Genomic DNA, 220,498 nt, shown 5'->3' on the forward strand with positions numbered 1-220,498 from the left:
TGATTCAGGAACTGCTAAAGAAAAGGATGAATTTTGTCAGGAGTCAAAAGATCCTGAGTTCCGTTCCCATAGCCATTGACTGTTGTCTGACTTCAAAGTCCTCCGTACTGACCTGAACTTCAAGCTTCTACCTAGAAAGAGGTCAGGTGTAAGTGTGTTATAAAGAGCTTGCAGCACATTCTGTAGTGTAAGCAATAGCCTGGAGAATTCTTTAATGGTTTGCTGGAATGTGCTCATCCCAGTCTTACTGATGCAGTGTTTGTTTCCATAGTAGTCACTTAAAAATGGCACATTTTTTTAATTTGGATTCTTAGTGGGTAGTCTTCTAAAATTCATATCAGCTCAGAGTTTTAGTGCATCTTCTTCAGCAAGGGACTGCCTGGTGCCACTTAAATAATATGGTGCTAAGCTTTTTTAATCAGCCTAATGAGGCTCATACAATCATAAGGGTAATTGCCAGTCATGCAGGTTCTCTACAGTGGCTCTAATGATTCCTGTCAGGTGAGGATGTTTGTAAAATTTCATAAATCTCACTGGAACCCAGACTGCTCCAATAAATAAAAGTCTTCCACTTTGTAAAATGATGCCCCCTCTCATGATGCAAAAATGAGAACATATGTTTCTGTAGCCCTAGACAGCCTGATTTCTCAAAGTAGCAGCACTTCCAGACCTGCAGGGACATGGCCATATCAGGACCTGCAAACTGTCACTGCTCTGTGTAGACCAGGAAGAGGACTAAAGAAAAGAAACAAGACTGTCAGCAATATGAATAGAAAAGAGAATTTAATAAAGAAGGTTTTAAAGATAACTGTCTATGGTTGCATATTTTATAATTAGATAGATGCCAAGATTTCACTGTTAAAACCTCAGAGTTTTGAGGATTTCTGAGTTTTAGTTTGTTTTTTTTCTTTCCTCCCACTGAATGGTTGAGCTTGGAAGGGACTGGTCCAAGCCCCCTGCTACAGCAGGCTCACATACAGCTCATTGCCCAGCCCTGTGTCCAGATGAGCTTTGAATATCTACCAAGGATGCTGGATTTTTTTTGTGTGTGTGTCCATTGTCATTCTTGCTTCCTTTTTCCCTAGACCATTTTTCCTTCTCTTAATTCTCATCCAGACATATAATCTAGATTTTCCAGTTGGCTTGGGAGACACAGTAGCAGTTCTGCTGTGGCTGGGAAAGCTTTCAAGGCCAAATGCAGAATCAGGTTTCTAAACAGACAAGTCTTGTAACCCCCCACAGCTCCCATGAGACTTAAGTGACAGGTTGTCCTTTGATTTGGATTAAGTACTTTAGGGAGACATGAGCAAAGTTCCTTACCAAGAGCTTCATGCTGCTGTTACCTAGTTGAAGGTCTTCAGCAGTTCCCTGACAGCAGAGCCTTCTGAGTGCTAAAATATGAGAGTTCAGACAACCTCCTGCAGAGAGCACAGGCTGAGTGACATGGTATAAGAGGAAAGAACTTCACTGATAGCACTCTTCTCCTTTTTTCCAAAAAAGCACAAAAACTGTTGCTAGATTTAAGACATGCCACACCAAGATAGCAATCAATAAATACATGTGATTTGAAAATAAGCACAGAAAGTTGGATATGTCTCTGCTGTCCTCTTAGTTGTTATGAGAAAAACATTTTTAAAAATCAATTAAGATATCCTAAGTTTTAAAAACTGGTATTAATACAGTCTTTTAAAATTAGCTTTCATCTTAATACCAAAGGAAAAATCTCTTGGATTAAAATTACTGTTTTAAGTATGCCTGAATTTTTATTGCTTTCAGAAACCTTTTTGTATGAGCAACTGAACACTAAATTACTTTACAACCCAAGTAATAAAATGTAGTCTCTATATTGCGCATTGCTATGGTCCTGGTTTCATTTCATGGATATTTTTCTTTCAGGAGCAGTATACAGCATGCAGATCTACAGAACACTCAGCAACGAACTGCAAGAACAGAAATGACTGAAAGAATTTGCACACAGGCATCAAAAATGAAAAGCATCCCAATTTTAAAATATATTCACTGAACAAGATTCCCAAAAACAAGGAGAGAGTCAAAAGAACAGGGCTAATTTTAAGATGCTGGTGACCACACTCTATACAGTTACCTGTGTCTGTGCCTGTGATATTTGAGCTCCCTGCTTCTCACCATTGTATGTTGGTGGGTTTCTCACCCTTCACTCTTTTCTTCAAGAGAGCAGTGTGCATTTTGTCATAGGTCGTTTCTGGTTTGACTTACTGAGTTCAAGGACTTTGAGTAGGGACCCATTAAATAATTCCACAGTATTCTAGATCATTTCAGTCCTGCCATCCATTTTTCAGGAATCAGTTTGCTGAAGTTCCAGTGCTGAGCACTGAATTTTCAAAGTTGCAGTCAGTTGCAGTACCCATTCATCATTGCCAGAGCTAAGTTACCCAGGCTTCACATGCAAAGGTGTTCTTCAGGAGTCAGAGCTGCCACTGCCTAGCAAAAAAGGAAACTGATGACTTGGCTGGCTGTAAAGATACTCCTTGGGTCACAAATACCGAGTGCCAAGTCAACAATTTTTTCCCTTCTGGCTAAAATTTGATCCATATGCTCTGTACGAAGTTTATTTTTTGAGATGACATCTGGAGTACAAAAGAGACATAATAATCTAAGAGAAATATAGTGGCAGTATATGAACTTATTACAAACCTTTAAATGAAACCCTAGGCTTTCCAGTTCCCATTAAGTGCTTTATGTTTCAGCTATCAAAAATTGTCAGAATTTCCTTAACAAACCTTTCAAAAACAATTACAGAGAAGAGAAAAAGTAGCAGGCACATCAAAAGAGGTAGTATTCATCAAAACTTGGTGATGTTTTCCTTAGAAAGATTTTTGTTTTATCAATGTTTCCTTTCATGTAATAACTCTATAACAAAGTATTGTTCTTCTCTTACTATAATTGTTTCTATTGTTTGATATTCTGTGCAAAGTCATTATCTGTTTCATGAAGAGCTAAGAGCCATTAGTCAACAGCTGACTGAATGCAGTTCTTAAAGTATCCTTGTACTTTTAAAAAAATGCAACTGAAGTTACATCCAGGAGAATAAAATCCCTGAGTTCCTGCACTTTATAAATGAGGCATTATTTTTTATTGCCAAAGCATGGCCTTGGAACATTACAAACTCATTTTGTAAAATTTTCTAAAAAAGCACATATGCACACACGCACTGACTAAATATTGCAGTGCTCCAAACTATTTAAAATAATGGTCTAGCAGTTCCTTACCTAGAAAGCTGTCATCTTGCTTTTTATTTAGTATTCCCCTAAAAATGGATCTGCTCAGATGGCATGTTCTCAAAAGAAATTGAAGCATCTTACTGTATTATGCTGAAATATCCTATTTACCTTTTATCCTATATCAAGTTAACTGACAGAATTGGAATTAACATCACTGGAGGGCTGATTTTGTACACTTAATTTTATCTGGTGAGTTTTTTTAAATGTACTCAGTAAATGGTAATATATCCACGAGCTTAAGCAACCTCAAATATCCTTTGTATGGTTTTCTATTCACACCAAAATGGGCAACATGCAGCTTCAAAATCAGGACTCGACCGAAATTTGTTGTAAAGAGCAAGGATTTCTTTGTTTCTTCATTCTCTTGGAGGATTCAGCCTTTGGTTTGGTTATTTTGTCCTTTATACATTGTGGTCTTGACCACAAACAGCCTCTGTGGTAAAAGATTTCCTATTCTCTGCAGGGCAGGAGCTCTTGGGAACTTGAAAATTTGCATTATCCTTAGGCTCTCAGTAAGGACAAGAACAAATCACTGGAAAATCCAACATTCATAAACCCCCACTGTGCTTAAGGAGGATGAGTGTCTAACTCTTTGACTCCTCTTATTCTCAGATGTATTCTGTAATTTGTTTTCATGTATCATGTTCACTTTACTGCTTCCAATGATTTGTTCAGGAATGCTCTCATCCTATTCAGAAAAATTCCATCTCAACACGAAGAATTTAGCTCATATCGTATTAGAAATCCAACCATTAATAGAAATCACTACTCTTTCAAGCCTTTAGTACAGCTTATATCCATTTTTAGCACCTTTATGGTTGTCTCCTTTCTGTTTGGCTACACGTTAACTTAATACATAAGTAAAAGTAGCAGTACTTATGAGAGTATTGGTAATAGAGTTGGCTGTATATATCAAATACATTTCAATGACAAATATGCTCTGAGAATTTACTCCTTTTTGCATTCTGGAAGACTGCAGACAGGCTTTATTCAGAAGCCAGCTGCAAAGCACAATTCTTAGTACCCTCCTGGAGATGGATTGGCCAGGTTCATATTTGGCTTCACTGACACCCAGGGACTAAAGTAATTAAATAAAAGACTTGAAACACATAGTGACAGTTACAATCTTCTTCCTTTCTGAGGGATAAAACTATTAATTTAATTACTTGGTAGTGACTAAGAACATAAAACTTCAACCCTTCAAAAACCATTCCTTTCCCCTCCTTCTGTATCACTGCCAGAGCACAGACCATTTTTCTGTGTACTGTTGACTTTCTGGTAGTGTGCATGGCAGCAGGGACTGAACCAAAACATTCTGGCATGTCTTGATGTCCCAAGAGTCTGATCTAGTTCTTCTAGCCCTCAACTAGTAACTAATACTATGCAGACCAGCCACTAGAGGGGAATAAAGAATCATACTGTTCTAACATAGGTTACTGCATATTGAACAAAGCTGCTTTGCAGGGACATCTCAGCCATGGCCATGAACAAGTGCTGTATCAGACTCAGCTGGCAAGGCTGCTTCATGCTGCAGCCATTACATTTGCATTCAGACAGCAAGTTTACTTAAGGGTCTTTAAACCTATAATATGTTTGTACACTCACTGCATAATTATTATAAATGTTTGTACTGCTAACTGTATCCTAATTACTTGCAGTGGTAAAGTTATGTAGGCTCTGAACCACCAAGCATTTCAGCATGTTTTATTAGCTAAAAACATACATCCAAGTTAGGTTTTTCAGGTGCTAAAGATAAACATAATGGAAGTGTTTTGCTAGATGATGATGTTTTCAAGGGCAGGGAGGTGTGGCCTTCAGAGGAAATCAGTCACAGCTAACTAGTCTAGGAGGGCTCTCAAGCCTTAGATGCCTGTAAGACTCTCATTTGGGAAGCTCCTGAAAGCAGGTAGTGGTACCAAAGCTGCTGAAGAGTGAGTGAACCAGTGCAGAAGCCAATCTAGATAGTGTAGGCTTAGGATAACTGATTTTCAGATGGTTGAGCTGGCTTTTATCAGCAGAACTTTGACTTTTCTGATCAACAATGTAAGTTAATACTAGTCAAGAATTCTTACCCATCAGGAATCCCCAAAACATACAGGAGGCTGTTTTGCAGGCTGGTTTTTATTACCAGAACAGACCTAAGAATGAACAGGATTATATTAAATGAGCAGTTTACCAATAATGTCATCTTCCAACACTTCAAAACAAAACAAAAGAAGCTGTTCTAATCCAAAATCCGCAAGAGATACCTTGAAATAAGTTTTAAACCGTTAAATTTCACAGTTTCAAGGCCTCTGAATGCCCCTTCTCTCCTGCCTACTTTCTTGAAACAAAGCTGTGATCTCTAGTAACTCTTCCTTTTAATAATGAAGGCAAAGATTCTGCTGTAGTCATTTGATTGCATGAAGAAGAGTCAGAAGGAAAAAAAAAAAAAAAAAGGAGTAGTGGTAAAAAATATATGAGTTGGCAATGCTGCCTCTATCTTTTTCCAGGCTTAATAGAGCTGGATTTGAAGACAATACCCAGGAACAAGATCTTTAAAATGGAAAAGTTACTAGCCTAAAGATTCTTATCTTCACATAAAAATCCAGGCAAAGAGATATGTATTGCTTTTTAGTAAGAGGGAGGCTAGCAATGATCCTATTTAATTTCCTGTAGTAGGAAGTTTTGCAACTATTCAGTAATAATATCTCCTTAGGTGATTGCTGCTTACACTTGGAGGGATGTGAAATTAGAGGAAGTCCTTGAAATATTAATGCCAATGCCCATTACAGTCCTTGAAGAGGAAGACAAGGACATTGGACTGAATGTGCCATTGAATGCTTGCCCTTGGCAGTGTTTCAACCATCACACACACATCTGATTCTCTCTAAAGTGGAAAAATTCTTGGCTTGGGACCCATCCCCTTGGGTTGTTTCTCATGGAAAATACTGGACACAGGGTTACTTCATCATGACTGATTTGCTTAATTGGAAAGAGAGGATGATATTTCTGCTGTGAAAGTAATTAGTGTTTAACATTTTTGCATCTCACTACTTTCAGAAAGTTTCAACTGATTTTCCTAAAGCAGTGTCTTCATAGGCTGATGCCTTGAAAATGAATTGTATTTTCCACCCGATACACCAAATCTTAGCCAGAGAGCTGTCTCCCACTAGCAAGTATGAACTTGAAACATATAAAATAATATGCATTATAATAAGAACATACATCAGACAGTTAGCAAAAATGTAATTGAATTTGTCTCCTGTCTGAAAATATAGGGAAAAGGTTGGCTTCTCATTAGTAACATGACATCCCTAATAACATTTTCAAATGTATTTTTAATCTAGGATTAATTTTCTAGCACTTGATAAGGCAATTTAAATTTCATAAGCTTCATTGTCCTAAACAATTTGGAAATAAAGGATTATCTGTAGCAAAATTGAAAGGCTCATTTGGAGACTAGCTATGTGCCTAAGCTTTTTTATGAAAATATGTTAGACAGTTATTTTGCTGGAAACTTTTTTCATGCAAATAGAGGGATGTATTGTCTATTTCACAGAAATATTTTAGCTTGAGTCATATTCCTATCAGGAAACTTAAATTCCAGACTGTATATAAAAGATAATAAATTAGTTGGTACAAACTTTCCCTCAAAAGATTAAAGCATGGAAATATAGATTGCATATAGAAATACTAATTCAATGCTTATAAATAATACTGCAATCAACTATTAACTGTATTTTATCAGAGTGAGTCAAGATTCTAATTTTTTGGTAATCACTGGCAGATCTGATTTAAATCTTCTTACTAGAGTATTTACATGAATTGGACCACAGTTTTATTCTGGTTGGATTTGTGAAGTCAGTCTTGAATGTTTTGTTTGAAATATTCATGCCAATTGACCTGTGTAGAATTAATGTGGGTTTTTCATGATGTGCTATAGAAATTTAGCATCGTGACTTTCTTTACAGCAAAAACTATTTTCTAATTATTAGGTAAGCATTTGTACATGATTTACAAAACTGTAATATAGGGGCTTCAATACATTATCAAAGACAAGCATAAGAGATTTGTCACAATTTTTCTGTCTTTCAAGGCTTTTCAGCAAATTCTATAGAGGAGGGATTTTTTAAACAGAAACAGGGATACTCACAGTTGGGAATTTATATAATGACTTTTTGATGATGTCTAAATGATGGCACAAAAGAGAAACATGGAGAGAAGCATAAAGACTAACTGATAGGGTAACCACTAAGGGAGGTAACTGTATCTACATAAATACCATGAGCATAGTGAATGAGAAAAGTGCTAGAATCAAGCATTGTACCACATTAATTCTCTGGAGAATGTGGAAAGAGTTGTAGACCAGGTATCATGGTTCATTAGAAAAAGATATCTGCCAAGCTTGCTGTACTATGCTATGATGACAGTTTAATCAAAATGACAAAGTAAACAACACATTTATCTACTCGTACCTAGGAAGGGAGGAAAATATTCCAAGAGATTAGGAATCACATCTGCAAGACAGAGACTATGAATCAGTATCAGGTCCACAGTAAAGATAATGGGTAAAAATAACAGAAAACCTGAAGCTTTGAAAGGAATTTTTAAAATTATGTTTCTGCCAGATATTTTGGTGCAGCCTTTTTTTTAAGTAGCAATGTGCTGCACTTGAGGGGGGCAAAAAGCATGAATGAGCAGACTGTTCAAACCAGAGAAAATATAAAAAAGATAACACCATCATCAACATATTGTGAGCATGTACACAAGGTGCTATTACTGAGCTTTAGGAAAGTGGTATTTGGAACATTTCAAATGGTCTAAAGAATCAATTCAGATAGTTATCTGGAGTGATACAGAGATGGAAGTGGTGGTGAGCATTCTGCTAAACAATTTATCCACAAGCTTGTTCAGGAATGCAGTACCTGTCTTACTCATGTCTTTCCTATTTCTTTCCCCCCTGTTCACTTCTTATTTAGAATTTATGACTATTGTCAAGAGTTACTCAAAATAGATGAATACATTTTCTATCAGAGTAGATAAGTGCATTATCTACTTCTTTATTGTTTATTAGTAAGGATGCTCTTCAAATTCTGTAAGAATGTGGGGGCAAAAAAAAAGAAAAGATTATTAATTTTTGGAACCTAAACACATCACACAAAATAATCCAGATGTTCACATAAAATAATCCAGATGTTCACTGACAATGCATTTTCCTACTGAAAAATCAGCATCTCTCTTTTCCTATTTTCCACTGAGTTTTCTGTCTAGTCAGTAGAGGCTTCTTACATACCCAACTATCTCTTCTACCTTTTTCTTTGGCATATATGAAGCACTCCTGCCACTGAAAGGTTGTATATCCCAGAATCTACCCTGACTATTCTCAGTCCAGACACTAGCATGTGTTCCAAGGATAAGAGTATCAGTATTATTTACTTTAGGCTTTGTTATGTCCTTCTCATCTGCTTTATGCTGAAACATTTGTAGTAAAGATACTTCTGTTTATCTTATAGGAAGTCTCTTTAAAGACACTTTTGTTCTGCTTGGCACTTTCTGCAGATGTGATATTTCAGTTGAATTATAAAGAAGTTAATGAGCTTCAATACAACTTTGTTCCAATGACATTAGAAGATATTTCCTCAGGAAATTATTAATTTAGTCTTCTGTCTCTACCACTGGTAAAGTTTTGTTTTGGGGAATCACCATTTCTGCTTTTCTACTCAAGGTCCTTAAGTCAGAAAAATAATTATTTGTTGCATAGCAGCTCTATGGAAAGAATTAATGTATTGCAAATCTCCTCCTCCATCACAAAGCTCCATTCACTTCTACACTAGTATTGAAGTTGCAATGATGTTCAAGTCCTTCAATCATCCTTTTCTGCATCATTCTTTTTTAGAATGTTTCAATCTCAGTTACTGCACTTGTTCCCTCTTTGTGTCCTCATTTACCTGTTCCATAGTCTGCAACAATGAAAAGTTTATATCCTGCCTCATTCATTGGAATATTAATATTTGGGATATTTCTCCAAATCATTTATTTGCTAACATCCCAATAAATTTTTACTTATTTTTAGCTTACAAGTAAATGTCCAGTTGTTTCATTATGCATGATCATAATGACATTATGCAGAAATAGATTTTCTTTATAGAGTTATGATTGACTGTTCCAAATTGATGAGTTGTTTTCTACTGCAGTGCATTTTAATAGGGATTCCAATATTATATACACCAGGATGAGTTAACAAGTTCCAATTGGTTTCATGACAAAGTCAAATCTCATGTAAACAAAATTTTCTTCTTAGTTTAAAAGTAAATTAGCAATAAGAAATATTATCCTTCTAGTTAATATTTCTTGCTATCTGAATAAATATGAATCCCCTTTCCATTATAATCCCCATTTTATACAAGTACATTCCAGTCACAAGATAGATAGCATATGGACATTTTCTCCAGATTTTCTTTCAATATATCAAAAAAACAAACAAATAAAAATCCACAACATTATGTTTCAAAATCAGCTGGTTCCAGTTTCTGAAAGACATTGAAATTACCTCCTGTGAGGGTAATATCTAAAGAAAACAGGAGAGAAACTGCCACCTGGGAATTGTTTTTAAAACATTTTAATATACCTTAAAGTATTTATAAAGTAGTTTAAATGTTCACAGAAAGCAGTGCATTGAAAAGGAAGGAAATGGAAAGGAGACATTTTCCTTTACAAGTACAAAACAGAGTCTAATTTCATTTCAGTTCACATTTGAGAAGCTTGAAAAACAACATATCAAAAATGCAAATGTATACAATATATTTAGAGACAGATATAATGCAATTGGTCTGTGTAGTAGCTAGATCAGGAAATTGACTGTAATTGTAGTTTATTTTATGAGAACATAATATAATTACAAGACTGTTGAAAGCGAAGCTTATATACATCAAAATTAGTGGATTAAGACATAATGTTCTTCTATGAAATTCTGCCCTCAGCCTCAGAGGCAAAGGATAAAGTGGCAGAGTGTGGTAATGGAGTTAAGAACCCCACAGAGGATTAAAGAAAGCCATACTGCTAGCAGTGCTCAGCAGGGGAGCAAGGAAGGAATCAGAGTATCATTTCAAAAAGAATTGACAGGAGAACATGGGATGAAGAATCTGCTTGAGCCCTAAAACACACCCTTTCTTTATATAGTCTGAAAACTAGCCCCCTCATATGCCCACACAGAAAGTCAAGAGTATGAGGACACATGCAGCCTTCAGTATCCAGACACATGAAGTTCCCAATGGACAAAAAGATCTCCCATCTTTTTCAGAGTCAAAAAAACAACACTGTTTTCTTAAAGCTCAACAATTGCAGAGAATAAGATTTGCTACTAGCACTGATCACTGAGGGCAGGAGAAGCAATGCTTGTAGATTGCTTGGACATAAAAGTGACCTGTAAAGTGATAAGTCCTACAAAAGTCCTACAGAGCTTCCATTAAATGTGTAGAGTAAGTGAAATAAAAATTATAGGATGACTAAAAAAAATTTATGTGGAATACAACTGTGGCAATGAGCTGAAGGATAAGATCAGTTGTGTTTTCTCATAGGAGCTACTGGAAAATAAGATCAGAGACTATTTTGGATACAGTCCAAGGTGCATGCCAAGCAGAGCAAAAAGATTACAAGCCAAAGGAACATTAAGAAATGAGTGATTACAATAAAATCAGATATAAAATACGTGCAAAATGCATGATGCAAGAAGAGCTAGTATACTTATAATAAGTAGAGTGGAGCTGAGGTTTGGGAAGATATAAATTACAGTGGTTGAACTATTCTAATGACAAAAGTAATGTCAGTTAGTACAAAAAAATGAGAATTTGGGACATATAGATAAAAAAAATCTCTAGTGGCAGACTAGAAATCAAATAGGTTTTATATACATTCTGTACAATGAACTGCAATTATAATTTGCAGTCTGATATTAATATGTCTCCCAGAAGATTCTTAAAATGCTACCCAACGCTTTGGCTTAGTGACAGCCACAGCATAATCACATTTAAAACATGTGTGAAACCTTTCAAAAGTGTGATCCAGCTGAAAAAAAGATGCTACTTGTTACAAAGACATTTCTGTGCTGCTGTATTTTCTATCAGCACTTTGCATATGTTCACCTGAACTTCACTCCTAGATAATGCAGGAGAGCTTTTAAGGTTTTCAGAAATTTCAAGTTTCTTGAGTCAGGATTCTAGAAATAACAATTTTCCTGTTCTGTGTTAGACTAGGCCATGAGATTGCCAGGCCTGACTTTTCTGTATAAAAGTGTTACTTTCTACCAGCATTTGAAAAAGGCATTACCTTTTCCAGTTAGGAATTTCTAACACATGTGCAAAGTAGAAATCTTCCAATAATTTATAATGTGTTGAGGGGTAGTAAAGGTCTTTGGTATACATGTTTCTCCTTATAAAACAAAAATGTACAGCTTAATGCATTAGAGAGGGTTTTCTGAACTTTCCGCTCACCCCACTGTTTTATCCCTTTTTATATAGAGTAAACAACTACTAAAATCACTACAACTATGTAGACTTGGCAAAGATACAGATTGCTGGGATTTGCCTTGTCTTACCCAGTTCTGCAATGGAGCACACATTTGTATTTGCAATAGAAATATGCAAACCCCTTAAAGTTTCAATTAAAGATCTAAAATCGAAGAGTTTTCATTCAACACCTTTAACAATAATTCTTCTTGTCTACGCATGAGGCCATTTATATGTTCCTTCCAGAGTGTGGCAGAAGTTAGCCAGGAGGTAGGGAAGATTTTGGCTTTCACAGGTGTAACTGTCAATGCAAAAAAAATCCAAAAAACTTCCTATATTTCCCTCTTTTCTTTCCTCTGGTAGTCAGCATGAACTTTCAGATTCACAGTGAACAGCTATTGTCATAGTTTTCTGCTAAAAATGTGTACTTTATTTTGCAACTTTTAGCTATCGAGATGGTATTATGCATGTGCTCATATTTAATTATTTAATGTAATTAGCAAGTCCTTATGGCTTTCCTTTGTATATGGTCATTGTATATTTTATGTGGTGGCAGAAATGAACAATAGTTCTTGTTGTTTTGTGATCTCATCAGCTCATACAAACTAATTTAGATCAGGCTGCACCAGGTTTGGATTCTCATCCAAAATCCTTAAAGGGGCTTCGGAAGATTGAACTAGAGATTTGCATCTTGAGAATTAATCTGAAGTGACTTAATGCTCAATTATCTAGAAGGTACTAGATTGCTGCACAAAGTCTTTGTGAGGTGAAGAGTGGATTCCAGTTCCTAACCAAATTCAATTTCCTTCCTCAGAGGGGTTTTATCTAAGTAATATTATTACCATTCACACATATAATAAAAATTTACACTCACACATATACACTCACAGGAACTCAGGAGTTCCTGTGGACAAAGGTGCTATAAAGGTAGGAATTTGAGGAGTATGACAGAGAATACAGTATAAATCTAACAGCAAAACAGTAACTAGCTTATGGAATTTGGTAGAAGACTACTGATAAATATCAGAACAGGAAAAGTGAATTATGAGACAAATTTTAAAAAATACTTTTCGTTCAAGTAGGATTAAAACGTCTAGCACAATGTCTACTAAATAGTTTCAGTGTCTTCATTGAGTAGTTGTTTCAAAAGACAACAAAATTTGTAGCTACTTATTACCTTCAACTTCCTTGGTCATGTATGTATTTCCTCTAATGTGCATATATGTTAATTTAAAAATATTTAAAATATTTTAAGGCAAATGTTCTTTATGCAAGGAAAATATTATTAAAAGACATATAAATGTACATATATGACATTTCAACAGAACTAATGTCTTTAGTGGCAGTTAGATTTTACTTTCATCGGGGTATTATATAGCAAAGTCAAACAAGTTCTGCATCTGGAGAACAACTGATACTTTGAAAAAAACCACTTGCCATCATATAATATATGAAATATCCAAATGTATTTACAAATGAGAAGGAAAACTCAGTAATTAAAAAGTGATGACAAATTCAACGATTTTCTTTGGTCAGGAAAAGATTCTGCATAATTCAGAATGGCTAGAAACTCCTAGATAAAGACACACAAGGCCTATTAAAAAGGCACAGAGATAGAAATTGCCTACCAAAGTTCAGCTGCAATCCATATCACTTGTAATGCATAGTATTTCCAGTATCTAATAGGGGAGTCAAGACCAGTTGGATCACATAGGCAATTACATTAGCCTTGTTGTAATAGAAGTCAGAAATTGCAGAATTAAATAGAAGTAATATCCAGATGTTTACATTTAGGTGCCTAGAAACAACCAAGTCCTTGTTCCTTGGAAGTATTTATATATGTGCTTAACTTTACAGAACTTGTAGCTTCATGAGCACAGAGTCATCAGGAGTGGAGTGATCTGCACCTCAGGAAATGGCCATAGAGACAAACAGGACAACAAGAAAAGAAAAAAAGCCAAGGCAAATGCAAAAGAAAAGACCATATTTAAATATGTGCACACACACATATAATTATGTACAGGTGTGTACATATGTGTCTATATATGTATTTACGATGCCTGAGGAATGAAAAAGAAGATATAAAAAAGTACAAGATTCCATGTCTCCATATTTCACTGGTTAGGCCAGCTATTATTAATATTTACAACAGAATGTGAGTAGGAACTTTCTAGTTCTTTTTGTTTTCACTTACAACTTCACACAAGTTGAAAACACACAAACCTTTCACACAAACCTTCCATACTTTTTCCCTTTCTAATCTACATTTGGCTGTATTTAGATCTTATATATTACATAATTTATGCAAAATCCTGGTAGGTAAGACAGCAAGAATCTTTCCAAAAGCAATGGCAGACAGTAATTTTTACTCCTGCAATGCCCACACAGTTGTGTTACAAAGTGCTTAAGATGAAATAACATTTTGGAGCAGACAGAAATGGTTTCATTGATTTCAATAATGGCTTCTTACATATAGACAAAAGTGCGTATGTTCACACTTTTATGTTCTATTTTGCATAACTTTAACACAAACTAAAACAAAACTGCTACACTCAAGTCTAAAAAAAACACTTTTGTAATCGTTGCTTTTGATGTAACTTTATGTTTGTTCTAAATTACCAGATACCGTCAGTTCCAAAGGAGAGCTTTGAACATTCAAAGAATGAGCTTTTCGATTGATGCCAGCAGATGTGCAAACCCCCAAATGATGCAACGTTAACATTGACTGTATTTCCTTATCAGGCTGTGGGTCAGGTTTGTGCTAGAATGTCATAACAACTTTAAAAATTAGGGCTAAAAAGGATTTTGAGATGTCCTTTAAGCCATTCTGTGGTCCAAACTCAGCCATATCTGTAACATATGAAATATACTCGTTATGATTTGCAGTGTGAAAGACTGCATTAAAAAAAAAACAAACACCAATCCAACAAAAAAGAAATTGTTTGGTTTCTGGTTGAAAAAAGGTGTAACAGAAAAGTGCATTTAAACCACCCTTTTTTGGAAAAGTACCTTTTTCATTAGAATATTTAGACAGTTAACAAAGCAATGCTTATTTGTGGCTTTCTTTCTAAGTTTCACTGAATCATTGTGCTGTCACTGGTTGCTACACTGTTTGGATGAAAACACATATACTTTATCATCAGTGTCTCAGTCACCTATTGAAAAATTAATAATAGAATACAAAGACCCTTCCAAAAAGGGAGGAAGCAGAGTCTTGCAGTCCTTAGAGGAGGCTATATTTTAGCCAGATTTCCACCTCTGGATTCCCCTGAGGAATCCTGTTAACTATTTTTACTGGCAGCAAAGAAAACTAAGTTTTCAAATGCATTTTATAATTACATGCATAAGTTATCTTCTTTTAAAGCTCTGGTTTGAGATTCTGTTCTCCATCTCTCATCCATGCCTGAAACTTAGAAGATTTGTTACAGCTGCTTTTTTTTTTTTTTTTTTTTTTTTTTTTTTATGTTCTTGGATGGAAACTTTTTATTATAGTAAAGATATTCTGACTTAGTCAAAAAGTCATGCTATATTCATTGTTCAAGTAACTACCATAGGGAACTATTTGATGGTCCTTGATTATAGTTAATAGTCTGGAATGCCCTGTTCCTCCTACTTTTGCTCCTTGTTATGCTTTTTCTAAGTGTATGTACTAAAGAAAATGAAATCTCTCAGTTCCCATGTAGATGTCAGGAATATTTGAGAATAAAAAGTGGTATTATTTTCAAAATGGCATTCCCCTTTCTACTTTATTTGTCCTCTAATAGTTTTATCCAGAAACTATTATATTCAATCTTTTTTTGTTTGTTTTTTGCCTTTCATCTGACAGTTAAATGAAATTGCTGATACATCACCACACATTTGAAGGCAATAGTAATAATTGGATAAGTGGCATGTATTCACATTCTTGGCATGGAAAGGACCATAAATATGTGTCTCAATTATCTCTGAGATCCATAAAAGGGCAAGGAGCCCAACTGCTTATGGGAAGGTCAAGTTAAAGACTAGATCTTTGTTGAGCACCCTGGCTTCATCCACTCTGCCATGCAGCTGTGGTGCAGCTTGGCACTGCCCTTACCTTGCATCTCCTCACACCTGCACAGAGGCTGCTCATGTGGCTCCTGTAAGGCATCAGGGAAGCAGCACGGCCAGAGGTATCCACAGCTGCCAGCTGAAGTGCAGAAGTAACTGCTGCCTGCTCCTGCCCCTCCTCCTCCTCTTGCTCAGGAGAACGTGCCATTTGAAGCCTATCTGTCTTTCCTGACTCTCCACCATTGCAGAGGATGAGCCCTTGCTATGTAGATGGTAAACTTTCTGCAACAGCTGGTCTTTGACACCCAGGTGTCCAAACACTGAGCAGTTTGACATCATTCTAGACAGGTTTCCCATCAAAAAGACAAAGTTTGAATCCAGAGGAGCGGTGTCCCTTGTTGAATACTCCTGCTGCAACATCCCTAGCAAGAGTTTTCAGAGGCAGATGTATGTGAGACTATGGCTCACATCCAGCACCTGCAGGAAGCCTGTGGAGTCTCCAACCCACAGCTTGTACTGATCAGCTGGCCACCAGGGTGGGGCCAGTGTGACTGGAAGGAACATGTGGGTGGCTGAGGGCTTCATCTAGTGGCAATTGGTTCAGCAGCCAGAGTAATTTAGGTCAGGAGACATGAAAGCCATGCTGCCTTCAAAGTCAGATCAAAGTGCTTGTGATTTTCCAGCTGAGTGTTGAAAATCTCCAGGATTTTACAGCCTGTTTGGAGTAGAATGTGCCAGGGGTTAAGGTGATGCATGTTTTTTCCTGCAACACTAGGCATACTGCATTTCCTACGATTTATCTTGTGACTATCACATCTTCTGCTTCAACTCTGAACTTACCTGAAAAATCTGGCTTTTCTTCTGCAACCCCCTCCTCACATGACTAAGTGCCAATCCTTCAACCTTACCTTGTCTGCCATGTGCTCCAGCCCTGTCTTCCTCCACTGTACTCTCTACAGTTTGTAGACATGTCTTGACTCCCATCACTTAACTATGACATGAAGTAAAGCAAAGTTTAAAAATGCTAAAATATTTTAAAACAAAATCCCAAGTAAAGCAAAACACATTACAAAAGTACATTAATTGTTTTAAAGTTTGGCAGAAACAACTTCCATCCTAGTTTGATTCTGTCCCATTGTTGACCTCAAATGCATAAGGTGGCAGCTTTCTTCATGAAAGGCTTTGACTCAGTTTGACAATATATAGAAAAAAAAATGTTAGGGCTAATATTTTGCACAATGAGCTGTTCTTTATAGAACTCTCCTTCACAGAAATCAATACAATAACAGCCTAATGCAGCTTGTTTTAGAAAAAACTTGTTTTGGAGGAGATGATGCATTTCTGTGATTGCTTGATAGAAAACTTTATTATTTGAGTTTATTCTTCTGTTACATTTCTTTATATTTTAAACTGTTTAATTACATTATTTCTTTTACCAATTGAATTTGGAGGTCTCTCAGTAAGACAATATGCCTTATATCTTCATGTTCAGTTTTTCACCAAGATGGAACTGTCTGCAGTAGGGATATTGATGAAATCATGGGAAATTCTTTTTATCAGTACTCCTAAAAATTTGATCATAATGAGCATATGCTGCTCTCTTGTAAGATTTCTAGGGTATATGGAGTTGCTCCACAAAAGAGTACTACCCATAAAAAACCTGCATAGGCATTATTTTTTTTATTACTATGTATATTTGCTAGAAAATGAAGGGGGGTTTTTTAAATACAAAATATAAACCTTCTCCTCAATGTGACAAATCTAACAAAATACTAGAGTATGAAAGAAAATCCTACTTTCTGTCTGGCAAAAAAGCCTTTAGAGTAAGAGCATTTAAAGTGTTGTTACTTTATACATAGCAAAACCCAGATGCAATATGTGATATTGACAGTGACTCATTTTACCAGAAAAACCTGGCAGACATAGTTGTAGCTTGGTTTTATGTTCATAGCATCAAGCTGCAAAAACCCTTTCCTCCAGAAGCTTTTTTTTGCTGTGGGCCTAAATATGAAAGCTTATGGTAAAATACTCTGGACTCTTTAAAACACAGCCCTGCAGAGACTCATGAACTTGGCTGATGTAGTCTGTTTTCACAAATAAAAGCATCAGAGGCCCAAATCTTATTCCTTTCGCTCAAGGCCTTTCACTCAAGGCTTTGACTGAGTTCTCCATTTAGATATGCAAAGCCATGCAAAGACTCCTGCATCCAGTCAGAGGCCATGGACCATTCAGAAATTCAGGTTCAGTTCTGTGTTAGAAATTCCATCCAAAACAAACATCTTGACATTCTGGATAAATGCCATGACTAGTATTTCAACAAGGTGTAATAAAACTGGAGTTACTTGAGACATTAATGAGTCAGAGCCAAGCACACCTACTCTTTAAGCTAACTATCCCTTTCTCTGCTGCTTCAACAGAGCCAAGGAGAAATAGCATTGCTAACACTTATACTGTACAAAAGGCAAATCCATTGAAGGATGGTGTGTTTGCCTCTGGAACCACTGGAATAGCAAACTCCCTAGTCTATTGAGGCTCTTTCCAGAGGCAATAACACCAATCTAATTCAGGCACAAGTAGCTGTCTCTAAAGAATAAAGCTCTGGTGTTCATTAGCCAATGTTCAGCTCTGGGAGTCACTCCCAAATAGAGTCTGAAAAACTGAAATAATTGATGCAGTTTCCATCTTACAGCTTTATTTAAATGCTTGGCAAGTCTGCTCAAATGACAATTTACAGTGATTTTTCAACCTGTTCACAGCTTCTAAGATGCCAGCCTTGAGTTTTTTCCTGAGATAGGTAGGAGAAACTTTAACTAATACAACTTACCTGACTATAGATACCTGCAAATTCCTCTAGCTATAACAAGATGTGACAGCTCAACTGCTTCCATTCGTATTGGTTCCTTTTGCAATCACTGAAATAAGAAAAACCTGTAAGAAGTAAATTTTTATTCATTTTTATTCACTTAATTTAAGCTTGAGGTTTGAGCCAGGAAACTTCATTCAGGGAGTATAATCTGTAGGAGCAGACATGTGTGAGAATTTCGAAAATACTGTGCAACAATGAAAAGGTATCTTTATGAGTTTTTTCTAGAAGGAGTGACCCTTGATATTTTAAATGTTTCACTATATAAAAATATAGTGAAAATAGTGAAATAAAAATATAGTGAATATAGAAAAATATTTTTCTATATAAAAATATAGAAATGCACTTCAAATGAACAATGTCAGTCCTATGTACAGTTTTCATAATTTCAGTCCCAGATATTTAGTAATTCAAGTTTTTCAGTAGTCAATAGTTCTTGTCTCATAAGGAGATTCTCAATATCTTCTTTATCACAGAAAACAAAAAAGTTGCTGGATTTTGTTTCCAGGAGGTAAAGTTATTTGGTGTTACACAAATTCTACTGGGGAAAAAACAGAAGGAAAACAAACATAAGCAAAGCAGACCCCCATCTACCTGGAATTCAAGTTTTATTTAGTACAAAAATCTTCCTGTTCTTCACATTTTTTTGTTCCATCACTCTCATTTGCATTTTTAATCCAACCATACTGAAATTTCTACCTAAGTTTTGGCTGGGTTTGCAGAATTACAAAATTGCAGTTTATAACATTTACTCAATCCAAATCATAGCAGCTACACAGTAACTACAAAGCTATTACCTGAGCAATTTTGTTGAGAAAAAAGTCACCATGAATTCAGCCCAAACCCTATTCAAATCAAATTTTTCCTGAATATACAATGCTCTTTATATTTGCTCAGGTTCCAAGCCCCATGAAATGTAAGAACTGAACTTGGAAATGTTTTATACTGCCACAGTGATCGTTCTTGTAGTTTCATCTGTCAGACTGAGAGCTTTCTCTCATCTTCTCATTCAAATGAAGGCTCATTTAGAGACATCTGAAGCCAAAAGAGGTTTTGCCATTGGATCTGAGTTTTGAGCATGGCCTCTGTTTAAAGACCTTACTCTTACCAGCTTACTTACCTCTCCCTCCCCCTCCTCCTCAGCTGCTCTCTTTTTCCTTGCCAAGTCCTAACTAATTTAATTTAGTGGTACTTGAGGAAAAAAGATTCTGTATGCTTAGAGAATGACACCATATTAAAAAATTCACACACTAATGCAAAACTTTACTTCTCTTACCCACTGTGTAGACAGAATACAGAAATACTGCTGAACATTTTTTCTTTTTTTTGCACCTGACCCATTTGTAAGAACATTTAGGGCAAAGCAGAGCTAATTATCACCAGCAGAATTATAGACTCAGCAAACTGCATAGCTTCTCCTTTGATAGCTTCAGAATAAATACTAACCTAGTAGCCTGAAGAGTATTGACAAGTGCCTGACTTGGCAGGTCTGGTCCATGAAAGCCCTTATCATAGGAATAATCTATAGTTATGTGGTGAAATAATTGGGGCTCAGCTGTTCCTAGAATCCTCTGCCAAAAGAACTGAGTGATTAATTGCTGCAGCCTCTCTCTCAGCTGGTGCCTCTGAAAAGTTATTGATTCTCCAGAGAGTCCAGAGGACGCAGATCTTCCTCTTCCACATTCATGGAACTGTATATAGTGTTTTACCCATAGTAAAATCAACACATATGTAGGCTGTATTCCCTGGAGGATGACCTGGTTGTATTACCTCAATCTCAAGGTTGTGTGTGAGCTCTGATTTGACATTTGTATTCTGACAAAGCTCCTGCTAATGAAATATGCAGGAGAATGTCTACTTTGTGTTTTTAAAGAAGTTAAATAGATTACTAGATTGTGGTTGAGATTTGCATTGTTTTGGGCATGCCCCAAAACCAGCAAGCAGGCAGGCAGGCAGTTGACTCCATAAGTTTCCTGGTGCAAATGTGAGGAGTTCAAATGTTGGTTGGCATGGAGAGCATCAAAAACTTGGATAGACATGCTCGGAAGCTGCATCTGAATGCTTTTATGCAGTGGAAAGGGAAAACCTTAAAGGTCAAGGGAAAAGTAGTATTTATGTTTTACAGATGTTGTAGCAGAACAGATTCCATGGATTAGTATTTACCCTATGTAAATACCTAAGTGCATAATAGATCTGAAAAGGCTTCTTAATTCTTTTATAGTCATGAACTATACTCCTTTCCTAACTTAGTTACAGCCCTGCAATAGGATAAGGAAAATATATGTGATATTTCCCGGTGGATCTAAGAATGATGTAGTACCTAAAGAACTGAATAACATAAATATGACAACTGTCTATCAGTACTTTCAGATTATTATGGTGCATTTTATTATCCTAAAGGAAAACTAGTTGGGGATTTGTTCTGTCTCTAATGTTTCAACAAATAACTGACTTATTTGAGTTCTGATCTTCCAGATTATGCACAATTTTTAAAAATCTTTGGATAGTTGATGTGTCTGGGAGGCTATCTGGGTAGTGCAAATGCAGCATGAATAATAAGGTTCACAGTGAGTGGGAGCTGGTTAGAGAGCCTGTCATTAGGTGTTTAGCTGAGACATTCATATATTCAAGGACATTTTTAAAATGAAGAGAAGAGAAAGTTCTGAATATAAACCAGAATCTTTGAATAACTGATGATTTTGCCAGTGAGCATTTAAATATAACTTGCCTTACACTGGGATTGGCAGCTAAGGTGAAAGGTCTCTCAACAATGACAAATAGATAGTGAATGGAGTTAAATACTGGAATTTCATGTGAGTATGAAAAATGTATACAAACATGATAAATGTAAGTGAAAGGTCAGTAAGTGAAAGATCAAGCTTGTTTATAATAATTGATATTTCACTTCTATTCTGAAGGTAGTTAATGACACCATGAATATTACCTCATTCATCTTAATTTTTTTAATCATCTAGGTGAGATTCTTAAAGCTACTCCTTTAAAAACAATGCAGATAGCCTGGTGGGATTTTTAATTACTATGGAAATATTTTGGATTAGGCTTCAGAAATTTTAACAAGTGTTTGTGTTTATGATTAGGTAACCAAATAAAAATTCCTCATAAAAAGGATTTAAGACTTTCCTTAAACTGAAATAATAATAAACTGGTAGAACTTGGATGTGTACTATAAAATTATTGGAGTTTGCTAATGGACAGGAGCATTAGCTTTGTTCTCAGAGTGATGGATATGTCTGGACACTTAGCATTTGATGACAGCAGTACCTAAATGAGGAAAAGACACATTGGACATCAGAATCCAAGTTAATAGTTTTGATCCATATCTTAACATCAATTGGATATATATGCTCTGATACTCTGAAAATCCAGCCCCAAGTTGCCTCTGAAAAACATGACACAATTTCTGATTTTACTTTTGGATAACTACAGTTTCAGTACCCATACCATAATGTCAATATTGCTCAGAATGGTTTGTGAATCTCTCTAAAATCTCCAGATGCCTCCCTTCTGGGTGACAAAAAATCCCAAGTGACTGTAGCTCCAGGTACACCTAGGGGGCTGGTTGGCAAACAGGTTGCAGTCTAACTCTCATCTAAGTGCTTCTGGAATCTGAAACAAAAGCCTGATCCCAAGTACATGCATTTATAACATCTAACACAAATGAGGGTAAAAAATCTTGGAGCTTTTGACCAGACAACTGAAAGTTTATAGTCCAAACTAAACATCATACACTCCTGTGAACACGCTTATCCCAGGACTACACCTCAATGGCCTGGCTGTGCTCTAGAAAAGGAGCAATTCTTTATCTCTCCTGCTGTAGCTATACAGGGTATTTACAGATACACAGCACTGGACTAACAAGAGTGCAAGGCAGAACCACCTCAACACTTCCTCTGGTCTGTCCTACCACTCCTCCATGCTATTCTGCAGTGGCTGAAAAAAAAACCCACTACATAGCCGGCACTGCAGGATGCAGAAAGCAAATTTTTATTTTTCAGCAGAAAAATAAAAATGTTAAAATCTAGGTTAACAAAAAGTCTCATTTCTCATAGAAGCATAGTTAAACAGTCCTGTATGGGAGGCAAATAGCAAATTTCACAGTAAGGGCAAAAGAGAATCACATTTCTTCCACTTCACCCCACCACATTCAAAGAAGACCTGCTTTTATGTATCACAACTTTAAAAAACTTGTCAGAGCTTTGTATTTCACATTGCACCGACAGCCTTGCTCTCCATGACACCCTTTAAACCAATTCTGAATGAAACAGAAAATGGTTGCAGTTCAGCACATTTGAAAAGCCCTCAGCATCTGTGATTTTCTTCCCTTTGAACATGACCAGAGTCCCTTTTCCATGCTGTTTTATTCTTTGTCCTTCCCACTTGAGTCTGTTTTAGGGGAGTTTCACAGGGATTATCAGCATTTTGAAACATGGAAATAGTACTTAGTAGAAGAACAGTAGAAGGAGTTCCTCACTTTATATCAAATTTTCTACTTCTCTTGAGAAAATTCTGAACTGCTTTGAAATTAACTGCAATCCGGATTATCATGAGACATATGTCCCCAGTTCTTTTAATCGAATGTGGCCTAAGGCATATATAAATGCTGAGAATACCTAGGGAGAAAGTAGGAATTTCCACTGTTTTTTCTGCCCCTCTCATTGTAAAACACAATACAGACAGTTGTTCTGTTTGTATTCTGGCTGGTATAGAGTATCTTTTCCCTGTTCTTCTGGCAGACATATATGAAAGTCCATCAGGAAGGCTCATGTTCTATTTTCATGAGACTGATCTGAGTTTTTTTGTTATAAGGTCGTTTAGATCATAGAACACTAGTGTGCACAGGGTATATTTTTACCACAATCTCAGCAGAAAGCACTTTGGTCACACCTCCATCTTCAGTCCTCTCTTTGCCTGACTGCTCACCACTAGGAAAAGTGCTCATGCAGGGAGCTCTAAACATACTGTGGCCATCAAGAGAGGTGTTGAAGGCACAATAAGCCCACACGATCAGTGTGACTGGAATATTAGCTTCTATTGTTCCTCTGAAAGGCATCTCACCTGGCTGAATAAATGAGTTTATTGAATGAAAAAAGGAAGAAAATTTCTTAAAATCTCATTTAAAATATTGTTTTGTTACTGAAGAAAGTAGAGACACATTGATTGTTTCTCACATTAGATATAAAAATAAGAGTTATGATTAGGTAGGGGATTTGTGTTTATTTAAAGATAAGGTCTAAGATTAAATGAGGTTCTCTTTCTCCTCATGATTGCTGTGTGGTGAACACCCAGATAATTTAGTAATTTAGTCCTATGCTACAGTTTCAAATATTAATGCCTTCTGTCAAAGTCATGGGAATTAGTCCAGAAATGAAAGCCTACTGTCTGTTCTGTCTGTATCAGGCCCACAAATGTCCTTTAAAATTGGCACATGATTGTAATTATGTCCCTGTTCCCCAAGCTACTAATTTTCCAGGGTGTGCTGTCAAAATTCCAAACACCTACTCAACTTCTTAATGCATAAAAGCTTTATATATTTTCCTTTTTTGGAACAGCATCTAATATATTGCTAAGCATTCAATCAAGCTTCACTTTGTCTTGACTTTGAATTCAGCTGCCACTCAACATATTTTGAAATGTATTACAATATGAGCGACTAGCACTGATTAGCATCAGACATTATTTCCGTCTTAATCTGGGTGGTACTTTGTCATTAAGTTCTGTGATGATGCACTGGCTGTAGATAATACAGTGCTGATGTTCATTTGCTTGCAGTCATGTCCTGTATTGGTTTGATTAGACCTACTCTATGGCTGGTTGATGACAAAACCTCATTGATTACATGTGGTCTGCTTCTCATTTCCAGTCAAGCTTTCTGTCTTGAGACATGAATAGTTTCATTAATTAGGTGAACTAAACACGTTGACAGCCATTCGAGCTAGTCTGGGTCTGGCATAATAGTGCTGGTATTATGGATTCATTCTCTCCAGTCAATGAAAATTTGGTTATTCATTTAAATGAAAGCAGAATCAAAACCTATTGGTGTTCCTTTCATTTGATTATGCTCCCAGAATATATCCAGTACAATTTCCTCTTGCTTTTAGAGGCTGTTACACTTCACAAGGAAAGACACTGATTTTATTCCAGATGCTAAAATCTCTCCTGCCCTGATAAAGAACTCTAAATAATTAATGACCAGCTAAAAACCTAGGCTTTAAAAAATCTAGATAAAATACTAACAATTTATATTGAGTCTTCTATAAAGCATGCAGTTGTTTATAAAACATCAACTGTGTTAAATACTTAGAAAAAACAAAGCCACATCTTCAGGACGTTCCACTGCTGTGTTTACACTGTTCAGCACTTGCCTTATCTTATGCACTCCTCCTAAGTATCCAGTGTATTTTTCCCCCTCTCCAATCCTGATTACATTCTGGAGATCCATTTTCAAATCTTTTCACCAAATTAGGGATATAGACATTTTTGTATGCAACCCTTAGTCCCAAGATTAAAATCAACGAAAGAAGCCTCCCTTGTGAATCTAAATGGGCATTTTCCCTTCCCCTCCTGCCTCCCCATTAATCTAACTCATTGGTCTGCTTCAAGACAACACAAGCCAGGAGTATGTCACACATAGACAAACCTCTGCCAGCACTGGATACTCCTCCTGGGAAGCAGCAAGAGCAGGTCCATTCCCTGGAGGAGGACAAGCTGGGATTTGTGGGTGAACACAGTGCAGTGGGCTCCCCCTGAAAGGACCAGGGAAACAAAAAGCTCTGCTGACAGTCCAGAGGTATCAGACAGGGAAAAATATTGAGGCAGGTTCAGGGTCCGTACAGAAAGCACTATCACAAACAGCAGAAGATGGGACTAGGGACAAAGCTACCTGTGGCCCAGGTCTGAAGGTTCACCCAGGATATGAGGCTGCTGACAGGAGCTGCCCAGGCCTGATCTGAAAAGCTGCCCAGAGTACATGGCCAGTGAATGCAGGGATGAGGCTGTTCTGGGCAATTAGGAAATTTTGGTGTCCTCAGAACCCTGGCAGCTCCACAGAGCAAAATGAATATGGAAATAAGGAAGGAGAGGCAGGGAATCAAGTACTGTCTGGGAAAGTAGTTTCAGAGAATTAAGATTCTACAAGCAAGAATGAAGTAACTGTTAGCAATTCCACTTCATTAGTATAAGCCAAGTATGAGCATCATCTAACCTGTTTCTGCATGACATTATGAGCTATCCAAAAAATCTCCAAAGCAATCAAACACATACTAAAAGTAAGTTTATGAGCATTTAAAAGGAGATGTCTTTACTGTCAAATCTTAGCAGACACATATTCTCATGGGAGACAAAGATATATCTTCTTTTTGAAATCATGGACGCACACTGTGCTCATTTGACATGTAAGTGCATCAAGTGCCTTTGCAGATTTTTTGACTTTCAAATCATGATGATAGCAACACTTTCTCACTAAAGATGCAAAATTACTGGACACCCAAGTGCTACGAAGATGTAATTGATTATCTTCCTCAGCAGCTGTTTCAAAGCACTATTTATTCTCATTGTGTGCACTGATCAAGAAAAGAATTCTTTGGACTTTATTTCTGAGGTATTCATGGCAGCAAGACCACAGAAATGAGAAGCACTGAAAAAAGAAACCTCACTTTTAATGGTAGAAAAGCAGACCACATTTGAAATCCTGTGGTCACTTCTCCTGCCGAATACTTTAACGTGCCATTCTGCCTTCCTTCACAAAATTAGAGAGAGGAATACATAGACAGAAAAAAATCTATCTTTCAAGTCCAGTTATCCAGAAATACTTACATCCTACTCCTTGCTTGCATAAGATAGAAAACAAAAGGGATTTTAGAAAGTAATTGTAGTTGTTTTAGGTCCTGTCTCCACTGTTCCTTTCAGTCCTGAACATCTGTTGACCACAACCATGTAGAAATCAGAACTCATTTCATATAGAGAAAACTGCTTTGCGAGGTCTAATAATTCATCAGCTTTCAGTCCTACAAAAGAAACAGTGCAAATGCAACTCCTCAACTCCCTGGCATCCCAAAAGATCCTTCCAAAGGATCGGTCATTTGTTGGTGTTTTGTTTGTACAAGGAGTACAACACTCCACAATTTGCTTGTCAGATTACCCTTGCACACAGCAGTAAGCAGAAAGTCCTCAGACAAAGAACTGCAGAAATGGTGGATATTTCAGAGGTCTGTGGAACAGTGGTGGCACCACAGGGCCAGAAAGCAATTCTGTTGCCTATGTCTCTTCTAGCCTTCACAAACTAGCTGCCCAAAGCCAGGGGCCACTGCTCATTCAGTTTTCCAATGGTTATAAAGATATATTTCAATTACCTGCAATGAGAATCGGTTGGGCATGGGTTTGCAGAAGAGAGTCTTATTATAAACATTTATTTATAGAAGTTTAATTTCTGTTCTTCTGCAGTGGAATTCCTAGGCAGGCACACTGAAAGGGCTAAAGACTCTCAACACCCTCCCGCCCAATTTACTCCTTGCTTACAAATAAAGAGGTTTGCAGTGGCCATGTTATGAATGGTTTTATTGCTTCTGACATTTTGTAATACATTGTTACCATTCCAGTCTTTACTGTGTAACTAAAAAAATAAACCACAGATCTAAAAGTACAGGGTATTAGTTTTAGCCATAATCTATATAGTAACTGATTCAAAGTATACTACAGAGACACTTTACAAAGTACAGGAAAAAGTAATTTAAATCCGTGTTCCAAGGATCTTTAATTCCAAAGGTTACTTCCAACAAACTCAACTACCCATAGAACTGCTAGTTTGATTGTTTTCAAACAAAAGCTGACTGAGACATTCTGTGTATGGCTGTACTTAAACATAGTATTTCAAAGTAGTAATGGTCTCTTGTGTTTAATGAGATGTTACAAAATATATTCTTAGTTTGAAAAATGTGTGCAATACTCAATGCAGAAATTAAGTTCATTTTTAAAGTGTAACAGAAGTATAACCAAATACATACACTATATACAGAGTATAAAGAAGTTAATAAGGCTGCTTAATTTTTTAAATCTGGCGTATGGTACTGTAGATAGATCATACATACACATACAGAAGATGTCGTGGATATTCCCATGAAAGTCCAAATCTAAGCTGCAGAAATGTCCCAACTACTTTGAACACTCTATTGGACTTTCAAACTGAAGTTATTTCTAAAGTAGATTTCTTATATGGAGATATCTATTTTTAGAGAAGAACATAAGAAAAAAAAAGCTTGATTAGCCTCTAGACAATCTGAAATTTCTCACCGGTATTAACATCTGCATGACTGTGCGTGCTGTATATTCATTTATACAGACATAACAAGAAAACATAAACCCACATCTTCTAGCAGGAAAAGGAAAACATTCATAATAATAAATTTTCTTTAGGAAAACTTGGTTGATATATACAGTATATAAAAAAACCCTACACAATTGTCAGCATACAAAAATATGAGTTCAGTATCTTTTTATACTTCAAAAACCTAATGAAAAATCCAGGTATCCTGAGTCAGGTATGTACTGCACATCTAATTTACCAATGCCAGAGTACTGTTGGAGTACAATTAGAAAAGCACTACCTGCATTTATCAAGTACAGAGATAAAATACATAAGGCAATGCATCAGCTCTTTTCATACTGTTAAACAAAAAATGGCACAAAGTATGTGTAAAATACTGGCAGACACATCCATGAAGGAGCTGTAAAGTAAAGAGCACAGAACACTATGTAGATATATACTACAGTTACTTATTTTCTCATTTGAATGAAAATAAATGAAAGACACTTTCCTTTTTTGAACATCATGCTTAACCATGATGTGTATACTCACATTCGGGTAATTGTCTTAAATACATACATATATGTATATACACACACACACACACACTACATCTGACATGAATTAATAAAACTCGTTTGCTTGTGAATTTCTCTGGCTAAAACCAGATCAATAGAAGTGGTTCATTTTTTTTTTCCATTAAAAAAATGATATTAAGTATGACTACTATAAATCCTTGTTGACTGAAGTTTAATTGTTTTGGCTCTAAACCAGTACAAGAGCAGTTCTGACCACTACTGACTGCATTAAAATAAACAAATACAAACCAATCCAAAAACCTGCATTTGCTAAAAACCCAGTGAAATCTACCCAAAAAGCCGCTAAAGATTCTGTCTCAGTGGACATGAAATTGGCTGGTTGCTTCAGCTGACAGCAGGAACATTTACTTTAAAATGGATCTCTAAAGACAAAGTTTGACATTGAAAAACTGGACTATATACATTTTATATTTATTTACATTTACAATCTACAAGGAAAATAGGTATCAAAAAAAAACCTAATTTAGGGAAATAGACAGAATCAATGATCATTTCGTAGACTAAAGACTGTTTAACATCCTATTATTCATAGATGATGGTTACATAGATAGGCCAAACATCCTCAGTTCTATTCAAAATCTATGTTTTCTCCAAGCATGGATGCTATGGCCACTCATGGCAACTCAGCTGTTCCCTGGCCTGTAACCCTCCCTTTCCCAGGCTAGCTTTGAATCATGGTAGTATTTGGTAATGTATGCCTCTAGGTCCTTGAATTTATTCCCAGAAGAATTACACTTGCCTTGGGTGAAAAAGTAAAAATTACATACAGAATGCTTTCCCTAAACCAGTACAACACATTGTAAAAAATGGCTACATAACCCGTTTCTGTCAAAGCAGAGATTTAAGAAGCTATAGGTGATACAATTCTTGTAAATCATCACTCTTGGTCACCTCTTCTATCACCTGTGAGTTTAAAAGTTTATGAGAGGATAAACGTACTGTGATGAGAATGGATATGGTTTTTTTACTCTGTAAGTGCACCTTGTATAAGGAATAAATACATCCTTTCATATACCAAACAAGATAAACAGCTTTAATAATGAACATATGTAAATTTATATTTAAAGAATGGACTTATTAAAGTCCATTTAATGTTATTAGAAGTCAATAGAATGGTGTTAGAATGTGCAGTGTGCTGTGAAAGCAGAGGGACAAGAAAAGCTATCTGAATATTACACAGATTTCACACAGAAATTTTTGTGTGAAATACTACAGAATGTTTCATACAAGCCATTTTGAGAAATCAGGTCTCCACTTTTTAATAGACAGTAAGTGGGCCATTTATGCCCCATTACCTCAGCAAATAGGTTGGACTTGATCTATAAGTTGGAGCCAATGATCCCAGAGATCTTTTCCAATCTAATTGATTTTGTGATCTTTGTGTTATTGTGGAATTGTATTTTTATGTGTTATCTGTAACACCAGAAAACCAGGGCTTAAGTTTCGCAGCTCTTTGATACCAGGCTAAGTAGACACTTTATTTTGCAGTATGGGTCACCAATAAATCTCATAATGCTTAGTAGGTTTTTGAAAACTGTTTCTAGAGGGTCCAAAAAAGAATAAAGGACCAAAAGTTAGATACCAAAATAAGAGGTCAAGATTTCTCATGCACACTCATGAAACCACAGCTGAAGAATTTTGTCCAGTGACTGGCTTATAACTGTTTGTCCCTTAAAAAATGTTAATTATCCTATGATTTCAACAACAAAATGAAACAGGGAATTATCATATTATACAGGCAGACTATCCTGGAGTATTTGCACTCCTACCATTTCCAATGCTATATAAAAAAAAGCGATGGCTAGTTACAATAACACATGTACATGCAACAGATTTTGTCCTCTAGGTTATTTCATTGTGTACAGGCTCAGCAGCCCCATGCAGCTGACAGCCGACTTCCCTCGTGGTAAATCAAACCTCATGTGGGGAAACCTCACAGGAAGATGTGAGCTCAGAGCTGGGCTGACACCGGCACGCCCTTGGCTGGAGGTGCTTGTGGCTTCTCTGTACTTTTGATGTCTGAACAAGCAGAAACTGAAATTACTGGTGCTTTTGCCTACAGCAGGAACTACCATAGCCAATCCTGCTGCTCTGAATGAAACACATCTGAATATATGAGGTCCTGACTAGAACAGCAATTATAGAAATCATAACTCTTTCTTAAGTGTAAGCTTTAGGTCGTGCTAGACAAAAGCCTTTAGAAGTAATTCTTTTTAAAGTGTGATTTAGATTTTATGTATTAAGGTTTTTTAATCAAAAAGATCATAGTACAGTAGCTTCCAGTAACTATGAAAGACAGTAAACTTTAAAGCACAAAGGTGAAGTTGTTACTGGAGTGTTCATTACTGCATGTCTTTGTCCTAGTTTAAGGCAAACATTAATTATGGTAGGACCAGTTATTGATACGACTACATAAATATATACATGTTGAAATGTACATATATGCACAGACATATATATATCTGTGGATATATAAAAATATTTATTTTCTTAGCAAAGTTAAGGTCTGTGTAAAAATATTTAGAATACTGAAAAAGGTAGGAGCTCTAATTCCTCCTTTGGAGAAAAGTAACAAGTTCCCTAAATATCCTCTGTAAAAAAACACACTCTCTTCAAGAGAACAGACCCTTTTGAATTCTCACTTACTTCATTGTAGATTGATAGATTCATAAATATTTAGATCATATGCAAAAATTATGTTGTGAGGTTTGATTGCTACAGCATAACTACAGGCTGCTGTTGTACAAAAAATAAACTTTATTCAGACAGTAAGTGTCTTGCTTATGGAATACACAGCAACTGCTACAAGAAGAACTATTTCAGAACAAGATTTTTGTTTTAATGTGTTCATATATCAATCCTCATTTCGGGGCATTTTCTCTGAAATTTCTCTGGCCAAATGAACAGCCAACTGCAGATAAATTTTCTCTGGGCTCTCTAAATAGTTAGTACAGTTTCAAAATAAATCTCTAACAACTAACTACTCCAACTAACTGAGATGCTATACCGAACAATTCTGACAAAATGTAGAAAATGGTAGCATGAAATATCAAAATCCCAAACTATGCTTGAACTTCAACCAGTCATTTCCAGTTTAACAATTCTGACTCATCTCTGCCTTATGTAGATTTGTTAATGTAGTGCTATAGAAGAATATACACAACTCTGGAAAACTCTGAAGTGCAGAGATGTAACAATGTAAAACATCTATTAGAGTCTGAAACTCAGCCTAACCATGGATGAAGTTCAGACTCATCCTTCATTATAATGGCAGCTGCAAAGGGGCAGAACTTCACCTTATATGCCATACCATTAGGGACTCCTAATGCCATGTAGGTCCTCCTTCCAAAGCAGTGTGGCAGGCACTGCTGCAGGCACGGCTGACTTTACTGGTTACAATCACACACCCAGAGCAGCTGCCTGGAGCCATTAAACACAATTCTGAAATGAGCATTCCACCTTTAAACCTCACATTATATTCTTGAAACAGTAAAGTCAACATTCCAAAAAATTATGATGGTGACAGGAAAAAAAGATTTATCAAGTGCAAAGGGCCCCGTATGAAGTGCACACTCATTATCAAGCCTAGTTTATCTAGGCTTCCACAAGAACACATTCTGCATAGTGTGTAAGTGAAGACATTCCCTCTGAACAAGATTTTTTTCAGGCTGCTGGCTATACCTATCATGTGGCTGAACAAGACACATCAAATTAATCTGATTCCAGTGTAAAATTCCCAAGGAAGAGTACTATCCTATGAGTGTAAGGCTGGACTGCACAGATTCCAGAAATGCTTTTGGGGAGACATTTTTCAATGCCAGTAGGTAATATTTAGGGTATTTCTTTCTTTTTCCTGAGTAAAGATTTTTTTCCTTATTTATCAAAGCTGCAGAGACATACTGCTATAGTGCAGTTGGATTTTTGTCATATAGTCCCAGTATCCTGAAGGCCATTTCTGGGTTGTTTTCTGGAGCAGATCTCCTCATTCTTCTCCAACAGGCGGTGGTGGCTGGCACAGCTTGTACAATCTGACAATGGCAAGCAAACAAAGCAATTATTATTCTGAGAACTTTGTCATTATTAAGATGAGTAAATTTAAGGAACATAAAGTAAATCTACATATTTCTGCACTGCAAAACAAAAGGTACTGAATTCAGTTTAATACCATCAATCTAAAACTAATAAAATCTTCTTTTAAGTATCATTGTTTACAATGAAAGTGGAATAATTAAAACACATATCTATAAGCAGTCTTATAAACATATTTCAATATAAAAAATTTTCATATTTCTGCACTGAAGATGCCTTCATTAATCCTATTATCAGTTGTTGCCCTGGATTTCTCAACTGGAAAAGCTGCTTGGTGAATGTACTTGCCTCCAATTCTGTTTTGTCTTGTCGCAGTCAAAACTCACTCTAAAAATATTTCCCTGAAGAACTGATGCTATTTGAAGCACCTAAGACAGGTGTCAGACATGTGGCACTAGCACACAGGTTTTAAATGCTCCCCGTTTCTTCATGGATAAACTCAACAGCAGTAAGATTTGGTTCAAATTACTACCTCAGTACAAACTGAAGTAGTCACTGCTGTTAAAAAGGTTTTTGGACTTCTATTAACCCCTTTTGCAAGGACTTGGTTATTAACAGGTGTTTGAAACTTTACTCTAACAACGGAAATACTGAAAATAAAAGGCAATCATTCTGACCTCACACCCTTTGTTTGGTACTCCTGTCCAGCACACATTATCTCTTCTGAAAGCTGGGCAATTAGAACCAGCCACAGACATGATCTAATTTGGAGATTACACACATTCCTCTGGGAAAATGTAACACAGAAGGAATAACAAAGAGAAATCTCCACCATAAAGTGCTCTGAAGATCATTGGGCTCTTCCACATTGTCATATGGCAGATTCAGAAACACAATCATTTAAGGTCACATTGTGGAGACATAAAAACATCTGTTAGGACTATTGTTGCCATATATAAGGCAATACACATATATCTCATATTTTTATACTAATGAGAGGATAAGGTCTGATCTTTATACAGACAAAGAAGCAGAGAAGAATAAACAGGGGTTGAATCATTTGATTCTGCTGGCATAATAAAGCAGTAATATTCAAAGCTGGCAGAAGACATAAAATTACAGTCGGAATCTCATCTAGAGTAATTGCAGTGGGGTTAATGCTTGATGATGTTTTAGCAATATTTAATTTCTATGGAGCAAAGTGCAGAAAACCTCAGCCCCAAGTACAAAGGTCTGTGTATTCTTCAAGTTATAGCAGTCATCACTAAGACTGTCTTCAGAGCAAGTGATATAAAGGAATTGTGAAGCAAACTAACAATAAGGCTGCATAAATCCCAAAGGATCCAAAGTTGCTGAAGATGCTATAGAGCAGAAATAGCCTGTTCTGGGTCAATATATATGGAACAACTATTTGAGGTACAAAACAGAAACAGTGGCAGCTGCAGACAACAAGAGAACCCCGTCAAGTGATATTAAATGAAACCAAATGTAAAATTGTTTTCAAAGCAGAGAACTGAGAAGCCATAGTATTGCTTAGCTATGCATCAAAAGCATCCTGCTGATGATAAATCTGACTTGTGCATCTAATGCCCCGACCACAGAGGTCCAGGATGTTCCTGTGACATTGCTATTGCTGCTCACTGACAAAAGTGCCATGTACAGCTGTCTATTCTATGTTCTCATAATCCCTCTTCAGCATTTCAGTGCTACGTTTTGGGCACTTCAGCTGGAAAGAGGCAGATTTTTTCCCACAGATGCAATGTTAAAAAATCTTATTGCTAAGTTTCAATTTTTGAGAACTTAGATTTTTCCTTTATCACAAAAGCTCGGAATCTATATAAACATTCTATCATGTTGGGATGGGAAAAGTTTGGGTTGCAACAATTCTTTGGCTGTCTCCAGAATTATGTCATGAAGGAGTTCATTTAAGGCCTAAACCGTACTGTTCAAACTATGAAAAGTCTTCTCCCAGTAATACTTTAATTGCTTTTAATGTAACAAAATGCTACTTTATTACCATGGATTCCCATAAGGCAAGACAGCTGATCAGAGCTTTGGTCCTGGACTGCCTCTAACCTAATCACATTCACATGGTCATCTCTATCAGGTTTTACTAATTCCCAGTTTCCTTAGTGAAATTTAAATACCACAGTGGATCTGTAATGAATTTCACATGTCTATCTAGCTAGTTCAATGTGTTCTCATTAGTCAACAAAAATATTATGTTTAAATTGGTAAAACCCAGTTTAAAGTAGTTCTGAATTACTAAAACCATTTTAAGATCAAATTAAGAACACAGTTGTTTGGTTATTTTTATTTATAAGTATTGTGCTTTTAAAGAAACATTCCAAGTCCCTGCAATCTATCACAACATTAAAAAGCTGGATAAATATAGAACAGCCCATTTTTTATTGTAAAGTATGTTTCAGAAAGAGACAAAGAAAGACTACACCATCCCCAAATGCAACTAGAACAGATTTTGCTGAGATAGTGTGGTAGAGTATGTAATGAAATATGGGTTATGCATCTAGTTAAGAGTATTTACCCAAACCCACTAAATAGTACAGCTGATGAAGGACTTACTCCAGTGTTCTCATAATAACATGAACCAGATTTCATTTTTCAAAGATGGGCATGTTTTGAAGTGCTATACAGCCTGGATTTCTGCAACTAGTCATTTGAAGTAAAATTGTATGGCTAAGAGTGCAACTGATTTTATGTACATTAACAGCCACATCTTACCAACTGGAGCATAATCTAGTCAATGTTTACTGTTACTTTTGAGCAGCTAGGACTGAATTTGTCTGCACAAAGCAGACAAAACCATGGTCCAGGACACAAAGAATCACTTACCTTGGCACAGACTGTGGCGTTCGATCCCTCACTCCTAAATTCTTGGCTGTGTTTTGTACTCTCGCACCCTGTGGAAGAAGAACAACAATTTTACTTCATTTGTCCCACAACAAATTAGGAAATTTTCTGAGCTTTGTAGATGAACTTAACTATTGATTATAATTAATTAACAGATGTGTTTCATCTCCCAAAACAACTATTATCTTCTAAGGTGAGGAACAAGTTAAAGCAATAAAGAAACAAAAAATCTTGCCACTTGTCACCAAATGGATCTTGGTAATATAAAAGCAAATCATTAAAAAAATTAACGTTTAAGGTTTAAAACAATCCAAACACATCTCGTTTCAATTTGTTTGATTTTTGTCATCATTCTGTGAAGAAATCATAGGTAAAGTTCTTTTCTGACATGTCACTTGTTTCCTGTGAACTTTTGAACTGACAAATATTACAGATTATTATCTATGAAAATGGCCTAAACTCAGGCACTAAGTAAGGATTAGAAAAATGCAGGTCCCGATCTTCCATTATAATCAGAGAATCTCAAAAAAACCCCAAACAACAACAACAAAAAACAAACCAACCAACCAAACAAAAAAAACCAAACAAAAAAACCCCACAACCAAAATATTGGCAGGAACCTCCTGACACTGGTTAGTCTAACATCCCTCCTTAAAGCAGGGAGAGAAGAATACTTGGTCTCTCTCTACCTCAATTGATCCTTTCAAAAATGATAATGAAAGTACTTTTGTCTCACTGACTCATCTAGCAAGGAGGAAATGGATAAAACATGCACAATATTCACATACCATGAACTACTGTGTGAAAACACCCTCTTCTGCAAACACACCAGCTTACATATATCATAGAACTTAGTAAAATTTCTTTTTGATTTATGAGGTCTAGCTCTTAAAGTTTGGTTTTATTAATGTAAAGTAGTCATAGTAAAGAAATATCTGTTAGGCTTACTATGTTTTCTATCATTTTAAAGGAGATGGAAACTACTTATTCTGTCAAGAATAAATATACTGACTCTCCATTTATTTCTCCTGGACTATGTAAGTTCAGGACAAAATAACAGAGATTAAAAATGTATAACCTCAGAATTCTTACAGCATAGTCTTAGATTGATTGGAAGCATCAAAGAAAATTTATATTTCTAACAGAGCTGCAGTGCCAGATGATGTAAAATAGGTATAATAATTGGATCCAGACATAGAGTAAGACTAGCCCTTTCATTTGACTGAAATCGGGTACAAAGGTAATTGACAAGATATTAATTCACTGTCATGGGCTGAAACAGTATATGAAAAAGGCTGGCTGTTTACACACAGATAGGATCTCAGATTGTATGTAAAATAACATGTTCCACAGAAACATACTGCATCCTTAAATTTCTTTAAGGGAAAAAAAAAAGAAAAAAAAAGAAAAAAAAAAGTGATAAAGATAGAAAAAAATAACTAGAGTACATATAAAACTTAAGGCAGAATATAAAATTATTTTACTATAGCTGCATCTATCTCAGTAAGATTGTCTCCAACAATTGCAAAAGCACATAACTACAGACCATGACAAACATATGTCTTTCCCCAGAAACCCTTCCAGAATTCAGTCATTAGTCATTCAGTCCTTCCTTTCTTCATCAACAAGTATGTATTTAATCAGCTTAGTGATTGTCTTCTTTACCATCTCATCTTGTACTCAGTAATAAATACACATCACTAACCTTGTGAAAGATCCACATCGTTGGTACAACCTTAGCTTGCTACATCAAGAATTGCAATTTAGGTTTAGGTTGCTAGAATTTTAGAGATCATCAAGTTTCAACCTCCCACCTCGGGCAAGGTCACCTAAACCAGAATGCTCAATGCCCCATTCATCCTGCCACCAAATATTTCCAGGGATGAGCCATCTGTGGCTTCTCTGGGCAACATGTTCCAGTCCCTCACCACCCTCACAGTAAAGATGTTTTTCTAAACCTAATGTCTAAAATTTGTTCTAAAATAAAGAATCAAAGCCCACTCTCACTTTGAAGCGATTATCTCTTGCCCTATCACTACATGCCCTTGTAAAAAGTCCCTCTCCAGCTTTCCACTCTTTTAGTTTGGCTTAAATCTGACAGTTTAATTTGATGCCTTTAGTTCTGCACTGGTGAGGACAATGGTCAGTCCCTACCTATGACACATGTTCTTTAGAAGTCTGTTATCCCCCTTCAGGAAGCTGAACAGTCCTGCATTATTCTGTCTTTCTGTCTGTTCTGTCTATAAGCCTTTCCCAACCATTGGTAAGTTTTTTTCTGATCTTCTCTGAATCTTTTCCATTATGCTATATCCTTATGGAAGGGATAAGAACATCAGATAGTTCCAAATGCAGGGTCATGACAGCATGTTTTCTACTTTGTCATCTATCCCTGCCTAAACCATTATAACTTCTGCTTTACTGATAACTGCTGCAAATTGAGCTGATGTTTTCTCCTCATATCCTGAGGTCTTGAACATGAAATGGAATGGCAAGCTCACAGTCAATTATCTTGAATGTGAACTTAGGGTTTGTTTTTTCCCCAGTGTTCTTCACTTAAGAGTAATCTACACTGATTTTCATCTACTGTTTTATTGCTCAATCACAAAGTCCAGCAAGATGATATATAATTTTTCAGTTACTTCTCATCTTTAATACAAGAATTGAAAAGAGTTCAGTGGAGAATAGGAAGAATGATTAGTTAAGAAAAGACAACTGAAAAATGACAGATCAGATAAACTCATTTCTTCTATCTACACAAGTGATGGGTATCAGGGAAATGACAATCAAATTTGGGACAGATTTTTTAGCAGGAGCTGTAGCAATAGGAAAAGGGGTAATGGTTTTAAACTAAACAAAACTAGATTCAGAATAGATATAAGGAAGAAATATTTTATGATGAGGATGGTAACACAGGAACAGATTGGCCAGAGTATGCTAGATGCCCCAATTCTGGAAACAGTCAAAATGCTAAAAGTCTACTGCTAAATAGGGAAGAAAATCTGGTGGCTAAGTTTATGGCATACTGGACAGAAAACAGGAATTGGAGGGCAAAAAATAGAAGAAAAAAGGCACGTAAATGAGGCATGAAGTAAAGCATCCTAACAAAACACTTAAGAAAACTCTGGAACAGACCACATGGGAAGCACTGCGCAGGAGTTCCCACTACTGCAGGTGTAATAACAGATACAACAGATGTCTGTCAGGAATGACATAGGGATAAATGTTGGTGACAGTTAGATGTGTTGAGTCCAGATCTTTAGCACCTCCAGTGGCCTTTTCTCAGTGCCATTTTCTAAAATTTTATAATAATAAAGAAACCTCACCATGACAGACTCCTGAGACTGGCACATGATTAACAGCACTGAGAGCCAGAATATACATATATTTGCAAAAACTATCTAAATAAATCACATGCTGATCCTGGACGTCAGTGCTGTGACTACCTCTGAGAGCAAAACCACCCTATTTTTACTTGCATCACTCACTAGACAAACTAATTTTAGTATCTTGCTCGCATAATATATCAAATGCATTGATTTAAAAAGGAGTCTAGCTTTATATGATCATGTAATTTATTGTTTAGTTGGGGCACAAATTAGACCTTACTTAAAACAACCAAATTCTTATTTCTTTTGAGGAAAACCCCCAAGAATTACTAATAACTTGCTACATGACATCTTTTTGTCACCACTGAGAATAATTAAACCATTTCTATTTCAATATGCTGCTAATTTATTCTTCTCTCTTCTATTCTTAATTGACACTGTCTCACATGGCCATAAGGGAGAGCTATGCTATGTGACTCTAGACTGCTACCCTCTGCATACCAGTGCTGCCAGAGCACTGGTGAAAGATGATGGCAGTTCTGAGACACCATCAATCTGGACCCTTCTATATGAACTAGTATTCTCATTGCCATGTTTAAAAATTATAGGTTTATTTTCAAGCTACACACTAATTTAAGGATAGCAAGAACCAGTCACATAGAGAAAACAGATTCTCTTTCAAAAAGCTCTAAATCTGTAGAGTTCACATGAGAATTATTCACAGAATTGCTAGGTTGGAAGACCTTCAAGATCATCGAGTCCAGCCCATGCCCTAACACCTCAACTAAACCATGGCATTGAGTGCAACATCCAATCTATTTTACACACCTTCAGAGATGCTGAATCCACCACCTCCCTGGGCAGACCACTCCAGTACTTTATCACTCTTTCTGTAAAAACTTTTTCTTAATATCCAACCTATATTTCCCTTGGCACAGCTTGAGACTGTGTCCTCTCCTTCTGTCAGCTGCTGCCTGAAGAAAGAAACCAACCCCAACCTGACTACAGACACCTTTCGGGGAGTTGTAGAGTGATAAGGTCACCTCTGAGTCTCCTTTTCTCCAGGCTAAACAACCCCATCTCCCTCAGTTGTTCCTCACAGGGTTTGTGTTCCCAGCCCCTCTCCAGCCTCCTTGCCCTCCTCTGGATGTGCTCAAGCGTCTCAATGTCCTTCCTGAACTGAGGGGCCAGAACTGGACACAGCACTCGAGGTGTGGCCTCACCAGTGCTGAGTGCAGGGGAAGAATGCCCTCCCTGCTCCTGCTGTCCACACCATTCCTGACACAGGCCAGGATGCCCTTGGCCTTCTTGGCCACCAGGGCACACTGCTGGCTCATGTTCAGCTGCTGTCACCAGAACCCCCAGGGCCCTTTGGAGCACTGTGCAGCCACACCATCCCCAGCCTGTAACACTGCAGGGGTTATTGTGGCCAAAATGCAGGACTCAGAACTTGGACTTATGAAACCTCATCTTATTGGACTCTGCCCTTCCATCCAACCATTCCAGGTCTCTCTGCAGAGCCCTCCTACCTTCCAACAGATCAACACATGCTCCCAGCTTAGTGTCAGCTGCAAATTTACTCATGAAAGACTCAATACCCTCATCCATGTCATCAATAAAAATATTGAACTGAACTGGCCCCAGCACAGACCCCTGAGGGACACCACTGGTGCCTGGCCCCAGCTGGATGCAGCACTGTTCACCAGCACTCTCTGGGCCCGGCCATGCAGCCAGTTCCTGACCCTGCAAAGAGCAAAGAGAGCTCCTGTCCAAGCCATGGGCTGCCAGCTTTTCCAGGAGTGTGCTGTGGGAGACAGTGTCCAAGGCCTTGCTGAAGGCCAGGTACACAACATCCACAGCCTTTCCTGCATCCACCAGGCAGGTGACCTGGTCATAAAAGGAGACCAGGTTGGTCAAACAGGACCTGCCTCTCCTAAACCCGTGCTGGCTGTGTCTGATACCCTGGCCATCCTGTAAGTGCTGCATGATGGCAATCAATATAAACTGCTCCTTTATAACCTTACCGGGTACTGAGGTCAGGATAACTGGCCTGTAATTACCAGGATCCTCCTTCTCACCCTCCTTGTGAATGGGAATCACACTGGCCAGCTTCCAGTCATCCAGAACCTCACCAGTGAGCCAGGACTGTTGGTAAATGATCGAGAGTGGCTCCACAAGCTCATCTGGGATGGATCCCATCTGGGCCTATAGATTTATAAAGATCCAAGTGGCTCAGCAGTTCTCTGACTGCCTCCTCGTGGATAACAGGGGGACCATTCTATTCCCTGACACCATCCACCAACCCAGGAGGACAGTTGTCCTGAGGACAAGCTGTCTTCCCACTGAAGACTGATGAAAGAAGGCATTAAGCACTTCCACCTTCTCCTCATTTGCAGTTACTGAGTTCTCTCCCACATCCAGTAGAGAACAAAGGCTGGTCTTACCCTTCCTTTTACTGTTAATACATTGGTAAAAACATTTTTTATTATCCTTTATGAAAGTTGACAAATTAAGTTCAAATTGAGATTTGTCCTCCCTAATTTTTTTCCTACATGCCCTAGTAACCCCCTTAAACACTTACTGTGAGGTCTGACCCTCCTCCCAAAGATGACACATCCTCTTTTTATTCCTAAGTTCCTTTGAAACCTTGTTGCCCATCGAGGCTGGATGTTTCCCTCATCGACTCATCTTTTGGCATACAGGGACAGTCTGTTCCTGTGCCCTCAAGATCTATTTTGAAGCACATCCACCTTTCCTGGACTCCTTTGTTTTTGAGGGCTGCTTCCCAAGGAACTCTCAGAATAAATCTCCTAAATATGCCAAAGTCTGCCCTCCGGAAGTCCAATGTAAGAGTCTTATTGCTGTTCCTCCTGGTTTCACCAAATATCGAGAACTCAATAATTTCACTATGATTGTGCCCCCAAGCAGCCTCCAACCACCACATCTCCCACCAGCCCATCTCTATTTGCAAACAATAGGTTTAACATAGTCCCACTCCTGGGGACTCAAAATATAGTGCTGTTATTATACTTTAAAAAGGCATGAAAACATGATTAGTCACTTAAAAGACAACATAAATTCTCTTCTGGCCTTTTCTGTTTGTCAGCCTTTCAGCTACCTTTTTTCCACAGAGCTCCCTGGAGCTCCCTTCTGCAGCTCCTTTCCTAGGCCTTTGTCCTCTCCACTGTGCTGCATCCTGAAGTCACACTGCTGTCAGGATGCTTTACATAGTATTGTGTGTGTGCAGATGTTTACATGAGTATATAGATAAGTAAAAAATTACCAAAAGGTAGTTGGGATGGTTTGACAACTTTTTCTCTATTTTATAAATAAATCAAAATCACTTAACTAAAGCCACCCCACACACCCAAGTTCATACCTGCTCTCACAATTCGGTCTCTTTTCTTTAGTTCTCACAGACCAGGTGCTTGTTATCTTATAATAACTGACAAGACAATTACCTTGAACATTGTTCCAACAGTACAGCTGGAGCTATTATTAGTCTTGTTGAACATGATCTTGGCCTGATTCAATTAAAAAATAAAACCATTCCTGAGGTTATCCATTCAATCTGGTGTCTCTGGTTATTCAGTATTGGTGCACCAAGTTGGAAAATACATCAGCTTCGAATAGAGATAATTTCCTCTTGTGGAAAGCTGATACTGATAGGAGTTAATGCTCATGAGTAACAGATGGAACATGGTCCTTTGACTTGTACCTGTGTGTGGCTAATATTTTATTCTACAAAAGTTTTAGTGTGTAAATGGGATAATAAATTTGTTTGTTTTATGTGGAAAAGGCACACATATTGCCCTTAACTAAGTGTTCTTGCATTAAGCCCCAAGAAGCCTTTTTATTCCTTTTTCTTTGAAGTTTTATGGCCTGCATGATGATCCTCACAGTTAAATCCTACAGATAATTTAAACATTAAATCCAAAAAGGTTTCTAGAAAATAACATAGTGCATTGTTGAAATTACTCCAAAACATTTAGAATTTAATGGAGGGTTATATTTCTACTGCAGAACTCCAAGACCGATTGAAAATTACAGCAAATGATTATTACCCTATTAAATGCCATAGTGGTTTCTTGCAAGAGAAAGAATGTGTGAAAAAAGTCTAGATATACTAGCACATTTTTTTTCCAGTATCTGTGTGTGGGATTGAGATATTGGTATCTCTAACAGCTATTGATCACCTGCTGTTTTACTTCAAAGAATGTAGCCTCACCAAAAGGCCTTTTTTGCATCTGTATTTGAGCAAGTACAGCTACAGATGCCCAAAACCATGTCAGTTTCTTTCATTTTCATTAAACTGCAGAAGATACAAAAATGAATCAGCATTTTTTAAATGGCCTAGATCTGTATTGTGAAAATGTACAATTTGACAGAACACATCCTACAAGTAAATTTATGCAAACCCCTACAACCATATCTTTTGATTGCAAAATACGCAGGTCTGCCTTTTGTCTAGAACTGCAGGAGCAGACATATCAACCTGTACATGCAAGTTTATCCATATAAAGCAGCAACCTTCTTTTCAAGTCAAGTTAAAGCTGTAATTCCTGAGCAGACGTACATGACCTGATTCAAGAGCCTCGAGGGTGCTTATTCATCACAGAAACTTAATTTATGCACCAAAATAAGTGAAAGCCTAATACAAAAAAGAATGAGACTAAATAATCTGATGTACCTGTGCTCAGCAGCAACACTTACATACAACTGGTGGGAATCTATGGTTTGAAACTACCCACAAAATTGCTTTAACAGACTAAAGACCACACCTAGCATACACATATTTTTCTCTACAGCAAGTTAGAAGTAAAATACAGCTTTTTAATCATTTCTACAACTGCAATTGTTGCACAAAATACATAGCAAAATTAATGAACATAATAAATTAGGTTGCATCTAGAACCCAGAAATTATGAACCATGTCTTATCTGTGATTAATTGTTACAATATTTAATTATGGGTTTTTTCACTTCTAGATTGAGTGCACGCTGTATTTTGCTTATGATTTTGTTGGAAGCTACCACAGGCTGGGATATATGGTCCACATGCATGCAGAATGATTAAGTTCCCCCTCAACCTCTCTTTCATCAACTGAACAGATTAATCTCTTTATCTTCAGTTTATAAACTTTGTCTAACAACCTCTAGACCATTCATGTTCCTCCTCTGAATTTCTTCCAAGATACATAATTTTGAATGTATTTTCTGATAAGAAGATATTCTAGAATATGTTGTGCTAATACAGTAGAGTGCATTCCCCATTTTCAGCTGATATTACTTTTTAATCCAGTATTTTTGGCATACCTCAACACCAAGAGTTCATGTTGAGGTGGTTATCTATCCACAACAGCCTCTAAATCCTAATATCCTATTATGGCCAAAGAGTGAAAAACACTTTTGTAAAAAAGACATTGTCCTCAGGAAACTTGCCAGGAAAGTTAAAAAGAATAGTATTTATTTCTCTCCTTCCCTTCTACACTTCCCCTTAATTCAGTGCATGAGTTGCTTTTTACTGACAACAGTTAATAATCTCAAGTTGTTTTTATCAATCATATATTAATCAATCATATTTTATCAATCATATATTAAAAGAAAGGTTGTGTTACTCAACAGACTACTCTAATGTAAGGTAATACCAAGGCAGTTACTATACAAAAATCATTTAGTAAAATCATAAAAGAAAGAAAGCAACTGGTTAAAAAATGGCCTGTGTCTGTATTAAAAAATAAATAAAACACCAAGAAAAGGGAAGAAAATGAAAAAAAAACCAAAAAACCCTGAACACAAACAACATAATACCCAAACTAAGCTCAAGTAGACACTACACAACATTAGGATGGAGGTTAAAAAATGCTCGGTCGAGTCATTCCTGTTGGATTTTAATGTTTCTGAATAACAGGACAGGACTGCCAGGAGATATTCCATGAGCTTTATTGCCACATCAGTCTCAGTACAGGGTGAGACAAGAGAGATGGCAACAGCTCACTTCTTGCCAACAGCAGCCAGAATTCTCTGTGTTACAAGGCCTTTTAAAAGTTTTCTAACCAAAAGCAAATTGTCAAGAGCTTACAGGCCTCTGCCTAAACCAATCATTAAAACTACACATATACCTTATATCTAACTTGGTGCTTGTTTCATAGTTCTTATTAATCCAGAACTTTTATACTCCAAATGTTTCAAGGCCCAAAAGTCAACTTTGTTTCAAACCTCTATCTGTGTAAGCTTATTGCAAGTCTGTGAAAGTCCTCTGCTTTTTCAGTTCCCACAATATTCCCGCAATTCCCCCTTCTCGGTACAAGTGAAAAGAAAATAAACCTTTTTTGATATCTCTGTCAATTATTAACTACATTGCATTGCATAGATCTACTATAATATCTTTTCTCATCTAATGAAACAGCGCTATAATTTTTCTACACAAAATTACATTGCCATTACTACTAATGACTATGTGTGTTGTTTGGAAGCACACAGGTGTCTTGGGTTCAATGCAAGATGTATTCTATTCCCATCTGTTGAAACTGGCTGGGGAGGTGTTGTTTTTGGTTTTTTTTTTCTTTATCTCTTCTATGACCCATTCCTCATGGCTCTGGGGGGTAGGGGGTGGGTGCCTTCTGCTAATGGACCAGCTGTTAAAACCAGGTGGGACACTGTTCTTTATCTCTTCTACAACCCATCATCCCTCCAGAGGGATATCTGGTGTTAATGAGCCATTAAGGCTCACTGCATGGCTGAAAACATTACATCATCCCATTAAGAGATGCTCTAACCAGAGGGAGGAGCCAACCATTCCTACCTGGATAAAAACCTGAGATTCAGAACACCAGGACAGCCTATTTTATACTGGATTCCCAGAGGAAGACTGGACCTATTTCATCATCACTGGACCCTTCTACAGGATCATCTCCAACAGAACAACATCTGTCATGCCAGAAGGACTTAACTGGACTGCTACCAACACCCTAACCAACAGGATGTCAGGTTGTGTTCTGACTGTCAGTGTTTTTTTCCTTTTTGCTTGTTTGCTTTTTTGTACTAGGACTATTAAAAATACTTTGTATTATTTATGTATTATAAATTTACTGCTATTCCTATTCCCATATCTTTGCCTGAAAGCCCCTTAACTCAGAATTATAATAATTCAGAGGGAGAGGGTTTACATTCTCCATTCCAAGGGAAGCTCCAGCTTTTCCCTGGCAGACGCCTGTCTTTCCAAACCGAGAGCAGGTCTCCCCACGGCGAGCACCTTACCTGCTTGCGCATGACGTCCGTCGCTTGCATGATGTAGCGAGGGGGCAGCCCGTGGCTCCGGGCCAGCGTGATCGCCTGCTCCAGGGTGACACTCAGAGTGCAGCTGCAACGGGGGAAAGAGGTCAGATACCTGCTATCTCCTTAAAATAACTGCTTTTAAAGAAGTCATCTTAAAAAAAATTATTTAAAAAAATGCATACTAAACGTGCCCCCTATGTATCCCTCACCCATGCAGGAATCAGCCTGAACAGTCTAATGTTTCTAAGATTTTGGATATAACGAGTGTTCCTGCTGACTTACAATCAAATGCATTTGTTTTGTTTTGTTCTCAAGGAAAAAACCAAACAAACAACCCTAACTCCCCCCAAAAATAAAAAAAACAACACTCAAAACCCCACACTAAAAGTTATGGCTTGGCAAGTGCACAACTTGGAGAGTAACAACCTGAAAAAAATTATTTTTGCAATTGTGTAAATCCCTTTTCAGGTGGTTTCTGCATATTATATCTCACCCTCCCCTCTTAAAGCAGACCAGGGCTTTGTAGCAGGGTCCCAATCTCTTGCAATTAATTTAGCTTGGTTATTTTCCTGGCACATCAGTGAAGTGCAAAATTAAGAGACATTTATCCTTTCCAAGAAAGAAAATAAATGAAAACTGCATTCCTTCAAATGAGCTGTCCTGTGCTGCTTTGCCAATCTTTTTCAGATAAACACTTGAGGACAAAAACTGATTGTGATACCTCATCTAACAGAAAGGCTGTCACTGTTGTATCAGAGCAACCAGGAAAGTTTCAGGACAGACAATCTGCTGGCACACCAGGCAAGAAGCAGTAGGGAAAGTCATTTTAGACATGCCATCTGATTTTCATTGTCATCATGAGGACGAGAAAAAATGGTTGATTTCTTATGCAACCAAGACCAAAGACACCAAAACCTCATGGATAAAGACAAAACACCTGAGTAGAAACAGGTGCTTTTAAGAAAGAACATGCTTGAGGGCTGCTATCACCCAAGAGCACCATTCTGCACCAGTAAGTTGCTCAATGATTTTTCTCTTCACAATCAAAGTACTGCAATAATCAAATCTCTTGAACCAGAAAGACGGGTTGTACAGAAAATGATTCTACCTCAGCAGAACCTGATAAAAGCTGTAATTTTCAAGTTCAAATAATAAAACTCAGGCATATTATTAATACATAATTTTGAGCACCCTTTTGGCAAAATCCTGACCAAAGTGTTCTGCATAGTTTATACTATGCACACAGAACAGACAATATGTTTCAATCAAACACTTATCTTGCTGAGCAGAAGATCTGTAGGAGGAAAAATGTGTCTGTGCTTATTTTCTTACTGAAAAAACCCTGAAACCCTGACACATTTTAAAAACTGCTTAAGTTAATTTCTGAACTGCAAAAAATTTCACAGAAGTGAGCTTAGAAGATACTAAATTTGATCTGTAGCTTTATTAATGGCCTTTCATAAAAAATTTATAAGCTAAGTGATTTTCCTTGGTAATGAGATAATTTTCATTCCCCAGTTTCTTGTATACACTGACCTCCGAATTAACTTGAGGCAAAAGTGTATTGATCTTTTCTGTTATGTGTTTGATTAAGGTGTAAGATAGCTAAATGTTAGATCAGAAATTCTAAACACTGTTTTTATCTTGTCTTTGAAAAGTGAAATATTGCACAAAATACATGCTCATAGTATTTGCCAGCACCAAAATTTAAACATCTAACCTTCAAGACCAGATTGCAAAGGAAGCTTTGTTCTACTGACAATGAAAAAAACAAAAGTATCTGAAATGTAGTTTGACAGGTATAATCTAAACCAAACAAAAAAGGCAAAAAGTTTCTCAGCAGGTATAATATGTATTAATGGGCTGAAAGTACAGCTCTCAAGCAAGCAGTTCCTGAGACAAGTTTCCCAGAAATCCCATCTTCCTGGAACCCTTGAAGAGTGAAAGAACCGAAAAATTATATTCTGCATTCATGAATTAAAACTAGCAAAAGAACCTTCTAAATGAAGGTCATCCTGAAGAATTAAGTGCAATTTTGTGATTGCAAAAGACTGCCAAGCTGCTCCCTATCCAAAACCTGATGAAATGGCTGATGATCCTGAAATGGACAGAAATGGACATTACGAGGCCTCTACATTTGGACAATGCCAACTGTGATTCAAAAATAAGGCTGCCAAGAGTGTAGATAAAGACATAACCAGAGTCAGGAAAGCAGAGACAGAGAAAAACAGCATAATGAAGATTTCTTTAGGAGGCTGCTACGGAGGTAGGCAACAACTACAGTACAATTCTGTATTGTAATATCAAAAACATATGCTAAAATTGAAGATCTCTCTTCACGGCAAGCAAGAACAGCAATTCTAAGAATAATATTTTTAACATTTCCTATGAAATTAGTAGCAAAGACATTCATGATGACAGCAGTGATGATGTTAATTATTATCACACCTCTTCAATAGAACATTTTATGTTTGAGGTTAAATCCTAGAGTAATGCTGGTTAGATACACCCATTTTCTCATTTAAAAACCCTTCTTATTCAGATATTAAAAGTTGTTAAAATAGCATCAGAGAACATGATTGCATTTGAATATACTGTTTCATTAGAGATGCAATTCAATATCACCAGATTTTGTGTTCCTCCTATGGCACATAAAAGAGCTGATGAATGGCAGAGGTAAATATAAACTACAGATTATGGCTTTTGTCCTGTGATTATGAAATAAGGTTACTACTTTCTAAATAAAAAAACCAACAACATCAAATAGTGTCATTTTAGTTGAATACCAGATCAGTGAGATGGCATCTTCTAATAAAACTGATCATATTAATCTTCCATGAGACTAGGCTGAAGTGACTCATTTATCTATGTACTGGTGCTTTCTCCCAGCTCTTCAAATAATTTTTTTTATTAGTACATATCCCTTTTCACAAGTCAAACTGCCCTAGACACCAGCTGTGAAAGAAAAAATGCACACACAAAACATCAGAGGGTAACATGGAAAAGTCATAACTGGAAGTACCTCAGCAATAGGGGCTGCCAAGCATGAAGAGATTAAGCAAATGCAAATTTAAATCAAAGTAACTTCTAAAATTTTATTAAACCATATGAAATCTGGTTATTCTCCATCTTATAAGATTCTTCTGGTGGCCTGAACGAAGTTCAATATCAAGGATTGTCAGCAAATATGTGCAGTAAGTAGTAAACCACTTTTCTCCCACATTTTGAGAGCTGATAAACAGATGGTAATAAAGTTTACAAAGCAATCTGGAAGCAGTTCTGACCTCTGAAAGTATCTGGTCATTTGTATGCAGTCAGCCCAGATAAATCAAACAAGGAAAATATTTGGGGAAAAACCCTCATAACATTCTGTTATGGGAAGCATAAAGCCCAAATCCACAGATTTTTACAGTGTAAACAAATCAAAATCTGTTCTGACTCCCTCTCTTTTCCTCTCACCCCTTTTTTTATGCAAGAAAAACAAAAGACCCAAATTCATAATCTCAGAATTTATGTCAGTTAGAAGGACAAATTCCCTGCCTTGACAGATTACAACAGCAAGGCAGAGACATTTGGAATTCCCAGGACAACAGGGCTGAGAATTCCTCATTTCATCCATTTGGTTTCCAAGAAACAGAAGGGGCTGCAGCTGCTCCCAGCTCCTGCCTGCTATCGCCAGTCTCCCATCAGTCATGACAATATTGATGTGAAGATTAAATACAAACTTTCAAACAACTTCTGGATCAAACCATTCTGAACATGCCTGAAAAAGTAAGATTAAATTATTTTCTATCACCAATAGTCCACTTGTTTCTGACTGGATGTGATTTTCACTAAAGGGCTGCAAACTGGCTGGACAGATGAATATCTATCCTGAAAAACTGAGTTGTAAAATATGAATACAGACTGAAATTTTCTGAGAAATTGATTATTTCATAACTGCTTGTCTAACATCTAACTTGAAAGGAAAAATAATTTGAGTTTGTGTTCACTGCCATGCAGCAAAGTGTATCTCTAGGTTACCAGAGTGAAAGGGATCTAAATCATCTAATTCATTCTCAGGTTTCAATTAGGCTTTCAGCTATTCTACATCCAAAAATGCACCAAAACATCCCCTAGAAAAAGCCCTGAGTAGAAAAGATGTGGTGAAACAAATTGGTTTAACAGTTACCACAGTCAGAGATGTCAAAATGAATTATGTTCTATGTGAATAGAAAAAAAATATGAAAAAGGTGCATTTATGCTTAGTCTAATTAAAATCCAAAGCTTCTACTCAACATGTAATTTAATGCTATTATTATTATTTTAATTGCTTTTCTTCCAGTACATCATAAGCTAATCATTCCTACCTTTGACCACTTTTTAGACCAACTACACTACAAGTATTCTTTTTTTTTTCTGGTGTCATTTAAATTATTGTGTATAGAAGGACTATTATTTAAGTCAGTGCACGCAGCAATTAAAAACTTAGTGTTAAAGTAAATCACTTTGGGGTAAAGATTTTTGGGGCATTTTTTCTATAATTAATAGTGATGGCTGGGTAATATGCATTGATTCTGACGAACAACCTGAAGAAAATAGGCATAATAAAACTAAAAAGGAAGACAAATGTTGCTCAGGACTATAAAAAATAGGTGTACAAAATATAGGCAGGTCTAATTCAAGATTCTCCCACATGCTCTAAGATGTTCTCCTTGTGGGAATATGTCTCTATTCAAGTAAAACAGAAGCTTGCATCCTCTGTGCCTGTATACTGAAACTTTGCTGAACTGCATGGCTTTTCAACAGAGGTAAATGTGGCCAGCCATTAAGTATTAGAGAGAAAATAAGCATGAAGTTCATACACTAAACTACAATACTGTATTTCACAATCACAGTAAACTCTGTGGACCTAGTTTTAGTCCCTTTATGAATCTTTGTGAAGCTGAAATGTTGCCAGTGTGGAAAGGCCACTACTTTAAAATCAGTGTTGGATGGAACCCATCCACCAAAGGCCAGTCCAACATGTAGAAAGCCATTATTATGCACATGAAATGTATTTATTCCATTCTGAATCAAAAACAACTATTCAAAAAGTAACTGTGGAACATACACCATCACCACACAGAATGGGCGTGTGCAGCCCATGTTAAAGGATGTTCTGCCTTTTATCCAATAACCATCAGAATGCAGGGGTTGCATTCACAAAAGGCACCACTGTGGTTACACAGGTGTGCAAACCTCAGAGTAGAGGCATCCCAGGTCCCTTCTGCACCTAGGCATGCATCTACCATCCTACGACAGGATAATCAAACCCAGATCTACCAGACCTTTTCAGACACAAACTACCAACACTTTTCTGACTTACTGAAGTAGATGGCATGAACTTATCAAGCCAGAGAATCAGTACTGGGAGGTAAGTATGCATTAGTCATATATCAGACCTAGCCTTGGTAATTAATTCTTTTCTAGGTTACAAACATATTTTTATCAGGGGTATTTGGTTCAATATTAGTAATATTTAATGATGAGGTGTGAAACACAAAGGACATAACGTTGATTTTTTTCCTGTAGATTGAAAGATTATTGTCATTCAATCTATTTCCAGAAATATATGTAACTATTCTACCTCTTTAAAACAGAGAGATTTTCAAAGAAAAATTAGGAAGAGAAAAAAAGGCACTTCTTTTCACTGCACATCATCTGTCAGTGTTGAAAAACTGCAGGGAGCATCTTTTCACAATCATTTTTCCTGTAAGATCTTCACCTCTTGTCAGCTGGAAATGTTGCAAGGAAGCAATTTCACTCTTAAATATTCTTTGCTTGATGAGAGAACAGCATTTCCAAAAATTTGAAGTATTCCATGCCTTTTATTTACTCATTTTCCATCATACTTGCATAAATAAACACAATCTAAAAGCATCTGAAACCCCAGCTTTGGCCATTATCTCTAATTCTGTGCAGAAAGTCTTTCCATAAAAGGCTTCTTCCTCTGTAAGCAGCCAAGTAAATCTGGTAAAAAAAATTTGCTATTTATTTCTTGTCTTGTAATAATTCAAGTTATTCACTTACATCTCTTTATGCCAAAAATAAAAGCAGATCTGGTTAAGTTTTTAATTGTAGATATTCCCAGGGGTCTTATTTAATTTTTATTGTAAAGCAGAAGATTTTACATGAAAAACACCAGTTCCAAAGACCTGGACTGCAGATAAGGCAATCGTGCAGGAACTGAAGCATGAAAGGACGATTCTATGGAATAGAACAGTAATAGCACTGTGTGTTAACCCTGCTACTAAACATCCACAATGTTAAAAGAAGACCAAACAGAAAAAAAGCACACCTTGAAATCCATACTAGTAACAACTTAGATCCATCTCTTCTGTCTCATTACATTTACTGCACTTCTCTGCATCTTCAGATTGCATTTGAAACAAAATAGTGTTTCAGAATTTAAAACATACAAGAGAACATCCACCCAGTACATGTATTAAATATACTAGAGGTGACAAAGCAAAAATGTACCAGACTGCCTATGAAAGAGAAATATAGAGCAAAATAAAAAATTACAACTAGGAACTTATAGGAACAGTACAGCATTCTTTGTGCTAAATGTGTTGCTTGTTTTATTTTAAGACAAATTCTCACATATTTCAAACTTATTTAGCTGGTTTTTGGTAGTAACCAGCACAGAATGTAATACTCTATTATTCTACATTATTTTACACAAAGAGAAGTTTGTTTATGCCTCAGTAGGTATGGTATCATAAAAATACACTAATTGTAGACAGACATAATAGAACTACCATTTAAAAAATAGAAGAGAATCTTGACTAAATGGGAAGGTAGCAGGACTAAGAACTCAGTTAAGACCAGATGGCTGGAGAAGGGCATGGATTAGTTTTTCAGTCTGTGCTAACCTGTCTCCTGAAAGTATTCTCATTGATCCCTGAGAGCTTTCTTACTGGGAGTTGATAACCTAAATACAGCTGCAAAACTTCAAGAATTTTCTTTGTAGCATGCACTTGTTGAGCTCAGAACGAAATTCTTACAGGATCATTTCTGAATCTAAAAGGATGAATTCTTATAATAGAATGTCAAAAATACAAATTCAGAGTACCTATTTTTCACCTTGTTTCATTCAATTCACAGAAAGGCAGCTGGCAGTGATGAACAGCTTATGGTGCTACTCTGCTTTGCAATGTGGAAGATGAAGCAGGTTTAGCTGGATTGCAGGACCACTGCCAGCTACAGGAGACAGCATAATCAACACTTGGCAAAACCTGCCTCATCCTTCAGCCAAGTGTCTGCCAGCCAGAACCCCACGGCTTGAAGGATGGTAACACTAAGGAGAGAATTTCTGCAGGGGAAATTAAAATTCAGAAAAGAAAATAAGACACTGATTTTTCTGGGTTTCATCAAGGTTATAGAAGATTTTTCCCTTGATCCTCCAGGAAATGCAAAAATTTAAATAAAATTGGGATTTGTTTCATTTGGATGCTTTAAATGATTCCTTTGAGCCTGTAAGGCCTATGGTCCCTGAACAGACTTCTGCAGCTGCTGCACCTAATTTCATTTTGGCACGGAGAGAGGCTAGGACATGTCTGTGCAGCGCAGTCTTGCTCTTCTCCCTCTAGCAGGAGCTAGAATCATGATTCAATAAAATTTAGAAGTGCCTTTCATCACCTGCATTTGTACAGACTGATTGCAACTTCAAACAGAATGAACACAAGCAAAGAGAGCAGAACATTGTTTACAGAGTGACAGCTGGCTGGCAGGCAGAAATACAATTATTACTGATAAAAAAGGTAAAATAAAACTGCAAACTATTGATTTCTTGAACTAATTTAGAGCTCTGTTCCTCTTGTTGATCAACAAGGCATGTTCGCTTATGATAATCCAAGGGGAGGTTTGTAGCACTCACACATCACTTAGGACAGTGAAGGTTAAAGGGACTTATTTCCCCCCATCCTTGGTTTTCTGGTGCTCAAAAAATATTTGAAAAGAACTGCTGTCTGAAAGAGATATAGGATTGCAGGCTGTAATATAAATTGGTAAACATATTGTCATAATAAAAATCAAAGAAAAGCAATCACCAGCTATTCAAAATCCCCAGCATTATCTTGGATATAGGGATGAAAGTATGAACTCTGTCAAGCTGTTTTAGCCTAGTGCAGCGTAAAAAGCAATTTAATATGGATCACAGACAAGTCAGAAACCAAGACACTGCTGATCCAGAGATCAGCAATCACTGTCAAAGCAGACAAAGCTGCTGTTTCATAGTTCTTGGCCTCTTCTGCTTTGGACTGTCACCCAGAACCTCCCTCACAAGCTATCTGGGACTTGCTTCTGGTTAGTAGGAGCAGTGGCAGAACCTCCCCCTAGCCCCTTGTCAATCCATAACACCTAAATTGAGAGAATACAGAAAGGGGTTTCCAGTCAATTCAGTAAGAGATTAATAAATTGAGGGAGGGAAGGTGTATATATATATATATATATATTTAATTCTATTAAATGCATTTAAACTTTGACTGATTAATGTCTTGCTCAGCTCCCACTACCCATGAACAAAAGAAAGATGCTGATGAGTAAAGCACCCTGTATCTTCCAGAGGCTCTCAGACATTCACTCCCTTAAAGACCAATCATAGAAACTGAGTTAAAATGAGGGCTTTTAAAAAGAAAGTTTAAAAAAGGAGCCTTGCTCCAAGTTGAGCATCATTTTAAAGCTGGCAAGACCAACAAATGAGTGGATTTTCAAAATTTAATCTGCAAGAAAAATTCACATCTTTTCCCCATCTGTTAATCTAGTAGCATCTCTAGATAATACCAGTTTTCAACTCATTTAATATCCACGGCCTAGTGTTAGAAAACAGTAATGAGTCATTGATCTGGGCCAACAAAATGTGAAATTCTGCAACTGATCACAATCATGGACTTCACAGTATTTAATTTCTAAGAAAACAGAAAGCCAGATACAAGGCTGGATAAAACCACAGATAAATGTCCCCTCTAGCTGAGAATCAGTAGCTTGAACTCTAAAGAACTAGCTGACAAGTTAAGGAGCACTATTTTGCAGCATTATCTGCCTTGATTAAATACTACTCCAACAAACAGAAGAATTTAGCCTTCAAGACTGCAGGCAAAATCCTCTATGTCTATGGGACTTGATCACATCCAGCATTTTACTCTTTCCTCTTTCGCTGCAAGACTGTTTTACTCTGAGAGCAACCAGGGGAGTAGGTCCACAAAAACACTGCAGAATTTAGCACTAGAAATGCTGGGCACAAAATTCACTGAGCAAACGTACTAGCTGGAAACAAAGCAAGCTTTCTATCTGGGCAAAGGCAATTTCAGAATGTCAAAAACCAAAGACCACTTAGTACTGGACTGTAGAGATGTGGCCTAGGGAGACCAGAAAGAGAAAACAGTACATGAAGTTACTTTATATGACTCCAAATGCTAAGGAAACCTTCTTCATACATCCAGTTTGCATGTGCAAAAGTAATTTCAGGAAATTGATATTAAAAAACTTTCTTAGCTTTAACCACTTAAAGGGACTTATTTCCCGTAGAAGAGAGAATTAATCCCTTCTTGTCTCTAAATACATGAGTTTTCCTCTAAATTCCAGGTACAAACCCCTAAGTACTTAGACAAATTCTCAACTAGCCCATTTGTTTTTCCTCGAGGGCCTATCTTGAAATATCTCTGATAATGCCAAGAGTTGATGTTTCTTTCTCTGAACAGATGGTAGCCACAAAGGCAGTATTAACGCACAAATGAAGTAGCAGTATCTTGTACCAAAACTCAAATGGACTCACTGTAAAGCAGAACTAATCATGCTTTAGAGAAAAGCATCTTGCACCTTTACTTTATGTAAATAGATGATGATGAATCCTTTAACATCTAGACAGAAGCCCACACATAATACTTTTAAATCCCAATCTCATGCTCATAAGATAGTCTTTAAAACCAATATGTTGGTTTTCTAATTTTTTGTGGTTTTTAAACATATATAGACATTTTAGGAATTTCTACCTCTGAATTAGCCCTAGTTTGAGCAGAAATTTGATGACTAATAATTTTAATCTTAGAACAGCTTATGTTCGGATTTAAGCAAACCGCATTTTATTCAGTCACCAAATTACTCTGAATAATTTGTGACCCACACACTACAGGGTAATAGTTTATTTGGGCAGTTCTGACTTTAGCCTCAAACTATCAAAATTTTTGGCACAAGTGTATTGACAAATTCATGGAATGGAGATCAAACCCAGAGGCAGTCTTTTTCAGCTTAAAAAACCCCGTTAGAATTACGCCCAAAGTCTTTTTCTGATCACATAAGACATGAAACTGAAAGCAAGAAAAAGAGGAAAGCTGTATAGCCTCATGGTCTTCTGAAACAAAAGTGTCATGACAGCCCATGCTCTACAGTATTTGCATCTTCATCTGATATAGTGACTAGTGTTACATAACAAAGCTTTTTCCTGTTATTTGCTAACATTAAGTACAGTATACAGTATGCTATGTACACTTGTATCATTGACAGAGAGTAATACGAATACTCTGTTGCCAACTCTCAAATGGCAAATACTGTCTTTATACAACTTACTCTTTTTGGCTGTATATGGAGCTTTTGCTTTTTTTCATGCATGACAATCTGCATTGCAGCTTATGTTGCAACTGCTTTTTTTCTTCCCCCCTCATCAAAACTCTTTGGAAGAAAGGATATTACTTAAAGCAATGGTCATACTAACACAAGGCATTGGTAACCAAGATTGTTAAAATAAGGACTTGCATAGATCACAAAGTAAGCAGCATTTTTAACACACTGCTACCCTTGATCTACAGTTTGGAATTCTTATGAAAAAACTATATTTTTAGTATCAGATTATTTGTTAAGGTAACTTTTTTTGTTGGGAGTTTTCCCTCTCTCTAATTTTGGTCTTTGCATTTTTAGTACACTGTCCCAAAAAATTGCAATCTGCCCAGCTGGAGCATAAATATATTGCTGCCTGTGACAAATATGATTAAGTACTAGAGAGCTCTGTGATGACGGCATTGTCATATATATATATATATATTTGTCTATTAAAATCTCTTAGGGTTGATGACAAAGTCCAGTTGATTATAGGTCAGTCTATTTTTTGGTATTGTATTAAACACATCAACTGTCCTTCAGGCTGAACCTCTCGTTATCATGAGGTGTACCTGCAAAAATGCATATATCCTACATTTCATATTCTTTCCCTAAATCAGGCTCTACTATTATTTTCTGTACCATACAAAGTAAATACAAATTTCAGCATTTCTTGCCTGTATTAAGAGTTCAGGATCATACATATTATTCATTTAGGTAACATTCCTCTTTCTATCTTAACAATTAAGATTTCTGCATTTTACCGGCTTGATTGAGGAACAATTTCATTACAACTGCACAAACCCAAAAAACTGTACTGTTCATTTCTGTCAATCACTGCAAACTCAATGCTAGAATTTCACCACAAATCCTTCCAGTGCACTCATTATTTCATGTAAAATATTTAGTGTAAGCCCCATCTCTAAAAGAGCAGCAGTCTCCAACCTGCAATGACGGAGCGACTGACTGCAATGAAAGGAGAAAAAAGAAATAAATTTGCCCTACCGGTGAACCCCGCTGTTGCACATGATGATGTGACAAGCTCCAAGCCTGCTGCAGAGCTCGGACGCCACCGAGAGCAGCCCGACGCCGGAGGCGCTGCACGCGGTGTACGCGCAGGCGGCCGTGCGCTTGGAGCGGATAAAGGAGCCCACCAGCCGGTACAGCTCATCCACGCAGTTGAGGGGCCTCATCAGCTGCAAGAGAGAGGGAGACAGAGATTTGAATGCTTGCTCCTGAGAGCACATGAAATACTCCAACAGAGCAGGTCGTCAGAGATGCAGGTAAAAAAACAGGTCTGGCTGGGAAGCCAAATTCCATGACATAAATACAAAGCACAGAGTCTTTTGTTACGTGACATATGACAACTTTCTAAAGCTTTTCGGTTCTTCCCATCACTGACTGTTTCATTACAAGTTCTGCCTATGGAAGTGTTTTTCACTTCAATAGACTCAATTGACCCATGGTCTGTGAAAGGAAGGGAAGCCATAAAGAGGCAACTTACAACATATACAAGAAGATACCAAGATTTGTTACTTGATGCACTGAGAAAATCAGCTTACATTTATGACAACACTGTCCTTTATTTATCAAATGTCTAGTTCCTAATCCTGACTAACAACATCAAAAATAAAAATTAACGGATGTGACAAAAACATACTACAAAGCAAGAACAGTTAACTTTGTAGCAAGACTTAAAATAATCCCACCATTACTGTACTAAGAATGAATGAAGTAAAGAGGGCAGCTTTCAAGCGCAATGCTTCTGTCAGAAGAGGAGCCTTCAAAAGTCACCTAGCAATGAAAACTAGTATCTCATTGTGCTTTGTGTAAACGAGATGTTGACAATACAGATTTTCAGACCACTAATTCCAAATTCCAGCTTCTCTTTATTCCAGAAACACTTAAAGATTCCAACAAACCCCCATGTTACTCAAAGAATTAATCTTTCGAAAGACAGATTAATTCCCTAAAGACAGTTTTAATCAGTTAGAGGAAGGGCAACCTCACTTGGTCCTATGATAGTTACTTCACTGAAAAGCATAAATGTCAAGAAAATCATCTATAACAAATAGCATATTTAAACTGGGTACAAACAGATTTAACTTGTTTTAGGTCCAACTGGTTTAACTGGCATCTGTCTAAATTGATTTTAGCTGGTGTCATCTACTTGTGCAGAGCTATGACAACCGAGTGAAAGGTGCAGCCAAAAATGGATCATGCAATCACTCTTGGCTTGCTCCAGCTGCAAAATAAATGCATGAGCTTAACCTAGCGTCCCTTGGTCGGATGTGGATTATGAGATCCCCTTTTCTCTTGCCCTTGAACTTTTTGCTGACGTAGCTAGGGAACATGTTTAAGGGTAACAAGCACTTCTCTCACAGCTAAAGATCCCATCCTGCACCTGTGACTGCTAAGCAAGCTGCTGATTCCCCAGGGAAGGAGTGGCAAATGTCCCTCTTCCCTCATGCGCAGTCCTGCACAGATGCAAAAAACAGGAATTACCAGTCTGTTAACTCTGGCACTGGATGATACTGACATAAATTCCACTGTGTCATAGGGCTCAGCTGATGAGCACTGTTATTTCTCAAACCACAGTAGATCAATCACTTTTGCAGGTAAGACCCCAGGAATTTCCTTATTCCCCCTACTGGTGTGCAATACGGGAATTAACTCTCCAATGAGAGAAGAGAGCATTAAATTAATTTTTATAGCCCCTGGGATCTCTTAGCCACAGAGGTTTAAATACAGATGAAAGCATTTGAAGAAAGCCTAAATGAGAAGAACAAAGCCATGTGAGCAGGATGCTGAGGGAGTATTTAATTTGGAACAGCACTTCCAGGTTTCAGAACAAAGAATTTCTGCTGGCACCTGTCTTCTCCTACCCTACATGCTCCTAGAGCAGTTGCTCTGAAACCATGGTGGAAAAGGAAAGTTATGATTCCTCTTCTCAAACACAGACACCCTCCAACCATACCTTTTAATACGAAACCACGTGGCACCACCTACCCCAAAAAACACAGGTGGGACAAAAAGCTGCAAGAGAGCTCCTCCTTTCCTTGCCCCTCTGCCCCCCAGCTCTAAACAATTCAATTTTTGGTGGAATAAAGAAAGTCTCAGTAACAGAGTGTGTAACATGCAGAGTTTAATTAGGCACTTATTATTTTTATTTACCTTATCTATATAAGCTGCTTTAGATGTTGAATTTGAAGGTAAGTTTGATTTGTCCAGGTAGAATGCCCTGAAAGAACAAAGAGATACAGTAAGGCAAAAACTAATAGTTTCAAGTCCTGAACAAAAATTCTACAAGGGACTATTCTTAGACACCATTCTAAGGTTGGAGAATTTTTTTACCTTAAGGTAAGAGAGGGTCAAGGATCAATACCATAATAAACAGGCACTATAACTCCTTTTAAAGTAATAGGGAACTTTTTTTTTTTTCTGGAGACAAAAACTCTCCCTCTGCCATTTGACAGTACAGTACAAAATTTTACATCTAGTTATCAGAAAAAAATGCCATCTGAAAATGATTTTCAACAAATGAAATGAAAAGGTCTACATGAACCTACCCATGAAAAGGTCTGCAGCAACTGTATAGATTTTAAGAGCGGCTTTGGGAAAACTGGCGTACAAACAGTGCCTGAGCTTCACATTCTACAATTTTTTTTTAAATATTTGCTGTATATAAGCGCAGTAACATAAAAGCAGAATCCCCAACATGAAACATAGTACTGACAGATGAAATGTATACTTGTTCATAATATACAAAGAAACAAAAAAGCAGAAACCCTATAGGTGACAAAACTGCATTATACATTATGCATTATGTCTTCTTCAATTCAGGAACCATAGAGGAACTTTTGTTTTAACTTTCCAACTTATAAACAACTTAATTGCTCAGCACAGAGGAGCTATAATTAAACACCTCATAGGTAAATATCGTACATATCTTTGTGATAAGATCACAGGTTTTATCGCCTCTGCAGCAACACTTAAATAAGTCTGCCCCTGCCACAGCAGTGAAGTTGGACAAGATGATCTTTAATGGTTGACTAACCCAAACTGTTCCATGTTTCTCTGATCACAAAACTCATTCAGGTGGTTGTAGAGCTCCTAAAATCTCCTGTGGCAGATGAAAGTAGTAATATTTGGTAGTCCTCCTACCTACCAGTGAGAATCAGGCAATAGCAACTAATGCAGAAACTCTGGGCAACATTTAAATGAAACAGAACACAAGAAGCCCACTGAACTGTGGAACATACAGGGGAAACAAAGGAGAGACTCTCCAGTGACAACCTCAAGGTATTGCTGTGATCTAGCTCCACAGTGTGTGCTCAAGGCACAGACCTGACTAAAGGTCACAAGTGAGCCACGACCCAGGCTGGAACTGAGGAGTTTGGCAGCCAAATTTCATATGCTCTATAATATTAAACAAAACAAAACAAAAACCAACCAACACCACCACCCCCCCCCAAAAAAAAAAAGAAAAAGAAAAAAAATGTCTTCTTGTATTCTAACTCTCAAACAAGAGGATCAGCTGGATCCCACCGTCATTAAAGCACTGATTCATGTAGCACACAAGGTTAAAAATTTCTCGCCCTCTTATTTTATGATTTCATCTAGAAGTTACATTGCTGCACACTTGCTGCCAGGAGTGCAGACTGCAGATCTGAATATCTGTTACTCTTCAATAATCTGGAACAACTGAGTTCATAAAAAAATCCATCCACCTTTTATTTGTTTGTAGTTTGTAGTTTTGAAAAACAATTTCTCCCAAATTTAAGGTTTGAATTAATTCCCTCAGAAAGCACAGCAAAGATAATCTAGTTCTGTTATTCCATTAAGCCTGTTGCATGAACTACAATGCACTCTGTGTCATAGGATGCATAGGGCACTACTCAAAGGAAAAGAGGTTTGTAGAGAAAATTACTCATAAATCACTTTGAGTGGCCACAGCACATAAAAGCTACCTCAGCAGCAACAGACCAACCTTTTTTTCTTTGTTAGCAAAGGTTCAAAACAAAGCCTCACCCTGCTCTGCACTGAACATTATCAGACTGAAAGCCTACACCGCTTTTTCCTGCCATACAATAGGAAAATCTGCTTCATTCAGAGACTGTTCAGCAATCCCATCTCTTTGGACTGTTATTCCAGCAAATTCAGCTGCATTAAATGGAACCAGAAATGAAATATGGAACAGTACACTAATTAAAGGAATATATGGAAAATAATTAACTCAAGGTACAAAATGAAGCAACACAGACACTAGAATGGGATATATGGTTATAGGAATTACTCCATTAATTCAGGCAATTATTCATTAACCTAAAAAATGCAAACAAAAAATCAATTATACACAACATTCATTTTAAATATCAAAATATCCTGTTACAACTGAAACTATTCCTTCCCCATCAGACAACACTACCAGATGTTTCTCAAGTGCTTTATTTTTATTGTTTTTCATAAAAACTGTCTTCAGTATTTTACAGAACATGACAACCTGTGGACAGCATATAAATTTCCAAAGCACTTCACTTAATTACTAAATGCTTGTTAAGGTCCTTAATCATATTTTATGAGAAAAGTTAATGGCAATCTTGGCATGGTGCCCAATTTGCACAATATTTTCTAAGCCATTTGAAATGAACCAGAATGAAATCATAGTTCTCTGTCTCCAAATGTGATGTTAGTTTAGCTTTTAAAGCCTTGCAATTTCTCTAAGATCCATCAGAAAAGCCTTCCTCTAAAAAAGAAAAGGTAGATAATCCAATACACAATAAATCTACTGGGAATTACTGCTCTGTTCGACTTTTGTAAGATATCCCCTAAACAGCAATGTCAAATAATAGGGACAAGTATCTCAGGATAAGGTAACAAATATCTTAGGGTTCAAAAAGAAAAATCTCTCACAAGATAAATGCTTTCCCAGGATGTCTTCCCAGAACCTGAGTACAAAGGGAACGCAGAAGTACTAATGTTTTCTCAGTGATGCATTTTACAGGGTATTTTCCAAAACTGACACAGACAAGTATAAAATCCTGAACATTGAAATTTTGCAAATAGGACCCTAAGAAGGTTTCAGACCTGCAAAGACACACATTCCTGAGTAACTTCGAACAGAAAGATAATGCAAGAAAATCCAAGTGTTTAGTCTTAGTCTCAATTTCTTGTGGCAGTAAGCCCATAGGGTTATCCTAGGTATTGCTAATCTTTTCTTTAAAATACAAGGGTAGTAAAGGCAGAGGAGGTAGAGGGGGACGTAACTGAGTTATGAAAATTAATACCACCAAGTTGATAGTTCTGCTCTAGAAAGGTTTTGCTTTGATGTTATAGAACAGAAGAATTTAGCCTTATATGTTTGCCATCACTGTGGCAAACATATAAATTAATTCTTACTGTCCTCAACAGAAGTATGGAAATAGATCTTAGTTCTACAAGATTTTTTATCCCTCAGTCACAAGATAGTCAAGCCAATGTAGAAAAGCACAGTCAGCAACCTGAGAAAGGACACATCAGAACAGAGGTGTGGAGTAGGGAAGTGTGGGAGCTCCTAATTATTTTCTTCAGTTCATACTAAAAAGCACATATTTATGACACAGATAAACAGTATCTGTCTTTTTGACCTATGTGCACACATACTTTTATATTTCTTGAATAACAATTCTATGTTCTGACATGTAGTTTTTAACTACACAGGTGAAAGTGTGTATAAGATGTTTATTGTATATATATGTATATATATTTATAAATATATATTTGTAAATACATATATTTATATACATTTATATACATATAACATATATGTAAAATTTTGATTTTTTTCTGTAGTAAATCTATTCATTTTCTATCATAGCAAATCATTTCATGCATTCTTTTCACTAAATGGCAAATCTCAATAAATGGTAAATTACTAAGTCTAATTACCTTCTCAACCCATGCTAAGACTCAGCAACTTTAAATCATGTCTCCTAGCATCTGTCAGTAATATAATCCCATGTACAGTGTCACCAGCATCTTTAGTAGGTGCAGAAAGGTTTAATTTTAACAGCTGAAAAGCTTCATGACTGTTCCATGATTTTAAATTGTCAAAGAGCATATCCAGTAATAATTTTACCCCTCACAACTATTGTGAAAACTGAAGTGCAGAAAAGAAAATTAGTACCATGTGGCTCTAAAGTGTGTAACTTGTATTTCAGGAGTAAGCAACTCAGCAAGCCCTATGCTTTGGTAAGGTCCTAACACCCTTGTACTTGGCACGGGTGAGGCAACACCTTGAATTCTGTGTTCAGTTTTGGGGCCCTCACTGTAAGAAAGACCTTGAGGTGCCAGGCCATGTCCAGAGAAGGGCAATGAAGATGGAGAAAGGCCAGGAGCACAAACCTGACAAGGAGCAGCTGAGGCACCTGGGGTTGTTTAGCCTGAAAAGAAGGAGGTTCGGGAGAGACCTCATTGTTCCTCTTGTAATGAGGTGGAGGTTGGCCTCTTCTCCCACATAACAAGTGATACAAGAGGAAATGGCCTCAATTTGTGCCAGGGGAGGATTAGATCTGTTATTAGGAAAAATTTCTTCACTGAAAGAGTTGTCAGGCTCTGGGAGAGATTGCCCAGGGACATGGTTGAGTCACTGTCCCTGAGGGTATTCAAAAGATGTGTAGATATGGCACTCAAGGACATGGCTTAGTGGTGGACTGAACAATGGTGGAATAACAGTCCATGGTTTAGTGGTGGGCTAACACCAATTCTGTGATTCCTGGCTTACCCCCATCACAAGGTGGCAAACCAGCTTTTGTCAGTCTCTACTGATGTCATGGTTTAGGAATGATATTCTCCAATTTAGTCTTCCCTCTGAAAGCACTCCAAGCCATGCACCATTACTCACTCCCCCTTCCCCTGCAGCTGGCTGGAGAGGAGAACTGAAGTCACAAAAGGTAAAGATCACAGGTTGAGATCAGAACAACTTACTAGAAACAGCAGTGGGGTCAGAAAACAAACAGTAAGAGCAATATTAATGACAAAATTGTACAAAAGAGAGAGTGATTCCCACACAAAAATGCTCTCTGTGGAGCCCACAGTCTGACCACAACCATGCCACCCTGACCACTCCCTCTGGCTCAGGACCAGCACTACATTTACTCCACCAGAGGGAATTTCTTCTCCTTGGAAGAGACTCCCTTCCCCTGCCCCTGGCATGATGTAAGGTGGCACAGAACAATCTCCAGGTCCAAGCCATGTCCCACCTGGCTACTGCAAAAATTAACCCTGTCCTGGCTGGAAACAGGGCTCTAATAGTTTCTAGGGAAACTGTTATTTCTCTCTACTGTGGGAAATAGTGCAGACTTTGGTGAAGAGGAGGTGACTGTATGGTGAGACAAGAAAAATACAGAAAAAAGAAAAAAAATTAATCAGGTTTAGGAATGCATTTAAATACTTACAAGTGGGAAGGGATATTAAGAAAATTTCAAGAAATGAAACTTAAAGACTTGACAACCATCTGCTTTATTGAACTAGACTGGGAGTCCACTAGCAGAGACACAGACTTTCAACTCTTTCAGCTCCTGAAAATCAAATTCCCAAGAAACTAGACCCTTAAAATAAGGTGAGGAATCTTCATAATGCTCCTCATTTTCTTGCAAGACTGCAGCATTTGGCTAAACTACTGGTCTCCCACAAAGTTAAACTATCTTCAGCCTGTAAGGTATGTTGAGCAATTGACACTAGAATGAGCACAAGTATCTGAGGTAGGAACAGAGGAGGATGCTTGCAAAGCAACAGTCCTGCTATCAAAGCAGGCCTTTCACAGCCCTACTCTTAAACCTTTGTAAACACAAAAGCAGGGGATTGCATAAATGTGAGCATAGAAATGTGAAGACAGAAAGTCATGGATGACAAAAAAAAAAGGAAAAAAAATCCAGTTTGTTCTACGTAACGCTGCCCACTTTTCACCTGTTTTCCAGATTTTAGTCTTCAGTGTCTCTAACTACATCCAAGAGCACTTGAAACCATCCTATTCGTGATGTGAAAGAGAAGTTCTTCCACCACAGGCCAGTTACAGCTGCTCTCCTGCTTCCCCCATCCCTATCAAAGCAGCCAAATCCACACTGAACCAAATAATGCTAAGTAATTGCTTCCACATTTCTCTTTCAGACAATGGATGTCTCCTTTTTAGCTCCTGATATTCCAGACATGGAATACACTGCTAAAAGAGACAACATGCCAAATACTCATCAGGTGGTTAGGGTTTTGACTACTGCAGGCTTGGGTTGGATTCCTATCAGTGACCAGGAGTGAAAGAAAAGGCTCCACCTCTGATCACTGCAGATAAAGAAAGCAGGATGAACCTCATGCCCACCCCAGTGAGAAAAGAGTCAGTACATATGATCTACCAAGACTCATAATTTTCAACTACAGGACACTACCAATAATAAATACTGATCCTATTCTGTCAAAAGTCTAAAGAAACAATTAATTTACATTCACAGAATAAGCACAGCATGGAAAAAGGAAAAAAATCCCAAAGCTAAATTCAAGCCATCTGGTAATATCTTTTAGACCAGCTAGACAAATTGAATTTACTTTTCCCAGGATCTCTCTTTTCTCTCTCTGGTCTTGCTTCACTTAGATGCAATGAATCTTAATTTCTGTTCTATCTAAAGGGCTTCTCACTAAGTTCATTAGGAGACAAACTTAGCTATTATTTCTTTGTTATATCTTTTAGAGTGAATGCTTAATTCTCTTTCATAAGGACTCTGCATTTAGAGAGAGTTATGTCACAAATTTCTAGACACTTGGAACCAAATCTAAAAAATCTACGAGTCATTAGATTTCTGAAGTTTATAGACATATAAAATACAGGATAAATTTTTCTGTGTAGTATTGTGGTCCAACTTTACTGCTGCTGTTTTGAACACAAAGCTGTGTATCAAACAGGTAGTACTGAACACAGGAAAGCAGTTTTTCTATGTGATTTAGAAACATCTCACTGTAACAAAAAGAAAATATTATCACAGAATCACTCTCTGAAACATGTAACACTCCTCACATCACTTTTCTAAATTTGATGGCAATGACAGAAATTGTCAGCTGCTCATTAACATGTTGCTCACTGAACTGAACAGACATGAAGGAAAGACCTGTCACAGGACAAGAGTAGCACAGGGACAAGCAACATAAGTTTCTTGACCACTTGAGCATTTGCTTTGGAAAAGCTTTCCACTGGAAAAGGAGCCTGTCAGCCTTAAGGTGGATTTAACGTATTTACAACAGGAATTGATATACAATCTAGCATTTTGATAACGCAGGTATTGCCTTGAGGCTTCATCATTTTGTTTCAGAGACAAGTTCGTTCTTTCATAGTAATTAACTACCTTTAAGTGGATACATCCTTTATGTCATTGTTATTCATTTATAGCAAAGCAACTATTAGAGAATTTTAGTTCAGCCTGAAGCCATGAGTGCCATCACATCTATTTTCTGCCTTGACTAAATTATACAAGACATGGAAAACATCGTCCTGCCAAGAAGCCTACAGCTTGAGAGGCTGTTGTGCATGTATACATGTGTGCATAAATAAAAAAGATGCTACATTACTCAGACAGTTTTTGTTCCATGTTTGCAGATATTCTAGGGGCAGAAACAGTTTCCTTTTCTTATCTTTCTGAAAATTAAAATAAACAAGAAAACCCAATAATATGAAAACCTTGTGAATTGTAACATCCCAGAATAAAGAATTCAATTTAATTTGCAGTTGCTCTGTGGAGAATTACTTATGATATAAAATAAATACAGGAGGCTTCAGACAGAAAAATTATTTGAAGTTACATTGTAAATGAAACTCTTTAAAATTACAAATATTACATTCAGTGTAATCAGATGTTCAATGTAATGAGGGTAGTTAGCTAAATCATTTATCATTAGATTCACTGATTATAATTGCTTCCTTAGCATAACAGACTTGCATTTACCTCCTAAAATGATATCCAAGAAAGCAGCAACATAGGGAGAAAAACTTAGCAATAAACCCTTTTCCCTTTACTGCTTGCTTTAATTTTTCTTCTATTACGGCTGTACAACAGACTACAGAAGTAGCTGCCAATAACCCTGGACACAGCTGACTTCAAAGAATAGCTCCAAATCACACAGAATGGTAGGCAGGAAGGAAGGAACATTTTTTCCAGACTGCCTTTCTCTATTGATGCCCAGGCAAGTTAATTACTACACAGTGGTAATTAGCACCCACACCAGTGGCAGGGATATACAGCAACCCTCAGCTGTCTCTCCCACAGCATGATCCTATCTTTGGAGTAAAGAACTGGGTCATCTTATAATCAGGGGTGTCACAAGAAAGTGCCATGCTGAGGATAAGAGAAAATTAATGGAAAAGTAGAACTCTCCTGACCTCACCTTCATCTATTATTCTTCTCATTTCCTCTGTAGGTTCCCAATCTTAGACACCATAGCATCAGAAAACAAATTTTGAAGGTGTTTATATGTCTAAATGCAAGCATATAGTTCTGAAGAAGCATTTAAAATGTTCATCTACCTAAAAGACATTAATTTCTCTGATTTCTTACTAGCTAAAAATTATCTGCATAGACAGCTTTGGAATGCCAGCACGTGTACTGATGTGCAGTTTTCAGCAGCTATAGACCACCAAAGTTTGCTCTCTTGCAGTCAGCAATGAAAGCGAAGCACACTGCAGAGACACAGAAGCTGGAACAGGCTTGGTACAGCCCAGCCCTGCACCCTGCTGAGTGACCTGTGCCCTGAACATCCTCTCTGCCTTTGTCATGCATCCCTTATGTGCACAGACATATCCAGGAAAAAACCTCTTAAAGCACAGATGTGCTTGGGCTTTTCTGATTAAGCAGCTAACCAGATGCACCTATAGAAGGCTGCATTTTAATAGAATGTCATAGGAGGGACAGCTTTTACTCAGAATGAGAATCCACACCACAAGAAAAATCAAACCATCACCACCAGCAAAAAAAAGATTAATCTGATAAAATGTTGAATACAGAGATAGGAAGACTGAAAGAGCAAGCTTCCTGCTCCACACTCAAACTCCCATCCCAGGTGAGCAAACCCAAACCTACGGTAACTTTGACAAACATTACAGAAGTTTCATTCTGACACTGAAAGTCCATTTTCAGAAATGGCTTACTTTTTGCAGGAAGCTAACCCAAACCCTGTTTCTCTAAGGATAAAAAACTATTCTCATATCCAACTAAATGTTTCACTTTGAAGTTTCTGTTCAGTCCAAAGACTGGCTGAGCTATGGCCATGCAGCTAACCTGTCTGTCAGGGTCTGTCCCAGCTTCCATCAGGCTTGCATCACAACCAACCTGACCATCACAGCAAGGACCGTAAGGTTTATTTCTATGCAATGCAGTAATAGCCAGCATACTGAACCTTACTGCAGGAAATAGATCTTACATTCTTAAACTGTAATTTTGAAGCATTACTGCTTTAAGTTTATCCTCACATTTTTACAATTACATGACTCAAAACTAGCAAGACAATACTTAAACCAACCAAGCAGTCTGAGTAAATATAGTGCATTTGTGAGATTTTGTTATTCCTATCAGCATTTATGGATTATAATTATAATATTAGTTATGGATTTGAACATCCTGTACTGTTAAAGCAAAATAATGTTTGATCTCTGTAACAGCAAAAGGATTGATTTAGGATGAAAAAGCCTGTTTGAAAGTCAAGGAGTAACAAAGAAGGAAGATGGGGACAAGTGAGAGGAGAAAGGAGAATACAGAAAGGTCTCAACATTGACCTCCATAGTGGTCACACACAGAGGTTCTGTTTAGTCCATTTCTAAATTAGAAGACAACTGCTGAGCTATCAAATACATAGTAAGAAAGATCTTGAAAATCTCTGCTGACCTAATTACTTTCACTTGGATGTACTGAACGTTTCTCATTAGCAAACAATTTGATCAGGTTGAATTGACATTGGTGGCAACTACTAGCACCAGCTCAGCCCCCAAACAGAATTTGAACGTAACTTTATTTTCCTTGTCAGTGTCACAGAAATTGAATTGGTGAACTACAAATGTAAGTACAATTTGATTAAAAAATCCAGCATGATTAAGAATAATTGTGGGTTAGATGCTGAAAATTTCTCAGCAAATTGAAATTTCATAAACTAGATAGTGGTTGTTTTGTTGGTTTTCTTTAAATAACATCTTTATTTCAATAAAACACTTCCTACATACAGCTGGTGTAGAGGATATCGCCTCAGGAATTGTAGCAGAACTCAACCTGAGCTTATCTTAGAATAAAAGTTCCCTTATATTACTAATAAGATTCAAATAGCTAGAGTTAAGTCCATTACAGAAGATGGAGGGACATTTCCTCCATTCCATATAAACATTAAATTCTATAACAAATTTTCAACTGCCTTTCATCCATTCTCATAAAATGCTAATCTTATCAATGACTATTTCATAGCTGAGGTAGTATTTGCAAAAGCCCCAAAGCAAGAACCATGAAAGACAGAAGCTCTTATGATGCTCAAATCAGTGTCAAGGAGGACAGTTTTGCACCTGGATTTATTGCATCAGTTCTGATACTGTGGAAAAGCTGGTCAGAGTTCCAGAGTTATGAATGACTTCTGCAATAAAAGCAAATGTTCAGGTGTTCACTTAATGGCTATGCTTCATGAAATCCACAAAAAAAATCCTAATATATCTTTTGATTCTTTCAAATAAATTATCTGTATATTAATCTTTTTAAAGCACTTATTAGTGTGAAATGCATCACCCAAAATATTCTATGTACTAAAACTTTAACAAGACTTAACTACAAGAAATTAAGAGGTAGCTGAGCAAAGATACTACTAATTTTTTAATTTACTCTCCTGCTTGGGTACATACCAAGCTAGGCCAACATCTCTGTTTGCAGCTGGGACCATACACAACCAAGGAGTCTCTTTTATTTCACATCATTACTGGAGCATTATTAACTCAGTGCATCAGGAACAAGAGAAGCTGAAATTGTTTCCTGAGTTGTTATCAATGGATATCTTGGCTGCAGTGTCACTGCCAAGCATTGCTTTCTTTCCCACTAGTCCCCATGCTCTTCTCCCAAGACTTTTTCCGTAGCTGTTGCTCACACTTGCTTTTGGTAGCTGTAGTGATGGAGAGATTATAAAATGTTCATCAGATGGTCATCTAACAAGTAAGCAGCAGATTCATTTGCTATGGAAAAAGAATGGCTTATGGGTTGTATCTCAAATGACTTATTTTATTACTGATTAAGAGGTGCTGCACAGAGGATTTCTTCCATATGAAGAGTTTTAGTATTATTGCACTTGAATATATTTCCAGGGAATATTCAATTTCATTTTTTTGTTCTTCTTTAGAGCAATTACCCAAATGTTAATATCTTTTGCTGCTGTAGTTACTTCATTAGATTCTCCTGGCCAAACACCTACACAGGCTAGCAAACAGCAGAACAAGAATGAAGCATCTGCTTTTCTGTTTTTCCTCTTCACATTTTGTCAGTTACTTCCTGAAGCTGTTTGTGCTGCACTTAAGAAATGGGCAGAGTTCACCAGAAAGCAAACAAATCAATTACTGAATGTTCTAGTCAGACATTAGAGAGCTGAAAAAAACATCAATTCTTTTCCTGTTCTTCTGACTGGGCAGAGATACCCATGGTAATTTTTGTTAATGACAAGTTTTTCATGGTAACTTTTTATAAAACTAGGCCTTGAAGTTAGCAACTCATCAGAGCTGTGAGTCACAACACTGTAAAGAGGAATGTACCTCATTACAGCCACAGCATGAATGGAGGACCTAACTCATGAGGTAAGCAAGGTCAAGGAACACTAGAGCATAGAGTCAGGAAGAATTTATTTTAAGGATTTTCATGGGTCGTTAAAGTAGTCCTAGTCATAGAAAAAAAAAAAAAAAACAAGACAAAAAGTCTTGCCTTGTCTGACTGATAGAATCTCTTTCCAACACTAGCTGATTTAATCTAGGCCAAATACTGGCATGACCAAAGTTCTCTGTAAAACTGATTTATAACATAAGCCTTGTCACATAAATACTCAGGAGACACCCTTTTTCCCAAATATGAAGTGTCAATACAAGAAGATGGAAAACAAACTAAATAAATACATTTGTCATTGACATACAAGGACACTGACAGAGACGTCACACCAAAAAAAAAAATCAAATCTACCATACTTACTGAACGTAATTGGCTTTAAAATCACTTTTGCTATAGCAGTACTTAGATTAAAACAGAATCTAGAATCCCACTCCTTTAATAACAAGATAAGTAATTTCACAAGATCCATGAAGAAACCTTTCCAGAGAGAGGACCAACAGGTGAAGGAATTGCAAAGACACCCTCATTTATCTTCTTCCCCTTTCTCTGTTGTCCTTGAGTTTATTTTAACTCCTGTTCTCTGCTACTTTTATAAACTGCCTAATTGTCCTGGTGAAATGACATTTCCATCCAATTCAAGAGTTTTAGAAGTGAATGGATGTGGTTTTACCACAGACCTTTGGGCTCCTCAACTCATGAGGCAAGTAAGAATACTCAAAAAGATGTTTTGCACAGAGACAGTGAGACACAAGAGTGATCTATGTACCCATGTTCCTTACTTTACTTCATAACTAATAGGTTATTTTGTGTAATAGAAATTCTGTCTTTGTATGCAATTCCTTAATGAAATATGTACCAAAATACACAGCTGCAAAATTTTCTACATATATTGTCAAGTATGCACTCTCTAATCCATAGCCAACCCTGATGCAGATATCCAAATATGGCTGTATTCCTATTAATATGGTGGGGTATAGGGGAAAAGAGCAGGAAAATAACATTATTTTTCTAGTCCTATTATGTAGAAATTAGGTAAACATGGTCTCCAAAATCAGGTCATAATGTGTAGCAATTCTGATACTCCAGCTGTGATCAAGTAGACCTTTCATTTTCTATATGCATTAGTACAACAACCTAGAGGAAATTACAGCTAAAACTTTCAGGAGAAAACAATTTTTGTAAAAGTAACTTAAATGTGCAGAAATCAGAAAAGTCAGAATCGTGAATCTAGGGTGTTATTCAATCGTGACCCAAAAGCTAACCACCATACAACACATTTCAGTTTAAAGCTGTGTCACAGAAACTGAATTGAAGAACAGAACTCTGTAAGGCAATTCCACAAATGTTGGTTTTACCCACCGTAGTTTCTGATTATACTGCTTGACTTTTTCTAGTGAGGCAGCATTAATCTGAGCTTGAAATTCTTCCACTGAGACGCTGTCTCTGTAATAGTATCCTTCCATGCTCTCCAATGCTGTGAAAAGAGAGAGTGGAAAGGAGAAAGATCAGTATTAAATATTTAGTAATTGCCTTCTTTGTAGTTTTGTTCACACACAAGTGAATTACTTTTTAACCTTGAGGCTGTGACCCCACTGTGAATTGCTGAGCTGTTTCCATATGCCATCAAATTCGTTCAGATCTCTCTTAAAGATTTCATTTACAAGAAAAATTATATTTCTTGCCCTGTGGAAAATATAAAGGAGAGCACTAATTTGAGTTCCTTTGCTCTAATTAAAGTATTCCTGCCTTTTGAATGCAAATGTGGGGTTTAATTCTGATATGTCCTGGAAGAAAACAGAATTAGCTGGGGTAGAGGAGATAAAGGATCAATGTAACTTTCACAGAAGGAAATCTAATAACTTCCCATGAAGCCCAGTTTTGGGAGCTGTGGAGCACCTCACCTGGAGGTTCCTCTAGTTATACCCACTGATAATGTGAATACTTTCTTCTGGATCAAGTAAAGCAAATTTTGCTGGATCTCTCAAAATGGACTAGAAGATCCTTTTCAAGGTACGTGAAGTCAAATACTCATCTGTCTCTACCTTTCATTTCACCAAACCAAGGATGAATATTGCTACAAGAACTCAAGAACTAAACAGAAACTTAAATAAAAGTATTCTCATGAAAATTTGAACTGCAAATATTAAGATTTTCAAATTAAGAGGTCAACCACATTAACCAAACCACAAACCTCAACTCTTCGTGAAATAACTTTTTTTTTGTGGAGAAACATTAAAGGCTTTACAGTTAGGAACATTGCCACTTTAGTAATCCAAACACATTCTAAGAACTCATCACCATATCAGCAAATGCAAGCCAAAAGCAGTTTTCACGGAAACATGCTGCTGCCTTACAGCTTCAGCTGAACACAGAATATTAATTCTGCTTGTATTGCTTAATATGACCAGTTAATAAATAATTCATTTATTGTGAAAGAACATGCAAATTGCACTCCCCTGCTGTGCTTTCACAGTTTGTAATTCTACTTCTTGCAAAAAATATTAAGTTTCAACAGTCAGACTTGATTCTTCATTGGTTCTAAGTCACACCAGAAAGCTCAAACAAAAATATCCACTGAACTCCATTTATAACATCATGTTAACACGAACAGAATTGATAATCCCTACTGCTTATTTTACTGGCATGAAGTTGGTTTTATTCAATTAGATTATCCAACCAGGAAACTCAGTCATCTGCGAGGACTGGCAGGAGCACAGATTCTGCCTCTGTGGGGCCACGCTCACAGGTGCAGGCAGAGACTCACATGCTGTGTGCTTTGTTCCTGCCCTCTCTTAGGGTTTAGCATTTTTCTAGACAGTATATTAGAAAGCCCTTTTGTAAGGAAGGTTTCCTTACAAACACATATTCTATGGTATTCTTCAATCCAAGATAGGCTATCATGGTCTGAAGGCATAGAAGAAGCAATTGGGAAAGCAACCTGGAAGAATGGTGGACCCAAAAGTCATAGTTAATGGGACATGGTCTGCCCAGGGACCCACTGCAAGCAGAGCATCACAGGCATCTCTATTGTTCAATGTCTTTATCATTCACATGGGGGATTTAAGACAAGTTTGCAGCTAATGCCAAGGTGGGACAAGCAGTGAATTACACTCAAGTGCAGGGCCACATAAAGAGCCAGGCTCCTCACAACGGCACAAGCCAGCACAACGAGACAATCCACGCAAATTGAAACAAGACATGTTTCAAACTCAACAGAAAGAAAAACCTTTTTCACCATTTGGGCAGTCAACTAGAGTAACAGGCTACCCCAGAGGTTGTACAGTTTCTGTCCCTGGGTGCAAGATCCTACTTGTTAGGCACCCAGGCCAGCTGGCTTCATGTCACAGCTGTTGCTGTTAGGAGTGGGAGGTTGGAATAGAGATCTCCTGAGGTTCCTCCCAGTCTGAATTATTCTAACACTATGAAAAACTAAAAAAAATTACAGCTATACATAATTAAGACACTATGTAACAATTTTAAATAAATGGAATTTTCATGTTAAATAGTGTCTTTAAATTTATTCCTGAGATCTTAAATTTAATGCATGGTATAGAGAAATCTAAATGCCAATAGCAATATTTCAACATCCTCAGCCCCAGTCCTGCAAGCCAGGATCCTTTTGAATGTATGCACCTTTGGGTATGTGGTTGAACAAAACTGTTCCGTACAAATGGAGGGATAGATAATGTAGCCCGGGTAAACAACAAAAAACTTCAAAAAATATTATAGTGCAAATCATGTAAATATGTAGACTTGCAATTTTAGGCATGGAGCAATGACACTCAGAATAGAGAAACACAGAGATAAATAGTGTCTGATGTGCACTGACTCGTGCCTTTGACAAAGTATTCCAAAACCATGATTTTCTAAATGTTCCATTTGAAAATATCATAAACCATTGTATTTTAGGCAGGAAACAATCTATCAATGTTTAGAAAGGGGCAGCAAAAATCCACTTCATAGAGAAACTTAAATAAGATTTCTACATTAACAGCTAATAAATTTCAGTTACAGATGGAAATCTACTAAGTTAGCTTGATGCCAGGTCAGCCAAACCTCATAGGAAAGAAGTAAAAAAGAGAATCCCAATCCACTCATTAATGAGGTAAAAAACTCTAAAAATAATGATTTTAACACTACAATTTAAAGACTTATCCAGGACTTCTTATTCTTGGGAGTCCAATGGACTATTTTAGAGGATGATCCTTAAAAATTAAAGAAATTCGATATGATAAAGAAAGAAGAAACTTTCCATTCTACTGAAAAATATTAAGCAGATGTAAAATTTGAATGGATCCTTATCCTTTTCCTTTAGCTGACTACAGAGATGATTATCCTAAGAATCAAATTTTTGGGTGGCTGTTGGAAACAGAAGTAGAAAAAATTTTGCTAAATAAATCCTGTAGCACACTGAATCCCCTCCCCAATCTAAAAGAAATAGTATTTCCAGGAATTCAGCTGAACCAAGGTATTTTCTGTTCTCTCTAATGTGCTTTTTTTGTCTGCTCTACTGAAATTTGCCTCCTGCTCAGTGTTCTCATTTTCCCCTACGACTGAAATCAATCTGTTCAAAAGAAAACCACCAAAGTCTTCATTAGTTTTAAAAATTAAACTCCAAGGATCCCAATGTTACAAAAATTGTGCTTTTTAACTTAATAGTAAGATCAGCTATTTATTTATGTTTCTGTGCACTATTTCCTTTTACATCCTCCTTGTCTATCAGAGACCAAGCTCCCCACTAAAACTTCATTTGTATGTCTGACTTATGCCTATTCCACACAGGCCCTGGAAGCCCTTCACAAGGTATGGAGTATTTTCAGCTCCCTGTGAAATGAAAGGCAGCTCAAGGCAATCAGCAGCTCACATTCACCATTTCAGTGAAGGAAACTCCACGCTCCTGATGACTGTAATGACACTGCAGCTAATGCAGGCTGCCTGTAATTTATGAGCAGTCTGAGCATCAGCGCCACCATTCCTCACTTTGTAATGTTTGCAGAGCAATAACTACATAAGCCTGAAAATGCTATTTAACCCTTCATAACATTTTGAGGAGACAGAATTCTCAGGGGGATAACAATTTAGTCCTCAAATATGAAATAATGGGAAAAGATTATGATAACATTTGAAGAGCAAAACACTTTTAAGGATAAGTTTCATGGGCTGACTGTTGTCCATTAATGGCTAAAAAGAACAAAACAATTTTGATACACGAAGATTCACTCTTTGCAGTAGGAATCATGTAACTGGTATAAATTTAGAAATTTATAACCGTGCCTCTATTTTTTTATTACAGACATCGGAATTTCTTCAATTTAAATTTTAATTCAAAGTCCTCAATAAAGGCCCACATTAAACAACATCTAAATATAAGCATTGTACCCTTATGGCTACAGAGGATTCAAATCAGAATAAATAAGTGGGACTTTAAAGAGAGTTAGGTATGCTGTGAAAAAAGCAGGGCGGGGTGAATTTAACCTCAAGTTACCTTGTGAAAAAAGAACTGGGTGGATTTTAAATCCTCCTCCATTCTTCAGCCTTTGAGGGAGCTGTTCAAAATGGTAACCATCAAGGTAGAAGTAAACCTTCAGTGTTTGCCGGCTTCCTTCTGCTTGGTATGTGATTGGTACATCTAAAAATACAGTTAGTGTTACAATTTCATGTTAAACAATGATACATTCTTTTCCAGAAACTGTTGCATGCAGTTAGATAAATCACTGCAGACATAACATTCAGTATTTTTCATTATGCATTGTTTTCACAGATAAGTCTCCAAGTTGAAAACTGTAACAACAAAACATAGTGACTTGCATCATTATTATTATTACATAAAGTTTTTTTGCTGTGTGCATAAATCACATTGTACCTAAATGGTAAAGATTACAAAAGGAGCATTTTTCACTACTTATGATAATAAGAAAGAGATTTCTCTCATTGATTATGCAGAATTATAACTGGAAAAAAACAATTTGCCCATTCTTGACTATTGTAAGCATCATCAGAGTGACTGTGGTGGCAGCACTTAAACCAAAAGAAAATACAGAATTCATTACAATCCTTGAACAGTTGGAGTTTCTGTTTATCAGCACAGACACCTCAGCTGAAATACCCTGCAATATGAACAGTCCATGTCATAGGTACAGCATTAACTCCCCTTTCTGAGGCCCTCCTGGAACTGCATTTTCATGTTGTTACCTGGTTTAGCAGCACTTCTTCTTAAAACACTCTGAGCAGGGTCCTTACTTGAATCAAACCAAAATAACTACGGTCTTACACAGGATAAATCCTATCTGACCATCACCCCTGTGCTACTGAACTCTCCAGAGCACAGGCAGCTTTGTGTCTTCTGGTTTTGGTTATTGCAGAAGTTCTCTCCAGTGTGGTCTTAATCCAGCAAAGGAATTGTTTCAGAAGGGCTTGATGTGAAGCAGACAGGCTTTCCTCCCTTCCCAGGGGACTTATGAGACAGGAAAAAAATAAGGCCTTTTTGCTCACTAAACAAAGTTCACTGCAGGAAAATATCTGCTGGCTGAACATATATTAATAAAGGAATGGCTGAAAACAAGCAAAGTGTATGAACAGCAGACTGCAAAGAAATCTTCTCCTGCTGAGTTGAGCATTTTGTGAGGAAGGGTTCAGGACCCTGATCATCTGCAGCAGCAGATCTCAGAGAAAGCTTCTTGCCCAATTTAAAGTGGTCCTAATAGTGCCTGCCCTGTCCTTTCAAGGAGCTCTTTAGAGAGTTATTTATTTTTCACACAACAAAATGAGATGTGGTTTATGCTTCTTTATCTCATATTGGTTGCATTTCCCTACCAAGACCTTCAGGCTATTTTTACACATTTCTTCAACAACAGCTGGGTCTTCCAGGGACTTTCCTGATGCAGTCACATACTCCCAAAGGAAAGTTCAGCTAAGCAAACAATTTTGCCTGCAAGGCTACTGACAGTGCCAGATAATGATTCTGCATTGTCACCAATGATAGCTGTATTTCAGTACATCTAGGAATATCAAGAGAGCTATACATCTGCTTATTCTCCACAATTCCTAGTTATATAAAACTCCCTGTGGGAGATGATGTTCTAGAAACAAAAAACGTTACAAAACCAGTGAAACCCAAATATTAATTACTCACTTGCAACTAGTGGTTCTGGCTCTGATTGTCTGAAGTAGAAAGTAACTTTTTCCAAGTCAAACAATGCAACCAATGTATCTTCTAGCATAGCTTGTTCATCGGCCTAAAAAAGACAAAATAAAAATTGGAAAGGTCATTTCAGACAGATGTTTTCCCTACCAGAAATAATACAAGAGAGCAGGACGTAAAATTAACTACAGCGTGTTGCACAACATTTCACTGTTGCAGTAAAATCTATTTAACTCCTAGATGAGGTAAATATCTTTGTTTCTATTAGCATTTTCCCTTTTATTACTAGTTCAAGATTATTAAAATGAATGTTATCACATCATACAGTAAATCAATAGGTAATTTATAACTAATCATTATTTCATATCATGTCTTTTAATAAAATCATTCTGTCATTATTCTGTACGACATTAGATTTTAACACCTTATCTTGCCACCAGGTCTATCTTGTTAAGCAACAGAAAGGAAATGTGAAAACTATAATTTTTTTAGCAATTTTCTTTTAAATTTTTCGTAACTTTAGGATTTCACTTACAAACAACATCTAAGAGTTTATTGTGTCCACTTTAAGCACAAATAATTGAACCAGAAGGTCAGATATATTACAGCTCAGGATGACTTGTACTGTATCTACAAAACTCAAGTACATAGATGTGCCAATATTCTGATTTGCACCTATAGTTCACTCTGTGTATCCCTGAGCTAAAGAGATAGCTAAAGAGATCCAGGATTTCTCAAGACACTTAACCAAACCTTTAAAAAGGAAAATACTGATCTACAATTATGGTTATCTTGAGTTAACTATGCAGAGCAATTATAGCTTAAATCAATAATCACTTAAAGTAATTCTATTCCTTATACAGCCCTCCCCTGGATTTTTAGATTAGCAAGAGCCAAAAGGAAATCTGAGGCATGCATTTTTCCCCCTCTAAGAACTAAAACCGTAGGATGGCAAAGAATAATAAATAGTTGCCCATAAATTGACAATAAATTATAGTTTACAGAATGATAGAAGAAAAAAAACCCCAAGATTTCCCCTGATCTATAAAGTGAAATAGCATTCCCCCTTATACTTATGAAAAAGCAAATCTGCTGGTAATATCTTGTCTTCTGGTTCAATTTATGAATTCTATGGACAGAGTGATATTGTCAGCAGAACAGTCTGGATACCATAGAGCAGCGTGGGAAACTTTTGCATAACTGCTCATTCTTCACTGAACTCTGGCCATAATGAATGTAATTTCCTTCAAATACCCTTGTTTAAAATAACACGGATCATTTGTAAGCCAAATAGTGCTGAGAAGGTATTGAAAAAGCTGCCTTTAAATACATTTCCCTTGGTTAAGAACTGTTAGGCAGAAAAGACCAAGCTTTATTTTCAATTGGACAATGCATACTGCTCATATCTGATTAGGTGAAAATAGTTGAGTAGCACATATTTTCACTACAAAGGAAACCACTGCAATCTTGAAATAAAAACTATCACTATTCAGAGCTGTAAAGACAACAGTTGCTTTGTGATAACATAACAACAAAGCACATGGAAAAACATTAGACAGGCACCAATGGAATTTACTCTTGAACTCTAAGTATTGCACCACCTGTTGGTGCTACACGTTGCCAAAGAGCATCCAGGACTCAAGACATGTCTTGAGTCCAAGCTGCCCAGACAGTGCCTTCTTCACATGATTCTCATGTGGATAAAGAGTTCCCCTGTTTCTCTGGGGCCCTGATTTTATCTGTTTTAAGCTGCACACACCCATGCAAACCCAAGTACCACAACTGACTGTGAGGTACTTGGTCACACTGGCTTATGTCAACGCTCTCCAATAGTAGCATAGACTAAGACTTAATGACCGTGATTTAGAAATACCTTAATTTATATTGGTTTCTTCTGCTTCTAAAGTTTCTTATGTCAACTTGTCAGCAATTTGCTGCTGAGGCAGACAAGGAGAGGAGAGAACATCTTTGATACTAAGAACATCATCTGTTATTTACATGAAGTTTTATTTTTAGTGAGCAACTCCAGAGGTAGACTGTCATGGAGCAGGCTATGCAGACTGTTTCACAGTTCCTCTGCTTAGCAGGAACCAGTCTAGTGTGAGAAGCATCTTAAATAGCTAAAGAAGCACTTTGGATAACCGAAGATTAAGGGACCACAAAGCCATGTCCCATTTTTAATTGTTTCTTAAGCCATGGCTGTTTGCCAAGCCTTGTGAAGAAACAGCCGATTTCCAATTACTCTGACAGGCTACAAGGATTTTCCATATGACAGGAGCAAAACAGACCAGGATGTTTACTCCTCCAACTACTTTTTTAGGTGGAAGAGTGATTAAATTACCTAAACCAGGTAATTTTTTTATCTTGTATTGTTGCTTATTGCAAAATGAAGTTCTGCTTATCACCTAATACTACATTCAGTCCCACGAAACAGCTACAACAGCAGTGGGGAGTCAAGGGTGAACTCACTATCTACTAACTCAAAGCAAACAGAATACGGCCTTTGTGGTAAACTTATTTCCCATATCATAACCAAGAGTTTCCCAACTCTGTAATTATCTGAATTGTAACTTTTCCAAACCACAGCAAACTAAGTACCAAGATAAGCACAAAGAACACAGAAAATCAGATTTACATCTGAGACCATTTAACCCTGTCCCTGCTTCAGGGAACAAAAAGGGGCACTGACCAAGAATGACACATGAGGAGTCTTACCAGGTTTGGAGAGAGCAGGGACTGGAAGTGAAGGAGAAGACCTGCACTGGCTATCTGTTCCAACCACCTTCTGCTGGCCTCCAGGGTCTCCATTTCATACTCTTTGTTGTTGTCAAACATCTGATTTAAGGCCACCATCAGTTGCTCTGAAAAGGCGCAGACTGTGGCCACCAGGCTCTGACAGAAGACCATGTCTCTCCTCAGTTGTATCTCGCTATCTGTGAGGTGTAAAAGCCAAAAGAGGAAAAGCAAAATTAAGCAGGAGATTAGTTAACAGCAAATAAACTAGGCTGGAATTCTTGTTCTTTGTCTAAAAAGCATGTCGTTTTAATGTCAAGCAAATTACAACTTTACAGCCTAATGTTATCTCTAGTTAACTGTACTCCATGACCCCACTGGCCATTTCCCTCATTAAAATATTGTGTTATAATTCTAAAATTGCATATGAGTGTAGTTAAAAATCTGGAATTTAAAGTATTTCTTCATAAACAATGTACGTTTCTCTGATAGATTTTAATGTACACGCCATAAATTCCATGTACTTTTGATGTCACAGGACAATGGAGGCTAGTCAGATCTCTTTGGTGCAACGTGAAAGCAAGCTGGACCCACAAACATTTACTTTCCACCAGAAAACAAGGACAGTCAGAAGCTCTTAACGTGACTGCATCATCTGGTCAACTCCACAGCTACCAACTGGGAAGGGCAGATGAAGACTGGCTGCTGGAAAGCACAATATTGCTACCAGAACATAATCTATCCAAATAAAACTTATATGAATGTGAATCTATAAAATAAGTACAGAGCATCATCACATATCCAGGAAACAGCAGAGATTTATGGTGCCAGGAAAGTCCAGAATAAGTCTGTAGGTAGATAGTTATGGAGCATTAGCATCTGATTTAAATTAGGGGCTAGCTAACCTACCAATTTCTTCTGAAGGGCACAGGTATTAGATTAGCTAAAGGTGAAAAGAATTAGAAAGGGAAACATATCCTCAATAAAGAACAAAACTGTGATGATAAATATTCAGTGCTTCCTTCTTGTCCTCTTTTCTGAAGGTCTTCAAGTAATTTTATCATTATAAGCTGCTAGGCAAACATCAATCACAATGGTACAGGTAGACTTAATCTTTCTCAGAGCAAGAGAAGCAGATCAGGTGATACAGAGGTCTTTCTAAAGCCTAAAATATTTGTCTTTGCTACCAGATTGCTCTGCCCCTTAGAGGCTTAGGTCCTTTTCCAACTTTTCTACAGAGCTGACAAGAATTCTGATGACTGGATAAATCAGCAGAAATTATTCGGTGCTCACAAAATTACTACCAAATTTAAAAATGTGTTTTTTAGGACTCCAAATATTTCTCAAAGTAACCTCATTCTGTCTGTTTTCCTCTGAGATATTCCTCAGTCTTTTCCTCAGCTATTAATAGTGAACACTCTTTTGCTATCATTTCCATTCTATTTGACAGCTTCTCAGAACTTTGGGAATATTTTCCATAAATGGTCAAAGCACTACTGTTTATGCACTGCGACTCAAAGCTTTTTTTTTTCCTTTTTTTTTAAATTGTTTAAATCAACTTCTCTGTCTCTCTCAAGTTGTGCAAATCCAGAACAGAGAGAATTTTCATTTCTAAAAACTGTGTACATCTCCAGCGTCAAAAATCCCACTGCCTTCTCCATGGTCAAAAATGTTCCAGTGTGACAGCAGTGCTCAGGATTTGAGCCCAACACCCATTGTTTCCTCACTTTGCTGAATTTTATCTCTTTCTCTCTAACGCAGTTGACTTCCTCTGTATTTCCTGCTTCTGAAGCAGCCCTCCTGTGTCTCAAACACATTTCTAAATCTCATTTAACACTACTTGAACATCAGATATTGAATACAACACCACTTTGTGGTCCTACAAAAATAGTTTTATACAAAATGAACTAGAGAGTTTAGCAACTTATAAAGCAACATAAATAGGGAAAACTGCTTTTAAAAATCAAGTCTAGGAGATTTTCTCAACTCACTTCTAATTTTAGGATATATGAGGAATTACTAAATACTTTTCTTATATTTTGAAGAAATCTGACAACAGAGATTACAATCCCCTTTATAAAATTGTTCTTGTGTGTCATAACAAAAATAATTAAATAATGCACCCATGTAGTGCTGTAAGATGGTCAAAATAATGAGCTTTTACAGTGAAATTGGACTGCCTACTTGAACACATAGGCACCTACAAACTGTAGGGAAACTTGTGCCATGGATATTATTTTTTAAATACCGATTCAGTGACATTAATTTTGCAGACACCTGTCCCTGTTTTGTGTATTTTAAGCTGTATACTCTATGGCATGATAGTAGAATTAATACAGAGAATAATCAGAGTCCTTCCAGAAAGGAGGAATTTAAACATTCTCTAGAAAGAGATAAAAGGAAAGGCATGGGTTAAAATAGCAATATAATCAGGAAACAGATGAGAATGACAAGAAAAACAGCAAATAAGAAAACACCCAGGGAAGAAAGGCTGAGACACTGTGCAAAAGCTGAGTGTTTAGTACTTACTTTATCTGCCAAGCTCTAGAGTAAATGACCAGATAAGGTATTTTGCATTAAAAGAAGAAAAAAAAGAATGTGCAGTGTTTGTTAAAAATATCTGAAATTATGTTCTTCAGGAATCCTTACTCTAAACAGTGGGATGAAGTTGCTGATTATCAGGTTTTATCATATCTGAGATTTTCCCCCTTAATGTAAACACAGTACTTCTGTTCCAAAGCAAAAATTATTTCACACCCTCCACATTCACTTCCCAAAACAAAAATTATTTCACACCCTCCACATTCACTTCCCAAAACAAAAATTATTTCACACCCTCCACATTCACTTCCCTCCCTCCCAAAACAAGCAAAATTACCTGTATATTCTAGAAGTGCCAAGAGTATTCGTGCCTTCACCTCTTAAAGAAAAAGAAGAAAATATTTTGAGGTAATGGTTAAAAGTGTTTTCACCAACATAGTATTGCATTTACAGTTTCTTATTTCATACCAGCTTAACTCCAGTTTCTTTCTAGGCAATGCTGATTCATACCTACAAAACAGTAATGAGTCTCAACTTCACTTAATTGTATTTATGGCTTGAAAAAAAATGATACTAAGCAAAAGCATGATCACTGAGAAGGACACATGAAAGGCAGCTGCTATGTCAGAACACATGTATAGCAGCTGACCAGAACAAGTCCATACATGAAGAATTCCAGTCCCAAAATTTTGAAAAACAGGACCAGTTTTCATTGATTCCCACATTACCCTAATTCTTTCTTCTCCTTCTCTTGAACTCTCTTGTTCATAACCCAAAATCTCAAACTATCCTCATTTTAATCTATACCAAAGCATTTAGGAAAAATACAACAGTATTTTCACTTTACTTCCAGCCTTCAGGATTTTATTTTGCTTCAAAAATGTCTTTTCACTTAACAATCTATGAAGTAAAAAAAAGTACATATTAAAAAAAAACCCCTTAACTTACACTGGCAAAAATATGGGTTTATCTCTCTTTATACTTCCACCCCACACATTTTTTATGTTTTCCTTGGAGGGGACTGCTTTTCAAAGGCTGCAAGCAGGCTGAAGGAAATGACCTTTATGTACCAGAGCACAAATTTAAATGTGTTAACCAGTGCTGCAAGAAACAGGATGGTTAAAATCTGCCATAACCTTAGAGAATGCCAAATTTTCAGCACATCAGTTGTGCTGCAGATACTACTTGGAGGAACACAACACTACTTCACGTTTTCGCATCTTTCCAAAGTCTTTCACACACCCAAGTTTCTCTGCAGTCCTATTCAAAGCCCTGTTCAGTGCACAAGCAGGGCTGAAACTGGCTACATGGACAAGCAAATAATTGGGTAATGTGTTTCCCCCTACAATGTTACTGCCACAGTATCTCAAATACAAACACCCAAACATTAAAAATTACTAGTTATTCCTGAAAATTCCTGGTTCTAGGTCTTTGCCTTAGCCTTCTGTCTTTTGAAAAAGAAAACACAACACCTTACAGAGATTAATAACCTGGCATCTTGCCATCTGAGCATAACTCAGTAACTTAAAATACAGTGTAGGGAAATACAGCTTTTATCTGAATAACTTAGATACATCGAGGCTATTACTTGCAGCTTGTTTTAGATAAGATTTGTTGGATCTCTGAATTCAAAAGAATTTGAGGCATCTACAAATAATGATTTCCTGCTTATGGGGAAATCACAGGACACTGCAACTCCCTTTTATCACTGCTGTAAGTCTTCTGTGCTTCAAAATATACCCACAGGCAAAAGAGTATTTTTAGATTGTTTGTCTACTTACCTGGGCTTAGAAGTGAACCTTGGATATCAATCATTTGCTTTTCAACAAATACCAAATGCTAGGGAAATTGTCTCACTCCTTCTTGGTACATGTATGGAAAGGAATAACTCACTAGCAGTTTCTCTTAGATTCTGATTTGAAATGCAAGATGCCTACAGTTTCTTGTCTTTTTAAATATTCTTTTGTACTTTATTAAAAAAACCCCCCACATTATTCTGCTATTCTGATCTTTGACAGGAAAGGCTAGATTTTCGTTTTATTTCATTTTTTCACACCTGAAAATATTTCAAATAGATTTTGCACTGCATGGTTTATGATTGAAATTGACATACATTTTTTCATACCTTCAATAACTGAAAGCCTCCATCATACCTCACTCCTTATTTAAAATAGATGAAAACTTTCTCAATTGCACTGTATTTCCTGTCTAAACTTAAAATTACGGTGCTAGAAAAACAGCTGCACTTCCTCATGTAGTTACATGACTGGCTGGCTGGAAATCTGGCTTGCTCCAGAACACTACTTCTTTTGATCAAAAATCTTACCTATTGTTTTTGTGGGAAAAAGCAACTACAGAAATGTTTCCTTCTCTTCATTTTGTTTACACCCTTCTGTTGTTGAGTCCCCTTCTTTCCATCCATCTTGTTAATTTTCCTGGTTCCTACTCCACTCTTTTCCTCCTGTGCTTTCCAATTCTTGTGTTCCATGTCTCACACAGATTCACAATCATGCACCTACATTATTCTCCCTCCATTTGATGGCTGTCCAATTCCTGCCCTGACTACTGCCCTCTCCACCAAAATCAAGTACTTCACCTTCAAAGATCTGGTTGTGCCAACAATTTATCTTTAGCTTTATTGGTTTAACAATTTATTAGGCCCAGTCAATCTGAGAAATAACTTCATTCTTTTCCTTAGTTAATTAATTTCAGAAATATCCTCCTAGAACCTACTTCAGAGAACTCTTCAATTCTAGCAACTAGATTAGCCTTCTAGGCTGGCCTTTTACTGTAACCATTTAATTTTTTTTTCTTTCTCTAGTGATATGGTAAGGCAACTGAAATGAGATAAAGCAACATCCAGCTATATTTTAATTTTACTGTCAAGGAAGGTTTGGTTTTGTTTTCTTCTGTTTCCTTTTCTATTTTTTTTTTTATCTGCGCAAACCTTCATGGGTTTTTTTTAACAGTTCTCCCAACTTTAGCTAATAAACAGAAAACTGACAGACCAGAGCAATCATCCTCAAGGCATTCTGAGTTTTCCCATTTCATCATATTTATTAAGCAAAGTAAATAAAAGGAACCTTAGTATCTAGGACTTAAAACATTTCATCTTTGGGAGCTCTCATGTCTCCTGCTTTATTGCACTAATCAATCTACTCTAATAGATTCTGCAATACAACAGAACTATGAATAAAAAATGACAATATCCTGTGGTGCTTTTATAAAAAGAAAAATGAGTCAGTTTTCAATATGGAGATGAATTTATTGTATTAATCCTTACTTCAGCATTGAGCAATAATGGTTAAGTATGTTTATAAAAACTGAAGGCTTTAATTGCATTTTTTTGCCCACAGTGAGTGAAGTTGTATCCGTGGTCTTCTTTGACTACTTCCTCTTAGAAGAGAAAAATATATCTGCTTTCCTCAATTACTAAAATAGTGTCTTTTACTGAAGAACAAACAGGAAGATTCTTCTAAAATCCCAAGATATTGTTCAACTTGTTCTGATAAGCCCAACAAAACAGTCATATTAGATGACACCTTTTGGGGTTTTTTTGTAAATCAGGCAAGTAAGAGGGGAAATGGGGAGATAACTCTCTGTACCATGTGTAAAGTTTTCTGCCATAAATAGCTCAGGGCAGTGCTGGTGGCTCTCCTAGGTATCCAGACCAGCTGTGAACACAATGTATGATGGCAAGACAGGAAGGAAGAAATCAAGAAATGAAGGCACAAAGGGAAAATTTAGCTGTTAAAAACATTATTAACCCAGCTTGTTCATCTGATTTCAGTTAAATCCAGCTGCTGGTTGTGTCTCAGTACTGAGATGAGTACAGTAAAAAATAATGTTTAAACTACAAAGAGGCAGCAGCTCATTTGGACTTTGATGAACTCTCACACAAAATTTTGAATAATCTCAGCTCAGTATTGGGGGTATATGACTCACATTAAAATGGGTTAAGTCTAATAATTCTGTTCATGGGCAAACAAGTTACATGAAAATGGTCTGGTAAGCTTGGCTTCCAAAAGGGGGCAAGGAAGGACTGCTCATGACACATTTCCATTCCTCCTCGACTTTGAAAGGAACCCTGATTAATACTTGAAAATAAGTGGAAGAAGGACATGTAGGGGAAAAAAGGGATTCAAAACTATTCATTTTTCATTCAGTGGCAGCCACCATTAAACTAAAAGGAGTTTTATTAGTATTGGAGGATCAAATGCCATTGACTTCAAAAAGGAGACATTTATGTGCTTGTTTTTATAATTTTCTAACCCAGAGTCTGAAAATATTATGCATCTCAAATGAGAAATGCCAAGTCAGAGAGAGAAGAGTTTGTTTGGTTTGGCTGATTGGTTTTTGAAAGTTTATAATAATAAAACTTATCACAAAATTATTTCCCATTGGTCTGATATTTAACAGTTTCTTTTAGGGACACCATAGCAACTAGCCCACAAACAGAAGAAGCTAAACACACACAAAAATAATTTAAAGTTAGTCCTAAGTTTTTGTTGTCACACAGAATCCTAGCACAGGCATTTTTATAAAAATATTCTTTATTTCTGTTTCTTTATCAACCATAGAGGAAATAAAGCAGGAATTACAGGCAAGATATTCTGGAGGGAAAAGGCCAGTTCCTTTCTTATGAAGACAGGGGAAACCTGTCTAGAACCTCAGCTCACTTTGTCACTTGGTGGTGAAGAGGAGCAGAGTACTTAGTAACTTCTATAAAGTGGTGGATGGGAGGCAGAGGAAGAGGAGTCCATCTATCAGCTGTGATGGGTTAAATGAGAACCATGGCTCTATAGCAGAGGAAGAGATAATGACTCCAGAAAAGCACAGAGATGGCCAAGGTACAGGACAAAAGCTGCAGAGTCTTCATCTTTGCAGTTAAGACAGTGGGAAAAAATTGTTTAATTTCAATAAAAGCCTCATTTTGATGTATCAGTCCCATGAAGTTTTGTGACAAATCAGTCAAGCCCACTGGACTGCAGTAGCAACTGAAAAGCCTACCACAACCAACATATGGTTCCTTTGTTTTCACTTGTCAGAATACTATTTTCTCTTCAGAAGACTATTTTTACTTGTCAGAAGTCTATTTTCTCTTCAGCATCTAAAGCCAACTGGGTAAGTACAAGACAGCTGAGATAAACTCCAATAACCTTGTTATAAGAGTAGAACCTATCTATGGACTACACTGTGTTCCACAGTTCGAAAGCTTGCTAGAAGCAGCAGAGAGCAGTTGTATCTCACCCTTTCCCTCTGTATGAAATGTTTATTTATGATCATGCTGTTTTTACTAACCTTCAACAAATTTTCTGATGTTCTGGGCAAGGCTCCGGACACTGCTGGGGAGGTTCCAAGGGTCCTGCTTGATGTGGAGTCGTAGCCTCTTTGGACAGTTGAGCTTTGGTTCCATCTCTTGCTGAAACTCTAAGCAAAGACAAAACCAGTATTTTTCTGCTTAAGCCTCCTGAGAAAGTCATAATAAGACACTGTTTTTTCTTAAATGTTTTCACTGCTCAAGGAGTTGCCAGCTTATTTAACTCAAGTTAAAGCTATGATGACAGGTCTAACAGTCATCTAAACTCCCTGCTTAAGTCTATAGAGACAGTGAGCATCATCCCCAGACATGATTCTTCCTGAAACAGGTACATAACACAGAAGGTGCATGGTAAGTAAGGACTTTTAGAGGCAAAATTGTTTCAATCACAAAATTAAATTTAAACCAAAATTAATTACTGCAAAAAAAAAATCCCAACCCAAAAAACACAAACCAAACCAAAAAACAAAAACAAACCACAAAAACCCCAAACAAACAGATAATTCACAAAAAAAAAAAAAGAAATGAAAAAAGAAAAAAGGAAGTTATGTGTGCTCTTTCATGCAAATTCATTGAGCATGTAGTAATTCAGGCTTTGTAAAACCTTGTAATTGTGGTAAAGAAAAACCTCTGGCCTCCTAAATCCGGTAGTCTTTGCTAAAAGATGTGTAGGGTCAATACACCTTACTATTGATATTAATAAAACATTCAGTTTCCCACTGAACTTCTTTTTTTTTTTTTTTTTAACTCAGTCTACTGAAAGAAGTCCTTCCTTTTTTTCATCCCTTATGACTACCATCAGATACTTATTTATATCCTTAGACTTAAGCAACCATATGAGTGGTAGTAGAAGGTCTGAATTTACATACAGGATATTTCTTTTTAAGCAATCAGTAATACTTAAGTAAGTATATATTTGGCATAAATATTGCTGTGACTATAAATTGTAAATTATTGTAAATCAACTTCAAAAATAACTACAAAAACAATAAAAATTTGGTATTAGTAATAAAATAGATCAGGAATGGCTTCAGTAGTTGTGACAAAAATGTATTAAAAACACCTGCAATATAAAAAAAACTGCTTCTTGCTTCAAGAACTTCAGCACTACCACAGTCATTTCGGAGTCTACAATTTGACTGACTTTGAAATTTTTTCCTACGTTGTGCAATAAAATGTAAGGAGCCAGTTTTCAACTAAGAATTAAGATCTATTTAACATGAACTTCAACAATCAGTTATTGCAGAATATACCAAGATTAAGCAAATTCAGTTCTTTAACACCAGCTCAAGGAGTGGACAGCCATTCCCATGTACCTTTCAAGCTGCCTTTTCATTCTCAGAGCTAGAATTAAGTGTTACCTTGGAGGCCTCGACCTGGTGTAAAGTACTTGGTCTGCTCAAAGGCCCTCATCACAGCTGGTCCTTTCAAAAGATTGACGATTGAGTCGACCTGTTGGGATCAAGGTTCTGTGAGAAAGATGTTTTTTACAGCAAAAATTAGAAATTCTTTCTGGGAGAAATGTGGACTACTGACGAGCAACTTTGGATTCTTTCTTACCTAATGGCTCTAGTAAAAGTAACAAACTAGAGAACATTAGACTAAATTTAAGGACCTGTTTAATTTGCTGTTTTGGACTATTTACAGAAAACTGAGGGAAATGAGTAAATACATACCATCCCAGTAAACAGTGGGAAGTAAAATTAAAAAGAAGTATTTTCTAAAGACATCTTAGCTCAAGCACAGACATCAGTATCAAAGCCAAGAAAAATAATCTCATACTTGACCAAAAAGATGCTCCAAGCAGCTATGGAGCTTGTCCTGTTTATCGTGGGAGATTCGAACACTTATGGGAAGCTCATCACCTGAAAAATATTTGAAAATGAGAAACTGTTTAGAAGCTTCAGCATGTTTTCCAAAACCTTTGCAGCTTAGATAATCTGCTTTGCACACAGACTGATGCTTACACTGTCAGGGCTATAGTAACTGCTCTCCCTACATATTTTGCATTTATTAGATACTCAGTAATACAAAAATATCTCTTAAAGAAAGGACCATATTCAAAACCCAGCTGGTCATGGTTCTGGAAGACCTGCTCTAGATGAGCCTGCTTGAGGGGGACTAGACCATCCCAAAATGTCCCTTGAAACCTCAACCTTCCGGTGACCAGAACACACAATTCTTCTCCTCTGGAGAACATACTAAACTCCAGACTAAATGGCCAAGTAGTGTGACCCCAGCATAGCAGACCACAAAGTTACTGTAATGCATTCAGTGTAAAGTTCTTGTAAGGACTTCACAGATAATTTGTAGTCCCAATGTTTTTACTAACTAAATGGTTCTGAGATTTTGATAATTCAGCAAAAATACAATACACAAATACTGTATTTAATATGAAGCTTTTAGTAGCACATACCACATAATTTCCTAAGAAAGTGCAAAGGAAAAAGACTCTTTCAGGTCACCACCCTGTCTCTTGCTCTTTCAGACAATAAGTGATATACCTCAAACTCTTTCAAAAAATGTTGAAAATTTGAACTTAAAACTGTTTTTCCTCCTTGATGTTGGTGACAGACAAGAAACAGCCACTTGATAATTCACGATCCAAATTTATTCAAGGTTAATCTAGACTCATTTTTCTTATGTCAGTGCAACACTTTAACAGCACTTTTCTCTCCTTGAATTTTTTTAGCTCCTTTAGATGTCCTTACAACCATTATACCTCAACACAGGATTTTAGTTGCAACAGAACACAGTGCCCAAGAGCCTTGATCTGGAGTTAGCCAGGTTATCTTTGGAACCAGCTGAAAATTAAGTCAGCAGAGAGTGTGCATTTCACTGAGCTGCAGTATTTGTCATCTAAAGCACTGCATCTGTGCTCGGCTAGCAAACACATGTTCTTTTAGACACTTCAGCTTGTACTCAGCTTGATGCTGCACAAGAGTATACCTCAGTCATTTTTATCTTAAGTTGAAGACATGGGCCCTGGGTCTCCTCTTTTAGTAACAAATTCATAATGTCCTTTATCCTTTACTCTGTATTAGCTTAGCTATTTAAGTATGTATCATTTCCGGAAATGAAATTCTGTCTTATTCACATTACTCTGCATTATTCACAAGGTATCTGAGATACCTTGCATAATGTCTTTCCTTGCATAATACTTTCCTGTTCCAACTGCAAATATCTCTCCTGGTACAATGAGCAACAAAAGTTTGCTTTCTCTATGGCCAGGCCTCACTGGTGGGTCATATTCAACTAATATGTTCGGTTTCTTCTTTTCCTAAATCATTCCCAAATGATAAACTCCCAGCTTAGAGCAAATATTTTTTTATTATTAGTCCCTGAGTATATGACCTCCTTCTCCACACAGTTAAATTCCATCCCACTCCCATTAGCAGCTGCAATTACTTAAATCCAGTTTGTCATGGCATAAACAAGAATGTGCTTCTATGTGGTCTCTGATTCCTTCCTACAAACACACACAGCCATATCCTACTGTCTAGGAGAGCATTCCACACTCACCTAAAATGCTCCTTACTCTCTGCCTCTGTCAAGGCATGAAAAGCAGTGACTCCAGGAGCTCTAATGCAGTCTACTCACAGAGATAATGGAATGTTGGCTCTCTTTTACAGAAGGATTCCTAAGTGCAGCACTAGCTAGGCAGAAGCAAAATTATGCACTTCTATTACTAAGGAGGATGCAATTTTGAAAATAAAAACAGTAGAACTGCCAGGTAAATGAAAATAATAAAATTGCATAAACAGTAGACAGATTCATAGATTACTTTTCTAAACATACCTGAATCCATTTCATCACTGTGAAAATAAGAACTGCACTGACTGCTACAAATGCTGGTGAAAGAGGCAATGGAGTTCCTATTGCTGTTGCAGTCACTTGAAAATAGAACACAAAACAAACAAACAAACAAAAAAAGAAATAAAGTTATGTCCTTTAACACCGACTCTGTAAAAAAAAGTTATGGAAATTCTTTCCCTTTTTCCATCCTAAATTTAATGATGAGATGGTCTGTGTAATTCTTTATACACAATAAAGATTCCTGTGCTTAGGCTTTCATTTAATTTGCAGTCCTGGTAGGACTCAGAAGACTGGAGTCCCAAAATAGATGTTTCCATTATCTCCCTTTCCCTTACGTGTGAACAAGTACTTGCAGAATAGTAATACAGACTTTGAATGCAAAACAACCAACTTTTCTTGCATGAGTAGCAGTTTTTGAATCTGTGGCCTCAAATGTTTTAGTTACTTCTCATTTTCTTCTGGTCTATAGCTAATACAAACATTGAGTCTTTACAACTTGCATAACAGAGTCTCACTGCTGGTTTACAGGAGATTTGATTCATTTGAGTAGCACCAAAACTCAAATTACAAACTATTTTCCTTGTCAGCCAAAACAGTTCATGATCCCCTCTCTTCCAGCTGTTCCTTTTTTTTTTTGAGATGTATAGACATTTTCATCTGTGGCTTCAGTCAAAACTTCTAGGCATATGAAGTTTCACCCACATTGGTCTCATAGGGAGATTTGGGGATTTAAATTTGTAAGTATTTTCTGCTCTTTTCTCTCAAAAACAATTTGTTCTGTACAGAAAACACACGGAGATATACCTACTCCTGCAGTAAAACCAGAGTAAAACATAGACTTTTGTACTAAAAATCTTATGAAGATAAACTTGAATTCAAAGTCTTCAGAGTTATTCCGCCATATGAAAATCATTTTGTTTCAACACAGGAAATGCTGAAGTAATTATCCAGCAGAGGGAGTCTTAAAGACCCAAGTGAATGTAAGATAATGTAGAAGTGTACCTAAGGGATGTTTATACATAATTATATGGGGTTTATGATTTGGGTGTACTCATTCACCAAGATTAACGTATCCATTCTTAAAATAACACTGCATTTATACATGTGCTCCATATGTGTTTTCTGTATTTGTGTAGACACAGAAGAGATTTTTTACTAATTTGGGCAGAGTGACTTACATTTCCTGGGTAATGTACATGTTTTGGACCTGTAGTCAACGAGGTAAGTGAAGGAGTTAAACTTTTAAATGAAGCAATATGATGTAATTACAATCATAACCATTAAGTAGATGAAAAGACATCAGTAACAACATGTTCCTAATAGCGGGTGAACAGTCCCAAGGAGTATTAAAAATTTCTGGCTGGATATTAAGAAATGTTTTCTAACTAACTCTATTCACTTATTAAAGTCTCCAAAGGGGAGATGAAGGTTAATTAAAACTGGGTTATGCAAAGCATGAGAAAATAAAACACAGGAAAATGAGAAACAGATTAGATGCATTTGCTGTATCATTCTGCATGATTTTTGTGTGGTGTTGTAAAGTTTAGAAGGAGACCCTACACAAAATGAGAGCATTATAATGGCTGAAATTAACCAAACATTTCCAATAATAACCACTGTGGCATTATGAGAGCTGGAGATTTCAAGTATTGACTAATACAATTATTTAAGCAAAGAAAAAAAATTCTAATCTCACTCCAACACTTGTCCTTAATGAATAAATTTTATGATTATTCTGTATATAAAACCCTATGATTTATTATTCCTACACAGCCAGAATGGACTACAAAGGACAGGAATCAGAAGAAAGAAGATGTTTTGAACAAAGAGATAGTTACATCCTGGGTCACACCTTCTTTCTCCACATACAAATCCTGTGCCAGCTGGGGAAACCTCCCAGCAGGAGCAGGCACACATCACTGGAGCAGCTCATGAACAGTCAGTTTGACACATGCAGGAAATTCTAAATGCACTTTGTCTGTGTGTTCACCATGCTAAGAACAAGACAAACTTAATCTATGCAAATTATCTCTGCATTTATATCTGTATGATTCTCTTTATACTCTGACGAAGAGTTTACATCTACCAGGCTGCAGTAATCAAATATAGCTTAGAAAGAGCTCTCAGCAACACAGGGTTCTGCAGAAAAATGATGAACCTACTGAGATTCTAATTTCTAAGCATAATAATGAAATATGATACTGGGCAAATAATGAACCCTCATTTTACTTGCAGCTAAAATTTAAATTTAAGTTTTCTATCATGTAGTTAACCAATTCTCTCTAAGCAAGAGCATATAATCTAAGAACCATACTTGCTATAATTACTCCTTCCTTTTCAAAATTCTTTGTATTCTCATTCACAGTAAATGTGATGCATTACAAATTTTAAAGGTGAGTTGGTGCTACAGCATTTAGTGTAAAAGAAGGTGTGAAATATATGTTGCTAAACAGTACATTTTTATTTAGATCAGGAAGAATGGTAGCTCTATCACTTTGCTTTCCATGTTAGATATTTGGTTTCTTGTTGGAGACATAATAACAAATAATTTCTGGTTTTTATAAGACAAATAACCTGAAGTAAAGTTTTACATCTCTGGTTGGGATATCCAATCCAGATTTGGGTGACCAAGGTCTAATAACTAATCTCTACTCATAAGACTTTATTTTACACATCTTGGGGCTAGTTACTCCTCCATTAGTAATGTCAGAATCATATTCTAATGGCCTTTATAACCACTTAATACTTTACAGACTTCCATATTTGATTCAGTTGAAAAATTAAAATATTATTAATAAAGTTACCTGTAAGAATCCCTGTTACTGATGGTATCATGACCAGAATCCTCTTGTTCATCACCTGTTACACTGAAACAGACTTTCTTCCCATTCCTCTCACCCTTTTCATTATCACTGTCTGCTGGTATTAAAGGCTCAGGCGTTTTACGTTCTGATTTGGGAGAATAGGTTATTGAAGAAAGAAGGCTGTGAAACACAGAAATAAAAAAGGCAAATTCATGTTTTTCAAAAGTGAGCTAGCAACAGGATAACATTTCTCATCACCATCCTCCAACTATTATTCTATAACATGTGAAGGGAATATCTTAATTCAGTCAATATCTATTTGAAAGAAGGGAAGGAAGTGAAACATTCTGTTGTTAAAAAGTGTAACAGTGAAACCCATTAACCTTACCCAATACTTAATCATGTATGAAAGCAATGATTCCAGCTGGAGAAGAAATACAGCACGTTCTTGGACACTTGGGGTCAAACTGCATACTAACATAACTATTTTTAAATATGAATTCTGCACTTCTTAGCACAAATCAAGACAACAAACAAAAGAAACTGTCTGTGAAAAGCATCTATTTTTCCAATTACTACTGTACAAGACGTGCCAGTGTGCATCACAAACTATTCTACTACAGCATTTTAAAGATCTTTATTAACATCTCTGTGTACTTCCTGACATTCAAAGTGCCTAAGCCATTATCACTAGTAAAACTGATAATTAATATACAAGTGTCAGTGACAAGCACAAAAGTGACATCCAGCCAAGAAGAGAGAACAGTGCAGATTGCTACTTTTAGACCATGCAGAAATACTGGCAGTGAAAAATTCATATTCTTGGATGATTAATTCATACTGAGACTCTCTAATTTACTTTCAAGATCAGAACAGCCATAATGGGCAATTGTCCTTTAATTCCTATTGCTCAAACACTCCATTAAAATCACATTTTCAAATTATTATTTGGATTTCAAAAGCAGCATTTTTCTTCCAAAAACTACTTGAAAACTACGTGAAATCAGAGGAGACTGAACTAAGCACTTTTTCCCCTTGAATTACTTAAAAATAGTAGCAGAGTTTTCTTGAAGGAGCTGTCAGAATGGTCAATGGGCAAACTTTCTACTAAGTACATGGTAGGTTTCAAACACGTGTTAGATCCTCTTACACAAAATTCTTGCTACTGATGGGAATAGGCAGATAGATTTGTCTCACATATAGTTAAAAATACTGATCTGAACTTCAACAAGAATACAGAAAAATTATACTAAAGGTATAATTTCACTAGAATTTAAACTCACCCCTCCACTAGACTGATGTCTTTTGGGGTACATGATGCCTTAGCACTTGTTAAGTTATCAGTAGGAAATCACAACTCTGCTCTTTCCAGTCACTGGCAAGCATAATTCCATGAGTATGGGAAGAGAGATGATGCCCATATTTTATGTCAGTGCTCAGTGTCAATCTCCTGCTAGGGCATATGTGGCTTTGAACTTGTCCTAACATAAATGCGTTATGGAAGCAGAAACCCTAGGAAATCAGTTTTTCATACCTGTAAAACCTATTTCTTAGTGTGAAATATATAAGGGGTTCAAAAAAGGATTAGGTGAATTCATGGTAGATCATCCTAACACTGCTCTTAAACCAAAAGGTCCATTCCAAAAAGACCATATCATTCTGCCTTCTGAAAGATAAGGGCAAAGATGAATCTATACTTTTGCTTGTTCTTGTGTTCCCACTCTCACCCACTTAAAAATAAAAATAAGAGGTTCATTCTAGAACCTTCTTGAGGATTTTGTTGTTGCAAGAAAGTAATCAAGAGTAAGAAACAAGCATAATGAACTGCAATTTCAGCTCCTGAAAATATCTTCCCCTGAGTAATTATTTGTCAAGACACAGACAGACTATTATATCCCCTTCTTTTATGTGACTGTTTAGTCACTGCTGCCAAGAGCTCAGTAAAAGACTGATTAAGGTAGCTGGATCTTTTCCTAAGGGGGCTTTTCCATTTCTCTCAGCAGGCGGGCCCTTTTTCAAAGCAAAATTTTTTTTGCTGAACTACCATGAACGAAAGATGGAACTTTGGATTACCAAGTTCTGGAGCAAGTAGTTACTGATGTGCTCTTAAAAACTCAGCCCAGAGAGTTTAAAAGTAAAAACCTGAATGCATCCCCTCCCCAATAATCATGTTTAAATATACTTTTGGGTTTTTTCTTAAACACATTACATGCACAATACATTTTCTCCAGAGATTTTGTTTGGGTCTACGCCAAACAAAATTACCTTAGATGTCTAGCTCTCAAAGGAGAAACATATGCATGAGTAGTAACTAACAGCTAGAGAGTTTCTATGAAGAATATTTCAATGAAACAGGGAAATTTCAATATTAAAAAAAATCCTCACCTGTAGAACTACTCCTATCTCCTATGTGCAACCGAAGTCAACATAATCCTGACAAACAAAACCTGCCATGGTTAGTCAAAGAATTAAAAATGGCAGTAACAAAAAACCTTCTGCTACATCTGACCCCTGCCTCTTCCTCGCTCCACAGAGGCTTGAAAAATGTTCAAGATTCTCATATGCTCCTGAAAGACATCTTTCCAAAAAAGAGCTGGGAGAGCACTGAGTACATGAGAACCAAGAATACAGCTGAGTGACCATATAGAAAACAAATTGAAAAAGTACTTATTTCTGTGTAACACCTAGCAGCAACATGGGGTATCTGCAGCATCACTAAAGATTTTTTGGGATACCATTAAACTATTTGAATGGGAGCACAATGGAACCTTGAAAAGCTGTGGAAAGGGGATACATATTCTGTGTGTATTTCTCTCTGTCAGTACTACATCACTTATCCAACTGAACCTCATCAGCAAACCATCACATAAACTCTTATGCAGACAATGCTAGGAGTGCAAAATCTTCTCTGAAATGTTCCCTTGCCATAATCCATAGGCTCTCACAGATCTGCTCTTCAGATGAAACTCTCCTTTTTCAATTCACTAACAGACAGCAGAGGTTGAGCTGATAACACTGCCCCAAGATTTTGTGAGCTGAAACACAGAACAATACTGACCTCAACACAGAGCAGAGACCTCCAGTAACATGAATGAGCAAGTTTTTCAAAGGTAAGTATAAAGGGTACCAAACAATCATTCAGTAGTTCACATTTTCTGTCACACAATATCAATATAAATTAAAAATTGTGACAGATGCCATGTTCATGTTATCTGTTTAGAATACTAAAAATAATGAGGCCTGTTTAGGATAATAAGCAATACAGTAAAAAAAAGACATCCATTTTATTGTTACCATGCCACAACAGAAAAAATAAATTCTACTGTCTTTATAAAAAATACAAAATTAGGATGTTCAAGCATTTCCTCTCAGCTGTTTAAGTATGAAAATTTCTAATTAAAGCACAGCTGTTGGATTATCTATTGTGTCACTATCTTTTGTTTCTTAAGTCCTAAATCTCAAGAGTTAATTAGAATCTGTTCCTATGTTATACCACGAACTTCTGAACTGCTCAATCTTCCCTGTTCAGCACTTTAAGTAGGTCTCTTGGCTATCCTGTTTCCTCTATAGAACTGCTTTCCTCTACAGTAATTATTCACTGGCAGTCCACCCAATGTCCATGAGGAATAAAGCATGAAAAGTCTGTCTTCCAATCAGCCAAAGGAAAAATTTGCTAAATGCATCTGTGTACCTTATACAAGATCAACTACAAGGTCAGTGCACGTAAAATTTATGAATTAAAGTGAACCCTTGTGTTTACTGTCAAAACTGGATGACTCTTAAAATGAATATATGTATAGACATATTCCTGTACACACAATTTTTTTGTGAGTATGTGTATGTACAATTACAAAAAAGAAAGGCTCAGAACTTCCTGTGGTTTTGCATCACAAGCTCAAGGGAGTGGAAAGGAAAGGTGTGGCCTACTGGCAACTGGGACTTCCTGAAATATTGACTAAAATTCCATATATAATTTTCTGACTTCCATCAGGAAGAGAGACAACACCGGCTTTACAGACAGTAATTTCTAAGTCCACCCAAGCACTGAAATCATCCTGAATTTAATTAATTGATTTCATCTTTAGCATGACAATTAGCAGAACCATGTAAATGCACAGGAAACAACATTTTCTGAAAAATATTGAGTCAACTCTTGCTTTCATTCATTCCCATTGCAGTATGTGATACATTACAATTACTTATTAGTTCATAACTATTACAATTACTACAAGAACATTAAAAAAAGTAATCCCATTCTTAAGTACACATGAGAGGAAAAATCCCACTGCAGTCTTCAAGATAACAGGAGAAAGGATGATACACCACTTCTCTAAACTGGACATCATGACAGATTGTCTTTTAAACTCAAAAAATTTTGCTGTTTTTATTTTCAAATTTAATTTCTGACATTTGCATTACACAGGGGATATTTCAAAACTTAAATACTTCTTACACTTGTCCGTCCTTATCCCAAGCCAGTAAATAGCCCAGGAGTCAACCCGCTTACTTTGCAAATGAAAAACAAGTTATAAATCCTTGTCCTGAATTAGGACTACGGTGATGAGACTCTGAGCCTCCCACATTCAAGCCAAATGTCCTAATCACTCAAGGGTAGCTCTCCCTAAATCCATAGTTCTTCCTTAAGGTCAATTTGGTTTTGAAAATTGTCTAACAAATTAATGCTCTCCCTATAGGTGAGTAATGCCTTACCCAAAATGTCATCTGTGGGACTATTCAGCAATACCTGAAGAGGTCAATAAAAGCTGTTTTTCTACCTCTGCCCTTTGTTTCCATTCTTAGTGAAATTGTAGGTGACATTGTGTGCCTCATATTTTCCTCACTTCAAATTAATTAACTTTGCCACATTCTGAAGGAAATCTAAAAACTGGGAAAAAACTAGAAATTGTGGTAGAAAAAGTCAAGCATGCCGCAAACAAGATCAAAATACAACATTACCTGCACTTAATTCTTTACTTTATTTCAATTCTATCTGAAGTCAGCATTGATTCCTATGTTACACAAAAGCATTGCCCAGATTTATTGTTATCTTCAATGGAAAAGTTAAAGGCAAGTCCAGATGGTAACATTTACTTACTCATCTATTTGGCAGACGCATGTTTCCACCTCTTTCAGTGCCGCTTGCAATTTGAACAGCAATTTCTGATAGACATCTTGTGTTTCTAAGTCTTCTTCTTTCAGGAGGTACCTCAGCCCGTGGCCCTCCTGCTGGCCAAGAGACTGTCCTGAAGGGGCAGCCATAGTAGTAATGGTATGTTGGACATAAATCATGGGATGCAGTTTACCTGGGAATAATCCAAAGGGATTTCATAATTATCTTCTTTTCAACATACATTTTGAAGTTAGTAAAATACCTAACAGACAGTGAAATATTTTTCTGTTTAAAAATCCATGTACTTATTTAATTTTGCATTTTATTTGCATTTCAAAGTCAGGCTATTTAGGAAAACGTTCTTGTGAAATTATGAGGACCCATTATTATGCTTAAAATAAGACTAAGAATCAAAAGCAGGGTGATTTCAGAAAGGCTTGTCTTTAATTTTAATATTTGAGCTATAAACCTAAACTGAACACCTTTTAAGACTCTATATCAGAAGCACTGGAAGTAGCTCTTTCAAGTTAAATTGACTTACCTTGATCGGTGTTTTTATTTTCCTTTTCATGGGAAGAATGTTTTCTGCTGTCCAACTGTACACCAAAGGCACTACCAAGGGATGTTGAGGTCTTAGGGTAAGACACTTCCATCACATTGATATGGCAATTGGTTGGACAGAAATCACTGCTGTGAAGTGGTGAAATCTTTGACTTTGCTTGTTTGAAGGTAGGCCAAGCTCTGTTTTTTAACACTCTTGAAAACTAGGAGTAAGAAAGAAAACCAAATCTTGATTATCAGTTCTTCTTGTGTCTGCACTTAGCTAACAATTCTTATGTACCTAACTAGAAAATAAAAGCTTGAAATATTTCAGTCATCCTTGAGTTTAAGTGTCTTGACTTTGTAATTTCCATCTTTCTCTAAAAGGGAAAGAAAAATCTTTTTCATTTTACATTTTTGAGGGATTATTTTTTTTAAGCAAATGATATTTTAAGAAGTAAATAGCTTTGTAACAGAGAGATAGAATTTGTTTCCCATGGAACATAATAAAAAATTAGGTGTCTTTCTGGGGAGCAAGTCTGGAACTGTTCTACTGCTCATGACATTTATAAAGAGGTGCTGGTGTTTTCAAGCCAGTATTTTTCAAAAATTCATGAGATTTTTTGTCTGAAGCTACAATGAAGACAAAATCAGAAAGTATGAATTCTGGATTTCCTATTTGGGAAGGAGGAAATCCTCTTTAATTCTATCTTATCCTCCTGCACTAGGAGAAGCATTGCCAGGGGTTGGAGGGAGGTGATCTTGTTCTCTTCAGCACCAGTGAGGCCTCCCCTCGAGGCCTGGGTCCAAGTCTGGGCTTCACAGAAATAGACACGGGCATATTGGAAAGAGCCCACTGAGGTGATTCCGGGACTGGAGCATCTCTCCTGTGAGGAAAGGCTGAGAGAGCTGGGACTTTTCAGCCTGGAGAAGAGAAAGCTCAGGGGGAAACACATCAATGTCTATGAATACCTGAAGGAACAGTGCAAAGAGGACAAAGCCAGGCTCTTTCCAGTGGTGTCTAGTGCCAGGACCGGAGGCAATGGGCCCAAACCTATACACTAGAGTTTTCTCTGACTATCAGGAAACATTTTTGCACTATGAGAGTGATCGAGCACTGGCACAAGTTGCTAAGAGAGGTTCAGGGAAGAGAGGTCAGATCTCCCTCCTCAAAATTGTCCTGGGCAACCATCTCTAGATGGCCCTGCTTAAGCAGGGTTGACTGGACAAGACCTGCAGAGGTTCATTCCAACCTCAACCATTCTTCTATTTTGAGTGACATATAGGAAGCTGATGAGCACTAGTACATAAAAACTGCAAACACCACATTTTACAGACTTTCCTAGCCCAGCACCTCTTCTCCCCCCTATATATCAGCCTAGCATTGAGGAATTTTTTTATGGTCCAAGTCTAACACAGTCCTTAGCCACATCTCCTTGACTCTAACATCTTACATTTTGTGCGGAGTCTTGAATAGGCTTAGAGTTATTTGGTTTTCAAGATGAGAAGATGTCAACCCAAAATGGGGAAGGCTGAACTGGACACTCAACAACTACATCTACTTCAGAATCACATCATGCCATCAAGCTCTTCAATTGGAAAAGAGATTTGTCAGTTATGAGTGGGATATTTGTCAGTATGTGTTATTTCCAAAGCAGCTTGTTGTTAGGGAAGAGTTTTTTTCTGGCAAGATATAATCAGTGTTTTAATCACAATATCTCTCCAGTCAAAATATTACAGAGACCTACTTAAGCTATGAACCACAGCTCATACATAAGGTTAGTTTCAAAGTTAGCTTGCAGCGCTTCTTCACTAATAAATGTCAGTAAAAATTCAATCCAGTCAACTTTTACTAGCCCTTCAGTTGGATTAAGACACATCCCTTCTGCAAAGTAAGATGTTTCTGTACTGGGACTTAAAATTCTGTTTATTTTGGTGTCATATAACTTCAGCCTGATGAACACTTGTTGGGATAATTACATTTAAACCTTTAGATCACAACAAGATCTAGAGGGTTACAAGAAATCCAATTATGGAGTTGTTCAAAGGCTGAAGAATGCACAAATTGTTAAGAAGGGTACTAAGGACATTCAGTGATGAAAATGTTTCTGCAAGCAGTACATATTTCACATCTCAATCTCCCACACATCCTGCTCCAGAGAGACCAAATGCTGGCTATGATTTAATCAGGTCATAAGTCAGGACCAAAATTCTTTTCATATATGTGTTGAGAAACATCTGGGACTCATGGCACTAGAATCGAAGTCTTTTTGGAGCAAAATGTTCTGATAATAATAATAGTAGGAACTGCAGAAATCTACAAGACTTTTATTTATAGAATTCAAACTTTCATAGGAAAACCAGGAGCCAAGCAAGGCTCAGGCACTCCGAAAGTCTCCTGTAACTATGGTTACCTTTACCTTGCCAAGAAAATGACACATCTATTTCTGAAATCTACTTCATTACTAATTGTCATTAAAAGCTATAACTATGAAAGTACTGATTTTTGAGCAGATGAGACTTTAAGTGCAGTCTGTATCAGGAATATCTGCTTCTAGGCAGTGTAAGAACTATAAAAACTTCCCTGAGGTTCTTTGTTTCAAATCCAGCAAACACAACAAAATCTGATTTACTGTCTTGGCCTCCTCTGTAGAGGCTGTATTATCACAGTCAAGTTTTTCAGCTACAGAAAACATAAATCACCTGCATGTTACTTGAACTGTAACTATCAATATGAAAATCTAATGAATTTTATTTTTAAAAAAGGTATTTTGAATTTTAACCAAATTGGAGACATGGAGGTTTGTAATTCCTCCATTTGTAAAATGGAGAGATCAGATGCTTGCTCAAGCAGTATCAGGAGTCTTTTGATGTCTCCATTGACACAACTCAGTTTATTCAATTTCATTTTAGAGAGCACATGGAAATGTCTGATAAGCTTTTGGCCTTCATCTTACTTACTACTGAAGCTATAGGTATTCCTAACCGTTCTCCCTACTTTTCCTTTGAAAACCAAACATCTACCCTTTTAAATGCAGCTTCTGCAAATATGTAAAGCTTCTGTATTCACTTTCCTTTGACTTTGGTTTTGTGGAGGGTTTTTTGTTGCTGTTTTTCTTTGTTTGTTTGGTTGGTTTGGTTTGGGTTGGGTTTTTTTCCAATTTTTTATGTATAAACTCTCAGAACAGACCCATTTTTAAATATCACAGCTCAGATCCCCAAATGAAGTAAAGACAGGGCAGACACATTTTTTTGGAGCCACTTTGAGCCTACTTCAAAGTAATTCACCTCCCCACAATTAGGTTCCATGAGAGAGGAACTAGGAGTCTGGATGAGAAAATGAGTCTGCATTAACAAAATGGGAAAAGGTTGATTCATTTATGCCCTGCTTGGTTAAACAACTATAGAGAAATGCACCGACAGCAACTAGAGGTCATAGTCTGGGCTATTTATTCATTCATATATCATTAATTTAGATCTCAGGCATCTGAAAGTCAGCACCTTCTCCATTTTTCCATGCTATTATGTTCTATTAAACCACATGAAGCTAATAATTTACAGAGATGTTATTATTAGCAGTTATACTAAGGCCTAAAAGTTGAATGAAAGGGTTAAAATTTGGTACTTGAGTTGCACTAGAAAGAAAGAAAACGATTGTTATTATTGCTACATTTTTGGTTAACATCTGCAAATTCACTAGAGTATTGGTTTAAGGCATTTACAAGAATGATGGGCCTTTTGCGGAATATGAATGTGTCTGTAAGTGAACACAGCAAACAAGAAAGAACACAAACTACCCAATGTCTAAAAAAGGGATAGGAAAGAGAATGGCTTGAAAAAAATTATGGAATTACTCATGGCATTCATGCTTCAAAATAGCCTAACTTTCAGCCACATTTTTGTCACTGCCATAGACACTCTGAAGAGTTATTCAAACTGTACCACATTCCCCTGTTTTTCCCTTAAAATACAAATATAATCAAGCTTAGTACATGCATGTCATACCTTTTTATAGCTAGAGATTCTTCTGTAGATATGCTCAATTTTCTCACTGCAAATGACACTGAATTTACTTTGAAGTTCAGTGGGAATCACGTCATTTAAGGAATTGAGGCTGTTGCAATTCTGCACAAAATGTTCATCACTTTTTGCCAGTGCTTCAAGAATCTAAGATAATAAAAACAAGAGGAGTATGTTGTGAAATTAGGTTGACTAAAATTTCCCCTTACTAATCATCTCTTATAACTAAAGCTGAAAAGCCTGATAACATTACAGAAAATGCTGCACAACAACAATGAATTAAGCTTGGGATGCAAAGAGGTTTTCTCAAATCTATTCCCTGATAAGTTATACCTGTAAATATTTTTCCTTGGCTTCTCATGGCATTGTCTGATAATGGATTTACTACTAATTTCCTACTAATGTAACCACTATGGCTCCTCTGAAATACATTATCTGCTGTATTTACTTGATCAGCACATATTAGGCAAAGCTGCTGAATTAATTCATTCATTACTTCTAAAAAGCCTTTGGTTTGGCAGAATAGTAACACACTGAAAACGCATAAGAGAAAAGAGAGTGCTAGCTTCTTGTATATGCTACATAAAAAGGCCAACAGAATAAGTTGTACTGCCCAGCAAAGACTGAAGCCTTGATATAATGTGAGAGAAAATGAAATAAAAGGCATGTTGAAGAGATGAGGGTAGTAAATAGCCTTTATAAATATTTCAGTGGATCTTTGACTTTCTTTCGAGTTTTATTTGATAATTAAGATATAACAAAGAGGGGCAGAAGGTATGGAAGACTTTGAAAATCTTTTAACATTGTTTTAGATTTAAAGGCTCAATGTATAATGACAACATAATTCATTCTGCCTCCTGAGCACACAGTCATCCTCAAAAACATCAGAGACATAAAGATGATCAACTATAAGGTATCAAATGAAAGACATGTAAGAATAAAAAGAGTTTCTCCATTGGTATTAAACACAATAAGCATTAACATACAAAAAACTCTTCATACCTTTGCAGTCAAACTGAAAAACCCTTTTGGTTCAATCATTTTTTCCAAGACATGGCACTTTATTCCAGCTGTGCTGTCATACTCATAAACCACTCCATACTCCAGATGAACATTGTCAACAGTCAGACTCACATGATCTTTCTTCCCATCAATTATTGCCATAGTGTTAAATTTGTCAATTACCTCTAGAATAAATAAAGTAACACAAATCAGTTGACAAGTCCTGGACATTAAATGAATCATAAAGGACACAGGCAGACATTCTAGAGAGAGGTATGTTCTGATCATTCTATATAAAAACATTCATTAAAAAGCTTGGCTGAACAATATAACAATCACAATACCAGTAGATTTATAGATGTTAAAATACTGGACTGCAAAACAGGCAATACTCTTTCTTTACAATTATTAAAGGGGGCAAATTCCATTTCATTTATAATGCAGAGACATTAGGAAAGACCCAGAAAAGGGAAAAATGAGAATTTCTAAATAAAGTAGAAGAAAATCACTGTGAAAACTGTCAATGTTCAGAAATGAAACCATAATAACTGCATTTATGAAGAGAACATAAATACAGTTCATGTGTTAACTGTCTTTTTAATTACCAGTTGCAGATGAATGCAGTTTTATCTAAATGTTAATTGCCTGAAAATAATCTGAAGAATAATCGTTTTTTTATTTCCCATGCAGTAATGACTAATGTATCTAGTTTGTCATAAATTATTACTAGTGGCGAAAATAAATCACGTAATGCCTAGGTTTATGTTTCTCACAAATGAAAATAAACACATTTTTCCAAAAAGTGCTAACAAAAATGTTTTCTCTAAATGGGAAGGATAGTAGTTTTCAAAGAACAGCACGTTAAATTTTTATGTTTAGAATACATAAGAAAGCAAATCCTTATGTAAAAGACATCCTATGATCTGCTCAAAATTTCCTGTCTGCAAACAAACCCACTGCCTACATTTTCCTTGTATTATAATAGAATTCACAGCAACAACAAAATCAAACAAGCATCACGTACCTTCCACTTTACAGTCAAAAGCATCACCTCCATCATCTCCAGAGGGTTTGGTGTTTGTTTTCTGAAGATCTTCCTGTGCACTTTCAATGCTGTTGTAAACCCACTGGATAGAATCTTGCTAGAAAAACAACAGAAAATAGACAGCTAGAAAAAGCTTCACAAGTGCAGCTGATAGCAGCTATTTCACTATTTTTAAGGCCTAAGTTTACCAAAAAACCCAAACAAACAAACAAACAAAAAAACCCAGAGAATTTTGCATTGTATAAAAGCTTCCGAAGAATTTTGGCAAGTTATTTTTTATTTCAGCATATATTGTCAAGACAGTATGAAGTCTGTGACAGCATGACATCCATCACTTTTGTGTCTCTGCCAAAAATAATTTAAGACCTTTCCAATCAAATAGCAGATTGAAAAACATTTTTCCTCAAGAAATCATGGGGGGAAAAAAAAAGAACCAATTTTTGCTTTGCTAAATCTGCTGTGCATCAACAAATCTGTTGGGAAATATTATGGAATATTAACCAAAGGCAGAGAATGCCCAGTTAATCCATCAGCCATGTGTCACTGGCACAAAGAATCTATACTACAGCCTTCATTACTTACATCTGCCTTTACTAAACTTCTTTTACTAGTAGTAATAATTGCTGTTTCTTTTTTCTCACAGATTAGCACCCCCCGGCACTCCCCAAAGAAAAGAACCATAGACTCCGAAAATCCACCATCTCCTGTGGCTGAGTGACACACAAGCACAGGAATGGTGGCTTACATGGGTCATACAACCTTTGAAGAAGCCACATGTATGTCTTACATCTTCTACCCAGTCTGTAACTCAGCCACATGTCCATCATTCCCTTGTGGAAGGTCCTATCAAGCATGGCATCCCCAGACTACTCTTTGTACCTTACACTTAGAAATAAGCTTGACACTCAGTTAATCACTCCTTCTCCAACAGCTACAGCAGAATAAGTGACATGATTATGACAAATCTGAATTCAAAAAGAAGTTTGTGGAAGAATTCAAAGTTAAACAAGAACGGTGAACATGTAGACTGAATGTTAAAATCTTCATGTGAAGTGCCAAATATATCTGGTTATCCTTTGCTAAAATACAACATTCAGCTTCTATCTTTATCCTATTGGTAGTTTCTCTAGATTCATCTAGGTTTCCTAGATTCCAGGTTTCCTAGATTCATCTAGGCTTTGCTTTTCACTCAATGGTATGAAATATTTTAATAAGAAAGCTTAACTTTCAGAGCTCTGCGTTGACTGTTGGAAGACACCTGTGCAGAATCTGATCAACAGTAACGCTTCTGAAATCCACACTTCTTTGCAGGTTCACCTCAAAGCTTGATGCTTAGTTGTGGATTCCTACAGACTTGCTTGGCACCATTAAGATTGCCATGCCAATCTCTAATAGGAAATACTAACTATTTAAACTGGAAGTCCCTTTTCCAAAAGTTTAACAACCACTCTAATGCAATCTGACTTGGAGAAATGTTCTTCAAAATCATTACAGGAGAACAAACGAAGCAGAAATCTGTCACATCATGATTAGTATCACTGCAAGGAAATTGTAATTCCAAGAAGTAAAATCTGGTTTCAGTTTTCTTTACTCAGACAAGACAGAAGATAAACCCTGGCCAACAGAAATTACATAGTTATTGATTCAAAGAATCTGAAATGAAGCTTCATGCTCCAGGCAATTAGGAAGACTTTTTACCCAGAGAAGTAGAAGACATAAGAAGCAGAAAAATGTTCCCTTTCAATTATACAATTGGGAACCACGGGAGAGACTGCTATATTCCTGGTAATTAAATGATAGGCTGTATGCACTGTACTTACAAAATAGGAGAAATCCATAGTCATTTTCCAAATAACAATTTAAAAAACCCTCCAAATTTCTGAATAGGAAATTAAATTTTAGCTGTCTTTGCACCAGTGGGAATACTATTATTTACTTCAGTCTAGACAATCCTCCCATAGTTTTCTATAACACTCCACCCTAAATGAAGTTTTTCTTGTCTGTCTGAGGAACTTCAGTTATCTGTGACTTGCTGGATTATGATCAGCTACTTTTTCAAACTGAAATGTATAGGAAAAAACTTCAAGCTATTATGCAAACAATTAAAAAACCCAAAGTAATTTTTTAATGTCAAGGAGTCACACCAACCAACATTAATCAACCATCTTTGGATGTCACTAATATCAATAGGAAGTCTACAGTTATACACAGAGAGAACAAAACTGCTATAATGAATTTATCTTTTATTCTAGCTAGTTTTGCTACTAGTGAACAGGACATTTCTCTTTACTAGAGTGCATCTTCCTTTAAAGCACAGGTGAGCTTTATCTTGACATGCTGTGTAACAATTTCAATTTTGTATTATTTAAACACAAACATCCCAGGAACATTTTCCTAAAGGCTGTATTTTTTTTCATATAATCCAGTTCAAACTATATAATTCCTATAACTATGCAGTAGTTGTGGGAGAAGGCTTCAACTCTTGATTTTAATTGGATTTTTCTCCTCAGTAAATACATATTTGGAGAGTTTGTGAAGTTAATTAATAATATTGGTTCACAGTTTATGAAAAAATTGCAGAGAACTGGAAAATTCCATTATAGAATCCAGCTTGGTTTGCTTTCCTTCCTGAATTTGTGTCTTGGAAGACTGAGATTTTATCCTTAACCAACATGACAAAGATAACAGAATCTGCATGTACTTAAAGGAAAGGAAATCATGAGTCCTTGGATATATGCTTATTCTCAAGACTGGAATGCAATGGGAACTCTGACTTGTATGGACAGAATATATGCACTCTGCTCTCTGTGTACTGAAGTGTAACAAAATTCTGGAAGATCAGTTTTATGCATTTCATTCTCCTGCTGCTGAGCAGGCAGCAAGCTGTGTGATTCCGTCCCCATCAAGATGAGAATTTACCTCAAAACTCTTTCTGCATAAGACTGCAGAAATGCTTGAAACAGCCCTTTAAAAACACCATATAAAAATTTACTATGATATTTATTTCAGTGCAGAAACCAAGAAGATCTTGAACATCACCACTGAGCAACCTTCAGCTTTTATGTTTCAACTGGCTTCCCTTCAGGTTTATTCACCACTTCTTTCCTCTCACCCCACTCAAACACAACAGATATTTGCACAGAGATAAACACCACGCTGTTTACTTTGACCAAAAAGAGAAACCTAGAAGTAAATGTGCAAGGGCACCAAAAGAGACATACCTGCATTGGCCGCCTGTACTTCCTGCAGGCTGTGACATGAGCAATAACACTTGCATGAGTCTCCTTGCTGACATTAATTCCATTCACTTTGATTATGCACTGGCCAGGGTGGAGACCTGCTGCAGCTGCCACTGTTCCTATTAATAAAAAGCCACATAGTTAGCAGACTTCTTTTTCTAAACATCTCCTTTCAAGCTTACAGTCCAAAAAAAACTCTTTTTAAAAAAAATCAGAACCTGGTCTGACTGATCCTTACATACTTCTCCTGACCACAGAGTACTTCTGGAGACCAGCTGGATGCCAAGAAAATGGAGTTTGCCAGCAGATGTTTCCATAAAAGAGACCAGACAATTTTCTAAAGGCTACTTTATAAAACAAAAAACATTGACTAGCAATATGAAAATGTTGAAAATTCACCTCAAAGAAAATGACTTTAAAAGCATAAAATGGCTCTAACTTGAAAGTCACTAATTACAACTTAGCCTACTTTTATACGACCCAAGTTTATGAGCTTCTTGTTTAATTCAGGTGTTTCAATTTTTCATATGTAAAACAGAAGGTTTCTGGAAATTCATAAAGTATGAGAGCATATTAGAGTATCATGTTAATCACGAAGTGAAATATCTAAATTCCAAAGACACTTCCAAAGATACTGTTCTTATTTTCATCTTCCCTGCCAACACAATTATAGCAGAGGGCCTTACAGCTTTAAATCAAAATCTCAAAGAGAATCAAGTAGAATATCTCAAATTAAATTATCAGACGGTGGGACAGGGGGAAACACATGACATGACACCAAAACAAAATATTCTCTTTAAGCAACGTGGTTCAGTGATTTATTTTCACAGCAGAATAACCACATGGGGAAAATCTAGTGACTGAATAGGCACTACAAAAGTAACAGCTGTCTCCAGGTCCTTTCAGTGCAGTTCCAACTCACTCCTGAAAGACAGCCTGCTGGAGTATGACCTTAGTTCCAGCTACCAGAACGTTTACCTCCTAATGTTTCTTGATATGCCACAGAAGTGCCAAGGAAGTAAAAATCTATTGCCTAGAGGCTGCCAGACTGGGGCACAGAAGCTAGGGGCTGTGAAAGAAAAGGCTAGACTGAATTTGCAGGGCTGACAAATAGAAAGTTTGTCGTGACTTCATGACTTGTCAGTTGAGCATATTTGGCAAGAAAATAACTTACAGAATACACTTAAACTTCCCTCATTTTAGTAATTATCACTATTAGATTAAAGCTGCATTTAAAATCTAATATAAAATAAAGTCATTGGAAATTACACTATTACCATGATATGACGATCTCCCCTCCTCTCAAAAAGACTTAAAAATAAACATATAAATAGATCTTATAAAATATCTCTCAAAAAAAAAACCCAAAAAAACCCCAAGCCTCTCTTCAGAAAACCCCAAGGTCCCAATTCAGCAAAGTATTGAAGCATATGTTTAATATCTTCCAGGCTTAGCAAACCACACAAGCAAGCAAGCACTTGCATATTGTTGAGGCTAATCAGAATAAAGTATGTGCTTAATGAATAATGATAAGCAGTTGAATTGAAATCCAGGTGCAGAAATAATTATCACATCACCTACTAAGTCTGTAGTTTATTAGTCTTTCATTTGAAAATTGAATTTCTGGCACCACAGCCTAGAAAAAAAGTCATCAAACTCTGTTCAATTCTGGCTGTTTTGCAGATCAGTTTACTTTTAATTCCTCAGTTACAAACGCAGGAGGGGAGAAAGAAACAGAACTGTCCCACAACAGCTAAAAATACAGTTAGTTTGCTCTACCATAAACAATGTGAAACAGCAAGAAATAATGCTTCGACTTCTTTTAGCACAAGTGCACTGCTCAAAAACATTGAGTTAGGATAGCAAGCTTTTGAAAATCACATCCCAAAATAGTATTTACGTTAAATATGTGCAATTACTATGGCAAAGCCACTAACACCCTTGAAAAGATTTGTAAAAAGCACAGTTTTTTGTAAAATATTTACCAGGACCATTGACAGGTCCTAGGGCTTACCTCTCCCAACAGCATGGACAACAGATGGGCCAAAACCCCGGATCTGGAATCCAAGTCCATCTGCAGAGTCGGGAATCTTCACTGTCCTGATACAAGCAAACATTTAACATGAATGTAGAAGAAGGTAGCATTTTGATATTCAGCAGCATATAGGATTCAGGGGTGTAAAACTCCACATTTTTATTCAAATCAGTTTTCAGATTTTGCAGCATTCATATTCCAGATACTGTGCACCACCAACATCAGAAACAAGAGCAAGATGAGACAGCATAAACAGTCTATTTAACAGGGAAATTCAATATGCTGATTATAATCAAAACACCACCATAGTTTTAAAATTCCTCCCAAAAGGACTGATATTTGGGTAAGCTGCCACAGCACAGCAACACTGAAAGCCCTGGGAAGGCAGGCAGTCTCTCCCAGCTGAGAGGACAGAGCCTGGGGACCAGAGATCACAGCAGGTCTCATCAGACAAGCTGCAGAAGACTGCAGAGCCTAGATCCATATTACAGTTTAACAGAATCACAGAATGTGCTGAGTTGGAAGGGACCCACAAGGATCAGCAAAGTCCAGCTCCTGGCCTTGCACAGACACCCCAAGAGTCACACCATGTCCCTGAGAGCATTGTCCAACCATTCCTTGAACTCCATCAGGCTGTGGGAGCCTGTTCCAGTGCCCAATCTCTTTCACCCTCTGGGTGAAAAACATTTATATAATATCCAACCTAAACCTCCCCTTACAGAATTACAGGTCTTTCCCTCTGGTCCTGTCACTGGTCACCACAGAGAAGGGATCAGTGCCTGTCCCTCCTTTTCTGGTCCCAAGAAAGGGGAAATTTTGTTTGATAAGCAGGACTTCCCTCTCATGAAGCTGTGTTGGCTGTGACCAATGACTGTGTTGTCCCAGATGTTTTTCAATACCTCCCAGAATAATCTTCTCTATAACTTTACCAGGCATAGAAGTGAGACTGACAGGCCTGTAGTTTCTCAGGTCCTCTTTCTGCCCCTTCTTGAAAACTGGGATAACATTTGCCAGCTTCCAGTCAGCTGGGACCTCTTCAGATTCCCAAGACAATTCAAAAATCATCAAGAGAAGCTTTAGAATTATATCAGCTAGCGCTTTGAGGACTCTGGGATGAATCCCATCCCATAGATTTGTAGAGTTCCAACTGAAGCATCAGATCTCACACAGTTCCAGGGTTGGCTGGGAGCTGATCGTTCTCGCAGTCATGGTCTTCCAGCTCAGGACACTGAAACCTCTTTGGTCCATCACCCATGTCAAAGACGGAGGGGAAGAATAAATTAAACACCTCTGTGTTGTCCCTGTTCGTGTGGTGACCATCCTCATCTTGTAACAGGCCAGTGTTATTTTTACATTACCTATTGCCATTAATATACTTGAAAAAACTGTTTTTATTGTCCCCTGCATTTCCGGCCAGCTTAGTTGACCTTTGGCCACATGAATTTTCTCCCAGCAGCATCTCTGTATTCTTTCCATGTCACTTGACCTTGCTTCCATTGGTCTTACGCTCTCCTTTTTGGCTTTATTTGCAGAGAATATTCCTGTTCAACTGAGCCAGCCTTCTGCCTCACCTGCTTGACTTCTGACATTTGGGAATTATCTGCTCCTGTACCCTTAGGAGGTGATGTTTAAAAAGTGGTCAGCACTGATGGTCCCCAAGAACTGCAAAGACATTTTCACTCTGAAATAATGAATCCTGTCAGATGTCATTAGACAAGGTGTTGAGTAGATCATTCCCTGGTCAATAAATCCAAAATTTTTCTGTTGACACCAGCCTTAGAGCCATGAATTGACCTGATGGATCTGCCTAATCCTATTGATACTATTCCTTGTTACTGGAAGAATCAATGAAATCAACTACTGTGCTCCTGATCCCTCTACCAATTGTCCCAGGGCACTGAAGTATTTTTTGATTGCCCTCATATTTCCCTGTTTTATTTCATCACTGCCAGTTTAAACAGCCAATAGTGGATAGTAATCAGAAGGTCTCACTAGTCTGGATTGTTTTCCAGTAATATCCTTTATCCGAGCCCCTGGAGACAGCAGGCCTCCTGTGAGTTGGGTCAGGTCTGCATATCAGACCCTCCATTCCCCTTAGAAGGGAGTCTCCTGTCACAGCTACCCTTGTTTGCTGTTCGCAGAGGAGGCTCTGATGCAGGGTGCAGGTGGTGTCATTTCAGGAGGCCCCGCCATTCCAGACAGACCTTCCCCCACCTCCTCAGTTGTTTGGCCTTCTGGACCCAGAGCCCCATACCTCTTGTAAAAGGTACCAGTCCTACTTGTCAAATTCAGAGAAAGAGGAACCTTCTTGCTGGTACGGGCCGTGTCTCCAGCCTTTATCTTTAACAGACCTTGGCTACCAGTCCTTTGACTAATTACCCTACAGGGTTCTGAGTCCATCTGCCTCTTCACCACAGTGGAGGTTCAAGACTCCTGGGAGTCTGAGACTGTAGTGTTGCTGAAAATAACAATTCTGTCTCTTGCTCATTCACTCAGATACTGCGTAGCCTGTTCACTTCTTCCTGTAGCTCCGCCTGCAACACAGCTCCTCAAACACAGCACACATTCTGCAAAATAACACTTTGCAGTCCCTAGCCTCACAAAGAGGCATCAGGCACTCCCAGCAACCTGTGCCTCTCCTTGCTGAGCTTTCTTGAAATAATGTTCTGTTGCAGTTTTTCTGAGTGTGTATGGAAAGTACCGAGTTCTGTAACGTAAGAATCATCCACTGCTGTTTGTATGACTTGTAAGCACACTGGGCTGCACTCCTGCTTGGTCCAAGAACAAGAGTAATAAACATACTGACAAACCTAGCCAACAAAAACACAATTCTGAGAATCAAAATTCACATCTACTCCTTAAAATTAAGCCCTGAGCTTGCCCAAAGTAAGCTAGCATATCGGCTCAGGGTCTACAAAAAGCAACACAGCTGCATTAGCCCTTATCAGAGTTAGGTCATGCATAACAGTGCACTGATTTAACTTTGCAGCCTTTCCATCCAGACCCAGCTCTGTTATTATTTCAGAGATCTTTGCCCCAAGATCCATTTCCCATTGCAAAAGCAAACAAATTCAAACTGATGCTGAAAAGTGATTTTAAAATACATTTGGACTGTAGCAAACTTGATTTACAGGCAGTTTTGAATAATAGAATTGCATAATGTCTTGTACTTTTTTTTTTCTGGTATACATAATGTTAGGCATTTGGAGATGATTATCATCACAGGGAGATCTAAAGTTCGTTGAAGTCAATAATTTTTAAAAATATAACAACATATAGAGATTAATAATTTTCACTTGAAACATTTTGTAAGTATAACATCATTTAGTGTACTCATTAACTATTGACATCGTCTATATGATTGCATTCTGAAATTGCTTTGAGAACATGCTAATGAACTATGAAAGACCATCACTGGCAGTTTAGGCTAAGAATTCAGGAGAGAACTGTATTCTGTGAACTCAGATGCACTAGCAGCAGCTGCTGACAAAAAGCAGGGAACGCTGAGAAACAAATTTGACTCCTGTGAACTCTGCATTCACTAGATCATCTCTCTCAACCTTGAAATTCACCCACAAGTTGAGTCTGAAATTAAACCAAGATTTGCATTAAAGAAAGTCCAAGATATGCCTTTTATGCTTTCTACAGTCCTGTGGTCTGGGGGATTTTTTAAATTTTGGTTTTTGTTTTGTTTTGTTTTTGTTTGAGGGTGGGAGCAGGTGTTGGAGTATCAGTCAAGATAAGCATATTTATGCCTTATTTACTTCTTTGCTCTTTTTCGTATTCTGGGTGCCATTTTACTCCTCAAGACATCTTTGCTTATTAAGAGGAGAAATAGATCTTCAATCTATCACTTAACCAGAGCCATTTCTGAGTGAGGCCCTCTGCATGCTGTAAGGTAACAGAAGATGGCACATACTTATTCTGCAAATTTTGAACGAAAAATTACTCCTGATGAGTTTTTCTTGTCTCCTTCTTCTTTGTTATGCATGACCTAGCAAAAACTGCATTAACTTAGTATGCTCATTTACATATTTACTGAACCCATCTATTCTGCCTCATTTTGTATTCTTTTACATAACAAAACTTGTGTCTAGGTAGGAATGGTCAAAACTGTGTACAGAAATGCATCTGTTACATAAAGATGGGGAGCTCTTTATCTCCTCCTGCTATTTACACACCCAACACACGAGCTGAAAGGGCCCATGAGACCACAGAGTCTGACAATACTAAACCTGCAACTAATCCCAGACACAGGAGTTTGTTTCATATACACAGGGAGAGATAAGTGAACAAAACTGTCCATATAGTCAACAAAACTTGATTTTAACTTGCAGTACCTGCATGTATTTAAAGTGGCAGAGCTGAAGATCTTAAGTGCTCATGTGATTCTTTTGCTGACTCACAAATAGGATGAAACAAAATCAAGGCTAATCAAATTGCTTGACTTTGCAAAGTCAGATCAGATACAACATTTAAAAACCCTTTACAGTATTGCTCTCTGAAGTTCCACTGGTCCTAAAGTTCACTTCAATTGTTGTTTGTAAAACTTCCCAAAGGAATGATAACTTACTCTCGAGGTTTAGTGCTCACAAGAACCCGCAGGGGCTTTCTGCTGTTTAAACAGGCTTTCAGGAAGCAATCCACTTCACTGAAGGGTCTCAGAAAAACCAGGTCACCGTTAATGGCAAAGATTTTCTTCCCAACTTCCAAGCCTGCCATCTGGAAAATAACAACGTTTGTGTATATGTTTGCTTTTTATTACCACTAACATGATGTTTTCTTCAGCTGGCATGCAACCCCAATAGAAAAAAAATCACATTCACATTTTCTTTATATTCTTTATGACTCCTTCACATACCAGCACAAGGGACTTACACCACAAAATGCTTCTAAAACAGGTTAAATTCATGTGAAGGGTAATCACTCCTGTTGAAGAGAGCTAAATTCAAGACCTAGTCTTAATCAAGATTTTCTGACAGTATCACAATATCAGTTAATTTTTTTGTAATTAACACAACAGCTTTGATAGAGCCATTTATTTTATGACAGTACCTAATTTTTCATCCACCACTTTCCAAAGGAAAAAAGCTTCTTTTCATAAAGAAAGACTCAATTAATATTTTAGCAAGTGAATATTTGGTAAGTTCCAAAACAAGAGTCTTTAAACTCTGATCTAACAAGAAAAGCACCATAACATTTAAACTACAGGAGTACAAAGATTGGCTCAGGGTACAGGCAAAGCCTTACCGAGAATATGGCAGAACCTGACTGCTAGAATTCACCCTATTTAGCTCTGTGGCTGAATTATATCATTTATCTGCTGTGTCTATTTATAATTTAAATTTGTACTCAGCCATGAGATTTAGAAAGCCTTGATATCTAGGTGCAAGTTTTTCTGTCATGAAAGAGCATTGTACTTTATCTTTACATATATAGAGAGTCCTGTGCTGCTCAGTAGAATATTAATTAACCCAAAGAGAATCTAAAGCAATGCTACCAAACAGGAAAGCTGTAATTTATTCATTCAGATTCTCAAATTCCAGACTTTATCTAAATCTTGATACATGCTTTACTATGAAATATACCAACTGCAACTCATAGACTAGCTCTATACCCATTTCATATTCTGCCAACAATGTTTATTTCAATTATGATTAATGTCATCACTGGAATATTACAAAATGCATAAAAATAAAATGACAGCTTTTATATCATCGCTCAATACGACAATTTAGCTGAGCAGAAAATAAGTGTTAGATTATGGTCAAAACAATACTTTAAACAAAACACAAGAGAAAAAAAACCCCAACCAACCAACCAACAACAACCATTTAAAAAAAACCAAAAAAACCCAAAACAAACAACAACAAAAAAAACCCTTAAAAAAAAACTAAAAAAAAAAATTTAAAAAAAAAAGGAAAAAAGGGAAAAATATTCACAGGCACAACTTTCTTGGTAACTGTTCACTGTCACTTTCTACTACTATAGACTTGCCTAAATGACATACAAAACATACATCTGTAAATAAAACAGGGAAGATAATTTATAATATTTGATACCTCAGCATTTGATCCTTTCTCCACCACTTTAATAATTGGCACCTTATTTTTATCTTCTAAACCAAAACCATAGGTTCCTTCATTACATTTAATCTGTAAAATATTTTTTTAAAAACATTGTTCAGAAAGTCATTAATAAAAATTGAAGAATGTCTTCATTAAATAACAATAAATTGTCCTAATATATTGTCACAATGACCAATTTTTTTACTCATCAAAGTACACAATGGTGATGTTTCACTCACCAGTAATGACTTGGCTATGACATTTTCCACTACTTTCAAATCATGTTTCATGAGTCTGTGCTTCATATTTGATCCTTCCATTTCTTCATCCGCATAAAAACGGAACAGCAGTGGTTCATCTTTAAATTCACTTTTCTCTAACACTGTAAGACAGAAATCCACACATATTAATCTTTATTTTCTTTTGAACTTTTGAATATCATGTCTTTCATGAACCATAAAATACTGAACATGCATATATTGAATGCTAGCAAACCATTTGTGTGTGTGTGAGCCTAGGAAAATCTTTTAACATGTACAACAATTGTTATTTGGATTCATTATAGAGGGATAGGTATCACTAAGCTCATTTTTTCGACAACAACATCTGGATTCCACCAAGCTGACAAAGATATATCAGCCCAAAACAATTTTAGTGAAAATAGCAAGCACAAGGTTTCTTCCTAAAAGGGATTTTAAAAGATGATTTTGAAAAGTTCTCCTAGGGAGCTGCTGAAGATGCTCACCACCAAGTTCTGGCACCCTCCAAATGTTCAGAATTAGAAACAGGTTTGCTGGGGATGTGGAAGCAAGCAGAACAGCCAATGGATGCAGTTTGTGTGTTCAAAAATCAAACGAAAAAGAATGGAAATAGCAGAGAGTATGTTCTCAACCCCTTGTCTAACCAAGCTGATAGAAGAAATTTCTTCCTCTTTTCATTTCAGTAAATGACCTACTACTTCAATCCTTTCACTGAAATCTTTCCCCTGATGCTATTAGATGGGTCCTTGTTCACCTTAATTTTGGTGTTGCATGTATCTCTGTCTCCTCTCTTCTTTGTTGTTTGCTATTCTTATGATTTCCTCATTTTTCTCCAATCCACTTTCTCTTATTGTCATCACTCCGTGTTTTTGAAGTCATGCTCCTCTATACTTTATTAATTCCCCCCAAAATCTCACATTTCTTTCCTACATTATTTTTTATTGTCTCATCAGTGCCATTACTTTTTAAAGACATTTCTTGCAGTGTGACTAATAAAACTGCCCCCTCTAAATCCTTTAGCAGATGAATTCCTCAGCATATGCTATAAAATTTGGATATAATTTTCCAAGTACACAATAGTTATTTTTTCCTTGAAGACTGTAGCATCAATCTCTTTAGTGATACAATAGAAGAACTTTCCATCTGTTCTGTAATATCTTTATCAGCCCCTGCATTTCCTTCCAACTGTGCAGATAACATTAAACAGAAAGTAAGAGTAGCTTGTACAGAATGTATTTACTTACCATGGTGCATAAACCCGTTATCACAAAGAGCTACACCAAATATCATAGCTTCCTCCCTCGTCCGGCAATCCCCCTGTTAAAACATAGTACATTTTAAAAATGTATTTTAATATATTGGCAAAATGGAAACTGTGCACAATGGCATCATCTCACAAGGATGGGGATTGCTGTAGATTACACTCACCACCACCACCTTTATGTATACATTTCTAGCATATGTATATATGAACCAGTATATACCTGTTTATCACAGTATCAGAGAGTAGATTGGGTTGGAAGGGACCTGTAGATGTTATAACCCTCTATAATTACAAATATATAGGAAAAGGCTTCAGTAAGACTCCATTCTCCATAAAAATTTAACCTAATAGAAACTATAAGCATCAAAGTTTTAAACTTTTTTTTTTATGGAACATGTTGACTGAGTGAACAGGATACCATGTTGTTTTATCTCATTCACTTAAAATGAAACAGAATTAATGGCAGCAAATTGGCACTGACTTTTGCTCATCTAGTTAGTAATTTAGAGTTTCTCATTTCGTTTAATTTTAAGCCAAAGATTGTTATATGCTGAATCACAAAGCTAAGGGTCATCACAACATTTCAATTCAATTTCAAATATGGAAGATAAGCACAAAAGAGATGGAAAGCATAGCTGATGACAGCTGATTTCTGTTACTTTACCAGTTTAAGGGGATTACACTTACACATACTATTCTAATAACCCCTACACAAAGTGTTTGTATGTTGTTCTTGTTATATCACTAGCTTTCAAATCAGAATTTAAATGAAAAACATACATAAATCCAAAGGTGTCTACTTGCCTGGGCAATCAACCAATCTATGAATTTGTTAGCCATAACCACAGATTTGTAGGTTCTCAAGTGATAGTCTTTATCTCTGTTCAAAATAACACAAAACAATTTTTTTAAAATCAAAGAAAGGCTCAGAAGAAAGAGAAAAATACTTGTAGCTTATCAACAAGTTAGTGCAAGCATGAATTGAGCACTTAATGGTTGAGAAGTTTTCTCTGGAGGAAAAAAATAGCAAATTAAGTCTTTCTTGTAGACAGAAACGAGGAGGTTGATCACATCTTATTTGGGTGATATTATCATTGGACTATAAAGGCAGGTGTGTTGTTACAGCTGGGACTCTTCAAATGAGGTAAAGGCGTGTTAGTAAAGGAGTGCACTAATATATAGAGTAAGCATATCCATTAGGACGTAGGAGGCTCTAAGAAGTCCATTTAAAAAGTTATACTGAACAGAGTTGGCTGCCATTTAGTGGTTCAGTTATGCTTTTTGTCTTGATAGCATTTCAGTCTTATCTGATTACTCTCAAAAGACCAATCTTGAAAGGATGGGTTAGCTTCCTGCATTCAAACACAGCATCTTCAGATCATGTACTTCCTCCAAATGACTCCCTCAGGATTTCCCAGTTGGACTCACCTAATCACTGGGGTAAAGAGACTGTGAAGGCGACAGTACAGACGTACACCCTGTTAAAGAGAAAGAGGTGGGGAGTAAACCACAATTCACATCACAGACGAGAGGCAGGGACACAGTAAGGAAACTTGTGTGCTGTCAATGGATTTCATTACATATCAAAAAGATCTGTTAAAATTTCTACATACTTTCATATGCCAAACAATATTTCCCAATAACAATATTGATAAATTATGAGAATGAAAACATTTCCAATCTAACCTAAGCTTACAGAGACACATGCAAAACATATCAGCTTTAAGATAGCATTAAAATATTCTGAAGGCTTTAAATACTTAGAAAGAGAAGCACACAAAAAATAAATCAATGTTTCCATGCATTAAGGTTAACCCAAACAGTGGTTGCTATTCTACACACAACTGATTAATTAAAGTAAAAAACTACTGCATTTCATTATATGCATCAATACTTTGCTTACAAATTAGAATTATAACTAACCAATTTTAAAAATGCAAAAAGATTCAAAGATTAGAAATGTTTTCTATTAAAAACAAATAAATTATACATCTGGAGTAGTTTAAGAACCTACCATCAGAAAATCGTATTTTAAAAAATGAAAAACACATTAGTATTACTTAGGAAACTATCAAAAAGCAATTAGGTTTACAATATGCAAGTATAATGACTAAAAGTTGTGTCAAATTAGATTCCATCCTACTTTGCTCTGCCTGGGAGTTCAGTATTGTAGATTCCTCTAGATACACTTTACATTAACCAGTGGAGCAAAAATTAAATTATACTGCACTGTAATACCCAATACCAGACATTTTCTACTGACTCCAAATCATGACAAATTTGAATATTAATGAGTTTAAAGGCAAGTTTGATCAATCTTTTCATTGCTGTCAGTAGCTTAGATGGGTAGTATAACCTATTAAGTTTAAACATCTATGTGACTATAGATTTACTGCCTTGTTAGGGCACTAATGAAGGACACCCAGCTTATAGAGAAATTTGAAAGCAGTTTCCTACATATATCTTCCTATCTGTGAGAAGGGGATGAAAAATACAATAGACTGAACCTCAGTTTCAGGATTACCCAGAAACACAGGCAATGCATTCTGCATGTAAAACTATTGAATAGCTACCATACCTACAGGATAGTAAACTCTCATTTAGTATTTAAAATGTGTAAAATAGTAACCAAAAGCTTGTAAATAGAAAACTGAATTTGATTCACATAAATCTGGAGTGGCAACTGTGAGGGGATTTTTTTTTTTATCCCAGCAAATCTTACATTACTTTTCAAGCAGAATCTCAGTTCCTGATGTGTTCTTCCTAGTAATAGCAACTATTTTATTCTGTACCTTGGAGATCACATCCTGCATCTCATTTCTGGGATAGTATGTTCCATCATCATATCGGAATCTGTACAGCATGTGTTCAGGTTTGAATTGGTGCTTATCTGTAACTAAATTTAAAAAAAAAAGGCATTGTTCGATGACTCTGAAGAAACCAAGGAGGGAAAAGAGGGTCAGCATCATTTCTTCTAGTAAGAGCCCTAAACACAGAAATAGGTAGATTTCAGGAGGCCAGGAACCCCAATTAGATCATCTGCCCTAAGCTCCTTTATGCCACTGGTGATGATATTTCTTACAACATTTAAGTAGTACAGAATAAAACAAACCATTTCAAGTCACAGGGCAAAGATTAAGGAAGGCAGGCAGGGGACAGCATGAAAAATTAGGCACTCAAATCTTTTTAGTCTTCAGTGCTTTTACAAAGCTTATCAAGCAAATAGCCAAATAAGACTTATTTTTCATCTGTTTATGCTATTCTTTCACATTATTTTCTGTCCCCAGTCTTGATGAGGCCAATCTCAGATGAGTCAGTAAATATACAAACACTTCACAACACACGTGACCAGTCTCACAGTGGGAACAAAGGAAATAGGAATGTCTTCCTCTATATAGAGCCACCTAAACATCATAGGTGCAAGAGACTGGCAATTATTATGAAGATGTAGATAGTCTATTTCTCCAAAGGCCTGGGGAAAAGGATCTTAACAGTTAACTTCCAGAGTTTCACAAGATTCCAGCAACAAATCTCACAACTTCGAGTGTTTTGTCAAACAAGTCATACCATAGGATACAAAGATTGTCCTGGAAACTGTCCTGCTGCAAATCTTTCTGAAAAACAGCTGATCCATTTGTTGGTTGAGGACAGGCTTGGGCATTATCACCATCCTAAGAAAACTACTTTATTAATTACAGCTTTGCTGGCAGTTGTAAGCTTTAATTTTAAAAGTCAATTTACTTGTCATCAACTGATAAAGGAGGGTGGTATAATGTCTTCATTTATCAGAATAACACACCTGGCAGAATTAGGTAATTCTGTGCATGCCTTCCTATAGCAAGTGATTAAACCACCATACATAATTCTCTTCTAAAAATTTAGTTAAGCATCATAAACTTTGTACAGTGAAGTGCCTTCTGTCTGTGTCATTTTTCATGCCCGTCAAGCTCCTCAGTATTTCCACACATCATCTGATACCCAGACATAAAAACTGAACTTCATATATTAAGTGGTTCTACCAGTGTCATGTGCAAGAGCAAAATAACCTCTCTACTTGCATTTGATATATCTAGTAATAGTAAAGCCCAGGACACTATTCCAATTGCCTTGAACTGATGGTTATTCAAAATAATTCCTAAGCTCTTTTATGTATCATTGCCTCTAAATACATGAGTTACAGACTACAAATTTTTTACATATAATGCCTAACGTAAGTATCTAAGTGAATTTTAATGGATTGTGACCATTTAACTAAGAAAAAAATATGTATTCTGGCTCTATAATTAAAATGTATTCCTACTATTGAAGTAAAAAAAATATATATATTCCAATAGATTAACATACAAAAAGAGTTCTTTATAACCAGCAAGTTCCAAAAATAAAAAAACACCATCAAGATAATTTTGCCTAAAGCCAAATTATTCCTCACTCTTGCAGGGATGCACGTGGAGGGACCCAAGATGACAACGCACCTCTCCTTTCTTGCATGCCCATGACAGACAGAGCAGGCTGTGCACCCTGGGGAACACAAGCACCACTCTGTCTCTGCAGTCTCAACTTACCACAGTGCATCAGAGACTAAGGGAGTAGCTCCACAGAGCTGGAACATGCTGGGTTTGAAACACTTAAGCTCACAAAAAGCTACATTACCACCAAAGTAAGAAAGGCCAACTTGGTTTGTGTGTCCCTTCCAACGCTGTAACCACATTTATGCTGGGATAGGTATTTATATGGCATATGCTATGAAAAGGGAACTGATTGAGGTTTAAACTGGTCTTTTAATTTTTTTGCCAAGGTAATTTTAAATCAGATCATTACATCAGTCCAAGAAACTGCACAGCCACCTATTCATTTTAAAACTATCTGATATTCAGTTTATTTTTGTAACTATAAAGCTCCTTAATCCATTGAGACAAGGCTTCCAACTCTAATCAGCTGCAGTGAGTGGACAAAGTACCTCACTCCATTGACTGGTATCAGCCATTTCAGATATCAGAGAATTTCCCCATGTAGATTTAAAATAGCAGCATACAAACAGATTTTTTCCCCTTATATAAAAGTGGAAGGGGGAAAAAAGGAAAAACTGTAACTTTTCTACTTGCTCACACATCAGGCAGTACAACAATGTCCATCACAACATGGTTCTGTCACTGCTACAATGAACTCCAGCACAGTGACAATAATGGCCAGCCTAGTGAATATGCAAACTCTCAACAAAGGCCTCTACAATATTTGCAATGTAAATAACAGCCAAACATTCTTCTTCCCTTGCTCCCTCTGTGAAAACAGATGGTTCATTCAACTTTATTTTAGGAATGCTATTTTCAGTGAACCACAGCTGGATTCGCTATTCAAAGTAGCATGTCTGGCTCACATTTCTATGCTCTAATATAATTACCCTTTTATCTCATAGAGTTACACAATATTCATTTAACTTTGCATTGAGAAAATCTATGGGTGTATTTAGGACATAAATTAGACGATCAGGAGAAGAATCTCTGGCAACAGAACCATTCCACTGAAAACAATTCAGTGTGTATAGTAAACATAATAGGATCTGACATTTGAATGATGGTGGAAGAAAATCATGTAGACTGACATTAAAGAAATGAAGACTACATGACTACTGATGAATAACCTTAATATTTTTCCTCCTACTCTGCATATGTTTAAAACGCACACAGCTCAGTGGCACTATGTTTCTCCCACTTTCTTTCTAGTCAAGGACATTAAAATCATTGCAAAGGACTTAAATTAAGTATTAAAGTCATTGTTGGCTGGAGTACAGAAGTATTAAAATGTATATTATCAAAGACTCCATATAAATTTACACTCTGAATCTATCATGGAACAGTAACTAACTTGACAGCTTTGTTTTGAGTGACTGTAACTATCATATGTGATTCTGTAAAATATGGCTTCAAAATCAGAAGTTTCTCCAGCTTGTTTATATAGTCCTGTTAGACTATACCTTGTAATAATGACAGAGATAAGGACGTGTTCTGTTAAGAGAGAAATGTTGCCTATGCAAATTACCTGCAGAAATCAAACCTTATTACTGGCTAAAAAAATGAAGCCTTTCAGTGATACTTCTCTGCACAATGAGCTAAATGCAGAGACTTGACTGCAAATTTCAGCATCAAAATATCGATTTTAGTAACTATACTATGTAGTGAAGAGAAGGCCTTAAAATTCAAAAGATTTAACTGTTGGGTTACAGATTCGTCAGCTCCACTTGTAACATCTAACAGATGAGCAAGCACACTTATAAAAACAGCCAGCTATGATTCACTGTCATGTAAATTCTTAGCTGAACACCTATCCCTAAAATGCCCAACCTTACTAAAGGTTAGAATCCTTACAAGCAGTGTACTGTTCTGTGTTTCCCCAGAATATCTTTTTGCTTACAAGAGAACAGCAATGTTTCTCTAGGTCCCTTTGCCCGATGTTATAATCCCAACAGCCTAGAGGAAATCTGATTAAATCAGTGGAGCCTTTCCCAGTAAATCTGCTATGGACATGGACAATGGCCCCACAAGGCCCCTGCAAGGATATAATGCAGATTCAACAAGTTATCTTGTGTTAACAAGTCCATCTTTTTGTGAAACAAATTCTAGTTACAACAATTATCTTGAAAACAAGTAAGTTAAAGCTAACTATATTTACCATGGTGAATAATGCCGTTCTCTAGCAAAGCTTGGCCAAGATGAACACCTTCTTCAGATTTGTGTATCTCTCCAATTTCCAACAGCCAGGACACAAATTCACTGAAAAACAGATACAGAAAACAAAATTTACATCTCATACCACCAGATCTACTGTGTCTCCATTACTAGTGGTTTTTACTAGTCTTGTAAATAATCCTTTAGCCCAATGATCCTCAAAATGTTGTACCACCTTTTCAAAAGAGCTTTTCTATTATTTTGACATAACCACATATGGTTTCCCATGAGATGTCTTTTCTGCTCAGAAGTTTTCCATGCATGAAGTTAACGTGGCACACAGTAGGGATTTTCCACATTTTCTGGGATATCCTCAACTAGTATAGCTGCATTTGGTCAGACAGACCAATATAAGGCAATCCCAGGTGTTCCTACTGCACCTGCCCAGGTGCAGCATCCATACCACGATGGCAGAACATAACCACAGTGTGACAAAACAGTAGGCTTGTTACTTGCAGGGTGTGTCAAACATATTGACATCCAGAGCATATACACCAAGGATATATTCATGTGCAGAAAGTTTCTGCTTCTACCAAAGCAAAGGTGATGCAGTTCAGAGACATTGGATGTATAGCACGTAAGATGTACATGTCACAAATCAAAAGAAAAGTGCAAAGGGGTAGTGCAACCTTCACAATAATGGGTTTTAACTGGTGACTCTGGGACCAGCAGAAGCATTCTTCAAAATAATTCACTACAAAGACAGCCCTGACAAGAAGCGATTTGATGGTAGATTTAAATGGCTCCTCACTGTGAGTGTGTTCTTCACCTGGATCCAACAACTTCACCGAGGAATCATGATTCCACCATTACTGAACAATTCATCTTAATCCTCATTTCACTTCTCTTCAACTTCTGACAGTGCATAAGAATCTCCCAAGTTTTATTTCCCTTTTGAACCGAGTGGTATCTCCTCAACAACTTTTTTGTGCGAAACACTCCATTTTATAAAAATGGTTTTCATATTTAACGTATGGTCCTAAGTTTTCATACTTATCTTATGGCCAGATGAAGTAAGTGATAACCCTTCTGCCTCCCAAATGATTTTTTTTTTCATATACACATTTTTAGGGCATCTATTTCTCTTTCAGTCTTTTCAAGCCATGGGTATAATAAGGTAATATAAAGATCCTCCTGATAATTTAAACAAGTAAACCTTATCTAGTAATTCTATTCCTGACCTTCAAGCAAGAGGAGGACAGGAACTGTTTTAAGAGACAAAAATTACTCAGGTGGAATAAATAAAATTTTACAGTTCAAACTAGTCATTCCAGAGACAAAATGCAATCAACAAGTTGGGAATTATTTCTTGAGAGAAACTCATTGACTTGATGCATTTCCATATTTTTATCATGCCCTTTGCAGCCTTGTCTCATTAATAGTGCAAAACAAGTACACATTCATAAATTTCAGGCAGACCATTTTACATTCTGGCTAAATTCTGTGAGGCAAATAGGCCTAACAGACATTACAAATGAAATGTGGTTTTACAGAGTCCCAAAGAAGATTTAAAATGTGGGTTTAGATGGTAAGAATTCGTGCTATCAGATGCACATAATACCTTCCAAGAAAGCATTTGGGGAAAGTGGTTAATTTCCTCTTCCTGTCTTTGATGAGATTCCCTTGTTTGCACATCATTTTGTACAATCTTTCTCCTTGCTCCGAGATCATCACCCAAGTGTCCTGTTCCATGCCCAATTTTAAACCTGCCAAAAATGCATTAACATTTTATGAAGTGATATTGCCATTATATTTCAGTATCTTCCCTGAAATGGAGAAATAATACTGATATTTTACATACCAAAAAAAAGCTAAAGAACAATTTTTCATTATTTTCTCACAATCAAGTTAAACCATGAACATCTGATCTTCATAAAGGAGAAACAAAAGATATTTTTCCCACTGGGAAGTTAAATTGCTACTCTATCTACCTCACCATTTATTTTGTAGTAATAACAGACCTCAGTATATGAACATTTGCAAGGGATTAGTCATGTCTTCACAAGTTTTAAATAAAGAGCCTTGGTTTTGCCCTTACCATCTGATAAAAAAAGATCTCCACTGAAAGGAATATTTTTCAAATTTCCAGTTAATAGTAGTAAAAAGTTATCAGGTATACATATGCTAGTTTCACCTAGATAATTCACCCTTTTTCCACAAATCCTTTCAGGCTGGGCAAGGGAGTTGGAACTAGAAGATCTTTATGGCCCCCTTCAATCTAAGTCATTCTATGATATTCCATCTGAGTAAGGGTCTGGTACTTCTTTATTTCTGAAAATACAGCCTGAAGAAGTTTGTCTCTCATGGGAAGAAGCTAACAGTGGTACTGGGCACTACTACTGAATAAGGATTGTTTCTCATTATCCATGAACCAGGCAGCAGTGATGTCACATAAACAAAACTTGGAGTATTCCAGGGAAAAGAAAACTTAACTTAAATATACTACTTCTGGAGCTTATGGGATGTTGATACTGTTATTTGTATTGACTTTTCAAATAAGATCATCACAGCATGATCAGTCTTAGAGATGACCACCTTTGAAATAAATTTGTAACTTGCTGAATGCCTCAGGTGTTTACAGGAAAGCTGCCAAATTGTCAGAAAATATCTGCAAGTTTCCAATACATCTTATTTCCCCTAGCAAGCAAATTCAATCTACAAAGTGGTCCTAGTTTAAAATTTTATTACAAAAGCTGGAAACTGCTAAATCACTTAATTCAGGGCATTGTCTCATTTTCGTTCAGCTTCTGCTACATGGATTCCAAGTAAAAGTACAGGTTTAATTTCTCTCAGTCCATTGAATCTCTGAGTCTTCCAACTCATTTGGTTTTTCACAAATCTGTGTTGCAACATGAATCTATGTGCGCCTTGTCTCCTCCTCGTTTCATCACTGTCTCCTTGGTAGCAAACCCACTGAGAACATCAGGACCTGAAAGCTTCCACAAATCATGGGATGCTAAAATCCTAAGACATGCATTGGCTTTGGGATGGCTACCTCAGACCTCCAGCTTACCAAAGTTAGCTCCAACTCATTTCTACTACCAGCTGCTCATTTGATTAGTGTGAAAGAGTAAGAATTCATCAACATAAAATACTACTACTTACTCTTTGTATTTTTTACCTAAAGCATCGAAAACCTAAGGGAGACATGAAACTTGACATAGAAGTAAGATTTACTGAAAATATTTTAGTCAGTTCCACACAAGGTCCTATACAGAAGCAGACAACCCGGGTCTTTTTGCATTTGGCACCATGTCTACCACATTGCTTTTTAATTTTTTAAACATTTTTCATATTTTAAAAGTGTTTAGGGTTTAGACCTCTAAAGCATCTTTTTAGCTTTTCTGCTGTAAATTCCTGATGACACTATTGACTAGTGCTGAGACACCCTTCTTAAAACTCTGGTCCTACAACAGATTCTAGAACATCCAGTATTCAACTTTAAAAGACAAAGAAAATATTGTTAGTGCCCATTTACAACACAAACCAATAGTTAGTGCAAGAGGCAATGGAAAATCTACAAAGATCAGGAAAAGAATCACATATCTAAATACAAGGTCATATTTTCTTTCAATATCAAGGCTCCAAATAACATTACTAATTAGGATATTTGAGCTGTCAAATGAAATTAGCTTCAGAAAAGGAGGTTGTCATCTTTCCCTGCTTCTACTTTGTGCTAGGATCACCTTGAACCCATGAAGTAACTCATGGTCACATTTGAGATCAGGATTATATTTCATCCAAGTATTCTTCCACATTAATTCAGTTACTCAGAAAGGTAGGGGTTTTTCCCAAGGTGATTGGAAATGGTGATTACTTTCTTGGGTAGGAGACAGTACATCCAAGATGGAGTTGTGGATGTGTTGTGAATCATTTCAGTTTGGATCATCTGCATTAAGATCCAACGCAAAAAAGCCTGCACATTTCGGTGACTCAAATGGCCAGTCACAAAGGAAATCAGTGCATACAAATCCCACAAGGCATTTAGGATAGACCCTCAGATACCACAAACCATAATAATACACAGGTCTCAATGAATTTATGACAATTTATACTGGTTGACGACAAGCTGTAAAATCACAGATTAAATCATCTCCCCATTTCCCAAAAAGCATTTACTACCAGCACATATGATACAAGACATTATGCCCTTCCCAGTACAAGTTTGATTCATTTTTCCCAGGCAGGTATTCATAAATCTTCAGCTGAACCTGACACCACAAGTTTGCCTACCAGCTGGTTTTGCTTTATATCTCAACATAAAAATACAGTATGGCTCTCTGGCAGAGTAACACTAGGAAGTTTATTGACCTACCTTTTCTTCTCTCACGCTCTTTCAAAATAGCTTCCAGCCATTCTTGCTTCTCTTCAGGGGTTTTTGCCATGCATACAAACCATTTATTCTTTGCTGTGTTGTGGATCTTCCAGCCATTAATAACAGTGTGGCCACTGCTGTGGTAGTCAGCTGGGAACAGATAAAATTGTGTAAAGAGCACAAACTCTTAAAAAAAGCAACAGCAATAATTGCCACAATTACTAAAAACTTATCACTACATATAAAAGCCCAGAAAATACAGGAGAATAAAAACTAATTTAAAGTTATCTGTGCCACTGTGAATTATAACTTAATACACTGTCGTTTTAATTTTAATAAATAGTGTCCTTTGTAACATGCAACAGAGATTTTCCTAGCATATGGAAGAAGGTATAAAGTCGACACTAAAACAGGCAGAGTTCTATTAAGAGAAAAGATAACAGTACTTTAGTGTTAAACTGCAATAAATAATTCATTAAACAAGCAGCATTGTGCTTTTGCCCCTCAAATTCCTCAGAGTTGCTGTGCTGATTGACCGATTTATTATTAAGTGTAAAAAGGACTAAATATACAGGGAGGGAAATACAATTTCAATTTCACAAGTAAATAAAGCACATATATTTGGTGTATCTTTACTGGTTACCTGAATAAGCAAATATCTACCCTTACTAGTTTAAACAAACTGAAATATAATAAAGATGATTCTGATCAAAAAACCAACTGCATAATTCCTGAAATATGTTCCTAACAGCCTTATGTTCAATGAGCACATGATGAGAGGTAAGGGTTGCTGATGTTCTGAGGTAACTAGAACTCCTGACACTTTACATGTTAAAATATCTATGCTATAGAAATCAAACTATTTACTACTTATTACTCTGTATTTACTTCTATAGCAATTGATTTTACCATGCCAGTCCATAAATCTCATTCAGAAATTCTAAAATTAACCCCTTACTATCCTTCACAAGGATTACATGACTTTCCGGGGAGAAAATTTGTGAATTATAAAAACCTTATGATAAAAAATAATCTTTTTTTCATAAAACACAGACTCAAAAACTAAAGCTAGCAACTACAACACAAAACATCAAGAAAAATCAAAGGTCAGTATTTTCTCACCATGAACTTTCATTAAGGGGCAAAAAAGTCCTGAGGTCAACCCTGAACTAGTGCAATAACTATGCAGCTTTTCATTTAGCAAATGCTTTTTCAGCTCTATTTTTTATGATGAGATGAGATTTTCTGAAACTGAAACCCTTGCTGAAATGCTTGCTAAGATTTATCATAAATCTCAGCAGACATGCTAGTATCCTTTCAATAACTTTGCATTTTAATTAGATGGCAAGCAGCCAAGCTTTGTGTACTGGGCTGGGAAATGTCAGGAACTACTAGAAAATCATGAGACTGATGGCTAATTTCTAAACCAACAAAACTTTCTAGTAATCAAAGCACGTAAAAAAGTGCAAGCAAGTCTATGACAGGGAAAAAATGAAGTTATTTTTCCAACATCATGTTTATGCCACTTACTTACTTATCATATTTTTAGTTGCATAGCCTATGCATAGTATCTTTGTTTCTTTAAAAACAGTGTTTCTTGAAAATTACCCATTATATTATTCATGCACTCTTAGAAGATCAGACCCAGAAGTCAAGGACAAGAAATAAGTCTCAGACAGAAACTCTCAACTGACAGACTGCAGACCCTTGGAGATCAGAGGCAGAAGCACCACTGGAGGACCTAAAGTTAGGGTTCCTTTGTTTATTTCTTATGTTAGAGGTGAATACATGTAAAACTACAGGGTCATAATTTTCCTGTGGTCTTTGTTACTGTATGTCTATCATCACAAGACATGTTGTGTAGGGAAATGATTACCAGTGCACTGAATCATAAGAGTTAAAATTGTGGCCAAAAAAAGTATCAAACATGAGGGCTCGGACTCACAAATGAATTTAGATCCTCCCACTTTGGACAAAAACTTGATATCAACTTAGTAGCTTAATTCAGAAAGAAATGATGTGTCCAGACACTTTAACCTCTCAATGTAGAGATGACTTTTTAGATATTCACCTTCCTTGGCATCTGAGGATCTGTAACTGCAGGGCCAGGAGCACCCTGACTGTTTGACCACACTCACCTCATTCCACCAGAAACTCGCAGAATTCTGGGAACAGCCCAATCATCAAGGTAGGTACTATGACTGCCTAATGTATACAGAGGGCACTGAGCTCAGGTGAAGGAAGATGTGAAGCAGTTGTCCAGCTTTGCTATGGTAACACACTGCCATGACACCCACTTGGACTTCAGCCTCTAACTGCAACACGGCTGCTTTGTCCTTTGCTCTTCACACTCCCCATGGAGGGGAGCAATCCCTACAATCCAAGGCTCCTATGAGCAATTTATTCTCCCCAATACACCCATGTCCATAGTCAAGAGCAGTTCAGCATTGCACTGTCATCCCATTTAAACTCCTACCTTCTTTGGGCTGGCAGTTGGGCAAAATCTGGTCAAGAGCTGCTGGCCAGCCAGGAGGTGTGCATGTCCTGCCTGCCCAGCTGCTCTGCACGTAGGCACACTCTTCACATCAATGCAGTCACAGCTGCCAGTCAGGCTAAACAAACAATTTGCAAACCTGACATAAAGGTTACAGAAGGCAGAAGAGCACGAGACTGCTGTTTGCTCCATACAAAGTCTGAACAAGCAGGATCAACAAATCATTAACCTACAATTTCCCTAGGAAAGGTGATGAAAGATTACATCGTCTTTTAAAGTGACTTGGTAATACAAAGCTCGCAATTTGAACTGCAATATATTGTTCAAAATTCAAGACTCATATCTTTGAGTGATGCATAAGAAGAAATTTGTTGCAGCCATATACAAAAGAATTTTCTTCTTCTCTTAAAAATATAAACAGAAGTGTCTGTATTGAAGTACTTTTAAGTTTCTTAGAAGTTCTTAGGAGCATCAATGTTCAGAAATGCCAAGGAAATAATTGTTGCACAAACTGCCATCTTCTATGTACACTTTTTGATGAAGTTTCCAGCTACCTTTATCATGTTGTGTTTTCTCTATATGATGTCTCATTTCAACACTAGAGAGGACAGAACTACTATACAAGAGGTAAACATAAATCTAGTATTTTTTAAGTCTCAAGTGCTTTTCTTCATAAAGTACCATTCATTTAATGGGTGCTAAATGCCTTCAGAAATGTATTTTTCCCTCAAAACTGAATTTTAGAAACTGGTACAGAACAAAGAATACGATTACCATAAAACCACCTTTCTAATACTTGCAAGTGGTTGTGTAGCCACATTATTTTAAGATCATAAATAGTCTTCCCTGATAAGTAATATGCATCCCACTTTAATCAGTGCAATCAAGAAAAAGCAGAGTGCTTCATGGTGCTGAAACAAAAAAAGAAAGCTTACACCAACTGTACTGCTCAGCCAAGGCCTAATTTCATCAAAGAAAAATTGCTTTTATGAAAAAGCTTTGTTAATTTCTGTAGGCATGTCATTAGCATGATAATAAACCACACTGGGAATCTGTTTTGTTATTTCTATGCTTCTACTCACAAACAACAAAGACTACATTGCAACATCTATCAATGCTGAGAGCAAACACTCTCAGTTGCCCTGTTCCCTGGAGCTCCATGGTCCCTTATATAAAGTGAGCAGAGGATCCCAAAATCTGCAGTAAGGAACTGTGGAAGTATCATCTAGACTCAATAGTCTTTGATGTCTATAAAGAGATCCATTTAGAATGCATGACAAAGAGTCCTGCACAGATATGAAAATATAAGTACTCTGCACCCAGAGCTTCCACTCTAAATTAGGAATTAAAGAAACTGATAGGTAATAGATGACTGAAGAGAATAAAAACATAAAATACCAAAAAAAGCACATGCTAATGTGAGCGACACTAAGACAACCATATTACTCCTCTTGGGAATGCAATGAGACAAAAAGAAAGCAGCAGAACAGTACTGGGTTACAGTTCAAACGTGGATGACTACAGGGGATGAGAACAAGACATCTGGGTGTAACAAATGAGAACAGTAAGGAAAGCAGAACAGACAAAGGTTAAAGAAAGACATCATGATCTGAGTGCAAGAAAAAATATCTGTGTGAGGAGGGGGAATACAGAAGTCTCACAAGGAAGGAAAAGAGCGGGTAGAGTTAAATAAAAAAAAGGGGAGGGTGACAAGAAAAAGGCAGAAAGATGTCACAGGTCAGGGAGTGAACACAGAAATTTCCATATTTCAAAAAGAACCACAAAGAGGGATGAAATAGCAATAATTACAAGAAGAAATAAATTTTAGGATATTGGATAAACTAAAATGGAAAAAGCAGAAAGTGTGGTGATAGGGAAAAAAGCAGGTAAGAAGAATCACAGCACAGTTTGGGTTAGAAGGGCCCTTACAAATAACCTGCAATGAGCAGGGACATTTTCAGCTAGATCAGGTTGCTCAGAGCTTCAGCCAACCTGACCTCATATGCTTCCAGGGATTGAGCATCCACCAACTCTAGTAAGTTAGAAATCAGACTAACCAAACTATTAGTGATGTCACAGAAGTGTGGAAAGGAGTATGGATTGTGGAAATAATGTGTACATAAAAGTGACAAAGACTGATATGGCTCAGGAGACCAAGGGGGAAGGAAACATGAACCCTACAGGACTGGGTGCAAGGCTATAGGAAATGGGGACAGTAGCCAAATTTCCTGTGGCTGAAGGAAATTAGACAACTGGTGTCTGGTGCACAGAGGATGACTGTGCTTAGCCACATTATAATTGAAGATTCATTGAGGATGAAAACAAACAGGCAGGAAGGAAAATGAACAGTGTGAAAGAGACCAAGGGCTGAACAGCTAGAAAAGTAAAGGAAGAAAGGTAGGACAGATAGAAGATCAAAGAAAATTTTCTAAAGCCAACATTAACTGCATGACAATATGTGGGGAGGAATCAATTAAAGATGAGTAGTTACAGAATTCTTGGAATATTCATCAGGAAGAAGATGTAGGTATCACTTTCTGGACACAGTAATGTTAACACTTACAAGCAAAGAGATGCTGTCTTAGAAAGTGACATGATGCAAACAGGAAAACTGCCTTTTATTTCTAAAGCATATTTAGGAAGATGAAAATAAATGAAAGGAAGTAAAACAGTACAAGACTGAAATAATTAACTCTCTTTTTTGCATAAACAAAACATTGAGATTTGATACAAATAAAGCTAAACGTTGGGCAGGGATACAGGCTGGAAATGGGGAATAGCAGGGTAAAGAATATTGAATAAAATGTATTCAACTCAAAGAGGCTTGAAGAAATTCACTGCAGTGTACCCACAGATAGGTTGAAATCACTAACTAAATCAGTGAGCCTGGTGAGGGATATAACCCAAAACAGATGTCAAGGAGTTCTTACAAAAAATGTCTGGTAAGCAAAGACAACGGATCAAGTGTGACACCCCAGTGCTCTACCTTATGTTCAGCACTTTTCACCATTTTTATCAATAGTTTAAATGGTTCACGGTAACCTTGTTCATGGAACCAAGTCAAGAAGCATTGCAAGAGCTTTGGGGAACAAGATGTGAATTCTGAATGCTTAACAAATTGTAGAAATGGTAAGATAAAACTCAGTACAGAAAAGAAAGTAATTATCAGTCGTACTCTCAGACATTAACACAGTATAAAATATAACGGGATAGGCACCAGTAGGGTACAAAATGCTCTGCTCTGGTATTCTTGAACACAAATGAAAAGATTGAAAAATAATGCCCTCAGAAAAGCCAAACAATCCTGGAACTAGTAGCAGACATCCCACGTTGCTGCACTGAAGTAATTATTTTGGCATCAGTAAAATTTGAGCTCTAGACACTTCAGCTTTAAACTCCAAGCATTTATTAATGTAACTTCTTTATAAAATTGAATGTGAATGATAAAAGATGAAAGCAAACTGATCAAAAAAACAAAATTCAAAGGACAAAAATAAAATTATAAAATAAAAAAAACAACACATGAGAAAAGATTGAAAGAATTTAAAATATGAGATGGACGAAAGAGTCAACAGTCTTCCAATAAATTATCTTGTTGCAATAAGAACAATAGTCAATTTGTTCTCTCAGTCAATTCTACTATCTACTCTGTCAAACAAGAAGTGACCACAGTATTTTGAATACAAGGAGCTCAAGAATAGGGAAAAAAAATCTTAATTTTAATAAAATATTGAATTCCTATGAAGCTTACTTAGAAGTAAAATCATTGTTATCAATGCCAATTTTAGAACAAAATTACATTGAGAAATGCTTGGAATACATAATAGAGGACAAACCTAACCCTATTTTAAAATACAAAGAGAAGCAATATATAATTCACAGAAATTCCCACTAGACTTACATATTTGCAATGCTACTGCAAGTTTCACATACCACTTTTTTTTTTAACTTTACATTAAAAAAACCCAAAATATTTTAGTTACAAGAAAAAGTAATTACTGTTAAGCTCAAAGGTTAAACTCAAGTTTCTACAACAAAAATTGAAATGTCTAGGAATACTTTGGGTTTTCACTTTACTAATATATGCCGGGAAAATTTCAATTAATCTTATGGCTTATATCCCTAAAGACAATTTTAAAAAATCCTTCCTTATGTTACAATTTCAGCATTTATTGTGTTTCATCCCAACAGAGGTAGGTTTTCCACTTGCTGTTATAAATATACCATGTACCTAGGGATAAGTTCTTTAAGAGTGCTGGAATGCTGTAAAATGAAGTTAAATATGCAATTTCAGTTGAGCAATAAATGTCACCTTATTTTATTACTCTGTTCATGTAAACGTAAAATAGCAGTCTATGGCTGCCCAGCTAATAATGGATGAAAGCAAAGATGTGTCACAGAAGCAGAATTTTGGTATTAATAGATAGTGCTTTTAAAGCACTCTTTCTTTCTAAATCTTTCTTTTTAAATATAAGGAACATCCTCCATTCTCAAAGAAATGATGAAGCTGCACTTGCTTTCAGCACCTCAAAAGACAGTTTTGTACAAGAGCCACACAAACACACTCACCTGTTCCATCATCTACGTTCTCTACCTCCATAACTTCTGTGTTTATTCTGCCCCGGAAAAGGTAACGGTGACCATCTGTAGATGCTTTGCTGTTCTTCAGTCTCCTGAAAAAACAAAGAGCACATCATCCACTTTCTTCTTCCATCTTTCTACACTGCTACACTGCACATGCAGCATTTAGAGATCACTGTGAGGATCACAATACCTTTATGCCTGTGCAATTGAACTGCAGAAACTGCTGCTGAATGGGATGTTGCTGATGGAAATGCAAAGATGCTATGGCTGGTAAGACTAAGCTGCAAATTCCTGCCTGAATGAGAGTTTGTTGGGAAAGTCTCACTCTATCAAAGCTCTGTTCCAACGCTTTGGTACCTATATGCTGTTGTCTGCCATCACAGACCAAAAACAGAGAGCCTTTCCTCCTAACTGATGTGGTCTCCCTATGTTGGTCTAGAAATTCAGCATGGGGGTAGTGTGACTGAAAAAAATTAAATGAGAACAACTTTGGATACAAATCTTGACCATTGTACATAAATCCCCATAAATGGGATTTATGTAGGGAAGAATGAAGACAACATTTTTCCTTCCTAACATAAGGGTTAACTAAAAACTGTAATTAAGGACTGATGAAGTTTTTTGCCGGTTTCACTGCAATATATTCCAAAGCACTTGGCATCATTGTGACTGGTCCCAGCAAAGCCAGTGCCTTTGGAGAACCCCAGTTCTAGACAGCTTTTCACACCTCAGATAAGCCAGGGATTATTGTCTATTCATTTTTGCCTATCATGATAATTAATACTGTATATCAAACAAAGGTCAGCTCTTAAGAATTAAGGATCTCCTGAATTTTGACCTTCATTCACTCGAAAGCAGTATTAATTTTCAGAAAATTACCTGCCTCTCTATCATTACCTCATTACCGTCTTATGAGTAACTCTACTACACCATAAATTTATTATTCAAAAATTGAGTAATAAAATAAAAATACAAAGAAAGCAAAAAAGCAGAACCAGCATAAAGTATAAAGTTTCAGAATTACATGTTTTTCTTTCCAAAGTGAGTAAATTCAATAGCTCTACTGGGTTTTAAAACTGTAAATCCAAATATGGCACTCCATATTTACACAACTCTGCCTCAAAAGGATGGTTAAAAATTACATAAAATATATGCCGTACCATAAAGGCAAGGCAATTTTTGCAAAATTACCAAAATACAATTTCTCTCTTTACATACTTGCCAGTCAATACTTCAAGTATCTTTCTGGAAATAATCAATTATTTTCCCATTTAAAGCTTTGAAATTATATTCTAAATTGAGTTACTCCTGTATCTGCAGAGATGCCACCATGGTACCAGCCAAGGACATGATTGCACAAAACTAAAGAAACCACAGACAACCTTTCCTGCACTTTGAGATTTTCATTCATTTTAGTGAGAATACAGCTACAAAAATATGCAACTTAGTGGAGGACAATTGAAAAGATGCTGTGTAACCAGCAACTTATTTGTAATTGCTGGACAACAAACTACGACAAATATCAGGAAGTTTTAAAAGAAGATGTATCATGTATCCAGGAAATCATCCAATATCTACCCAGTAATATGTCTTTAGTGGCTACTCTAAAACAACTTCTGGATTAAAGAGACAAACTTGAGGATCAAGAGGGATATATACACATAGGAGAACCCTTATTTTCACAACATTATCTACAGAAGCTTTTTGCTGAACTAAGGAATTGCTCTTTGGAATGCAGCAAGCAGCAGCTTCCTGGCTGTTTTCTCTGATTACAAATGTAAGACATTAAACTCTTGAATCTGTAGAGACTTATTTTATTACACAAGCTACAATTCTAATCTGTTTGAACTAAAAATTCAGACTGTTTACACTTTGTAGAAGAGAGTGAGGCCATCACAAATAACCTGCTGTGGAAGGTTGACAAAACAGATCCTTTTTCCCTGTACTTCACCACTCAGACTCTGCATCCATATAATTTTTTTTCCAATTGCTTGAATTAAATACATTTATCTTTGGTTGATTAGGTTCTTTTTAAAAATTATAACTTTTATGCTGTGTTACTTATGGAACAGCATACTCATGATTAGCTCTACTGTGAGAAAAACACATTACTTTTGAAAGTAATTATTTACCTGTGCTTTTTTTTGCAGTAGACCAGAAGATTATCAAACAGAAAAAAAATCCTCTCTTGGATATTTCCTGCTGAAATTTTCAGTAGTAGCCCACTTCGCAGCATTTCTGTACATGTGTCTGTGATGTTGGACCCCTAAAATTGGGTGGAAAGAGATTACTCTTTTAGTGAGAACTGGAGTACTTTGCATCAACTAAGGAGAAGTTTCTTACACAAACTCACAAGTATAACGATTCTCTGGAAAGACTGAAAAAACAAGTAATGGTAATTTACTGCATTGTAATTATACAATAATCTGTAATGATGCTTAACAGCAGCTTTGTGAATAGATACAATTAAATTACGAAAAGTTTCCAAATCATATTACTTTTGTGCAAAGACCTCTCTTGAAAATCAGGCCAACTTAATCCAATAGCTCCTACCCTCAGCAACTTTATTCAGAAATGTCTGAAAATGGGGATTTACAGGACATAATCCATGCCCTGATGAAATGGAAGCTGAAGCAGCCTGGGACTTGAACATCACTAAGGGTAGATACTTCTACACTAGATTAAGCTAAGCACAAAAACAAAATTTAAAAACCAGCAAGATATAAAACTTGGGAAAAGCTAAGAGTGGCATGTGGAGCTAGGACTGTCTAGTAGACTTCCTCCTAACCTACTCCAAGACATCAGAATTTTGGTAAGGTTTAGATGTTTGGAATGAAACTTCCCATGCCTCCTTTTTGGTTCAAGATAGATCATTCATGTGAAAAGGTGTCAGGCATTTTCATAAAAGTTAATGAAAGAGAAGCAACTTTAACAAAGGAAAATATTTTCCAAAAAAAAATTATATGGAAAAATTCATGGCACTTCTATTGCTTGTAAAGAGAAATTTACCTTTCAGGGAGGCCTACCTTGAATTCTGAGGTGCATTTTGCTAGTCTGAAAAATCATGGTCCTGTGGGACAGAGCTGCTGTCCATGTGCATGTCCATCCAGAAATACAATCCTGTTGATAATTATGTTTTCTATTGTGTTGGCTGCATCAAGCATACACCCAGGGTTTGAAGTGTTCCCTGACTTGAGGGAGTAAAAGTCAGCTTGGAAAACATGAAAAAAGCCAGGACTCTCCTGTCATCTACACATGTCCTGAATGGTTTAGGCATGTGATAGCTGCAGTTACTTCCTCTTCCTGATCTAACCACAGTAGTCCAAAGAAAAATGGATTCAATTAAGAGCCAAGAAGGGATCATGCATTCTGCTCTCACAGCTCCTCATCCTGCTGCTCATCCTCTGTATGTCACAGCTGTGAATATTGAGCAATAGCTCAGACTGTCCTAAGGAGAATGCAGTCTGTTTACAAAGATGAGATTGCACAACCATCACACTAGAACACAACCCAGGTCTCTAAGTAAAGCCAATTCAGGATCTGTATCCACTAACCACCCCTGCTTCCATTCAGGATCAAGTGATCAAGAAGCCAAAGATTAATGTCACCTACATCCACTACAGCATATTTCCCTTCCTAAGACAGCATCAGTACCAGCATGCTAATTATAATTTTTTATTCAAAATCAAGCACTGAAACATTTTAAAAGCACAATCAGTGATATAAATTAGGCATAAATTAGGGCTGCATGTAATGCTTGTTGACCATAATTACAGAAAAACAGGTCACTTTTTTCCATTCCATTTCATTGCTTTTGTGTATTAAAGAGTAAACAATATCTTCTTCTGTGTTTCAAATTTGCTGGAATAGTACTTACTAACAATTTGCATTTTGAAAGGTTGGATACTTTCTAAAGGGTCTTGGTTCGTTTTTGCATAAAACTTTCAACTTTGCAGAAAAATAGTAGCTTTTTGTGAGGAAGCCAAAAAATATTACCTTAAGGCTTCAGAATTGCACAAAATGATTGAGCTTTCTAAAAAAGGATGATATTTTTTTCAACGAAAGGATTCTACTAAAAATTTTGTCTTTTCTTATTGAAGAATTTAATTTACAGTATAGAAAAACACATCCTTTTCTCAGCAGTCCTAACAAGATCAGCCGCTATACCAGCATCATGTCATAAAATAACACATTTAATACATATTTTAAGTATAAATACTTTGGGCTGCCTGACTTATTTACAATCACCTCATTCACGATTCAAGTTCAATGTGACAGTATGGCAGTGAGGATTATCTGTCTCACATTACTACTCTTAGCTAATGTTATCCTCCTAATTTTCTTCCCTTTCTAAAATATACAGCTAGGTGATGAAAACAAGGTTCTAGAGATACGTTTTTTCCTCTCAGAGACATTTCATCCAAAGACTGAACAGTGTTAATGTCACTTCTCAGATACCTTCTGACAAGATCACAACCCATGCAGGTCAGTGAATTTTGTTAGAGCTTTTTCATTTGCTGAAGTCCAGGGGAATAAGAAAACAGAATCAGAAGTCACATCTTGTTGTCCTACATAACACTGCCAGTGCAGGAAAATCCCCTGTCACTCCCTTGCCTATGTAATAATTAGGATTTGCCTGTTTGTAGACTTTGGGTGGGCATGGAGCTGAAATGGAGAAAAATGGAAGGGTATATTACATGAAAGCACTGCTGTTTCTACATCTGGGGTGAGTTCCACCACATCCCTTAGAGATGAAAAACATGCCTGAGGATGAGGCAGAGAGCACACACAAGCACTGCCATATCTACCATGCAATTCAGAGGGCTGACAACCATAACAAGTTTTCATGAAGGATGGAGCTACACCTTAAACCCTCCCATGGGCTCTCAGCAGGAACACCAAGATACAGTGGATATCCAGCCCAGTAGGACAATTCACTTTTCCAGCTCCAAGCTGTCCCTCTCATGGGGGAAGGGTCAGGGTTAGACTATCATATGAGGGGGTCACTCTCATCCCAGAAGCAGGTGAGACTTTCTGCTGGAAAGAAGACTGAAACTACACTACCTACAATATTTTTGGAACAAGTATTACCAAAGCCTTCTGACACAAACATGTTTTCATTAAGTGCTTGCAGTGAAACTACCACAGGAATTTCCAATTTACATGAACTTGAAAAGTAATTTGCTATTTCCAAGTTTACACGGACATTTAAACTCAGTGCTTGTAAGAGATGATAGTTTCTCAACCTAAATGTAAAATCACTGCTATTAAGCCATTCATGTTTCTGTATATTTAAAGTCCCTGCAAGTAGAAATCATGGGCTATTTTCAGTGAAACCAGTGTTTTTGTAATCTGTAAATTTGAAAATGCCATGTATTGTAGAAACAAACCTATTTTAATCATCTTCCAACAAACCATATAAATTATTCCATTGGTGGGAAAAACGACTTGCAGAGCAGGCTTATTCTGTGAATCTAGACTAGTTTTGCGTCCATCTGTCCTACTGGGTCATTAAAGACTGTACAGCAATCCTCTTCAGTGGGTAGCACCCCAACCAAATACTCTGTGCCTTTTGAGGATAGCTGGTAGGGAAATTAAAAGTCCATAAAATCTTGGAGCCTGCAGGCTATTTAGGTATAACTGGCTTCTGATAACCTTTGGTTGTCAGTCAGACACCTATGATTCTAACTAAGGAAACACCTCAGGAAAAAGGTCTCAAATATGGGCTACCACAACCACACCGAAAAATAAAAACTGGAGAGACTACATGCAAGAAATTTAAAACAAAACCTGCCTCATCCTCATTTCATTAAATATCCCTCTTTGACATTAAAAAATTACTTTTATTACGTCGAGATGAAAAGCAGCATCGGTTGATATTTTTTGTTACAAAAAAAGAGGTACTCATCTGTATATTCTGGGCAAATTTCTGTAAACTACAGAGGTTTGACTATACTGAGTCAGTAGCAAGCACATTAATAGTGATAAAAGTCAGAAGATACAGACTAATAATTACTTACTCTTCTGTACTTGCACATGGACATAGGGAACAAATGAAACGTGAAAGGGCTAGAAATTCCAGAGTTTAAGACAGAAATCTCAGGTAAAATATTACTTGATGATATGTTGGAAGGGAAAGCAACAGAATACCCCATGCTACTGGCACTAAGTTGGCCTATGACTCAGATTGAGTTGTTCAGCTTCCAGCTTACAACAAATACAACAATTTTGGTTTTTCTTTTCTCACTGAGACATCCCTGCAAATTTTACTGAAAGACTCCTTCAGCTGTTGAGCCATTCTCCAGCTGAGACAGCCACCTACACAAGTTCTGAATTCAGGCCAATAAATTTAACCACTTGGGAAATTAAGTGAGAAAGTCATTATATTCAAAATCATCTTTCTTGAAACAGATGTTCCATTTTTTCCATGAATCTGTATTTTTATCATAATAAACACAAGCTTCATTTTATGACACTTAAGTATAGGAATTCAAGTCATGCTTTGATCAGATTCTAAAAATAGTCTATATTTTTTTCCCTTTCCTTCTAGTTTGGGCCAAGCAATGTGCTAAGCATTTCCTTCTGGAAGGAAATCTCCAACAAGTTCGCCTCTTTATTTTCAGCATTGCAGAAAACCAGATGTTTATTTAATTAAATCCACTCTCAAACATTGCATTCAGGAACTTTTTTTTTTTTTGGAGTTGTTGTTGGGAATCCTTCAAAATGCTGTTAGCTCATATACATGCTCTGGAATTCTTACCATTTCAAGGATTAACCTCATACTCTGTCTGAAAAAGATGCACATATTAAAATCAAGGCAATTTTGCCAGATTGTGCACCCTGTGGTTGCCATATGATATCAAACCTGATCAGCTAAAATACAATAAACACCACATGACTCTACTTGGAACCTCCTATTTTAAGACAACAGCACTCTTTCAAAGTTCAAGCACAGGTGAAATCTTAAAAAAAAAAAAAATCCACCAAGGTTAGCAGGAAATTACAGAGTAGAGAATACATTCTGAGGACAGGGAGAACAAGTATGTTTCAAACGCTTATGTCTACATTGTTACCATTCCTTCTTTATTGTTACCTTTGTTCATTAACACATTCCCAAAAGCAACCATATTTCCTACAGGATGTTTCACCAAGAATTCAGAAGAAACTTAGTGCAGGAAAGTGGATTCCCTGTTCAGGGATAGAGGTTTGAGAACAGTAAGTTCTTCACCAACTTGTATGACTACAAATGCATTGAGTTAATAATACTGTAACTATACTTGAGTGTGTTCATTAAGAAGGATTTGACAAATATCTATGACTCAGACACTGGAAGAAAGTGGAAGAATTTTAATCACAGTAGTGCAGTAGAAAATTTAATTGAGAAGTTAAAAACAATAGAAGGAATAAAGTGGTGATAGGCAATAAGGATTATTTAGCAAATTTCCTTGACATAAAGCATTCAGCACTTAACTTGCTATTGCTTCTATCATGAGGTTATCACACAAACACTTCCAATGCATTTAAATGTTCACATACATTAACCTTCCCAAGTTACTGCTGATGACAGCAACTTCAAGATAATTACAAGAAGAAACACATTTTCACCTAGTCTAAAGATGCAGGTGTTAAGTGATGTCAACTAGACCTCCTCTCAAAATTCTAACATTTAGAATTTTACTTGATATTAATCCCTTCTTTTTCAAAATCCTACGAACAGTACAATTGCTTCATTTATTTATTTATATTATTTCAGATAGAGGGTTTCGAAAAAGAAAGTTTTGCCAGAATATGGACCAGCAACTATATAACTTTTCTAAATTTATCACTTTGCTAAAATTCCTTCACATGATGCACAGTCAATTTTAGTGGTATTTCATAGAGACCACCCTGTACCAAAACATTACAGTGCACTGAGCTCCAGCATGAGATGATTTGCCAGAAATAGAAAAGCAGCTCTTGAAAATGCTGGTACACAAGGAAAAAAATACCTGAAGTGAAACATTTCAAATCATACAATACACTGAAGAAACTTGAAAAATTTTGATTAATGTAAAATGAATCACTTAATCCACATTTACAATGAACCAAATCTTCCTACAATACTCAATTAACAACAAACCAAAGGTTTGCAAAAGTCCACTGATCAGGAGATTTCACATGGAGCATACAGGAAATAATTATGTGGTGTCATGGGTAGTATTTAGTGGGGTCTTTGTTCAGATCTGTGCTCCTTTCAGAGAGTGGCTTGTTCTGCTGAATCCTTCTGGATGACAGGAGAAAGCTAAATCCACTACTGCAGAACCAGAGCACACCCTTAGGCACAGCAAAGTTCAAGAAACAGCAGGTACAGTAAAATCAGGAGGTGTATGGAGGGAAGAGACCCGTGTAGAAACTATTTCCTATTTCTGCTTTTTTACCTATTACTACAAATATCTACTTAAAAGTTGCCTATTCTAGTCAATATTCTAATTGTTATTTGTCAGACTTCATAGGGAACTCTCTCAGTTAAGCTTCAGACAGGTCTGTCTTGAGACTTTCTTTACTTCAGTGTTCCATCAGCGTCCCATCCTCATCCCTAACCCCTTCTCTCCTCAGCCCATACAAAGAAATTTCCCACTATATAGACTGATGTCTTTCAGTATCAGACTAACATGCAACAAACACATATTTCTTGCCACATCTCCCAGTCTGCAAGCCTTCCACAAAGCCTGAGGAGATAAAACCTCTTCCTCCAGCTCTTAAGCAGCTTTCTCAGAAAGAGAAGTAGCATATTCAAGCAAAGTATTCAAAAAAGCAAAGGACTACTTCCATGTTGAAATCTGCCTCTTAAAAAACCCTTTCTTTTTGTTTTCTAGAGTCAGTTTTGAATATGGTTATACTGTTTGCTTTATATTTCCTTAATTGAAACTTCACTTGTGTTTGTCTTCCACCCCAGTCAGCTCAGATGTGTCAATACAAAACACTCAAGGCAATTTAAAGATACACTCTTATCTGCACCTGTCTTTCCAGACGAACTAACTATAGTGCTCAGAATAATTCAAAAGGAGATTTTGCTACAACTACTTGATCTTGTTGTTTTCTTGGCGAAAGGGTAGCTCTTCTGGATACTGCTTAAAATTCTAACTCAGAACCAAATCTATGGTTACTTCACAAGACTTGGTTGGAGCACTAAAGCTCTTCCATTTGCAAACCATTAAAAAGCCCCACAAATCTCACACAGATTCCACTGAATATGTTTAAATTAGTTTAGCTCACCCAATATTAAGAGACTACCAACAAGCTCACAAAAACTTACAGACTCAGTGCTTAACCAATAATAAGCAATAAGCAAAATCTTTTTCAACCATACAAAGTGCTGCTAGGCCAACATAGACAGCAGTAAAATAAAATCAGCATTTAAATGGGGATTTATAGATGTGTGTGTGTGTGCGCACAGATACAAGTTAATACAAATGCTAAATAACTACCCTTCCTTGAAGTCTGCTATTTCATACAGCATTGCTCAGTCATGGAGAACTTAATTTACAGAGTAGATCTCAAAAGCTGTGATTTCACAGAACTGTGGACTTGACAGAACCTCAGGATCACAAAAACAATGCAACACATACTTGTTGAAAACTGCTACTCCCTCCTCAACATAGAAAGCAACAAATCTTATGACAGTAATGAAAGTACCTCCCATCCTTCAACATGAGACTGCCATTCTTCCAAAAATTCTAATTTTTCCATTTGTCTCTTGGCCTCATTTATGTTGGAACAGACAGCTTTCATGGCCTGGAGAGCTTCCATTAGGGCTGCATAGTCACTGTGCTTCCTTGGAGTTCGCTTCAGTAATTCCTATTTAGACACAGAAAAAGGGGGAAAAAAAACGAAAAGAAAGAAAGGGGAAAAAGGAACCAGTCTTTGATCTCTAGAGGTCCATTACAGGACACTTAAACCAAACCAGCATACAAAAGAAAGTAGCTTTTTTTACTAAGCAGACAATGACCCTTCTAAAATTGTGTCCTAGTAGGACACTAAAACTCAAGAGTAACTAATTACTAACAATAAGTAATCATCATGATTTAGGAAGAAGTTTGCATTTCAGCTATTTTCTCCCCCAGCAATGTTTCTTCATGTTGAGCTTTGGGGTTTGGGTTTGTTTGGTTTGTTTTTTATATTCTGCAGGATACAACTCTTCAAGAGCAAGGATAACAATCCTGCTTAAAAAACCAGTTTGCTCATGACAAAATTAACACCTGCCTTGCTGCAGCTCAGGGCAGAAACACATTTCTTTAGCTCTACACTACTGTTTAATCTCATGCAATGGAGCAAAGCACTGAACAATAGCTTAGGTGACTCACTGGTTTCAAAGGGTACTGACAGCCATGCTGATAAACAAAAGTGGAGTCACCACCATTTACTTGAGATTTCCCATCTCAAACTACCAACCTTCCATTTACAACTGGGCTGACTGAGAACAGCCTTCAGAAAAGTCCTACCCCTGCTGCCACCACACCCTGTATTTAAATTTTCTTAATATATTTGTTGCACTGCTCTAGAGGAATACATTAGTCATTTTCCCCTGTTTTATCTGTATGCCTTTCAAAAATGGAATAGAAAAATAATTTCAAAATAGACCAAGGGAACTGTAAAGCCACATCTGTCTGGGATGACTCACACCTCACTGTAATGATTATATCTTTGTTTCAAAAACTCTTATTCTAACCTATTCTTTTTGGATTTTTTATGTCATATGCCTCACAACTGGCAATCTTGGAGATCAAAGCTCACACATGCATTGTGAAAAATACTGCCCAATAATCATTTTTAAGGTAGCTTTTAGAGTAGAATCTGCTCTGGTTTTCTTCTCAGAGTTTGGAACAACAAGCAATACAAGATCTTAATTTGTTAAGCAATGATTTTCTTAAAATATTTACTTTCTTGTATTTTATTTCCTAACATGGTAAATTACAGATTCAGAGGTTTGAGTATCTAATGCTTATCACCACATTAACATTTTTCATTGATTTAAGCTGGCACAATATGATAAGAATCATATTGATATCATATTGATAAGAAACTTATTATTGTACATAAAACCATTTACAACACCTTACAGTTACTCCATAGTTTTTCTTGTGACCAAAATCCATTAATATTTTTCATTTTTGATTTGTTGATGGTAAATTAGCATCATCAAAGTAAATCACCAAATGCTATCCCAAGCATTTTAAGCAAGGGCATGATTAAACCCAGCTGAAATTAGCCTCATTAAACTCTCCCAAGTGGCTCAATTCTGTCCAACAATGGAGAGGCAACCTTACAGCTACAAGCAGAACAGAGCTAATCATCTGGATCCAGCCAAGCTCCTCAGTTCTTTCAATACTCATGTAAGAAGACTTGCCACCAGCTTTAATGAGAACAAGGCTGGGTCCAATATCTTAATAAAGAGATGATTCACTGTGTAGAAAAATTGCTCCTGGAGTTCAGAAACATGCTTAGCAACCAGTTTTATGCAGGAAGTATAAAGTCCTCAATAAAAATCTTGTAAGTACCTTCAAAAGAAGGGGATACTTGCATATTCTCTGTATTGGTGTCACTAGATATCCCTCCAGGGGTACATCCGTGTTCTTGCGTCCTCCAAGGAGCATGCAATTCTGGAGTGGGAACAGGTTCACAAATCATGGAAATATCCCAAGAAAATTATCAGAAATAAAGACAAGGGCATAGGTACACAACAGTGTTTGGCTAAAGTACACATAAACTGTGTAAATTTATATATATATATGAAGGGAGGTTTGCAAGGCTGTCAAAAATACAGGCTTGAACACATGCATGGGCTATCACACATGACAAGGAAATCACAAAGGCTGAATGCAGGTCTCTCGCTTAAGAACATTCTTCATCCAGTCTGATGAAGAGAAGGACTTTTTCCTAAAGTTTGAAACTAAAAGACAGTAAATCAAATGCTCAGAATATGCTTTCAGACTTCAACAAACAAAAATATTTCATGGTGACCTCTATAGCTGTTGTTGTTTCTAAAAAGCGTTTGCAGTATTAAGTAGTATCAAAGATGGCTTGAATGTTTGAACACGGCCATCCCAATACAAACCTCAAGAAAACATGTTCTCTTTTCATGCTACTATATTTAAATTTGATGTGCAATGAATAAAATATCCTGAAGTCATGTGCAAAAGGCTATTAAAAAGTTTCAACAAGATATCTGATTATGGAAGCAGAGAGCAAATTAAACATTGGGTTGAATTACCCAATAAAAGTAGCTGAGATAAAGAAATTAATAAGGGCTTTTGGGGATAAGAAAACATGCAAAGGACATCACAGCAAACATTTGGAATTGCAGCAACTAAAGTGTAAGTACATGAAGACCTAAAGTAATGATGACAATTATTTTATGGAGAGATCAGAAGGAATAGTGATGCAATGGTATGAGATAATCTCAGCTTCAAATAACAAGTTGTCTAAACTGAGGACACCAAACAAAAGCAGTTTAAGACAGCCAGATGAGATGTCGACACAGCCCACAGATCTGGATGCAGACACATTGTTGATGGAACAGAGGCTGCACAACTGGGTGGCCACCCAACACACATATCCTACAACCAGTGCTGCTGTGGGGATCTCCACACCCACCCTTAAGCCTCAGCTTTGTGCTCATGCTTAACCAGCTTCTATCTTATCCTAAAGGATGCTTTATCTTAAAGGATCCCACTTAACCTGCCAACACAAAAGCTTTACTGAAAGCTTTATCTCTACCCAACTGAGATAATGGCAATGCAGACTATAGTTATTATAACAACTGCCTCTGTACTCAAAGTCTCAAAAGTTCTGGTTTCAGCTCCCAGTTATTTATAGATAAGCACAGCTCTAATGACCTGAACCCTTTGGGTGTGCCTAGGAGGCTTTGACTGTGCTTTTAAATCATACAGTCAAATGTCTTGCTCTCTCAGACTGCTGCCACTCGACCCTACAGACGTGCCCCAAATCTACGAGGAACCCAAACCAGATGAGAAAGCCCTCTGCATGTGCCCCAGAGCACGTAACACTGACACATCATGAACTGTCATAATGGCACACTTGGCTTCCTTTGTCATAAAACAAGCCCTTTGCAGTCTTTCTACAGAGTATTTTGCTTTTTGCCTCTGTAGTCAGCATTCACCCTTTCTTCTTGGGTCTGGCCATGCTGCTCCCAATGCAAGAGCCACATGTATGAAGCTCCTCAGTCTGGGACAAGGTAAAGGATACTGTGTCAACCACCAAGGAAAAATAGCACAACTTTGAAGCAGTTTCTAACTGTGAATAACTATTTCTGTATCAGAGATTCTTAGCAAAAAGGCAGATGGTGCCTCATGTCACACAGTATCTCCCACAATAAGGGAATTCCCACACTGCTCATTAACTTGGCTGTAAGTAACTGCAGCTGGGGAGTCAGATCTGGTATCTTTCAGAGCATCAGTGAGCTGCAATAGGACTTCACCAAAAACTCTGTCAACAGCACTAGTGAAACCCTACTGCATGCTAAAAAAATTAATAAAATTATATAAGACTTATGATACTGTCAGCATTGGCAGAATCTTTTTTAATCAAACACATCTGTGATGCTTTGCTGATAGGGTCACTTGCTCTCCAGTCCCAAAACACAATGATCAAAACTGATCACTCCAAAATTTGATAGCATATCCATGGACTCATCCTCAGGTATCTAAGTTCCAATATAGTAGGCTACACATTTCAAAGCTGCCTTTTTTACCACAGGACACCAAGGAGGAAACACAAAAAAACATTCCACACTGAATCCTTCTTTAAACAACCAAAGTCAACTATTAGCAAACTCAATATTACCTGGAAATTGGTTTTGCTGTTGAAAAACCATGAGGACTATCACCCTTAACATTTTCAAACCCCTCCTTATTTGTTTTAAAAAGTAAAAGACTACTTGTGGAGCTGTTTCTTTCAACCTCAGATTAAGTCAGTGTCTAAGATTAGAATGGCTACTCTATGATCCCTAAGAAAAGATCTTTCTGTCTGCAACAGTGCTGGCTACAGTACCAGAACGTGGACCTGCCCCTAAGAAGCTCTGCTGAGTTCTTCAGCTCCTTTCTGTAATTCCTTTCCCTGTCCCTCCTCATCTATTTTATCCTATTCTTTGTCCTTTCCTGATATTCACACCCTTGTCTCCTGGCCAGCATGTTCAAGGCACACTGCCTAATGCTGTATTATCCACAGATCCAAGCACAGCAGTGCAAATATGATTTAACCACCCCCTTCCTCTGGAAACACCAATCCCAGCTAAAGCTGTCTGCTAACCACTTGCAGGTGCACTTGTACTTGTTACATGGTGGAGGTGACAGTGCTAGCAATTCACTGGCCCATCAAAAAATATGAAGTCAGAACACCAGTTCAAAGTTTATTTACCAAAAGAAATGTCCGCACTGTTCTTATTTTGTTCAGGTCAAGAAGAACTTTCTGTGCCTTCTCGTGGTTACTACAGTATTCATCATAGATACGGAATTTCTCTTTCTGCAGAAACAAAAAGAGACATTGTTTTTCACTTGTCATTTTGGGAGTTTTTTAATTAATAAAACATGGAATTAACACTTTGCAAAGCTGCATAGCTAATATAGCCTTCATTCTAGAAAGTCAGCTCTTTTTCACACATTTATTATTTGAGACCTCAAATTATGAACAGTCTGGAAGCACCACTTGGGAATTTCAAGCACAGATTCATGGAAAACAAGGTTGAAAGGGACCTCCAGGACCATCTGGTCCAACCTTTCTTGGCAAAAGCATGGTCTAGACAAGATGGCCCAGAACCCTGTCCAGTGGAATCTTAAATGTGTCCAGTGTTGATGAATTCAACAATGAAACACTTCCCTGGGGAGATTATTCCAATGGCTGATTGTTCTCACTGAGAAAATCTTTTCTCTGGTGTCCAACTGGAATTTCCCCAGGAGAAACTTGAACCCATTACCCCTCATACTATTCATGTGATTCTGTAAAATGGGAGTCTCCATCTTTGTAGCCACCCTTAAAATACTGGAACACAGAGATAAAGTCTCATTTAAGCATTCTTTTCTCAAGTCTGAACCAACCCAGTTCTCTCAGGCAGCCACATGGAACACTTCCCATGATCATCTTTGTCGTTCTTCTCTTAACCCTGTCCAGACTGTCCACATCTCTTTTGTGTAGCTGGGACCACAGCTGAACATAGAATTTCAGCTGTGGCCTAACAAGCACTGAGCAGACAATGGTAAGGATTTCTTTATCTCTGCTGGTGATGCCCTTGCTGATGCAACCCAGCATGATCTTGGCGCTTTTTTTTTTTTTTTTTGCCACAGCAGCACACTGTTCACTCATATTGAGTGTGGTGGTCCTCCAGGACACTGAGGTCACTTTCCACCCAGCTGATCCCCATCTAGGTAGATCCCAGTCTGTGCTGCACTCTTGGATTATGTTTTCCCAGATGCAAGACCTCACTTTTGTCTGTGATGAACTTCATAAGGTTTTGCTGAAATATTTCAGAGCTTGAACTACCACAAACACACAGGATAAAAACATACATGAAGAAAATGTAAAAGGAGTGGTTAATTTGTTGACATTATTACCCAATTTGTCGGCTACACTTGTTTTCTACTATGATCCATTTTTCTGCAGAGTTAAAAACTGATGTTACTCAACTTCTCTAAATCGTTTCCACTAACCATTAATAGATTTCTCTGCCACAATGAATAAGCAAAGACTTAACAAACAAATGGGACTCTAACTGGAGACAACAATTAAACCTAGACTTTTTGTTAGGTCTACAACTGAAAGTAAACTAATTTGTCGTCATTTTGCAAAGCTCTGTAACAGTAACATCCTTGTTTTGCTACAACAGGAAAAATAATACTCCTAGAAACCAATTACTACAGGATATACAAACACACTTGTAGAGGTACAGCAGTTGTTGGAAATAAACATAATCCTATAACCTTCATAATCCAGAAGCATGGAGGTATTTTATCCAGTATGTACAATTCTTTACTAAATATTCATATTTTGCATAGCACTAAGGGGAAATAAAAGAGAGTACTACTCCTGTTGTTGCATGCAACCTTGTACTTCTGTCTTATAGGCACATCTTCACCCAAGTTGCAGGGCTCAGTTGGTAAATATAAAAATGACAAAACAACAAAAGTGTCATTTAATATGTTCGTTCTTCACTCTTTTCCCATCTCCTTTTTCTACTTTTTTTTTTTTGACATGACAGTAACCAAGATGTGAACTTCAAAGTGGTCTTCATTAACCAATAAAGTCATAAAGTCATATTTAGGCTTCATGACTATGTAGACTTATCATCATAATAGTAATTAATAAAGGCAAAAAATAAATAAAAGACATGAAAAAAAAAGGCTGAAATAAAAGATAGCATACATAATTCAGAAAGCAGGTTCCAACTTCATGCTGTGCATTAGGCTCTGGCTGCAAACAATCCTCCACAAGGGACAGGAAGTTTTTGTGAACTGCAAGAATATCTTCAATATTTGAAAACAACATCTGCAAAAGAATAAAACATACATAAGTGAAACATCAGATACAAAATACAAGAAAAATGCAATTAGGAGACTAACCTTAACTGTTTCTTCTGTGACATTTTTATCCACTTTGGCTGCAGCACATTGGATCATTCGATGAAGAAAAGCCTGCATGAAACAAGACAAATAAGGAGAAAGTTATTTCAGGAAGACTTGAACAACTTCTGGCATGTTATGCTTTCATTTGTTTCCCAAACTGGATATAGAGCCACATCAGAATATTATTCAGAATCTAAAACAAGCATTTTATTTATAAATCATTTAGTACTCCTGTTATTCTAAAATGATAGAAAAACCTACCTACATAGTGTTAAAAAGAGTAAAATATTATTGAAGCTGAGAAACTGAACATTGGCTGAAGTACCACTTCCACCCTGCACTCATATTACAATCAAGCAAAAGGAAAATGTTTTAATTTTCAAAATCTCACTCTATTACTTTACAAATTGAGTACAAGACAAGCCAAAATAAGCTGCTAATTACCAAATTAAATTTAAAATAAAAGCAGCAATTAAACTAATCAGGAGATCCTATTATGTCATGTAACTTTTTACCATAGCAATCAAAAGTAAGATTTCAGATGTATTTATTCTCAAACTTATTGTAAAGGAAATTGGCTTAAACAACAGTCAGCTGCACCTGGTTTTGCTTAATGAAAACTCTTCCTTCTTCCCTCCCCAAGCACCCAATCCCCAGGGATCAAACAAGTTAGCAATACCACCACAAATATCAAAATTGAAAATTTTCTTTTATTTTACTTTCAAGTCCTGGACACAAAAAGAAGATGAGTATAGTATGTAATTCCTAAAGAAATAAATAACTCTAGTACAAAGAACAGAATTTTTTTTTACTAATTCATTTCATTACAAAGATATTAGTATGTTCTAAAAAGTATCTACACACTGTAGACTAAAATCTGACATTGATAATTCTTCACACAGACATTCATACTCTTCAGTCATTAAAACCTGGCACCACGAGTCCACAAATGTCATGTATTTCATAACCATTTAGCTCCGAGTCACTGTGCATTGTACACTGTACATGAGCTCATCTAAATTCTGGCGTGGTGCAAATTCCATAAAAGAGGCCATAAATAACCCCTGTGTGGAGGGACAGCAGTCACAGCAACCCTTTTTGCCCTCTGCTGGGACTTAAATATTTTCATTCCCGAGCAGCGCTCCTTTCTCTGCTGAAGAGGACTATGTAACTGGCATTACACATTTTTATTACTGAAGAGTCAAATCTAGTTATCCAGAACATAAACCGAATTAAGTTTGGAATATTGCCAGCACACTGTATGTTTCCTATCGCTCTCTACAACGATGTAGATTTTCTAGTTCATTAAACCCGTCTTTTTCCCGACTATTTGTGCTTTCTTTTTAATGTTTTACTGGTGCTAAAAAAATGCCATTAACTCATTTGCAGCAGTTAACTGATGGTGGACGACAGCCCTTTACATCATTCCTCACTATGATTATCCCCAGGGGTTATGGCAAATTTGCTGCGTGCATTATCTGTACAACCAATCCACAAAGAGTGAAAGCCTGTATGACTCAGTTAAATTTTGAAAGTTTTCACTAAACCATGACACACTATTAAATATGCTTTAGAATCAAAGAGGGAAAAAGAATTCTAAGAACTGCCTCTGAAACTCACATCTATTTTTACTATCTGTAATTTCTCTGTGTTCACATTATTTCCCCATAGACCAAACATACTGTTCATCTCCACTCATGTTTTCTCAAAAGACCTTCATTTCCTGTAACTGTGAAGGAAGGTGAACACTAAGTTGGCTGATGGTGAAACTACGAAGGAATTGAGAGCTGAGGCATTAGTTATTCCCAAGTGTTTCAGGACACTAGATGGGAGTCATGAGGTCAAGAAGAGAATATATCAGCTGCAATAAACAGTTGTCCAAGCAGCACTGTCCCAGACATCACATCTGCAGAGGTTATCAGAAAATAAATCCAGGAAAATCCAAACTTTTGCAGAACCCAGACACAAATCACTAATTAAGGTAGGGAGGCCTGGGACAACTTCAGTCCCTTCCTGCAACTTCTTGTAAGCCCCTGTAATATTTTACTCTATTCATTCTGCAGGGGTAGTGTAGTCATGAGGCCAGGTTTTTCCCTAAGATTTGCCATTTGTTCACAGTATCATGGAATCATAGAATGGCCCATGGGTTGGGAGGGACCTTAAAAACCATGTAGTCCCAATACCCCTGCCATGGGCAGGGACACCTTCCATTAGACCATGTTGCTCAGCGCTCCGTTGTTCTCCCTTATCAATGCAAATTTGCTTCATGAATAAAAAACATAATGCTGTGTCTCAAAAATCAAGAATTGATGCACGTGACCACTTGAATTTTTCAAGCACTTACATGAAGTTCTACCTACTGCACATATTGCAAAATAATTGGAATAATTCCATGTTTTCTAGAAGAGTAGGGTTAAGAGAATTCAGGGCAGTGCAGATAGGGATGGATGTGTCTACCTCCAAGGCTGATCCCTGGCGGACTTCACCCGTGGTGGAGTGAATGATGCAAAGCACTGATGTAACCCAGGTTTCCAGGACATAAATCCCCTTTTCAACTCCCTTCCTGGAGCACAGAGACACCACAGACTCCACACACATAACACCTCTGCACAAGTATTTTGCTAGGGAGAATGGACAGCCATCATCAGGCAGGAAAATGGAGAAGTCATTGCTTTTTTCACAGTGTCAAATAAGCTCAGTCCAGCACTGCAGCTATGAAAAGACTCATGTCTCTGAACTTATATAAACACACAGGTCTCAGAGAGGGCTGACAACTCAAAAAATCTCCAGAATTATTTAAGCATCAACCAAAGACAACCATTTTTTAAAAAATAGTAGACAGAGAAAAAGCAGGCAATTTGCAGACACAACTGTAAGGAGGACCCCACCACAGAAATTATAGACTTTAAAAGGAAAATATATAAGGATGGACAGAAACTACTCAGGAGCTGTCAGTTGATAGAAAACTACTCAGCTCTTCAGTTGATAGAAAAAAATATTATATAACCTTTTGAAAACATACTGCATAAACTGTAATTAACCATAGAAAAAACATACCTGTAAAAAATATAAAAGTAAAATGGACATCTCAGACAATTTATAATTCACTGAAGCAATGGACACATAAAAACAAAAAACAACAAACCAAGAAGTTGGAACTCCTCTGAAATAGCACTGAGTTCCTTCTAAAACTTTTACCATTACTTCAAGTATGAGACTCCAAGTACACACTTGCTACTGAGCACCACATTACATGAAGGAGCAAAGCGATAACAAATTGCAAGGAAACAATAGAATAGATCCTGCTCCTGGACTGACCAAACAGCTGTAGGAATCAATTGTCATACATGATTCCCATGCTTAGAAAGAAGCAAAAAAATAAAAAATAAAAATAAAAATCACCAAAGCGAAAAGTCAGTTCCAACTTAATACGATTTCATCAAACATACATGTCAGTAAATCATGACTCATCTATGTTTACTGGAGCATACATTACATCTTGCTCAAGTTACTTCGATATTCATCTACAGTAGCGTAGAAGTTTCATAGCACGACATCAAACACAGAGAATAACAAATACCTCTGTGCACTCCAGGATTCCAGAGCAACGTCGCTTAGACAGCAATCCTCAAATTTCTCAAAGCTTTTCAAGTGGATTCCAGAGTTTTCCTCAGCTTCCTTTCAGCTCCCAATTTTCTCAAAGATATATGTTAAAACCAGAATGTAATTCTCTAGATGTTCCCCTTGTGTCACCATGCTATCCAGCTTGCTATAGTAGAGGGATTCAACCCTGCAGCACAGCAAACAGCAATTCCTGGCACTCTCTGCCAGCCCAGCTATTGATGATTCCTCTTTTAAGAGATCTCGACGCAACATTTCAGAGCAGGAACTTATCTGGGTACCATAAAGAGCAGTCTAAATTTCAAAGACCAGATGAAGAGCAAATATAAAGGAGGATGTTTGTTACCCACACTAAAAAAACAACAACCAGTTTTGTTTGTCAGTTTTTAGAACCGTTTATGGAAAACTCTGTCACTCTAGGAATATTCTAGATTCACTCAGAGTGCCACAACTCCTGCCTGCACAAAGTTTGGCACTCAAATTACAAACCTAAACTGGCTAAAACATCCTTCTGGAAACTTTATTAACACAAAATGGCATATGCATGATCAGTGCATATCTGCTTTGGAGAAGAAATGCTCGAAAATGCTGATAAAATTCTAAATATGGAGAGTCACATCATAAGAAATATTATGATCCATACAAGTCTGACAAATTTGTAGACCAAAATATGGAGTCCCAGCTACATCCTTTGGAATGGGGGAGCAACAATAGGAAATACACAATATAGCAGTTTAGTGCTAAAGTTCCCTGACTCCGTACAGGTCCTATTGGGAACATAAAAATCCCTCTATTTTTGGCTGTGAGTCAGGATTCCTGTAGCATGGTGGTATAGAGAAGAATAATTCACCTCTACCTTTGAGTAATGTGTTAAAGAATAATTTGCAGATGATTCCATGCTAATAATAGCAAGGAAGCTAATTACACACTTTGTTCATATTACCTGCAAACTCTAGCATACTTTCTGTACTATTCCCTGTTCTAATTCTTTTACCCTTTGTCTGACATTGCAGTAACACAATACAGGAAGCAATGGGCATGAAAATTAAACCATAAAACACTGAAATCCAAATTCAAGAAATGTAAAAGAATTTGTTCATTAAGACAAGTAAATAATAATGTTTTTTGCCAGTCTGCTGATCAGCTGTTATTTTGTGAAGAAGCATTTTTTTTTAACAGAGAACACACACTGGGTTCCCGTTATGGGGATTTTGACTTCTGGTTTTATCAAAATAAGAGTTACATTGTTTGTTATTTGGTGGGGTTTTTTCCTTGATGGTTGCTCTGTATGTTGTTGAAAAAACAAAACAAAAACCTACCACTGCTACAGATAGCACAAGGAGATGCCAACAGCACAAATTACTTCTCTGACATCTGGAATGAAATCAGGGAAAACAAAGAAGTCTGCCTGCAGAAGATTCCCAGGGCACAAAAAGTTTTCTCCTTCTTTACAGATAAAAAGTCCAGAAATTATGTCAGAGCTCTTGGACCACAAAAGATACGTAACTGTCTTTCTGAAAGTAATAATTGTACTTAGGATTAAACCTATAAAAAAGTATTGAGTTTTATCTGAAAAAATAATTTTTAAATAGTTACTTATTTTTCCCCTCAGAATACTTTTAACAGTGTTTCTGTCCTTTAATCTACACTGTCATAAACAAAACCAAGGTGGACTGAAAAAAACACATATATTTTTAATAAGGTAATGTCATGCACATTTTCACTTTAGGAAAACCAGTTCAAGTGAAGTGCCCAGCTTACCATAAAGCCTTCTGAATAAAGCTATCTAGCTGTTATGGACATTAAAATTGAATACAATGTTATTTTGCACAATGTCAAAGACAAAATCCTACAAAGGGACCCAGTATAAGGAAATGTTTATATTTTTATACAACCTTTTTGTGTATATGATAAGAGCTTCACCTTCACAAATTTAGAAACACAAATATAAAATACTTGTAGTTTCTCTGTTCACTCTTTACATTCTTAGTGTAACTATAGGCATCTGCAGTAGGAAAATATTTTGGTCTTTTCACAATATTCCAAGTTATCCTAGAGAGAACACGAAGATCTATACTTGGGAAGCAAACTGCTCCCTATCATAGCTAAACTAGCCTGTTGTGGCTCATTCAGCTCACAGGCATCGAGGTAGTATTAGCACAGCAGTTTTGCACACTATGATTAATGCACGTCAGAGTCCAAGCCCCAGAAGAACACCAAGCCAGTTTTGTTGAAGCGCTGTTGTTTGATTTTGCCACAAGGAGGAAGAACACAAAAATCAATAGAGAAGGCTCCAGCCGCAGTAGCAGCTGTGGCAAACACTGTGTTCCTACCCTCCTCTTCCCATTAACCTGTGCCAGCAGCAGTGGCAGTAGCTGCTCAGGCTGGCTTCTCCTACTGAACAAAAGACTCTTCTTCTCTCTCCAGTGATTCACCAGCTGAGGCACCACCTGTTTCTCCCATCTCGCCTGCAGGACTGGATGAATCACAACCAGCAGCGAGAGCATCAGCCAAGGTCAGATACATTCTTTCTCCCTGCTGTACCTAGAGCTACTTTCAAAGCTCACTTCATATTTCGATGCCTGTAAGTACAGAGTTAATAAATGGACAACATCTGCAGTGTTTTCTGTTCTCATGAAAATTTCTTTTCAATCTACAAACAATGCACTTCTCCATTCATCTGATCCTAAGGAGCATCAGTCTGTCTGAAAGAGCATCTCTGACTTCTTTCCTTAAAGTAAACATGAATTCAGAAGTACACACACATATACAGAAATTACTGCTTTGAAAAAATATGTATCTTCATAATCTTCTCATACATGATTAATATGATGACACATTTTGGGATAATCTTAACCCATTCTCTATCATGTATAATTTTTTTTATCATATCAGAAAATTTCTAAGAGTAATGCAAAAAACCTTTCCTTGTCCTCTTCTATATCTTAATCGCCTTTTCTGCTTTTTGTGGTCACTGATGATATTCTTCAACTTTCTACTGGACATCTTGTTCTTTCTTTCATGCACTGGGAGACTTTTAAGTCAGTTCCCTCCTTTGACAAGGAAGTGCCCCCTAAACTCGTGTTCCCCACCTCTAAAATCACCTGAGCTTTCACTTTTGATCCCTTCCTTCCTTTCAGCTTCATTGCAGATGAAAGTAAGAGATTTATAGTTAAAGTCCAGTTCCACACAGCCAGGCAGGATGTCCGATGTCTCCACCCTCTTCCTTGCACTGAAGCCATCCTCAAAAAGATTTAGTACAACTTTTCCTGGCCCAGTTCAGAAGACACCTATTCCTTTTCTTCCCAGATGTAAAGAATTCTGTCACCCACATCCCCATTTTGGGAATCTGTTCTTCTGAGGACTAGCTGTGCTCTTGCTGGTCCACAGAAGTTTGGTTGATGAGTAGCGATGGAGGTGCTCCCACGCTTGCAGTTGAGATCATTCCAAACCTCACCAAAGCAGAGGCTGGATGTCTGACTGCCTTATGTATGCCACATACAGAAAACTTCTAGAAGACCATCTAAATTTGTGCTAAATATAATAATTAATAATAATTAATTAATTAATATAAGCTATTTTTAATTACAAGTAAAATATAGCTTATCAGAGCTTTAGTAAAAGGCAACATACTGGCATAAGTGAGATACCCTCACCTGCAAGCTAAGCAAAAGGCAGTTTGTCTAATATTTTTGGCAAATATTTTATGTAACAGGATTGCTGCTAAACAAGCCTTTGTCCCATTAAAAATACAAACAGGTTAGATTCCAGTCTCAGCATTACAAAGAGAGGTTCTGGAAGGCAAAAAAAAGATATTGGCCTGAGGACCCCTGTGAATTTCTGAAGAGTCTGCTGGGATTGCAACAAACTGACCAAACAAGAGGCATCCAGATCAACAAACAAAATACTTCCAGCATGCCAGAATTCCTCTTAATTATATTTTGAAGATTTTTGAAGAAAAATATCCTCTGAATGAAACAACATTCACATGTATGTGGAATTCCCTGTGGCAATGCATCGTATGGTCCTGTTGGTGAGCGTCATGCAGTGAATAATGCACTACTAATCACATAACTGACCTTGCATTGCTCAAGCTGAAATGGAAAAGAAATGACGTCTACCATTACAGCTTACCTCTCATAAAAGTCAGCTGTTTCCTGAATTTATAGAACACCAGGTTCTTGTTAGGAAATCTCAGCGAAATCAGCTGTGTCCACTACTAGCAAACCAAAACAAGAATCTAGGAAACCTCAGAACAAGTGTACATCTGGAAGTAACAGTATGTTCCCATTACATTGCAATCATAATTAGAAAAGAATTCATATGTTTGAAACCTTTATACTTCGTGCCAGAGTTTCTGCTTCTTTTATGCAAGCATATCCTATTCTGTTCAAATGGGAAAAAAAGCTTTAATTTTTATTCAGTTTTTACTCACAAAATTAGGATTTTCTTAAACTTTTTTTTTTTTTAAGTAGGAGAACACCAACTAGGAAGAATTTAACATTTCTAGAATATTTTTGAGACAACTTTTTCATTCTACACATCAAATTTTATTTCTTTTAGCAGATCAGTAATTTCAGAAAGCGTAAAAGATGAGAAATACATGAGAGAACAAGATGAGAAACATTTGTCACCAATCACCTCTCCAAATTTTTGTTTGTTTGTTTTCTGATTCAATTTGAAAAATAATAATTAGAAATCTAAAAAAATATTGCAAGAGAGTCTTCTGGTCATCTTCTCTATCTTTCTAAAGTTCATTAACATGTTTGAAGAAAAGTTTGCATATTTTCTGACTCAAAAATACCCACCAGAATAAAAAGAGTCATAATCTTTATCACCCACTTTGAGGAGGGAACCTGAAATAATTTTATCACATCTCCACTTTCAGAATTTAAACTTAGGTATTAATTCCTATTGTATCTGAATAAGGGAGGAAAGTTGACTCAGCACCAATGAAAACAAATTATTTGGTCCTTCATGATTAATGCAGCTTATTAAAACAAACAAACATTTTTACCTATGAACTGAGAAAACTTGAAAATACTGACTGGTAATCATAATGGAAACCCACCAAGACCTTTTTACATGCTCAGTTTTCAACACATTTTGTCTAATATTGGAATGCATAGTCCTTAATTAGGAATTCTATTTAATGTTCAATATGGCTGGATGTTAATTAAGAATTGGAATGCTTGAGAAATCTACAGTTTTTATTTTCAGAGTTGTATAAATAAAATGTATGCTCAAACACTATTCAGTGCAAATTCTGACTGCCATTTGCACTTGCACACTCATGCCAAGGACAACACAAAGGAAGGAAGACTATGAAACAGCAGTTTTCTTACCCAATTTCAACTCTTTGCAAAGCCTGCAAGGAAGCTGTAGTGAGTACAGGACTTCTATAAAGTGCCCACTTCTGATCACAGAAAAAAATCTGAAACATCCCATTTAAGTTCTTTCCCAATCAGAAGTAATAAGAAAGCTTCCCTACATAAGAAAACTTACATCTTGGATAATTTCTGTAGCTTGCCATTTAAACAGGTCTACAGTTAGATAGACTGGTATGCAATGATGCCTCAGTTCACGCAACCATCATTTAATAAACACTGCAGTACGTTATAAGTATTTAATCTTTTTCAGTTTGAGCCATCACCTTTATTTACTATACAAATAATAAAATAAATAAAGGAGAAAGCTACTGGTTTCTGAAAATTAGATGCCAATGTTAGTTGTCTCACCTTCATTCCAAAATAACACAATAATATAAAAATTTAAATTATTTTACACATAGCTTCATACAAATAAAAGATTGTTATATGTCTCTATTCCCTACCTTGAAGTGGTCTCATGAGTTTCCATCTGTCTATATCATTTCTGATTTCCATGAAAAAGCAAGAATTAATAATATTATTTTAGACTGTATTTAATTCATGGAATGCTTCAACTGTGCAACTACAAGGAGTAGTTCATCTTTTATTTCTTGATTGGTTTGATGACTCTTAAAAGGAGAAGATGATCAGAAAATTAGCTCTCTCTTTCCTTTATGCTAGACATGAAGGAAACACCTACACATCTACATCTGTACATCTGCTGTACATTAATTATGCCACAGGATATTTACATGCTAATCACCATTTACATCCATCAAACAGATTCCATATCTTGAAGGACACAATGATCACCAAGTTTACGATTTTAGGAAACCAGGCTGAGCATCCTGACATCCAGAATAGAGCTGTAGGTGTAAAGCCACATCATTTAAATTTATCCACATTAGCTAGATTGCCTCATTGTCAAATAAATTCCTAATTTCAAGAAATATGGACCAGGATTCTACATGCATGCTAGGGAGAAATAGCCCCTCACTCATTCACAGGCTATACTTCTCTCACTGGTCTTTTCTCCTTTTGCTATTCAAGCACGGGCTCTTTTTTTGTCTTATGTAGGTCTATGGCCTGTCTTTGGCTTTGATGAGTTCCCAGCATAATTTCACAACACACTGTCCTGTCTGTGAAGCATGTGTTCCTCAGGAACACAGGCTGAATGGCTGTTCTTGCCCTTTTCATTCATTTTTATAGGGAAACAGAAGACAAAACCTGATTACATTATCATTTTCTTTGCCTTCTTAATGAAATTTTTTGTTTGAATGCTGAGACCCTAAGATAACACAGTTTACTATTACCTTTTCCTGAAATAAGAGCCTCATTCATTTAGGCTCTAATCAAAAGTTTTAAAGCATCCTCTGGTTGAAGCAGAGAGAATTAGGGATTTTTTTTAGATAGTAAACATGTAAAAATAGTATAAGGAGACTGTCCTTCCCAGTCAGTCCATGGGGACAGTCTGATGGGTCACTATTTAAATTAAAAGGAGAATATTCAGCAGTCACAGCATCATGCAAATCACCCTCCTCAACAAACTACATGCACCCTAACTGCAGACAAGCACAAACAGCAGAATGGTGGCAGATGCCATCTGTAAATACTCAACCAGAGTTTGACAGCACTGAATACTACTCATACCAGGACATACTGCTGCTTACCAAAACACCCACGTTGATTCCACAGACTGAAGTCTCACTGAGTCTTTCCACATAAGGTTACATAAGGATATAGAACATTTTTTTTGTTAATAATTTTTACTTCATTCATGAATTTGCTGTGAGCAAAATACTTTCAGCTCCTATTCTCCAAAGTAAAAAAAGAAAAAAAAAAAAAGGCATCGTCTAAACCATTCAAAGCTCCAGATACCAGATTTCTAAGAACAACATAAGGGAGCAATGGTGTTAGTGGGACCAGGAAATCAAGAAACCATAAATAAATATCAAATATTGTTTCCCAGCATCTTCAATAGTTCTGGATCCTGCAGTCCATGCTTCCTCTGGAGGAGGAAATGACGCCTCTGCAGGTTTACCTTGTTTCCATAATAGACCACTATAATTTGCCATACTGGGGCCAACCAAAAGCATTGCATTTGCAGACAGTGAGCCATGCAGAGGCTCATCTGTTGGGCAATAATAAAAGCTATTGTGACCAGAGACTCCTTTCTTGACTACTAGGTGCTGCTTCTCCACTAGGAAGCCTGATTCTTTTAAGGAATATCTTATAGGTGGCACAGGTTATGGATGGCACAACTCATCTGAGTCCTGGGACTACATAAATGTATTGGTAGAGGTGGCTTGGAAATGAAGGCAAAATAGGTTCAGGAGCAGATCCACAGCTATGGAGTAGCTTTAAGAAGAGACCCAACCTCAAGATCAAGACTGAAATTCTTCAGTCTCTACATGATCCTGATAGGAACATCACCATCTTCCCTCTTTCCTTAGATCCTGCATGTAGGAATGATCAGCAGCAGGAGGTAAGCAAGCAGTGAGGTCAGGGCAAGAGACTCTCTCTACTAACACTATTCCAGACGTTCAGTTTTCACAATTATATCAAAATTTAAGGAAGAAATATTGCAGGAAGATGAGTTCACTTTAAATTAAGAAGTGCAAGCACAAAAGAGTACCTAGTATTTCATACAAACATACAAATGAAGCAGACGGTACACTAACAGGAAGAAATTTTGTCAGAAGACAAAAGAAAAGCAGATTGCTCGGTCTTTCAGGCTTTATCTTACTTTCTCCAAACTGTCTGTTAAAAATTACTAATTGTTAAACTTTGATTTTTTCCAGCAGCATGTGAAAGAAACTGGGATAAGAACAGAGGGAGGTTGCCAAATCCACAGTTAGAAACTTTCCACAGGCTTTTTTTCAGAAGAAAGAGAGTTTCATTTCAAAATATTTTTCTAGCCTCTTCTACTGTGAAGACTGCAGTGCAGTAATTTACAGAATGGATGTTATCTCTATAGATAAACAAAACCATCATTCACAAGAGATTTGACCTTAACCTTCCATCCTAAAATAGTATGGCCAATTACATAGCAGCAGCAGCCCACATCCTTAAAATATCTTTGACTGAATTATGGAACTAAGTGCTAGTCTTGACTTCTCAAGTTTGCTGCAAACTGCAACTAACTAGAAGAACATAATATACAATTAAAACAAACAGTTATGTTTGTGAGAAAATAAATTCCAGCAACTAAGTGGTGAAGCAGAAGTATGTACTGTTGAATTCGCTGCTCTTGTTAAAAAGAAGAGCCCAAAAAAATGCACAAACTGAACTTTATCATTACATCAACTTAAGCAATAAACTAAAAGCTTCCAGGAAGTTTATCATCCTGTTTGCTGACTATAATTTGGCTTGTTTTGTTTTGATACCATGTTCCTGTCCCTTCCAGTCATGTCCTCCAAATCAGGCGAAAGCACTGGAACCTCACTGCCTATACTCCAAACACTTACCCAGCCCATATACTTTGTGTTATAGGGCAGAAAGAGCTTCCTATCTTCCCTCAGATCTGAGGGAAAGAGCAAAACTGTGGCTCATTTGGCTAAAGAGGGGTAACAAAAACATATGTCAAAAAGTATCCTAAACATACTGGGCATTTACTGACCAAAGCCAGTGCAAACATTTAGGTAACAGGATGTTAGTCTGATACATTTTCATTTACAGAGAAAATCACTGTGGGTCCAACAAACAAAAAGATTTAATGTTTACAAGAAGACCACCATTTGTCGGATGTTATGATATATTTTAATCCTATTTTTAGCATCATTTTTATGGAATTTCCTTTCCATTAATACTCTGCTTCACCAGAATTGCCAGCAACAAATGTTGAAGAGCACAAATCCAAAATACAGCATCAGCACTAATATTGTCATTATCATTTCTATGACAAGAGTAACATTGATGACCAACATGGGATACTGCTCACTACATAATTGATATTTTCCTGTAACTTAAGTGTTGTTTTTAAAAATCTGTTGTAAGTCTGGAATAGTGGGGTTATATCTGTCACACAAAACTACAGAAAAACTTACATCCTACCCACGATTTTATAAGCCCTCTCTTGATAACCACTTCAAAGTAAAAGCTTTTGAAATACAATAATCATCAAAGAAAACTGCACTCCCTTTTGTAATAGATAAATCAGCTGAACAACACAAGTTCAAACATTAGCATGAGACAAAAACTAATTTGGTGTTAGGGAACATTTTCTTTTCTCCTTTGCAGTCTTTGTCATTAGCTACAAAGCACAGTAAGCACACATCACATTTTACTCTCTGTGTAATGAAACTCAGCATCCAGGACTAACAAAAGTGTACAGAAGTTTGATAACATCCAAATTTTGCACACCAGCCTTCCAGTCCCTGAGTGGACAGGTTTCCATATAAAACAGAAATACAGCATCCATTGCAACAGAAAAGCCTTCTAGAGATGCCTTCAGCCTGTGCTAAGGACAATATGACAGGGCCTTAGAGCACAGAACTGTCCCATCTCAGGGTGGAAACTTCCAGATCCAAGAAGTTCCATGGAGGGGCACAGGACATAGGATCCCTTCTGGAAGCACCATAAAGCTCGTCTCATTTTCCAAAAGGATGGCTGAAATCCAGATATTGTTTTCCAACTATCCTTTCAGACAGCAAGGACACTTCTTTTTCACTGTAATTCAAAGAAATAAACTAAAGGAAAAGAGCACAATTTCCTGTCTATTTTTAAAAATCAGAGTTCACCTAAGGAACAAAGGTGGGTGGAGGCCCCGACACTACTGAGTCCTTCTGGACAAGAGTAAGTGCATGGAAGTAGGCAAGATTTAGAGCAACCAGATCATGCTCAAATAATTAAGCCTGACAGGAAAAAAAAAAAAAAAGGAAAAAGTCTCCATGTGCAGAAAAGGTGGGTCAAACTGAAGCCAAATCCCCAGTGAAGATAGAGTTGCTCTTGGCTGAGCTGCACCCTAGCAGCTCAATATATCAATACACTTTGCAAGGCAAGTGCAAGGAGTATTGGAGGATTTAATGGACAAAGGGGGCTTCCTGGTCATGTTGCATTATCAAGTATTGGTGTATTTTAAAACAGAAAAGAGTCTTAGCCATGGGCCTTTTTCATATGCTGAAGCATGAAAAGGATCAGATCAGCAGCAAGATCAGACTGAGAAGTCAACTAGAAATACACACCTTGTCTGTCACATAGGCTGTATGTAAATGGGTAAAAGTGAATGGCATGGCTTTATACAAATACTGACCTATGCAACAAACTATGTTCAAGGAAGCAGAACTAAGTCATTCTCTAAATACCCCACAATAATCTGTATTTTTATTTTCTCTTCCCAAACCAGACATCAATTTGAAAAGATTTCATAACATGTTCCTTTTCAGCAAATGGATAAGTATATTATAACTGCACAGGTTCTCTTTTTGACAAATTTCTTCTGCACATGAAAAATTCCCACAGCAAAATTCTGGATTACAGGATACTGTGAAAGCAGAGGGGTTTCTGAATGCACCTTGCTCAAGTCTCAGTGCAGTGTTGTCAGTCTGGCAGCTATCCCAAAGCTACTTGACATTCCTCATTTAGGCAGCATGCAAAGATCTGTCTCAAACAAAGGAACAAGCAAAGTTGTCAATAGACATGAACCTCTTACACCTACACAATCAGATACTTACACGGTCACCCCAGACTATCATATCAGTGAATTAAACGAGAACAAATAATAAAACAAATCTCTCTTCTTTCTGAAGTGTTCAGCAGTAATTGGAGCTGAATGTGTGCTTCCCTCCCTCTCCTAGCAAAGGAGAAAAAAAAGACCTGATTGCTAATTGCATTTGCCCTGTTCTGTTCATTTCCTCTTTAATGTAGTAACTGAGGCAAAGTTTTGCTCTTATGCCTGAGTGAGAATTCCATGATCTAGATCTAACTCCTAAAGTTCTAACCTTGTGTCTCACAGCTTCCTTTTTAGGAACAAACCAGAGTACTCTTTTTCCATGGAATCTCACAGTATAGTGTAGGACAGGCAGATTTGGCCTCCTAAAGTCCAAAACCTCTTCTGTATTCACTAGGAACTCATTACATAGAGCTGCTCCTGGTAATTCATAGATTGTGAGTTTGCTGAGCTATGGGTTCTTCAGATTAGGCAGTAGAATTTTGTAATTCTGATAAATTAATGGAGTCTGGATGAGCTTGACCCACAGGACTGAACCAGTGGGTTCAATGTTCATGTGAAAGGTCCTGTGATCTCCGGAAGAAAACTTATCAGCAGTTCCTTCAGGCTATTCAGTCTCAAAATTTCCAGTGCTGTAAAATCTGCCCAAAGGTCTGATGTGTCTAGTTTTTGAGATTCCTGAGCACTAGAAACGAGCCAAGTAGACACAATCCTTCCAGCTCCTGTTTAGACTATGTATGTGCTTTTCAATCCCCATGAACGCCAGTGGATTAATTTCTGACCACAGGAAAACATCCTCAGCTTTACTGTTTGTGTCTGTTTGGAGCAGTGCTGCAACAATTTTGATAGGCAGGAGGACCTACATGTCTGCTTTTGCCTCACCTCCATGAAGCAAGCCTTGTCTCAGAAAGGAACTGCATGTCTAGTCTGATCTTGGCAAAAAATTGACTTTGCAAACTGATAAGAGTCTTTTCACTGTTTATCCTGCAACAAATTTTGTTTATTGACCACTTTATGAATAAATCAAATCAGATTTTGCTAAAGCTGACTTTTCACTGTGTGTATGCATACAGGATTACCACTGTAAAGGGCTCTGTAAGCAGTCATCACAATCACAGGAGCTGATAAAAGGTCGAATATATATCGACCTTTATCAGATCCACTACCATGATAAATAAAATCAACACTCTAAGTAGAAAATAACAAGACTTCTCACAGTTTAAAAGTGACCTGGAACTTCCAAGAAAGACAAATACTTGGGTAACAGCAAAGACTTCAGAAGCCCAGAGCAGACTTCCTACCTAGTCAGATATTTAAGTCAAAGAAATAATAATCATTAAGCACTTTCTTTAGAATTCCCTTATATAACATACAAAGACTTCTTCGTCAGTCAGTTTGAGTAAGCCTTCCAAAGAAGTAAATAGAACAAGGAGGCAGAAAAAACAGGCTGATAGATGAGACAGAAGTATAATACGCTCTGTTACAAAACCTGTAGGAGATCCATGGAAGCATGGGCTCCAAAATACTAAAATTTGCCAAGTGACTATTTTCTCACTGGCTAAATCTAACCTACATGGAAGGTAGATTGTCCAATTATATGGATTACAAATGCACTGTTTCAAATAAGGAGGCCCTGTAGGTAAAACTAGTCAGCCTATGATTTAACTGATGCATAATTAGGAGGATATTTTGTCCCAGGTTTTTGATTTTTCTAGTACTGTCACCATTGTATATAACAGGTTTGTTCCCTTGTTTGGCCTTCTTAATAAATTACATATTCCGTCTGCATGGTCTAGTCCTACTCCTGTATAACTTGTGCCATCAGATGAATCTTAGGTGAAAATAACTGAATTCAGCCACATATTTTCAACAAATATCATGTTATCCATTTAAAGTGTGTTACACATATGATGTTACACCAGACTACTGTCAACAAAAAGTAAAATGTCAGTGCTAGATTTTGTTAGAATATTGACACTTCATTACACATGAACTTAATATTAATGCATTTTTGGAATTTGGTTTGGATGGTTACAATAATCTTATAATATATTTTAAAGTTCCCATACATGATTCCAAGGACCTTACTAGGTTCTTACTGAGTTTGAACTTCATGATCAAGCTACTCTGCTAATTTGGTATACTGGTCATTCACTTCTAGAAAGGATGGAAACTCTTCCTGAAACCTATTCTTCAAACATCAACTGTCAGCCAAGTTTGCAAGGCAAAATCCAGCACCAACATTTTACTCTTTTTTCCATAGGACTGTATGCTAAAGAGATCAGATTTAAGTCTCAAAAGCTTACAAAAGTGTTAGTTAATTAGATATTTGGGATGCACAAAGAACTGTTTTTTCCATATAAATTAATGTAGTATTCTAGAAACAGAGTAATCCTCAGTAGAATATATTAATCTAACTAGCATGTTCCTACCTTTTCCTCCTCCATCCAAACACATTAGACTCTATAAACTTTCAAGGTCCAACACTTTCTTCTATGCTCTAAAAAACAAAACCCTGACAAACATGTCACTCAATTTCACTCACAGGGTTAAAAAATAAACCAAAGAAAGACCTGGAAAAAGCAGCCAGAACAATAAGGATGTGCTGATGCAAACAGGAACTCAACCCCTTTTTTTCCATGTTAGAAGAACAAGAACACTCCTCTCAAAGAGGCATTAGGTCAGAGACCTCAAAAGCAAAAGGCTGGTAGCTAACACTCCTGGCTGAAACAATGTCAAGAACACACTAGAGCGCACCCAATGTTTGTGATGTAATGTCAGGGAATTAATTAGTATTTCTATGCCCTTTCATGCATTAGTCGATTATGCTCACAGTTTGAAAGCAATGTAGCATTCTGGATTAAATTTTAAAGATTATCCAGGTTATATCTTAAAAGTAAAATAACAAGTCGTGGGGGGAAAAACCCCACAAAACAATCCTTAAATTATTTAAGGTTTACAAGCCATGCTTTTAGAGGCACGTGCAAAGCCCGGGCTAAACCTAAGATGGTCCTTTTCCTGATTTCTGCTTGCCCCTCCTTCTTTTTTTGGTAGTTGGTTGGGGGGGGGGGGGGGGGGGAGGGTGCTGGTTTTGTTTGTTTGGGGGTTTAGGTTTTTTAGGTTTAATGGCAATACAAGGGCCAAAACCCGTCAGCTTCTGAGTAACTGGAGAGCAACAATCATGCCCCTCATCCAGAGGTATGGAAGCACATTAGTAACAACACAATCAACTTGCACAACGTTTTGTAACATTCAGAAACTTTTGCTACATATTGTAGCTGTAGAAGCTAGAAGTGAAAAGGGGGTGCTGCAACACATTTGCGAAAAAGGCACAACTATATTTGTGAAATTACTGGCTTTCTTTGCAAAGAAAAGTGAGTTCTGCAAAGACACAATTAAAAGGTTTCGTTTTCTATGAAGAGAATCAAAACTGAGGGAACTAGAGCCAGCAAATCATCAAATCCACTTATGTGGACTTATGTTCATCTGGAATACTTATTAAGGCCCATATTTCCATAACAGACCCACATAAAGGTAAATATACTCTGGTATGAAGCCCTTGGTGTCTAATAATTCCAGTCTGTGCAGAACACAGACATAGGTCTGCAGCAAAACAAACTGGAAATATCACATGCATTCACCTTCTCTACAGAATTTCAATATGGTTTGACAAAATCACACAGACAGGGCCTTGATGATGTAACAGATTGCTAAACTTCAGCGCAATGGCTACGCGGGACATTTCTGCTCCCTAGGCACCACACAGCTCTCTGCAAGTAATAATCTTATAAATCCATATTTTTTAAGAAAGCCAAAACATAACAAACAAACAAAAAATCTTTATTTAAAAAAAATTGTGGCTGTACAAGAAGCATTTCCTGATGTTCTTACAGGAAATAAGGCACATTACGGTCTCGGCTGCCTTCCGCCTCAAGTGCGGAACACATTCTTTGATTTTATGCCTTAAAAAAACAAAGCAAGAAGAGTATTTAAACAGAACAAAACAAACAAACAAAATAAACAAATTTTAAAAAACAGCCCTCCTGAAAAAACCCTCAACTATTCATGATTTTCCCCTTCTGCAGAAAAGATACAAAAGCAAAGACCATATGATGAAAAAGCAAAAACCAACTGTCAGTCATATCACTTAGTTTGTAAATGGAAAAAAATCATCCTACTGTCCACAATGCAAGAAGTTACTTGGGGATAGAAACTTGACAGCACTCTTGCTATCCTAGATGAGTAATCTTTAGCAAACTTTTGAAAATCCATGCACAATTGAATTGCCATTGGTGTCCAAGTTTTTCAGAAGCATACAACTTGGGAAACTTCTTTTTACACTTATGTTTCAGTGTGCTTGCATTAGGTGCAGGAAAAAGCCCATTTTGAAAATTGGTTAACTCTTGCATCAGGATTAAGTTAATTGTATGTGTTTTCTTTTACAAAATTTGCAGCAAGTCTGAACTGCAGAACTTGTCAGTCTCCTTCTTACCAATTGTAATTTTTTTTCCTTTAAATTGCAAGAAAGGCACAAAAGATAAAGTATCACACATTTCTCATAAATACTTCTGTGAGGTTTTGAAGTTAATTTTATATGACCTTTTTTGCTTTAGAAATTAAGAGATCATTAAGCAAGGTTTTGAGATATGGCAATTCTTATGTCTTTAGCTTGGAAATATCACCGGTTTCCTTTTTTTCTTCAATAACTACTAAGAATAACTAAAGACTAAGAATTTATAATAAAAAACAGGTCAGAGTAATGAACCTTTATCATAGTACCAATTAACTGCTTCCACAGGACTGTGGGAGCACTGGCTAGAATGCTGGGCCACAATCCTATAGACACCAGACCACTGTACATTACATTTAGCATGGATATAGCAGAAAGAGATGCTCTGTAAATAAAAAAAAAAAAAAATTAAAAACCCCCACAAACAAACAAACAAATAAACAAAAAAACCAACACATGGTAATAATTTTCTCCCAGTTATAACACAGGCTTATAGAATCATAAAGTTTGGAAAAGAACTCCCAGGTCATCGAGTTCAACCTTGGACCAAATACCACCCTGTCAATTAACCCCACCACTAATCGCCATATCCAGTGGTTTCTTGAACACCTCCAGGAATGGTGACTCCACCATTTACCTGGGCAATCCATTTCAGTGCTTAATCACCCCTTTAATCTTCCTGAAAAAGCATATTTGATCTAACAAGATATGTAATTTCCTTCCATGTTTCTCCATGCATTCTTAGTCTCAAGAATTAAGGATCAAGAACGCTCTTCAATACAACTTTTTGGTGATGATAACTGTGGGATGCCATTTTGAGACTGCTGCTGAATCTTACTGCCTTTCTAAGAGCAATTCACTCAAAGTCCCCAGGAAAAACATCATCTATTGCAATAGCAAATTAAATTGAGATGTGAAGGTTTTCTTCAAGACAGTTAAAAATTCAAAGCCAAAGAGGACACATTTATTCATTCTACAAACAACACCCCAGGTAAGAACACACAGGAAAGAGCTGCCTTTGCAATGGAAGGATTCACCATTTGCCTTCTTCACACAACTGAGAAATTCAATGCCCTGAGAAAAAACTTGGTTTAGGTATGAAATCACCACTCACAGCAGCTCTATGATCATATCCAGGGAGCTAGGCATCAGTTCAGACACACAATTTATATAAAAATCAAGGGAACTCTATAGCGGATTATCATTGCTTGTATTTTCTTATTTCACTTTCAAAACATCAGTATGAATGAAATGAGATTTCTTCAAAAGTAAGACCTTGCTTTCTCTGACCTTCTTAACCAGTACAGAACTGTACTTCTAAGGGCAATGTCAAATGATGACTACAATTCTCATCTGTCCTATAAAGGGTGCCAGTATTTGAGAATTCTGTCAATCTACTTCACAGAAGATTTCTGACCTGCATATACCAATGCCTTCAGCAGATCCCTTATTAGAGATGATCTCTCAAGTCTGAAGCTAACTGTCTATTTTCCCAAGACCAACACAATCAGTGCCCATCTTTGACTTTTTATACCATTTATTAACATATTCTCAAGTACGAATAGCTCCTACTTCCTTCTGATAATAATATGATGTCTTGCTAGATGGTATGATCTCACAAAGACTCCTTTGGAGGAGAACTCATAGGCTGACACAGGAAGGTAGTGCTGCCAAGAGATACATATATACACATAATTATTATTTTGTGTGAAGGGGGATTGGTATAGCAAATGAAGGAGTTGAAGGTTACTGTTGCTTGCTTATAATATCACTAAGTTGCCATTACTTGCTTTATTAAAAAATCATATTTATGTTTCCTGGCAAGCTAAAGAAGAAAAACCTTTATAAATTATTACTACCTCAGAACCAAAAGAATTAGTCACAGATTTGTTCAAAGAGCATTTTTATCAATATCTATTAAGTAAATACCTTGTATCCTAAGGTCACCATCATCTGCAACACCTACAATTAATTTTTAATTAGTAAGCACATACAAACTTTAGTAAGCACATATAAACTAGATAATTCAGAGTTAGAAATGTATTGCACATTCCTAGAAACAGGTTGTATTAGTAAGCAAATCACTCAATTTAATGAACTATGTGGAGGACTTTATCCACTGAGCAATAGATTTAAGAGTGCTTTTAGTCAAAAAGATTAAGAGAAATTACAGAAAGATTAGGAGAGGAAATACATACTTACAAACGCTAATAATCTGCCTAAGGACCAAATTTCTAAGACATTAAATTTAAGCATAAATTTAGACTTCCTTCATCTACTAGAGCATGAACTGTATCTCAGATCTCTAAGGTTTGGTGCTTGTAAAGAGCACGATGACCAGCAACAGACAGCATTCCTCATCACCTGTAGAGCACAGGGGTTCTATGCTGGAGACATTTCTTAACAGCTTTCTTTGGATAAGACGCATGCACCTGAAAATCAGTCTGTTAGCAACGGCTGACAGATATGGCATAGGTCATATCTCTAATTTAAATTGAATTTTTAAAAGGTATAGTCTTCAGACTTTCTGGATCATCTTAAAAAACTTCATTCAAAAGCAATGAAACTAATTTTGAGGAATTAAAGTATTTCTTTAACAAAATTGTGTCATCATCGAGAATAACCAATATATTCTTTCTCTCGAATTCTTGGGTGGTACACTGAGAAAAAGTTTAAGAAGTTGAAATTTTTCAAAAATATGAAACTAGAAAATTTTGTTCCCCAGCCTATAGGTACAAAGCCAGGCAATCCGTGTAGTACTGCAAGGCATTTCAACTCTTTGAAGCATCAAGAGGAAAAGAATGTTGTGTCAGAATTTGTTCTTTTACTTTACATTCATAACTGTCAAATCATACAGCAATGAAACAAAGAAAGTAAATAATTTTACAAGGGCCATGAAGCAATGGAAAAAAGATACCCAAATAATTCTGGGTATACAGAACCTAATTTTTTGAAAATGCAAAACAATGGTGAAATTCTGTAACTCCCTTTGGATTTTGTGGGAATAAAAAATTCAGGTAATTTTACTATCACACTGAGCTTTGTAAAGTAATGAATATGGTTCCAAAAATCTCTGATGTTCATTTCAAGACTCATGGCACGAGGTGTAACAAATTGCATTCCAAATATAATAACATGTTTGAGACAACTTTAATGAATCACATGTGGGGAAAATAAACAACAAACCTAACAAAAAAACCCCTCCTAAACTCCAAAAAACCCCTCCTAAACTCCAAAAAACCCTCTTGAACTTTAAGGGAGAGCATGGAGAACCACTACAGCCCAAATTGTATCAGAAAGGAAAATGCCAGAGCATAATTATTTTTAATTAGGTTCCACTAACAATGAGAACTCTTCTCACTACTTGAAATCCACAAAAACAATATTCTAATCATCATCATTCAGGGCACTGTCGTAAGCACTGCTTTGTTTTCATATACTTTTTGGGATCCTTTTTCCAAAGTATCTTTTCTACTGGTTGCAAATAATTTAAATACTACCTCTCAACTGTGCTTTAGTACAGTTGAGCATATTCAAGGACTAAACAAAACAGCTACACAAATATTTTAATTATGAAAGCTTGTCTCCATTTTTAAGCATCATAAGAAACTGCAGACAGCTTAGTGCAACAGAGGGGAAGAAGAATGTCCTCAGACAGCAATAATAAACAAACACCCTTTTATTCTGGTCAGACCTAGTAACGATTGGGCACGACAGTACTTAGCTCATCCAATGAATTTAGATCACTAAGATCTTTTCTTCTAAATCATCATGATCTTTAATTCCTTTTAATACTTGATTTTTTCTCATGCAGTGAACCCATAACTGTATTATCCCTTGAATGTTTCCAATTGCAGTTTGGTAGAAGTTTTGGGACCCTTTACCCAGCAGCCAACGGGATGTCAGGTGCAGAAGACAAAAATGGATCTGTTGTGGCTTTAATTTCATTTAACAAAATGACTGAGACCTAAATGAACCCAACATTTGGCTGTATACATCACAGTGATCATGCAAAACAAGACACAATACTAGAGACAAGCAGCATTTCAAAAGTGACTGTTACTCAGGCATCTAAGTAGAGAAAAAAATCTGCTCACTGTCCTACCTCTACAAAACCTATTCAAACCCAGCAAGGCAATGACAGTACAGGAGAGGATTATATAAGCACATATATAAAGAGCTAGTAAGCAAATTCATTTTCTAAGTCATATAGACTACTTTGATCTTTAGAGCCTTAATAGCTAGTAAGTGGGAAGGCCTTTTGTAATATTTTCAACTACCCACAGAACTGTTTCCTTACTGGAAACAGTTGTCTTCCAATTAAGTTTTCAGTAATTAACATAATTTAGAGTGGGGAGAAACATCCAGCCCACAAATCAAATATTTCACAGCTCTAATTAGAGATGGACACAAAAATGTTACATGTGAAAACAGGTATGGATAGTTTTCAAGGTTAAAAAAACCTTGACAAAAAGCTGATTACAGTCACGCCAATCATTACAGCTTTATTCTAAACTCTCCGTAGTTTTTTCTTTATAGAAACAACAGCGACACAGCCCATACTTCAAGCTAAAATCACATTAATTAGCTAGGCAGCAAAGTTTCAAAGCATACCAAATGCTTACTAGAGCCCACTCTGCTATTGTGTTTAACTTTGAAAACAAGTCATGATGAGGGAAATCTACATGATAAGCATACTTCAGCTACAGCAAAAAGGTTTTAGTCTGCCTAGAAATTGGCAACCGCTGGCTGTGTTTTCTATACTTTATGTTATGTTTCTCTGCCCGCTGGAACGAATTGGCTGCTATGAATGAAAAGAAACTTTGCATCTAATCAGTGGCATGAATTTAGACTGAAAGCTGCTGTGCAGGACTTCTGTGAAGAGTCTGGGCCCTCTGCCATCCTTGTGCTTGTGAATGAAGCGGCGTGAGCCACATGCCCTGCTCCTCCTCCCCCCCAGCTGGGGCCTTCGCCCTTCCCTTTGCTGGGGGACTGGGGAACCCACCCTCCACTGGTGAAACGACCATGACCCAGAAAGGCATTCAGTGCCATCAATGCCCTGCTTGAGAGATCTCAGCTGCGCTTCCCATCCCGCCGCTTTCACTCCTGGTTTCTAAATCAACTCATGAACCAATGGTGAGCGAGCCCCCCGTGCTCGTTCCCTTGATAAATGGGCCCCTAAACTGATCTCTGACCTCCCTGCATACTTTTCCTAAGTTACTGCTGATCCCAGAGACTCTGGAGTCCACTGTCCTTAAAGGTTTGATTTTGGTTTTGTGTTAGGACGTACTGATCAAGAAGAATAAACAAACCCACAACTTTATTACCATACAATTACTCCAACAGCAAAATCCCTATTCTTCTATTCACTCGTAAGGACTACTGAATGCTTTTGATTAAAGTACTACATGCAGTGAATTTTCAGGACACACAAAACAATACAAAATCCATTTAGGTTAATAAAATTTCACATTTTCTTCAAAATTAGTAATAGATGTTCTACTTAACAAAAAGAGTTCATAACACACTCGATTTTAAATGTTAACCTTTTCTGAATATGGAAAAATAACCAGCTGCTATGAAGTAATTTATTTAATTAACTTCAGAGCTGAGTCAGACTTGGAATACATGCTATTAAAATTTTCAAAGAACAATCACAACGTCTGTTTCAGATGTGTTTGTTTAGTTCTCGTCTACAGTCTTTAAATATGTTCCAATAATGCTTAGATTGATTTCAATAATGCTGCTCTCAAAACAGTTTTAAATATGCATTTAAAACAATAGAACTGCAAAATAACATCTTTTTCTGTGGAATATTATTAATGGTTTTCTTCTATTTAAAATATTAATATTCTAAGGTGCCTAGCACATAATTCAAGCTTATCACTTCAATTTTCAGGAACTTCTTTATATATAAGTATTCAAGTTTTCCCATTCCAGAAGTTTTTATATGTATACCCAAAGAATTTATCCAGAAATGTTTCCATTCAAACTGTAAATACGATTAAACCCCTGGGCTTTTACATTATTCATTATTGAACATTTATCTTTTGCTAAATAACTTTAAAACGATCCCATTTTACCAAATAAAATATACTGCAGTGCATGTCAAGTAACGTACAGCTACACGAAAACCTCAACAGATCAATCCCAAACTGTGAAGGAAGCTTCTGACTTTGAGCAGGAGGAAGGTTACTGATCTCTACCTCATACAAGGAACCTTCCCCAGGCAGGGGACCAGTAGGACTCCAGAAGCAGCTTCCCTTGTCACCTCTCTCCATCCAACACAAATGCCATCTCTTTGTCCCATAGTCAAAGATGTATTAGCAAAACTACAGATAAAGTGTGAAGTGCTTTGCCAAAAGCGGAGAGAGAGGATACACTGGAAAAACGATGCACTCCTAGTGTGATCACTCCCATTCCACGTCATATGACATCTTCAGTAAAACATACTCCCTTGCTGTTGCAAAAAAATGGGGTTGGTCAAGCAGAGACAACCATGGTAGGATGCAGAACAAGGATTAATATGTTGGTTAACTGAAAGAACAGGGACTGGCCACATTTTCCCTCATCTCATAACACTGTTGCACAATTTATGCCTTTATCTACAACACTGAGTAGATACTCTACAGTGAAAAAAAGCTGTACATATGACAGTGAAATCGCCCAAGAGGATTAACACAGCTAGCCTAAGTTCAACAGATACCAGTCCCTGGCACTGCAATGAAGACTAATCTTTCCCTACTCTTCTCTGTCCAACAGAGCTGCATTAACATGAGCACTGAAATACAACTCCAGTAACTGCGTTTAAGCTGAAAAACATAAATTCTGACATGTAAATTGATACTGACCTCTGTGTAAGTCATTAGCCTTTACATTCAAAGCAGAACTCTACTGCTTCGGAAGACCAGCTGGTAATAGAAACAGATTAAGTAAACCTTGGAGTTTACCCGAGCAAGAAATTTCACTTTCCTGTAGTGTTTCATGACTATTTCTTAATGACCAGGAACAAACAAGAAGACCTAGAAACCCAGAATTTCAGTGCAAAGTTTTTATGCAGAGCGCACTCAAGTATTTTTATTTATTGACTTCTGCTTACAGTTCATGGGGTTTTTTTGCCTGTTCTCGCTTACTTGCCATTTCCACTGCTATCATCCACTCCCAGCTCATAATTCTGTTGACTTATGTTATTATACCCTTCCTCCCTGCATTCATGTTCCAATGATCCTGCGTTTATGAACATATTCATTGTGTGGGAAAAGAGTCAAATTCTTTCCCAATCCCACTTTAAGTTTCGGTACTGAAAGGGTGCAGGCTATCAGAGATGCAACTGCTTGGAAAATTCTGCTCAAGCCAGTGGCTCTGGACTGGAACAGGCTCAGAGGCTGCAGAAAGGTGGCAGATGAAGAGTGAAATCAGTGCAGCGGTGTGCAGGGTGCCAAGAACACTGAGTGCAAACAGATTCTGCGGGCAGTGATGGTGGAGGCTTCTAATTAGCCTCCACTGAGCGCTTCCGAGCTTTTCACTTGGTTGAGCAGACTGGATTCGCACACAAGAGTAAAAGCCTATTCTCTGCCATTAGGAAAATAACCCCACTGCACCCTGTGCTTTGCCCCTCTCTCATGTTTAATGAAATTCTACAAAATATGAAGGTGACAAACTTTGTGACCAAACACACAGAAAACTCTACTCTTGCATCGTATCTGTTTATTAAAAGCAAATGTACTGTGCTTTACAGACTTGGCCATAAAACAGTAGAGATAAGTATTTCATTCGCGCTAAGTGTTTAAATGCATGCAGAACGATGTTACCACTCAGTGTGCTGTACAAAACCAGCATTATCATATTTTCTCAATATTATAAAATCATTAAAATATGGAACTTTAAAAATCACTTTGGGCCTTAAAAACTTTAACTGCACCATGAGGAAAAATGAGTGGGGTTTTCATAAATTAAATCAATAAAGCTATCTAGGTACCCCTCACTATCAGAGAGTGCATGGGTATCTCTGAAAGGCACCAGTTCATATTTAAAAAATTATTAACACCTGAAGCACTGTGTTTTCTCCTACCACATTGTTGTGTTTTCCCTGCAATACCTTAAAATTAACCAGACCTCTCCTTCATCTGTTTCAAAAAACAATTATCTCCTTCAGGTCCTCAAAGCCCACTTCTCCTTCCCCCAGACCAGTGCTGCTGGCTACTTTTTCATACCAGTGATCCTGCTCAACTGATTGGTGAAGCAGCCTTTTTACATCATGTTTTCTTGCATTATGGCAGGCCACTTTATGTTAGAAACAACTAGCTAGAGGTTTAGACATGTCACTAGGAAACAATTAAATTTACCCTTCATGCTATTTCCCTAACCATACCCAAGAGAACCATGGAAAGCCTCCAGCATTCGTAGGTACACACTCAAACTTTGTTAACCATAATTTTTAAAATGCTTGGGCCATGAAAATAAAATTCCAGACACTCAAGTCTCCTATTTTGCAATTTGTTATTGGCAGGACTAGCAGTTTTTGTAGCATTCCTCAGTCTCTGTCTCTGCTCCCTCCCATCTTTGATTCAGCAACAACTTCTGCCAGTTGTCAGAACACCCACCCCACAGCAAGTGACACCTCTGACAGGAACAGTATGGATTGAGTTCCAGTTGGTCCAAATAATGGAAGTCTGAATGCACCATAAACAGGCAGATCTCAGAAAAACTCTGGCGTTTCTAGGACACTTATCCCTCATGTGTTATCCAGCACCATTATCAGAATACACAATCTACAATACACATTAAGAGTCTTCTTAGCTAATGTAAATTTGAACGTTCAAAGTAAATATTTATTTAAACTAAGACAAAGCACTTCCATTATGACACTAGAGTTCCAGGATAACGTTAACTTCTTTTTGTTTTTTTGAGCATGTACAGTAGCTCCAGTAAAAGCCTCTACAAACATTAAGTACGCTTCTGGAAACAAGTATTTTATTCATGGTCACTTAATGAATTCAGTTTTTGGTTACCAAAGAGAGGTGACAAAAGCTGTCATCTTTTATTCATACTAGAGGCAGGCAGAAAAGACTGAAAGTAAAAAAACTGAATAGGAATAAAGGAATTCTTCACAGCCTAAGGTTTTCAATGGAATTCTAAAGCTGAAAATTTATAGGCAAATCTGACAGAAATCTTCTGGAGTAACAGGAAATCAGGAAAGGATGCCAGGAGGCCTGCATGGATGAACAAGTAGCCCCTGGACAAACTTAAACATGAAAAGGTAGCTTAAAAAGGGTTGAAGCAGTGAAAGGTAGCCCAAGATGAAGACAGAGAAACTGTCCAAACAGCCAGGGAGATGGTTAGGAAATTCAAGTGGCGGCAGAAGTAAATCTAGCCAAGGACATCAAGGGTAATGAGATGAGCTTCCTTAGGTACCTCAGCAACAGAAGACTAGGGAAAATGTGGGTGTACTCAGGAAGGATGCTGGTAACCTGGACATAGGGAAGGCTGAGGCATTTTTTACCTCTGTATTCACCAGCAAGTATCCCAGCCACATTATCCAAGCTGCAAAAGGTGAAGGCAGGAACTGGGAGAGTGAAGAATTACTCACTGTAAGAGACTGGGTTTGAGAAGATCTAACAAACTTCACTCTGAAACAGGTTGCCCAGAGAGGTTGTGGACTCCACCTGTTGAAGGCAGACTAAATGAGGCTGTGAGCAACCTGATCTAGTGGAATGTTCCCTGTCCAAGGCAGGGAGTTGGAGATAGATGATTTTTAAGATTCCTTCCAATCCAAACCACTCTATGATAACACCAATAAAGAAACAAAGGACAAATCTACTAGTCAGCTTTTAGAAAGAGTATTTAACTTAATTCAATAACTAAGCAAAAAAGCAAAGACAAAAAGCCTGCTACCCAAGTTTGTCTTCATCCATTAACTACCTAGATAAACAACTGCTGACATAGGCATCTCTAGTAAATGCCTCAGGTTAGGACTGACCCCAACCACATATGCTTACATATATATTGCACAGCCATAATTATTTTATAATTCATATGTACCACAGCTTTATTTGCCTCTAAAACAAACCTGAAAAGAAAATTTGTATTAGAATGGCATCAGCAGCCCATTTCCTTCCTCAGCCTAAAATCTAAGGAAAGTTTGTTTTCCCAAAATTTCCAGTTGAGTGGACATACATAAGTATGAGCATACAAATTTAGAAGTCTGTTGCATAAAAGTTTGCTTACATAAAATTGGAAACAATCTGAGCGTATTTTCATTCTTCAGTTATCAAAGTACTTATCACTGAAGACATTCTCTCTCATTAAGGGAAAAACCAGATACAGCATTTTTAATTAAAAAAAAAAAAAAAATCAAAGCCTCCATTGGGCAGGAACAGCGGTATCTAATTCCCCAAGGCCAGGTGGCAAAGTCCTGAGTAGTAGTTATTAAAAGAGCAGTAAAAAAAGTATGAGATTATCAAGTCAATGTACATGCAGAGGCTGAGACAAAGTGCTTTACCGATGTCCTGCCCCCACGTGCATAGGTGGGGGTAGCAGAGTGATGGCAGCTCAGCTGTTTTCACTCTGCACCAGAAGCACTGGAGATCTGAGGAGAATCTGAAATTTAACCAGCAGCACTCTGGTTGCTCGGGTCTTTGTCTTAGCCTGGGCACAGGATCAGGCTACCTCATAATTTATGTTAACCATATTCACATCTTCACATTCAGGTCTGGTCATGACTCATCATGGCTTTAAAATCCATGTCATATTTGGTGTACATACATAAATCAGAATTAAAGATACACTAGGAACAGAGTGCTAGATACATCTGTATATGACAATCTGCTGAACTAAAACCTAAATTGTAAAGTGATGTGACAAGTCTTTTACATAGAAAGGCAACATTTGATAGCACCTGATGTAGCCACTTTTCCTAAATGTGAAATTCATGAACACAGTACTCCCCTAAAATATTGGGGTTGACTGTAGTAGCAGAAGCTTTCTAAAGACCAAAAATATTATTTTAAGATGCTGCATTTTCTCTTCAAACTTAGAATTGGAGTTTGGTTGCATGTGAAAAATCTGCAGTTCATGTCCATTTTTCATTAACAAGAAAAAAACCCTCAAATCTTTCACTGTACAAGACTTCATACCACAATAAGAATATTTAATATGTTATTATTTGCTTCCCATCTGTAGTGCACAGTAAAGCTATAGCTGCCCTATTGACAATGAATGTTGCACCTATCTCAACTCCAGTTATCTATCAATAACCATCCACCATCTCCTACAAGACAAAACCAAGTAAATAAATTTGCAGAAATGAATAAAGGGTCAGCAACCAGAATTGCTGCGATATACTGGAAAATTCCTTTTGGAAGTCTGTGTCATAACTGTAGTAAATGCTTTATTTATTAGCACTGGTCAGAATATGAGAAACACTCTTATTAAAACTTAATTAAAAGGGTTTTTTTAATTTTAATTTTTTTTAATAAAAAGTGAAATTAAAGGTTTTAAAAATAAATAGGAAAGCCAGAGCTCTGATTACCCCAGAGCTGTTTGGTGGCTGAAGAACAACAGGAAAAGGACTGGAACAGCCATTACAGCCTTTACTGCCATGGTACATTAAGAAAGACAACAGCATACAAAGAACAAACATTTTAGACACAAAATAACATTTTGCCAAAGCCCTGTTTTACATCTAACAGTTCTTGCAGTCAAAAGCCAAATTGCACTTGGCAAGTAAATATAGGGAATTTTTCATTACATAGATATGCAATATGCAAATGGGTAATGGTTGTCATGGTGGTCATATTTTAATATTTTCTTTTCTCATATTGTAATAAGAATATCTCATTTGGTCCAAACACCAAGCTTTTTATTTGCAAAACCTACAAGTGCAAAAATTGTTACTTGCTGTGCTGGATGCTGCTGTAATAGAGATGAAAACGAATTAATCCACTGTATTTCCTCTACACATTTCTCACAGGATACCCAAATAAACTTCAATTGGTCCTTCATTTTTCATGATACAACAACTGCCAGCATTACACATACCATACAGTAATCTACATAAAATCCATTTAAATGTCAGGACAACAGAGTATTTTATGTAATGCTGCATTGATAACCTTTTTAAAGTAGCATTTGTATACCAAATAAGTTTGACAGCGAAACAAGAGAAGCTTTGTTAACCAATTCTCCTGAAACTTTTAACTCAGGCCCAAAAAAGTGTGTGAGTGAATCAAAAATATTTCTCAGTGAAGAAGTATCCTGCAAATTAATTTGGAAAGCCTACATTTTAGCAGACGCTATGTGTTGAAAAGTGCATTGCAAAATTAAAGTTAAGAACTTAATAAGATTGAGTTGTAACTAGTCACCTTAATTACTTAAAAATTGATAGTATAACAGATGATAAACTACTGTAACTATAAAATACAATTTTTCATTCTTTAAAAAACATTTTTTAACTTGGAAGAAGTTTCTTCACCGAATGAAGTGAAGGTCTACTGAATGAAGTTATGAAGTAATTCTACCAGTATTACAGCTCCTGTTCAACTTTTATCTTCATGTATTCCAAATAATCCATGATCTTTAATCATGGCTGATAGTCATCTCCCACAACTCATGGGAATGTTCTATAACACAAGTATGTGAAATTTAAAGACAAGCAATCTCTTTTGAACTTACAGGTTGAATATTGACTAAAAAGACTTTCATAGTATTTTTTGGAGGGGCAGTCAGAGTCTTTGTCTTTCCTTAAGTATGGAAAACCACAGCTTATATTGTAGCAGTATCAGCATAATTTATCCTAAGTTTCACATGAAAATTTCAGAGTATTTGCCGAGACACTGATTTACCAGCCTTCCCCAATTTTGTCCTGGCACAGTAGACTAAAAACAAAGTATGATTCATTTTTGTAGTTCAAATCCTTACTATTATGAAAAGCTTCCAAGTCTACTATGTTTGTATTCTCCTCTGCTTTCCTTTTGAGGATATCAGTCAGGCCCAAGCCTTACTTCATCATCTATCTCAAACTGTTCCAAACACAGCATAACATATCTGAGTGCTTATAAAGAGACAACTTGAAGCATTCCCTGCTATTTCTAAGTGCAAATACTGAGATGTAATTGAGACAGATAGAATGGACAGTAAATTGCCTTAAAATATTTAAGAGTGAAGCACTGGTTTTCAAGAGAGATCACAGCACCTTTAAGCAGTAATGGCAATCAGTTCTCTGTGCAGTCACAGTGGGACTGAAGATCTTCCTTGGTAAGGGTCGAAGAGTCCTTCAATGACTGCAGAAAACAGGAAACTTTCCTTCCCATTGTTTCTGTCCTGTCTGACTATTGTAACAGTTCGGTACAACTAAACATGGGAAAAAGTCCCTTTATTTCCTGTGAAGACAACCTCATAGCATATGGGAAGAAATTAACACACTCATACAGAATATAACTGCCAACTTCCAGGCATTATTCTTAATAAACAGGATCTCATGCAGTGTCAAAGAGATAAATGAACCTTTAAGTAAATTAAAAGTTATTGCAATCAGCTCTTTACTCTTCTGCCCCTGCCCACATAAAGAACACTTCTAGGTATATTACAAGATATTTAAATGTGGTCTACAACCAATTAATGTTGTAATTTCCATTCATTAATTCCCATATTATTATTAATGGTGTTTACATGTTGTTCTGTGTAACTGAATTACAGAACCAACATCTTAATAGAAAATGAATCTTTCCACTTAGAGAAAACAACAGATACAATCCTTCTATTTAATATGTCTCCACTGTAACTCTAAGCCACAGAAAGATCTCAGCTCTGCCAAAAATATTTCCAACGTTATGGAAGCAATCTACAACTTAGTACTTTTGAAATGTTCAATCAGTCACACCCTTCTGAAAACCTGGAGGTCTCTTCTACTGATAAAAGAGATTAATTAAAGACAGCTCACATGCTGCTCTCTCCAACCAAAAATCTGAATTATCTCTTAAAATTATTGAAATTTCATATTTTAACATAAAATAGAAGCAAATTAGCATACAATAACCAAATTCAAAGGTAATGGTATTTTCACAGCTTAAGCTGACTGTATTTGAAGATGTCTAAGAAACAGTGCACTTGTACTGCACCACACTCTCAGCAAACATCCACCAACATAGTTAACTTCTGGGTCCATGGGCAGTATCTAACTTAACACTGCAAAAGCCAGTGATGCCTGTTTTATCAAAACATATACTACATATATGAAGAAATCTCATCACATACTTGCCATGTTCCAAAGGGCATTTTTGTGCGAGTTTTCACTTTTAGAACTAATTTTAGTAAACCTTTCCTCTTCCTTTTCTACCTTGCTAGTGTATTTTTCCTTAATATTTTCTCCTTATTATTTCCAGAGCACAGAAATGTAATCTCATAGCTCTTACTGCTTGTATTTATTCCTGGTTGGCTACTTAATTCTTCACTGAGACCTCTTTCTACATCTTTTCCCCATTCACACAGCAAAATAGAATATTAAGCAAAAGCAAATGGCAGCTGCAAGTCATACTCCAAGAATTAACCCAATCTCTAAAAATACCACTTTTGATATTTAAAGGTAAGTAAAGAGGTGAAAAAAGGGCCTAAGGTGCTAACTACACATTGCAGAAGGATAAACAGAATTCTAACATCTTTCAGTCAAGAAAGATGTTACTATGATAATTATGAGGTACTGAACTATGACAAGGAAAGTCATAATTCAGTACCTCAAACACCTATTACACATTTGGAGATGTTAGTTTTTGCCCTCTGAAAACTGTAGGCAAAAGACTAAGAACAAAACTAGGCAGAAGATCAACAATACTGACACCACAAGAATTCATCACAAAGAATTTGAAAGGTGATTGAAAGTATGAAAGGGGTTTAATAAAAAGAATAATTGGATTTCCAACAAGAAAAAAGCGATGCAAGTACTTAGCAATTTTTTTTAGACAAGATATTTAAAATGCAAAAAAGGACTCATTTTATGGGATACATATTCAGAAGTTACAGATGCCAAAAAAAATACACAAATAAAGTAATCAAACTCAGAAATCACTTCATTTGCAACCAGGTACTACACCTACACCCTTCAGGAGAGATAGCACCCAGTCGTGAAGCACAAACTCCCTAAGTAATGTTACTACTTCCCATTATAAAAAAACCCTACTGTGTATTGTATTTTAATAATGATATTCCCCAATTTAGTGCTCCCACTGAAACCACACATCACTGACTCACTCAGCCTCTGCTGTCCCCTCCCCTTGTAGAGGGCTGGAGAGGAGAATTTAAGGCACAAAAGGTAAAGATCACAGGCTGAGATAAGAACAATTTACTGGAAACAATAATGAGATAAGGAAACTAACAATAACTGCAACATTACTAATGGCAGAGGGCACAAGAAAGAGGCGAATGATTCAGATGGAAACAGCAATACCTGACTGTGACACAGCATTAGGAACGGCAATAGTGTCGACACTCAAGCTTAGTTGCAAAAGAGAGCGTGTTTTATTCTTCAAGATCCTTTTCTATAGACAGCTCCGAAAGGGTCTGAAAGGGTAAAACTTTCATTGGCCACCAAACCAACACATCCCCACCATTGGATAGTTAGGAACAACACCCCTCGATCATTTCTTGCAAGTAAACAAGTAAGAGACAAACAACACCTGCATAAGTTGTTTTCCTTCTCCAAGGACTGTTTGAGTTCCTCCTCACAATTTCCCAGGCCACACTTTCTCAGACCAATGTGAGAAAGTTACGTGACTCGGTTTCACAGACACTGTGCTACCTGCCTGATCTCTCACATTCAGCATCCACTGCCTCCACCACGCTACCCTGACCAGAAGGGATCCCTTTCTCCCCTCCCACCAACAATGTGAGATGGTACAGAATAATCTCCAAGTCCTAACCATGCCCCCTCCCATCTACTGCAAAAATTAAGCCTATCCTGGCCAGAATCAGGGCAGTGGGACAGACCTTTTCTTAAATCTGTCACAGTAATTCCCAGGTTCCTTCCAGCACATGTCATTTTAAGTCTTTATCATGTTCTGCAAGTTTATTTTTAAGTAGTATTTTATCATACATTTCATGAACAAAACCCAACAGACACTAGAAGGAAGGAAGCAGCTCTCATTATAAAAGTAGGCTGGCCATTTTTACAAAGGAATTCTATGAATCAGGACTTATTTACTGCCTTCCTGCTTCCTATGGCTTCTGCAAAATGGCTCTCCCTCCCAGACAACAGAAAGATAAATACAAACTATTCAGTCACAAACATTTTACAAGTGACACAGCACTAACTCTACAGGTGTGTGCCACTTTTTCTTCCCTCTACCTTGTCAGGTTGTGGTACCTTTTTAATGGAAGTGGTGTTTACACGCTCCAGAGCTTCAGTTGCTGCCACATCTGTTCAAGTCTGAAATGCCTCTGTGACCCTTAGAGCAAAGACCACACTCACACTACATAGTCAGAGGATGATGTCTCAAAGCATGACGTTGCATGCTATTTCTTCTAGCAATCCAGGTACCTTACCCAAGGAATTTAAGGATATGGTCTAACTTAGCACATACTAAGCTATAAAATGAATTGGTTTTCCAGCCTTGTTGCCCAAATTCATAGCATCCCAGACATCAATCACTCTGTCACAACATATTTCATTTAGGCATAAAGAGACTGGGATTGTTAAGTCAAAATATAGGAACACATTCATCCCTCACTCTAGGATGACTCCTTTTAAACAGCCTTTGAAAATTAACAATTTATTTCACAGGTCAAATTATAAAACCTTTTTAAGGTAAATTCACCATCATATTAATTGATATGGGTCACTTGCTCTAGTTATTATAATAGGCAAAAACATAGAAAGTAAACATGCCAAAACATATAATGTATTTAAATGTATTATATAATGTATTTAAAATTCAGGCACAAGTATCAGCACCCACAGACAAATTTAATTTTGAAGTGAGAGTTCATATAAAACTTCCTTAGGAAGATCAAGGATTAGATTATTTATTCTGCCTCACTCATCAAGATATTATCAATTTGACAAGGGACCTGTATCACACAAATGACACTGATAAAAGAAAGCCACCTTACTACAATGTTTTACTGTTGTTTTTTTTTTCCAGTACCCACTTCAGATCTATCTGTTTCTCCTACATATTCCCTTCATGTTCTTCAGCCTTGAACTTGAAATCTCACATGGAATGCCAGATGACTTGGCAGCCAGACTGCCAAAAGCACAAAGGACAATCTGGAGATCTCATGAGACCTAAAATAAGTGTCAACCCCTAATTTCTCAGTTCTGTCCCTACAACAAGATAAATTCAACTGTGAGCAGCCCATGAGACAATCCCAGGAGCAATTAAGCTTGCAGAAAATGAAGCTGGCTTTGAAGAGTAATCCTTGCAGCTTCTCAGACATTTTAAGTAGACAGCCATTCTTTTAGCATCAATTATATATGAATGGAAAGTGTTGCTTTGCTGTCTGAGTAGTGAACTGGGAATCATGACATCAGATTATATTTCTGGTTCTGGCACAAACTTCCACAGGGACCCAAAAATCAAGATCTAAGTTTCCCATTTGTGGAATTACACAGGTTTGATTTATTAATGAAGGCAATGCACTGAGACATCCCTGAATAGAAAATAGTACAAAAGTGCCAGATTATGTTTCCTGAGCAAAAATAATACAGTTGAAATTAAAAACAAAAAAAACAAAAAAAAAACCCAAAAAAAAACCTAACACTAATTACCTGAGTTTTCTCTTAAATTTTGAATAATTGTTTCCTTAACAGTACAGTACTTGGCCATTTGCACTGCAATTTCAGATGATAAAGGAAACAAAGTGAAGATGCAACCCTGAAAATTCTGTTCTCCTGAAACTGGCTGCAATTTCAAGGCAGTCAGCCTTCTTTTTCTGTCATAGCAGTAAATTGCAAATTGATGAGTCATGGAGGTTGGCAAGGAGGTCATCTATCCCAATTGCTCAAACAGAGCAGTGTCAACTAAAGAGGTGGTCCAGTCTTGCTAGATGACCTTTAAGCAAAATGAAAAACAGCCTCTGAGCAACTTATACACGTTTTATTGTAAGCAATATTTTTCCCTTCACATTGCATTGGAATTCCTGTTTTTCATGGCCTCTCCTTCTTCCACTGTGCACCTCTGAGAAGAATGTAGCTGCATCTTGCCCACATCTATCCATTGGGGAATTATAGACAATAATAAAAATTCCACTAAGCCTTCTCAAGGCCAAAGAAACCTTGCTCTCTCACCTTCTTTGCAGCAATGTGCTCCTGGCCCCTCCTCACCTTGCTGGTCGGTCCCAGACCCAGACTTGTATCAGTAGGTAAAATTATTTCTTCAATTAGGGAGCCAAAAATTTGACTCTCAGAGGTCCCACAGATGTAGAGGAGAGGGTAAAGAATCACCTCCCTTGACCTACTGGCAAAGCCCTTGCTGGAACTGTCCCAGGATGCTGATTCAATTCTGCACTGCAAGGGTGCAATGCTAACTCCTATTCCAGTTCTCGTCCACAAGTACTCCCACAGTAACCTCTGAAAAGGTACATTAACCTCTGCTTTCTAGCCCCCAGCCTGTACAGGTGAACAGGGTTATTCCATCCCAGGCACAGGACTCTACCACTAAAACATATCACCAGATTCAGACACTTCTTGAACACCTCCAGGAGTGGTGACTCCACTTTGCCATCTTCATTCTTGCAGGTAGCATTCCTGCTGGGTAGCCAATCCCACACCAATCCACAGGTTCACCAAAGACAGTGATAATCCTGCTCAATCCCAAACAGAAAATTGAATCAACACTCATGTAGCTGGGCCCTAAAGCAAAAATAATCAGACAAAATTTCTGAAAAAGACTACATGTACTACACTACATTTCTTGTGAGTACAAGTTCTTCAAGACACTTGTATAAAATGGTAGAGTCTTAAATAAAATTCATTACCTTGCTCAAGCCTATACTTCATTCATGGATAATCCAATTTCTTTCCAAACAGGGACATATACTTTGCTTAGAGATACATGGTTATAGCCTTCTACAGATTAGCAAATCATGCCAATTAGTATCTTCGGTCAGCTACAGCCAGTTTGGATTTATTTTGGCCAAAAGACAGTTCCTTTTCATTTCCAGTGCAAAGAACTTTTCAATTTCTCACATGTTGTAATACTGTTGCAATGACTTCAACTTCGTCTGCATTGACAAAAGTTGCTCTTCATGTTAACCTTAACAAATAAATACAAACCAACCTTGGGATACCTAGTTTTAAAGCTTTGTAAAATGGTGACGAAAATTACTACCGAGTTGAAAATTATGCCTCCATAAATATTTGAAATCACTGCAAACAGCACACTATTCAACAACATTAGGCTGTGAGGAATAACTTAAACCTGGATGTTTTGATAAATGGTGCCCTCCAAGCAGCCTCTTCTAAATTAGCAGCTCACACTACAAATTTGTGAAATACATGTGTCAGAAGAGTTTGGACTGAGCTATAAGGCAAAGCAAAGAAATAACTGGAATACTGCAAATATTATTTATAAATACAGAAAAATCATGAAGTTGTACAACACTTCTAAGTACATTATAGTCTTCAAAAGATTGTCTTAGTCTACAATAAGGCTTAGGAACAAAAAATATTCTTAAATGCTGTGGAATAAAGATTTCTCCTTTCAGTATTCTAAACTTTTCACTGAACAGCTCAACAAACCACTTTTCTTCCTACAGAAGAGTTTTTCACAATACCATCTAAGCGAATCTGAGAGCAGTAAGAGGAAATACATTGAAAAGTATGAAACATTTGTCATTGTCTAGCATAAATCCCTCCTACTCCAAACAAGATATGTACTTGAAAATTCTTCAGAAAAAACTCTGCTTTTTGCCATTGTCCCACATTGCATGAAATCTGCACTCACCTAGTAAAGACACACACACACAAAAGAAAAATCTTTCTTGCTAATCCACTCCACAAAGCAGAGTGTTCAACCTTGGGGCAGGAGTTTCAAAGAAATAAAGAGCTTTTAAGCAGTTAGCCTTGCTCTGATAGGGACCACAGGTAGTGCCATTGATATAGAAAAGCAAAGTCAAATAAAAATAGAATGCCACACTCACAGTTTTTGTTAACACTTAAGAAGTTAAAAACAGCAGAAATTGGAAGTGAATGGAAAAGATATTGACTTTCTATGGTAATTGTGTTTGCACTTCCTTTTGACTTTTTATGATGAAGTAGCCATAGAATGTTGTTTTTCTTTTCCTGAAGAGAAAGGAAATCACATAACCTTATCAAAAAATGCAGCTAGCTAAAATCCTTCCCTTGCATTCATTTAAATACCTTTTATAAAATATAAATGTAATTATGAAAAGCACTATGAAGTCAGTAATCATCACTGTAACTGAGATATATTCAGTGAGTGGGACTAGATGATTCTTATGGGACCATTCCAATTTAAGGATTCTGTGATATATATATACACATGCACCCAAAAAACAACACACACAGACACATTGTTTTTGTATTAAACCACAACCATAAAAGATCATTTATAAATTGTTCTCTTTTGTGGAAAGCCCAAAATCTAACTTTATTATATAGCATAACCATTTGAGGAGTTTTCATCTGTGACATAAATCCTCTATTGCTAGTCAGGGTTAGTAACACTGAATTTGACTATAAAGGTTACCTGAAGTCTCAATTGCTATGATCACTTCTCCAAATAATGAGTCTGCTCAACAATCAGAGAAATATGTATTGAGCCAAGAGACATGGAATGTTCAGCAGGGAAATAGAGATCCCAAGGAGTCATACAGACACAGAAAAGGCTGCACAATAAACCTCATAAACAATATCTCTTTATACCAATTGAAAAGCAAGGATTCAGCTTCCCTTAACAGGGCTCATTTAAAGAAAACTAACCATTTGTTCACTTTAGTGCAAGCAGAAGATAGTACGGCAGGATGTAACAAAATCAAACTGATCCTTGAGAGTTAACTGGCAGAAACATATATATTCACTGAGACTCTGTAAACCATACTATAGTCTACATAATAAACTAGCTTTGTTTTTTTCCCCCAGCTGCTTCAAGATCTAACCAGCCACCCCAGCTGAGGCCGTGGGGAAGGCTTACAGGAGTGCCAACATCTGCTTCTATTCCCATCAATGTCAAATTTGTCAGAACACGAAACTGTGCCAGAGAAACAATGTCTGCCATAGAAAATTAAACTCTACTTCCATGGATATCCCCTGAAGTACCAAGTGGAGCAGATCAATTACATTTCCAATTTCTATTCCAAAATAAAGTTTCTTTCCAAAAAATATATATGTACATTTTATATTTGTATATATACATACATATATGTACACACATCCTAAAATTCTTTATGGCCTGGTTTGCCTTTACTGGTCTGTCAATTAGTGAAAGTCACAAACATAAGAACTAAGCTTTATATCAGATAATAAGGTGGCAAATTAAACTAGCCACTTTTTAGCAACTCTTTACTATTAAATACTTTTTAATATCTCATCAACTTCTACCCACAGTTTTACTGGTCTCTTTACTGCTGCTGTGTTGAGGATTCAAGTGAGTACCCTGATTACACAGTAAATGAAACCTTGCATGAAAACATTCAGCAAATAAAAAAAAAAAACCTCTTTTTTTAAAACTCTCATTAAAAATCATATATTCCTCAGCACAAAATCACAGACCAATGAGAATCTTAGTAAAGTTTATGCAGCTTTACTCTAGTTCGCTAGTTATAGAATAGAATCATTAATGTTGGAAAAGACCTTCAAGATCATCAGGTTCAATCAGCAACCCAGCATTGCCATGTTCACCACTAAACCATGTCCCCAGGTGCCACATCTTCATGTTTTTTGAACACCTCCAAGGATGGAGATTCCACCACTTCCCTGGGCAGCCTAGTCCAATGCCTGAACACCCATTCAGTGAATCAATTTTTCCTAATATCCAATCTACACCTCCCCTAGCGCAGCCTGGGGCCATTTCCTCTTTTTCTGGAACTTGTTAGCTGGGGAAAAAAAAGACTGATTCTTACCTCACTACAGCTTCCCTTCAGGTACTTGTAAAGAGTGATAAAGTTTTCCCTCAGTCTCCTTTTCTCCAGGCTAATTGTGCTTATAGAGCAATATAGGAAATTTTCCCTACGTTTACACAGATCACAGTAAATATAGATATTTTGCCATTTGCTGTAAAGAATGAAAGAGATAAAGTACATATTGATAATTTCACTTTTTTTTTAAAGCATCTTTACTGTAAGTGCTCAAGGTAATTATTAATTATTCAGTCACACAGTTGGATAACACAGAAGTATTTTAGACAGCACAAATATTCACCAACTGTTGCTTTCTGTCCCCTGCAGAGAGTGCATTTTGCTCAGAAAAAAAGATTTTCCTCTACTCTTGCAAGTAAAGCTTCTTTTTCATTGGCAAACAAAGATTTTGCCACAGGAAAATGGTACGATCACCAGCAAGAACATCCAGAAGCAGAAGGAGTCCAATTGCTAATTTAGCCAGTAAAGTATCAATTGTTCATAACAGAAACTTAATATTGTAGCTTATTTTAAAAAATTAAAAACCTCCATCTACAGATATAGTTTTTAAAGGCGTTTTACTGTCTTAACTAAATTCTTCCATCACTTGTTACTTTTAAGAAATGCTAGAAGGAGCAAAAACTCTGGTACTGCAATGACACTCTAAATGTTACAATGAAACATCTGAGGGAAACGTATAAGCATTTATTCATAATTTCCTGTGCATGCCTCCTCCCTCCAAAATTGCTGCCACCACTGGCAACTTAAGTTTATCCACCTCACATATGTTTACATACCTCACTGCAATTGGCCCAAAACTGTTATTGCTCTGTATCACTGAAATCTCAACAGGCTACACAATTACAGTTTATTACTGGAAGATTCAGGAGATACGAAAGAATAATATTAATGCAACCAGACCTTTCCACTCAGATTTGTTTTGTGATGAGTGCAGATGCAAAACAACATACTGTATTTACACAGCATAAAGCCAAAAAAGAAGAGGTGAATGAATTCACATGGGAACGACTACTCAGCTACTTCTATTTAATTAAGTAACTAATACATCAAATCTTCTGCTTTGCACCTTACAGTGTTACAGACTTTTGACAGAACATACAACCGAGCTACTTCTCACCACACTGATGATAAGTGGAAGATAAGCAATCATAGAGGAGCAAGAGGGAAAAAAAGACTTTAAATAACCAACCAGAAATCTGTTCTGAGCAATACTCCTAAACTCCAACATAAACAAAAGAACTTAAATAAATCTAACATATAATAGGTATGTTTCCAGTGTAGGGAAACCAGCAAAGCATTTCCTGTGTTGACAGACACCAGCAAGTCACTTCCTCCTTATAACCTCTTCATTCTCTAGCCGTGTACACGGGGTTTTTCATTTATCTAGGTGAATATCCTATTTTCTATTAACTACAGTGAAAACTGCAGCAAACTCTTAGGGAGACTATAACTGGCTTTGGCTTCTCAGTCATAAAGGAAACGGGGTTTCTACCACAATGAGCTCCACTGACGATGCTGAGATGACCTGGAAGCCTGACTGTTGGCTTTGACTGGAACACAAACCCCTCAGGCAATGAGGGTTTTGATGGCTTGTGTAAAATCAGTGTGATGGTCTCCATGCTGGCCCTAGCCCAGGGGCCCTCATAAGTCCACCACCACAGTTGGTCTCAGCAGCAGTCCTAGCAGGTAGACCAAAGGAAAGCTCAGAAGTTGTTTCCTCAAACAAAACTGGGGTATAATTAGAACATGTGACATTTCTCTGTGAAGGATTTTCATCTCTGAACTGTCTCTTGAACCCTGTCCACAATCATTAATGAATCTGAAAAGCTGATGTAGAACCTAGTATTTGACGCCAACCATTCTCCCTTTTCTCCACATGATTTATTTAGATCATCTTGATCCAAACTGCAAAAAGACTACTGAATTCAACGTCTGGATAGAACTTGAAAACATACAGATTCTGATCCTTGGGAGAATTTGAGCACTTACTGCTTGAACTCAAATATCTTATGTCTAAAACCTTAGAATTCAAAATGAAAGATATTACAAATCCTTCATATTTGCTGAAATCCAAGACTCTGGTATACACCAAATCTGTTGCTTAAGGTCAAATATGGAAGAACATTGCCTTAGGATAGGGGTATTTTTTAAAATAGGTAAAACCTGATCATTAAATGGAAGAAAGTAAAATAATCGCACAGCCTCTTTTTCAAATATACATCCTAAACTTTAAAAAAACCCCAACAACAAAAAAACCAACCCCAACACATTGGACCATTTACCATTTTTCATGGTTCTGCTGAGGATAAACATATGGAGAAAATAAGCTACTCTGTAGATCTTGTTTCACTCCAATGTCTGTTCTTTTATTCTCCCTGTCACAGCCAACTTTAGAATTTCCTCTTTCATGGTAATAAGCAGAAAGTCCACAATTCTCTAGGCAGCAAAGCAGGAAGTTTGCAGTTGGAAGGATTTCCCCTCTTCAATGGAACAGGAGAAGAGAAATGTATGATGGGGCTACTGTGAAAACTTTTGCAATCTGAAGCAGCTGATCTGGACATATTTATCACATCAGAGCCCTGAAGTGATGCTATCAAGATGAGGCACAAATGAAACAGTGCCCGCATCTGTTCTGCAATAATTTATCACTTTGGCTTTCTGAGAGAGTGAGAACTCCTGCCTTTCTGACTAGGGTATTACCTGGCACCAATAATCCTATCAACAAATGTAGAAGGAAGCTCAGCAGAACGCGCTGGCTCCCCAGCTGACCCTATATCACAAGGCAGGAGTGAACGCCACATGTGGCTTTAATGCCAAGCAGCTGCTGCACACCAGCACCCCCTCTGTCCTGCTCCCTCCCCCCTGCACCGCTGGCTTTCCAAGACGGTGGCAAGTGGTGGAGCTGCGGCGCCCCAAAACGAACGCGAGCCCCCGCTCCCTTTAGGTTTGGGGGAGCCCAAGCACATCACCCCCATCCGCCTCCCCGCGCGGAGACGCGAGATCATCAGCGCCAAAGTGCGGCCGGGGAATGGCGGGGAGGGGACAGCGCACGACCCCTCTTCGGCTCTTTCAAAACCAGTTACCCTCCCTTTTCAGCAAGCCTCGGGGTCAAACCCCGTCCCGGCCGGGAGCCCCGCGGCCGCCGCGCTCCCTGCCCCGCGCAGCTGCAGGGGCGGCCGCGGGCCCCCCGCCCGCCGCTCACCGACACCAGGAACTCCAGCGTGCCCACGTAGTCCCGCTCCGTCTTGAGCAGCTCGTTGAGGACGCACACGCGTAAGCGAAGCTGCTTCTCCAAGTCCTTCCCGCTTTCCCCCTTGCCTTCCCCCTTGCTTTCTTCTGTCATGGTGCGGCGAGGAGTTCGGTGCTCCCAGCGCGGCGCCTTCCCCCGAGCGCCCCGGCGCTGCGCTGCGGACAAGGACAACAAAAGACCCCGCCAAGTTACCCAGCGGGGCCGGGCTCCGGCCCGTCCCCGGCAGCACTGCAGCCGCAGCCCCGCTCACCCCGCTCCCGCGGCGGCCCGAGGTCCGGAGGCGACGAGCCGCCCCGGAGCGCGCTGCTTTCCCGTCAGGAAGGGGACACAGCCTGGAGGAAACGAGCGGTCACTGGTTCCCAGCTCGCCCTGCTAGCTGAGAGGTTGGAAAGCCTCCGCAGCAGCACAGACTTGGACATTAATCAAAAGCTTTGTATCCATGTGACTCCAACCCCTTCCCCCCCTTCGCTAAATCTCAGGAAAAAGGAAAGGAAACAACTTCAGGGAGGATTGCGTGCCAGCAGCTGCCTGTTTCACACACAAGCTGCGAGTTCCAGTTTGAGGCTAATTGGAGACCTCCAACAAGAGAGTAAAAGAATTATAAAAATGTCCTAGCAAGCTGGCTGGCCAGGGATTCGGCAGTTGTTTTTGTTTTGATTTTATCATCAGCAAAGAGCCATTTCAACTTCCCCTTCCACACCTTCCCACGAGATGTATATTACAAAGTGTATTATAAATACGAGCTGTGATATTCTCCCGAACAAACATACACAGCTAAGCATGTGCTGAGCAGGTACAGAGAAGTTCTTTGAAGATAGTGAGGGGGTTTAGGTTGTCTGGTTTGTTTGTTTATTGAAACAAAGTTCTATAAACTCTCCACGTTATACAGTTTTCCTATCTGCCTATCCAATTTGCCTAATACATTAGAAGGATAAAATATAATTCAGTAGGTATTTCAAACAGCTAGCAAAAAGTATACAGCTACTTTAGACAAGGGGAACTGATTTCATGAAGACTGAAATCTATCTATGAAGACTACTATGTGAATTTGAAGAGCACTGAAGAAAGCTGAATTTTTCTCTGGCTTGCTCTTCCGTTTGTGACTGGAAAAAAAGTACAGGTCTCCAAACTTACATATTCCATATCAACTCTCTAAGCCTGCAACAACTTAAAGGGACAGAATAAAATTAAAACCTGAGAGTAAAACTCTTATACAGCTGTAGAACAAGTTGAGAGAGTGAGAGGAGCCCTTTAGTGGGAGAAAAGAAATAAGTAAAGACATTCATTTTCAGATAACTAGGCATCATCAAGCTGCCTGCCTCAGACATTTTCTGCAAAACAAAGGATACACTTCCCACAAGAAGTTTCCCAAAGAGCAGAGGGAGGAAAAAAAAAAGTCTATTTCTTTGAATGTGACCTACTTCCTTGCATCCTCCCCTTCCCAAACACAAACAGCTCCTGTGCATAAAGCCAAGGCAAGGAACAGGAGTGGCTAAGAAATTCTGCCATATGTAACTTGCTCAGCCATTTATGCATGTGCAGATAAACCTGGAACTTGCCTGCTGACTCTAACATAGCTCCTCTCTCAATATGGAACTAGTCCTTTTCAAAAACAGACTGATTTTTGTGGAAATCAAAACTTCCCATTTTTGAGTACCTCAGGGCCCTGCCAAATTTGGTTCAAGTGGACTGATGGACTGAAAAGCCAAACACAGCTCACTGAAGCCTCTCTCTTTAGAAAACCTGTTTAAAACAGACAACATGTCTGATGATTAGCTCAAAACTTTTTCACCCTCTTGGTGGGCTTCATCAGTGAGACACTGCCCCAAAGTCCTGAGGTTCTGTGGCATCTGCCCTGATCCTATGGAGGAGATTAGATGTTTCAGAATTTATTGCATTTGCGTCAAGAAGGATACTTCTCATCATCCACTGAACTCCATGATGAAGTTCTCAAGTGATAATCAGAAAAAAAGATCCAAAGCCACTGGAGTAGAACACACTATTGTTTCACCCTCTTAAATGCATGAGGGTGCCCTTCTTCAGGGGCACCCTACCCTCAGTCATAACCTAATGCCTCAAACTTATTACATTTCCTGTCAAAAAACACCCTCTCTTTCATTTAGGAAAGCAGAAATTAGGGTCCACTACATTTTTTGATTTCAGATGTTCCCCTGTGCTCTCAGCTCCAGCTGTGTGCTATTGGTTTTTCCATGCACACTCACAGACCAAGGTGACAACTAAAAGAGGCAGGAGCAGCAGCTTAGTATCTCTTTCCCATCATCTATAGAAGGAAAAATCAAGAATCCCTTCCCTTTACATGTTTGTATCTCACTGCCAGAAGACCTCAAAGCCAAAGTGATTCTTGTCCTAGTTTACACTTCTTCTGTCCTCACACAATGCTCCTTCATTGAAGCATACAGCTCCAGCTATCTGGGCCAGCAAAAGCATTAGGGACAACACAGAGGAGATTTTTATGACTCATCTAGAGCCACTGAACCTAGCAAAACCCACAGCAGATGTGCAATACTAGGAAAAGTAATTTTAAGTACCAGACACAACCTATGGAAAACATACGTGCCTACAGGCTTAGCCAATTTTCCTGACAACCTGCTCAAAGTAATAAAGACATGGGGCAAATTATTCTTTTCCCCTAGTTTCAGGAAAAAAGCTAAATTGCTCCAATTGTAGTTTTCATTACAGTAAAAACGGAGGAAGTAGAAGAAAGGTAGAATATAGAGACAAAGCATTAAAAAAAATTTAGCCTGAACAAGACATTTTAAGCTACTAAACAGCTGATTTTGCACGGTAATGTATCAGGAAACTTGACCAGTAGATAACTTGTTTCTGTATTTTAGACAGGTAGTGCTGTGTAAAACAGCGTATTGGTTATGCTAGCATATGGGAGACAGCAATCCTTGTTCCCTAGGTGGAAAGACTCATTTGGAGAAACTAGAAAAATCATACCATTCCCATGGAACGTTATAACTCTGGAATCCAAGAAGAACTATTTTGGTCCAAGCGTATTTGAGGCCCAAGTTGGATTTCTACTTAGAAGCCTGTCGAAAAAAATACAGCAACACATATGGCCTATACACAGGATTGAGGATGGATGTGACCTCTTCAGATCTAATCCAACCATCCTGCAATAGAGTGCCCAGGGAAACAGGACAGGTTGTCCAGTTAGGTTTTTGAGTAACTCCACAGATGGAACTCCATAGTCTCTATGGGAAACCTGTGCCAGTGTTTGACTGTCATGGTCTGGTCCAGTAGTGAAAGTGCCTTGACCTTCCTCAGTATAAACGTCTTTAAAAAGACACCAAGATCGACGGAGGCACAGGCACTCTCAGGTGGAGAGTGATCAGCTCTTGTGCACTCTCAAGTGTAGGGAAATTAGCTTTTTGTGAGGCTACCTGAGCAGCAGAGTCGCTTTTGCCACCCTGGCAAGGCAGAAGTAAAAGCACTGAGACGGGTTCTTCCCAATGTCGAGGAGAGCTTCTTTATTCCAGAAGGACCAGTGGGAAAAGAGGTGCCTCGTCCACCCCCTTGGAAAGGGACTCTCAGCCAGGGGTGAGATTTCACAGCTTGGCCAATGGGGAAAAGAATTGGGAAAAGGACAGGGGAAGTATCCAAAACTGACGAACGAGGGAAGGGGAAAACCAGGAACAAGGGAAATAACCAGTAGGGTACAAAACACTAACACAGAACTAAAAAGCCTCATGGGTTGAAGTATTTTTGCTCACCTTGAGCTCCAAGGAACTCTCTCAAAGAGACTTCCCAAAAGAGAGTAATTTCTGACTGAAACAGCCTAGGAGCTGCACGTGTGCTGAGGCACTCCTTCTCACCCAGAGCTGCAAGGAAATTTTTCGAAGGGACTACCTAAAGTGGAACCACCACTGACTGAAGTAGATTAGGAGCTTTTAAAGTGTGAGTTGTCTTTCGTGGATCATCTGCAGGCCACTGCTTTTGACCAATATTTTGAAGCTAAAATAGAAGCAAAGTCTTGCATTCAGTCAGCATGTCATGGATTTTAACATTATTATTCCTCACCCAGCCAGCTGACACTACTCAGAAAGATCTGGCTCTCTCTTTGTCATTCTCTCCCATCAGACATTTAGAAAGTAGGATAAGATTGCCGATGAACCTTCTCCCTTCCAGGCTGAATAGTTCCATCTCCCTCAGCTTCTTCACATATGTGAGGTCCTACATTTCCTTAGTCATCTTTGTGGTCCTATCTGATGATCTGGACCAAGATTCCTTACTAAATATCTTAAGCATGACAGATGATAGCAATTAAACTTCAATGATCTGCCATGAAACTTATGGTCTCTATTTGAAAACCCCATGGATTTGTTTCTACATTGCCACTGATTGACGGGTATCAATGCAAGACAGCTCCAGCACTACACGAGAATGAAGTCAAGTGTTCTGCAGGGCACGTTATCTTATGTTACAGAACTGCAAAGGAATCCTCAGTACAGCTGGGAATTTAAAATTGTCTTTTTTCTAAGAGAGCTGAAACAAATTTTTATATTAAAAAAAAAAAGGACAAACAAAAACTGCTTAAGGATTACTAAGAGGCCCATGCAAAAAAATGCAATAACAAACACTAAAGAAGTTCACCAGAATAAAACAAGTTTCTTTACAGGTGGCTCTAGTACCATACTGTGCAATTAAAAGGATAACATGTATGTATGAGACTAGCTGTAAAGTGTTATGAGGTAAGTGTTGGAGAGTAAATAAACTGCAGAGTTCACTTTTGACACATTACTGTCTGTTCATTCACCACAGAATTTACTCCAAACCAACTTTGCAACCACAAGTTTTAAAGGGAAGTCATTATATGTACAGAATGAACCAAAATAATCAGTTCTATAACCTTCCTTTATGGCATTTTGGAAGAAAGATGAAGGTACTCTAACCACAAAGACATTTAAATGGTCTCAAGCATAGTAAGTCATAATCTTCACTGTAAAATAATCATCAACATAATGAGGGAGGTCATATAATCGAGAGCTTTCTGCAGATATTCTGAATACAAGCTGATTTCCTTCCCAAAACCAGACTTTTTACCCCAAGCTGCTAAGACATTGCCCTCCCAATATGAGTGCACAGGACTTCACCACAAAACTTTTCCAGGAGCTTCTTATGACGATGTGTATCTATACAAAAGGCTTTTAATAATTTTATTCCCACCAGCATAAGGGACACAGCAAACATCTGTTGCAATCAAAATCTTAACATGCAGCTTTATTTAACATGGAAAGAACTAATGAAGCATGATCCAAACCTGATTTATCAAAAAATAAATCTAAAATGATATATAGAGACTATAGCTCTTAATAAAAAGGGAGATTGGCACTTCACTTAAATGAATGTATTTGATTTTCCCTGGGGGGATAAATTTTACCTTTAATCCTGCAGCAAAAGCCACTCAAGTCCTAGAATGACAAAAGTGATCACTACAAGTGGTTTTCCTTCAGAAGGTGATCTATCATAAGCCAGCATGCACACAGATTCCCAAGACAGGAACAGAATTAGCCCAAGTATCTTTTGACTTTAAATTGGTATTAAAAGACCATATATTAACACAAATGCATGGCAAGATTTCCTCAAGAAATTCTATTTAGTTTAGGAAGAAATTGCCCTTACCCGAAACCACCATTACAAAATAAGAACAGTCTCCACAAGGTTCCACCTCAGCTTAGGTACCCTGATGAAAGCTATTTAATCAAACCCCACCTTGTGTAATGTCTAAGCAGAAGAACAGAAAGAACAGCTGCAGACAATTGTTTCACACAAATTGAGGATATCTGATTACAGCTTCTTCACATTAGCTATTTAGGAACCTTTTTAAAGATGGTGAGTTGAAATAAAATTCATTACAAACCATGCAAGCTGAAATAAGAGGAATACCATTTAAACAAAATGTCAAAAACCCATCTTGGCAAGAAGTACAAGCTGTTTTATGCTTCTAACCATCTTTATATCACTATGTAGAAGCTGATCAATTAAAACACCTTTCTTGATCTGCACATGGGATCTCTGCAAAGCAAGCAAGAACAAAGAGAGATTAAGCAACAGGGATTTATGTGGAAACAATGACAAAAAATAACCACTTCTTTGGCTTTTAGTTAATAGACAAACAAAGTATGATACAAAGAAAAGTGTCATGGATTTCCATTCAGTTTACTTTAGGGTAAAAATAAAAACAATGTTAAAATAAGAAGAAACTGATTAAGAGCTGATGTACAGAAAGTTCTTTAAAGAGTGTAGCATGTTTGCTTGCTTTATTTAATCACAGGGCAATAACTCATCAATAAGTTTCCAACACTAGTTGTTGAACTGTTATATAAACATATCCAACTATTTTGAAGGACTTAGAAGGTGGAAAGAACATTAGATTCATCAGCTGGTACAAGACAGATCTGTATCTGACTTTCATAGGCATCCATTATATTTTAGCAAGTACATGATGTCTAGACCTACTTGAAGGCTCTCTTTCAGCTTGAAATACCTTTGATACAAGAGGTATTTTTATCACATCTTAGTAAGGAACTTTTGTCCCTCAGAGTGCAAAGACTTACTATTGTTATTCAGAGGTTAATACATTAAATATTTTATTTAACAAAAATTTTGGTTTTGATGTTCAAAAAGGTGGGGGTTTTTTTCTCAAGTATTTCAATATTCTTACTCTTGGGCACTGACTTAGGTATTTTTTAATTTTTTTTTAAGTGTAATATTAATCAATAATCTCTATAGTCACTGCATATGCAGTCTAACATACTGTCAATATATTCTGAAAATCTTAAATTAATCTTAAACTAAACAAGTCTTCTAACTGGATCTAAATATTTCATATTTTGCTATCATTGCTGGATTGAGTGACACAGGATCCTCAAATATCAATTAACTTAAAGCTAAAGACAAAAAAAAAAAAAAGGCTCACCTCAATTCATACTTAGTCAGAAATTATCTTTATGCTCCCAAATATGTGTTTGAGAGAGAGGGTGGGGAGCAGGCAAGGAGAGGTAACATAAAGCAGATGTCCAGAAGCAAGCTAGACACGCATGTAAGCAGAGCACAAGTTACACTGGCAATACCAGCACAAAACAAAAAGAATTTGATTGGTCTCGAGATTTCCATTTTCTTTTAAGTAACCAATACTTGCACCATCTCTCTGTCTCTGGCAAACCAAGAGTAAATACAGATTGTTCAAGTTATGATGTGCTATAAGGTACGTGACAGCTAAGCTTCTCTTTTCTCTGAGTTCCTTTTGCCATGCAGCAACTTCCACAGAAAATAAAAAACAGCTGAGATACTGAGTTCATTGGTTAAAGTTGAAAGTACAGAACAAACTGCTATTATACTCCAGAGATTTAATGTTGATGATACCCAAAGCAGATATTTTGCATCTCCAACCCTTCAGAGAGTACAAGACCAGAGCAGGAAATATTTTGAAACTATTCCAAACTAAGGGCTCTAGCAAGACCTATCAATCAAGAAAAGACAACTTTAAGCTGAGAAATTAATTTGGATTTTATTATGGTTGATGCATTTTCATTATTAAAGAGCTGAAAGAATGATTACTACAGAGAAATCTGACTTTTTTCTTCCCTAGGTAGGATTGCTGCTGTCAGAAGATGAAGCCTCTGCCAAAATGAAGGCTTTAAAAACTTAGAGCTTATCAGCAGAAAAGCAGAGTAAGACTGGACATGCCCAGAGATCAAGGCCAAGTACAGCAGATTGTTCCAGTATTCATTTGCTAGATTTTTATGTGAAGAACTAAAACCTTCTGGTTTTAGAAGCGGAATTAAAAAAAAAAAAAAATCTGAATGATAGGTTTACCACAATGGCAACTTATTATTTTACAGTAAGATAGTTCCCAGACAAACTATGATCTGTATATTTGGATGTTCTTTGTTTGTTTGTCCAAACAGGGAACAAGACAAGGCCCTGCAGGCCAAGCCATGTGCTTCAACCACAAAACAACACGATATAAAGTTAGATCATCAGCTGACATAAATCATCCTAACTCCATTAGCTTCACTGACCATTACAGACTCAGATGAAATATGGACTAACAGGGTAACCCTACTTGAACTATCAGCCGTCTGTTTTAGCTGTGTATGAGAAAAAGACATTTTACTGCATGTTTTAATGCACTTTTCTTCCCTAGAAAGGTAGAAAAAGGAAAGAAAATATTAAAAAGAAAATTAAAAATCACTGCCAACAAAAATCTGTGAACTAAACAAAAACACATAGATTTCTTCATAAATACACTTAGTTCGTCAACCATAAGATGATTACACATTAATACTAAATGCTTGTAGAATACTTTTAATAAAACATGATCATTTGCTCTGAGTCACTTTCTTGTTAACTTTCCCTTTCACTTCTACCTATCATGATATATTAATTTATTAATATATCCACATCTTTTGTCCCCAGTGAACTATGAAATGTCAACCCTAGCAGTAAAAATTTCTTTCAGGCAACATTGATTGAACAAGGATGTGGAACATTTTTTTTTTTTAAAGACAAACTTATTCATTCAGCTCCTCTAACTTCCAGTATTTAGTTTCCATAACACAACCACTTTGATATATCAATTTTAAAAATAACCTTATCTTTGTGGTATGATCCAAATTACAACCATTCAGGCATTAAGCAACATGACTGGGATCTGGTACATATTTATTATCTTGTCCTTCCTGTAAGTGTTAAGGTTGGGATTTAAAAAATTACACATTGCTATTTTTTGTTACTAGCTAATTGCTATTTATAATGGAAGAAAGATAGTCAAAACAACAGTCCTTGCACTTCAAGTAGAAATTGTTCAAGACAACAACATTCCCCAATTTTTGGGCACATTGATTGCAGCCCTTTAAGACTATGAGAAAGTTCCTTTATTTCACATGTACAACTATTAATGCAAGTAGTTCAAAAATACTTTACCTAGGTAAATCTAGATTTGGAAGCTATGTCTTGTTTCCCTGCACTGTGGGACCAGATAATAACCAGTTCTGAATCCAGAAAAGTCAATCAGACAGGATTTGTCTAATTGGTGTGGGTTTTTCTGTAGTTATAAAATACCTTTTCCTGACCCCTATGATGGGGTCTGTAAGGAAATAAAGAATTATTAAAGTAACATATGTCAAAAACAATCATATAGATGACAAGAACCTCTGGCACTCCTAGATTAAACATCCTGCTCAAAGCAAATATAATGAGAGAAAGCTAAGCAGCTGAGTTTGTAGTATCTACCACTCTGAGAAACCTATTCCAGTGGTTTACCACTCCTATGGGGTTTTTTTTCCTCACGTACCATCAAAATTTTCCATGTTCTTATTTATGTCTGTTGCCCATCATCCTTCCACTGTAGAACTCTCAGAAGATTCTGGCCTAATCTCTCCATACTTTGTAGAGAGTTACAGAGAGCAGCACCACTCCTGCCTGTTCTTCTACAGGCTGAACAAACCCATGTGGTTCTCTCAGCCACCTCTTGTACCCTATAAGCTTCCTGCTGGCTCCCTGCTGGACTCATTCCAACATATCAAGGTCTGTCTGGTACTGAGGAGCCCAAAATTGGGTATTGTGCTCCAGCAGGAGTCCCTAAAGAGCTGGACACGGGGAGAATTACTTCCCTCAACCTGCTGGCTACACTGTTGTTCTTATACTCAGCCTCGTATGACATCCATCACTGAGTAACTTCTCCTTATGAATGGAATGCACCACTTGCCAACTATGCTGATTTTGAAACACTTTTGTTCTGCCAAGAAGCAATGGAACCTGAGAGGAAGCCAAGTAGTGTCTCAATATTAGTCTCTTCTTCATTATTAGCTAAGTTAAGCATCACTCTATGCCTAATAGAACTGTTTATGGTCAGCAGCCGTATAATGCTGCTCTAAGACAAAAGCTTGCTAGGTGCAGGATATAAATGTATCTGCCAGTGACAGCACACTGATTTATGAGTGCTGAAAAATCAGTAATTTGAGTACAAGTTAGGTGTGGATCAGCAACCATTTATGGCCATCTATAAAGGCCGTGGGGCAATAAGTGCATTATGGCAGCTATGGGAATAGGTGATTAGGAATTTCCTGTGGAAGTAGCATTTCTATTTTCCACAGTAAGAATTCCCACTCAGCTGCTCTGACATTGTTTGGACTCTAGAGAGTTTCCTGCACAGGTGCTCCATGACCACTGGAAGGAACTGCAGAAATGTTTGTGCAGCTAAAAAGCACACTGATATGTTCTGTCAACAATATGAAATCACAATTTAAAAAGTGTTTCACTATAGATGATGAAGACACATGGCCAGAAAACACTAACCTAATAACTGAATCTGCAGTTCACCACTAATTTGTTGTGCAAGCACCATTAAGCCATTTCACTACATGCACCTCTGGGTACTTACCACCTATTAGTTCCATTTACACACTTGACTACCATTAACCTGTAAATCAATAGAGACTTTTTTTTTGGCAGCTTTTATGTTTTCATGGGCCTTCAAAACTCACACTTCCTTGCTCACATAATGTCAAAAATACCTGGCAGTTTTTCCACAAAGTACCTCCTAATGAAAAGAGACAAAATTTGCTGCTGTTGTAAACCAGAATTATCAGTAAAAGGCAGCAATCCTACACTGGCAGGAATTTCACCATAGGAGACTAAACAGTAACATCTATACTAACCTCTGTAAATTGTAATATCTGATAGGCTTTCCCTTCTCAGACAACAGAATTTATTCTGTTACAGTAATAATGTTGCCTCAATGATAATCTTTTCCATTGCTTTTCAAATTACTGCAATAAAAAGATTTTGTTTTTACATTACAAAGGAGGTAATATATAACACAGTTGTAAGACCTGCTGTCCCAGTGAGTTATTGCAGATTTGCACACCACTTGCTAGTGCAGTTTGGCTTTCCTGTGAGACAGTGATGTTGCAGCCCTGGTACTTCATTCCATAAATAAATACCTGATGAAATAAATGAAATTGATGGAATAAATTCCATAAATAATGCCAGATGCAGGATTTGGACTTCCAGCAAGGTCTGGTGAACTGAGGTTTATCAAGCAAATGACAGGAATTATTGCAGTAAGATTTAGAGTTCTAAGCCTTGGATGATTATATTGCCTGGATGAAGAAATTGAGCCACTTCTGAAGTACAACCCCAAATCCCAAGGCCCATATTCCTTTGGGTAGAGAATATCCTTTTTATTGTGTCATTCTTTGAGAAAACATGACACATTTCATAATACAGGGACTTGATCTGCTATCATTACTACCCATATCTGGGTCAGTTTAGCCTAGGCTGGGCCTCTGTAGCCTGGGAAGAGGAGGCTCTGGATAGGGAAAGGGTTGGATCTCATGCATGTACACATGCACTAGAAGCGAGGTAGTAAAGCTGCTACAGCATTTCCAGCAAAGGGCAGCAGGGCTTGTGAAAGGACTAGAGAATGTGTCTTCTGAGCAACATCAGAGGGAGCTGGGTTTGTTTAGTCTCAATAAGAGGAGGCTCAGGTTCACCACTCTTTACAACTCCCTGAGGTTTTGGCGAGGAAGGGGCTGATCCCTTCTTCTGTGCCTGCAGTGAGAGAACCAGAGGAAATAGCCTTAATCTGAGACAGCAGAGATTCAGATGAGATATAAGAATTTTCTTTTTCATTGGTTAGGTAGTCAGGCACTGGAGTAGGTTGCGAAGAGAAGTGATGGAGCCACCATCCCTGGAGATATTCAAGAGCTGTCTGAATCTGGGTGATGGTTTAGTGGTGTGGGTGTTACAGTGCTGGTGCTGGGTTGATGATTGGATTTCATGATCTTAAAGGTCTCTTTCAACCTAGATAATTCTATTCTAAAGCAGAGAGAACTGGCTCTTTTCTGGGTGGCACCCAGTGCCAGGATCAGAGGCATTGGGCACAAACTGAAACACAGGAGGTTCCTTCTGAACATGAGGAAGCACTTTTTCACTTTGAGCTTGAACTAGCACTGGCACACCTTAACCAGAGAGAAATTCATCCTTAGAGATGCTCAAGAGTCATCTGAATGTGGTCCTGAGCAACTGGTTCTTGGTGGCCCTACTTGAGCCCCCTTGAAGGGGTTTGGAGTACATGACCTCCAGAAGTCCCTTCCCCTGTCAGTCATTCTGTGGTTCTTTCAACTGCCAGGCTCACAGGGTTTTATTCACTGGCACAAATTCTGGGTGGAGGCAAGTTTATAAGGATATATATGGGAGTTGGTACAGGATCTAATACTGTTCATCCACTTCATTAATCATCTGGATTATTGGATAGAGTGCTAATCCTCAGCAATAAGTGATAATCCTCAGCAAGTTTTCATAAGATATAAAACCAGGAGGTGTAATGGATACGTAAGATCATTGTGCTGTTATTTAGAGGCACCTCAACAAAAAAAAGGACCAATGAAGTTCCCACAAGAGGGAATATGAGGTCCTGCACCCTGGAAGCATTAGCAAACACTGGCAGCTAACAAGATAGAAAGCAGTTTTGCAGGGAAGGACTTGGGGGTTCTGAAGGACAACATTAACATGAGCCAGAAATATGCCATAGTCCCATGTATAGGACCAACACAGAGCAATGGAAAAATGTAAGGGGCAGCAAAAGAAAACAAGTAAGAACCAGCAGAAGGAAACTGCTACACACTGATCCAAACTACTTCTGCCACACATCACCTCACCAAAGGGTCTGGGAGTAATCCTCAGGGACAACAAGGGGAATGAAGACAAGGAAGATGGAAGAAACGGTATCTGGAGTGAACTTAAGCCTCAGAAAAGGGAAAGAAAGGTGTTTTGCCCAAATCTTCAATACTTGTCTTCTTTCTCAATACCCAAACCAGTAATTAAATGTTTATGGCAATTAATTCTCCCACTGGAATCAGCTCATAATAGCCCTTTGACTCTGTACAGCCATAGCCTACCACCCCACAAGTCTGCCCTTGACATTTCTCCTTGCATGCATACACACAGCAGCTGTCCCCAGAGACTTAGGAATCTCACCACACTATTTCTTACAGATCCTCGGAACTTCCCTTCATCTGCACCCAAACTGCACCAGCATCCCAATGGTAATGAATCCACCACAAATCTATGGTGTCAGCAGTGCCCCCAGTATCAAACACTGTCCAAGCATCCCAGTCTCTCTAATCAGAAAACCTTTTCTGCATGTTGTATCCTTACATCTGGAGTTTAGTCTCAGGTTGTTGTTCAAGAGGATAAAAGTTGCTTTCTTATCTCTGTCTTGTTTCACCCCAGTGCTGCCATATTAGCTGGTGTGGCCTGTTCTGCATTTAGGACCTACAGGTTATAGCTCTTTCACTGTTGTGAGCCTCCCTGTTTTCTCAACCTCCCACAAAAGAAAGCAGAGTCAATAACATCTGCAAACTACCAAATGCTAAATATACCTGCTCTGATTTTAACCCAGAATTTAGCCATGTAAACAGCTGCACTTATGCAAGCCAAAACCTACAGGTTCTGCTCAGGCATTGGCACAGTACCTGAAAAACTAAAAACAGGACATCTGCTATGTGATTACACAGTATGTCACCTCACTGAACAATTCCCCAATCTAGAGCAACCAGAGAAAGAGAATATTCTGAAGCAACTTTACTATGATGGAAATCATTAGCCTTTACAATAAAATGCGATGTCTGGTGTTTTCCCTTGGAATTACATGTGCATAAGAACAGCTGTGTTGAGGATCTAAACATAAATATATATGAGATATAACTTACTTCTCACCAAAAAAAGGTCCATTATGTATACAGCAGAGAATCAGTAATCTGACATAAATCAATTAGAGACTACAAAGGAGAGACTGAAACAAGGGAATGTCTGAAACACAAAGTGCTGTCTAACTGCTCGAAAACATCCCAGTTGGTTCCTTCAGTCAGCTCAGGATACCTGAGGCAAGAAAAAAATCCATCCCATTTTCTTTCTAGAATCTTCTGCCAGGGATCAGATGCCTGGACAGGGTCCTGGATAGCTGGCTCTGGATTTTTCTGTCCAGACAGACATTCAGGACCCAAGGCCATCCAGCAGTCCCTTCGCACCTCAGCCGTTCTGTGATTCTATGGGATTGCCATTGCACAAACTCATAACGATGACCAGCCCTACTCTACTTTTAAAGACTGAAATCTTTTTAAAGATTTCAATCTTTAAAAACTCACAGAAACCACTGGTTAAGAGTATTAAAACATGTATTTTCTGTCAAGGGTGAGTACAGAGACATATATTTTCTCAGGTCTCTTTTCAGCCTCAGCAGCCATGCCCTGACTCCCAGGGCTCACTCCATGCTGCCCATTGGCCAGGACCCCATGTCATCCCCCAGGTCTCCCCTCACCCTGCTGCAGTTGTGCAACAGGAGGACAGGGCTCCCCTCACCCTGCTGCAGTTGTGCAACAGGAGGACAGGTCTCCAGCTTCCCCCAGCCCTGCCCTGGTGGCCGTGGGCTCCCCAGAGCCAGGCCCCACGATGAGCTGATGGCCCAGCCTGGCCTCTGCACGGTCCCATTGCCACAGCACTGACCAACCATGTCTGACCCTGTGCATATCGTTCATCACCCATCACCAGATGTGCAAGTACTTTCCTAAATACATTAGGTGTTAAATTTATCCTTGAAAGCATGATTAGCATCACCAGAGTTAACATTTAAGCATTTATCTAAGTGTTTACAGTCATCACCTTCAAGACAAAAATATGGCAATATGTAACCTATGTGAGGATAACTGAAGAGTATTTATTAAAATTAATAATTAGGGATATTTTAGGCATTACTAGAATAAATTTTTGCAGCCATCTTAGGGTTCCAGAGATTTGGCCATGAATTTTACCTATGTAACTCACATTTACATCTCCTGAGGATATTTCTAGCGGAGAATTAAAATTCAGTTCCAACATTAAATTGTGTTGTGTAATTTAAAACTAATGAAATTGGTCTATACAGTAGCATTATAAAACTGTGGTCTCTATTTTCACAGAGTTATTCTGAATATGCTCATTTTAAATTTGATAGAGCTTTTTGTTTGGTATGGATTTGGCTTGTTTGTGGAGGCAAATATGTTTTCTTTCACAAAATCACAGAACAGCTGAGGTGGGAAGAGAACTCCAGAGGTCATCTGATCTAACATGCCCACTCACACAGGGCTTCCTAAAGCTGGTTGCCCAAGACTATATCCAGATGGCTTTTGAATATCTCCAAAGATGGTGATTCCACACACCCCTTGGACAACCTGTGCCATTGTTCATTCACTCTCACAGTGATTTTCCTGTGATGAGTAGCAGAAGAATTATCTCTCTTAACTGGGTACAGTTCTGATACCATACATCCTTCTCTTTTATTTATTTACCCTGGTAATTTATCAGCTAACCAGTAAACATCACTTCTGATATTGCAATTATTTTTATGCTTATTGAAAGATTTGAATTTGACTCCCTTGTCTGCAAAACAAAGGCAGAAACTGAGGGCTTCTAATGGCACTAGAGAGTAGCTTTGAAGCAGAAATTGTGATGATCACAGAACTAAAAATACATGAGAACTATCAAAAATGTTCATGAGGAACATTTGAGTAAATTACAGAACAAGTTGAGTCATATTGTAGGACACAACTGGAGGAACAAGAGATCATTGATATGCCACTGGAAAATATTTCTTAACTGTAGTCGATTCACTGCCAATCTTGTAGTATTGTTGTAGCAACTGTAATTAGGACAGAATAACATTTAAGAGCATCTAAAGTATTAAAACAAGTGAAGTGGTGATGGTGCCCCTCTCTGGTCATTAGCTATATATCAGATGCTATTTGATCACATTTTTATAGCTTCCAGACTGATTTACATGTGTAGGAAATTAACCCACAACCTTTTAGATATCAATCATCACAGCTCTTCAGAATATATTTTAATGTCATTTGATTTCCCAGTAGAGAAACAGACACATGCAGTGTATTTATAGGTCTTCCAGTGCTGTCTAGTCTGGGAAATGAACCATCTATTTTAAAAATGTGTTTGTTTTGGTGATATTTCCAAACTGATGACTAAAACATTTTAAATACATAAATAACAATAAGCATTTTTTTTTCTCACCAAATAAAGAAACTTCTGAGTTGTGTACGATGCAAATCAATAGCAGCAAGAGTTGAAGAGCAAATAAGGACAGACATGCAGATAAGAAATTAAAACTGCTCAAATGTCATTTGCATATTCACCAGAGAATATGGATTTTTATCTGTGATACTGAATTAAGCTTTTAAGTCCGCACTCTTTCTTACATATAACAGTCGTGTTTTCAACATAAATGCAAAATTAAATCTGAGCTCATATCCTTTCCTCTAATTTATTTTCTTTTTAAATAACTAGACCATGGAGCCCTTATTAAGCATGAAAATGCATGGGAGCTGCAGTGGCTGCTTTCAGATTCCACAGGGTATGCAGGATCAGGCTGGCAATGGAGCTAATTAACAAATCAATGTTTTAGCTTCTACTGAGCAGTGCTTGCACAGGGGCAAGGCTTTCTCTATTTCTCCCTCTGACCACAAGCAGGCTGGGGCTAGACAAAATGCTGGGAAGGCACACAACCTGGGCAAGGGGACATTCCTTGCCATCTAATGGCATGTTCAGCAACAAAACTGGATGAGAGTCACAGCAAAAAAAGTCAAGATCATATTTCTCATGTGAAAATTCTAAAAAAATTAGGGGTAGAGGGCTGGCAAGTATTTGATTTTGCATCACTGGTAAAGGAGAAAATTGTATCATTCTCCAGTACTTTTGATTACCCTACATCTTATAAGCATTCTAAACTATTACTCAGGTTTAGATTTTCCTGATTAAAATTTCAAATAAGAGAAAATAATAATATAAATCTTATAAATGTATGCTTTCTAACAGTAATCTTTTGGTAGAGTAACACATCAAGAAAAAGAAAGAGAAAACCCCAAGGGAAAGAAACCACTGAAAACAGGAAAAGCTAAACAACTTATTGAAAAGGTAAGTTTTAATTGTAGGTGCTCACAATAATTAATTTAATATTTAATAATCCTTTTCAACATGTACAATTAATTGTTCCAAAGGCAACAAGGAGAGAGAAAGAACACACAGAGTGGTTATTTTTTGTACACTTTTAATTTAACATGTTCACTCTTAAGATCGTTTACAAGAATAATAAAATCAACATTTCTTGGGAAAGGCTGGCATTCTACTGGCTGTTTGATCCCAAGTTGGGGGTTTTTTTGCCTTTTGAACTATTTCCTTAGTATTCCGAAATTATCTCCTGGAAAATTATGAAACAATGCAGATTTATATCTGGCCCAGTAGTCTTTTTTCCCACGTGCTGGATTGCTAGCCATTAACAGTAAAAGGAAAATGCAGGGAACACAAATGTATATGCAAAAAGTTCTTTGATAGCCAAATTAAAGACTCTTTTACCTTCGCATCTGTACCTAAAAGAAGCCTACAAGAGATCTGAAGAGTGACTTTTCACAAGGGCATGTAGTGACAGGACAAGGGGGAATGGTCTTAAGCTAAAAGAGGGCAAGTTTATATTAGATATTGGAAAGAAATTGGTCACTGTGAGGGTGGTGAGGCACTGGAACAGGCTGCCCAGAGAATCTGTGGATGCCCCATCCCTGGAAGTGTTTGAGGCTGGATGGGGCACCGAGCTCCCTGGTCTAGTGGAAGGGTTGGGGGTGGGAACTACACAATCCCAAAGGTCACTTCCAGCACAAGCCATTCTATGATTCAGTAATTATGAGGCAAGGATTCATTCATCCCATAGCTATCATTTGCCCATTACACCAACAAAACTTCTTCAATATGTCATAAAACTCCAGACTGGGCACCTAGCAGCACTACAAGACTCAGCACCTTTATAGCCATTACATGCATCTGTAACCAGATGATAGGGAGTCACATGAGGTCCTTACATAGATTGATGGCTTCAGGGCTACTTTGAATCCAACATCTCTTAGCTCAAGTGAAAAGAGTTCAAATTTACACCACAAATCACAATAGAATGGGCAGAGTTTGATTTGTGATGCAGCTTTAAAACACTACTCACTTTCACACACAGCAACAGCAAACTCCTGATGCCCAGAAAGGCATACACACACATATTTCTATAGTTGAAAAGACAGCTCTGTTCAGGAAGCAAAACCATCCATTCCCACATAACTGCTGTAGGGATGATTTATGTTATAAATCTTAAAGGGAAGGGTCTCCCTTATTGGGAAAACAAAACTGAAGTAAACTTCTCTGCCCTATTTAGTACAAGGATCCTTAAGTAAAACTCCTTATTTACATTATTTACATTATTCTGAACCTAGAAGTGAATGGACCTAATAGTTCAGTGGTGTAATCACTGTTTTATGGTTTTAGCTACAAGGGCTGTTGCTTTCAGCACAGAACAGGACAGCTGAAAAAGTCTCAGTGTGTCTAAATAAAAGAGATTTTTCACTTTTTCCAAGCGTACCATTGAGTCTGATCAAATATATTATCTTTCATTTCAATCATTGCTTCATGGTAGCCTTGGCAGTCATGAATGCAACAGTAATTAAGAGTATGGCATCATGAGGCTTTGGTCTTATTCCTTTCCAGTTCTTGCTCCCAGCTGTACAAACATAGGATTGGTCATGATTTCTTCTGGTTATCTTCCTGTTCTTTTCTCTTGCTAAATGTATTCCTTCCACATATAGAAACCATGATAAAAATAAAACTGTCACCTCAACACATTCACCCCCAGATACTAATTTCTTTACTCACTTCAAATAGGAATGACTTAGAAAAGTTGGTGGGTTTTTTTTTTCTAACTTGTTCCATCCATTCTACTTATACTGCCAATACTGATTAAGAGAATGATTTCTATCAACAGTCTGTAGATTAAAGTACATGTCTCAAACAATACAATGTCCTATTGCTTCTATTTTTATCTGATTTTCATAAGGACTTCTTATTAACTTATTTCTCCTTATTTAATATCACTTGTATAGTTATTGAGGAAAAAGGAAAAGAAGTAAGTGTCATACATAATTTACATTTTCTTTTGATTAATCATCTTCTGCTGGCAGGACCATTCATATTTCATGTAAATAGCTTGGGAACATTCAGTAGTTCTACTGGACTAGCACTATATAAAAGCTACTGCTCAGTTATTCATACACAGATTAAAGTGAATTAAAACTGTGGTCTTGGAACATCAGGAAAATATTAAATTACCAATAATTACTGATATAGAAACCTTCAAAGAAGTTATAGAAGTCAAATTCTCAGCTACAACCGACTTATCTTATTGGTCCAAAAATTAAAGGAAAACTTATTTTCTTTTTTTAATCTAGTCAATTATTTTTTCATAATTTCAATTAATTGTGCCAAAGATTTTAGAGAATTTAGTTCTTTCTAAAGGAGATTATTTCAAGGGATGAATTACAGGAGTAGTTCACAGGATTTATGCTGACCTCAAGCCCCATGCAGTCCTCTTACAACTAAAAGGGCAAGCTGGAGATAAATACTTCCTTCCCTGCTCATGATGTCTACAAGCTGTAACCTTAATGCCTTCAGATTTATCACAATTTGGGAGAAAAAAGGGGAAAAATGAACCTAGCATTGTGAAGCAATATCATTCTGTAATAAGAGTCCCAAAGAGTTGTCAAAGAGTCCAATTATGCCTTTCTCAATAAATTCTGGCACTCGTTTTGGGAAGGTCAAGGATATAATTCAGAAAAAACAGGTGTTGTAAAGCCAGTCTCTCACCTGACACCTTGTTTTGCACAAAGAGTTGCTGGTCTGTTATGATCCCAGTAAGAAAGCACTTGGACTCTGCAAGGTATCATTTAAAATTCTACTTATTAGAGATAACACTATAATGAGAGAAAAATAAAGGTAATTTTATGTCCCGTTTGCTGCTGGCAACTCTCAGTGTTCAGCACTGAATTATTTCCTGGTGCACATCTAGTGCATCCTGCAGACAACACCCACAGAATTTCGCTAATTTGAGCTATTACAGCATTTTATTGCAAGAAAACAACTCTGTTCATCATTTCTACTATCAAACAGAAGGGATGTTCACATGAGAACTTCTTGCTGTGCTTTAGATAAAGGCAAAGCCATGCAGGTGGCACAATCTCTGGTACGTGGTGGGAGTTGCCTGCAGGCTCTTTTTTCACGGGCAGTGGGCTGAGTCTGTCCTGAAGCCAAGGGACAAAGGCAGCAGAGCACAGGCCTGAAGGCAAAGCTGCATGTGCAGCCCAGCTCAGGCTGACTGTTCTGTGGATCCCCAACGATATAATATGGTCTTCTGTACTACACACATCCTTCAGCCTGTTTCCCCTAGAACTACTGCTGTGTTTTTCACAGAGGGACACTGAAAGGCGTTTACATTTCTCTCCAGATGTTTTACATACCTATCCTGAAAACTCCCACTCTCTCAACTGCTGTCCTGCTGCAGAGAGAGCACAGGTCTCCTTATGAAGCTCACATCACATACAACTACCAAAAATTCTACTTCCACCATCCCTTCTTCTTTCCTGTAACTGTGTACCATTAAATACCTCATGCAGAAATTAACATTAAGTTAATCTAATTGCACAAGCACACAGCTAATTTTTCCCCCACACTTGTTCAGTTGCTCCAAATTTTTACAGTTCCTGTGGCTTTTTGCTAATTTTTAATGTCTTCATTTGCTCCTATCTCAAAGAGAAGGAAAATGAGTGAGTGTGAGTATGTGTGTATATACCGGTGTGTGTGCTTTGGTGTTTATTTACGCAAAAGCACATGTATATATACATGCACTTGGCTGGGTCCT

General features: G+C 37.2%; 1 protein-coding gene across 2 annotated transcripts; it reads right to left on the reverse strand.

Annotated features, from left to right (window-relative positions):
* Positions 1 to 27,193: 27,193 nt before the first annotated feature.
* Positions 27,194 to 200,157, reverse strand: PREX2 (phosphatidylinositol-3,4,5-trisphosphate dependent Rac exchange factor 2). 2 transcript variants are annotated; one of them, XM_063392853.1, is made up of 41 exons: positions 199,943 to 200,157; positions 199,645 to 199,847; positions 155,186 to 155,257; positions 154,989 to 155,111; positions 152,991 to 153,095; positions 150,113 to 150,214; positions 148,251 to 148,412; positions 140,708 to 140,841; positions 138,561 to 138,664; positions 131,498 to 131,647; positions 128,744 to 128,888; positions 127,127 to 127,227; positions 123,253 to 123,356; positions 121,889 to 121,938; positions 121,265 to 121,340; positions 120,441 to 120,513; positions 119,176 to 119,318; positions 118,931 to 119,023; positions 117,442 to 117,590; positions 112,848 to 112,933; positions 110,816 to 110,952; positions 107,574 to 107,691; positions 106,550 to 106,734; positions 105,533 to 105,694; positions 101,529 to 101,751; positions 100,973 to 101,180; positions 95,878 to 96,057; positions 93,056 to 93,150; positions 91,040 to 91,122; positions 90,619 to 90,709; positions 89,239 to 89,367; positions 84,275 to 84,316; positions 81,379 to 81,596; positions 78,655 to 78,757; positions 77,008 to 77,151; positions 72,882 to 72,996; positions 59,848 to 59,914; positions 57,679 to 57,869; positions 46,042 to 46,144; positions 35,439 to 35,506; positions 27,194 to 32,584 (listed from the first exon to the last, which is right to left on the reverse strand). In XM_063392853.1, the coding sequence occupies exons 2-41, from the start codon at positions 199,783 to 199,785 to the stop codon at positions 32,539 to 32,541; spliced, it is 4,821 nt and encodes a 1,606-aa protein (XP_063248923.1). In that variant the 5' UTR covers positions 199,786 to 199,847; positions 199,943 to 200,157; the 3' UTR covers positions 27,194 to 32,538. The 2 variants fall into 2 exon arrangements, with proteins under 2 accessions (XP_063248923.1, XP_063248932.1); XM_063392862.1 differs by lacking the exon at positions 199,943 to 200,157 and having other exon boundaries at positions 199,645 to 199,936.
* Positions 200,158 to 220,498: the final 20,341 nt, after the last annotated feature.

The sequence above is a fragment of the Prinia subflava genome, chromosome 1 (genome assembly GCF_021018805.1).
Source record: "Prinia subflava isolate CZ2003 ecotype Zambia chromosome 1, Cam_Psub_1.2, whole genome shotgun sequence".
In the NCBI taxonomy this organism is placed as follows: Eukaryota; Metazoa; Chordata; class Aves; order Passeriformes; family Cisticolidae; genus Prinia; species Prinia subflava.

What these genes read in the sequence shown, in the direction of transcription:
- PREX2 (XM_063392853.1), bottom strand. Translation starts at nt 199,785, where the DNA reads ATGACAGAAGAAAGCAAGGGGGAAGGCAAGGGGGAAAGCGGGAAGGAC. An exon ending in AAATAAAAACACCGATCAAG is followed by an intron (nt 101,181 to 101,528) that starts GTAAGTCAATTT and finishes GATTATTCCCAG; the next exon opens with GTAAACTGCATCCCATGATT. An exon ending in GGCACTTCTAGAATATACAG is followed by an intron (nt 81,597 to 84,274) that starts GTAATTTTGCTT and finishes TACACCTCACAG; the next exon opens with ATAGCGAGATACAACTGAGG.